Here is a 288,358-nt window from a genome sequence, read left to right on the forward strand (position 1 = left end):
GGATCTCCGTTTTATGATAACCAGTCAGCTGCAGTCTCAGCCTGCACTCGTCGCTCCTGGTAGCCAGCTGCATCTCCAGCCACAACCTTCACACTCCACTTGGAGTTTCTACAGCTCCACCCTCTATCTGCCACGGACACTCAAATGCAGCTCTGATGAGCTTTAATATTTTTTTAAAGGGCTCAGTAATTTAGTTTTAAACATAACTCAAACAGGAGTAGTGCATTTATAAAGTGCATTCATAAAATTGTTGTAACCCTTTAAACAAAAGGGGGAAGAGTTGGTGTGCTGCTTCACTGAATGAGCAGTGCCTGCATGCACATAGACCTCGCAGGGGCAGAACATCCCCATCAACATGTAGAATGGCAGTGTGTATAGATGAACCTCTAAATGGCAGTGCAGTTTAACCAAATCCACAGTTTTGATTTTGCTGCCACTGTATGCAACAAGGTTTGTGGATTTAATGCGTGCCCATTTTTAAATGATTGGTTTTTTTTGCAGGTATGGCAATGTTGACAAAAAGCTGGACTTGTATCTCTCTCAGCTGCATGACTACTTCCACAGTTGCTACAGTTGTGTTCCCATTTTTTCTGACTGACTTTTCATATTTGAATCATGCTTCTGTTTCCTGGTGAACTTGTGTTTTTCCACTTGTGTCTCCACGGGAACGCTCACTTCAATGGCCTCCGGTCCCGCTAGATTGAGGAGAATGCATGCTTGTGTGCAAACTGGCTTGTCAGTGTGTGTCGCCGTGATGAAAATGTCATATTCTTCTTCAAAGATTTCATTTTTTGCTGATGTTACCGTTGCAGACGAATGGGTTGGGCTTCAGGAATCCATCTGCCATGCTCACTGTTTAGCTGCATCATCTGGCAGACTTAATTGTCCTAAAAACACATCCTGGTTGAAAACGGTCCATCAGAACTCTGGAATAAAACTTCTGACACCATGTTTGATGCTTAACTTATTAAAGGTGCACTATGAAGTTTTTGGGAAGAAATTTTAATTAGAAGAAAAAATCTTCACTGCTGGATTTTCATACTTTCATACTTTTCATACTCCTTTCAAACTAAATAAACAAACTGTCTTCGTTTTCATGACTAAATGAACTTAATAATTGTGTGTCATTGAAGTATTTTTACATCAAGCTTCATTCCTAACTACCACCACCAGTGTCTAGGCTCTGCAGGGAAGTGTACCTCAAACTGGAAACACCTACTTACTAAGTACTGGTCAAAGTGCCAAAGTCTATTCTTTCTGTTCATAATAAAATGTGTCTTACTTCATATCCTCTCATTTGTTTCGTAACTATTAAAAATCTCTCCTGATTGAACTGCAGGTTGCATCTTAACTCTTCTCCACTTCAAGGTCACTCATTTTGGGTTGACCAAGTCCAGGTGATCAGGATCTTTATCAGGAAACATAACTTCCTTGCACCAATCTAACAGTGTTGACGTAAGGTATTTCCTAAACAGTGAAAGTCATGTCAAGGTCAAGTGTTAGATCGATCTAAAGCATCTAGACAGTCTAGATACCAGTCATGTGAATGCAGAGTAACGTGACCTTCACGCATGATCTGTTGTGTGACAAACAACCTGTTGATTATTCCAAACGGATGTTTTTTTCAGCATGCCACAACTCTCCCAGTCTGTTGTTAAGTGGTGATAGTGTCATGATTGGGTAATCACAGCACTGAGTCTGTGTGGATAGGTCTAGATAGGACACTGCAATTTTACTCCATTCTTCTTTGCTAAACTGCTCAAGCTCTGTCAGGTTACACAGTGGTCGGACGTGAACAACCCTTTTCAAGTCCTTCCACAAATTCTCAAACTGGTGAAAAACCTGGGCAAACATGTTTGTAAGGAGTTGCTTGGGGTGTTCTTTTGTCTTCATGTTGTAATTGTATCCAGGAACACTGACTAACCAGTGACTGGACCTTCAGATACAGGTGTCTTTGTCACTTGAGACACATTCACTGCACTCAGGTGATCTACATTCCACTAATTGTGAAACTACTAGCACCAATTGACTGGACCTCTGTTGAATAAGGTCAGTCACTTTAAAGGGGGGAATACTTATGCAGTCACTTATATTACATTGTATATTTTTAATTATTTCACATTACTTTGTAGAAATCTGTTTTCACGCTAACATTGAAGAGGGTTTTTTGTAAAAAAAAATTGATCTGAGGGGGTGAAAACTTTTTTACAGGCACTGTACTGTATATTCAATTGTTTTTACAATCATATGTAAACATGAGTGTATATACACAGAGGTTTGGTGACGGTTCAGTTTGAGTGTGAACATTTTTTTTTGAAAGATTTGGTCAGTTTCTGTCAGCATTTCTGATTCCTTCTGTGACATGGTGTCAATTTTACTCTGCAAAAATGCAAAAAATGTATTTTCCAAAATGTCAAATTATTTCTTTAACATCAGTTTAATTGTATGCACACATGGCAACATGTAAATAAAGCATGGCATGAAAACAGAAAGGCACAGTGGTACATTGATTACTCACAATTGACAACGGCAATAAAATAACACTGGGTAAAATGCAGGTATCAAAGAGCACTTCAAACTGATTTGATTTCATTGAGTTCAGTGTGGTGACATCCTTTGCTCCCTAAGATTTTAAACAGTGTGAATAAATAAACTGGCAAATCTAAAGGGCATTTACATGTGTGGCATATTAATATGTGTTCTCTTATAATTATTTACATTAAGTTTTCATTCATATGTTTGTTTAATAGAAATTCACACAGTGTTGTTATTATTATTAGCTGATTTTTTTGGAATGCTTTCAATAAGGACATCAACAAGAGAAGCTACTTTTTTCCAGTTAGCATTTTTATCCATAAGCATTTTGTCCTCGTTCTCATTTTTTTCCGCCTTCTCATCAGCATTGTCTGTGGTTTGAGTAGTGGACAGATTGGTCAGTGATCTTTTCACAGCATCTGTAGCAGTTCTCTCCATCTCCCTCCGCAAAATAACTTCTGTCTGGTCCAGTATGCTCTCTTCAAACACTGCCCTGAAGTGATTTCTCCCTGCGCACCACCTCTTCCATGGCAGGGCAAAAATGAATGTGCAGGATGCAGTCAGCAGGATGCAAATTAACCCCATAACCTGGCAAACATCAACAACAAGTTAAGTTAAGTTTTGTTAACTTTGTCCCCTAGAACAAGTGTTGTGTGGTAGAAGGGGCTTTACTCACCATTGACTGGTTTTTCATGAGAGCTTTTTTCGCGTGCTCAGCTAGACCGATCTTGCTCTCCTCCATACAGAATAAAGTCATCACCTCTTCAGAGTTTCCACAGCACAAATACCAGTCTCCATCGACAAGCACTGACGCACACCAAAGAAATCCAGACACTGTAGCCTGAAGAATGTATATGATGAACTCGCAGCAGAATTTCCCCTTGCAGCTGCACCTTTCCTTTGTGGCTGATGAGTGGTAGCAGAAGTATCTGAAGATTCTTCCAAGCCGCATGTCGTTCCACATTATTATGCTGGCTATGATGAGACATGGCAGCACCATGTAGCTGTAGCAGTGAAATATGTTCCTGCTCGAGTTGCATGGACATGCAAAGTCCATCTGAAACCAAAGGTGGTAAGATAAGAGCAACAGCACAAGTATAATCTGACGGCTCGCGTTCTGTCTGAGATATTCTCCATCAGGAATGAAAACCCTAGCATCGAAGGGGTCACTGGATGGCATGATGCTGTATTCACTCAAGGCATCTGATGCACTGGCCTGTCTGTGCAGCATTTATCTCTTCACTTCTTTGAGGGGAAATTCCTCCACTGTTTAAGTTCCTCCTACTGCCACAGTCACTCAGCACAGCATGCAGGCACACAAACAAATAGTTTGTTGTGTCGTCTAAGCGGTATCTACTCAACACATCTTCAAGGACGCTGTAGGGGCATTGTATTAGATAGCAGTGTGTTTTCTCTGCCAAACATGTAAATGAGCTCAACAAAACAACAAAGTTCCAACACAAATGTTAATATAATAAAACTAATTAGACAACATTGTGTTTTTTTAGTTATTATAGATTGAGTGACAAGTAACCCCTAACCCTTACTGCTGGGAGATAAATGTTGTTGTTCTTGACCTTGAGATGTGTATCAAGTCTTTTGCCTGCAAGTGGTGCTCGGCTGCACATCAACAAAGAGAACTGTTTGAAGAGTTCTGAAAAGGTGAACATGGTTAACAGAAATGTGTTATCTACTGTAAAGAAACAAGTATTAATATAACATTGATTGTTACGTCCTATATGTCAAAAAGTGTCTGAACTGAACAGACTGCCTTTTCCAAACTCCATTCCACTCAGTGACTGCATGATGCAGTTCAGTATCTGGCATAGACAAATAGAGAGTGCAGTGGATTTTTATTATTAGTATTTTTGTCATTTATTGTGTCGTGCACATCCAAGTGCGCAAACGCTGTTCTAAGAAGTAATTCATTCTCAGATATCATCTCACTGATCCAGGCATGTCTGCAGAATGTCCCAGTAAAAAATCTTTCAGGAATCACTGTCCAGACATGTTCAGAAGGCTGTCTCAAGGTCAAAACTTCTCACATTTGTGACTGACATCTTCCAGTTCCTCCCTATATCCCCATAATGGACCCATTATGGGCCCACTGGTTAAAAAAGGTAATTCAAAGTAGAAAATACACAGTAGAACATTACTTTTGCTGCTTTGGACATGGCCTTCCATGAAATGTGTATTGCAGTTTTTACATGCACAACTTGCTGGAACTGCCCAAATCATAAGGAAATGAAGAAATAAATAAATAGTTCAATAAATGAATTAATATGCCTTGAGTGCACCCAAAATAATATAGAAATAAATCAAATGCCATTAATTAATTTAGAAAATGTGACATAAATTGACATTTAAACTGCCTCAGTCTTTATTTACATTTGTAAATATTAAACTATTTATTTACTTTCTCATTAAATTTTTCATTTTATTTATTATTTTTTAAATGTAGTTGTTATAAACAAACTTTACATTACATTACATTTCTGTATGCATTTCTGCTTCATTGTGCAAACGAGGGGCCTGTCATTTACAGCCAATCACAGCACAGTAAGGCGAGACAAGGCAGAACAGGTGAAAAAAACATTGTTGCTAGAGGCTAATGGCTAACTGCTGCTGTACTGTAGAATCTTCTCCTCCCTGCTGTAGCTGTAGAGGTGAAGCTAAACACCAATACTCCTCTGGTTCTCCGAGTCTGAGCAGAGTCAACTGCTATGACCAAAAGACGCAAGGCTAACTAGTTAAGCAACAACTGTAGTTAAATCTCCAAAGTGTTTTCTCCATACAGTATGATCCAGTTTCAGTGAAATCGGTGAATAAGTTCTAAAGTTATATACTTTACAGTAATCAGTGAGGCCTAGCCCCCAGAAACACTCAGCCCTGTCGGTGTCTGTTGTTTTTACAGCCTAATCTGAGTATCATTTAAGGTCTGATGAACAGTAAATTCATCACATTCAGTGCCTCACATCTCTATTATCCAAGCTTTCTGTATTGCATTGTACTGTACTGTATTGTCGTACTTTACAGAACCAGAATGATTGCAGAGCAGGTCGGATGTCTAGAATAAAGTTGAAATATAATTTTGTGAAAATAGTCGAAATGTCGATAAAGTGTAATCTTTTTTTTTTAACTGACACTTGTAAAGTGTCAATTAAAATCATGTAGTTATATTTAAACATAAAGAAAGCAGTCTGACTGCAGAATTGTTGAAGGTTTATTGACTAACAGGGTGAACCACAGAACCACACACTTTTCTGTTGTGATAGCATAGGGAACTGTAGGCAAGCTTTGACTTGCACATGCTTGTCAAGACAGCATCAAACGATCAGGTCATACAATGTCTGTTGAAATAAATACTCACAACACAGGTCACTAAGGTCAACCTTCTTATTACTCTCTCTCCAGCAAAGGGTCAAAGTCAGCTATATGAGGGACGTTCTACCAGAAACATCATTTCCACTTGTCCACATTGAATCAGTCAGTGGTTATTTTAGACCATTTTTATGGCAGATTACTTACACAGAGGAGCTTCTGAAGTCTTCGGTCAGTTGAGGCCTAAATCGTAATTAGAGGACAGAAAACAGAGGTCTGCGTTACAAGCGGTTTTCCTACTACAGTCACTCAGGTTGCTGAAATGATCTCCAGCTGTTTCTTGCCTGCAAGTCATGTTTGTTGTCTTACTGGCGCTGCTGTTGGACACACCTTCAGAGTTATCAGAGAATCAGCCAGTGGAGTACAGAGATGATTATCACACACTGAACTGGTATTTGTGCAAAGGACCTCGAAGTCATTTTGAACAAAGGTTTGAACAAAGCTTGGCTACATTTGATCAGACAGACAGATGGAGTGCAGACAGACCTGTTCCTATGGGTTTTATTTTTCAAGTTCTAGTTGGAGGACAATTATATGTGTTAATGTCAGCCCACATGAGTGCTCACTTACAAAAATACAACAGAGCCGGCACAGCTCTGATATCACCACAAAAACAACAAGCTGACATGCTTGGAATGGTGTTCATGTCACTGTAAGCATCTAGCTTACATTCACAGGTGACAGGTGTGCTAAGAAGAGCAGCCAGATTAAACTTTTATTCTAATATTGTTTGTATGGGATCAAATGCAGCCAAGCTTTGTCCAAACCCACAGAACTTTATTTAACATTGTATTAATGATCCCAAGATTTCCAGATACCAAACACGTCAGGCTGAATTACATGGAGGTGTGTGGGCTACTGTATATTATTATGATCAACACATCTGGACATTTACTTTTGATGTAGCCTAATGCTTCTGTGCAGCCATAAAAAAGACCTCTTGGTTTGAATTTTCACTAAACATGAGTATGATATAGTGTCAATATAGTTTTGGAACAAGCAGATACAGAATATATCTGTAAAATTGTTTTTGCACTCCTACACACATAACTCTGATATTACTGCTCTCTAGAGATGACAAAATATTTAGAAATACCATCACTGGCTTCTATGCAGAGATCAGTGCTAAACAAATAATAATAAACAGAGCTCATCTGTCTTTATACTGCTTTTAGTTCAGACTGTGTATATACACCGATCAGGAATAACTTTATGACCACCTGCCTAATATTGTGAAGGTTCCCCTTGTGCAGCCAAAACAGCTTTGACCTGTCAAGAAATGGACCTAAGACCTCTGAGGGTGTCCTGTGGTGTCTGGCACCAGGGCGTTTTATAGTGGATCCTCTGGGTCCTGTATGTTGGGGGGTGGGGCCTCCATGGATCAGACCTGCTCCAGCACGTCTTACAGATGCTCGATCAGATTGGGATCTGCGGATATATGTGACAGTCACATCCGATGTCAGGAAAGACTAGTATATCACCATGTCTCATATTTCAACAGGATTAACTGGTCTTGTCTGTTAACTATAGAAAAAATACAATAGGAAATGAACAAAAATGACATAGAAAACCACTTGCATATAACTCACTTTTATTATAGTAAATAAAACAAAACAGAAAATGTGCCTTCCTGCTGTTTTTGTAAAGGGCCTTTTGGCAAGTGGTCTTTTGGCAACATGTTCCTAGTTAGCTGCGTTACGCTCCACTTTTGGATGCGAATTTGTACTACACAAACAGTACAATGTTTAGATGCTCGGTAGCTCTTTAATTTGACATGTCTATAATAATAATTTGACTTTTTATCTCATAATTTGACTTTTTATTTCATAATGTGACTTTTTATTTCATAATGTGACTTTTTATCTCATAATTAGGGCCCGAGCAGGGAACCTGCGAGGACCCTATTGTTTTTCGAATGATTATTATTATTATTATTTTTCGGCCAAAATGATCGCATTTTTCACTGCCTGAACATACCCCAAAAGTCACCAAACTTGGAATATAGATGAAACCTGGCGAAAAATTTTATAATCTGTTGTCGTTGTGGATTTTCACCGCTAGGTGGCGCTGTAATAAGGAAAGTGCGTTTTGGCTAATAACTCCCACATACTTTGTCGCACATTCAAAAACCTTGTATCCACGTGTTCAGTGAATTGTGCTGAATCTCCTGATATAGGCCACGCCCATTTCCGCCTACCGTTTTTATGCTAGCTCACGAAATGTCGAAAACCTACTTTTTCGAACTCCTCCCAGGCAATTTCACCAATTTGCACCAAACTTTGCACACAGCATCTGTGGACCCTCCTGACAAAAAGTTATTAAAAGAATTTTGATATTCCAAAAAATACTCAAGTTATTAAATAACAACTTCCTGCAGATTTCGTTCCAAACAGGAAGTGATGCATATCTCCACATTGGTTTGTCCAAATGACGTCAAACTCAGGATCCTACTTCCTCATGATGCTCTAAGGCTCTGTGCTAAATTTTGGCCGATGACCACTAGGTGGCGCTCTTTAAATTGAAGTATTTAATATCTCGACATCGGTTGGTCGGATTAACACAAAACTTGGTACACTCATTGCCAATGGCCTCCTGAGGACAGCTGACGAAGGTGTTACCGATCTGACACTAGGTGGCGCTCTGGTGGCAGTTTCATTTTATAATTGGCACTGTGCCCACACCATAACACTTATGGATATGAAATTCATAGGGGCGGTATAGACTGGCATCTGTAACTCACACACCAAAAATCACCAGCAGGTGGCGCTATTATCAACACAAACCGTTTTTGCCTAATAACTCCCACATACTTTGTCGCACATTCAAAAACCTTATATCCACGCGTTCAGTGAATCTTGCTGAATCTCCTGATATAGGCCACGCCCATTTGCGCCTAGCGTTTTTTTTCGCTAGCTCGCGAAATGTCGCAAACCTACTTTTTCGAACTCCTCCCAGGCAATTTCACCGATTTTCACCAAACTTTGCACACAGCATCAGTGGACCCTTCTGACAAAAAGTTATTAAAAGAATTTTGATACGCCAAAGAATACTCAACTTATTAAATAACAACTTCCTGTGGATTCGGGTCAAAACAGGAAGTGTTGCATATCTCCACATTGGTGTGTCCAAATGACATGAAACTGAGGACACTACTTCCCCATGAGCCCCTAAGGCTCTGTGCAAAATCTTGGCCCATGACCACTAGGTGGCGCTATTTAAATTGAAGTATTTTATATCTCGACGTCAGTTGGTCGGATTAACACGAAACTTGGTACACTGATTGCCAATGGCCTCCTGAGGACAGCTGACGAAGGTGTTACCGATCTGACACTAGGTGGCGCTCTGGTGGCAGTTTCATTTTATAATTGGCACTGTGCCCACACCATAACACTTATGGATATGAAACTGATTGGGCCGGTATAGACTGGCATCTGTAACTCACACACCAAAATTCACCAGCAGGTGGCGCTATTATCAACACAAAACCGCTTTTTGGCTATCAGTTAAGACATGCGCGCACAATAACGGGGCAATGGGTCCGGGTAAGGAGCACGCCCCGACAGCAGCACGGCCCGACCCGCGTGGCCTGCGAGGGCCCGTTCATCGCTGCTTGCAGCTTTAATTTTGACTTACAATTTAAGTATTTTTTCATCATTTTTAGTTTTCATCTTATTTTTCTGGTGGAAACGGGCTTCCATAGGATGTGGCAGGCAGAGGCTTCCAAAAGCCTCTCTCCCTCTTTCTCTCTCGTTCATTATGTATTTGTTGATCTCTGGCCCTAACGTTCATTATTTTAGACCCCCACAAAGTGAAGATTGTAAGTGGAGCTCTTGTACAAACACCTGCTGCACACACACAAATCCCACAGTTTACATCTGTCAATTCAAATAAACTTTATTGGCATGAATGAAGTTACATTATTGTAAATAAATCAATTTGCTGCACAGAATCTGTCACTCCATCGCGCACATGTACGTACGCACGCACGCGCGTCGCTGAAGGCCATGGAAACAGAACGTTGACCAAAGCTATAAAAGCTGCAGCCCCTCGTTCATTTCTCTGTTCGCACATTAAACTTTGACAAGTTGACCTACTGCGGATCTGCTGTTGGAAAGTTGAAATCTCGGAAACTTGATCAACTGGAAGACTTATCACAAACACACTTGTTGGATTAAACCTGACCACCTAGAAGATTATTCTCAACCAAACTTGTTGGATAAAACCTGACCACCTGGAAAACTTCTTCTTAAATAAAGCTTTGGATTAAACCTGACCACCTGAAGACTTTTTTTCTAAGAAACCTTGTGGATAACTTTGCTGGAGGACAACTAGCGCAGAGCGTGGACCACCTTTAACTGCTGGAGAAGTGGTTTCTGGTGGACCCCCTGTGGCGAAGAACCTGCTGTCAGGAGCCTCTGCAGGTAGGACATCTTTTATTATCACACCAAATGTATTTGTTCATCTTCTCAAAGGCCTAGAAATGGGGTTTCAGTTGACAATGTACTCATGGTAAATTGTTGAATTTACAGATAGGATAATGATAGCATTTTAGCTAGCCTTTCATGAAAAGTCAGTTTTGGGTGACACTTGATGTTTTCGCGGTGGAAAGTGATTTCAGATGATAACAATGTGCTGAAGGTCCCGCGACATGTGAGGAATGTGTTCACAGTTGTGTAATGATGTTTAAATACTGTTATTATTGTTGAGGGCATCCATTTTTACATAATTAATGTTGAAAATTTAGAGGAAAAGATGGCGACTGGGCCTTTTTTTGAAAAATGCCAAAATAAACAACGTTTTTGTCTCGTGCGCCGCCACGGAGACCTGGAACAACAAAAACAAACATTATTAAAAACAATTACATTCAAAAGCAGAGTAGCTGGAACGCATTTTTTTAAAATTGGTCCATGGAAACGATTGTGTTGAGTTTGAGTGTCTGTTGTAAAGTATTCCAGGACGATGCAGCAGAGTAACTGAAAGCATTTTTACCGAATTCAGTGTTAATCCGGGGAATGTTGAGCATAAAGTAATCACTTGAACGTGTTGGAAAGTTATTATGAGACCAATTTAATAAAGTGCTGATGTATGATGGCTGTTGCCTTTCAAGACTTTATAAATGAAAGTGAACCAGTGCATGTCTCGTCTCGTGGATAAAGGTGCCCATCCAATCTTTTAATATAAAGTGCAATGATGGGTGGAGAGTAGCTGTCACCAGTCATGAATCTTTTACTTTATTTTTACTAGCTGCTAGTAGTATTTGTAGTAAATATCCGGCTGTTTCTTTTTTTCAGCTCAGCTGGTACATTTCCCAAATAAATAACAGTGCCATTAAAATCAAGATCTGAGCTGCTTATAGATCTGATCTCTGTTACTACATCTGTCCAGTAGGCAGAGATATTAGGACACTTCCAAAAAATGTGATAGTGACCTGCAGACATGTTACCACACATTCTCCAGCAATGGCCATATTTGGATTTGTTACTACAGTTTTTTTTTTATTCTGGGAGTAATGAAAAACCTTAAGGTGTTTTTCCAGGTGAATTCCCTCCAGATACCTGAACTTGAGATGTTTGACTGTGTCTTACAGATATGTTTTCATTTTCAGTCATTTGTATGTCAGCTTCCATCTCCCATCTTGATTTAATATACATTGTGGAAAGGCCCCTTTCCAGTAGTAAAGATGAATAAATCCTGGAGATAAGTTCTCTGTTTATTTGACCTTTAAATGCATCGATGAATACCCTAATCAGACTCATCTCTGTCTCTCCAATACTTATTACTTATTATTGTTATATTATTGTCGAAGCCTCCTGTAATATTTCTGTGTCTAGTTCTTTTTCCCATTCGGCTTTAACATATACAGTATTGTTTCCTTTCTGCCTCTGAAGACCCTGGTGTAGTTTAGACATTGTTTTTTGTGTTTTGAATTGGGACATTTATCACTGCATTACCCTCCTCAGAGAATTCTGGTTTTATCTGTTTTTTATATAAATCTTTTACTTGTAGATACTTGTAGAAATCAGTAACATTTAGTGGAAATTCCCCTGATTTTGCTCAGACCTCAGATGATCAGATGATCACTGAAATGTGGAAGATGAAATAAATACATGGTTGTCTTTGTAAAGACCTGAAGTGGTGGTTTAACATTTTTGTGTCATCTAATCATTGACGGGGTAGAAACTGTTGGATGGTAGCAAAAATAAATATACTCAATAGCTGAAACATTGTCATGGTCCTTCAAAGGGAATGAAAGTAACCTCTCCTTTTTCTTATTTTCACCTGTTTTATTTCAGTATTCTGAGAGACAAAATGGGCTCCAATGTATCCAAGGAGTCCACCTCATCTTCCCAGATGAAACCCATCCAGCTCCCCAGCGGATATGAGGTCCTGGAAGTTCTGGGAGAGGGCTGCTTCGGAAAAGTTTTGAAATGTTGGAAAAAGGACATCAAGCAGACTGTGGCTGTGAAGATTCCTAAATTCTTCGACAAGGACACCATCAATGAGGTGGGAGGTGTTGATATTTATGTTCAATGTTGTAAAAGATATTGTATAGTCAGAGGTGCAGTAAGTGCCTCGTGCAAACAAGCAATTCCTTTTACATTAAGATACTTTAAGCTATCTACGAACGTCACTATGTAAATATATAGCTATTATCTGTACACTTTTAGTTTTAAGCACCACATTATGAAGACTTCACACGTTAACACATTAACTGACTGTAAAAAACAAATCATGTCAAATTTGCCGTATGTCTCTAGGTTTCCATGCTGAGACGGTTCAAGCGCCTCAAACTCGAACAACACAACATCGTCGAGTTCATCGATTGCCTACAAACCAAACATGGAAAGGCAATCGTATTTGAGGCGCTGGATATCAGCCTAGGCGACTACATGGAAAAGACAAGTTTTGCACCTATGCTTCTGAGTGACATCACAACCATCATCCAGCAGGTATGAACTCCATCAGCACCATCAGATGGAAAGCAAAGCACTGAGCACTCTGTCAGTTTTAGGCTTTGATACATTCTTACTGACCTTGTACTTTCAGATGGGGACAGCATTTGAGGCGCTGAAGAGGATCGGGGTGATCCACGGTGACGTGCACCTCCACAACATAATGTTGGAGAATCACCAAACACGACCCTTCAGAGTCAAGCTGATTGACTTTGGTGGTGCCATTTTCACATCAGAAGCCAGGCAGGGCGCGCTCCTGCAACCACTGTCTTTTAGGTAGGGTTCATTATTTTTATTATTACACTGGAGTGAGTTAGTAGTTTACCATTTATTGCTCACTTTCCAACATCTGACAGTGTAAACATCTTGTGTAATTGTGTTTCTCCTCCACATTCAGGTCTCCAGAAATCATGTTGGGCTGTCCATTTTCTGAGGCCATTGACATGTGGTCCCTGGGCTGTCTGATATTCCTAATGATCTGCGGCAAACTACCGTTCGATGAATGGACTGAGTATGAAATAGTAAGTCACCTACTATTCAGACAGTCTGTCAGTTACTCATACTTGTGTGTTTTCACTCGTGCTTGTGGTTTTGCTCTAATTAGTGCTCAGTGTACATCCCACATGTATGATGAGAAATCTAAAGCTGGAATTTAAAGGAAATGTAAAGAAAATAGGGAATGAGAAACCATCTTGGTGTTTTGTTCAAACAGATGAAAAGATGCTCTAAATTTACTTTGAGCATGACAGAAGGAAGTAATCTGATGTTTAGTGGTTCAAAGACCTTTGTATCTTAGCTACGATGGGAGGTGTTAGCATTAGCATGTTGTGAAAGGATGACCTGCCCTACTTTGCCTCTGATTGGCCAATCTCACTCCTTGTGCTTGAACCGAACCAACCGACGAGAACTGGCGAGGAGATATGGCGATTCATTACTTTGCCCTCCTGAGAACAATACTTTGCTTCCTCTTGCATATTTTGATGTAATGCTTTTTTTAATCTCCAGCTGCAGAGCATCATTGATCTCCTGGGTCAGCCAGAGGACCGTCTTCTCAGTGCTGGTCTAAGGACAAATAATTACTTTAACTGGACTGAGTCCAACAGCTGGGAGCTCAAGGTACCACAGTGAACCTTCTCTGACCTTTAATCTTTCATTCAGACTGATTTTGAGGAACATTGATACAAACACTTTGAACCTTCTTTCAGACATCTTTCGAGTATTTCAGAAGTCATCTCAGCTGTGCCAACAAGGACCACAAGCTCCAGTCTCTGGACGATCTCAAAGAAGTAAGTGTGAAGGAACTTTAATTGTCACTGTGATCGATTGTCTTTTCATGATGGTGGATTTGACCGTTGTTTCCTCGACTAGATGCGTCTCGAGAAAAATAATGTAGCTGAGGCCGCAGAGCGAGAGCAGTGCATCGAGCTCCTGAAGGCCATGCTGAAGGTGGATGCAGATGAGAGGATCACTCCCCGTGAAGTCCTCACTCATCCATTTATTACCAAAGACTACCCAAAGTAAGTGTGTGTGTGAGATGTGAGTCCTGTAGGTGGTGCTTTGTCAGTTAGTGATGATTTATCATTTGATCAGTGTCCTGTCGTGTTTTTGGAACATCAATGTAACAGTGAGTGTGTCTTTTTGTAGCAATGGGGCTTTGGCAGCAGCATCCCCTCCACGTAAGTCAGACAAAAAGAACAAAAAGATGATGAGACCAAAGACGGCAGTCAGGGGTAGAAGACGCGTCGCTCCCTCCACAACATCGCCACCGTCCACTCTTACTTTGGTTCGATGGAAGGCGATGGAAAATCTGAATAGTGCACTCGGTGAGCCACCTGCCCCTCCTCTGACGTATGATGACGTCATTAACGTCCGACCAGATGACTGCACTCCATCTCCCACTTTTCTACAATCAGGCGTGATCCTGGTTCGGCCTGCGACAGCCCAGCGCATGCTGCTGGAAGACCAGGAGAGTGCAGTCAGGTGAGATGATGAAAAATAGTATCAGAACCTGTTGCCTTTGTCTGTCACTCACTCACTTCCACATCAAATCCACACATAAGCTAGATCAAGATCTTTACTACAGGAGGTTTTGGTTCCTTGTTGCAGCTTTAAGATGTGATGACAATAACAGGAATAGCACTAACTAACTTTTTGTGGTGTTTTCAGTCTTCAGTCTGGCCTGAACGAGACGTCAGGGTCCTCAGTGACCAACACTGAAAGTAGCATGAAGTCCTCCATATGTGAGGACTCAGGCTCATATGGTAAGTAACAGTCACCTCCACTTGTGTCTGAACTGTTGTGAATTTTGGAGTACGGCTGAGGTCTTTAATGTCCTTTGACTTTCAGAAAACATGGGGTCAAAGAAGAAGCATCAGAAGAAGAAAAATCGCTTCAGACGCGTCTTCTCCTGGATGAGGAAGACCTTCTATTCATGTTGCCCCTGTGTTGAGGAGGATTAGGGATGTTGGAAGGCCATGCTGAAGATGGATGAGGATGAGAGGATCACTCCCCACGAAGTCCCCACTCATCCATTTATCACCAAAGGCTACCCAAAGTAAGTGTGTGTGTGAGATGTGAGTCCTGTAGGTGGTGCTTTGTTAGTGATGATTCATCATTTGATCAGTGTCCTGTCGTGTTTCTGGGTCTTTTTGAAGCAATGGGGCTTTGGCAGCAGCATCCCCTCCACGCAAGACAGAGAAGTCCCAGATGAACCTTAAGAAGATGATGAGACCAAAGACGGCAGTCCTGAGTAAAAGACGCCCCGCTCTTACTACGACAGCGCCACCGTCCACTCTTACTCACACATGACTGCACCCCAATCTACACCTCCAACTCCATCATGAAATTTGCTGACAACACAACTGTGGTGGGCCTGATTGCAGACAATAAGGAGACAGCATACAGGCTTGAGCTGAACCGTCTTGCGAGGTAGTGTGAGGACAGAGACCTGGTCCTTAACACCTCCAGGACAAAGGAGCTGATTATTGACTTCAGGAGAACCAAAGGAAGAGACCACCTCACCCTCCACATACGTGGTAATGAGGTGGAATGTGTCGACGACCTCAAGTTCCTTGGAGTCACGTGTCGAGGCAGCTGACATGGACCTCTAACACCTCACAGCTTGTCAAAAAGGCCCAATAGAGACTGTTTTTCCTCAGGAAGCTGAAACAGGCCCAGCTCCCCCAGAAACTGTTAGTCAACTTTTACAGGAGTACCATCAAGAGTGTCCTGACCAACTGCGCAACAGTGTGGTATGCTAGCTGCACGGCTGCCGAACGCAAAGACCTGCACCGTGTGGTTAAAGCAGCCCAGCACATCATTGGGACGGAGCTTCCTACACTGGACACTGTTTATGCTGCCAGGCTGAAGAAAAAAGCCAACAGCATCTGTAAGGACTGTACACACCCCGGACACTCCCTATTCGAACCGCTGCCTTCAGGCAGATGGTTCAGGACAATAAAATCCACCACCAACAGACTGAGAAACAGCTTCTACCCCAGAGCTGTGACCTCCATCCACCCCTAAAATGAAGAATCCCACCCACAGAAACTGCAGCAGCAGGTGACATACTTGCACTATCTTGCACAACCACTGTTTTGCACAATTCCACTGTCAAAGCTGCTACCTCTGTCTTTACTGTATACAGTATATATTTATATATTTTTATTCTGTTTTCATATTTTTATTATATATTTTATTTGGTATAGTTTACCTTTCTTACTTTGCACTATTTGTTTCTATTGACCTGAAGAGGAAGCCGAGCACAATTTCATTGTACATGTGTATAGTGACAATAAAGAATATTCTATTCTATTCTTCTATTCTACTTGGGTTCGTCCTGCAGCAGCTGAGGACACACAGCCGATGGAAGATCTGGAGAGTGCACTCGGTGAGCCTGCTTCCACTCCTCTGAAGGATGATGAAAGCATCGACATCCAACCAGACAACTGCACTCTATCTCCAGAAATTCCACCATCAGGTGTGATCCTGGTTCGGCCTGCGACACTTGAGAACACGCTGCTGTCGGAAGGTCAGGGGAACAAAGTCAGGTGAGATGTCTTCCTCTGGTCACGACACCCATATCTCACATGAGATGTCAGATTGCCAGAAATAATAGCAGAGACATGATTCTTAAAGATGTCATGACAATAACAAGATAATTCTGTGTGTGTGTTTTCATGTTCAGTGGCAGGACTTACATTGTCAAGATCTCAGGAAGTTCAGCCTTCACTTCCTCGAGTGAGGACTTTGACTGTGAGCCTGCTGCCCCTCCTCTGACGGATGATGATGTCATTAACGTCCGACCAGACGACTGCACTCCATCTCCCACTTTTCTACCATCAGGCATGATCCTGGTTCGGCCTGTGACAGCCCAGCGCATGCTGCTGGAAGACCAGGAGAGTGCAGTCAGGTGAGATGATGAAAAGTAGTATCAGAACCTGTTGCCTTTGTCTGTCACTCACTCACTTCCACATCAAATCCACACGATAGCTAGATCAAGATCTTTACTACAGGAGGTTTTGGTTCCTTGTTGCAGCTTTAAGATGTGATGACAATAACAGGAATAACACTAACTAACTTTTTGTGGTGTTTTCAGTCTTCAGTCTGGCCTGAACGAGACGTCAGGGTCCTCAGTGACCAACACTGACAGTAGCATGAAGTCCTCCATATGTGAGGACTCAGGCTCATATGGTAAGTAACAGTCACCTCCACTTGTGTCTGAACTGTTGTGCATTTTGGAGTACGGCTGAGGTCTTTAATGTCCTTTGACTTTCAGAAAACATGGGGGCAAAGAAGAAGCATCAGAAGAAGAAGAAGAATCGCTTCAGACGCGTCTTCTCCTGGATGAGGAAGACCTTCTGTTCATGTTGCCCCTGTGTTGAGGAGGATTAGGGATGTTTGAAGGCCATGCTGAAGATGGATGAGGATGAGAAAATTACTCCCCGTGAAGTCCCCACTCATCCATTTATCACCAAAGACTACCCAAAGTAAGTGTGTGTGTGTGGGATGTGAGTCCTGTTGGTGGTGCTTCGTTAGTTAGTGGTGATTCATCATTTGATCAGTGTCCTGTCACGTATGTTAAGTAGTTGAATCTGTAACAAATCGTCACTTTTTTCTTAACCAGTCATATATTTTGTCTATATCTGCTGTGTTATAAATGCAGTGAAGTACAATATATCCCTAAGTGAATATAATATATGTTATTCCTGGTACAAGTGTCTCAAAAGCAGCTTCTTTACAATGTGTGTGACCAGAAACTCCACTGACAATCATCCCTGCTGCCGAGATGGAGCAGATGACCCCAGATGCTGACCGTGTTCAGTCAGGGATCGGTTGGGAGGAGATGTCCTCCATTCTCCAGGATGCCATTATTGACTTACTGGACAACCAACCCATCCCTTCACCTCCTCCTCCCGACCCTGCTGTGCTGGAACTGAACACCCAGCCTGAGCCTGTGCCTGCACACAGTCCGATCTGAGGACGTGGTGGATGTCTGCAAGACGCTTACATCCAGGCACAGGTGAGATACTAAGTATATGTTAGGCAAAGATGTCATTAGAAGTAGGTCAGTGTCTGTATTAATACATTATTTGTCAATGGTCGGTGCTTTGTGGAAAAAGAAGGCAGGAAAAATGTTCATTTTATTGTGAGATGACTTTGTTTTCCTGAATGTAATGTCTGTATTCTTCTGTGTCTTCATATATGGAAGAAGGGTGTCATGGGTTTATTAAATGTCTCTCTCACTCTCTCTCACTCTCTCTCTCCCTCTCTCTCTCTCTCTCTCTCTCTCTCTCTCTCTCTCTCTCTCTCTGTCTGTCTCCACAGTTCCTGCCGTATCATTGGCCCGTGTACGGTGTCCTGATATCCGCAGCAGCAGCAGCCGTCAGTCACCCTGCTGCTCCTCCACACACAGTAAGACCCTTGTTCACCACACACACTCTGAACATCTCCACTGTTTGGTTGCAGCAGAGGTTTTGTGCTGTAGGAGAAGGATATCAGTGCAGGAACAGTTACAGCTTTACAGGACAAACATGAGTAAAATGTGACTTTGTCCTGCAGTTCCAGTTCAAAGGTCCCTTAGAAAAATGGCACATTTTAGAATTATTTCAAGGAAAGTGAAGCTGTGTGCTCTTGAAGCTCAGTTGTATATTTTGTGATGGTTTCTGGTGTCAGGCTGAGGCCAAGTACATCTTAACATTAAACAACTCCGCAGGTTAATTACATCAGTAAAACAGTAAAATTCCAACACATAATTTGTTACATGATAAATCTAAAACCTACAGTTCACAGGAGGATGTTATTTCCTTTTTTATAGCTAGTCAGAGGTGAAGCACAGTTTTAATCAAGTAAGAACTCATTCAATGCTGCATTATGGAGGACTGAAACCGCCAAATCAAAATATATTAAGAAATGAATGTGTTTCAATAAACAAAAACATAATATTAAAAATTGATGGAGGCATTAATCAATTAATAAAATAATTGGAAATGTAGAAGAAAATATACTAAATTAACTAAGTTAGTGGATTTAAATGGGGAGCAAACGCAAAGGAATACAGAAATAAATGCATTAAAAAATAATTACATTTTAAAATGAATAAACCTGAAAATTAAATGGGAAAGCAAATGAAAAAGACATTTTGGCACTTTCAGTCCTCCACAGTCCCTCAGCAGAAACATGCAGACATGTCATGGCTGAATGCTGTAGACTCTCCAGATGTGTTTTAACCCCACAGATGTGACAGCAGCTCATTGAAAGATTTATTATAATATATTGTGAGTGGAAATCCTGACACCTGGTGGACACATGGCACCATTGCAGCTCGTCTAAGCACCTGTTCTGTGTGTGTTTGTGTCTCCAGTATAACAACGTACCAGTGGTGAGGCTCCCTGGAGGCTTCGACCCCAACCTGCAGTGTGTTGGAATGATGTAAGTAACACACACATGAATGCAAACAAACACACCAGTGCACACAGCTATAGAGCTTCAGTTTTCATCATCACACACACACACTAACACTCTCTCTTTCTACTGTCTAATCATGTGTGCATCTGACTTGTTATCTGTGTAGGAATGTAGAGCTGTTGTTCGGTCTTCCAGCTGGAGTTTTCCCTCCTCCTGCTGTCCCTGCTGCTCCTCAGCCAAGCACCTCCAACTCAAACTAAGTTTGCTTTGGACACTTGATCAAAATGTATCAAATGTGCAGTGCAGCGCAGACAAGGTTACTTTTACGTGTGTGCTGATAAACTGTGTGTTGTCCGTCTGTCCACAGTGGAAGTCACTGTCAGTGGAGGAGCAGGCCATAGACTACCGACAGGCCGAAAGAGAAAGAGAGCTCCACGCCCAGACACCCCGGCTGGTCTGTCAGCCAAAACTATGTAAGTACACACTGCTCACACACAACTCGTACATGTTTACATCACCACATAAATCACTGGACAAGAGTCACTGAAAACAGTCTTTATTGGCTGATGTCAGAGGGAAAGTGTAGAGACCAGCTTGGTATTGTGTAGGGCAAAAAGAGGAAGAGGGACAGCAGAAAAGCTCCTAAAGGTGAGGACTGTCATGTGAAATGCGATGAAAACTAGAAGACGTTTGATTGTTAAACTACATTAATTTTTCAAACAAGGAAATGTATAACAAGGGATTTAGTTCAAGTAGTTCAACACTTTGGAGCGGCAATGAACATTTACATGAATACAAAGTTCAGGATCATTACAGATGACCAATTAAACATTTTATTAGATTTAATTTTAATGGCGCAAAACAACCTCCCCACTGTGAACAATAACACTGAGGTACAATGGTTCCTGGTACAGGATCTTTAAAGGGGTACTATTTTTAATCAGAAGAGAAAGATCTTCATTGACTGTTTTTTTATGCCTAAACAAATAAACAAACTCTCTTTGTTTTCATGACTGAATAAACAAAGTGACCTTAAAGGACAACATAGTCACAGTAAGAAGAGGTATCTTATTTTAAAGTGTTTTTAAAGTTTTAGAAGACTGATCTGTGTTTTTGTTTGTTGGTGTAGCAGCATCTAAGATGCTGTGTGTGTCACCAGTGGCATCCACCTCACGGACAGCTGTGATGGAGGCCTCGACCTCACAGAGAGCTGTGGAGGAGCCACGTCCCCCTCAGACAGTCCCGGTCCTGTCACAGCGCACATCAGTGGACAGCTGTGGTGCAGCCGCCACACACCAGGACTCCAGTGACCGTGCATGTGAGTGACATGTATGACCTGCCACAGGAGTACAATGTTAGCCCCACCTCCTGGTTGAATGTTCTAGAAACAGCAGTCACATCTCTGTCCTCTTCTGCAGGACTCACACAGAGTCCAGCCAATCAGAGGATGTGGAGCATCACCCGGTGGTGGAGCAGCTTGGTCCTCCACCAAGTCCATACAGGGTACAGCATCAGATGCCCTCCTCTCTTCCCTGTGGCCTTCTGGGATGTCATGCATTTTGGTCCATGGATGTATAGATAGATGTACAGATGGATGTTTAGATAAATGTATAGATTGATGTATTTATAGATGTATGTATCGATTTATGTATAGATTTATGTGTAGATTTATGTGTAGATAGATGTATAAATAGATGTATAGATAGATGTATGTAGAGATTGATGTATAGAAAGATGTATGTATAGATTGATGTATGACTAGATGTATGTATAGATAGATAAGATGTATGTATTGATAGATATATGTATAGATGTATGTATAGGTAGATGTATGTATAGATTGATGTATGAATAGATGTATGTATAGATTGATGTATGTATAGATGTATGTATAGATAGATAGATGTATAGATAGATGTATGTATAGATTGATGTATAGATAGATGTATGTATAGATTGATGTATGAATAGATGTATGTATAGATAGATAAGATGTATGTTTAGATGTGTATATATAGATGTATCTATAGATTGATGTATGAATAGATGTATGTATAGATAGATAAGATGTATGTATAGATAGATATATGTATAGATGTATGTATAGGTAGATGTATGTATAGATTGATGTATGAATAGATGTATGTATAGATAGATAAGATATATGTATAGATGTATGTATAGATAGATAAGATGTATGTATAGATGTATGTATAGATTGATGTATGAATAGATGTATGTATAGATAGATAAGATATATGTATAGATGTATGTATAGATAGATATATGTATAGATGTATGTATAGGTAGATGTATGTATAGATTGATGTATGTATAGGTGTATGTATAGGTAGATGTATGTATAGATGTATGTATAGATAGATAAGATGTATGTTTAGATGTATATATAGATGTATGTATAGATTGATGTATGAATAGATGTATGTATAGATGTATGTATAGATTGATGTATGTATAGATAGATAAGATGTATGTATTGATAGATATATGTATAGATGTATGTATAGGTAGATGTATGTATAGATTGATGTATGAATAGATGTATGTATAGATTGATGTATGTATAGATGTATGTATAGATAGATAGATGTATAGATAGATGTATGTATAGATTGATGTATAGATAGATGTATGTATAGATTGATGTATGAATAGATGTATGTATAGATAGATAAGATGTATGTTTAGATGTATATATAGATGTATCTATAGATTGATGTATGAATAGATGTATGTATAGATAGATAAGATGTATGTATAGATAGATATATGTATAGATGTATGTATAGGTAGATGTATGTATAGATTGATGTATGAATAGATGTATGTATAGATAGATAAGATATATGTATAGATGTATGTATAGATAGATAAGATGTATGTATAGATAGATATATGTATAGATGTATGTATAGGTAGATGTATGTATAGATTGATGTATGAATAGATGTATGTATAGATAGATAAGATATATGTATAGATGTATGTATAGATAGATATATGTATAGATGTATGTATAGGTAGATGTATGTATAGATTGATGTATGTATAGATGTATGTATAGGTAGATGTATGTATAGATTGATGTATGAATAGATGTATGTATAGATAGATAAGATGTATGTATAGATAGATATATGTATAGATGTATGTATAGGTAGATAAGATGTGTGTATAGATGTATGTATAGGTAGATGTATGTATAGATAGATATATGTATAGATGTATGTATAGGTAGATGTATGTATAGATTGATGTATGAATAGATGTATGTATAGATAGATAAGATATATGTATAGATGTATGTATAGATAGATATATGTATAGATGTATGTATAGGTAGATGTATGTATAGATTGATGTATGTATAGATGTATGTATAGGTAGATGTATGTATAGGTAGATATATGTATAGATTGATGTATGAATAGATGTATGTATAGATAGATAACATGTATGTATAGATAGATATATGTATAGATGTATGTATAGGTAGATAAGATGTGTGTATAGATAGATATATGTATAGATGTATGTATAGGTAGATGTATGTATAGATAGATGTATGTATAGATGTATGTATAGGTAGATGTATGTATAGATAGATGTTTGTATAGATAGATGTATGTATAGATATATGCATGTATAGATTGACGTATGTAATAGATAAGATGTATGTATAGATTGATAAGATTAATGCCATCATTTAAAGTAAATCATTTTAAACTATATTTAATCAGCTCAATACGATTCATTTTCTGCAATTACAAGGTAAATACACCAAAAACGTTTGTTGCATCACACTGGCTTATTTTTTTACAGTGGAATTTTATTAATTGGTAACTACAGAATACATAAAGCTGTGTTTAAAATAATTGCTGTAGTTAATAACTTGATACATGAGACAGAGACAAGAGCCAAAGCTCAGTACACATTAAGTATCAGAAACGACAGCAGGCGCTGAAGCCAATAACTGAAGAGGTTCATCAGTGGGAAACTGTTTCATATACAAGGTAAACAACAACACAAACAAATAATATGTCAGGGTGCTACTTCTAGCAAATATGAATAGGGCGTGGTAGCTACAACTCCACAAAAGCTGTTTTTGAGGTGTTACTGTTTCATCAACACTTGCTGTAGATCATGAATATGTAAAATAACAGATCAAAATGAACACTCTTCTGAAAGTTGAGTCAATGGGTCGATGTTAGTAGGGCATCCTTAAGAAACCAGCTTACTTTAGTGCAAAGCAAGCCCAGCCATACAGTACGTGGACAGACACTGTGATCTGTAAAACATTTACCAATGCTCAAATGCTTGAAATCTATCATCGTGGTCAAGTCATACAGAAATGTAATCAACACTCAATGATGGTGAATCTGATTATTTAGGTCTGTCTCAGGCTAAATACACAGTAGGACTGCTGGCAAAGAAACAAAATGGATAGACCAAGTTCTAAAGATTTCTGAGACAATGACCAAACTCAAGTACTTGTGACAAAACAGCTAAATGTTTCAAAATAAGACTTAAATATAGAAAAGAACCAGTGGTAACTGACAGCATTTTTAAGCCATGATAACCAATTAGTTCACTACCTTGTTATGATATATTTACACAGAGAAAAAAAAACGTTATAACAAACCTTTATCACCAAGGAAAACCTTAAAGCAAGCAGTAAATATACTGTTATTTATCATTATTTACAACACAATTGCTTCTCTAAACATGTGTAAGCAGTTAATGATGCATGTTGTTAGTTATTGGACCACACAGGGACTCTGTGTGGGTGATGATTTAAACATGCACTGTTTCACTGCTCCCTCTAAGCCTTAAGAGTGAAATGGGATCACAACACTCAGCAGATAGAAAGACAGACCAGCTCACTTCATTTCACATCAGTTTCCACATCAGGAATCTCAGATGTATCTGTTAGTTTTGGAGGATGTTTTTTCTCCTGAAATGAATCTTAAACTCTGAATTAGAACTTGCTTATCAATGCCATGTTTCAAGCTCAAGATCTCGTGTTGTTTTCCCCAAGTGCACTCATATTCACAGTGAATGTGCTTTCAAGTTAAAACAGATACTTAACACATAAACCACCTTCACCGAAGGCCTTTATGTATATGCCTGTAACTGTCTCAGAGACAGTTTCATTGATGTGTTTATTGTGTATGTTTCTGTCATAAGTGCATTATCATTTAAGTTCATAAAGTCATTAAAAGGTTTATAAGAAATGTGTCTAAAAGGTACTTAAACATGTTTGTTTAAAAATAAATTGCTCTTTATGTAAGGTCTTTACTGCAGAATGTAACGTGATTGCAGTTTAGTTGAGGGCATTGTGGGAAATGTAATGTCGTATGGTGAGGTCATGTCAGTAGCACTGTGGGTCAGAACAGCATGGCTGTGGATGAGGAACATGCGACTCCAGAGTAACGATATTATACATGTAGTCCAAGAGGCACACATGGTAATTTTCTTTATATGTTTAATGTTTATGTATAATGATGTTAATGTACCTTTGTATGGACATTAATGGTGCATTTTAAGTTATTTTATTTTACTTCAGCACATTTCGGTTATGCTAATGTGTTCCAGACTGTTTAATGGACACTGGCTTGAGAGTGTTACAACCTTGGCTCAGGGTTGTAACAAGATAGGAAGTCACACACACAAAAAGTTCCAAATCAAAAGGATTTATTTAACTTATATGATATGAATGCACTCAGTAGTGTAGGTGTGTGTAAGTGTAAGCCATGGTGATGAGTTAGAGGCTGCCCAGCAAGAGAGCACGCTCTGGGTGAGTTGCTCCTTTATAGGCTTGGCTCCTCCCTTCCTCAGGTGCAAGCCGTTTGTCCGACGACCCACCATGACTCCTACAGAGCAAAACAGAAATCAATGGAGGTGTGGGCCGTCACAAGAGACTTTGGTGGTGAGTGGTAGCTGTATGTGATTTGTGAAACTTTTATGTCTTTTATTTTTGTGTAGTTTTCACGGTGTCTGCTGAAACAGAGAGAGAGAGAGAGCAAATACATCTTCAAAAGAAATCTGTATGAATCATGGCCATTATTTAACTGGACCGGTGTAGCTACAGTTGGCCTTATTTGCAATGGTTCCTCAAAAGCATCACATGTCTTATAATTACACAAAATGTCCTTTCTCTCACAAGAATTTTTAGCATACATATAAGCATGGTGATATTTGAGAAGACATGAACAGATGAGTCCATATTATAACTACATTTAGCGCAGTATTAAACTTTGAGTTTAAGCAAACATTAAAAAGCTACAACCTTACAACCTTAGCTCTGCAAGCCTAAACTGCTGCGGCTTGTCATTACTGACTGTATTTGCTGTACAATTAACAATAACGTCAATGTTAGTGAGCGTTACTACTTAACCGCTGCCAACCTCAGCACATAGACGCCAGCTTAAATGAATGGCTAGCAAGCCTCATATCCTCTAGTGGCTGGTTAATGACTTGCATTAGGTTGGTAATAAGTTAACGATACTGATGTGATACACATATCAATTAAGTATGCCGTTGGGTCACTTCAAAAAACTCACCTTTAACGTTACACTGCAAGGATGTAGTAATGGCAGAGACCAGATGCTCGGGCAGCTCGTACAGTTGTCAGTCACTCCCAGGTCGCACCCCTAACTGGATTTGAGGGACCAAAGAGTTGACTTTATTCTCGACATTTCGACTTTATTCATGAAATTATATTTTGACTTTATCCTCGACATTTTGACTTTTTTCTTGAAGTGCATAATGAAAAAAAAAAACTTCCTCCTCTCATTTTTTTCCCCTCATCCCTGGCCCTAATACTCTTCCGTAGGAAGGCGAAGGGAGACGAACACAGAAATACTTTTTTAAGAAAAATCTAAAAATAAAAAAATGTATAATAGAATGTAAAGTTAAATGGGAAAGTAATGAATAGATGAATTGATAAAAAGGTAAATAAATGCAGAGACACATATATCAATTTATGTCACTTTTTATATTTAAATTAAAGGATATTATTTTTGATGCTTCTAATAGCATATTAATATATTTACTGAGCCATTTATTAATTTATTTCTGATTTTGGCAGTTTTAGTCCTCCATAGCAGATAAATGTCTAGAAGATGTAAATCAACACACTTTTGTGTGATAGTAACCAGTAATAAAAGTAGAATTTGATTGCCTTAACACATCAGTGTCACCATTTGTAAACGCTGTCTATTTGCACAAAGCAACTTCAGTCCACCAGCAAAATAGCACATCGTGTTATAATCACCACCACCTGACATGTTTGAACATGACGTCCATTTCGCAGGACTATTTTTCTGCAACCTACCTGAGTTTATTAACCCTTCTTACCTGTTTTGTCTTGTTCTGACCAGTCTGCCTGAATGCTCAGCCTGTCTGTAGATAGTGTACATTGTGATTCCATTGTGTTATGTAATAACGCTTGCAAAAGGTCAATTTTGCTGTTTACAGTCCAAATCTTCTTACCAAAAGCACAACTGCAGGTGGGTCACATAGATTTAAGCCAGCACTTGCCTGGGCTAAAGCCCCCCTGCTGACCATGCAGCCCTTCGGCCTCCCCACGACTCCTTGTCTCTGTGTTAACATTCCTCTACACTGCATTCTTGCCCCGTCTGTCTCTGTGTCCGCCCTTGGAACCAGGGTATGACTTTTGTGACATGCACTGAAATGCTTCCTTATGGGTTTGGTCATTGCAAAATAAATATAATAAGGCCATCTTATACTGATGTAAGCTTTAGTCACCAGACGCTCTTGTTTTGCACATTGTAGTATCAGTATGTTCTGCGACCTTGCACAATCCAGGTCAAACTTTTAGCACTACTGGACAAATCTGGATAGTCTACACCTACTTTAAAATCAGTCCCACTATATTTATATTTATATAAACATTTATATTCACACTCTCTTTATATTTTTATTATGTTTTCTAAGTCCTTCTAGTATTGTTTGTTGTTTTGCACCTACAGAACAGAGCAAATTTTTCGTATGTGTAAACTTACTTGACGACAAAAGCAATTCTGATTCTGATTCAGTTTGTCACAAGCGTTCAGAATCAAAATCACCAGATGATTTTCACTGGAGAGGAAGGTATGTATTACTATTATTATCATTATTATTATTATTATTATTATTATTATTATTATTATTATTATTGTTGTTGTTGTTACTATTATCTATTTACCATTCTTGTAGTGGAGTCTCAAAGCAAGAGATTGTCACACGAGTGTACTTGTACAACCGAGGTGACAATAAACGTCTTGAATCTATAAAAAATTGTTATCTGAAATGAAACTAGTAAAGCTGCCAAACCAATGCAGTCGAGTAAAGAGCACTATATCTGCCTCTGAGACGTGGAAGAGGTATAGTTTTGAATAAAATGGAGTAAGTAGCTAAATTTTGTACTTCTTCTGTTTCCTCCTTAATGCTTTACTATTTATAATATTTTACTATTAACATCAAGAGTGATGTCTAATTCACTGACCATGACACACACACACGTCTGTCTTTCTCCTGGATTTGCTGCCAAAGTGAAGGACACTGTGATGTTGATACACACACAAGTAAACTCAAAGAAGAAAAAATTCCACCCCCCTCGGCAGTGTTCAGTACCCCTGGGCTCTGCTTACCATGACTTTGCATTCCTTCCACTCTCAGACACAGCCATAAACACACAAATGAAGTCATACCCTGCCTTCTTTCCCTCACTTTAACCGATCACCTTTGCCTCTTCTTGACCTCCTCACCTTTGACTCACTGCCCTTTCTGCTTTATTATCACCAGAAACAAGAATCCCTGGGAAATGAAAGGGGTGAGGGGCAGACATGAACAATGCTCATTGTCATTATTACAAGTTTATTTGTTTTTTTATTTTAATTGTTTATGGTGAGGTTTCTTGACTTGTCTTAAAACCCTGGCGGCAGCAAAACACATCTCTTTTGCCTGAATGTGATCCCATTAAGACGCTGATAAAGACAGCATACAATTCAATCCATATCTTTTTGGCGCGCTCCCCTTTGAACTACTCTCTCTGATTACTGCAGCAACTTCAACCTTCACCACACATTTGACACTGTCAGCTTTTTCACTTTACAAACACTACAGCTGGAAACCATGCTGTGCTTTACACTGGAATGTGTGTTAGTAGAATGGAAATAGAGTAAAGCTGTATTCATCTATTTTCGGTCACTAGGGGGCACAAGAACCAACATCAGAAAGAGCTGACAGAAGGCCACCACCATACCAGTCTTACACAGTTGTGACTAACATATCAGCAGACAGCTGCTCACTGAAGCAGTGAGATGAGGTAGATGTGTCTGACTACACTACTTTGCCAGTAACTTTGTCTGTTGTTACCACCGCCCCCAGGACATTTAAAATAATGTGTTAAATAATCAGCTTTTGCGCTGCCTGGTGGTTCTCCCTGTTCTTAATGCTAAGCTGAGCTAACTGGCTGTAGGCTGTAGCTTGACAAACAAAAAAATGTTACACAACTCTAGAAGACACAGAGTGACACCAACATGCAGTTGGAGTCTTGTTTTTTTTTTTGCCACTTCTCCAATTTTTCATTCTCCTTTTATTTCTGTCTTTGTCTCCACCAACTCCAAAAATATCTCTGTCTTTAGCTTAAAAAGGGGCGGGTTTATACAAGAAGTGGTTTGTATGGTCCTTCCACATCTGAAATAAAGAGTTTTTATAGTTGTTCCAAAATAATACAAATATTATGATAAAGCTGCACATTTATTGTCTCTCCTGGAAGACATTCATAGTGTTGCACTTGCTTGTTAATATTAAATCTCACAGAAATAGCAGAGAGGAAACTTCAAACCTATTTTTCTTGCACTTTCCCATTTAGCCGTCCAAGTTACTTCCTCCACACATACACACACACACACACACACACACACACAAAATGCCCTCAACATCAATACAACACAGTGTATCCATTTGTTTTTACTTGTTTGTTTAACTATCTCGGTTTGTCTTGTCTTACTGTGTCCAACTTCACACTTTCTTTTTTTATGTTATGTTTTTTATGTCACACTTAGAGTGTTTCAGTGAGAGACAATGACCAATGAACTGAAAGCTTCAGAATAACAAATCGGATCTGATCTCACAGATGCTCCAATTTTTTCTTACAATCTATGAATTCTCTGACATGGCTGTACTTTGGAGCTAACAGACAGTTTTTATCTTAATTTTGAAGTGTTGTCAATCAACTGTGTGTCATGGGCTTCCTCACTGGGCAAAGTGCATCACTGATAAATGCTCCAAAGAGAGAGATATGGCTTGCATCAGTGAAAATGTTACACACCATTATGTAAACTTTTCTCCTAGTTTACTTTGTTGCACCCTGCAACCCTTTATCTGACAAACTGTTGGCACTACTGTAGAGCCATGACACAACAAAAAGTAAGGGGGGAGGATTCCCAACAGGATTGTGAGTGTGGATCACACAGATGATCTTAATTTGGTCTAAGCAGCAAACCTTTGCTTACAGAGTCATTCAACTTGATAAACTCTCGGTGCTGTAAAAGTGCAAATCTCCTGCAAAGTTTCAGACAGCGCAATGTCAAAGGATGTTGTGCTCGATGAGAGCTTGACATTGACTGAGGTGGCCTTGGCGATTGTGTGTGGGTTGTGCAGTTGGCTGCAGCTTCGCTCCACCAGGCCAAGTCTGACTCACTGCCGCATTCCACCATCTCCTTCTTCTCAGTGCCCATTAACTTAATCACCATTCCACATAAATCTGTATTGTCTGCCCTGCAGTTTACATCGCTGCTGTCCTTATCTCAACTCTCAGCTACATTTAAACAAGAAGAATATCCAAGTCCGGAGAGATCTTTAAGCTTCTTTGAACAAAAGAAGTGAAAGTTTCTTAGGGGTTAAAACAAGATCTAGCTCTAAAGCACCACAATGAGAAACTGTAGGCAGCAATCTTCATCACATCGCTCCTTCAAAGCATTGTTAAACTCAGAAAGAGATCCATAGTGTCTAGAGGATAATGGCTAATGATGAGACATTCATGTTCCCCACTGGATGAACTGCAACTTTTCCAATCAACAATTTTGCATCTCTGACCTTTTTTCTATCTGAAAGAACACAGTGTGTTTCCCATAATAATATAACATCAATATTTTGGGAAACGAACCAGCATGTACCTGTTTCCTCAGGTTGTCAATCCAAACCACACTGAAGTGACCGAGCCTGTAGTGATTGAATATGATTCTGATGGCCTTTAGGGGGCCTAGGAAGGCACGGTCAACTGCAGTCTGCTGAACAGGAGACTATAGTGCCGATGCTGTCTCAGCTGTCTCCTTAGAAAAGACTGCATTCCTACAGGCATTGTGGTCAGTGACTTGCAGATTGAGAAGAGAGTGCAGGGTCATGTGGAGCCTCAGGGGAGGGTGGGACGCCTGCCTGTGAAAGACAGTTGGCCATGACAGAAATTTCTGGTCTCGCAAGGGTACACAACTCATTTATGCTTTACTCATGGGCTACAATAGTTTAACATTTTTCAGTTAAAATGTCTTCATTTGGGAGCTTTTTCAAGCAAATATTTATTTACACGTTATATCACTATTTTCTCTTTTTTCATCTCCCTCTCTGTTTACCTAGTTTGCTTCTGCTTTACTCTCTTTTCACTCAGGCTTCTCTTTGCTGAACCATCAACCATCCCTGGCCATCATCTGTTGGACCCAACTAACTGAGCAACATTGGCATTCCTATAGACATGTTGCCAGTGTACAGCCCCAATTCCAAAAAGAGTTGGGACGCTGTGTTAAACATAATTAAAACTGAACATGATTATTTGCTAAATCTTTTTTTGACATATACTAAAATTGAAAACTGTACAAAGACAAAATATCTGCTTACTCAGAAGGCGGCAACACGTTTCAAACAAGTTGGGACAGAAGCGACAAAAGTATGTGGGATGCTCCAAAAACACCTGATCCGAACACTCTACAGGTGAACAGTTTAATTGCTAGGGTTAGGTGAGGCTCAACACATTCATGTATAAAGGATATTGCTACACCACTTCATAAAACTGTTGTTAGTAAACACGGTTCATTTGCAAATGATTGCATTCTGTTTTGAATAACATTATACAATGACCCAACTTTTTTAGAATTACATTTGACACTAAAATATCATATATGAACTGAACTGAACTGAACTGAACTAAAATATCAAATATTGAATTCAGACTGTTAGCTGCTACAACAAAAACGCAAAAGTGTCCAGTTTCACAAAGCAATTTAACTGTTATTGCTCTTGTAATAAAAGAAGATTTCTGGGACATTTCCACGTGAGATTATCATTGTCAAAGCAAATAAGCAGCCATTCCCTTAGTCACCACAGCTTGTTTGACCTTTTCTGTCAGGTGTCTATTTACCATGAAGACAAAAGAAACTACTCAACAGTCTCTTTAATTTTTATTTGTGCAAAGCAGAAAAGTACATTTACAACCAAGATCATTTCTATCCTGCGGCAGTTCACCCCAAACTTTCCAAATCACAAAGTATGTTTTTTTCTGATTACATATGCATTCAGTATAGCTGCATAGATAGCAAAGGTTATCACAGTGAGTCACATGATAGTGTTTCTGTGACTGCTATAAAGAACAGAATGTGTTCTTCAGTGAATTATATAAACACAATCTACATTCTCAGGTACGGTAAGATACAAGTTTGTCATTTTTTATATTGGAGAGAATGTTTAGCATGGCCCTCTATATTTTTGTTAGTGAATATTACATACATTTAATTACAAGTAGAAGCAGAAGTGGGCTGTTTGCTTTTTCTTTACAGGGATCCAATTACAGTTACCAATTAGATCAAAATAATTGTTTAGTGATGTTGGTTCGAAGTTTATGTGATACTGAAGGTGACGTAACAATGTAGTGTACTGGTTACAGATCACGGTGTCCATTTTTTCTATAACAAATATAAAAAAATCATGAAAAAGGACAAACAAAATACAGACAGAAATAGCATGTAGTGAAAGATCAGGGCAGATGATACAATTCAAAAGTGACAGACAAATTCTGGTTTGGTCAAAGAAAGAGCCACTGAACAGTACTAAAGCAAGGACCTTTGCCTCACAAGGGATGTACCAGTAACACTTTTTAAATTTGAATAGTCGTCCAGTATAATCCACATTCTGATGATGCGTCCCTAGTTCCACTGGATTTCAAAAAATAAATTTCAAACTATACATAAACCACATTCAATTCATGGTAATATGACAATGAAATATACAATACACTTATATGTAAAATAAAACCAACATATCAACAACTTAAAGAATCACAGTTCAACAACCCCCGAATGGTTAAACATGAAAATACTCAAGTACATATATTGTGGGTTATTTTTGTCTTGGTCCTCAGATCAAAAGTGCCACAGCAGACATTCAAACACTCCTGGATAGTTCCAGTATCAGGTGACTGGTACCCTCCCAGGAGTCACAGTATCATTTTGTTGGCTTCCATGCTAAATCACAGGGTCTTACAGTAAACATGGATGTAATAAACCTGCTACAATTTAACAGGAAGGTACATGGATATTACAGCAGCACAGTCACACTGGAGAGTTCAATGTGAGTGTGTCTTTATGCATATTTCCAAATCAGCTATGAATTATACATTTTGCTGCAAACGAGGATCAAATCCGAGCAGCATCGTGCGATACTACCTAGAACAGATACTCAGCTTTTGAATTGACTTCCGCTAAAGCCCTATCCCAAACAGTTATCGTCCAATCAAGACTTGGCAACTGTATCTTACATATTGATCATTGATTGGTGAGGATGCAGAATGTTTTGCCTGGGACACGTAGCTTTAGCTTCAGTCCTTTAGCATGTATATTGTATGTAGCCACTAAGTGCATATTTATTATATATTAACTGAGTTAACTGGAAACACTAAATCATTATTAATAAAGTCAGCCAGATATTTTTATGTTAGTTTCATTTGCTAGCTAGCCACTAGCTAATAAAATCTGCCAGTGTCAAACTCATGTACCATGGCGAGAAAAGACAAGCCTGCTTTATCTACTGCTGTCTGACATCAAGGGCCCACTTTTGAGCAGTAAATTGGCCCTATTTCCATTGTTAACTGCATATGTGTTGTGTGAGATGTGAAGGCTTGACAGGTGTAACAATATTAACTGAGAGGATAGGCTTAGCGAAAGGTCAATTTAAGTCTTTTATCCTTCTCAAAGTTAGCCTTTCAAATGAAGTCCAACAGGCACTGCTACTGTAATGGTGAACTGAGAGGTCAGCATGTGACCACTGGTACCAGTTAGAGTGGAAAGAGGAATGCTAATTATGGTAAGAGATTTTTCTGACCAAAAAACAGATAAAGTTAAAATAAACTAAAATTCAAGATATCAAAGTTTCTTTGAAAGGCTCTCAAAGCAGGAGATGATGCGTCTGTGTACAATAGCATAGAGTGTTTGGTGCACTTAACATTATTTGATGGGGTGAGGTAGAATTGAGCAGGTCTCAGGATGTTTGGGTGAGAGACAGCATGACAAATTCATGACGCCGTCACTCTGACCAGCTCTTGTTAGGGCTGCTCAAACTGCATATTCTTAGCCCCTTTACACACACACATTGTTAACCCAGGGTAACCTCAGCCCAGGGCTATACAATTCACACTGTACATTCTTGAATGTTGTATTATTACTCTGATTACCTTTGCCCTGTTTCACACTGGCACTTTTTTGCTCTATGTTTAGTTGATTTTCAGGGGCTATTCTTATCCCAGGGTTAACCTTGGCTGTACGATTCACACTGCACATCTACTAGCCCCAGGGGTAAATATCCATTCGAACATGCAGCTTACGAATGTTGTGTTACCACTCTGTTTACTTTGGCCTGGTTTTACACATTTTTGCACCTTTTAGCCATATGTTTAGTCAATTTTCAGGGGATAACACCAAAAAACTTAGGGCTAACCCTGCTCTGGAGCAGGGTCAGGAAGCACAAGGCCAAAGTCACAGTTAGCCCACTTTGGAATGTGCCAGGATTGTGCCAGTGTGAAAACTCTCTTGGACTAAGGATAGCAGTGTGAAAAGCCCAAGTGTAAACTTTCTTCTTGTGGAGCTAAGATGGTTCTACAAATGATTTCAGATCTGGGCTAAGTGCAGTCAAAAGTTCTCATATAAACAAATATCCCACTACATAGGAGCAAGCCTAAAAGGAGAATCTTTGAGGTCAGCCTGGCACACACAGGGCACAGTGCTTTACTGCTCCAGTGCTGAAATCCTTTGTTAAACGCAGTAGACTTCCACCATACTAGACCAGACGATGGCCATAACATGAGCAAATATATGTGTGAGGCGGACAAGGGGATTCACACTAATGACTCAGCTCTCAGTGGCAGAGTGGTCTGGTTCACTGATGGAAACAGTTAGAGACACATTTTACTAAATGTCCCTTTAACAGCTGTGTAGTATGATGTGACCACCTGTTATTATTCTGGATCATGGATACGATGATGAGGCAACTTAGCAGTAGGCACATGCACCAAAAACCCAGCGACATCACCAAAGAATCCATTACCACAATAAGAAACCATTTTCAGGTGCACTGTGTGATGTGTCCGTCAATGCAGTGATAATATAAAAAAGTAAAAAAGCAAAAATATGGTCAGTCAGCTCCCTTTTGTCTGAAAGCCCCAGGCTTGTAAAGCATGGCTGGAATGTGTTTTGGCTAAGTCAGACAATGAAAATGTTAATACCCAACATGTAAACTACACAAAGATGTGGATCTACTTGTTACAGTGATCCATAGTAATACCATAAACCCACCAAACGTCAAAATTCACAGCAGATCAGTGTTACCACATTTTTAGCTTGGAAGCCGAAAAGATCCAGACCTAATTAAAATGGTAAAACCTTATTTTTAATGTCTTTGATTTTGAGTTTAACCAGTCATCCAGAAAAAGGAACCTCAACTACTCACATACTTGACCCTGGCCTGAAGTAAATAACAATCATAACTACTTAAAAAAGCAGGTGTGTAATATCTAGAAGTGTAGACATCAATCCGACCTGTTGATCAAGTCATGATTCCACCAGCCAACAAGTAGGCCCATCAGTAACAGACATGGCCAGGTTACTGGCACATTGAGATCTATATATAATATACATAATTAGCGACTGCCTGCTTCTGTGAGCAGGAATCTGCCACCAGAAGTTCACATTTTTCCAACAGAGCATTTCCATAAGGGAATGATCAATACATAAACATTGATGCAATGTTAACTTTTCCAATCTAATGCTCAAAATCTCCTGCTCAAAGCGTAACCCTCGTGTGAGTGATATGGTTCGAATAAGGCAGAAGCAGAGAGCAGTGATGAAGGTTAGTACAAGTAAATGTTTTTTCTTTTTTTTTTGGCTCTTGGGGGGTTACGCAGAATAAACTTTGAGCTGTTATGGAGCACCTAGCCACGTGATCCAGTTTTGGCTTTGGTCAACACCTATAGTAGCCAGCAAATCCTCTCAAGGCAGGGTGTATAAGTAAAGCATGGATCGTGCGGTCTTTATCAGCCTGTATGTCCTCCTCCTGCTCGGGCTCAAAGTGTTGTCAATCCACCCAGTCATCGCTGCCTTAGACAGCCCACACTTTCTTCTGTCGGAAGTAGGCATCAAATCTGGCCTGGGCGTATTCCTACAACACAGTATAAAGTATACATAAATACATATATACAAATATAAATTATATTTATATTATATACTGTATATAAACCATGGCCACTGCCGGAGTTGAAGATGACAGAGAAGCAGAACTGGAACAGAGGGTCGGACAGAGGGATGGAGCCAGGAATTTTTTTCGTGCTTACTTTAACATTGCGAGATAGATAGACGTTTTTCAACATTTTCCATAATTACTGAGGGAATAACGCATTGATCTTGATGAAATCAGGCTTATTTAGGTGGCTGGTCTCTATGAGTGAGTACAAAAGGAGACAGTTGGGCCTTGGACGAGGTACTCGCTTTTCTGAGTGGAATTCTAGTTTTGGCCCTAGGGTATTGTTTTTTTGTCTTTCTTATTTTATCTATTGTATTTTTTTTCCTATTCTCTCCTTAACCTGTTTTTGTACTTGTACGTGGCTGTAATAACATTTTTATTTATGGTGTAGTTGTCCTAACTTTTGAATTGACAAAGTATGATATATTATTATAATTATAAATAATACCTAGATATTATTGTGTATATTATATAATTGTATTGAATATTAGATTGTTGATGTGAATGATAAATATTTTTAAGTAAATATTAAAGAGAAAGAAAGTTGAATTTTGAGTCTCAGTCCCAGGTTGTCAAATACTGACGCTCTGGGCTGGCAGGTTATGCTGGCCACTAACCCAGTATTTGACGACCTGGCATGGTGCTCAATAATCAACGCAACAATCTTACAAATTTCACCTTTAAAAGCTGCTCTGCAGTTACTTTCTGAGCATAGATTGTATAAGAATTCTGTAACTTATCCTGTTCAGTCATTATATCCACACTGGTAATGTTTATTTCTCAAGATTCTGTTTTGTGCAGCTGTCTTCTGCAAGAACAAATATCCCTGAAAATGTTGTGATTGTAAGGTATTTTGTCTAAAAAGTATTTTTCCAGTACTGCCTGACTAAAAAAGATACATTTGTGTCACAAAACAGCCTTCCTCTCTGTGACACCTCCTCCAACCTGTTCTTTACACAGTAAATATTGACAATACTGCTTATGTCTTACAAGCCTCCTTTATGTACATCAAATACATATTTGCTTTTCTGACTAAAACAAAGAAGTCATAAAATTGAAAAAGAAGCACTGAAGTAATAAAGCTTTTACTCACCAGGTATCCAAACTTGATGGTGGAGAGTCGGGCCTGGATGATTGACCACAAGCCCCAGAAGAAGTGGGATGCCAGAGAGAACCTACATTCAAAAACACATGGTGACTTTGATATGTATGCTTTCTAACCCTTCTACTCTATTCTATTGCACTTTTGTCTTTTAATGTGCCACGCTGTGTCCATTCACACCATGCTTTACATCTGAGCTCACCTGTTGACCTCTACGTAGAGCTCCTCCTTCATTTTCATTTGGTCCTCTTCACTCAGGTTGTCAAACCCTGGGTCAGACTCCCGCAAGTAGCTTTCGATGAAGAGGAGCTGCACAGAGTTGTGAAAAGTTCACACCGGTTAGCAGTCAACAAGTAAAATCTAATAAATAAGATGTGAGCGTCTTATACACACCTGCTGAGCCTTTGAAGGGTAGGCCTGAGGATTCACTTTGAAGAAAGGAAACTCGTCACAGTTGTAGTCATAAGTCCATTCACAGAAGTGGTTGCCAATATCAAATCCCCTGTAAGGTTAACAGATGGACAGATTAGAAATGACTGATGATGCCTTTACATGTAGATATACTTTCTGTTTGTCATGTTGTGCATTAGGGTTTATATTGTATTACTCGTTTTTCAGTTATACAATATGTATATTATTTATTGTGTTTTTGAAGAGTGGTAGACTACATAGAAGATTGAAGGTTTTCCAGTGGCAACGCAACGGATTACACTCTATTGCTATGACACAGTTGCTGTGACTCGACTGCACGTGGTTGAAATGCGCCAAACTACACAGGCTTCATAAGAGTTCCAGACTTTAGACAACCAAGCCGACACTGGACACCCACTGGACACAGGAAATTACAGCTTCCTAGCCTGTTGACAAGATCCACATCAAATTTGATCTCATTGGCCTTAAAACCTTGATAACGCTTTATGGTGAAGATCTTGAGTTGTCATTGGTGATTGTGGCCGTGGCAACAGGAAGTGACACTGAACTTCTTCAGGCAGTGTCCAAAACACATTAAAATGTAAAGCCAGGTCGACTGGTCAATATCTGGCAAACAGACGCGGAGTAGGGAGGGCCTGTTTAATGCTGCTTGCAGCTTTAATATTGTATCTCAATTATTTTTTAATTGTTTTACTGCCTCTGAGCGAGTAACGTTAACGTCACATGTTGAAGGCTGAGCAAAGACGAGGGCTATTGTGTCAAACCAGACCAAGACATACAAGGATGTGTGTGGCTTTCACACCTACTTAATTATGGTCGATTCTTTGAAACCCTGCATTGTCTCCACTTTTCTAGGTTCTGTTTGTTCAGGTGAACATGAGATCTTGTTTGTTGTTCCAAGGAGGTTTACTGACTACTTTTCCAAACCAGTCCTGAGGCCTTTTGTGCTTTGCAGCCAACTGCCCCAAAGCCCTGTGGTTTATGGGTTAAAGGTACATAAACACAGCTGATGCTGGTTCATTCCTTCCACCTTAGTGTCAAGCAAGTGGAAGAAATGACTGTTGTGATGTGACTTAAGTTGATTTTTTTTATAATTAATTAAACACATGAATGAAGTTATTCAGATATTGTTGATAATTACATAGAACCCCATAAGTTGTACACTCTAATAAGAAACTAGAAGACATACTCTGTTAATTAGAAGTGGGCATGTGTCAGTTATTGGAGCATTTATACACTAAAGATAATTCTGTCTGTGTGTGGGTGTGTGGGTGTGTGTTGTGTTTGGTGAGGGAGGGGGTTGAGATGAGTGTGTTATGAAAGTACATGTCTCCTGTCATGTGGTTTTTGTCTTGGATGTGCAAATGTATTAATGTTTCACGTTTCGCCATCTGTCTCTGAGGATAGAATAAACTATTTTATCCAAGACAACAGGCCCCATGGTGGAAAGCATGAAATTAAAAGAAGATGAGTCGAATTAATAAGTAATTAAAAACAGTATTCAAATAAGGGCTAGATGGTAGTAAACTGATGGGCATTTGTAGCAAAAGGTGTGAACAGCATTGGACTGGAAAATGCTATTTAACAACTAAATTGTTCTGTTCAGTTGTCTAAATGTTTTGGGAATTACTCTCTCTGTGATTTATACAAGAACAAATGGACACAGACCTCGTTGTACCAATGCCCTTAAGTAGCACTTGCATGTTAATTCCCACACTGTTATCAGCAGCTGGGAATTGCCCCCAACACAAAACCTCCCACTGCTCTGAGAGAGTCTGCAAACCAGACTCATCCCCCTCTGTTTCCATCTCTATCTGACGTCACTCAATGAGAAAAAAAATCCACAGTATATGGGTCTCTGTGCCGACTGGGGGGCGTGTCCTTCTTGTACATACATGATGGCACACGTGCTCACATGTTTGGCATGTGCGTGTGCAGTGGGTCTTTTGTGTGTGAACAGGGTCACGTGGTTGCTGAGGAACATATGAGGAGACTTAAAGGGGCCACGCTGAAGGGAGCTGCAGGGGGGCTGGGAGTGTTTCTGTTTGTGTGTGTGGGAAACAGAGAGAGACTGAGCCAAGCGCAGTGTGTTGAACACAGCTTCTCACAAATGAACTGGTCAGGGCACACACAAATGGGTTCAGACACCCAGACATTTTAACATATTTGAAGTCACTCAAAAGGTGCAGAAAATAACCATTCTATTGTTGTCTATTCTCAGTCGTGTTCACAACTGTAGAGGAAATCTACAGCAACATCATTTTCATTACCAACATTTACAGTCCTGCATAAGGTCTTTCCATTGCCTCCATCCTGTGTCCTCATTGGCGTGCTAAATTCTGGTTACATAACAGCTACAGTGAATTTTTTAACAGAGGGTTATGAGTTATGAATAATGACTGCTGGTAGGAAATATTGATGAAACACAGACACAAGCCAGGCTGCATTCCTTTTCCTCTCGTTTTCCCGCAGATTTTGCTTTCTTTTTGGATCCCTATCTGGGTTGGTCTCTTTTTGTCTCTCACGCTCTCTTTAACATTCTGCCTCACTATCAGCCTTACTCCCTCCCTCCCCACCCTCCCTACATCTCCTGCTACTGCAGTGCCAAGGTTAGTTGTGAGGCAAAGAACTGGCAAGAGGATGAGGGGCGGTGATGTTGTGGTTGCAGCTGAGGGAGATTCATAAGAAATGCCTTTCAGTCCGTAGAGTGTTTGGATCAGGCACTACTTGGTGGATTACTCACAGTATGGAGACCGAAATTGTTCAGTAATGAATACATAAATAACTCATTATGAAATACATAATCACATGAATAAATTCTGTAGTATATAGAAATGAAACAATAATCTGTGAAATGATGTAATGAAATGTTTGATGACATTTGTCCATGCCTCTTAAACTAGCAAACTCAAAACACTGCAACCGGATTTAGCCAGTTAGTTCCTTTCAGCTACAGCAACAGCAGATAAGAAGAAACTAACGTATCGTTTTTATATATTTCGCTTAGCAAGCCTGCACACGCTACCTTAGGAGCTGGCTAACAAGGTAGGTGAAGTTGTGACCTTTGTTCTGTTTTCTCAGCATCAATGTGAACAGCCAGTATTCACAATGTTTGCTAGTATCTATTGGTTAGAACAACCAGGAAGACTGTTTTTCTTTCTCAGAGGGTTGTATTTAGAATCACAATGCTAAACTAAATTAACCAGCTAGCTCATGTTGTGAAACTGAGTAATAATTCATGCTCACAACCCAAGCAAGTTAGCTGGCTGGGTAGGTAGCATACACAGCATTGTCAAGCTAAATAACCGGAGAGGAAAGTTGCTGGTTTGTTGATTCAAAAACTACAAGGGCCCAGGCTCGATTCCAGCTCTTTAAAAAAAGTATACAGTAGTTCCATTTAGTACCATTTAGTTTTGTGTAAAACTGCTCAGTGAACTACATCCTCTTGCACAATATGCATTATCAACAACAAGATGACTACCAGTATTTACAGGTGAACATATTTTTAATTGTTCATGGACAACAATGGAGTTCAGTGGCACAGAAAAGTGAGATGTATCAGGCTTTTGATACACACTCAATACAATCATTAAAATCAGTGTGTTGCAGTAATTGCTAACTTACCTGTAATTGTAGCTGCTGTACTCAAAGTCAATGAGCATCAGCTTCTGTTTGTCAGAGCTCTGGCGACCCTTCAGCAGCAGGATGTTTCCTGAAAGGAGCACATTCAAATGTTATTTTTAATTAAAGAGGAAAAAGCTCATTTACAGCACAAAGGGTCCACTGGCATCTACTGTATATGTTTTACCTTCTTGACAGTCGTTATGGCAGAACACTACAGGAGAGTGGGTGGACTCCAGCAGAGACCTGAACATATACAAGAAGGTTAGAGGTCAGAGGAAGATCAACCAGCAGGGTTTATACAGCTCCTTCTGGATATTTCATCTCTGAGTTTCACAACATTAACATTAATGTAACATTTAAATATTTATGAATAGCCTCTGGTGATCCCCAGTAGAAACTCGCTAAAACTAAAGGAATAGTTTAAACTAATTTTCATGAAATATGAGCAAAAGTTATTTTAGAGACAACAGATGGTGGTTCCTTTCCATAACATTCACAAAGTGTTAAGGACTTGAAGCCACTTACTACTGTATAATTATATTGACCTGACCATTACACGTACAATATAAGGTGTGTTAATGGGGTTGGTGCTTCATATTGTAAATACTTACTCTGCTAATCAAGATGCTTTTTTTTTGTTTTTCAAAATCTGCATTGTGTTCTGATCTTTACTATGAAACAAAAGCAAACAAATATTTTTCATTGACATGTCAGACTTTTAATTTTTTATTTACTGGCCTGCTCTTCTTTAGCTCCACATGTTTAAAACATGAATAGATCTGAACTTTGTGGTCTGTCGTGTCTCTGAAAACATTTCGCCTGCAAGTTAGTCTGTTTTTTCTGTGAGCTCTAAATACCACCGTAGGACCTACACACCTCTGTTCACTCTGTAATATAACACAGTGTTTGGAAACTTAACATGCATGAGTCATATGTAATGCACTCTAAACCGTGTGTGTGTGTGTGTGTGTGTGTGTGTGTGTGTGTGTGTGTGTGTGTGTGTTTGCAGAAACATACTTGAGAATTTCCATCTCCTGTGGCAAGTTGTAGCTGAGCAGGCGGTTGAAGCGACGCAGGTGGGACTCTCTGGTGAAGTTCAGCCTCATCACCTGGCTCAAGTACCTGTAGAGTGTTACACACACACACACGTAGTTAGTCCATTGTTTCCCAAAAGACATGTGTTTCTTATCTGAAAAAGTGACACGGTGAAGTGTGACTGTTCTCTAAATACATTTTAATGTCGACCTGACACAGTGATAAGCATGACAGACCACAGCTTGGCAGTCAGTAAATAAGAGTCAGAGGTTATGATGACCTCACTGGAACTAATGACTAAATACTTGTGTCTACAAATAGTCAATAATTTCAATACGGCGGTGTACTTAGTACTGATTGTAAAAATAAGAATGATAGTTTTACCAATATTAATTATTGGAGTGATAACAGCAATAATTGATAATAAATCATCATTAAATCACCATTATCACATCATAGCTAACACAAAGCTGTGACCATATGTCTAGAGGTTGGATTTGTATAAAAGCAGTCCCTGCCAACTCTATCATGATATCTGAGACATGATGAAGAGTAATTCAGTGAAGTCATCACGGGAACAACAGACAGCATTCAGTGACGGTATGAATCAGGCTCTGTGTGGATGCATCAGCACTCACAAGACTATGAAATGTGATTCCCAGATATCTCAGTGTACAAGCTGAGTGACAAATAGTGTGATGCATATCATTACCACATGGGCTAAACAAAAACGATTATCAGCAACACATAATAGTCAGGTTTCCATCCACGTGTAGCACAATTTTTACGTATATTTTTTAAAAATCTGAAAATATCCTTTATCCGCTTGCTAACTTTGTGACTAGTACTATACTAAAAGGTATACTTTGTAAAGTATGGCTAACATTTGAAGGTGGTTCCAAAAATATAGGAGGCAGTGTATCATTAGAGTAGCTGACAGCTGCTACTCTTTGCAAGCTTTCCTTGTTTATAGCTAGCTACCACTGGCTAATTAGCTCATGGCTCAGTTAGTTGTGGAGCCAGCAGGCCTGGTGTGATTTAAGTAGCATACAACAAGATGAACTAAGCTAACAAGCTCATAAAAGTGACATCTGCTTTTTGAAGCATTTTTTCTTTCTACAAGGCTGATCTATCTTCTTTCTTTCTTTCTTTCTTGACATAATGTAACTCTTTTCAAATATCACTCAGTCCTGATTACCAGCACTGATAAGTTTTATCAGGGGAACAGATATACCTGGAAAAAAATCTTTTCAGTCATAAAACTAAATATCATCCAACAGCCAGGGTCTGCGTGCTGTTGGCCTACTTTAATTACCAGGCCAAGTCCTCAGAGAGCGATAGAGCACTCTCTGCTGAGGAATTTAACACATCCACAACCCAAATGTGTGTCTGAGTTGGCTGTGGCTGCTAAGGCTTAGCTTCTGTTCAAATTCTCTGACATGTCTTTAAACAATTCAATGTTACCTCAATTTGATATTATATAGTCCAGATAATAGGGAATCCTGCTTCCATTAAATTATCTTTTGTCAAAAAAGTAAAGTCAAATCCTGATAAAGAATGATGATGATGATGATGATGTAATACTACATATTATGATTGTAATCTCTCTTTCTGACATGGAAATTTTACAGAAACAATCACATGGCAGGACAAACAAGTAATGTATTAAACACATAATTTTGGAAGCGATAAAGCATGACAGAAAATCACTGGAGCAGGACAATGGACTTTATCACCACAAGCTGACACACATTGTGCAACGTAAACAGCCAACAAATAAACTTCAAAAGGATCTCAAGCGGAAGAGCATAATGATAAGCCACCAGCCACTTCATCATGAAAAGATAAGTAATCAGTGCTGTCAGACTTGCTTTTGTAGGATTCAAAAACCTTGGTCAAATGGTAGTTTCAAGTCTGTTCAGTCTTTCATCCCCATCTCTCATTTCAAGAGAAGAATGAGCTTCAAATTATCCCTAATGATTAGAGAAGACACAAGCTGGGGCAGGATAGGACAGGGCAGGATGAGACAAGACTTGTGTAACTTACTTGTCCATCGTTCCAAACAGCCACTTGGGTTCTTTGTTGAAGGGCATCCTCATTCCATGAAACTTAGCCATCTTCTCTGCAACCTCGGCTGAAATGCTGGGGTCGCTCAACTCACAGGTGTCCAGTTTACGGCTCTGTCAACAGGGTATTATAAATGGTTATTAATACAGAAAAAACAAAGTATATATAGAGACACCAATACCAGATCCAGTTTAAAGAACCCCAGACCAGCCAGGCTGGCAAATATGAGCCAGCTATGTTTAGTTTACTGGTTATGAAATCTTATGTGATATCCCGGTATTCAAGTTTAACAATAACCCTTAATGACAAATAGTCCAGTGCAGTTTAGACATGTCTTGGTCATCATTGGGGACATAAGAACAAGGAGATGTTTTTCCTATATCTGGTTTTGGACGATAAGAATGGCTTTGACTTTCTTGCAGTACATCCATGTTCAAACAAGATGACATGAATCTGCCTGAATTACTGGTGGCTGGTCTTTTAAATTGTAATGGCAGCTACAAGAAGCCAACTGAGGTCAACTAGATTTTCCGATGATGTGTAAAATAAATTGCATAACAGTATTGTTTGGCTACAGAAGAGCAGATGTTTTATGGTTTATTAATTATCTCTGAACATTAATCCATGATGCATCATTGAGCAGTACACACACCAACACAGCGTTGCATCATTTATTCCCCAGCTGTCAGAGCTTTACTTTAACTCTTGGAGCTACATGCCTAATCCACTACCATCCTGCAAATGAACCCCCTTTATATACTGAAGATCGGTCTCTTGATTGAATTCAGATCATATATAACGGGACAAAATAACGAGGACAGGTTACTGTTATGGTTTTTAATACTAGCACCAAATGATACTTTTTGATATTTTTCAGTACTCTACTTTTGAAATGTATATAAAAAAAAGCCACTATTCTAAAACATTAAATACTAAACATAGGCAGCCATACAAAATGTACATTTGGAGATTCATTACCAAGCTCTTAAAAGTCCAAGAACAATGTACACAACAACATCGCAATATAAAAAACTTAAAAACTTACTCCATAGAATTAAACTGATACATCACTGTCTGACAACAAAATGTTTACATCAGACGTTTCACAATGATTCAATTTATCACGAAGAGCATAGCATGTTCCTATTATTTTGTCCAGCCCATATGCATATCAACAATAACATGGTGACTTACAGGGACGTACTGCTCCAGTCGGCCCTGAGGGAAAATACCATAGAGTTTAGGTCCAAGCTCCCTCTCCGCCAAGATGGCGAACATGACACTCTCCAACACCATGGCCTCCGCCCCCTGGAAACAAATAGAAAGAGACTTAACAGCTCCACCTTTCAAGTATGAGAGCAGTCCACACCACCACCAGTGCTGTAAACGCAGTAAGAACAGATTAAGACGTGAGACAAAGAGCTTTTGCTGGTCACAATGTTTGAAAACATGAAAGTTAGATAGAGCGAGGTAGAGTGAGTCATTGCCAGCTCATTTAGGAACCAAAAAATGGGTTTGATATGACTCATTCATGTTAACATCCTGAATGAAGTCCACCTGTTTAAAATGAAGAATCAGGGGGGTTTAGCTTGTAATTTCAGAAGTGAGATTCTCCAAGGGAGATTTTTGTCATTTGGTGCCCTAGAACACACAAAATAACTCAAATGTATCTTAAAAGTTAAGTTCAGAACATCCCATAATTCCAGTTTATTACAACTCTGATCTAAATTCATGGGGTTTAGCAATGTTGTTCGTAACATTTCAAAACTGAGGTTAGGGTTAGGGTTAGTTTTCTTTCTAGGCAGAATGCCTGATGTCTCACATGAAAATGTTCGAACATTAGTAGGCTGAGGTGCATGTCTGAAAGGGACTCAAGTGGAAATCAGGAGGTGGAGGGGAAGGATGGAAGAGTTTGAATGCTGTGGTCGGGGTTAGCTGAGTTTGCCTGTCAGAGTGGTGAGGAGAACACAAGAGGTAGATTAAAGCTTCTAGGGAGAGTTGGCCCACTCAGAGCACCAGTCACTGTTGAAGCTGCAAAAGCAGACAGGACAGCCTTGTCTTTCTCCTTTTATCTTAGAGACACAAAAAAACTCACACACCAACACACGTAGCCTGGAGCCCAGGAGGGGCTCAAGGTTAACAGGGAGACTTTCTCTCATACCAACACAAACAAGGGCCCCGGAGCTTGAAAGACTCAAGCTGTGTGCTGGCTCCTCACCCACTTGATTCTGCTCCAGTCTATTGTGTGGAGAAGACAGAAAACCAAGCTTCTCACCAAATAGGAAGGATGCCATTAACTAAGGAGAGAGATCTCAAACTAATTAGAACAAGACAAGTAAGTTAGTGAGCAGGTCGTTCTACAGGTGATTTGTTACATGGGAAACTGAAACTCCCATCAGGGAAGCTGTATTTCTACTAGCCTGTGTTTGAGGCAGAGTTGCAGTGAGACAAAAATAGGAATTTTGGCCTCAGTAACATTAAACCTAAGTAAATTTACACTTGTTAGTTAAAGTCAAACTATGAATACTACCATGTAGCTCATAAACTAGCAAGCCGCTAGCCAGCAAGAAAGGTATTTTATATTACTTTTCATGTTTTGACCCTCTATTTGCCAGTTGGAAAAAAAAGTTGAAAAAACTTTCTCCAGAAACTTTTTTGGGTTTAACTCAAACAATGAGAGCATACCTGTCAGCTCCGCCTACATGAAAGGTAACTAATCTGCAAACAGAAGAATGTAAATGTTTGATGTGGTAGTTGTGAACCTCAGTTAAAGGGCTCTAGTTAGAGGAAGAGCTTTGTCAAGTCTGGTTAGGGCACAGTGATGTCATCAGGATTATCTTTGAGGTTGTTCTCATTTAAAGTTACCATTTGTCCTCAGTGATATGATCACAAGTGGGTCACAAGTCAATTCACACCATTAACTTGCCTCTTGTGAAAAGATCTCACTTCTCTGCTCTATGTGCAAATATACACCAAATAGTTAAGAAAGTTTTGTACAGTTTTTTACAAGTTTTGTTTGGATACATGCCAAAGAATGTGCTTCAACCTGACCATCCAGCGGGAAGCCAGCTCAAAGGAAACAAAATTGCCTGCTTTGTGGCCTTGGAGATGTGACACTGAACTTGAACCATACAGAGAAGCTTAGTACTGAGCTCTTACTTCAGGAGACGCTGGTATCTCTTTTGATATCTCTTTTGGAAATTAGTTGGAAAAGCTGGAATAAAACGTATACAAATGGGAGTTGTGGGATTACCCAAGGTTTATTAACAAGAATCAAGGTCAGAAAGAATTTGGTGGTGATGTAAGTAAACCTGTATATCTTTGTAAGTCCTTTCCATTTTAGAGACTGCTGTCAACCAGCCGACATACAGCACAGCTGGCAGATACTGACAGGTTGTCTTTGAAATCATGATTGAAAAATGTCTTGTTCAGCCTATATCTCAAAGGAAATGATTAAGGAACAGGGCTAAAACTAACAACTGTTTTCATTATTGTTTCATCTGCTGTTTATATTTACCATTAATTGATTAATTTGATCTCTATAAAATATCATTTATCACATATCATTACCATCTAAAGCCCAAGGTAGCATCTTCAAATTGCTTGTTTTGCCTGACCAACAGTCAAAACCCAAAGATAATCACAGTCAATAAACTGGAACAAGCTATGTTTTTCCCTCTTGAAATGATTACACTTACTCAATTATCATAATAAGATCCTGTCTATCAAATAATCAGTGAATAGAGTTCTGTCATCTGCAAACAAACTTCCATATTTTAATATAGGGCAAATTCTGAGGATACTGCAGTGTAGATGCTGGACGCTCAAAAGCTGCACTCTTGACTTTAAAGACTATTTGAATTGAGTATCAAGCTTATAGTATGATACGAGTTGAAAATGCATGAAAAACTGTAAAAATGTATGAGAACATTCAATCCACTATTTTAAATGAGAACAGTTAATGTATGAAAGTTATCAAAAGTCTGAATGATAGCAATAATGTCCTAATTCGGCTAAATATTTACGTTTCCATGTTGAAAAATGTGGGCGGAGTCTAATGGTTCCAGCATGCACACCAATTACATGTATGTGAGCTTTATAAGAATAAAAAGTCCAGTCCAAGATTTTTGGAAATTATAGATAACTTATTCAGTACATATCAACTGGATCAAGCCACATTTGATCTTTACTTTTTGCATGAACAGTGTTCAAAGCAAATAACCACACTGCAAAAACATCTTCAACAAATAAAAACCAGCATGAACCGTGTGCAGCACATTCTGAATCTTTCCCAGGACATTTGTTCAGAGAATGCACACCGTCGTTATGTAATGCCTTATCTGCAGAATGCTGATCACATGCAGTTTCAAATCCCCAACGTGAATTATCCACATTACCATAATCATCTTGACACACATACTGCCAGACAACAAGCCAGCTGGCAGCCTACGCATAAAGTAGAGCAAAGACTTAAACTCTTATGGGGCCGGCTTATAGGACGCATAGTGACTCCTCTGACGATATTCTAGTGACTCAGCAAGTATATCATCTTGGTTACTGTAGAAGTACTAACCTAGATCTGCAGCAACCAGCACTCATACAGACTATTTTTATGTATAAGCAGAGTTTGGTCAGCTTGTTGTAACCTACATTTGCTACATGCCAAGTTGACAGAGTTCAGATCAAACTATCAAGTCAGGGATTCAGTTTGTGTGTAATCTAGGGATAACCTGTACCTTGTAGGGATAACCTCTACAAACCAGCTTCAGTCTGGGTATCTGAGGACAGGGCTGAACAGCAATACAGCAATAACAATGTTAACTATGCTCTTGTGCAGTACACCAATTTAAATTAAGCCTAAGCAATAAAGAGTGATGGAAAATGGTTGAAAATCATTAAAGGTTGGGTGTGGTTTGATCTGATTTTATTGAAAGTGATCAAACAACCCATCAACTGCCACAGGAGCAGTTTTTACGTTATACTGTAGTTATTTCAACCCAAACTATGATCTTTTCCTAAACCTAACCAAGTTGGTTTTGTGACTAAACCGAATCGAACTGCGGCAGCTTCACAATATTAATAACAGTCCATAAGTCATAATACATCATAATACGTTAACTGTTTGTAAGCAATCTGTATTGTTAACTTAACTTGCTCTTAACGTGCAAGACTGACTCTAAAGTGGTGGGTAAAGCATCACAGTTTGAAGCTTAAGGCCATTGACCAACCTGCAGTTTTTGATAAGATGGGAGCAGGGCTGGGTGATAAGACAATAAAGATAATCATGGCAAAATAACTTTTCCTCCATAGAAATATAAGACATGGTCGATCACATTGACAGAACTCATTCCATCCATGTTTTGACAGACAACACGAACAGCCAATGATAATGAGAATGGCCCCGTGCCGAACCAATCATGTGGCTGGAATAGAGTTATAGCCACGTCAAGTTAGATTGACGCACACAGCACAGAGCGCAGGAGAAGTAGCTGGCAGCCCCACACGTATTAATGTTTGGGCTACTGCAGTCGTGTACATCAGTACGGCAGGAGTGGGAGTGAGAGGAAAGAGAAAATTTCGACAGAAAATGGTAACTTGAGCGACAGCGTTACCAAAGAAGATGACCCAACGGCTCAAAAGATAAGGACACTGTTGAAGAGATGGGTCTGAGGAATTCAGTAGTGTGGAGTTATTCTGACTATTCAAAGTCCGACAAGAAGCAGAGTAGCGTGCACTGCCAATTGTGTCAAAAGCATGTTCCCACAGAGTCAGGTAATACCACTAATCTTTTTACCATTTGAAGCAGTGCCATCCTCTAGAGCACGCACAATGCAAGACTTTACAGTCCCTACCCAAACAAATGCTGGTGGTCCCCCTAAAACAACCAGTGTGACACCTGCGCAACAACAACAGACCATAGTATCCTCTTTCTCTAGCGCCATGCCACATGACAAAAAAATGAAAAGACACAGTGATATCACAAATGCAATAGCTTACTTTATTGCAAAATCAGAATAAAGATTTTAGTTTGTTATATATACCCATTTATTTATTTGAAATACAGTTGTTTAATGTGCTACAGTACATTTGTCATGTTCAACTTCTAACAGAAAATGAAAATTAACCTTATGATATCTCCACATCTCACTAAGGAGTAAAAAGGCGTAAGCTTAACAGAAATAGTGATTTGATATATATCAATATCGACTGATATGAAAAAAGTTATCATGATAAGATTTTTTGGGGGGCCAGCCATCCCTTTGTCTTGTGGTTTATAGGCTGTAACAGGGTTCCACGCAGTGGCCCGAGTGGCCCCTTATCGACTGTCTGACAGCCCTGCAGTCGTACATCAACCTCTGTTTAATTTCCTCTGACCTATTTTAAATGCCACTGCTTGTTTTAGCAATCTGTTTGATTTGGCTCACTCTCCCAGACCCATTCAAAAGTTAATTATCACCAAGTCAGAGATGTCAAGTCAGCTTACCATTCAGAAACAGAAGAATTTCAACATTCTTAGCAAGGACCTCCTGCCCTCTGTTTCCTGTTTTTGGACAGGAAACAGACACTTCCCATTGTAAATCTGAATATCCTTTTTGAATGAACTGGGGGTCTCACTGCTTAGTCATTTCAACCTCCATATTACATTCAGTCTGACAGCTGAAGTAGGAGTTGGGATCAGGTACTCTCTAGATATCTGATTAATTGAAATGGTTACATTGGTCCCATATCAGTGCTGATACTCAGCTCCCAGATATTAAGCGGCTGGCCTTTGAGTGATGCAGCAGGTGCACTGTGTACTGCTGACAGCTGCTGCTTTAACCTCAATACTTATCTGCTGTGTTATGTGTGTCAATAAACCAGTAAGGGGATAGATTATTTTGTAGACTGTTGAAATCCATCTGGACTGAACAGCACCACTGTCACACATGTGCTCCATTCATCTGTCTGCAGAGGCGAATTCATGCCAAACACTAGTGATAAAGGCTTGAATAAATACAGCATTACATAACATCCACTGGCGAACAGCATAGGCATACTATTAAATACATACTGTATATTCTATAAACCACATCAGTAGGCAGGGCTGTGCAATTTATCAAAATTATATCGTTATCATCATGTGAGACTATATATATAAATATGTCTTAGATTTTGGATATCTTTATATTGTGATATGGCATAAGTGTTGTCTTTTCCTGGTTTTAAAGACTGCTTAAGCTGATGTCATTTTCTGTACTTACCAGAACGGGTCAGGACTTCAGACTCACTTTTTAAAGTGGTTGCACTGGCGCTCCATCTTTCTTTCATTCAGGTGCACCAGCACATAATTTAGGTGCACTCAATAATACATTTTAACTTAACTGTTTATGTAGATCACGCACTTTTGGACTGGAGACAGGTGGAACAGCTACCTCCGTCAATGATGTGTGGTGAAATGTTTTGTGGACTACAAAACTTCACGTGACTTTCCAACAGTACTTACATCTGTATAGTTGTACATCTGTAGTTACAAATCTCTTGTAGTAAGTACATGTTGTAAGTACATGGTTACTGTCATTTTCGCGCTGTCCACTGTAGGTTCATTTACATCTACAGTCTATCAATATGTGTGCTGCTATGCAGTGGTGACACGTGAATTATTCTCACAGGGAATCATATGGTGTCATCCAATCTACTCCAAATAGGATTTGCCTTGACCAGACAGCATTGTTAGAGATGGTGGATTGAGGTGAGGTTATCCTGAGACACCGACACCAGGTCAATTCTTCATTAGCCTCACTGCTAACTGAAAGCAGCATTAGAGGGAAGAGAAGCTGTCGAGGACAAGCAACAACAGCTATCTTGCTTGATGACCTCACCCCAATCACATGACAGGGAGTTGTGATTCAGCCTGGTGATGTGAGGGGTCAGGGGTCGTGATCACATGACATGACGCAGGGTGAAGGAATTTCTAGGTCACTCTGTATGACGTCTGGCCGGGCTTCAGGCTGCCAGCAGTGACTCTCTGAACAGATTGTATAATGGTTTTACACAAACTTGTGGATCCTATTCCTGCTCCAATGCATGCTGGCATTAAAGCAAAAGGGGGACATACCAAATACTAAGATTTTTGAATTCACGGACATTTTTCAAAAATGTAAATTTTCACTCAAACTGTTAAGCTGATCACGTTCAAAACAAATGCAAAATAGAAGTACTGTGGCTAGTGGTCTCACACTTTTTGACCCAACAGTACACTAAATGAAATCAGTGACTGTAGCATTTCCCAACTCAGTCTTTACAGTCATGCTGTGCCAGGTATTAGTAAGGGGAGACAGGTGTTAAATCGATTCTGAACTTAAGTTCAAAAACCTATGGGGTTATAAAAGTTCAGCCTTCTCAATAATTTCCCGGGAACAACTGCTGCTTCACGAGAATAGAAGACTGAAGCAGATCAGAGTGAAACCCCTTACCGACAGGGAAGTAAGAAGAGAATTTACAGAAACAAAAGAACGTTTTGAGACATCCATGGACAGCAGGACGACTGTTTGTGACTGAATGGACACTGGGTGACATGCTGTATGGTGGCACCATCATCAGTTACTTACTTGGAAGTGATTTTCTTTGTTTGACTGTCTGGAATCCCCTTTATTACAGGACATCTATCAACAAAAGAAAAAGGAAAGAACTATCCATGAATACATGTGAAGCCTTCTAGCAGCGTCAACATCAAAACCTAGCCATGCCTGCAGTGCAGACAGTACAGTATAAGCTCAAACACACACAAGTCTTTTGGACAGGACAGTGCAGAGGATCGGTGAGAATAATCTCTGCGCTGCCAGCCAGAAAGAGAGCAGAGACAGCAGTGGTTATCTCTGAGGAGGAGGGATGACACTATGTTCTATCACCCATCTGTTCGTGGGTGTTGCATTTTACTGTTGATTACATATTAAAGCTTTGGCTAAAAATATACATATTTATTTAGTGAACCTACTCATTATCCAACATGCTATTCACATATTTTCCGTGCTGAGAAACGCTGTCTTCAGTGCAGTTAGGCTTTGTTTAATCATTAGTAGCTGTGCACTCTGACAATGACATCTGAGTTCCGTAATCATATTAGCTTTTTGATTAGACGTCACTAATGCCTGAGAGGCGGATCTGTCCTGACGGAGATGGCTGCAGTTACCTTGGTGAAGGACTCAGCGCTCCCAATCTCTCAGACACCCCTCGCAATAAAAGCTAACTGCTTATACAGCCATTAGCAATTATACAAACTTTGGTTAATACTTAATTCGGGTCTCATTGCACCTGTGGTTAATGGCACACATAGAAAATCATTACTTAATGGCTGTAAATGACAAGATTTAGGGCTGAGAGAGAAGCCCATACTGGCTGCATCTTTGTTTCGGTCTTCTATTTATCACAGCAGGCTGGCACAAACAGCATGTGCTACAAAAACTCAAAAGATACAAAGTCACGCACAAGATTAGAGTGTTGCTTCCAGAAATCTTGAGCAAATGTTTTTAAAGTCCTTGAACTCTTGTCACTCAATACTCAGGAGAAATCAATGTGCTGCTACTTGAGATGGTGACTAAGTGGTTATCTTTGGGGGAGCTCTGCTCCACATAGCAGTACTGCACAATGTGTCTGCCGTAGAGGCAACTTGAATTATGAACTCTGGACACACCAGCCACATCATGTAAGGAGATAAAAAGTCACTATCGCTCTGTGTTAGATTTAACCACTGTAGAGCTGCAACAAAACATACATTATCTATCTGACTTTGTGCTAACTGTGAAGCAACAACAAGCCAAACTGCATCCTGGTTAATGACTTTTCCTCTTGCGGTTTTGTTTTTTTCAGCTGAGTGAGCTGCAAAAGTGCAGATTCATCTTCAGGCTTCTTGGTTTGTCCACTAGTTGACTTCTTAATGATTAAGTTTCACAAGGCAGGGATTTAGAGAAGAAAAGAGACAGACAGGAGAGGTGTTTCAGCACTTTGTTTTCCCTCCACACTGTATCTTCCCAGCTTTGTGCTACATGAGTGTGTGTTACGTCTTTGTATTAGGCTGAGATTTCAGAGATCTCATACTGTACCGTGTTTTTTGGTGGGTTCACCTGGGAACAAGAGTGCCCAAGGCACGCTCCTTTGGGAAGCCTACGGCAAAGAACACATGCATGTACAGCCATGGGGGTACATCACCATGTACAACAATGGCTAAACACGCACACACACATACATACACACACATACACGCGTGAAGGCATAACGGCACATGCATGAATACACTTACATAAGCATACGACCTGCGGACGCACACACAGCAACTTCTGGTGGTGGTCCTGTCACATCACACGGTGTATGTATTATCATTTGTCCTCATTGACTGGTTTCTGTGATTATCGACTCAAGCTGCAAAGTGTCTGTGTAAGTGTAATTTTGACCCCAGTTACATGAGTCATGTCTGTGATAAAGGCGGACAAGTCAAACAATCAGTGTATGATTTGTACATTTCTGCTGTTAGCTGTGTGTGCTGTATAGCAGCACTTATCTTTGTTAAACGAAGAAGTTATTACAGACTAATAACTACACACAACTGAGGGGAACTAGTCTCTCATATACGACAACACATCCTTGTGGAGAGTTTGGCTTACTTGCATCTCTTTTGTTCCTACAGTAACACACCAGTGTTTAGCTGTTTGGTTAATAATATGTGATGAGTGATGTGTTTCCCACCTGCAGGATGGCCCCATAAAGGCGCAGCAGGATGCTCCTTGGCTCATCCCCAACAGTGTCCTGGCTGTCAGGGAGGCTGCACAGGAAGAGCTTGTTGCTCAGACCACCCCTGGAAGACAGACGGTCAGGCGGACAGTGAATAGAAATCCTTCTCTTACATGTAGAGACTTTGATTTTATCATTCTTATTAACAATGTTTCCGCTCCCTGTTTGTCTTTATTAGATATTGCTTCGGAAAGGTTTCTGTGAATCTTACTGTAACTCTTATATCTCTCTTTATCATACTAAGGGTAACATACTATACAATAGAGCTTACTTCAAATTGCCTGTAAACCCGTACATAAATTATTGTAGTGATTTGGTAGCCCTTTCAGTTACATGCTGTGCTGTTTAAACAGAGAATTTCAGAAGAATTAAAACACCAGGATTTTGAGAACATGAGCTGAATACCTTTTGGAAACAAATCTAATAAGAGACAAGTAAAATAGCTGCTAAAGTAAAGTAAAACACCATGACTGGACTCCAGCGTCCCAACACACCGGGGGAAAATCCATCTGAGAACAGAAACTTGGCACTCCATCAATGTTTTTAAAACGATAATTCAGTATCTACAACAGCAGTAAAATGTCTCCCTGAATTGGGAAACAATAATCAAGACTCTAACATATATTAAAAACCTGCCGTCTGGTTTTGGGTGTGTTTGGGCGTTGGCACATTGACAGTGAATTACAGTCTGACTCAAGGCTCTTAAATGACAATGACATGAAGAGGCTGAGCCTGAGCAGGCTATGTCTAATGATTACATAGTCTCGAGAAATAACCTATTGTTTTACCCTTTAACGCTCTACATCATGAGACTGGGCGGTATCGGAGCAGTCTTATCACTCTAGCTTCAACCTACGGGGCCTATTTCCATCGATCAAGCAAATGAACACGCTGTACCTTATGATGGTGATATGGAAATCGTCCTCAGACAGGCTTTTCCAGGCTCCATGGAGGAACTCTCTGCACCACAGATAAGCCTTGCGCCGGGTGTCCAGGTCGGGCTGGTCGGGGCAAACCAGCTCCTTGCTGTCTTCCACGGTGTCGGGCTGAACCTGCAGGGCGTTTTCGGTCACCAGCAGACCCAGTGACATGGAGGGGGAAGAAGAAACCCCGTTGATAAATTTGGTTTTCATTTTGGTTTTGAGAAAAAAAAAAAACCAAGAAGAAAAAAGCTACTGAGCTGAGCGGCCCCTGAGCGACTGGGCTGTGAGTACTCTGGTTTGTGACGCAGGAGGATTTATTTCGCTTATTCGGTGACAAATGTCTCTTCTGTCAGCAAATAAATGAAGGACAGAGTTGTAATTGTATCTGTTCTTTATTATTCGTTGGTAGAATACGAAATGTCGTTTCTTCTCTGAAGAGAGTTCAGAAAGCGGAGACGAGCAGCTAGTCTGGATTGAGACCGTCTGTTGGCGAGGAATGAATAAAGTATGAGCGACGCGCCGCTTTACAGGGAGGGCGGGGTCACATGACACGTCCGCGCCCCTTCTCTTCGCTCATTGGTTAACTCGGACACAACCCCTCAGGACCAAAACAAACCCGACGGTGCGTTCAGAGACTGTCGGACATATTGACGATTTACCAACACGCTAGTCATTGGGGATAAATGTGACATAGCATGACATACAGCTGTGCAATATTATAATATAATAATACAATATAAAACAGCACAATTCTTTTGAAATGGTAATAAGTGAGTAATATGCATTTCTTCCGCGTCAAAAGTACCACGTGTAGTCTCCACTGTAGCCTAAACAAACATGGTTTTGTTTACATACAACATTTTTCACATATAGTGTGAAACCTTGAGGTCTCTTCACTGCCTCAAAACATTCGCAAAACCTGTTCACTGTTTTGAAAAAAATGTCAAAGCTGGGCTGTCCAAGGAGTCAGAGAAAGCAACATGACGTGCAGCCAGAAAATCTGTTTTTGTTTTTGTTTCTATTCATTAGGCAACAGAACAGTGAGTGTACATAGTTTGGGGTATTACTTTAATAGTCCAGTGTGTTTTTAAACCCCCTGTCACAAAAAGGGCCCCTCGTACACTCAGCTTCCTTCTTTCTCTGACTGTAAAAAGAAAGGCAGAATGTGGAAAGCAAAATGCCTGACTGAGGTGTTATGTCATTGGTATGTAAAGAGGGTTATATTTTTTTACAATACACTTCACAATATCACAAAATCATTTAATCAAAGGGCAAAACCCCTCATATATCCTGCAAATACACTCTTCAAAATGCCACTTTAGCACCAACTATCACACACTTCATTCGTATTACCAGATTTTTGTCCAACCATGTAGAGAATTCTGCAGAGAGAGGTCTTTAAATTGGTCACAATAAGGCGCAGTTAATGTGTCTCAAAACCACTGATTCATTCACATTAGTACGTATCATACAAACCATTAATATTACATGTTGATGACATGACTGTCATATCAGAAGGTGGAGGGGATGGTGGTGAAATTACAACCGAGACGGTTGCCAAGTCAGTGACCACAGTTCAAGACCGTGTTTCAACATTTGTAAGTGATTTGATATTTTTACGGAGACCTCAGGACAATTTCCAGTTGTTTTTGTGCCTAAAGAGGTATTTCTAGCAACACATGATGTCTCCCCAACCCTCACCAAGTGATGTTTTTGTGCCTAAACCTAAGACCAGACCAAAGGCACAGTGTTAAACCTAAGGACATTTATTCTGGAGATCGTGTTGACTGCATTTCACTGCCTAGCTGGGTCTGACCACAGCACCTCATCTACATCACAGGCTTCCCTGGCTAGATATCGAGGGAAGAAGCACCTTGAATTTTATATCCAGCCTAGACAGCACCCACCTCAATATCATCACACGCCTCTTCCATAGCCTGCAGAGGCATGCACACAAAAGCAATGATGATCACACACCTTCCACAGCCATGAAAAGAACTCTTAAAGAAAGTATTTAACAGCAAATTGTGGATAGTCAACAAACCTGTTTACGAACAGGGCTCCATGGTGGCAGCTGACACTGTCCGACACTTCAACAAATCTGTGCTGTTCTGCATCATCCATATGGTCCACTGCTATCAGAATGTTGTGCACTCTGTCCAAACATGTGAGCGTCTGGGCTGCATTGTATGGACCAAAGGTGGCATGGCGGTGGAGGACACCATTATGTGTGATGGTGATTGTGATGTTGCCGCCACACTTTCCAGGACCATCTACACTACAAAACGACAAAAATATAAATACAACACTCACCCATTTTTCACAAGTTGAAATAAAAAAAAATGAAGATGCACAAATAGACACAAAATAATGATTTCTCTCAGATTCAAGCAAATTGTTTGACATTCTGTGTTAATGAGCACTTCTCCTTTGCTAAGATAATCCATCCACCTGACATGTGTGTCATATAAAGATGCTGATAAGAGGCCATGATTAGTGCACAGGTGTGCTCCGGACTGCCACCATTAAAGGCCAGTCAGTCTAAAATGTGCAGTTTTGGAGCACAACATGATGTCACACGTATCAAGTCTTGAAAGAGTTTGCAGTTGTCATGCTGACTGCAGGAATGTCCTCCAGAGCTGTTGCCCCCATACTGACTGTTCACTTCAACACCATAAATCATCTCCAGTAAATGTGTCAGTACATCCAACTGGCCTCACAACCACAGACCATGTGTAACCACGTCAGTCCAGGGCCTCCACACCCAGCTTGCAAGATCATCTGACATCACCCACCCTGACAGCTTATGCAACAGTTGTTTTTTTCCTTTAAAATTCACTGTGGAAAGAAAACCCCACTTTGAATTAGAATGTTCACCGAGCCACAGGAAGTCACATCATAACACGACAAAAAGTTCAACAACATCTGCCACATCGGCCAAAAACCAAGTTCACATGAAGCAGATTAACATGGGGCCTTTTAAGAGAAATTCTGAAAGAATCAGTGCTCTGAGACATAAACTGTGGATGTCTCAGGGAAGCTCATTGCCATACCATTCATCCTCACCATCACTTGACCTGACTTCAGTCCGCCATCATAATCAACTTAAGTGGGCAAATGCTCACTCTTGATAGCTCTGGCACATTGGAGAAGTGTTCCCATCATGGATGAATTCCAGTTTTCACCATACCAGGCTTGGTTTCTGGCCGATGTTGTTGAAGGTTTTGTCGTGTTATGATGTGACTTTTAATCTCTGAGTCTAATTTGCCTAAACCAAGTTGATTATCGCTGCTCCCTGTGCCTCAGTGAACATTCAAATTCAAAGTGTAGCCTTAAGGAGGTTTTCTTTCCACAGTGGATGTTAAATTGTTTTTGTAAAGTTATAGATGGCTGCCATTAATGAATATAACATGATATTTTTAATTGATTTTTTTTAATACAGGCAAAATGCACAAACACATGATTATATGATAACATTCAATATATCCTCACAAAAAGAGAAAGGGACTGATGGAAAAAGTAAAAGTTATAAATATATAAAATGTTGTCATAACCCCTTTAGTAATAGATATAAGTGATTAATACCAGTTCATTAGAAAAATCATATGACAGGTGTACAGATTATTTACATGTTTATAAAGTTCCACTATTCTCTAGAGTAATCTCATCATATAATGTGTTCTACTGTAATGGTTTGTAGAAATTATCATTTCCAAAAGAAATTGGCTTTGCAATATATTTTTTTTAAAGGTATTTAATATCTGGGGACAATTTTCATCCAGAATCCCAAACATAATGTTTAACATAATGTGTAATGTTAAGATCAATGTTGAGAGGCCTCAGCCAATGGTGGACAATATAAACAATGCAGTTGCTTTTCCTCTTCTGCATTACAAAATCTACTTATAGTACAGGTAAACTGCATATAGTATGATCTGTGAAGTGAATTATGTAGTGCAGGGCATGTAGAGAACTGTGTGCAGTGTGTTGCAAAAAGTGCCAAGTTGATTACAAACTGGGTGCAAACAAAAAGCAGAAAATGAGACTTGAGAGTGTGTCATTTTACTGTTAATGAAATGTAAACAGAGAGAAAATAATGTGCATCCATCAGTTAAGTTTATATTGTATTTTTTAAAGATGAAATTAAACATCACACCACCGTGCCTGAAGTAACCAGTGAAATGTCCTGTTCAAACATATCACATTTCCAGGAACAAGTCTTGTTCCTGAAAAATGTGGTATGTTTGAACAGGAACATTTAACTGGTTACCTTCAGCCAAACACACAGGCAGACCTGTGAAGGAAACTGTCTGTACCTGCAGTACAGAGGAGGCCAGAGGAGGATGCTGCTTCAGTAAACCTGCATCACCAAGCCCATGTTTTCAGTATATTCAGAGTGCCATCTACTGGTGACAAATAAATCTAAATCACAACAGGAATACAATAGCAATAAAACAGCACGGGGAGCAAATTCACTGTTCAAAAAACATAACAAGTGCATAGATATACTTTTAAATGGTGAAAAATATAGGGGACAAACAGGCAAAGGAAACATCTACACTCTCCTTACAACTATTTCCCTGTTCAACCCACAGAGGGCGCTTCAGAATCAGCTTTTTAGTCCAAGCATGTGTATAAGCATGTGCTCTCGCTGGTCTTACAACTAGACACACAGTTAAAGATAAGGACAGAGCTGAAAAGAGGTACTTTGCGCACATGGTGTCAGGGAATATGATAGTGTACATTTAATATAGGCTACAGTATATACAGCATGATTTATATCCCATTCTATCATTTTTCCAAATAAATGACTTTTTATTAGATATTAGTGATTACTGCTGCTGTCTATCTAAGATAAGTATTCATTGTCACTTGAGTAATTTTATCCTAGCTGTTTCTTATGAAAGGCCCACATATTTATTGTTTTTATCTCATGTATTTTAACCCAGAGAACTTCTTAACCATGTGCTTGTCTCTATTTGTCATGTATTTTTGTGTTATTTTATTCTTTTTATGATAGCGTGTGTTTTGCTTTAGTAGTCAAAAAGGAATTTTCATGAAAGTGTGCAATATACAGTTGGGTTAAAAAGTTGAGACCACAGTAAAAATACTTCCATGTTGCAATTGTTTTGAATGTTGTACTAATTTATTTTTTTTTATTCACAAATGATGATGTCAGCTTAACAGTTTGAGTGAAAAGCTGAATCTAGGGCTTGGCAATATACTGTATATGGTATATATTGTTATCCTGAAATGAGACTATATTGTTATGATGTCATTATATCCTGATAAGGCATAACTGTTGTCTTTTCCTGGTTTTAAAGGCTGCTATAAGGCAATGTGATGTCATTTTCTGAACTTACCAGACTGTTCTACTTGTTCTAATACTTACCCACTTACTCATTATTTCCACATTACTGATGATTATTCTTCTAAAATCCCATTGTGTTAGTATGTTGTGAAAGTACCAATAGTCATCCTTACAATATTGCTGCTCATGTTATCCCAGCATGATTTGACAATGTTCCACAAGCTTCTTGTGATGTCACAGAATGATTGGCTGTCTCAGTCTTCAAGCATCCCCATAAATGTTCAGGTCAGGTGACTGTGGAGGACTGAGAAGTCCATGGTCTTCTTTGGTCGATAAATTAGTTTGTGCAAAGCTTTGAGGTGTGTTAGGGCTCATTACCCTGCTGCAGTAAGAATCCTTCTCCACAAAGATGCAAACCAGAGGGTGTAGCACATCTCTGGAGAATGGAGGGGCACTTCTCCATGGTCAGGGTGGAGTTAATTCTGTGCAGGTGTCCACTCCAGAGGCAAAACTTCCTAATATTTCCCACCACCAAGAAATTATTATTATTATTATTAAGTATTATTAATATAATTATTATAATAATATAATTTAAAGAATAAAACCAATTGGTTATACAAAGACATTAAATAAACATCCACTAACAGCTTAACAGCCGTCCTATTAGTGTGTTTCTGATGCTATGTGACTGTTAACTGTTCATCAGAGTGATGGTTTTAGAAAGAGACTGTTCTCGTGTCCTTTCGTCCCAACACATCTAACAAATACTGTTTATGTCTTTGTCTATCTATCTGTCTGTCTTCTCTCAACCCTTTCTTCTTTTCTTTTTTTAACTCCGCCCGACGGTGCAATGCCGCGACACAAAACGTGCAACCCGGCGCATTTTGATGACGCCATCACCTGCGAGCCACAACAAAAACAACAACAGAGCTCAGCTGTTCGACAGTTAACTAGCCGGCCTAGTTACTCAATAAATACAGGGTTTTTTTTCATTGACGACTTGTATAAGTAGCTTTACAGTTACTGATACTCTCGGCAATAACGCTATTTCATTAAAATCCTCAACAACAGGCAGTTACTAAGTGTATTTTTAAACGCCTTTGTTTCCTCTATGCTAGCTACATGCAGGTTAGCTTTTTTTTTTTAAGTGAGGACCGGAGGGAGCTTGTTCGACTAAAAGGTAACGACACCTCTTTGGTCTCGATAATGGTGCAAAACAGTCACATAATCCTCACCCAAGCCTTTATGGGTAGAAGCTTAGAGACTTTGAATGCGCCTCTTTTATCCAGACAGAAGCTGGGAGGTAACTAACGGCGAAGAACACATAACGGAGCTGCTATAGGACCTACAGAAGTCATGTTACAAACCGACGTGTTACTGCGATAAAGGTGAGCGTGTGTGTAGGCGAGAGCATTACGTGTATTTTTTATTTATTTTACAGCCGAGGACATTGTCTCGTTGGTCAGCTTCCCTGTTAATGGACATCAACAAGAGAAAGATTACAGCTTTGCACAAGTCGCCTTCGTGTGCATGGCTTTAAAGGGAACATTCACCCAATTAAAGAATTCACATATGATATAATTCACATCTACAGCCCCAGATGTAAAAACCTTTAGGAGCCACATGACACCAGATTGAGTTAATACGTCCAAGTGAAGTTTAAGCTGAGCAGCAGCCCAATCCTCAGTATGGTGTAAGACTGAAGTATAGCCAAATAAGACAACATCTGCTTCAGTGGAGCATTACTGCATTTTACAAAGTGTACTTTTATGGTTTGTATCTTTAAAGTGAGATCTTTTCTTTTTCTATCTTTTGTGTCTTGTGGACCAAACATCATGTAAATTCTGATGATCTTCTCCTTTCAGTGCAGGTTATCAAAAAAAAAAAAAAAAAAGTTCACACAATCAATCTTAAAACAGGAAATGTCTGCACTGATGTTAGATGATATTGACAAATTAAATGTAATCATGTGTATTCAAAAATACCCACATAAAAACAAATGAAAGAACCCAGGCACAAGTCGATAGCTGCGTTTACATGGATCCTAATGTTCAACTTATAATCACGATAAAAGCCCACTCAGAATAAAAATGTCTCAAGTAACCACCTCATTTAGAAGAAACAGAGAGGCAACCCGGCTCGATCTCAATGATTTTCAGTGAGATCGAAAGCAGTCATTAGAACTTTGATAATCCGTTCAGTAGGAAAATCATAGTAACCATGTGAACACACAATCTGATCATTTCCCTCTGGTTGGATTAAATATATTCTTTCTGCGCATGTGTGTTTCACATGGGGCTAACATTAGGTGATGTTGCTTCCAAGAGGGACAGAAACATGGTGGTAGGAAAACAGCAGTGGTCTGTGGCGGATGCAGCTTTTCCTTAAAACCTAAAAAATATTTAAGGTCACTTTATTCAGCATCCATGTAAACAGTTAAAGGAAAATATCCCCCCCAAAAATGACAATTAAGTCATTATCTACCCATGTCAAAAGGCAGGTGAAGTTCTGTGGTCCACAAAACACCTTAGGCCACAAAATGGCACTTCAGCATTCTCCTAACCAACTGAAGCAGATGAGGATGTTTTAGGAAGTAAAAATCCACTGAAAAAAAGAGATACCAAAGTGATTTGACAAGACGTTTTTCATGCTGAAATCTTCACTGTAGCCTCTAGGCTAAAAGCATTGGTGCGCACCCTCTCTGAAGTGGGTGCTTAAGCTCGACTAAACGTTGAGGGTGTAAATAACATCCTTTCAAATCAATTTGGGTGCTTGATGCTTCCAGAGACTTGGATTATGCCAGAGCTGTATGTGTATATGTATATGTTTTTTACTAAGTCCCCATCTACTTCAGTTGTATAGGAGAATGCCGTTTTGTGGAGAAACTTCACCCGACTCTCCATCGACATAATGACTGAATTTTCATTTTTGGGTGAACTGTTGGAATCTCTAATCACATTGATTTCAATGAGATTAAAGACATAATGTCCATGTTAACACAGCTACTGATAAATATGGTTGGAAGTATTGGAAGCACCATTTCCTCTAGGATATATTTAGAAAAGTATCTAAATGGCTGTTTTACTTTACTTACTTAGCTTTACTTCCAGCCAGTTTGGACTGAATTAAAGCTGCCCATCATCATGATAGGAATACTAAACTTGAAATTGTTCACATGTTGTGCCAAATCTTTCACATCAAGTTTTTAAAATGCAGCAGGAACTGAAAAGACACTTGGACATAGAGTAGGTGTTATGTTTCTCTGCCTGTCACCCCGACCAGCTTAAAAAAAAAAACAAGCAAAAAGTCATCATCTTAAATTATTTCCTGTCTGTTTCCTTTCCCCGTCTTTTAGACTTTACCAGGCTGGAGACATTTATGGCAAAGCCAGACCACAAGACCACCCGGTGGAGATTCTGACCTCCACCAATGACCACCAAAATAATTTCCTCATCCGTCATCATGTCACCGCGAAAGAGACCCTTGGTCCCTGTAAGCAGCCGGCGGAAAACAGTTGATGACTACTTCCCTTTCAACTTCCTGCCGGTTGAGTGCCAGCTGCACGTCTTTTCCTTCCTCAACGAGGTGGATAAATGCAGCTGCGCTTTGGTGTGCCTGAGCTGGAGCTGCATCATCCGCTCCTGGAAGCTGTGGCGGGTGGCAGACTATTCCCGTCGCGGCGTCTTCCACTTGGGTCAGGAGGGGCTGCTCGTTTCCAACCGGGAGTTCGAGAGGTGGAAATCCTGGGTCCATCATTACACCCACCACCTCATCTCCCGCAGGGCCAGCCTGCTCACGCTGAAGGCCAGCTTTGACCTGGGGGATCGCTACAACAAGTGGAGCGAGCTGCTGAGTCACCTGCTGGATAATGTCCACTGTAGAGACCTCAGCCACCTGGACCTTAACTGGACTTTTACTCTACTTGAGCCACTGGACCTCAGGGTTCACTCCAGCTCCAGTTCACACCAGGACAGTATTACCAAGATGGACCAGGTAACGTGTTTTTACTGATTTGTATTTAAAATAAAAGCGGCGACAGGCCCATTCACATCTCCGGATTGCAACTGGTGGTAACCTCAGTAAACTACACACTCATGTCTTCCACCCTGGTACTACATACCAAACTGTGTTGTGATTTTCTTCTAAGAGGATTAGCTTAACACTTGAGTGGAATAAGTGTGAGATCTGATACCAAAACGGGCAAAGAATGAGAATCTGTGACTGAATGGATGGATTATATGGTAATTGTTTGTTGACCAGATCGCCCACCCCTACTGTTTATACTAATGGCAGTGCACGTAACCCTAAGATGCTCTACAGAAACTGGATCAGTTATATCAGCTTAGTTCCCTGGGTGATAGAGAAGCAGCCTCATCACAGATACAGAATAAATCCTAAATACAGAAGATATTCTGAAACTCATGTACATTTTGAAAGATTCAACTTTTCACTTTAACTGTTAGGCTGATATGATCATTTATAATGAGCAAAATATAGCATAATAAAGTATTTTAACTAGTTGTCTCAGACTTTGGGTCCCCACTGTATGTGTGTGAGTACACATGGATATACAAAGTCTTAAGTACACATATTTTCTTATATATCAGATAGGGGTCGACTGATATGGCTTTTTTCGGGGCCGATAACGATACCAGTTATTAAAAAATCAGTCATTTGCAGTAAAAATGAAACTCTTTGTGTCAAAATTTCAAACAACCAGTGATGAAATAAGTAAATTTGTACAGTACAAGTACAATTTACTCAAGTACTGTTCTTAAGTACAATTTTTAGGTACTTTATACTTCCACTCTACTACATTTATTTGATTCATTTAGTTACTAGTTACTTTGCAGATTCACATTATTCAGTGTTTATAGGCTATTAACTGTGACGGGTTACCAATCAGATAGTGTTGTGGGTGGGAGATTGTGTGAGAGGATGCTGCATCAGAGCCAAAGTAGCACATTTTTAAATTAGTTTATTTTATCAGCAAGCTGACAGAAAAATCACTGATGGCAATAATCGTAAAAATTATTAAATAAACAGCCTGATAATCCGCCAGCGCCAATAACCCCTAATATCAGATTTACGTATGCTGAGCCACTCGGAGGTTGCTTCTGGGCTGAATGCAGAGCTCAAAGCTGGCTGGCACTTCCACAAACCCCAATTCCAGAAGAGCCAGGGTGCTGTGTAAAACATATAAAACAAAATGTAATAACTTGCCTTTTTCACATATGCTCCATTGAAAACAGCACAAAGACAATATATTTAATGTAACGTCATCAGCTTCATTGATTTTTGTAAATATCCGCTTATTCTGAATTTGGTAGCAGCAACATGCTTCAAACGAGTCGGGACAGGAGCGACTAAAGTCTGTGAAAGTTGTGGAACGCTCCAGAAACACCTGTTTGGAACATTCCGCAGAGAAACAAGTCATTTGTAACAGGTGATAGTATCATGATTGGGTATGAAAGGAGTATCCTAAAAAGACTCAGTCGTTCACAATCGAGGGTGGGGCGAGGTTCAACACTTTGTGAAACACATGAGTCTATAAAGGAGATTACTACATGGGCTCAGGAACACAGCTTGCAAATGACTGGGTTCTGTTTTTATTTACATTTGACGTTTTTTCTGTCTTTTTGAATTGGGGTTGTACATTTTACTCTCGGTGTACTGTGGCTTTTTTAACCGACACACCAACACGACAGTTCTCACAAAGAGCCGTTACTTTCGTTTGCCCTCTTCATATCAGGTTCTCTGAGCGATTCATGATGGCTCTAAATAGCTCACCTCCCGTTTCCTCGTTTCTGTTTCGCCTGCCTCCTTTTACCTGTCGGTGACTGGTCTATAAGTAAACAGAGTCAGATGATGATGATGATGAGAATGATTTGCTGATAACACACCAGCATGTGAACAAGGGGAGAGCTGGAACTTATTTCTTTCCACTTTGAGCACTTGACAGATGTGGCCATGGACCACCAGCTGAACAGGCCTGTATTATACAATGAACAGGAAAGATCATTCATAAGTCAAATTCAAATAAACATAAGTTGCAGTCCTGATATTAATACAACCTTTGTTGGGCTTTTGATGTTTGGTTTTGGTTTGCACTGTATCAGATTAGTGTTGACAAAAGTCTCTCCCGACACATGCACCGCTCTAGTGCCTACATAGTCCCACCTCCTTCGGAAGTAAATTAATTTAGATGCAGGACTTTTCTGAAAGGTCCTATTTGTAAGAAAAGTTTTTGGGATCTAGACTCAAAAATCTACTTTTCTAACAAATAGGACCTTGAATACACAGTTAAAAAGCCTTGTTATATTTATCTTTTCATAAAAACGTGAAAATATAAGCCCTCAATGTATCGAACACTTTTCAAGGTATTGTTTCAAAGTCATAAATTCTTGTATCGTAACAACACAACAGCAGATAGATGAAGATTCACCAAATCAAGTGTGATACAACTTAATACCTTTTTCCCTTTGATTTAACAGCTGACCAGCTTCCAGGAGCTGCTGACCAAACTCACCCAGAGCTGCCCTCGCATCTCCAAGATGCGGTTACACTTCGACTGGTCGGATTCCTCCGTGTCGCTGCTCACCCAGTTCCAGCAGCTCAGAGTCCTCGAGCTCAAATATTTCTGGGTCTTTAAAGGAGTGACTCCCTCGACCCTGCAGACACTCACCAAATCCCTGCCTAACCTGAAGTCTCTGACTTTACACATCCTGGTGCCAATGAGGAGCCTGGGGATCTCGTACACTCTGGAGTCTCAATCACTGGAGTTCCTGGACGTGTCGCCCAGCCGAGGCTTGGTCTTCTCCTGTCTGAAACTTCCCGCCCTGCGCGAGCTTCAAGCCAAGAAGATCGTCCTCAGCATTACACTGGACCGGAGGACCAGGCTGAGGATCCAGAGTCGTTGGCCCTGCCTGTACCACGTCCTACGGGAGGGGACACCCAATCTGCAGGCTCTCAACAACGAGAGGCTACTCCCCACGTGGAGAGAAGAGAGCTACGGAGAGCTGTCTGCCATCCTGGAACAGTCCTGTTACTGTGTGCAGCATCTAGACAGCTGGCTGTGGTAGCCCACTGAGTGACAAAAGGAAGCAACATATTGCTTTTACACACACTGTTTAAATGAATGTACTCAGAGGGACACATTGTTGCACATATTTGCAGGTAAAAACTGAGACTTGAAGAACAATCAAAGGACTGCAAGTAGTTTCCAATTCTTCAACAGGAAGCTGCTGTTACACTTGGAAACACTCCCGAGACAATGATACACTGTTTTGTTATTAACCAACTATTACTGTCATTTGTTTTTTAAGTTTCTCCAAAAAAGCAAAGGTGCTTTATTGATTGCACTGTGTTATGCTGGCCCAGATTAATTTCTACCAGAGCTCTGTGATGGAAGAAATGAACATGATCTACAACTCTACCTGAGCCAAGGTTTCGTGACCCACGTATTGTCAAAAGAAGACTAGACGACAGAGGGAGTTGTGGAGAGTGCCTTTTATACTTCGCTCTTCGAAAGAGGAAACTATGACGAGCACAAGGGCCACCACTGAGGACAAAACACTGTGTTGTCAAGAAAAATATGTGAAGAATCAAGTCGTAAAAAGTAGAAATCCTTCAAGATAGAAGTTCTGATTTGTGATCAAGAAGAAGAATGAGAAGCTCGAGTACGTCAAGAATAAATTCCAAGATTTATTTAGAGAAAATGATTGCTATGTAATGCGAGGCAAGGCAAATTTTGGCATTTAAAAAAAAAAGTTGCAATAGTATGAGTCACACTGGTCGGAGTATTTTAAAATATTTTTAAATATTACAATGTAAGCTTGAAATATTTCGGTTTTATTCTCAAAATATTTAGTCTTCATTCTCATCATCGGATTGCCAAGAATAATGCTTTCTCAGCTGTGGCAAACTGACATGTACTGTAAATTTAAAGTGGAGACAGACGATACGTCGAAGCAAAAACGTGTCGATTGTCGGTTCAAGTATTGTTATTATTTTGGCCATTGATTAATTCAGTTTTATTTGTGTCATGAAACAGTCGTCTGCTGCTTCTGTGTGATGGTAATGACCGTAGAGAAATTAAGCCCTTTACTAGATAATTAGATGAATGTCAGATGAGACCAGTTGTGCATATGCAGTCAATATTTCAAATTGAATTTAAACTGATCATATACTCCAAAGAAAACATTAATTAATTGTATTCAAAACAACACAATCGAACGATGTAATGTTTTGATCTGAGCCAAGTAACGACAGTAGAGGGCCAGAAAGCTTCTCAAATTTGATGGGTACTGATCCTGGGTCAGTAGGACCAAGTCCTCTAGACAGTCTGATTTTAAATTAGCTGAAAACTCAAGCTGGTTCTGTGTAGCTGCTCTGGCTTGGCTGCTAAATACTTGGCACATTCAGACTTGCCAGTATTAAGCTGGTTGAATTTTAATCGCAGCCTGTCAGGAACGCGGCACAGCTAAAGGAGGGTTCATTCCAGTGCTGGACCACAATGCACCCAACCTTTTGTTTTTCTTGAGTACTCCTTTCATTTTATCGTTGATGTGTATGAATGATTTCATTGCGTGTGTGTCCACTAAAGGAAAGGGAGAGCTAATGTAACGATTTCAGTGAGGTTAATCTGGTTGAGGTTTAATCTGACTGTTTTAAAATGAAGGAATTCCTCATCAGGTGGTATTTGGTCACATTTGTCAGCGTGATCATGGAAAGTTATTGTTGCTCAAATCACTGCAGCAAGTCCAACCAACTTCCAGCTGTTTCACACCTGAAAATACGTGTCAGTTTGTGGTCACTGATTCCATATATGTGACATATATGTGAAGTTTTATTTTCATTCTTTTTGTACCCAGAGCCTCTGTTTGCTTCTGACAGCTGAAGAAATGGAATCAGTGCTTTTGCAGTTAATTTCCTGATCAGTAGAGGTCCCTATTCTCAAAGCTTTGGCCATGAAAGATATCTCTCCCAAAGGTCTTACTGCATTAAATTGGCGTTCACAAATGCACTAGTGTGACACCATTTCAGTCCAGTACTTGTGCTCCTGTGTAACAGATGTATGCTCTCCAGAATATATCAATGTATGTGTGACGTTTGGATGACATGACGAAATGTATGAATACAGAATATTTCAAGATTCTTCATAAAGAATTGTACCTAATCTCAACTGTCATTTGTAAGCTTGTATATTTGTGTGTGTCTCTGTGTGTGTCTGTGTGGGTGGGTGTGGGTTGGGCAATATATCAGTACAGACTATATATGGTCTTGTAAATTTAGATATCATTATACCCTCATATAGTATAACTGTAGTCTTTTCCTGGTTTTAAAGGCTGAATTACAGTAAAGTGAAGTCATTTTCTGAACTTACCCGACTGTTCTACTTGTACTAATACTTGCCTTTTTACCCCGATTAGTCTTTATATCCACATTACTGATGATTATTTATCAAAACTCTCATTGTGTTAATATTGTGTCACAGTACCAATAGTCATCCCCACAATACTGTTGAAACATTGATATTGAAGTATTGAGTGAAAAATATTGTCATATTTGATTTGATTTTTCTACACTCAGTCCGAGCATTTATGAAGTCCTTTTAAGGAGATGTCAAAATATTGAGATGTATATGGCATATCAGGATATAGCCCAAAAATATTGCGATACTAATTTAAATATTATTTAAATTAATTTAAAGGTCCCATGCACCTGTCGATCCACAGGTGTGCAATAGCTGTACTCCCAAACTGACGCTTTTTACACCCTCAACACGTGGTTGGGCTCGTGCACCCACTTCAGACGGGGTGCTCGCTTACGCTTTTAGCTTCACAGCTACAGTCAAGATTTTAGCTTTAAAAGGGTGTTTTAGAACAAGTCTCCAGCTACTTCAGTTGTTTAGGAGAATGCTGCAACACTGTTTTGCTGTGAAGCTCCAGAAATGTTTTGTGGACTACAAAAGCGTGTAGTGTGTGGTTGTGTGTGTAAATCAGATCCCAGAACTTACATCCTGCTTCCTAAGAAACAACTCCGTCCTGAAAGAAACACGTGTCCGGACACATGAGTCCGGACACTTAGACAGATGTAGTAACATCTGGTCTATTATTACCTTGTTCACATTATAACATTTTGTCCAATAGCACATTGTTTTAAGTTAGCACCAGGGAGTTGTTTCTGGGTTTTTATCTGCTTTGTTACACGTGTTAACTCTGTGACGAAACATGTGGAATTTACTATGACTTTTTTTTTCAAATGCAAGAAGCCAAAAAGTCAGTACGTCGCCAACAGCTCATTTATCAGAGATCAGGTCTGATGCAAAACAGGAATGTGGCCTGGCCTGACCTCCCCTCCACCTGGAGCTGGTCTCTCTGCGATGACGGTTGGCCTCCAGTCTTGTGCCATCACAGTGTTTCAATTTGGTCTGGTCGGTCCCTGACCGTGCTACAGTAACATCTGTTCTCAGTACAAATAACCGCTGCTGCACCATGCTCTACTCTGTTCTCATTTGTCTCCCTGTGTTTCCTCTCCTGGGGGAGATCAGTGATTTCCCAAATCACTCTGTTCTCATCTCCTGCTCCATCCCCCCGTCCTCTCTTATCCAGCCCATTCCGCACTCCTCCCTTCACATGCTTCTCATTTGTTGGGAGGTTTCCAGTCGCACAGGATCTGTGTTGACATGCAACATCTGACCCCCTTCGTTGAGGTTTCACCTGGCTGTGGACTACATTAGTTGGAGGAAATGTCACTCTGGACACCTTTGCGTATAATCAGAAGAGATGATGCTGCTAAAGGATTTTCTTCACCAGCTCTTACGTCACAGTTAGGCACGTGATGGTGATGGTTCGGGGAGTGTGTGCTATGCTATAAGTGTGTGTGTGTGTGTGTGTGTGTGTGTGTGTGTGTGTGTGTGTGTGTGTGTGTGTGTGTGTGTTTGGTGGGTTGGACAGTGCTGTGTGAGGATGAAGTGTTCCTTGAGGTTTACCTAACCCTGCATTAGTGGCAAGTCTGCAGTAATCACCTCCAGATGTTTGAGAGCACAATCTGATTATTTATACAAGGCCAATGAATATCACCCTCGTAACTTACTCTTTGCTCTTTCGACAATGCCCAAGTTAATGCTTAATCCAAGTACAGACCCTTAATTGCTAAGGCCAAGCCCTGTTTATGGGAGGGAGGTTACTTTCACGTGAACTGATCAGTCATTGCAGACCAGAGGCATACAAGCTCAAGGACTCATCAGACTCTATCAGTCTAGCAACGGGACCTTCAAAACTGACCATTGGAGGCAGCCACCATGCCCAAGGAGACCATCACATCCAAGGCTATTGCCATTACCTTTGTCGTCCTGACAATCTCTGCCATTGCAGGCATTGTCACCTTGACCATTCTGTTCAAAGAACAGACCAGAGGCCTCAACATGACGGCCCCTCCAACCTGGACGCCGACCACAGCAGGACCTCCACCTGTCATGCGGCTGCCGAAGAACCTCATTCCTGACAAATACGAGATCTCCATTCAGCCTTTCCTCCACATCCAAATCCCTGAGGGGATAAATGGCAGCATTAACAACCAAAGTTTGATCTTCACCGGACAGTCTACTGTTTACTTTCATTGTGTCCAGCCGACTACAACCGTCTACCTCCAGAGCAAGAACCTGGAGGTTTCTGGTGGATTGCTGATGAACACTAAAACCAGAGAGATGATTAAGGTTTTAAAGATTATACCCCACAATGACCAAAGTGACTTCCTTGAGATGCCCTTGGATAAATCACTGGAGGTTGAGGGAAACTACAGTCTGTCTCTGTCTTTCAGTGGAGAAATATCAGAAAATCTTGAAGCGCTGTTTGTAAGCACATATGTAGAAGGAAACCCAGCTGCTGGAGGTGATACAGAAAGACAGAGGTAAGGAAAAAATATTACAAGTTCAATCTTTCTGTGTTTGGAATTTGTGATTGTAGCATCTTTCAAAGTATTCTGGAGGCATTACATTCTGTGTGTACAACCCCGTATAGGAAGAAGCTGAGATGTTGTGTAAAACAAATGAAACAGAATGTGATAAACAAATTGATGACGGTACAAAGACAATATATTTCATATTTTACCTCATCAACTTCACTGATTTGTGTAAATATCCGCTATCCCAACACATCACAAGTTGGACAGAGACAACAAAAGTCTGTGAAAGTTGTGGAACGCTCCAAAAACATCTGTTTGAAACATTCCACAGGTGAACAAGTTCACTGGTAACAGGTGATAGTCTCATCATTGGGTATGAAAGGGCCATCCTCGAAAGACTTGCATTCCTGTCAGGATTTCCCCGGGGAAACTATCAGAATGCATAAGTAGAAGATTTTCAAATTTTACACTTGACTTTTACAAAATTTGATGAAAAGGCTCAAACTATTCTGTAGACTAATCCACTTTTAGCACTCTCCATCGCGGTCAAGTCAAGTTGAGATGGTTTCATGGAAACTGAAAGAACATATTGTGAATTCACTCATGTCAAAAAATAGCATTAAGTGTTTTTGTCTCATGCACAAACACTCTGTGCTGTAAATAATCCTCATTCAGCTTTAGTTTTCAGATTACATTTGGTAATTTTTCTTGATTTTTGCTTTGTTAGGAGAGTTACTTAGAAAATGATATCAGTCACTCATTACACAGTACATATTGACAAAGTAATTGTGTTTCTTTTTCTAATTACTCATCAGCAAAAGTAATAAGTTATATCGCTTGTTACATTAATTTTGTTCCAGTGCCTTTAAACAACTCCAAAGAAGAGTTGTTTGACACCCACAAGTCATGTATTCTGTATTCAACGCACGTAGAAATAGAAACATTGAGACATGGTGGTGTAACAGGCAGCTAGCTGATGTTGACAAAAGATAAAAATGCACTGTACTTCATATAAAAGCAGTCTATTCATTCACGCAAGGTCTGATATGGCAGTGTCGGTGCTGAACCTGGAACATCATTTCAACTGACCAATGACGTTTTTGTAATGTCATAGCTCTGTGGCTCGGGGAAAAACATGAGAAAAGAATGCCCATGGTAGAAATGATCCTTTCTCACACGTGGTTAATGCTGTGATAGGGTCTATTTGAACCCAAACCAAAAAAACTGAAAAAAGTTATCATAAAAAATAAAAGGTAGAGTGTAACAATATGTTTTAACTGGAGTGTCCTGAGAGAATAAAATGTACTGGGACAGTTCTGCCAAAACGTTAATTATGATGTTATAGTCATATCAGATAAAGTATTTCATTAACATAGAAATGACTCAGAGATGTAATCACTTATTGTTGAGCAATGAGTCCTGCCTTGAACTTTTGTCTTTTGAGAAATCAAACTTGGCCAAATCAAAAGGATTTTTGAAATGCTGAAACAGAAAATAAACTAGATGAGATCAAAACTGATCAACATACGTGCACATCTGGTGATTAGTGTCAGTACAATTTTAATAAAAAACAGTGTGGGCTGTTATGTAGGAGCTGGTTGTTCATTTTTCTGCTTATGGACTGTAGTATTCTGGACGAAAAAGTCCAATTTTATTCCGAGAAATGAGACATGTTCATGGTTTAGGCTCTTATCTTTACTGTAATTGATCAATTTATTATGAAAGGCCCGCGGGGTAAAATGAACTCAAACACAGTATAAAATCACTGATTGGAGACATATGCTGGCACACACACTGTGCTAATGGTTTTATCAGTGTAGTAATCCCCTGTTAAACCCTCAGGAAAAAAAATCTCTCACTCATGTCTTCTCCTTGCTGTATTCACGCATTGTTTAACATTTATTTAAATTCATGGGCCAAAGGTCACTAAGATGTTCCTCAGTGGTCCTCGATTAATTTTCATTTGTCTGTCCAAAACACGCAATCTTCCATCTGGCTGCCTGTTCATGACTTTGTAGACACAAAATGTCCACTGCTTTCTCCTGTATAATTCAAAAGACACAAAAGCACATTGGTCGTCCATTGAAGTCAATGCTTCTAAATGATCTCCATATTAATTCCTATTTCTTCTAGTGTTCCTTCAGTACAAGCCTGCCAATAAAAAGCTGACTGTCTTTATCTGGATTCATAGATTTCTTGCTGCCACCAATTTGGAACCAACAAGCGCCAGGAGAGTGTTTCCTTGTTTCGATGAACCAGACATGAAGGCTGTGTTTTATGTGACCATCGTCCACAGGAAAGGCGCGACAGTTCTGGGAAATGAAGCAAAGAAAAGTAAAAATAAATGAGTTATTATAGCTCCTGCCTCTTAAAAATGTACTCACATGCAACAGGTGTATGTGTTTATTGGGCTTCTGGCCACATGGCAATAAAAGATTACAAGTAATGACTGAATAAAACATTCCTTTCCTTATACTGGTCCGCTTTGTTTCCTCTCTCAGGTTCCGTAGATGTAGACGATGAATGGGAAATGACCGAGTTTTTTCCAACAAGGAAGATGTCGACATACTTGTTTGCCTTCACGGTTTCAGACTTCACATCAATCGACAGCAAATATAACAATGTGGAAATCAAAGTATGTGTTCTTCAGTAAATTCAAGATGAATGATGTGATTGTTTTCAGTAAGGTGTTGCCCTTGGCTGGTGTGACTATAATTTTAGCAATTTTATATAAAACGTTTCGACATCTGTTCTGGCATTTAACCTTCCATAATATGACTCTATTTTCTTATGAAGCTTGAGTTAAAGGAACAGCTCACCCAAAAATGAAAATTTTGCCAGTTCATGCTGAAGGAAAGACCCAAAATTGATTTTATAAGATGTTATTTACACTTGTTTTAAGATGAAATCTTCACTGTAGCTGCTAAGCTAAAAGCGTTAGCACGCACCCTGTTTGAAGTGGGAGCTTGAATGCAGAACAAGGGCATGTTTTGCTGTGAAGCTCAAGAAAAGTTATGTGGATGACAAAATTTTCTTCTGACTTTCCATCGGGTGATTAGATAATTACAGAATTTTCATTTTTGGCTGTTCCTTTGACAAAAATATGACACGATATCATATCTTCTTTGCTTCGTCTGATCTCTGTGTTTTGCTCACACAGACATATGCTCGTCCTGAGGCCACAGCAGCAGGTGATACTGTGTATGCAGCCAACGTCACTGCATCGATTCTTGGGTTCTATGACGAAACTTTTGGAATTGGTTACCAACAGAAAACGCTTGGTAAGACTTGATGTGTTGATAGATGGAGGTAAAAAAGTGACAATGGCGTAGATATATGAGTATAGCTAACATGCACTGTGTCCCACTTCTGTATCATTTGATATTAATATAATGTAAATGCTAAAATAACTTTGACAATGTACTAGTTTGTGATACAGGTTTCAACAATTCAGTCTCTCACAAACTAACAGTGTTTTTTCAATCGGTCTAGGGCAGTTTCAGATTAGTTCTACTTCCAGAGCAGCTCTGCCCTTCTGAGAAAAACCTACTGGATGCTCTCGGATAATATTACATAGTACTGGCTGAACAATTTTATGTAGATAATCTGATCATTGGTCATATCTTTGTGATTCCTCCAGATCAAATTGCATTGCCAGACTTAGAAGTATCAGCAATGGAAAACTGGGGACTGATCACGTACCAAGAGGGAAACCTGCTCTTTGAAAATGAAGTGTCCTCACTGCTGCACAAGGAACAAATCGTCACAATCATTGCACACGAACTGGCACACCAGGTGGGAGAAAAAAACCCTGGATAAAAAATGATATGAGATCTGAATTAAAGACGCTGTTGCCTCAACTATCCACATTTTCTCTTTTTGTCGACAGTGGTTCGGAAATCTGGTGACAATGAAATGGTGGAACGACGTTTGGCTGAATGAGGGCTTTGCCACCTACATGTCATTCTTGGCAGCAGACCGCGTTGAGCCTACTTTTAAAATTGTAAGTTCAGTTCAATCATTCACCACACACTGTCTAATGAGGATTCTGTTTTGAGTAGTTACAAATGCTCTTTAAGTTTTCTCTTTTCTGTTCCGAAGCAAAACTTTGGAAAGTACGCATGAAAAGAAAGCTTGGTGCAAATAGGAGAGGCTAAATCATCTTCATATCTACATATAGCCTGGGTCATGCAACATGTGGTCTTGTCTGTATTTGTTTTCCTCAGAAAGAACTATCAATCATATTCAACCTCCACGCAGCGTTTGAGCACGATTCTCTGGTCTCATCCCATCCTCTCAGTCCTCCGGCGGGAGATGTCACGACGACTCTTGAGATCATTCAGATGTTTGATACTATAACTTACTGTAAGGTAAGAGTCAAATCACGCCAGCTATGAATAATATTATACAACAATCCCCGTGACCACGACAAGGGTGTGTAAGATGGAAATTAACATACAAATTGGTGTTCACTCTGTAGGGGGCGGCGGTGCTGAGAATGCTGGCATACATGGTGGGAGAAACAACCTTCAACACAGGGATTAAAGTAAGCAAAAACTTTTAACCTCATTCAGATGGGCTGAAACTGTGCTTTAAACACCAGGAAAGAGAATACCAGTCATTTTGCTACTCACCCCCATGTCAACAGAAAGTGAAGTTTCGAAGCCCACAAGACATTTCTTCAGCTTCGCGGCAAAACAGAGATACAGCATTCTCCGACACAGCTGAAGTAGATGGGGACTAATGAGAAAGAAAATGGCTCTATACAGCTCGTCTTTGAAAGGACGTTATTTACACCCTCAATGCTTGGTTGAGCTTGTGCAACCGTTGCTGACAGGGTGCGTGCTGCTAATACAGTGAAGATTTTGGCTTTAAAAAGAGTGTAAGTAAAGTCTTTTCAAATTTATTTGGGATCTCAGGGAATCCCCAAACTTTGATGACACCAAACGAGGTATGGAGCCATTTAATTTTTTCATCTGTTACGTTACATCCCCATCTTCCTCAGTTGTTTAGCAGAATGCTGCAATGCTGTTTTACTATGAAACTTCACACAATCTTCCATCAATATGGAGCTGAAAATAACCACATTGTCGTTTTTTGCCAAACTGTTCCTTTAATTCTCACAAATGCGTCTGACTCATGAACAAAGGTGACTTCTGATACTCCATTTTAAACTCTCAACACTCAAGTTTATACTCAACAGTCTAAATTTGTTTTTCTAAGAAGATGATTCCTTTTTATAACTTTGTGCATCCTCATATGACTTACAACATGGGTGGGGAAGCAAACTAGCATGGCAAAGTTTTCCAATTTAATTCTTTAATTGAGGGTTTGAAAAATGAGAAACAAATGCCTGCTTCAAAATCACATAAATCTCTTTTAATACATATAGTATTCCTGTTTTACTTTCTTTTTTTTCTTTTTTTTACTTTCTTCAACCAAATGCAACCAAAAATAAAAGCAAACTACATTCAACCAACAAAGCGAAGAATTTTCCCCTTTGGAGACTTTGGATTACAAAACTGTAATTTTTTTTTTTCAGATGGATAAATAAGCGCTGTTGTTGTTGGCCATAAGTGGTGTTTGTTACTGACGCAAACTATCATGCAGCCACAGGTTCTGCAGAACATGTGGCTATTATGAGTCTTTGCTGAGCCAAAGAAACTCCATTGATTTGTTCTGAGAAAAGGGCTTTTAGGTTGTAGAAAGTCATCTTTGAAAACAGATGTTTTGTATGAAGGGTTTGCAAAAAATCTTGTTTTTCGTATATGGAGAACAAGACGCTGAAAAACTGAAAGGGCAGGATGAGACAAAGGTTCCTTTGAACGACAGATTAATAAAAAATAAAAGAAATCGTCATTCACTGGTAAAAGACAATGGAAGCCAAGCATCCAAATCTGCACAGGTTTAAACAGGAACTGGTTCCTATTTCATGTCAAGTGCACAATAATCCCTAGAAAAAGAGATGGAACTTTTGATCCTTTAGTTTTTGTGGCCAGAACTATTTTAGATGTGAATAATATATTTAGTGTCTGAATTATACTGTTTTTATCTATGTTGAAGTAGCCATTATTGAAGGAAAAAAGAAAAATGACAGGTGAATTTGAACAGTAGCAGATGAAGCAACAGTAATTTGGGTTTGTTTGTCACCCTGGCATGAACAAGTTTGACTTAGATTTGGTGCAGTAGTTGTATATTAGTCTAATACCACAGCTGTGTAATAACTCCTACCATGACCATGCTGGTCATAATGCTCAGTTTTTGTTGAAACTGCTGTCAGGTCCAGTAACACCTGTATTGAAATCAACAATTTTGGAACAAACTATGTGAGCTTAGTGCCGTAACTGACTGAGGAGAAAAGAAAGAGCTATTATTGTTGACTAGCACTAGCATGTTGTTCCCTTTCTAGCGTTTTTGCTGTTAGCCTGCTAGTTCACCAGTAGAGTAGTCCCTGCATCATAAAGACACTAGCACCGCCTATTTCGGTGTGTGTGGTTTTGGTTCAGACAGAACTCGCACTGTACTGGACTGCATTTTCGTTAATTCATTTCACTTGCATCTTTCCACTGACTTTGCAAAGTCAATGGAAATACGTTCCATCTGAATGCAGCCGTAGAGAGATGTGGATTCAACTTCGCAACCATGTTGTAGGCTGTAGTTTGAGAGGTGTCGCACACATTTTGTCCCCCTCAATATATCTATGAGGAAACACACTAAACTCTAAATTCAGTTAGTAATCCAACACAAACTACCTGAATTCGGAGCGGTCATGCTGTCACTATGTATGTTTATTTAAACGTCAATAAACACAGTTTCCATCATGTATACAGATCTAATTTGTTGACAATAACACCATCACCGCAGCTCTCGATTCTCACATTCCAACATCTGGTTTTGGTCTATTGTACGGGGGAAAAACAAATAGGTTCACAATCCAAAACTTATGGTCACTTGTAGTTTCCATTTCCTCAAGCAAAATCATTACAGGGTGTCATTTTCCCAGTAGGATGGAGCAGAGAGATTACTGAAAGATGATAATGTCGGGAATTCTAGAGGAGCATGCAGGACTGAAAAACACTGCTGCAGAATCACAGCACCTGGTCTATCAATGCCGATCAAGTGTGACTGGCCAAAGAAATTACAGAGAACCTGTTTTCAGCCAAACATTCATTTTAACATTACTGGCGCCAAAACTTGCAGCTGCGTTTGGATATTTTAATACAGCTGTCAGCATCTGTGCAAAATAATTTTGAACACAGGATGAAACTGTGACAGCTAAGCTCACTCTCTCTGTTTTCTGTGTTTCAGAGGTACCTGTCAGATTTCATGTTTCAAAACACTGAACCGAGCGACCTCTGGAGACACATTCAAAAGGTAAAGTCTAAGATTTTGTAACCAGTTTTAAGATAGTATCTTATTATGACTATTATGGTTGTTTGATTGTTTGAATAATCATTGATCAGATTATGGTTTTATTAATCATAAAACAATAACTGAATGTTTGCAGGCCGTAGACGACGATAATGGTCACACCAAGGTTGCTGAGGTGATGGACTCCTGGACAAAACAAATTGGCTATCCAGTTGTCACCATCAACACTAATGATGGACAAATCACCCAGAAGCACTTCCTGTTCAATGACTCCTCTGAATCCAAGTATGTGCTAAATGGACATTGCAGCGAATACGGTTTTCAGTTTGGTTAAAGGTCCCATACTGTGCTCGTTTTCAGGTTCACACTTTTATGTTGGTTGCCGACTAGAAAATGTTCACATGCTTCAATGTTCAGCAAATAGATTTACATCTTTAGTATTAATGTAAGCAATGGATTAATCACTCAAACAGAGGAAAGGAAAAAATGACATGGTTTGGCCATTTATTTATCTATTTTTTATAAAGGCATTTGTTACTGTACATCATGACATACTTCTCTCCAAACTACAGCCAAACTCATAATAGGTGTAGGTTTTTGGATAACAGACAACAATTTGTACAATTGATAATGTAGGAATGAAGGAAGGTCAAATGTTGAGTCCCACAAGGGTTAGTACTGGGTCCTTCACTTTTCCTTTTATATGCTAAAGCTGCACTAATCCATATTTTTAAATGAACAATGGATAAAATGGTGTAATGTGTAATGTGAAATGTGCTTTCATTTATGAACCCCTTCGAATTATCACCCAACTCTGCAGCTCCTCTTGGCTCTACAGAGCTTTCTAATGTCTTTCAGCTCATTGGTTTTGGTTCAGTCTCAACACTTTCATCAGCATTGCTTCTAGATGCAGCAGACAGCTGTTTGCTCTGATCAACGCGCTCTTTGTCCTAGCCCAGCACTACACAGCAGACAAAGCTAGCAACTAGCTTGTGAACATAGTGCAGAATTTAGTGACTAAAGATACATTAACAGGAGTTAGTGGACACCAAAGCACAGCAGGAGAAACAGTATTGGATTTGCCTTCACCAAAAAAATAACAACGCAGTCATAAAATAATGTAATGAGTTACAGTTGTTTCCCATCACTGATAACACAGATCAGTAATAGTTTGTCCAGATACAGTAAGTCACCAGCATGAAGGATTGTGTTGAAGTTCACCTTCCATTCCTTAACTGTTTAGATTACGCTGTGACTCATTGGCTTGTATACTTGAAGTTTGGACCGATGCAAACTGTAGATGAAAAATGTGAGCGAATGCAAAAATTGGTTCCAAATTGATGAATCGCTTCTTCAGTTTTCATTGGCATGTTGCCATGATCAGTATATACAGATATTATATCATTATCGTGACATGAGACTATAAATCACCTTAGATTTAGGAAATGGTTATATGTTGATATATCACAAGTGTTGTCTTTTCTTCGTTTTAAAGGCTACATTACAGCAACAAGGTGTCATTTCCTGAACTTGCCAGACTGGTCTACTTGTACAAAAATATCATTGTATTAATACTTTGTGAAAACACCAATAGTTCTCACTCCAATATTGTCGAAATATCGATATGGAGGTGCTTAGTCCATATCTCCCGGCTACAATAGCCTACTTTTAAACATAACACATACAGAGCACTTAATAATTCTTTCATATAAGTAAAAACTGTGTGAGTCTGTTTTGTATCTGTAGCTGTGAGCAGAATACAGTCAATGTTGAAGTATTAATCCCTCCGTGTTAAGCAATTCTTTGTCAGGCCAGCATGACATCACTGCAGCTGATTACAGTGGATTATACATCTGGCCATGTTGAGTGTTTCGAAACAATGTTTTGTAACTATGTGCTTCACTACACTGCCATGGTGAGTTGAGCAACAACTTAACCTGACATGGTTCGAAGTGACTTTGGCCGTATCCAGACCATAACAGCTCTGGACTCAGATAAGATTTCATGCTCTATGTACAGATCACTGTTATTTTGACTCTTTATTCCACATTTGTATAGAGGCTGATATATCATTTCCCAGATCATGAGCATTGTGGCTGTATCATAACCTGTACTTACACCTGCTTCTTTGTCTGTTTCTGTTTGTTTAGTCTTATGTGGCAGGTCCCAATCAGTTACATGACAAATATATCCAAACCTGCAAATTACCTTCTGGAAACAACCACAGGTAACACAATATACAACACAAACCCTTGGACTAAACAACTTGTTTCTCAGCTTTGCTTTCATATTGAACAAACAATCACCCAGTGTGCTTTATACCTGCCCTGTTTCATCAAGCTTACAAATGACTAGATAGAGAAACTCATGACCAAACTTGATTTTTGGACATCCTGAGGAAGCTATGTAATGGCTTTTGATTGAAGGCATTTGGAAGTTTGATGAGACAGAACATGATCAGATACACAGAATTAACCTTTCATCAAACTCTTTTTAATTTTTCTTTATAACTGTTCCAAACATTTGCAATTTTTAGCCAGTAAAGTAAAACTTATTTTTGACAATTTCTGTGCTTTAAAGTGCAGACAGACGACTTTGTTTCTAAGGATGGAGAGTGGTTCCTGGCAAACATCGACTGCACTGGATACTACAGGGTCAATTACAACCTGGAGAACTGGGCACGCCTCCTGACTCAGCTGGAGACAAACCGATCTGTGAGTACCGAGTCAAGTAATGAGTTGGCACATCACAGATCTGTGCAGAAACCAACCTCCATCTGTGCATCGTTTATTCAGCTGAATCAGGAAAGGCATTTCACAAGCTGCTTTTTTCTAGACAGTGAACTTTTATTGTGCATATAATGTTGATTAAGGAAATCAGATCGCTTAAAGGTGCAATATGTAAAAATATTGGTTGAAAACATTCAAGACTTAAAAAGTAAAATTAATTAAAATTAAAATTAGCAACAGAATGAGGAGGAATAACAGTATTGACATTATTATGTATGTGTATTGTGTTGCAATGTTTAGCATGTTAACCAGCTAGCCCTGGCCCATTAGGGTTCAAAGTTCCTGTGCTAGTGGTGTAAAAAACACCAACACTTCCCTGGTGCTCTGAGCTGCCAGCCCTGACCGCTAGTTGCACGGCTAACTAGCTAACAGCAGTTACAGTTGGCAGTAGTTAGTGGTTACACTGACAATATGCTGCCGTGTATTTTATGTGAATATAAATTCAACAAGTGGCCAAGAAACTCAACACAAGAAACGTATCAAATATTAATAATATTTATCAGATGAAATAAATAAACATTAAGAGCTCATCTCTCTTTGTTTATAGTAATAACCAACTTATTAAATTAATTTCTTAGCTAGATTAAAGGATTGACATTAGGGCTACATGACAAATGAGATGAATCAGATACTTCAATTAATTTAATAGCTGCATTTTACTTGTAAACGCTCTGGTTACATTTGACATAACTTGAACTTCTTCCATTATGCAATCACTCACATCCTGGAATGATTCATAAACATGAACAGCTCCCATGTCTTAGTAAACTGAAACATCTGTGAACTGTCCCTCATCTTCCTCTTGTTTTGCAGAGGATCCCCCTGATGAACAGAGGGCAGCTTATTGATGATGCATTTAACTTGGCAAGGTAATGACTCGGATTTGATCCAGACTTCAATTCTCTGTAGGTTAAATGTGTTGCGAGGCTGTAATCATAATGTGACACACATTCATTTTTTATTTTAAATGGCTGAAATAGGCCCATGCTTACCACCCTGATCTGACCAAATCCAATCTCTGTTGTCCTCAGAGCCAAACTCGTCGACGTGATTCTGGCTCTGAATTCAACTCGCTTCCTTCGGAATGAGACAGAGTACATTCCCTGGGAGTCAGCAGTCAGGAACCTTGAATACTTTGTCCTCATGTTTGACCGCTCCGAGGTGTATGGACCCATGCAGGCATGTGTCATTAAAACAGGTTTTTTTTAACTTGAAATGAAACATGTATCTTGCTTTTGTACATTACTCACTGAATTGACCTGTAGTGGGTGGAGAAGATGGATGTGCCTGCTGGTGTTAGTGTTCATCCCTCATCAGAACATAAACAGATGTGCTGTTAATATGTTATATTGCTGTGTGCTCTCCTGAAACTCTGCTGTAAAGCTTGTCTCTTCCTGCAGGTGTACCTCCAGAGACAGATTGAGAACCTGTACAACATCTACAGTTACAAGATGAACAATACAATCTATCCAGAAGTCCCAAAAGACCCCACATCACAGTAAGGAAAGCTCCATTTTACTGATCCCTCGGAGGTAATATCATCTTATTGTTAGGACAGAGTTTTTCCTCAGTTTATCCTCAAAAGATTTACACATGTTTACAGTTTTACAAACTCACAGCCCTGCCCAAGAGAGCCAATGCAGAACAGATGGGAGAATTTGCATTGTTGGCTTGGACACCATCAGTTATAGACAGATGTGTAGTGTGGACTGTCAGTATCGTGTGTCACTTATGGGTCATTTCATTACAACTCATTAGTTTATGTTTTTCTTTAAGAAAATCAAGTAAAAACTTGTATTAAATTTATAGGGTCTTGCAAAATCATATAGCTGTACTATAATTTGTGAGGTTTGGCCCACAGAGCTGAGTTTTCTTCATCTCTTTGGTTTTGTATGTGTACTGTAAGCCTCAAGAATCAATGGTCAATAGCTACTTTTCATACCTTTCACTGTCTGTAATATAACATTCAGTGGATTTTATTTCATAGATATTTGTACTTGTGATACCTGTTGAGCCTGTTTTTCATTGGGTCCAGGTAATTTGCAAGTTATGTCTTGTAACGATTTGGAAGATGTCATCTTCAAATATTAGTCTTAGTTTCTCAGCTCAATATACAAATTTTTTTTACAGTTTCAAACTTTTCACAACTAATTTCTGACTGGCTCTTTATGGTTATTACACCATGGCTAACAACACCCACAGCTATCCATTCTATATTCCAGTCTTAATCTTGGAAACAGTATTTTGACAGAATAATCTTAGCTCAAGGTGCACTTACTATCTTTCTTCAACAGCATCTCTTAAGTCTTTTAAAAATGCATTACATATCATTTAATGTCCTTTAGTTCAGTGCTTGTGATCTAAAATGACACTGTGATGCTTCATTCCAAGGCGCAACCAGGTCAACGCCATCTGGTACGCATGTTCCAATGGACTCCCAGATTGCGTAGCGATGGCTTCGAACATGTATGCTGCATGGATGGACGACAGAAACGACAAAAACGACAAAAACAGCACAAACAGCACAAACCCGTACGAACTGAATAAGTATATATTAATGAAATATATGAACTGTATTTATCATATATAATTTATATAATAGTATTTCTACTTCATACGTTCAGAAATTCTCCTTTACTTGCACATGATGGTTTCCAATAAGTCTTCTCACTGTATTAGCTTTCATTATATTCTGTAGCTTTACTCTCCAGCAATGATTTAGTAAAGGTCGGTGTCATTTAATCCCTTTTTGTGTTAATTGTTGGTGGCTGTTGTTACCACATGTTGGTTCTTATCTTTAAAGCTGCACTTGGCAGGATTTTTATATCAACATGACCTCTAATCCTAAATCCCCTCATGGGGCGTCAATTAGAATTAACATGATCCTGTTCAATTCTAACTGGCAAGGTATCTGGCAAAACCAAACTTCAGTGCCTTTACAGTTACTCTTTAACCTTTTGTAATCAGAAATGTGCAAAGTTACCTGGTGCAACTTTTAAGTAGAGCGACATTAACACCTCATTAAATGTGCATACTGTATCTGCTCAGTACTTCAACACACATGCATGTACATACATGCATGGAAGTGTCAGTGCATTTGCATTTACCCATATTTGTACATGGATGTGTATAATCCACTAACCGAGGAATCCTTATCTGAAATGAACAGGATAGAGGGTGTTGTGTGCTGCACAGACTCTAAAGCCCCTTCAGGCAAAGTTGTGATTGTGATATTGGGCTGTATATACATTATACATTGACTTGACAGTGTGTTTTGCATGTACATCAAGACTCAAAAAGATTTTGTCCAAAAATCCAAAAAGTCCAAAATCAGAACTAAACAGGATTGAGACTGAAGAAAGATTGACACCTGAAGACCATGACCATTTCATCAAAAATGTAATAATGTTGTGGATTGAGTTTTGTTTTAAAGGGATGATATGATATGTAAGATACGGCCAGAAGTTTAGTTTAACCATGAGAAAAAAAGAAAGAAAAAAAAGAACTAATATTTTCGACACAATGTGAAGATGTGAACAGTGTTGACGCTGTCAAAGATGTCTGTAGACCAGCTAGCCAACTAACAGCAGCTAGTCACCACAGCCAAAGTTAACTACAGCAAAGAGTATAAAGAGCAGCAGTAAGCAGTTATGCTGCCCCCTATAGTCGTGGAGCTACCTTCGAATTCTGGCCATTTTCTTTTTCCTTTATTGGAAAATTCTGTGCTAAAAGTGTCCATAACAATAAAAAGACCACATGTTAACATCCTGCAGGTGTAATCCCTTAGTTTGCAGTGGTGGGACAGTATAGACAAAAGTAGACCAGATGGAGAAGATTTGAAGGATGTCTGCAAATATGCTGATGGACAGGAAAATGTCAAGTCAAAAGCACAGAACAACCCAGAAAACTTGAAAATGAGACAGTCTTGTGTAGGAAAAATAACTGTCTGTGTGTGTGTGTGTGTGTGTGTGTGTGTGTGTGTGTGTGTGTGTAGATTTACCATCGACCCCAACCTGCGATCTGTGATTTATTGCCAAGCTGTGGCTGCTGGAGGGAAGGAAGAGTGGGAATTTGCCTGGGAAATTTATCAGACTACCAGTGACATCTCAGAGAAAGACCAGCTCCGTGAAGCTTTGTCTTGCACCAAGAAAATCTGGCTGCTCAACAGGTAAATCCAACAAACAGATCCAAGATGACACATCAAGTCCTGATGTGTCATCGCATTCAGCACTACATTAGTTTTATTTTCACTGTTTATGTGGTAACTGTTTTCATTACAGACACACCTGTGATAAGGTGAATTTATACTGAGGGAAGAGTTAGTCAGTGCTTTCCTTATCTTACAGATACCTGGAATACACTTTGGACCCTGAGAAGATACGTCTCATGGATGTTGCCTCCACTATTGCCCACATAGCGAGGAACGAAGCGGGGCAGGCGCTGGCGTGGAACTTTATCAGAGCACACTGGGACTACGTCAGTCAGGAGTAGGTTGCTATTTGGACTCCGTCTCCTGCATCTCGTATTGATTTTTATGGATGACTTCTCGTTTTCTGAGTGATTTGAGATTGTGTAGTCGGGTTTGACGACTATAAACTTGAAAAGTTTATATTAAGACATGATGCTAGTATTTTTGGTTTGAGGTTGATGACAGGCAGTATTTTGTGTCAGTGCTGAACATTTTTTTTATTTAGCCATTTTCCCAACAGATTTACAAGAAAATTACAAGTATTCATGGTTGACCCCAAAACATATGTTTGTCAGGGTGGAGAAGCCAACCCCAACACAGCAGCTAGATTGTGAGAACTCTGATGTAGAGCTCTTTAAAGCACTGTGAATCTGTTTTTTTGCCACTAAAGACAGAACTCCTCAACTAGCTTAAAGTCACACACATTTGTCATATTATGACTTTGTGAAGTTGGTTTGGCTAACATGTTTGCAACCTGTTTCCTATTTACACATCCATCAGACGCAGAGCAACAACTCCTGAAAAATATTTGGCTCTTCAGCTGCTAATGCTCTCATATGCTAGTCGCTAAATCCCAAATAATGAGCTTAAAAAGGCTAAAAGGCTCTGTAGAAATGAAAAAAAGTAAATATTTCTGATTATACTTTGTGGGTCACTTAGTTCATCCACACATTAAACAAGCAGTTTCACATCTTTGAAATATGCTTGTCTGGAAACCCTCTTAAAAACCCACTGTACCCTATTTGCCCGGCACCAAAGGACAACAGACAAAGCTAGAGACTAGCTGACAAACAAACATCATTATGGATCCCACTGGTTTTCCACCGAACCTGCCCTACCCCACCTTTGATTATTTGGCTTTGTTTGTGGCGTTCTCTACCTGTTAACTCATAAAGTAGCTCTGAGACTGTGTTTTATGGGCTGTAGTTTTCCCAGTAAACATACCTTCCCTCCTTCCTGGTCTTCTGCTGCTCCTCTCGGGGTCACTCATCCTCCGGAGCCGCTCTACGCTGCTAGCATTAACGACCGTGGTCCATTAATGAGCCCAGAAACACTGTAGCCATGACAGCCGAATAAGTTGCGGTGTTTGCTGGGGAAACTCACAATCTGCTGTAACTGCTGATTAAACAATAAATTCATCTTGGACCACTGACCTCCCTCCCTCCAGCGGACTACAAGGGCACCCAGAGGTGTGTGGATACAGGAGGACAGCCCAGAACAGGCACTCGGCCATGGGCACAGATCCCACCGATCCCCTTCCCTCTTGTTGCAGACTACCAGGGCCACGAAAATCTCATTTTTCTTTAATGTTTTTTCGGCGGGATGAAGGTGCCTATTATTTCACCTTCACCCGTGGCAGCTCAAAGCTCAGTCTTATGACCTGCGTTGAGGCCATGAGCTGCCAACTGAGAAGACAAGACTGTTGTTAGTGATCTCCTGTATGTAATGCCTCATCACAGACTTCTGAGAGGGCTCATCTTGCCTGGCGGCTGTTGTTTACAGAGGCCTCTTGTAATGAGCTGACCTACGGTCGAGTCACTTGAATAAACAGGCCATGCCATAAAAGAACAGGCTATAATAAACAGTGGCTTATAAAAGTGTTGCAGTGTCATCAAGTACAAAGGTCTTCTTATTTGATCAGAGCTTATCATTCACACTCCTTCATAAAGTCCCTACTGTTGGGCTGTTACCAGGAAGCTAAATCATCCGCTATCAGAGTTTAAATATACATAACAGACAGGAATTCATTTTATGAGCACACAGTGACACCCAAGATTGATCTAACTCAAGTAATCAGCAGGGATTTTCCAAATTCGTACTTGTTCAGGTCTACCTTTTGCGTAAATGAATGCAGTCTAACACAACCGCAATTAATTCTACCTTTACGAAGGTAAATGTTCAGCTTGTTTCAGAGAGGTTTTGATTAAACATTAGTCATTTTAGATGCTGTACTTCGTGTTGCTTTCAAACTGTTTCTAATATTTTGTCCACTCTACCCGCTTTTCTCTCCCGACAGTGGTGCATCGTTCCTGATCAACGCAGTGACCGAAAGGTTCTCCAGACAGTTTGAGCTAGAGGAGGTAATTTCTTGATGTTTTATCGGGTCAAAATGATAATAGCAGCAAGCACCGATGATAAATGAAAACTCTTGTCTTTCCAGTCACGTACCAGTAATTGATTAGATGAGTAACTGCATACACCCTGATATCTTATCAGAAGTCTCCCTGTCAGTGTGACATGTTAGTTTTTCTTTCACTAAGCCATTTCTTAGTTCAAAGGTCAAGGCTGGTTACATTTTCTATATGTTTCTTACTGTCAACAAATTCCCACGGAAAGATGAAAACTATCAACAAATGTCTCCTACTAACAAGTATCCAGAGCCTGATTGTTGTCCAAAACCTATAAAGGAAGCAAAAATGAGTCACATTGTTGCACTGGATGACATGTTCCTTCATCACCATGAACACACCCTGTTGTTTATTTTGAGTAAATGACTGAAATGTATTGATTGACTAACTCTAGCCCACGGGTTTTAGCAAACCAAAATCAAATATGAGGAAATAGTTTGTTTTCTCTGTGGATTAATAACATTGACTGCAAAAAGAATAGTAGGCGGAACCACCGTAGGGAGTCTGAAGGGCCAGGGTGAAGCTCAAATTGGGTGGCTCAGGATGTTGCCATCTTGTTAGTTCCTGACTCCACCTAACTCTGGAATCTACAAAGCTAGCTAAGGCTAAAAAGCTAGCTGTTCTCACAAAGAAACACAAGCGTTTTTTGCTGTGTTGTATGTGAGCTTGAGCATTGACCAACCAGCCAGCATACCTTACTGAGACTTTGCCATAAGCTAGTGAGCTACAGCAGGCACTGAGGGTGTGTGTATGTGTGTTCGTATTCAGTTGAATTAAGTCAGCACTCACAAGAGACTCTGAATCTTGTTTATCGTCGAGTGTCCTTTTCCTGTCCCAGATAGTAGAATGTACTTTGTACGCACAGCAAGCCATACAATCATGACAAACACGACTGAGAGGTCAGTATCTGTGAATCCAATAAGCTGAGGTAGCTTAGTAAACAGCTCGCAGTTAGCTGTCATAGAAAGCAACGATTCCCTTATTTATGCATGAATTAAAATATATATATTAAATTAATATATAACATATAGGTGAGTTATATAAAAATTCAGCCCCCTATAGTTGTCACAAATGGGGAATCAGCTATAAAGACCCGAACGCTTTCCATTTCCACATGGTAGGCTTCATACAGTGCGTAGTAACTGTAGCAGACTTACTCCTTAAAATAAGCAATACTCCTTGATGTTCGTAATTAGAGTTGCTAAGCTATAATTGGACAATTGCTGTTCAGGGGAGGAGTTTAGCCCACTAACTTAATATCGCAGTATTTCACAAACTAGCTTGTTTTGGTCTTTTCTTAGGATTTGTTGACAAGAAAAACATTAAGTAATGCCTAGTTTTCTACTTATTATACTAATACTAATGCACTACTGTTCCTGAACTGCAATGTATGGAAATATATTGTATTTATCCCACTTTGTGTGTGTGTGTGTGTGTGTGTGTGTGTACAGCTGGAACGTTTTAGGACAGCCTACGATGTGGGTCCTGCTGCCAGGGCGGTGGACCAGGCCATAGAGCAAACCCGAGTCAACATCGAGTGGGTCAGAGAGCACAAAGATATTGTACTGCAGTGGTTTGAACAAGAGATATCTTCGTAGAGTGGACAACGCCGTCCGTTATTCTTTTAGAGCCTCACAGATGTGTCACTGCGGTGCCTGTCTTTTTCAGTTCTGCAACTGAAACTTGCAAGGCTCTCCTACTCCTCCTACTAAATTCACTTCAACAACAAAAAAAAACCAATCCAGAGTGAATCACACTTTGCCCTGAAAATGGACCAGAGGAATAATCATGAAATGAGAGATTCACTGCCCACAAAATTAAATCATAAATGTGCCACGCACAAGACTGATTGAGTTCATGAGAGAAATGTGGCACCAAAGTGAGACACATAGTGTTTATGTCTATACTCATATCCTTTATTTATACAGTATATTCAATGCAGTCAAAAGTAACAAGATCTTGACTCCTGTTTGTGTCCTGTGTTTGTGATTTTTGCACATGATGCTGATACAGTATCAGTCAACCTAGATGTATGTTTGAAAATGTTTCATGTTAGAAAATCTTACACATTGACTTTTGAAATCACACTGTTGTTCTTGCTGCTGTTGCCAATGATCAAAACTACTTTATAATCAAAACTGTTAAATTCCACAGAGGAAAGTGGATTAAACCTCCACTGGTTAAAATCATTTTCTCGTAAATATGTATTATAAATATGTTTTTGGAGGGAAAAAAAAGAGTGCCTTAACACAAGTAAAATGCAACAGCTGATTTGACCAGTATTTTAATGCTGCCTGTTTCTAGACCAGCTTGTCAGCATTTGCACATGTCAGAGCCAAAGCACAGAAACAGAAACTCCTTTCTGTTTATTACAGGGAACATGTCTCTAAGTGTTTCATATATGTTGTAATCAAGGAACCAAATTATTCTTGAATGTTTATGAAATTGTTATTTTTAATAAAAAAAAAACATTGATATTGTGTTAAATGTGTTGAGTCCTTTAATCCAGTCATTTTTGCATGATCTATACTACCAAGATGGCAATAGTAATGATAATACAGTATGTATATATTGTATACCTGCGTCGACAGATCGGCCAAAACAATTAGCAGATCTGATATTCAGCACTTTTCTGAGATCAGAATCATTGTCTTTTTATCCAATTGCTGATCAAATGAATCATTTTAAAAATGTGCTACTTTCCCTCTGATGCAGCACGCAATCTTCAAAGTAACTAGCAACTTAGGTTATCAAATACATGTAGTGGAGTAAAAACTACAGTATTTGCCTCCAAAATGTAGTGGAATGGAAGTATATAGTTGCAGTACTTGAGTAAATGGCCTTGACTGACAAGATGAGGGGTATATGTGCATATACGTACCAAATTATCATCAGTATGGTTTGCCATCGTCACCATGTGCGAGTTAATGAAAGCAACTGATGTTCTCCGCTTAGCAGACATTCAAAGTGTGTCACTAACTAAAGAATAAAGGAATAAATGCCTCTGGTATGAGTACGCTTTATATAAAAAAGGCTCTTTCTGAGTGCCTTTACAGTACAAAAGGTGACTGATGGTCTGTTAGTTAATATGCATCTCCTACATCACATAAAATCAGTATGAGAATGGTTTACTAATCACATATAGACAACATAGCGTAACAACAGCCCCTTGGATGAACTTCCATGATCTTGTTCTGTAATGGCTTTTCTTTGTTCCTTGTGTCTGTGGGCTCCCTAACAAAACTGTATGTTAGTGTCAAGAAGCTGCTCGGGTGAGAAAAAGCATTTTGTAATAAGAATACCGGACACCAGTCTACTGATCTTCTGACACAGGAAACACAGCCCTTTGTGTTTAAATCTTGCGAGATATACTTTAAAGCACAATATGTCTCTCTAGAAATGATGTAAACTTCAGCGTGGGAGGACAAAAAACAATAGGGACATACAAATCATACATATGCACTTGGACACAAACAAGCAACAGTAGAAGAATAAACCAAGAGAGACTGAAAACGCAGAGCTCAAGTTCCAGTTGTAAAGCTAAGGATCTGTTCCAAAGTATACAAGAGAAGGGTGCAGCTTTAAAGATACAGTCTGCACCACAGCTAACAGACAGATACACTCTGTGGTGCTGGAAGAGTCTCATTCCATACTGTAGAAGTGACGCAGGGTTTCCAGCCCTTAGGCCCCATATGTTAGAGGTTCAGTCCCCCAGTGAAATCGCCGAGTCCATGCTGAAGACAAAGAGACAGGAATGGAGCCAAGTTGAAGCAGTTCGACCTGGAGACTGGAACAGAGCCAACACTTGAGGCTGATGGGAGCGATGGGTTTCCTCAGTCATCCTGGGAGAGAAACAATGTGGGAGAAGTGAGCCCTCTCTGGTTTCTGTTTGTTGAAGTCATCACCCGCTTTGTATATAGACTGAACACCAGATGCTGCCACACAGGGACCGAGCTGACCACTTCCCGTTATGTCATATCAGAGCTTCTAGCTTGTTTTCCATATTCATTCAAGTTTTGCATGTACAAACAGGATGGGTTTGCTTACTCCAGGCTTATATAAGTACCCTCTTGCCTAACTGATTTTTTGCATAAATGAAGCTAGGAGTGATGAGGGTAGATATTAATCATGAAAAATGCTATGGGAAATGTGAGCGGCATGGGCTGCCTGCCCTGCAGAGAGTTGCAGCTTGTCCCAGGGAAACTTGCCAGTTTCACACCCTAAAGAAATGTGTTAGCAGCCGATCACGCAGAGGTGCATCGCTTGAAATGCATCGCCAGCAAGACCATCATTTTCCTATGGTATGCTGCACCAGGCATGCACTGCTGTGCTACGTGTCAATTTTTATAGCAGTTTTTAAACATGCATAAAAGTTATGACTATACAAATATTTACAACTTCTCAGCAAAAGGCGTGGAGTCGCACTGCTTTGAGATGTCACACGTGATCCAGGCAACGTGCACATGTGAACCTGTTCCACGGGTGCACCACGCTGTGTTGACCGCCTGTAGCGACGAGTCTCGGTGTGATTGAGGCCAAAGACAGGAAGCTGTTTTTAGGGCTCTTGGAGCCATGACCGTCTGTCGGGGCATAGACATAACAGTGTACTTAAAGGGTAACTGCACCAATTTGACACACACATTAAAGTGTGTTTACAGATCTTGGTGAGTGCCACTGCATATGTGAAAAAAGCAGTATAAAGTCTTTTATGACTCCAGAGAAAGCTGGCTGTGATCTGATAAATTGCCTCCACTGATGTCACTCAGTGGATAGTTGCACTGTGGGTAATGTAGGCGATATCTTTAGTTCTACTGCCTCGGTTTTGATCACGTGTTTTTAAACTGTCTATAATGAGTCCAACAGTGTTATAGTAGTGCAATGCTAGACCAATGGACTGCTTTTCAAAACCTGGCACCTACATGACCTACAATGCAATTTAGCCACTGGAGTTACCCTTTAACTGCTGTATATGAGCTAGGGTTAGATTAGGTAGGTGACCTCACCCATTCATCCTCCTCTGCTCCCTCTCCATCTCCAGGCTTCTGAGTGCTGCCTGCGTCTGCTTTGTTGGCCATAATCTTGTCCGTCCACGATGCTCCGGCCTTCTCATCTCCAGCAAAGTTACACTTGGTTACCGTGCCACCGTCCACTTTGGCTAAGGAAACTGGAAGCACAAAGGTAGAGAAGAGAGTAAGTTTATTTATGTAGTGCCTTGAAGAAGTAGGCGGCATTCAGTGCTTAAGAAAAAAGCACCAGTCATAAAACAGACATGAACGGGTGGGCCTTGAGCTGCTTCTTAAAGTCTTCACAGATCTCGGAGCCCCACAGCACTTGACTTCATATCTTGAATGTTTCTCTTCACCAAAAAAGCAACAAAAAGTCCAGCTGTGGAAAGAAAACCTAGATATTATTTATGAAAAGTTCAACACTTTAACAAACTCATCTTGTCAGGACTGTGTGGGTGTGGTTTAATTTAATAATAATTTGATTTAATTTCAGATTTAATTGACAGTGGCCTGGAAAAATACTCCACAACTGTCATCAGAAACACAAAACACAGAATCTCTTTTCTGACGTGACCAAAATGGCTTCTTTTCCACCTTTGGCAGGACATGGTGTGTCCATGTCTAACCCTATACCTCACACTGATTAAGGAAGTAGGTTTTTGGGGTAATTTAAGCTCAAAGGGAGACAGCTTCCAAGTTTGGGAGCCACACAACGTCTGATGAAATCTCCTTTAGTTATGAGCCTGGAGCCATGAATGAGCAGCACGCCCTGACCAGACGACCTCAGAGACCTACTGGTGAGGTAGGACTGCAACAGATTATGGCAGGTGTCTTAGCCTGCAGAGATCTAGAAGCCATCATGTAAAGAAATCAAGAGTGGTGTCAAAGGCCCACTCAAAAACTAAAGCTACAGGGAGTTTACAGCCTCCCTTATTAACATATAGACACAGAAATACAGAACTAAATAAAGAAAGTAATGCAGAAATACATCAAATCAATACAAGAATACATGTAAAAATACAGAAATATATGTAATATACCCCCAAACATTTATTTATTCATTTAATTGTGTAATTGTGTATGGAAGCAGGGTCGTCTATGAGTGTTTGTGGAGCCTGTTTAAGACTCTCCTACAGGGTCCCAACAGGGCCGGCCTGAGGGGATATTCCCACAGTTCAAATCCACTATCACACTACAATTAATCATTTATGCATTTAATCATTAGAATTATTACTTATATTTATGTATATTTTTTTATTAAATGAAAAAAAAATGTATTGGCATTTATTACAAAAAAAGCCCAGTACATAAAAGCAAAAGTACCCCAAAATAGATTCTTATGTTGTTAGTGTAGTGTAGTATTGAGATGTCATACACAGTATATTATAAACTTCTGTACTGAGCTGACTTTGTCACTTCTACTTTTTGGCTTCTTTTTCTCAGCCCCCTCAGGAGCTTCAAAATGCCCATCACGTGATAATGAATGTTGGCTGAATGTGTAAAAGAAGAGGCTGTGAACACACCAAAGCACTCCACTCCACGCCGCTGAGAACTGACTATTGAATATCAAAGGGCTGGATGACTCTTCTGAATGTGAGAGAGGTCAGACTCTGTTCATTCCTCTGGAGGTTACTTATGAAACTCCGAAAGAGACCGGAAAAACTAAATTCAAGTTTAATTTCATTCACTCCCCACTGCCATGGGGTTCAGTGCCAGGACAAGCTTGATCAACATGAAAGCCAAAAGGACCCTCTGGCTTTGAAAAACAAACACATCTTATGTAGTCTGAAAATAAATTAAAGCGCTCTGATGGAATCTCGTACTGCATTTGTATCCCCTAACAAAGATCCACTTTAGACAGCCTGAAGCAGATGCATGGTTCAGACAATAGAATATTCTTTCCTTTCAGGATTCATCTCAAATAAAAACATATTTGATGCTTAATGTGCACTGTTTTCTGTTTTCAGTGGTGAATATGTGGAAGCAGCTAAGCAGTAATAACAGCATGGTGACGCAGACTCACATATGAAAGGACTGTTTCCTCTGGTCTTCAGCCGGACGTCCTGTCCTGTTTCCAGCTCTGTTTTGTCCATCTCAGACTCGGGGTACCAGAAGGCCCAGGTCCCGCCGGGTCGGTGCTCGTCAGTTATCTTCAGCAGCTCGGCTTTGTTCACTATCGCCGACAGCTGCTCCTCAGACAGACGGTCTGACTCCCCTTTAGCTTCAGTCTCTGTATGGGCAGAAAATACGCACCTCAGTTAATGAAGCTAGAAAGAATTTACAGTTACAGTGTCCCGAGGGTCAATGCACTGCAACTCACGAAAACACATGCAAACAGAAAAACACAAAGTAATGAGGAAAGACAATCTCCACCAGTTTGACGACACATGCACAGTGTTTCGAAAAATAATTCTGCAATGTGAGCGAAACATAAACAAACACAGGAACACACGACTACAACGAAAATACAAGAATGTTGCAAGTCACACAGAACTGACTGAACTGAGACATTCTGACACTGCATATTTGGCAGACGGATACAAACTGATTCTTAAACTACAACTACACGCAGTTCAAAACATGGCAAACAGAATCACCTTTTCCAAGGAAAGAAAAAACGCAAAGATTTACTCAAATGTTTGCTGTTGTCTACTCACTGTAGGAGGACATGAGGAAACCAGTGTTGACCTTTTTGGTGTCGCTGAAGTTTGGCTCAATCTCCTTCCCGCTGCTTTCAAACTTCCTCTGATGGATGCGACTGGGTTTGATGTACAGCACAAGGAAACGTGCCTGCCAATGAAACAACAAGAATGTGTAGTTTTGTGTATTGTCTGTCCGTTGTTAGCTTCATCTGTCCAAAATGCAGACACTGATAAGGATTTGGGCAATATTCTGAAGTTCTTCATATGTTTGGTGAAAGACATGTTTATATAGTTCAGTAAATGACAAACACAAAGACGACACAAGATTTGAGGAAATCCTCATTTTGAAAAAAAAAACCAAAAACCACTTAACCATAAGTCATTATTTACAGACGGAGCCAGCTTCCTCAAACCAAGTTTTATCAATGACATCATTAATGACTGAGCTATTATTTACATTGATAATATTGTGCTGGCCTGTAAAATTGAAACAATGAATGACTTCATTGTGTACAGCGAATCTCAACTACTTCTGCTTATCATCCTCAAAATCAAAGGGGTGGCATTGCAGACTCAATACTGACTCAGAGGATGGCAAACGTAAAGGTGCTATTTGTGAGAAAAGTTGATTTTTGACTCTAATTCCCATAATGACGCTCTGGGCTTCCCGACTGATGCTTTGGGATTGTAGGACGTGTCGCCACCATCCCAAAGCATCAGTTTTGGACGAGAGCATCATTATGGGAATGATAGTCGAAAATCTACCATTCAACCCTTTTACTGTATCAATATTATATTATTATCGTGATATGAGACGATTATTATCCTTCGATTTGGGATAGCATTATATCATGATATCACATAAGTGTTTTAAAGGCTGCATTACAGTAATGTCACCTTCTGACCGCTGACGTCAGTGATCGCATGTCTGGAAACATCCAGCAGCTTTCCCTCTAGAAGAACCCCGGGGCCACTGTGTGGAAGAGAACATGTCTCAATTATATAACCATTATGATCATTGTATTTCCATTTGGTTTCTCATAGGAGAGCAACATCTTCAAATCCCCCTCCTCCCCTGTAGAGACCTGTATATTCAGAATTGCAAACCAAACTCCATTCAACAAACAGATATGGTGAGTTTAACAACTGAAACATGGTGAACAGGAACTAGACACACAGTGGTTTTGTAGCCTACGTATGTTTTTATCATTCCCAGGTGCAGACTGGAGATTCATTTCAATGCCGAATATACGACCACTTATTATTTCTGACATGAAAATGTGTGTGAGCTGTGGAAATCACAGCTACATGCTCGAAATTTCGGGAAAACTAAACTGTCAGATTTATTCAGTGGGGTTTGGTACAGCGATAATACTGTAACTGTAACTGTCACTCATACTTGTACTCTCTTTAACTTCCAGTCAGGTGTGTAAGCCCCTACCTGTCATACGTAGAGGGGGACCACACGTGGTCAATCTTCTCATTGTGAACTGGTTTGTTCTGTAAAGACGTGTTGTGATAAATTCGGCTCATCTTTCATGAACTCGTTTGGAACTTTTTTCCCTTTTCCGAGATTTTCCGGTTTTGCTTACTTCCTCTTCCTACATGTAGCCGCCTGACGGAGGTGCGCTCGGTTTTTTAGACGGCACGCACCGGCGGGTGACAGCCGTGCAAGAGATGAGGAAAGTGTGTGGTGTACACACTGAGAAAGGAGGTGCCCAGCACCACATGTGGTTTCTATTACTGTGGCTGACCCCAGGATAACATATTGCAGAGCTATGCTTGTTGGACACTATGTCATCAAACTATATGACCAGTAAGATGGACAAATGGGTGATGTGCTCCGTCCCAGCAAGTGCAACAAAGCAGAGTATGAGGGAGATGTCCATCAAGCACACGCACTTAATCTCTTACTCTTAATTTAGTATCTCAAATATTTGATTTATCACGAGTGTTTTTTCATCAGGTTTTCTAACATTTTCATTATTTTTTGTTCACATTGTCATTGGCATCATTTTATATATAGTAGGATCAAGAAGTTAGACCACTCATCAAGATATTTCTATTTTTTCTTTACAAACGATAAAATCAGTTGAGCAGTTTGAGTGAAAAATTCATCTTTGAAAAAAAATGTCCATGAATTTTCACTTCACTTTCATCTTCAAAAAGTGTTCACAAGTTTGTGTATAACCTCATGATTCAGGTTATGTTACAAACTTGTGGAGTCCATGCTAGCTCAAACACATGCTTTCATTCAAACAAAAGGGGAACATACCAAATACTAAGATATTCTGAAATCAATTCATTACTAATTATTCATTGGTAATGAAAAAATAGTATTACATTCAAAACAAATGCAAAATGGAAGCATTTCAACCAGTGGTCTCAGACCTTTGGACCCTGCTGCAGGTGTCATGTCTCTATGGTGTGTACTGATTGCTTTTGACACCTCATGTTTTCCCATCTGTGTTTATACACTTGTGTATCGAGTAGTTTTGCGAAATATGCATATTCAGAGTTAGATAAGAAGATTGTGCTGGACTGTTTCTTGGCTAGGAGCGGAGAAGGACTTTGTTACAGAGCCATGCAAGCTGTTTGCCTTTATCTACCGTTTATGCTAAGCTAAGCTAACTGGCTGCAGGTTCATATTTACCTTACACATGAGAATGGTATCAACTGAAGGCAAACAGGAGTATTTTCCACAGCGTGGAACTATTATTTTAAGATCAGTGACATTGGAATCTATGAACCCAAGTGATTCAAGATACAAACCTTTACACCTCATATTACAAAGACATGCTGGGCTACTTTCCACAGTGTACATATAACTGATGAATGATATGATTGATAAGTGAGTCTAATTATGTTGTGATGTGCGGCTTTATCTGTATTTTCTCATTAGAACTCTGCTCAGGTTGAAGGTTGGTGGAGCCACGCTGGGAATTACGTGAGGCCACCAATTTCAAGAATGATAAAGGTGTAATTCGTCTCGCCCGAGATAACAGGAGCATGACGGAGATGTCAGAGATGGAGCATAGTTTGTGCTGCCAGTCAAAACACGTGAGTGCTGCATGGTGGCTGCCCACTGGGAAGGGAAGGGTTAAGTGCAGGTTTAACTACATTGTACTCAGTATGATTGTGTGTGACCAACAAAGAACCCTCTATGAAAAGAGGTTAGCCAGAATAATAAAAAAATATTTATTTTATTATTAGTTATTTCTTACATTTTACAATAGTATTCATTTATCAGTCTAAAAATGTCTGTAAACTTCATGACATAAATACAGTATGACTGTCACCTAAGTTTAGGTGGATGCAGCATCCACAACAGTTCCTTCTGATGGCTGGTGCTGCACACAATGCCTGTGTCTGTCCCTCTGATTCAACTCATGTCCTTCTGACTCGTTTGATTCTTCCTTGCGTGTCCTCTGAATCTGGCTTTTCTCCGCAAGTCTCTGTAGATAGAGAGGGCTGCGATATCAGAGCTTGTTTTGTGTTTAGTGACTTTGGTGGTCTGGTGGGAGGTCTGTGGTCCAGCTCATCGGCGTGGGCTGCAGGACTACATCCTGTTCCAGAGGTCTTGCTGCTTGGGGAGCTTCCTCCGTGGCTTGGATCACAAGGTTTAATTTGTTCTTCAGAAGAGCCTGTTGCCGGTGGAGTGTTGACGTTGCAGATGCTGAATGAGGTCGCTTCAGGTCTACAATTGTTAGACTGCGTCTTAAAAGAACAGAAGAGATTCTGAGATGTTTAGGCAACACAATGGCTGCTTAAACTCAAAGTTCTTCATGTTCTCCATAATCTTCATCAATCTACATTGCGATGTCTCTGTAACTTTCCTGACTTCACTTGCTAACCAAAGTGTGCTGTAGGTCTACAAGTGTTGAAATTTACATCAATGTCTCTTTTATAATGTGTTTCTTTTTGTATGATACATAAACATCAGTGCAAATATTAGATCTGGAAACAAACATAACATAAGCAGAGAAAAGCTGAGACTCTCACTTCATTCCTCTGTGTTTCTCCTGATGTTGGACTACTCTCCTCATTAATGCCTGGAAAGACAAGAGTCAAATGAGACCACATTAAAACTGAGGGGTACACTAAGTACACTTAAGTGAATAAGCTATAAAAAAAAAAAAAGATTATTACAGAGGGAGTAGCGGCCCAGCTTGATGTTGAGCCAGATGTTTCTTCTCTGAGACCAGCCCCCCGGAGCCTCCACCTCATACAGACGCTCCTGATAATCCTCATGCTGCTGCAGGAACTTCCTGCACACTGCACACACAGGAGACACAAACACACATGCATTAGAGTTAGCTCAATTAAAAAAAAGTTGTTCAACTATCATCTGAGCCGCTTCTTAAAAACCAAACACTGCACACCTCAGTGTTCAGGTTCTTTGTTCTACCTGGGATCTCTGTGGGGACTGTGGGAATTTTGGTAACCGAGATTAAAATGCAACAGCAGAATAAAACTACTTGATTTTTGTTGTGTCGTGACATTTAGGTGTTTGATCTTAATACATGAGTGCATGTGGGCATGAACATTTCCAACTTAGTTTGTTGCTCCCATGTGGCATGATTATGCAATACTGACTACCAATGAACCCATCAGAAATGTGCATTCTTCTGCCAAATATGGCAAATCATCTGACAAAATCATCCTCCAGATAAGAAAAAAGGAAAAAAAGGAAGGAAGAGAATGAATGTAAATAAACAAATAAATGGACTTTGTGGGGAGGATGAAGGAGAACCTCAGCTGACCTGCCACCATGCCGGGTGATAATGGAGAGCTGACTCCCATAAACTTCTCTGTGGAGAACGAGGAGCAGAAATCCTCCAGCATGTGAAGGCCACAGCCTCTCCTCCTCCAGCTCGCCCTCACCAGCACTGTGTCCAGAACAGGCAGCAGGTAGGCTTGACTGCTCCAGCCGTCACACAGGCTGCCTGAAATATGAGCAGGAGAACAGTGACTGTTTTAAAGAATGTAATCCATCACAGTAAGTAACTCGGTCCACTGTAGAATACAGCTCGATCCATACTGGAGTTTTGAGACCAAATATTTTTTTAGTAAACACTGCTGCTGTATACAGATGCAAATCATCTGGTCACATGTTTATGGTTATTGTTTTCACCTGTGGATGTGACGTCTTGTTGTTAGAAATGCTACAAATACCACTTCACCTTAAAGTAATGTAGAATCAACAGGTAATAAGCATATGGTAAATGAATAGTGAGCAGCAACTACCAATGTTAAAACTGCAGAACTCAAGATGTACAGTACATGTGAAAATACCTCCAGAGCAACAGATGCAGTCGAAGCACCCGGCCCCTTTCATTCTCATCTTCTTCCTCCATCCTACCTTTGTGTTTGACGGTGTAGAAGCCGACCACCTGGCTGTCTCTCCACAGCAGTTTACAGCTCTCTGTGCGGGGGTGCAGGGAGAACAACACCTCCTGCTCTGAGTGTCTGTCCACTACCTGACTGAGCAGGAACACAATCACTCTCTCCATGATCGACTGCACCTGGGGAAAACACGTGGACTTAGGGATCACACACACACGGCTGCAGTTCAAATAAAAGCAGATGAAAGATATAATTATCTTTTTTTTATATTGAGCTTTAACTGCGCTATTAATTTTTTTTCTGAAACCCATACTGACATTCAGAAACCTTTTTGTTTGCAAGTCACACCAAAAAAAAACTGTATATTATCATCTGGAGACCTTTGACACCTATAGACTAGGAGTATGGAAGCTAGCAGCTTTATGATTTATGGTTTTCATAATAAAATCACAAGATCTATGATTTTAATTACAATTTATATAATCAACAATGTCTTAGCATCCTGTAGCAAGGGAAAGTTTAAGCCACAACTGCTGATTTCATAGCCTATAATGGCAGCTGTTGCTAGAGAATTTACACACATGTAGCTAAAAATGGTAAATTCTGTCAATAGTCAATCTTGATTGTTGTCTGGGTACCAATCTCTCTCTATGAAATAAAAACATCATGTTTCAGAATCTACTTTAAGGTGACCTTTTAGAAAGAAGAGCACGTCTTCTGTCCCAACTCTAATGTTTTCTTACATCTTTACAGTATCTTTATCTCTGCCTTTGACTTCCAACTGATCCTATAGTCATGGAGGAATAAATGTGTGGGATGCGTTGCTAAATTGCTTAAGAAAATACATAATTTGGGAATGTGCAGTGATTCATATCAGACTAATATACCATATGAGTCCAATTCAAATGCTGGCACTGTCAAGCTTTTGTTCTTAAGGATCATCTGGGAGTTGAACCCAGGACCTCTTGCATAGGGAGGATCACGTGGGTTTTCTCAAGAACACTTGGGAAAACCTTCTCCCTTGAGGAACGCACAAACACAGTGTCTTATGGAGGGATGGACGTGTGCCTGAGGGAAATGTGCAGCCTGCAGCAAATCAAGAGTAGCAGGTTTAACTTGTATTTTTTTTTAAACATTGTGAAGAGGACAGAGCCTCAAATCCTATTTTGACTTTCAAGCAAATGTGCTGTGTGCTTCTCCTGGTCCCTATATCTAGACATTTTATAGACTAAATGATTAGTAGGAGCCCTGATCTATGTATCAATGTGTTGTAGGAAAGGAAAAAACAGTTACCAACATCAAACCACTTCTGGATGTGCTGGATGTTCGTAAGACGTCAGCCACACACCACCACTTCTCATGCAGGTATAAAGCCACCACTGGAAGGCCGAGCAGAAAGAGTTAGTCTGTGTCTCGTGTGTGTGTCTGATTAAGGCTTATAAAAGTGTGTTTGATTCCAAACCTTGCGTTGGATCATCTGGAGGGTGAAGCGCCAGAAGCGTACAGTCAGGCTGCTCAGCTTCAAACAGCTGCAACCGTCTTACATTGTTTGCTGTTATCGCTATCTGAGCAGACAGGAAGACAACTTCATGCACTTTATCAACATTCCTTTGTCAAATAACAGCAGTGTTGCAACAGATTTCAGGTCCCAAAAGACAAACCTCCAACAAAACCAGTGTTAAGAATTTCTGCTCATATTTACAAAATCGCCTCCAATTTGTTAACTGTAATTAGGAGGTAATTACGAGGTGAACATTGCGAATATTGTGCCTGCACTCTGACCATCAATATCATCAAGAAGGAAAAAAGCGGAGTCATTAGTGTTATGTTATATTAAGCTATGCTACCTCTGATGTCTGTGATGCTTGAAACACTTCATTTCCGCGTGCTCTCGACTCCAAAGATGAGAGGTATTGTTCAGATGCTGATGTCAGGTCGCTGTCATCCACAGCTGGAAGGTCTACAGGGTACATGGCCTGTCAAACACATCTGTTTAAGGGGATACTTACACATTTACAACAACAACAAGCAACAGATACATGTCACGCCTTTATGGTGTGATGACTTCAGTGGTGACTTAGGAGGAAAGATAGAAAACAGTCATCTCTATCTAAGTGTTGGCTGTCCAGTTCTCACGTACACCAGACTACGTTCAAAGTTCAGTTAGTTTAAAGCTGCCTTTCCTGTGCGATCACAGAATATCAAGTGATAGGTTGACTTCTGATCTTTGGCAAGCTGTTAGTTCCTTATGGTTACATCGGGACACCAGTTACCGTAATTAATGCAGATGAGTCAGTTTTTAGCTAAACATTAACTTGGATGTCACATGGTTCAGGCTCCGTCTGCAGATGATTGCGTGTGAACAGTGACGTCAGTACTCGCATTAAAAAGTCTAATTGTGTATTAACATACTTCTGTGTAAAGCTTTACTCTCGGGGATTAAGAAAACGTTTTTGTATCGAGTGAGTCTATAAATGACTTCACTTCAGCAAGGCAGCATTACACTGACAGCTCTGTTCATAATGACTAAACCGGGCTCTGTTACAGCTGCGTGCACTTTGAACTGCTAACTTAGCAATGCTAAGAAAAACAACATGTAGGTTCAGCAGAACATGCATAATGCTTCGCAGAACGACTTCACAACAAATACTTAAGGCTTCATTTCAAAGGTGTCTTAACTTACTTTACGACTTAAAGAGCCCTGGAACAGAGGAGAGACGCTCCGCTGCACCTGTAACTTCCGTAAACGTCACTTTGAAGTCACCTTGACGTCTTGTTTCGTGGACTTGCAGCGCCACCCTCTGATAAGAGAGAGGCATTACGTCACTCTGTCCCTCGAGCTCACCAGCATTCGCTAGGACATGACCGGAAACACAAGACGCAGACTTCAAAATAAAAGTAAAGGAAAATAGTAAACAGACCTTAGTGTTTGACAAAGTTAATGTCAAAATAGTTCCACAGAAACAACCCTTTTGAACGTGCATGTGACAATGCTATGTCATGGCAGGCATCCATAAATGCATATTTAGTTGAGGATCCTAAATGTCAGCTCAAGGGGCCTTGGTCCTACACAGTTCCTGATGTGAGTTGTTTCACAATAAAGCTTTGTTACTCTCTACATGTTTTACATCTTCTACGTGTACCCTGTATGATGTAGAATGAAAAGCCCAGAACCCACAACCAATGACTACTGAAATAATGTTCATTTTAAAAGATCGACTATTCACAATTTAGCGGGCAAAAAAGGCAATTCGCAGTGTATGTGCACCAGAGTCATGTTTGCCTATATATCTCAAACTCAGGTTTAAGGTTAGCAAAGTGCAACCCTTTGACAGCCAATCATTAAACAAGTAAAGGCTAAATGTTGAGCCAAAGCGATGATCTGAGAACTGTAATATTTCATATTTCATGTCATGACCTGGCCTACGTCTTTTTGACACAGTAATAGCAGTCATCTAACATGCCAGTAACAAACGCATGTGCCAGTCTTCACAACCTGTCCATGACAATCCAATGAAGACGTGAGCAGGAATTTGTGGCCCTTTGACCACCTGGTCCTGGGACCACAATCTGTGTCTTTGCCTAATTTTGTGGCTGCTTTTAGGTTTAGATTGTTAGCAGGTGATAACCTATAACTATGTATGAGTGACACGTTTATGGTGCTGGATGAAGGAAACAAATAAATAAGGACTAAATGAGGAAGCATGTTACAGCAAATGACATTATACTGGATATGGGTTTTATATTTGGAGTATGTAGGCTAGAACATTGCAACATCTCAGCAAATATGAAAAAAGGGCAACAAACCCTTTTGCCTGAACAAAAATAAAGAGGAAAAATTAGATAATTGTAAAAATTAATTGTAAATGTTGCAACAAAACATGTTTTGTACAAATGATTACACGAATTCTAACAATTGTATTTTATTGTGAAAAGAATGACCGGATGTCCCGTGTGTGTCTCGCTCTAAACTTTGGCCGGATCCTACCTGTCAGTGTCTTTACTGTGGTGCAATGTAAATAACGATGTTTGGACTGACACCGAGCCGACAGCTGCGGTCTCACTGGCGCTGCCTCCTGCAGTGTCGAAGCTTTAGAGCAGAAAACACCGCCAGAGTAAGTGCTTTTTAAAATGCTTACACGTTATCGTATCTTTGTAATGTTGCTTTACAAGAGGTCACGTGTAGAACAAACGCACAATCTAACTGCAGCAGCGACAGGTCGGAGGTTTGGTGTGTGTCTCTACATTTCGCTCCGTCGTTAATGAGGCTGTGCCATGTAAACACCCCATTAACTGCTAATAATGCATTAGCTAATAATGTCCGTATTAGCATTGCGGACATGAACTACCTATTAACCTAGCTGCTGTTGTAAATAACTTTTATTACATTGTAGACTTATCACCAGATTTTACATGATAAAACTGAACAGTAGGTGAAGTATAACCCAGCTAACGTCAGCTAACACAGTCAGTTTTATCTGCACTTGTTGAACGGTTACTGTTAGCCCGAGGCAACCTTGTTTGTATTTTTAGGCATGCTTTAATGTGTCAGTGTGTAGGGCCATGCACAGACATTTTGGGGGCCGTGGGCTCAAGCAAAAAGAGGGGAACCCACCCCACCCACAAATTCTCTATCCCATATCTCTATTCATAATGACAGAAAATCACAAGTGTTGAAGAAAACCTATACATTTCCGAGCTTGAATGGAAAAAATAAACCCGTTCTATGTGGATTATGCATTGCTTGTGCATCAGTGTTTGTGGTGCATTCCCAACTTTCTACTGGACAAGCTTTTCCTGTTTTGCAAGTTTTTCCAATTTTCTTTATTTATAGCTCAACATATATGCCAATAAAATCCCTCCCTTCCCTCTTGTGCCTTTACATTAACTAACTAACATTCTACAATCAGCAGATGTGCTAAATGAATAACTGACATGTGTATTATAAGGTCTATCAAATCTAAGTGAAAATCCTAAACGTGGACCAAAATACCAGATAGGTGATTACCAATATTATCCATCTGTAAAATATGTATGGCTGGTATGTTCCTTTCTCAGTTGAATTCACGTTTCTTGACAGGGTGACTGATCACCGTATTTTCTGTGCGTAATGATGCTGAAGTCATATTTTTGAGAACAATCATTCACACATTAACAGCAAAGCTGCAACAAAACTTGTGGCATAGTAAACCTTGTATCCATTGTTTTGTTGGTTGCTTGTAACTTAAACTGAAAAAAATTTCATTAATTCACTGTCAATAAGTGATTTTACTAAATAAATTATTTATTAATTTGCATTTAGCCAGTCAAATTTACACTTTAAAGCCTGCAATGAAGCAGAAATAAAAATTTATGTAAATCTGTTAAGATGTTAAGCTACATTGCGGTTTCAATTGAAAACTTTTCATAATTCTGACTTAAGTAGGCTAACTTGTTACTCAGGTAAATGTGGTTAATCGAGTTAAAAACAAAAAACAAAAAATGCACACTTGTTTCAGGTCCACTACAATCAGATTTAACTATAACAACAACAGCCATGTTTCTGCGCTATCACAATATATTTCTCACAGCCACTAGCTTTTTATTGTTGTAAATAAAAACATGGTGCTTCAGGAGCAACTTTTCAGAGACCTGATAGGATAGAGAGGACTCAGGCAGTCAGTGCAGATAGTGTTTGCTACTTTATAAACATCAAGTCATAGCCGACCAGCTTGGTGTGTACAAAACCAAAGAGGTCTGTGTGCAAGAGTCTGGTGCTGGTGGCATATGATTGTATTGTATGTGCGCCACTTCCTTAAACAGATGGTTGTACAATTGTATTTAACCATAAATGAAGGCTATCATATATCCTACAGGCAGCTGTAGCACTGCTCAAGGCTGAGGGCAAAAGGGAAGGGGCTCAAATCCCTTTAGGTTTTATTTGTGTATGTGTATGCTGTGTATGTGCATATGTGTGTGGTACAATCGCTGGATTTACACATCTTAGCTCCTATTCATGATAATGACTGCACTTTTAAGGGTAAAAGTTATTGGTGTGTATGTGTTTGATCCACATCTCCTTGTAGAACACAAACAGTTAAAGTGCTTTGATAGATCAACAATTTGGATCAACAGATAAAAGGAAGCCAAACTAGAACTAGTGTGTTTTTCTTAGTTGAACTTAGGGTACTGTCTATCTACTTAGGACACACAGTACGTGAAACTTCTGGGTCTGTTAAGATTTTGGAATGCAAGTCGGGTAAAAGAAAACATTGGCAGGGAATCACACCCTTGCCTCCCTCCTTCACGTGGCCTGTGAGAATTGTACCACTAACCACTAGTGCAGTAACTCTATGAACAAGGAGTGTTTGACCTCAAGTGAATCCGCAGAATATGTATGTGTCCATGGCCTGCAAATTTAATGGCTAACAGTGAGCAGTTTTCAAGCATTGGTGGTTCAGTGGTAGAATTCTCGCCTGCCACGCGGGAGGCCCGGGTTCGATTCCCGGCCAATGCATTCATCCTTTTGTAACAGAGCAAGTAACTTCATTTTCAGTGATGAGCATACTACATAATGGTCAGTGGTGGGCTTTTGAGGATGATGCCAATGTTAAGAATGAATTCCAATATCCCTAACCACCATATCTACACATATTTTTGCAATGATCCCTGATTAACAAACACTTGTGACAAACAAATGTCACAGAGATAGGCTGGTGAAATGGTAATGGAAGTTAAACTGTGTGACGGTACTTCAGTTACAGTATATAAAATGCTTACATCTGTTAAGCATTTGGTAGGCTTGTCTGGGGTTAAAAAAAAGCACACTGCATATGTTGAGAATAGTAATAATAATTGGTCTTCCCTCCCCACATGGCAAGGCAGAATTCCACTACTAACCACCAAGATTACTGTGGGAAAGATGACCCTGAGTGCTTGACTATATCCTACAGGCAGCTGTAGCACTGCTCAAGGCTGAGGGCAAAAGGGAAGGGGCTCAAATCCCTTTAGGTTTTATTTGTGTATGTGTATGCTGTGTATGTGCATATGTGTGTGGTACAATCGCTGGATTTACACATCTTAGCTCCTATTCATGATAATGACTGCACTTTTAAGGGTAAAAGTTATTGGTGTGTATGTGTTTGATCCACATCTCCTTGTAGAACACAAACAGTTAAAGTGCTTTGATAGATCAACAGTTTGGATCAACAGATAAAAGGAAGCCAAACTAGAACTAGTGTGTTTTTCTTAGTTGAACTTAGGGTACTGTCTATCTACTTAGGACACACAGTACGTGAAACTTCTGGGTCTGTTAAGATTTTGGAATGCAAGTCGGGTAAAAGAAAACATTGGCAGGGAATCACACCCTTGCCTCCCTCCTTCACGTGGCCTGTGAGAATTGTACCACTAACCACTAGTGCAGTAACTCTATGAACAAGGAGTGTTTGACCTCAAGTGAATCCTCAGAATATGTATGTGTCCATGGCCTGCAAATTTAATGGCTAACAGTGAGCAGTTTTCAAGCATTGGTGGTTCAGTGGTAGAATTCTCGCCTGCCACGCGGGAGGCCCGGGTTCGATTCCCGGCCAATGCATTCATCCTTTTGTAACAGAGCAAGTAACTTCGTTTTCAGTGATGAGCATACTACATAATGGTCAGTGGTGGGCTTTTGAGGATGATGCCAATGTTAAGAATGAATTCCAATATCCCTAACCACCATATCTACACATATTTTTGCAATGATCCCTGATTAACAAACACTTGTGACAAACAAATGTCACAGAGATAGGCTGGTGAAATGGTAATGGAAGTTAAACTGTGTGACGGTACTTCAGTTACAGTATATAAAATGCTTACATCTGTTAAGCATTTGGTAGGCTTGTCTGGGGTTAAAAAAAAGCACACTGCATATGTTGAGAATAGTAATAATAATTGGTCTTCCCTCCCCACATGGCAAGGCAGAATTCCACTACTAACCACCAAGATTACTGTGGGAAAGATGACCCTGAGTGCTTGACTTTTGGTCTACAGTTGTAATATGCCAATGTGTATGTGGTGTTCTTTCTCAAGCATTGGTGGTTCAGTGGTAGAATTCTCGCCTAGAGAACAAAATCGTCGGTCGGTTTCTTCTCGTCTTACTGCTCGTCTTCACTCACAGTCACTCAAAGAAAAGTTGGGAAGAAGACACGGAGTTGAAGTGGGAACAGCGCCAAAATGTTCAGTGGCCGGGAGGCGCATTACGTCCGTAGTGGTTTAGCACTACCATAGAGAATGAATGGGAAATGGTTTAGGGCGGTTTAGCTATACAATTCTCGGTGCCTGTGCGGGAGGCCCGGGTTCGATTCCCGGCCAATGCATCTACCCTTTTGTTACAGAGCAAACATTTTCACTCATGAACATACTGGCAGAATTTCACAGACTCTTGTATTGGGGAGACTAAAAAACACAAAACGATTCCTGTAGATTCTAGATACTTATTCCCTACAATTCATAGTCAATTTACAAATGTGACAAATGTCACAAACATTTCAGATAACTCAAAATTTCACAAAAAACAACATTTCAGAAAACACAACATTTCACAGCCTTTCACAAAATACAACCTTCCACATAAATACAACATTCCACAAAGCACATTTCCAAAAATACTACATTTCGCAAAACACAACATTTCACAAAACACACTGATATTACACAGAACCATTTCAGAGAACACAGCATTTCAGAAAACTCAACATTTCAGAAAACACCAACAAGAAAACCTCGGTCTTCCCTCCCCATGTGCCAAGGCAGATTTCTAGCACTAACCACCAATGCAAGGTTTCTGTTGGTAAGAAGACAATTAGTGGTTGAGCTCAAGTCTACCCTTGTAATACACAAATGTTTGTGTATGTAGCCTGCACATTCGGGTTTCATGGCTTCAAATGATGTACACTCAGCATTGGTGGTTCAGTGGTAGAATTCTCGCCTGCCACGCGGGAGGCCCGGGTTCGATTCCCGGCCAATGCATTCATCCTTTTGTTACAGAGCAAGTATTTTCACTCATGAACACAGTGGCAGAATTTCACAGACTTGTGTATTGGGGCGAGAAAAAAAACCACAAAAACGATTCATATAGAGTCTAGATACTTATTCCCTACAATTCAAAATCAATTTAAAAATGTGACCAGTGTCACAAACATTTCAGATAACTCAAAATTTCACAAAAAATGACATTTCAGAAAACACAACATTTCACAGCCTTCCACAAAATACAACCTTCCACAAAAATACAACATTCCACAAAGCACATTTCCGAAAATACTACATTTCGCAAAACACAACATTTCACAAAACACACTGATATTACACAGAACCATTTCAGAGAACACAGCATTTCAGAAAACTCAACATTTCAGAAAACACAACCAAGAAAACCTCGGTCTTCCTTCCCCATGTGCCAAGGCAGATTTCTAGCACTAACCACCAATGCAAGGTTTCTGTTGGTAAGAAGACAATTAGTGGTTGAGCTCAAGTCTACCCTTGTAATACACAAATTTGTGTGTATGTAGCCTGCACATTCGGGTTTCATGGCTTCAAATGTTGTACACTCAGCATTGGTGGTTCAGTGGTAGAATTCTCGCCTGCCACGCGGGAGGCCCGGGTTCGATTCCCGGCCAATGCATTCATCCTTTTGTTACAGAGCAAGTATTTTCACTCATGAACATACTGGCAGACTTTCACAGACTTTTATATTGGGGCGACAAAAAAAAAACACAAAACGATTCATATAGAGTCTAGATACTTATTCCCTACAATTCAAAATACATTTACAAATGTCACAAACATTTCAGATAACTCAACATTTCAGAAAAAATGACATTTCAGAAAAAAAAAGATATTTCACAAAAAACAATATTTCAGACAGAAAACACGTTTTATAAAACAAAACATTTCAGAAAATGACATTTGGGGAAACATTGTGGAAAACAACATTTCAGAAAACACAACATTTCAGAAAAACAACAATTCAGAAAACACCACCAACAAAACCTCGGTCTTCCCTCCCCATGTGCCAATGCAGATTTCTAGCACTAACCACCAATGCAAGGTTTCTGTTGGTAAAAAGACAATAAGTGGTTGAGCTCAAGTCTACCCTTGTAATACACAAATGTTTGTGTATGTAGCCTGCACATTCTGGATTCATGGCTTCAAAAGATGCACACTCAGCATTGGTGGTTCAGTGGTAGAATTCTCGCCTGCCACGCGGGGGCCAGCCGCGAATAGTTATAATTCACTGACAGCCAATGAAATTGCAGTATATTTTTGCCTGCTGTCCTTGGTGCTGAATTTTGCTTTCCCTGTCCAGAGGTGCTGAACTCCAGCATTAGTTATTCAAAATTTCACAAGAGAGAGGTTAAAAGCTACATGAGTTCAGTCTGAAATGTGTACATCATGGAGAACTGTATCAAGGAAGACTTGAAGTATGTTATGTAATGTCAGTATATAATTTTACACTGCAAAACCATGTTAGCATATGTGTGACATTCAATTGCACTAAAAAATTAATCAGACCATGAATTCGTTTGACCTGTTATTCATATTGAAAATAAGCGGACCAGTGTTAGGAGGAGGAAATTTAGTGAAACAAGTAATTTATTGAAATCAATCAATGAATCAATGTTCATTCTTCTTCAGCAGAACTTAGTGTGCTGAAGTAGGTACAAACAAATAGAAAAAGGAAGTATAACTAGGGAATATATAGCAAGTGATTAGAAATACTGTATATACAAGGACATAAAACAATCAGTTAGATTAATCAAAGCACAATTTACACAAAGGGAGGATTCTCAAACTTTACAGCACCTTACAGCTATGGCAAATTATATTATTCCTATATATACAGTATATACACACAACAATAAAGCAGATATTGTGCTATCAACAACCAAGAGATAGCATAGTCCAGAAGGGGGACTAAATTAAAAGAAAACACAGAATGTGTCACCTATCCGGAGTGTCTAGACTTTAGTCAGCAAACTGCTGCATGAACAAATGTAACAATAAACACTGTAACTACAGCGTCGTATGCCTGTGATGCTCCAAGTAGGCAGTGGTTGCACAGTGCACACCATTTAAAAAGGCTTTCAGCTGGTACATATGATTACAGAATCACACGTGAAGTCACAGGGTCGTGCAGTGATGTGGACATGTTTGTTTGTGCTCCTGTAACCTCTGCAAAACAGATCAGAAAGAGAAGTTTTATTTCTCTGATTCACTGTCTTGCTATCGTCTGTCACTCTCTGTTCACTCTCCATCACCACTGCTGCTCTCTCTCTCTCTCTCCCCCTCTCTCCCTCCCACTCTCTCTCTACTTCTTCCTCTCTGCTGCCCACCTCTCCTTTTCCATGGCATAAAAGGGTGAGGCTTGAAATTCCCCCCAAGTCATTTCTTTGGCCATGCCTTTGTTTTTGTATGTGTCCAGTATTCTCGCTGGACAGTAAATATATTTTCCAGCCACCCCTGGGAATCCTGTGTGAATGTGCACACTGTTTGGGCCTTGCTTAAGTTCTGTACGACAAAAGCGGCACATTCTTCCCTGAGGTGGAGGGTCCGGCAGCTTCCTCTTCCTCTCCGCTTTCTCCTCCACTCTCTGCTTCGTCAGCTCCAGTTCACGGGCGAAGAAATGCGTCTGTGCAAATTCTGCAAAAGGCATGGAAGGGTTTGTCAGGCCCTCTGCAGAATATGCTTTGAATACCTTCTTTGAACAGTAGTGATATCTCACAGGTCCTTGCTGGTAAAAGTGATGGACCGATGAGCCATCACTTAAAAACCGAGACTTCGGTTGACCACATGAGAGGCAAGTTTTTGTTTGCCTGGGTTTTTGCTGCTGCTGCTGCTGCTGCTGCTGCTGCTGCTGCTGCTGCTGCTGCTGCATTATGTCCTCTACTATTTGTTGCCTGAGTGCCTGCTGTGTCAGGGGAGAAGTGTCTGGTGGATTTACAATTGCATGTGGCAGTTGTAGAACCGGGACATGGAGAGTTTCACTCCCCTCGGTTAAACTTTGCCACAGCTTTTGTGTCTCCATCAATTTTTCCGGGCTTGTGTTTAGTGATGAACTGGTGTTCAGGTTTTTTGCCAGGTGTTTTATGTACTGGTTGATGTGGTGCTTGGTTGTGGGGTGGAGCAGACTGTTGGGATCTGTGGCAGACTGGTGGACCATGGCAGCATACTCCTTATCAACAGATTTCAGCATGTCCTTCTGTCCATGGAATTTGTCAAGGAGACCATCGATAGCTGCCTTCATAGGCTGTGTCCAGCGCTTGTGGTCCAGGACAAACACTCGTCCACCAGTCTTGATAGGTCCAGTGCGGACACTTCTCGGTGAAGACAGCAGTGGCAGCGGTGGGATATTTGAGGATTCTGGAACATAGAAAAGCAATTTCAAGTCAAATAAATTGAGTTCATTATTATTTTACTCACATGTATGACAATGATATTTAAAATGTTGGTCTAGAAATTGATATTAATTTACCCATTTCAGCTGGAGGTTCCATGCTTCCCTGGGACAGCATCTGTGTTTTCATAATTACAGCAGCAGGTTGAAGAGGTGGTGCCGGGGTTGTGGAGGAAGGAGGAGGAAGAGGAAGAAGAGGAAGAGGCACAGGAGCAGAATGATCATCCCTTTTCTGCGTCTTGTGTTTATTCCAGTCAAGTGTGACTGGGCGGCACTCTGGCTCACAGTACTGCAGGCCGAACCTCTCTCCTGTGTCCCTATCACAGAGGCGGAGTGCAGGGTACTTCTCCTTCCCTGTCACTCTCTTGGAGGCAGAGTTTAGCTCAGCAATCAGCAGTGGATCAAACACAGGTGGGAGAACCACATCTGGCTGCTTGAGGTCTAGCAGCCTTTGGTAGTTCCACCGAGCCACCCCTGTCATGCCCTGAGCCTGGAACAGTTCGCATGACACCTGCGTTCCAGTAATCCACTGTGACTGGTGGAAGTGGTAACCCTCCTGCTGTGAGGTCCCTCTGACTGGAATCCATATGGGGACTTTTGCACCTTCACCAGGGACATGGTTAAGCTGCAGAGTTCCCCCATACCTATACAGGATTCCCTCTGTGAGCTCGGGGTCACTGAGGCAGCCACGGAGAATGTGCACCCTCTGAATATGCCACGTCTTCAGCATGGATGGTTTGAAGAGCGGCATGTTGTTTGGGTCTGTGGTCAGGTGGAAATGCTGGAGGACTTTCTCCACTCTGTCGACCAGTTCTGTTGGCTGTGGAATTCTGGTTCTACAGTGCTCTCTGATGTGCTGTTTTGTTGGATTTGGTGGCTGAATTCCACAAAACTGATACACATCTTTGAGCTTCTGTAGATCCTCCTGATCCACAACAGAAAAGGCAGCGGAGAGGAGCTGACAGAAGGTGCTGAAGAGGGGATGATGCTCTGAAGTGCACTCGCGTGTGAAACGCCTCATGCAGTGAAACAAATCCAACTTCACCACAATGTTGGCATTGTACTGCGTGCGGGATGCACAGGTGTTCTCCAGAGTCCCTGCAGTAGCCTCAGTCATGATGGACTGTGTGGTCCTCCAGGCATCCCACCTGAGGTGCTCTCCGTGTTTAGGGTCCGGGATCTTGAACGGAGCGCAGCAATCTCTGAACACAGGGAGAAGCTGATTAGAATTTCAAAAAATATTTTTTGAGAGAGTTTTTTAATGTTATAAATATGAGAGTGACAGTAAATGCAGATATTTCTTACCTGTCCACCCAGTGGTAATTGGCCTTCTCCACCCTTGCTTCACTGTACCTCTTGGCTAAGCCCCGGTACATGGGTTCAAGGGACTTATCCGTCTCGGACTGCACCATCACCCAGGAGGCAATCATCCAGTTCTCATTCATGACTGCATAACTTGACATGGTGCCAGATGTCAAGGTCACTTTTCGGGCGACCTTCCTGGTGTGGTCAGATCGGAGGACCTGTCCAAAAGTGCCCTGCAGGAGTTGAGTGATGGCTGGCTCCTGGCGCCGATACTCATCAATGAGGCAGTCAGTCAGGTAGAAGGCAGAGACAGAGACCCCACACCATCCATCTGCGTCACCGTAGGCTCCAAAAGACTGCGGCGTGTCCTCCTTCCTCACAAGGTGACCGAGAGTCTTCTGCCCATAAACCCCAGCCTCAGCATCCCAGACATTCTGAATGCTGCAGAGGTATGCCAGATGAGCTCGTTCATACTTGAGGTGCATCAGCTCATTCACCTGCTTTGCCATGTCCGAGGGTGACTTGCCAGTGCGTCGCAGCTCATGAAGCACAGACTTGCAGATGGCCTTCTTGTAGGTCAGGAATGCTGGCACAATGTTTGTGAACCGCAATGGCAGTTTACTCAGCCACCGAGGACTGTCGGCAAACCAGACCCTCTTACACATCCTGCAGCTCAGGCGTGAAGCGAAGATGTAGTACTGTCCGCTGGTACCAACAATCACTCGAGGCCTGCCTACACCAGCCGAGACTACATCTGGCTTCGGACAACCATGAAGACATGGGAGAACGTAATTGTTTCTCAGTCTCACCATGATGTCACTCTCTGGTTTCCAAATGAAAAATGGATGGAGCTGAAAGAAATTGCGGGATGGGAGAGTTGATACAGTGTCAATGAGTTCTGGCTGTGGAGGGAGACGCCATAATGAAAGGGAATTTCCTGGCTTCATCATGTGGTGGGACCCAGGCCACAGTCCCAGAGACTGGAGCTCTGTCCTCATCCACACTTTCTGAGGATAAGAACAGGTCCAGCTCTTAATGTCCTGATCTGGTGTCTGTGCGGGTGGGGGAGAGAAGGCAGACGGCCCAGCTGTAGAAATAAGCATGAAAACAAAAACATAATTAGTGACATTTAGTCCTTTTAAGTCGTTTTATAATCATCACAGAATGTATAATAAATTAAATCATTTCGGGGGCAGCGTAACATCTTCATAGCAGTTATGAAAACATCTTACTGTGTGGCGGCTCAGGCGTGCGAGGGGCTGGTCTGAGTGTCGGTGGGGGGACACCAACCGGTGGTCCTGCTGAGGGAATTAAAAAAAACTGGTGAGATGTCATAAAATTCACACTTCTTATTTCTTATTATAGACTGTATAGCACAAAGAACACATTTTTCAAAAAACAGATTTTGTTATGCTTCGTCGAGTTCGCCGACTTCCTTCCTCACACTCTCGTGTGTCATATTTGGAAGTTCTCATGACAGACGACTGCCAGCCACCACATGTAATGCCTCGCTACTTGAATGAAATTACGGATTTCTCTGGGTTTGAACATCGTACGAAACACTTGAGATAATGCAAGTAAGTACACAATTGAACAAAATATAGGTAAGTTAGTTGTTTCTGGGCATTTTTATGTGGAAATGTTACAGATTATAAATAAAAGAGTTCTAAAAAGATCTTACTGTGCAGTGGTTCAGGTGTATGAGGGGCAGAGGGGGTCTCTGAAGATGGGAGGGTGCCTGAAAAGACAAATGTATGGTTCAAATAAAACTAATAAACTCTATGTAATTTATAGTGCAGCATGTGTTTGTTTTTACTGATTTGTTAAATTTGTTGCCACTGCTCTACAGCCTTGAAGGAATGTCTACAATGTCAGTGTAGACATTGTTTAAGAGAAAATAAAACTGAATACGTAAATCGGTCTGTAATTCTCACCTGGTGCAGAGACGGTGCTCTCTGTTGGCTGGGGACTAGTCAGATCTTTCACCAGAAATTGCAGCTGAGAGGGAAGGGGGACAGGTGTTCTCGCAGTACTGGTTTCAGGGGCTACAACGGACAGACAATCAGATGAGAAAAAGCATTCAGTAAATGTTGAAGTGTACCTGATGTTACCACAGTGCATAAGACAGTTAATGTATTAACGTATTGTATAATGTACTGAAGATGGAGAAACAAATTATGCTCTAATTACCATCTACTAGTGGCTTCTGCAGTTCACGTGGTGGTTTGGACAGGGAGGCAGATGGTACTGAAACAGACATTATGATGTCAGTTAGAAACATGAAGCAATTGGTCTGGCTCAAAGCACAAATTATAATTATTACAATTATAATATTACAATATTACTTCATCTGCTAAGTTTTAGAAAGTCAAACAGTACTGTTAAGATCCTGATTGATATAATAATTTGTATTTGAGTGTGATTGTGTGATTCTGATGAGCTGTTCTCCCTCCCTGCCTGCCTGAGAGTAACCCTGCCACCTTGTGTTCTGTTTTTCCATGATCTGTGAGTTACAGGTGGGGGCTGGCCACTGGGCTGGAGACTGACGACACCTTCTTTATAATGGCCCCTGCTGATGCCGGCTTTTTCTCCTCTTCTTCCTGACTCCCAACCAGACCGGGCTGTGCCGCTCGGTGATGGGTGACTACTTAGTGACCTCACAGTGATCTCTGTTGTACATATTGTAACTATCTCTTAGAGGGAGCAGTCTTGGTAGTTGTAGGGCTGAGAATCTATTGTGTTAATTCCCTTTTTTCTCCTCTGCATAGAGTAACTTCCTGTATGTTTTTTTCCCTCTTTGTTTGTATGTTTTTTCAGCGGAAGCTGATTTACAAGTATACAGATTGTTTTCTTTGTCTTGGCTCACCCTGATGCTTATTCTTGCCCTAGTTCATGAATAAATCAATTCTGTTTGGATTGCATCTGCTGTGGCAGTGGTCATCTTTGGGAGTGGGGAAAGTGGGGAGTCATTTTTATGTTGTGCTTTGGTTTCCCCCAGGCTGGTTCTAGCAGGTACTTTACTCTGATATAAAAATGTAATGGTAATATAATGGTAATACACTTTATTTGTACACACATTTGTGTATGGACTGATATCATAATCGTCAGTCTTTTTTAGTCAAAGCAGATGAAGCAATATGATTTTTCGTATTTTAAATAACCATGCATGAAGAAAAAAAAATGGGTACTTACCCTCAACGTTGAGGAGATCAATTCATGAACCCTATTGGTTAGTAGGAACACCAGCATGCAAACACAACATTAGTGGAACACGGCCAGAACATGGCGAGAACACAAACATAGCCAGAACGTGGCCAGAACGAAAACACACACAGAAGAAGAAGGGTTTAATTCATGGTTCCCTTTTGGAGAGCAATTCATGGTGGCTCAATCCAACATGTGTGAACTTTCACTAAACCTGTTTTCATTCCCGTGGCTCGTCCTGCTGGAGCAAATGATGACGATGGTGACGAAGCAGCAGCTGGCAGTAGACAAATAGATTTTCTTAGTATAGCAGACTCGCATTTTTAATGACAATTCTGAATGTTGAGTCAGTAGAAAATCAAATATTTACTTACAACACTCGACCAGTTCTTTGGTGGGTGATATGCTCAGCATCGCTCTCTCCAGCTCCTCATCATCATCCATCACTGTGCCACAGATAGAAAGAATTAGAGTGCTGTACATTATACTTTTATATTTTGTACTTAATCATTTTGAATAAAACAAGCATGTGTTCCACGACTGAGTTGTGTTTTGATGTAAATGAATGAATTTTAGTGCATACTGAAAAAAACCTACTCATGGCTCCACTCTGTGCACTTGGAGAGGGGACAGAGGACGACTCCTGCTTTCGCAAGTACTGCTGCAGTCTGCTCATCTTAGTCCCAGGAAGACACTTTGTCTTCAGGATGAAGGCTGCATAGCCGTCCGCCCTGCTGTCCCACACCTCTCGCCACGTGCTCTTGGCACGATAGCCAAAGCCAACCAGCTGGTCATCCTCTGAGGCTGCTGAAGCTGTAGGCTTGCCCGAGTCGAAGCAATGAAGAGACTGGATCTCCTCGAAGCTGCGGGCATAGCTCACAAAGGAAAGCAAGCTGTCCTTTTTGTTCCCCACAGTTGTTGCCACTCCTGCAGCCTCTTCCTTCTCCCTGTGACTGATGAGGTACATAACGTAGCCTACATCATTCTCTAAAAGCCACCGGAAAGACTTCCCCTTGTACTTCCCGAACTGGAGAATATACTCCCCCAGCACCTCTGTGGAGTCAGAGGCATCCCCTCCTCTCTGACGGACGACGGCCAGGGCATTCTGCCTGACTGTATCCTCCCTAAGAGATGCAGACTTGTCCTGCAGGGAGGGGTTGTCCTTGAGGAGCTTCGCTGCATCCGTCGGATCCTTAAGCAGGTAGCCTCGAGGTCCTTTGCGGAACACAACGCTGACGCTCCCAGGGAAAAAGCTGAATTTCTTCTGCATGCTGGCATTTAACATACATTAAGAGGAGAAGAAACAGTATTAGATGTATTAAACATTTACTTGTGTCATAAGATTTTGAGAACAGTAAAAACACCACAAATCATATTCTTTTAAGTGTGATTATCCTCCCTGAAGATACTTTAAGTATATATAATAAGGGAAGTTATCCTTTATTTGTCCCTCAAGGGGAAATTCAATGTTTACACTTTCTTCTATATTCACGTTTTTTTTATATTCAAACAGAGACCCAAAATACACACGCATGCACAAACAGGACCTATATACACATGCACTAATGTGTCAATAATAATATTGTCAACAATAGGTGTCATAGACGAATGCAAATTAATATATACACACAGAGAGAGAGACTACTTCATTAAATGCAAACTTGTGAATATTTTGAAAATCTTGTTTTTGTATCTGTATTTACATGATACATTGATTTACCCCCCTGCACCGTTTTTGCGTAATGTTACATGACGTGCCTGCATAACGTGTTAATGAGAATAAAAATCAATTGACCTGAACTCAGAAACAACCGTGTATAGCAATACATTTAGGATCGAAGTTAATACAACGTTCGTGTTGTGTGTAGGTTTTGGCCGTCGGCTGAATTTGAACAGAGAAAACGCATGACGTTGCCCACTGAAACGAAAATATACTAATGACAATATCTTAAGCATGTATTACATGTAACCAACGGCATACTGTATATGTATAACTTTAACATTACTGGCAAGTTTCCCAGCGTCACTGTTAGCTAACGTTACGTTAACATGAGTTACATATGCAGTCCCAAGCTAACTGTTAGCTGACGTTACGTTTACATTACGAGTTACATACAGCCTCAAAGAGCGATGTCATTCACCGTAGAAAACTACGAGACTCGCCGCGAAAACGTCACGTACATATCTGAGCATTATTGATCTGGTCATGAATGAAAAAGTATCTTACCTTTACTGAAGAAGTGAAATATTGAGAACAAAATCGTCGGTCGGTTTCTTGTCGTCTTACTGCTCGTCTTCACTCACAGTCACTCAAAGAAAAGTTGGGAAGAAGACGCGGAGTTGAAGCGGGAACAGCGCCAAAATGTTCAGTGGCCGGGAGGCGCATTACGTCCGTAGTGGTTTAGCACTACCATAGAGAATGAATGGGAAATGGTTTAGGGCGGTTTAGCTAAACAATTCTCGCTGCCCGCGCGGGAGGCCCGGGTTCGATTCCCGGCCAATGCATTCAACCTTTTGTTACAGAGCAAGTATTTTCACTCATGAACACACTGGCAGACTTTCACAGACTTTTGTATTGGGGCGAGAAAAAAACAAACAAACCGATTCATATAGACTAAAGATACTTATTCCCTACAATTCAAAATACATTTACAAATGTGACACACAAATGTCACAAACATTTCAGATAACTCAACATTTCAGAAAAAAATGACATTTCAGAAAAAATGATATTTCACAAAAAACAACATTTCAGACAGAAAACAAGTTTTACAAAACAAAACATTTCAGAAAATGACATTTGGGGAAACATTGTGGAAAACAACACTTCAGAAAACACAACATTTCAGAAAAACAACAATTCAGAAAACACCACCAACAAAACCTCGGTCTTCCCTCCCCATGTGCCAAGGCAGATTTCTAGCACTAACCACCAATGCAAGGTTTCTGTTGGTAAAAAGACAATAAGTGGTTGAGCTCAAGTCTACCCTTGTAATACACAAATTTGTGTGTATGTAGTCTGCACATTCGGGTTTCATGACTTCAGATCCTGCACACTCAGCATTGGTGGTTCAGTGGTAGAATTCTCGCCTGCCACGCGGGAGGCCCGGGTTCGATTCCCGGCCAATGCATTCACCCTTTTGTAACAGAGAAAACATTTTCACTCATGAACACACTGGCAGAATTTCACAGACTTTTGTATTGGGGAGAGTAAAAAAAAAAAAATTCATATAGACTCAAGATACTTATTCCCAACAATTCAAAATCAATTTACAAATGTGACACACAAATGTCTCAAACATTTCAGATAACTCATCATTTCAGAAAAATGACATTTCAGAAAACACAACCAGCGTTTCCCACACATTAATTTATTTGTGGCGATCCGCCACAATATCAACATTGGCCGCCACATATAGATTTTCTATTTTTGGAGCTGCGCATCCCGTTCTCACTCACTCAAGACAGTGCACCTGTCAGTGAATAGCATGATGTTTTATACTCCGATACAGTGGATGGCAGTGTGGTTTTTAGTCCGCTGGTAAAACCAACGAAGAAGAGGAGGAGGACTATTAAACGCAGTTTGCTTGACCGTAACTTCCTCTGCAAAGAAGATGGCTGGCCTCATCGTCGAGATCAAGCCCCCACAAAGAGCGCCAGGCCATGAAGCCTACATCGTCGTGTGATGCACTGGGGACTTTTTCCCATAAGCTAACATTGTGAGAGATGCGTCTGTAAAACGGTAATAAACGCCTCACAACCCCCGCGAAATGACTCGTTTTACCGTCAGAATTTGGGCAATTCAGTCCAATAAAATTTGGACAGTCTAGAATAGCCGCCCGATTACATTTTATCCCTATCAAGTTAGCTCAGCACTAAACTGGAAGTTAGCAGACTCGGTCAGCGGAAGTCTCGAGTCCCAGCTGGCATTTTAACGTCGAGTCACTGTTGAATCAACGTCAGGTGCCAGTGTTTGATAACCGTTGAATTTTGTTTAGATTTTGCAAATCTAATCAACGTTGAAATAGCAACGTCATTCCTACGTCACGTTTCTCAACATAGGTGAATTCGCCAACATTAAATCAGTGATTTTAGTTTAGCTTTTGCAAATCCAATCAACGTTGAAATTTCAACGTCACTATAAAGTCCTGCTTTTCAACATAGTTTGACACACTATATATTTTTGTTACACTGTTTTCACTAAAGTATTGATGTGTTCAACAGTAGCTCCAGTAACACCAAACACCTTGAAATGGATACATTAACACTAACTTTGCGAAACGCTGTATCTGTGATTGTCCTGAAACACGGTGCAAAAAACCCTAAACAAAGTGGTCATTTGTAAAATCTTGTATTTGACCCAAGATTACAATTTTATCAACTGATGTACTAAATCTCACGGTTTATAAGTGCATGGCTCTCTTATTGGACATAATTCTATCTTTACTAGACAAGTAAGACATAGCAATCATAAGAATCTTTTTGTGTGATTACTAATCATCTTGAAGAGATCTCATCTACATTACATGGAAAGCACCAAATACACTGTCATTCAAATGTTCACAACACGCACAGTCAGCTAGGAAGAAGCCAATTGGTCAAAGCAAGACCTGGAAGAAGATTAATAAAGACATTTCACTGACGCTTTATTATCTGACATGATCAAGTGTGCCAACATGTCACACACAAGCAGTCTTTTTTCGACATTAATTTTTATGAAAAACACATGTCGATGAAGTTTAACCTGGAGAAAAACGGCCCAAACATTGGGCAACATTGACCACCGCAGGGCTTTGGTTGTTGTATCAAATGAGCTGAAGACAGCGTCTGAATAGGGAAAAAAACAAACAAACAGATCAGTACTAGCAAACGCTAACCTCTCAAATTAAAATATTTTGCAAATATCAACTTTTGTGGCATTGCCAATGTTTCAAGTATATAAATGAGTATTTATCAGCGTGCAAGGTCATTGATTATCATGTGCTTGTGCGACCAACAAAAGGCAGTAGGTAGTACCAGTGCATGGAACATAATCACTATAAACTAATGCAAAAAGGAAAATAAAGTTACTTACGCAGCCATTGACTTCTTAACATGGTCTGCAGCATCAACGCCTCCCAACCTCTTCAGATGTTTACTCTGAAAAGGAGCAACTAGAAATTAAAAATATAACCAGAAAAAGTGGTCAGTAGAGTCCAGACCTCCACAAAGCAGGCACATGATGAGGACAAGGAGTTTGTAGTGGTCATCAAGGTGAACAAGCCAATTGTCATAATGAAACTTTGCCAGCACTTTACAAGATTAATTATTTAACCCTTTTGTTGTCTTCATTTTTTGTGATACATCTGGGAGTGAAAATAAAAACTAAATATTTTTAAGCCTAAATGTTTTATAAAGAAAATCATTCAATTTGAAAATAAGTCATAAAAACATTCAATCAAATGAGGTAGGCTGTGCTCGCATTTTTTTTATAATATCTTCCACATCAACCTGTATTTAAATTTTACAAAAATGTAAATGATTTTTTTAGTTTTAAGGGTTAAAGTAAGTTACTTTCAGATTCAAATAGATGGTTGGATTAGGTTTGGGGACAACTCACCGTTGAAGGAGACTTTCAGGTCGTGTTCTTCCAAATCTCTGGAAAAGAGAAGGCAGAAGAATGTGAAATCTCAACCTTATTTTTAAAGTTTGTGGATGGAAAGTGTGTCAATGTGCCACGTTCGACCAACAGAGACATCCCTAACAAAGCTTCCCGTTACGACACACACCTGTGAAGTGTGCTGGGCAAGCTTGGGGCCTCCACAGCCACATTCACCATTGGCAGGAGGTTACCCCTCTTGCCAGTGCCTCATTCATGTCAGCCAATGCTGCCAGATATAAGTGGCAGTAACGTTTTTATAATTAGAACTTCTCTAGGGGTCGACAGAAGTTACTTTAATGTTAGTAAGTTAACCTCTTCCTCCCTGTAGCTCAGGGTCCTGCTTGGAAATGACATATGTAGCGGGGTGCAGAATGATGACACACTGGCTCAGTCTGTTGCTACACATTTAATGTTGCTTTTCTGCAAAATGCAAGAATAGGACTTATATTGACAATTGCTACACAGCATTCTTCGATTGTGGTCTCGTACACAGGGATTCTTATTGTCTGACGTAATCAAAATTACGACCCAATACCAAAAATGCATACAAATAACATACTAGACCATTTTCTTAATAAACCGTAAACAACCATAAACAGTACACAGAATATTAATATGAGCAGCAAACGGCCATAAACAGTACACAGAATATTAATATGAGCAGCGGGCTCCCTCATGAGGGCTCATTGTCAAGGTATCTGCCCCGCGCTCGTACTACTACCCCAACATGGCGGCCGTAAACTCACATTAGCTGCTAACTGGCTAATCAACACGTCGATGCGGTGAAACGCTCATAAACACATGGGGCCTGGCACTGGGCCGTCTGCCTTCTCTCCCCCACCCGCACAGAGACCAGATCAGGACATTAACAGCTGGACCTGTTCTTATCCTCAGAAAATGTGGATGAGGACAGCGCTCCAGTCTCTGGGACTGTGGCCTGGGTCCCACCACATGATGAAGCCAGGAAACGCCCTTTCATTATGGTGTCTCCCTCCACAGCCAGAACTCATTGACACTGTGTCAACTCTCCCATCCCGCAATTTCTTTCAGCTCCATCCATTTTTCATTTGGAAACCGGAGAGTGACATCATGGTGAGACTGAGAAACAATTACGTGCTCCCGTGTCTTCATGGTTGTCCGAAGCAAAATGTAGTCTCGGCTGGTGTAGGCAGGCCTCGAGTGATTGTTGGTACCAGCGGACAGTACTACATCTTTGCTTCACGCCTGAGCTGCAGGATGTGTAAGAGGGTCTGGTTTGCTGACAGTCCTCGGTGGCTGAGTAAACTGCCATTGCGGGTTCACAAACATTGTGCCAGCATTCCTGACCTACAAGAAGGCCATCTGCAAGTCTGTGCTTCATGAGATGCGACGCACTGGCAAGTCACCCTCAGACATGGCAAAGCAGGTGAATGAGCTGATGCACCTCAAATATGAACGAGCTCATCTGGCATACCTCTGCAGCATTCAGAACGTCTGGGATGCTGAGGCTGGGGTTTATGGGCAGAAGACTCTCGGTCACCTTGTGAGGAAGGAGGACACGACGCAGTCTTTTGGAGCCTACGATGACGGAGATGGATGGTGTGGGGTCTCTGTCTCTGCCTTCTACCTGACTGACTGCCTCATTGATGAGTATCGGCGCCAGGAGCCAGCCATCACTCAACTCCTGCAGGGCACTTTTGGACAGGTCCTCCGATCTGACCACACCAGGAAGGTCGCACGAAAAGTGACCTTGACATCTGGCACCATGTCAAGTTATGCAGTCATGAACGAGAACTGGATGATTGCCTCCTGGGTGATGGTGCAGTCCGAGACGGATAAATCCCTTGAACCCATGTACCGGGGCTTAGCCAAGAGGTACAGTGAAGCAAGGGTGGAGAAGGCCAATTACCACTGGGTGGACAGGTAAGAAATATCTGCATTTGCTGTCACTCTCATATTTATAACATTAAAAAACTCTCAAAAAATATTTTTTGACCGTGTGTTCAGAGATTGCTGCGCTCCGTTCAAAATCCCGGACCCTAATCACAGAGAGCACCTCAGGTGGGATGCCTGGAGGACCACACAGTCCATCATTACTGAGGCTACTGCAGGGACTCTGGAGAACATCTGTGCATCCCGCATGCAGTACAACGCCAACATTGTGGTGAAGTTGGATTTGTTTCACTGCATGAGGCGTTTCACACGCGAGTGTACTTCAGAGCATCATCCCCTCTTCAGCACTTTCTGTCAGCTCCTCTCCGCTGCCTTTTCTGTTGTGGATCAGGAGGATCTACATAAGCTCAAAGATGCGTATCAGTTTTGTGGAATTCAGCCACCAAATCCAACAAAACAGCACATCAGAGAGCACTGTAGAACCAGAATTCCACAGCCAACAGAACTGGTCGACAGAGTGGAGAAAGTTCTCCAGCATTTCTACCTGACCACAGACCCAAACAACACGCCGCTCTTCAAACCATCCATGCTGAAGACGTGGCATATTCAGAGGGTGCACATTCTCCGTGGCTGCCTCAGTGACCCCGAGCTCACAGAGGGAATCCTGTATAGGTATGGGGGAGCTCTGCAGCTTAACCATGTCCCTGGTGAAGGTGCAAAAGTCCCCATATGGATTCCAGTCAGAGGGACCTCACAGCAGGAGGGTTACGACTTCCACCAGTCTCAGTGGATTACTGGAACGCAGGTGTCATGCGAACTGTTCCAGGCTCAGGGCATGACAGGGGTGGCTCGGTGGAACTACCAAAGGCTGCTAGACCTCAAGCAGCCAGATGTGGTTCTCCCACCTGTGTTTGATCCACTGCTGATTGCTGAGCTAAACTCTGCTTCCAAGAGAGTGACAGGGAAGGAGAAGTACCCTGGACTCCGCCTCTGTGATAGGGACACAGGAGAGAGGTTCGGCCTGCAGTACTGTGAGCCAGAGTGCCGCCCAGTCACACTTGACTGGAATAAACACAAGACGCAGAAAAGGGATGATTATTCTGCTCCTGTGCTTCTTCCTCTTCTTCCTCTTCCTCCTCCTTCCTCCACAAACCCGGCACCACCTCTTCAACCTGCTGCTGTAATTCTGAAAACACAGATGCTGTCCCAGGGAAGCATGGAACCTCCAGCTGAAATGGGTAAATTAATATCAATTTCTAGACCAACATTTTAAATGTCATTGTCATACATGTGAGTAAAATAATAATGAACTTAACTTAACTTACTTATTCCCTACAATTCAAAATACATTTACAAATGTGACACACAAATGTCACAAACATTTCAGATAACTCAACATTTCAGAAAAAAACGACATTTCAGAAAAAATGATATTTCTCAAAAAACAACATTTCAGACAGAAAACACGTTTTACAAAACAAAACATTTCAGAAAATGACATTTGGGGAAACATTGTGGAAAACAACATTTCAGAAAAACAACAATTCAGAAAACACCACCAACAAAACCTCGGTCTTCCCTCCCCATGTGCCAAGGCAGATTTCTAGCACTAACCACCAATGCAAGGTTTCTGTTGGTAAAAAGACAATTAGTGGTTGAGCTCAAGTCTACCCTTGTAATACACAAACGTGTGTGTATGTAGCCTGCACATTCGGGTTTCATTGCTTCAAAAGTTGCACACTCAGCATTGGTGGTTCAGTGGTAGAATTCTCGCCTGCCACGCGGGGGCCAGCCGCGAATAGTTATAATTCACTGACAGCCAATGAAATTGCAGTATATTTTTGCCTGCTGTCCTTGGTGCTGAATTCTGCTTTCCCTGTCCAGAGGTGCTGAACTCCAGCATTAGTTATTCAAAATTTCACAAGAGAGAGGTTAAAAGCTACATGAGTTCAGTCTGAAATGTGTACATCATGGAGAACTGTATCAAGGAAGACTTGAAGTATGTTATGTAATGTCAGTATATAATTTTACACTGCAAAACCATGTTAGCATATGTGTGACATTCAATTGCACTAAAAAATTAATCAGACCATGAATTCGTTTGACCTGTTATTCATATTGAAAATAAGCTGACCAGTGTTAGGAGGAGGAAATTTAGTGAAACAAGTAATTTATTGAAATCAATCAATGAATCAATGTTCATTCTTCTTCAGCAGAACTTAGTGTGCTGAAGTAGGTACAAACAAATAGAAAAAGGAAGTATAACTAGGGAATATATAGCAAGTGACTAGAAATACTGTATATACAAGGACATAAAACAATCAGTTAGATTAATCAATGCACAATTTACACAAAGGGAGGATTCTCAAACTTTACAGCACCTTACAGCTATGGCAAATTATATTATTCCTATATATACAGTATATACACACAACAATAAAGCAGATATTGTGCTATCAACAACCAAGAGATAGCATAGTCCAGAAGGGGGACTAAATTAAAAGAAAACACAGAATGTGTCACCTATCCGGAGTGTCTAGACTTTAGTCAGCAAACTGCTGCATGAACAAATGTAACAATAAACACTGTAACTACAGCGTCGTATGCCTGTGATGCTCCAAGTAGGCAGTGGTTGCACAGTGCACACCATTTAAAAAGGCTTTCAGCTGGTACATATGATTACAGAATCACACGTGAAGTCACAGGGTCGTGCAGTGATGTGGACATGTTTGTTTGTGCTCCTGTAACCTCTGCAAAACAGATCAGAAAGAGAAGTTTTATTTCTCTGATTCACTGTCTTGCTATCGTCTGTCACTCTCTGTTCACTCTCCATCACCACTGCTGCTCTCTCTCTCTCTCTCCCCCTCTCTCCCTCCCACTCTCTCTCTACTTCTTCCTCTCTGCTGCCCACCTCTCCTTTTCCATGGCATAAAAGGGTGAGGCTTGAAATTCCCCCCAAGTCATTTCTTTGGCCATGCCTTTGTTTTTGTATGTGTCCAGTATTCTCGCTGGACAGTAAATATATTTTCCAGCCACCCCTGGGAATCCTGTGTGAATGTGCACACTGTTTGGGCCTTGCTTAAGTTCTGTACGACAAAAGCGGCACATTCTTCCCTGAGGTGGAGGGTCCGGCAGCTTCCTCTTCCTCTCCGCTTTCTCCTCCACTCTCTGCTTCGTCAGCTCCAGTTCACGGGCGAAGAAATGCGTCTGTGCAAATTCTGCAAAAGGCATGGAAGGGTTTGTCAGGCCCTCTGCAGAATATGCTTTGAATACCTTCTTTGAACAGTAGTGATATCTCACAGGTCCTTGCTGGTAAAAGTGATGGACCGATGAGCCATCACTTAAAAACCGAGACTTCGGTTGACCACATGAGAGGCAAGTTTTTGTTTGCCTGGGTTTTTGCTGCTGCTGCTGCTGCTGCTGCTGCTGCTGCTGCTGCATTATGTCCTCTACTATTTGTTGCCTGAGTGCCTGCTGTGTCAGGGGAGAAGTGTCTGGTGGATTTACAATTGCATGTGGCAGTTGTAGAACCGGGACATGGAGAGTTTCACTCCCCTCGGTTAAACTTTGCCACAGCTTTTGTGTCTCCATCAATTTTTCCGGGCTTGTGTTTAGTGATGAACTGGTGTTCAGGTTTTTTGCCAGGTGTTTTATGTACTGGTTGATGTGGTGCTTGGTTGTGGGGTGGAGCAGACTGTTGGGATCTGTGGCAGACTGGTGGACCATGGCAGCATACTCCTTATCAACAGATTTCAGCATGTCCTTCTGTCCATGGAATTTGTCAAGGAGACCATCGATAGCTGCCTTCATAGGCTGTGTCCAGCGCTTGTGGTCCAGGACAAACACTCGTCCACCAGTCTTGATAGGTCCAGTGCGGACACTTCTCGGTGAAGACAGCAGTGGCAGCGGTGGGATATTTGAGGATTCTGGAACATAGAAAAGCAATTTCAAGTCAAATAAATTGAGTTCATTATTATTTTACTCACATGTATGACAATGATATTTAAAATGTTGGTCTAGAAATTGATATTAATTTACCCATTTCAGCTGGAGGTTCCATGCTTCCCTGGGACAGCATCTGTGTTTTCATAATTACAGCAGCAGGTTGAAGAGGTGGTGCCGGGGTTGTGGAGGAAGGAGGAGGAAGAGGAAGAAGAGGAAGAGGCACAGGAGCAGAATGATCATCCCTTTTCTGCGTCTTGTGTTTATTCCAGTCAAGTGTGACTGGGCGGCACTCTGGCTCACAGTACTGCAGGCCGAACCTCTCTCCTGTGTCCCTATCACAGAGGCGGAGTGCAGGGTACTTCTCCTTCCCTGTCACTCTCTTGGAGGCAGAGTTTAGCTCAGCAATCAGCAGTGGATCAAACACAGGTGGGAGAACCACATCTGGCTGCTTGAGGTCTAGCAGCCTTTGGTAGTTCCACCGAGCCACCCCTGTCATGCCCTGAGCCTGGAACAGTTCGCATGACACCTGCGTTCCAGTAATCCACTGTGACTGGTGGAAGTGGTAACCCTCCTGCTGTGAGGTCCCTCTGACTGGAATCCATATGGGGACTTTTGCACCTTCACCAGGGACATGGTTAAGCTGCAGAGTTCCCCCATACCTATACAGGATTCCCTCTGTGAGCTCGGGGTCACTGAGGCAGCCACGGAGAATGTGCACCCTCTGAATACGCCACGTCTTCAGCATGGATGGTTTGAAGAGCGGCATGTTGTTTGGGTCTGTGGTCAGGTGGAAATGCTGGAGGACTTTCTCCACTCTGTCGACCAGTTCTGTTGGCTGTGGAATTCTGGTTCTACAGTGCTCTCTGATGTGCTGTTTTGTTGGATTTGGTGGCTGAATTCCACAAAACTGATACACATCTTTGAGCTTCTGTAGATCCTCCTGATCCACAACAGAAAAGGCAGCGGAGAGGAGCTGACAGAAGGTGCTGAAGAGGGGATGATGCTCTGAAGTGCACTCGCGTGTGAAACGCCTCATGCAGTGAAACAAATCCAACTTCACCACAATGTTGGCATTGTACTGCGTGCGGGATGCACAGGTGTTCTCCAGAGTCCCTGCAGTAGCCTCAGTCATGATGGACTGTGTGGTCCTCCAGGCATCCCACCTGAGGTGCTCTCCGTGTTTAGGGTCCGGGATCTTGAACGGAGCGCAGCAATCTCTGAACACAGGGAGAAGCTGATTAGAATTTCAAAAAATATTTTTTGAGAGAGTTTTTTAATGTTATAAATATGAGAGTGACAGTAAATGCAGATATTTCTTACCTGTCCACCCAGTGGTAATTGGCCTTCTCCACCCTTGCTTCACTGTACCTCTTGGCTAAGCCCCGGTACATGGGTTCAAGGGACTTATCCGTCTCGGACTGCACCATCACCCAGGAGGCAATCATCCAGTTCTCATTCATGACTGCATAACTTGACATGGTGCCAGATGTCAAGGTCACTTTTCGGGCGACCTTCCTGGTGTGGTCAGATCGGAGGACCTGTCCAAAAGTGCCCTGCAGGAGTTGAGTGATGGCTGGCTCCTGGCGCCGATACTCATCAATGAGGCAGTCAGTCAGGTAGAAGGCAGAGACAGAGACCCCACACCATCCATCTGCGTCACCATAGGCTCCAAAAGACTGCGGCGTGTCCTCCTTCCTCACAAGGTGACCGAGAGTCTTCTGCCCATAAACCCCAGCCTCAGCATCCCAGACATTCTGAATGCTGCAGAGGTATGCCAGATGAGCTCGTTCATACTTGAGGTGCATCAGCTCATTCACCTGCTTTGCCATGTCCGAGGGTGACTTGCCAGTGCGTCGAAGCTCATGAAGCACAGACTTGCAGATGGCCTTCTTGTAGGTCAGGAATGCTGGCACAATGTTTGTGAACCGCAATGGCAGTTTACTCAGCCACCGAGGACTGTCGGCAAACCAGACCCTCTTACACATCCTGCAGCTCAGGCGTGAAGCGAAGATGTAGTACTGTCCGCTGGTACCAACAATCACTCGAGGCCTGCCTACACCAGCCGAGACTACATCTGGCTTCGGACAACCATGAAGACATGGGAGAACGTAATTGTTTCTCAGTCTCACCATGATGTCACTCTCTGGTTTCCAAATGAAAAATGGATGGAGCTGAAAGAAATTGCGGGATGGGAGAGTTGATACAGTGTCAATGAGTTCTGGCTGTGGAGGGAGACGCCATAATGAAAGGGAATTTCCTGGCTTCATCATGTGGTGGGACCCAGGCCACAGTCCCAGAGACTGGAGCTCTGTCCTCATCCACACTTTCTGAGGATAAGAACAGGTCCAGCTCTTAATGTCCTGATCTGGTGTCTGTGCGGGTGGGGGAGAGAAGGCAGACGGCCCAGCTGTAGAAATAAGCATGAAAACAAAAACATAATTAGTGACATTTAGTCCTTTTAAGTCGTTTTATAATCATCACAGAATGTATAATAAATTAAATCATTTCGGGGGCAGCGTAACATCTTCATAGCAGTTATGAAAACATCTTACTGTGTGGCGGCTCAGGCGTGCGAGGGGCTGGTCTGAGTGTCGGTGGGGGGACACCAACCGGTGGTCCTGCTGAGGGAATTAAAAAAAACTGGTGAGATGTCATAAAATTCACACTTCTTATTTCTTATTATAGACTGTATAGCACAAAGAACACATTTTTCAAAAAACAGATTTTTTTATGCTTCGTCGAGTTCGCCGACTTCCTTCCTCACACTCTCGTGTGTCATATTTGGAAGTTCTCATGACAGACGACTGCCAGCCACCACATGTAATGCCTCGCTACTTGAATGAAATTACGGATTTCTCTGGGTTTGAACATCGTACGAAACACTTGAGATAATGCAAGTAAGTATACAATTGAACAAAATATAGGTAAAGTAGTTGTTTCTGGGCATTTTTATGTGGAAATGTTACAGATTATAAATAAAAGAGTTCTAAAAAGATCTTACTGTGCAGTGGTTCAGGTGTATGAGGGGCAGAGGGGGTCTCTGAAGATGGGAGGGTGCCTGAAAAGACAAATGTATGGTTCAAATAAAACTAATAAACTCTATGTAATTTATAGTGCAGCATGTGTTTGTTTTTACTGATTTGTTAAATTTGTTGCCACTGCTCTACAGCCTTGAAGGAATGTCTACAATGTCAGTGTAGACATTGTTTAAGAGAAAATAAAACTGAATACGTAAATCGGTCTGTAATTCTCACCTGGTGCAGAGACGGTGCTCTCTGTTGGCTGGGGACTAGTCAGATCTTTCACCAGAAATTGCAGCTGAGAGGGAAGGGGGACAGGTGTTCTCGCAGTACTGGTTTCAGGGGCTACAACGGACAGACAATCAGATGAGAAAAAGCATTCAGTAAATGTTGAAGTGTACCTGATGTTACCACAGTGCATAAGACAGTTAATGTATTAACGTATTGTATAATGTACTGAAGATGGAGAAACAAATTATGCTCTAATTACCATCTACTAGTGGCTTCTGCAGTTCACGTGGTGGTTTGGACAGGGAGGCAGATGGTACTGAAACAGACATTATGATGTCACTTAGAAACATGAAGCAATTGGTCTGGCTCAAAGCACAAATTATAATTATTACAATTATAATATTACAATATTACTTCATCTGCTAAGTTTTAGAAAGTCAAACAGTACTGTTAAGATCCTGATTGATATAATAATTTGTATTTGAGTGTGATTGTGTGATTCTGATGAGCTGTTCTCCCTCCCTGCCTGCCTGAGAGTAACCCTGCCACCTTGTGTTCTGTTTTTCCATGATCTGTGAGTTACAGGTGGGGGCTGGCCACTGGGCTGGAGACTGACGACACCTTCTTTATAATGGCCCCTGCTGATGCCGGCTTTTTCTCCTCTTCTTCCTGACTCCCAACCAGACCGGGCTGTGCCGCTCGGTGATGGGTGACTACTTAGTGACCTCACAGTGATCTCTGTTGTACATATTGTAACTATCTCTTAGAGGGAGCAGTCTTGGTAGTTGTAGGGGTGAGAATCTATTGTGTTAATTCCCTTTTTTCTCCTCTGCATAGAGTAACTTCCTGTATGTTTTTTTCCCTCTTTGTTTGTATGTTTTTTCAGCGGAAGCTGATTTACAAGTATACAGATTGTTTTCTTTGTCTTGGCTCACCCTGATGCTTATTCTTGCCCTAGTTCATGAATAAATCAATTCTGTTTGGATTGCATCTGCTGTGGCAGTGGTCATCTTTGGGAGTGGGGAAAGTGGGGAGTCATGTTGTGCTTTGGTTTCCCCCAGGCTGGTTCTAGCAGGTACTTTACTCTGATATAAAAATGTAATGGTAATATAATGGTAATACACTTTATTTGTACACACATTTGTGTATGGACTGATATCATAATTGTCAGTCTTTTTTAGTCAAAGCAGATGAAGCAATATGATTTTTCGTATTTTAAATAACCATGCATGAAGAAAAAAAAATGGGTACTTACCCTCAACGTTGAGGAGATCAATTCATGAACCCTATTGGTTAGTAGGAACACCAGCATGCAAACACAACATTAGTGGAACACGGCCAGAACATGGCGAGAACACAAACATAGCCAGAACGTGGCCAGAACGAAAACACACACAGAAGAAGAAGGGTTTAATTCATGGTTCCCTTTTGGAGAGCAATTCATGGTGGCTCAATCCAACATGTGTGAACTTTCACTAAACCTGTTTTCATTCCCGTGGCTCGTCCTGCTGGAGCAAATGATGACGATGGTGACGAAGCAGCAGCTGGCAGTAGACAAATAGATTTTCTTAGTATAGCAGACTCGCATTTTTAATGACAATTCTGAATGTTGAGTCAGTAGAAAATCAAATATTTACTTACAACACTCGACCAGTTCTTTGGTGGGTGATATGCTCAGCATCGCTCTCTCCAGCTCCTCATCATCATCCATCACTGTGCCACAGATAGAAAGAATTAGAGTGCTGTACATTATACTTTTATATTTTGTACTTAATCATTTTGAATAAAACAAGCATGTGTTCCACGACTGAGTTGTGTTTTGATGTAAATGAATGAATTTTAGTGCATACTGAAAAAAACCTACTCATGGCTCCACTCTGTGCACTTGGAGAGGGGACAGAGGACGACTCCTGCTTTCGCAAGTACTGCTGCAGTCTGCTCATCTTAGTCCCAGGAAGACACTTTGTCTTCAGGATGAAGGCTGCATAGCCGTCCGCCCTGCTGTCCCACACCTCTCGCCACGTGCTCTTGGCACGATAGCCAAAGCCAACCAGCTGGTCATCCTCTGAGGCTGCTGAAGCTGTAGGCTTGCCCGAGTCGAAGCAATGAAGAGACTGGATCTCCTCGAAGCTGCGGGCATAGCTCACAAAGGAAAGCAAGCTGTCCTTTTTGTTCCCCACAGTTGTTGCCACTCCTGCAGCCTCTTCCTTCTCCCTGTGACTGATGAGGTACATAACGTAGCCTACATCATTCTCTAAAAGCCACCGGAAAGACTTCCCCTTGTACTTCCCGAACTGGAGAATATACTCCCCCAGCACCTCTGTGGAGTCAGAGGCATCCCCTCCTCTCTGACGGACGACGGCCAGGGCATTCTGCCTGACTGTATCCTCCCTAAGAGATGCAGACTTGTCCTGCAGGGAGGGGTTGTCCTTGAGGAGCTTCGCTGCATCCGTCGGATCCTTAAGCAGGTAGCCTCGAGGTCCTTTGCGGAACACAACGCTGACGCTCCCAGGGAAAAAGCTGAATTTCTTCTGCATGCTGGCATTTAACATACATTAAGAGGAGAAGAAACAGTATTAGATGTATTAAACATTTACTTGTGTCATAAGATTTTGAGAACAGTAAAAACACCACAAATCATATTCTTTTAAGTGTGATTATCCTCCCTGAAGATACTTTAAGTATATATAATAAGGGAAGTTATCCTTTATTTGTCCCTCAAGGGGAAATTCAATGTTTACACTTTCTTCTATATTCACGTTTTTTTTATATTCAAACAGAGACCCAAAATACACACGCATGCACAAACAGGACCTATATACACATGCACTAATGTGTCAATAATAATATTGTCAACAATAGGTGTCATAGACGAATGCAAATAAATATATACACACAGAGAGAGAGACTACTTCATTAAATGCAAACTTGTGAATATTTTGAAAATCTTGTTTTTGTATCTGTATTTACATGATACATTGATTTACCCCCCTGCACCGTTTTTGCGTAATGTTACATGACGTGCCTGCATAACGTGTTAATGAGAATAAAAATCAATTGACCTGAACTCAGAAACAACCGTGTATAGCAATACATTTGGGATCGAAGTTAATACAACGTTCGTGTTGTGTGTAGGTTTTGGCCGTCGGCTGAATTTGAACAGAGAAAACGCATGACGTTGCCCACTGAAACGAAAATATACTAATGACAATATCTTAAGCATGTATTACATGTAACCAACGGCATACTGTATATGTATAACTTTAACATTACTGGCAAGTTTCCCAGCGTCACTGTTAGCTAACGTTACGTTAACATGAGTTACATATGCAGTCCCAAGCTAACTGTTAGCTGACGTTACGTTTACATTACGAGTTACATACAGCCTCAAAGAGCGATGTCATTCACCGTAGAAAACTACGAGACTCGCCGCGAAAACGTCACGTACATATCTGAGCATTATTGATCTGGTCATGAATGAAAAAGTATCTTACCTTTACTGAAGAAGTGAAATATTGAGAACAAAATCGTCGGTCGGTTTCTTGTCGTCTTACTGCTCGTCTTCACTCACAGTCACTCAAAGAAAAGTTGGGAAGAAGACGCGGAGTTGAAGCGGGAACAGCGCCAAAATGTTCAGTGGCCGGGAGGCGCATTACGTCCGTAGTGGTTTAGCACTACCATAGAGAATGAATGGGAAATGGTTTAGGGCGGTTTAGCTAAACAATTCTCGCTGCCCGCGCGGGAGGCCCGGGTTCGATTCCCGGCCAATGCATTCACCCTTTTGTAACAGAGAAAACATTTTCACTCATGAACACACTGGCAGAATTTCACAGACTTTTGTATTGGGGAGAGTAAAAACAAAAAAAAATTCATATAGACCCGAGATACTTATTCCCAACAATTCAAAATCAATTTACAAATGTAACACACAAATGTCTCAAACATTTCAGATAACTCATCATTTCAGAAAAAATAACATTTCAGAAAACACAACCAGCATTTCTCACACATTAATTTATTTGTGGCGATCCGCCACAATATCAACATTGGCCGCCACATATAGATTTTCTATTTTTGGAGCCGCGCATCCCATTCTCACTCACTCAAGACAGTGCACCTGTCACCGAATAGCATGATGTTTTATACTCCGATACAGTGGATGGCGGTGTGGTTTTTAGTACGCTGGTAAAACCAACGAAGAAGAGGAGGACTATTAAACGCAGTTTGCTTGACCGTAACTTCCTCTGCAAAGAAGATGGCTGGCCTCATCGTCGAGATCAAGCCCCCACAAAGAGCGCCAGGCCATGAAGCCTACATCGTCGTGTGATGCACTGGGGACTTTTTCCCATAAGCTAACATTGTGAGAGATGCGTCTGTAAAACGGTAATAAACGCCTCACAACCCCCGCAAAATGACTCGTTTTACCGTCAGAATTTGGGCAATTCAGTCCAATAAAATTTGGACAGTCTAGAATAGCCGCCCGATTACATTTTATCCCTATCAAGTTAGCTCAGCATTAAACTGGAAGTTAGCTGACTCGGTCGGCGGAAGTCTCGAGTCCCAGCTGGCATTTTAACGTCGAGTCACTGTTGAATCAACGTCAGGTGCCAGTGTTTGATAACCGTTGAATTTTGTTTAGATTTTGCAAATCTAATCAATGTTGAAATAGCAACGTCATTCCTACGTCACGTTTCTCAACATAGGTGAATTCGCCAACATTGAATCAGTGATTTTAGTTTAGATTTTGCAATATGCCACACATCCCCAACATGAATATAGTATATCTCTGCAACTACAAGGTCTATATGAATAATATTGGTATCATAATAAAGGTAACACTTGTGAGATACCTGTAGAGGTGAAAGCATCAGCATATATGTGTTAGCACGTGCTAGCTTGAAAGCATGCACTCTTCTAGCTAACGTTAGTTAGCACTGCTAGTAAGCCCGTTGGTGAATGCTGCTGTTGGCTGCATGCCCAAAACTAACCAAAGCGTACACAACGTCACGGGTTTATTATAAAATGTGACTTCAAAAACTTTGCTTACCGTTTTAGAGTTGTAGCTGTTACCGCGAAATTCAACCAGTCCGAACCGGTCCAGGTCAAAATCTGCTTAGCCTGACGATGACAACACAGACCCACTTCGCGCATGCGCAAGCGGGTGTTGTCTGGAACCGTCAGAGCCAATAGAATCCAGTTCTAGTCACCGCCTTTGTGTGATGGACAACCGCCATCCTCCAATCAAACCCTTGTATTGAACGATGTTCCAAAATGATCAATCAGAGTGGAGTTGCTCTCAAAGTACGCCAGGAGATGTAGAAAGCGCTTTTATCACGACTCAACAAACGTTTAATTCAGAGTTGATCTTTCAACATTGTATCATTATTCATGTATCAACACTTTTTCAACAGTTAATTGATCAGCATTGTTTGGATGTTGGAACAACGTTATTTTTCTACTGATATATTTCAACAAAATGTTTAAAAGTCATGGTTGTAAAAATAATGTTGATTTGACATACAACTCAAAAATTGTTGATATTTCAATGTTGAATCCATAGTGAGCAAACAACACCACTTCAACTGTTTGGTGTTCAATGTTGTTTTGACATTGAATTAATGTTTTTTCATAAACTGACATTATTTCAACAACATTTAAACGTTTAATGTCAGTCGAATGCCAGCTGGGGTGCGCATGCTCTATGGCACCCCATCTAGACAGCCACCGCCACAATTAAAGTCTAATTCTGTGGGAAACACTGACAACAATTCAGAAAAAACTACATTTCTTAAAACACATTTCACAAAACAAGAACATTTCATAACATTCCACAAAATACAACATTTCCCTCTCCATGTGCCAAGGCAGATTTCTAGTACTAACCACCAGTGCAAGGTTTCTGTTGGTAAGAAGACAAATAGTGGTTGAGCTCATGTCTACCCTTGTAATACATAAATGTGTGTGTATGTGGCCTGCAGATTGGTGTTTCATGGCTTCAGAGTTTGCACAACAAGCATTGGTGGTTCAGTGGTAGAATTCTCGCCTGCAGAGCTGGGCCGTCTGCCTTCTCTCCCCCACCCGTGCAGAGACCAGATCAGGACATTAACAGCTGGACCTGTTCTTATCCTCAGAAAGTGTGGATGAGGACAGAGCTCCAGTCTCTGGGACTGTGGCCTGGGTCCCACCACATGATGAAGCCAGGAAACGCCCTTTCATTATGGTGTCTCCCTCCACAGCCAGAACTCATTGACACTGTGTCAACTCTCCCATCCCGCAATTTCTTTCAGCTCTATCCATTTTTCATTTGGAAACCAGAGAGTGACATCATGGTGAGACTGAGAAACAATTACGTGCTCCCGTGTCTTCATGGTTGTCCGAAGCCAGATGTAGTCTCGGCTGGTGTAGGCAGGCCTTGAGTGATTGTTGGTACCAGCGGACAGTACTACATCTTTGCTTCACACCTGAGCTGCAGGATGTGTAAGAGGGTCTGGTTTGCTGACAGTCCTCGGTGGCTGAGTAAACTGCCATTGCGGTTCGCAAACATTGTGCCAGCATTCCTGACCTACAAGAAGGCCATCTGCAAGTCTGTGCTTCATGAGCTGTGACGCACTGGCAAGTCACCCTCAGACATGGCAAAGCAGGTGAATGAGCTACTGCACCTCAAATATGAACGAGCTCATCTGGCATACCTCTGCAGCATTCAGAACGTCTGGGATGCTAAGGCTGGGGTTTATGGGCAGAAGACTCTTGGTCACCTTGTGAGGAAGGAGGACACGCCGCAGTCTTTTGGAGCCTACGATGACGCAGATGGATGGTGTGGGGTCTCTGTCTCTGCCTTCTACCTGACTGACTGCCTCATTGATGAGTATCGGCGCCAGGAGCCAGCCATCACTCAACTCCTGCAGGGCACTTTTGGACAGGTCTTCCGATCTGACCACACCAGGAAGGTCGCACGAAAAGTGACCTTGACATCTGGCACCATGTCAAGTTATGCAGTCATGAACGAGAACTGGATGATTGCCTCCTGGGTGATGGTGCAGTCCGAGACGGATAAGTCCCTTGAACCCATGTACCGGGGCTTAGCCAAGAGGTACAGTGAAGCAAGGGTGGAGAAGGCCAATTACCACTGGGTGGACAGGTAAGAAATATCTGCATTTACTGTCACTCTCATATTTATAACATTAAAAAATTCTCTAAAAAAATATTTTTTGAAATTCTAATCAGCTTCTCCGTGTTCAGAGATTGCTGCGCTCCGTTCAAAATCCCGGACCCTAATCACGGAGAGCACCTCAGGTGGGATGCCTGCAGGACCACACAGTCCATCATTACTGAGGCTACTGCAGGGACTCTGGAGAACACCTGTGCATCCCGCACGCAGTACAACGGCAACATTGTGGTGAAGTTGGATTTGTTTCACTGCATGAGGCGTTTCACACGCGAGTGCACTTCAGAGCATCATCCCCTCTTCAGCACTTTCTGTCAGCTCCTCTCCGCTGCCTTTTCTGTTGTGGATCAGGAGGATCTACAGAAGCTCAAAGATGCGTATCAGTTTTGTGGAATTCAGCCACCAAATCCAACAAAACAGCACATCAGAGAGCACTGTAGAACCAGAATTCCACAGCCAACAGAACTGGTCGACAGAGTGGAGAAAGTTCTCCAGCATTTCTACCTGACCACAGACCCAAACAACACGCCGCTCTTCAAACCATCCATGCTGAAGACGTGGCATATTCAGAGGGTGCACATTCTCCGTGGCTGCCTCAGTGACCCCGAGCTCACAGAGGGAATCCTGTATAGGTATGGGGGAACTCTGCAGCTTAACCATGTCCCTGGTGAAGGTGCAAAAGTCCCCATATGGATTCCAGTCAGAGGAACCTCACAGCAGAAGGGTTACCACTTCCACCAGTCTCAGTGGATTACTGGAACGCAGGTTTCATGCGAACTGTTCCAGGCTCAGGGCATGACAGGGGTGGCTCGGTGGAACTACCAAAGGCTGCTAGACCTCAAGCAGCCAGATGTGGTTCTCCCACCTGTGTTTGATCCACTGCTGATTGCTGAGCTAAACTCTGCTTCCAAGAGAGTGACAGGGAAGGAGAAGTACCCTGGACTCCGCCTCTGTGATAGGGACACAGGAGAGAGGTTCGGCCTGCAGTACTGTGAGCCAGAGTGCCGCCCAGTCACACTTGACTGGAATAAACACAAGACGCAGAAAAGGGATGATTATTCTGCTCCTGTGCCTCTTCCTCTTCTTCCTCTTCCTCCTCCTTCCTCCACAAACCCGGCACCACCTCTTCAACCTGCTGCTGTAATTCTGAAAACACAGATGCTAGCTGTGTCCAAATTCAGGGGCTGCATCCTTCGAAGGACCCAGCCTTTGTGGACTCCGAAGGCCGGGTCCTTCGGAGAGTCCTTCGACGGCCGCGTCAACTGTTGTTAAATTGGACGGTCTAGCCTTCGGAGTATTTCCTGGTTGCGTCACCAGATGTTCCCGCCCTTACCCTTACGTCACGATTTCTGCAGCCCAGGCCCGCGAAAGACAGATAATTTGACAGACAGAAGAGTTGGAGACGAAGATGTTGGCTTTAGATGTTTTAATCTTTTTAATCTTCCTCATGCTGGAGGAAGAGGTGATGCGGGTCCGTCGGCTCCGCCGGCGGCTGGTGTATCTCCGGCTGAGAGAGGAACGTGGAGAGGTAAACCTGTTATTTGAACCCATAGTAATGTTATTATTATCATTATTAGCTAGCTAACAGTTTGGGGTCATTAACATACCAATACATTACGTTAATGCTAGACATATAAACTGTGAAATACTTGACAATTGATTAATAGTTAAAGAACCCTGAGCTTAATTTAATATTAAATATTTTGTCATGAATCATCAAAACCAGATTGAGAAGATAGACTGATAAGTGGATTGATAAACAGATTTAGTATTATCTACCAAAGCTCTAAAATGAACTAGAATTATCTTATTAACTAAAATTATGTAGCTATTGTCTAATTAACCATTTTTCTTCTCCTGTTCTGCCTCTCCCTTCCCAATCCAGACCAGACCCCTGTACTGCAGGGTCAACCTGGCTGTTCCCGTCCTCGACAGGTTTTTCGAGGACGGGGACACCAGGCAGGATTTCCGGCTGAGCAGAGAGTCCCTGGCAGTGCTGCTGAACCTTCTCCAGCAGGATCGGAGACACGGATGGGGTGCCACAATAGAGACCTTGGTGTTCCTCTTCTGGCTGGCGAGTGGGGCGTCATACAGGGTGGTCTCAAGGGTGTTTGGGATGCCTCGCTCCACCGTCCACTGGATCGTCCACCGAGTTACTGGGGAGGTGGTGGCCATTCGCCACAAGGTCATCCACCTCCCAAAGACAGCTGAAGACCTGGCTGCAGTAACTCGGGGGTTTGCAGGGCTGGCAAGACATAGAGCTTTTTTAAAAGCTGCTGGAGCGATCGACGGCTGCCATGTGAGGATCAAGCCACCAAGCGGCCCTGATGGTCACTGCTACAAGAACAGAAAACTGTTCTCCTCCATCATCCTGCAGGCAGTATGTGACCATCAGGGCCGCTTCATGGACACGTACGTGGGCTGGCCGGGGTCGGTGCACGACTCCAGAGTACTCCGGCACAGCCCACTGTACAGGCAGGCTATCTACCCTCCTCCAGGGCACTTCATCCTCGCAGACGGCGGGTACCCGTGCCTCCAACATCCCCTCCCCCTCATCACTCCCTACAAGCGGCCTGTACAAGGTGTGGGACCCCAGCGCTTTAATGTCCATCATTCCAGGGCACGCTCTATCATTGAGCGTGCCTTTGGAATGATGAAGACCAGGTTCAGGTCCATCTTCCTGCAAGCGCTGGAGGTGCACCACACCTTTGTGCCTCAGGTACGTCATAACACAACAGGAGTCTTTTTTTGTTTCTTTGAGTACTGAAGCAGAGTAAATGAAAATTAATGAATATTTTTTTTCATTTCAGGTCATAACAGCTTGTGCGGTCCTGCACAACATCTGCCTGGGGGCAGGTGACATCATGCCCCCAGAGGATGAGCTGCAGGACGTCATGCCGGAGGATGAGGGGGAGGGGATGTTGGAGGCAGCCAGTGGTGCTCCATGGCGGGACCAGCTGTCTGCGGAGGTGTCTGCCCTGGAGGAGGTGATCCCTGACCACGACTATCTTTAGTTGGCAAGTAAAATAATCTTAAAGGCATATTCCAATTTAAAGTGTTTGGTTGATAGATTTGTTTGTTGTAAGTCTTTATTATTATTATGCTCACATTATGAAATCATAATTCTTTCCTCTTTCTTAAAAAATTCTTAGTGACATGGCAGCCGTCGATCGAGTCAGCCCTGCAAACCCTGTTGATGGATGATGCGGTGGACAGTGGAGACTACACCCCCCAAACACCCTGAATACCACCCCAGATGATGTCCCACTGACACCAGGGTCTTTATTGTGGCATCCCATCCAACCCAGCAGCACTGCCAGGGACTCCTGCTCAGTGAGGAGATTTTGTTGGAAGTGTGCCTGTGTGTGCCTGTGTGTGAGATATTTGTTGGCCAGTGCCGATTAATGTTTAATGTTTTTATGTTTGTTGCATTAAAGTCTGTTTTGTTTCGAATCTATCGTGTACATTCATTTCTGTATCAACATTACAAAATAAACATTAACCCATTGGCGAATAACAACTATATTTAGTATGCTGAAGGTGCAATATGGGACAGAAAGTGAAAGAAAGGTTTGATGTTTTAAAAACCTTGTGAATACTAAATGGAATAGACAACGTGTGAAAAATGACAATATTTAATTAATAAAATAAATAACAAACAATTAGAACATTGAACAATTAGAACAAATGAACAGAATAAAAAATCAAAGAAAAGAAAAAATCAGCGCTCAGCCAAGCGCTCAAGGAGCGAGAGCAACCGGTCCATCCTGGCACTACTCCTCTCTTCTGCCTCCCTCTGCAGCCTCATGTCCTCCCTTACTAGGGTTAGTAGGTCATCCTCCCTCCTCCTCTTTCTGCGTTGCCCAGGCTGACTCTCCTCCTCATCTTCATCCTCCTCCTGCTCAACCACTCCACTTGGCCCTGGTGTGTCCTCAGGCAACGAGGCAATCAGGACGGGGGGGGCAATGGACGGCCTCTGTCCCAACACTTCGTCCATGAGGACAAACCAGGGCCAAGTGGCAGCGGTTGGCTTCCCGCCGACCCCCTCTCCACTCGCTGGATATTTGCAATCCTAAGGCAGTGGAAATCAATCACGTCAGCAATTTTCAGCAAAGTATTTATTAAATTGTATGGTAAAACAAATAAAATGTAGTTTCCACATCATCATTCACACCTGCACCTACCTTATATTTTTTCTTTAAATTATCCCATTTCTTTTTTGCCTGCAGGGGCTCGACCTTCCCCTGCAGGCCCATTTTTTCTATAATTATTCTAAACACAGAGAGAAGCAAGAGAAAAGGTCAACACATGATCACATTAACACAGGGATGCAAAGATTTACAAAAAAGTGACATCAGGACACTGACAAATGGGCAATTTATTATTGCCTTACCTCCACCCAACAGCAGCGGAGTGCTTCGCCCCTGTAAAAAGGTGGTCGTTCTGACTTCTGACCCTAATGAACTCCTCTGTTTGCTCCTTGCTCCCTAAAACAAAATGACATGTAAAACACGTGTTGTGTTATGTCAACAGACAAAAGGGTTCTGATACAGCAAAAATATAATAATAATTATTATTATAATTGATGATGATGATGATCCTAAACTTAGCTCTTCATTCAATCCAAACGTTTAACTAGACTTTACAGTTTTACAGTTTGGAAATAAAGCAGGGATCACAGCCTAATCTAAATTTGTTCATCTTGGTCCATTTATGTACACGAAGTAAAAATAAAATCTCGTCACAATAAGATATTAATAATAAGTCAACCTGAACGTCTAACATTTTGAAAGTGAAGGCTTTTAAGGCCTTACTTCTGCCGTATGCTAATGCATTACCAGCGTCACGTATTTTAACTGAAAGTTAAAATTTGGAGGTTTTAAGTTACATCTGAAGTTTAACATATCTGGCGTTGGATGTTCAAATGAGTAAAAACCGAGTATAAACCCATTACTTACATTTATATATCATGTCCGTGCCACTTGATGTCGCCATTGTTCTCTTTTCCCGGGACTGAGCAGCGGCGCGCAAAGGATCTTGGGATATGGGAGGCCGCGAAGGATAGTAGCGGTGCGTCCTCCAGAAAGAGGGAAAAGAAGGCTGCATTTGTGGGCTGCATTTGGAGGAGCCTTCGAATTTGGACAGCCTTCGCGCAGCGTTGTGACGTAACTGGCCTTCGAATGCGCCCTTCGAAGGATGCAGCCCCTGAATTTGGACACAGCTGCTGTCCCAGGGAAGCATGGAACCTCCAGCTGAAATGGGTAAATTAATATCAATTTCTAGACCAACATTTTAAATATCATTGTCATACATGTGAGTAAAATAATAATGAACTCAATTTATTTGACTTGAAATTGCTTTTCTATGTTCCAGAACCCTCAAATATCCCGCTGCCACTGCTGTCTTCACCGAGAATTGCCCGCACTGGACCTATCAAGACTGGTGGACGAGTGTTTGTCCTGGACCACAAGCGCTGGACACAGCCTACGAAGGCAGCTATCGATGGTCTCCTCGACAAATTCCATGGACAGAAGGACATGTTGAAATCTGTCAATAAGGAGTATGCTGCCATGGTCCACCAGTCTGCCACAGATCCCAACAGTCTGCTCCACCCCACAACCAAGCACCACATCAACCAGTACATAAAGCACCTGGCAAAACACCTGAACACCAGTTCATCACTCAACACAAGCCCGGAAAAATTGATGGAGACACAAAAGCTGTGGCAAAGTTTAACCAAGGGGAGTGAAACTCTCCATGTCCCGGTTCTACAACTGCCACATGCAATTGTAAATCCACCAGACACTTCTCCCCTGACACAGCAGGCACTCCAAAAAATAGTAGAGGACATAATGGAGCAGCAGCAGCAGTGGCAGCAGCAGCAGCAGCAAAAACCCAGGCAAACAAAAACTTGCCTCTCATGTGGCCAACCGAAGTCTCGGTTTTTAAGTGATGGCTCATCGGTCCATCACTTTTACCAGCAAGGACCTGTGAGATACCACTACTGTTCCAAGAAGGTGTTCAAAGCATATTCTGCAGAGGGCCTGACAAACCCTTCCATGCCTTTTGCAGAATTTGCACAGACTCATTTCTTCCTCCGTGAACTGGAGCTGACAAAGCGGAGAGTGGAGGAGAAAGCGGAGAGGAAGAGGAAGCTGCCGGACCCTCCACCTCAGGGAAGAATGTGCCGCTTTTGTCGTGCAGAACTTAAACAAGGCCCAAACAGTGTCAACAATAGGTGTCATAGACGAATGCAAATAAATATATACACGCAGTTACATGACGTGCCTGCATAACGTGTTAATGAGAATAAAAATCAATTGACCTGAACTCAGAAACAACTGTGTATAGGAATACATTTAGGATCGAAGTTAATACAACGTTCGTGTTTACTCTACGATGTGTGTAGTTTTTGCCCGTCGGCTGAATTTGAATAGAGAAAACGCATGACGTTGCCGACTGAAACGATAATATATGAATGACAATATATTAAGCATGTATTACATGTAACCAACGGCATACTGTATAACCTTAACATTACTGGCAAGTTTCCCAGCGTCACTGTTAAGTAACGTTACGTTAACATGAGTTACGTATGCAGTCCCCAGCGTTACTGTTAGCTGACGTTACGTTTACATTACGAGTTACATACAGCCTCAAAGATCGATGTCATTCAATGTAGAAAACTACGAGACTCGCCGCGAAAACGTCACGTACATATCTGAGCATTATTGATCTGGTCATGAATGAAAAAGTATCTTACCTTTACTGAAGAAATGAAATATAGAGAACAAAATCGTCGGTCGGTTTCTTCTCGTCTTACTGCTCATCTTCACTCACAGTCACTCAAAGAAAAGTTGGTAGGAAGACATGGAGTTGAAGCGGAAACAGCGCCAAAATGTTCAGTGGCCGGGAGGCGCATTACGTCCGCAGTGGTTTAGCACTACCATAGAGAATGAATGGGAAACGGTTTAGCTAAACAATTCTCGGTGCCCGCGCGGGAGGCCCGAGTTCGATTCCCGGCCAATGCATTCATCCTTTTGTTACAGAGGAAGCATTTTCACTCAAGAACATATTGGAAGAATTTCATAGACTTTTGTATTGGACTGTTAGTTAAAAAAAACAAAAAACGCAACAATTCATATAGACTCCAGATATTTATTCTCTACCATTCAAAATCAATTCACAAACATGACATATAAATGTCACAAACATTTCAGATAACTCAACATTTCGGAAAAAATGACATCATTGTGTTGTGAAAATGTTGTTTTTTCTGAAGTATTTCACAAAAAACAACATTTCAGACGGAAAACACATTTTACAAAACAAAACTTTTCAGAAAATGACGTTTGGGGAAACATTGTGGAAAACAACATTTCCCTAAACACAGCATTTCAGAAAAACGACATTTCAGAAAACAGAACCAACAAAGCCTCGGTCTTCTTCCCCCATGCGGCAAGGCAGTTTTCTAGCACTAACCACCAGTGCAAGGTTTCTGGTGGTAGACAATTAGTGGTTGAGCTTGAGTCTAGCCTTGTAATACACAAATGTGTGTGTATGTGGCCTGCACATTTGTGTTTCATGGCTTCTACTACTGTGTAATTGGCATTGGTGGTTCAGTGGTAGAATTCTCACCTGCCACACGGGAGGCCCGGGTTTGATTTCCGGACATACTGGCAGAATTTCACAGACTTTTGTATTGGGGAGAGTAAAAAAACACAAAAAGATTCATATAGAGTCCAGATACTTATTCCCCACAATTCAATTCACAATTTGTCACAAATGGCACCTGGTGCATGACTGCCTGGACCCACTGCAGTTTGCGTACCAGACTGACATCAGCGTGGAGGATGCCATCATCAACCTGCTTCACAGAGCTTCCACGCACCTGGAGAGGCCACAAAGCACGGTGAGGATCACATTCTTTGACTTCTCTAGTGCTTTCGACATGGTCCAGCCAGTCCGGCTGGCTCAGAGGCTCTCAGGGATGCAGGTTGATCAGGACCTGGTGGCATGGATTACAGACTGCCTCACTGACAGGCCGCAACGTGTCAGGCTGCAACACTGCCTGTCAGATGTGGTGACAAGCAACACTGGCACACCCCAGGGAACTGTTCTTTCACCGTTTTTGTTCACCCTCTACACCTCTGACTTCTGCTACAACTCCCGGACATGCCACCTGCAGAAGTTCTCTGATGACTCCTCCATTGTTGGATGTATCACAGACAATGAGGAGGAGGAATACAGGGAACTAGTCGAGAACTTTCTGGGATGGTGTGGCAGGAATCACCTTCAGCTCAACATCGGGAAAACCAAGGAGCTGGTGGTGGACTTGTGGCGCAGGAAAAGCCCCCCAATACTGGTTTCAGTGAATGGGGAGGGGGTGGAGATGGTGAAAAACAATAAAGAACAATAAACTGGACTGGTCAGACAACACTGAGGCCCTCTACAGGAAGGGACAGAGCAGGCTGTTCTTTCTGAGGAGGCTCTGGTCTTTCGATGTGTGCATTAGGATGCTACAAATGTTCTACCAGTCTGTGGTAGCCAGTGTCATATTCTTTGCAGCAGTGTGCTGGGGAGGTGGCATCTGGAGCGGTGGTGCTATCAAGCTGAACAAACTGGTGAGGAAAGCCAGCTCTGTGGTGGGGATGAAACTGGACAGTGTGGAGGCGGTGACAGAGAGGACGATGAGAAGAAAGGTGCAAGCTATAAAAGACAATCCCTCGCAACTCAGGAGCACATTCAGTCACAGACTCATCCAACCACATGCCTCAAAGCGCTTGGGGGGCTCTTTCATACCATCAGCGATCAGACTACACAACACCACCACCACAGCTCCCAAGACCTCCTTTCTCCACTGATTAAGGACTCAACCGTACACTTCATGTCACAAAGACTGATTGTTTTTTTTTTGTTCTGTTTCAGTTATTATTTCAGGAACCCTGCACATTGCACATTTGCACAAGCACATTTCTTTATATATTGCACAAGTTATGTTGATACATTTAGGACAGTTATTGGATATAGTATGTTTATCTTTATTCTAATAGTTTTTATTATATTTTCTATTCAAATTGTTATTTTATTCTTCCAACATCTCTTTATTATTGTCTCTATTTTCTGAGACTTACTCTTGTGCTGCTACTTATTTCCCTCTGTACTGCTGTGTTACCTGCAAATTTCTCCCAAGGGGGATCAATAAAGGAATATCTTATCTTATTTGTGCAAGTGTTTTGCTTGCCCTACAATTGCCTGGTGCCTACAGGTATCTTTAGTTCTTTATCTGCACTGAACCCCTTTACACCCAGTCCCTTGATACACATTTTGTTTTTTTATTTCATCCGGGAAGCTCAAGAGGGAGGTAAATGGAAGCAATATATTTCAGTTTCATCATCATTTAAGAGGAATTATTTAATATTTAGTGAAGAGGCATCTTTTCATTATTGCTGAAGAAGCATTTGTAAAGTTAGGAATTCCCAATAAATATTTTCTTGATATTTTTATGTGGGTTGGAACTGGTTCCCAGGCTTCTTCCCACCAGTATGACTATAGCATCGGCAGGGAGTCAAACCCCTGCCTCCTGCCTGTATGTGGTGAATAAAAACTCTACCAGTAACCACCAATGCAAGTTTCTTGTGGGTTCTTGATCCTCTCTGAAGGCTACTTGTGTATCATGTCAGGCATCGGTGGCTCATAATCAATGTTTTATTATATTTATTCAAACATGTACCACCAGTGGAATTTGGAAATGGCTAAAACAAGTGTAAATATAAAAAAGCCTAACTGTGGAAATTGAAGCTGCTGCAAGGCAATAGGACCAGTCTGGGCATAAATTGTGTAAAAGTGGTGAAGCAAGAAGAAGGGCAGGAAAAGAGTGACTAAAACAAGCAAGTATGAAAAAAGTTGAATGCACAATCTAAATGTAACGTGTGACAACACAGCATTATAATGAAGTACTGTAGTGCTTCAGTGTTGCTCTTCAAATATAAGAAAACATGTTTGTTTGGATACTGACCCCAACATATGTCATATCATCGCAATTTTAATAGTTTTTTAAGTGAAAATGAAAAATATGATGCAAAAATGATAATTACCACTATTTTTTTTCTTATTGTGCAGCCATATAAAGAAGTTCATAATGTGTATTCATTTTTTTAACAGATCATTAAGAAAATCAATTAGATTAATTAATCTAATTAATCTAATAGCACGTTAATTAGTGCTAACGGAACTCGGCACAAGCGCCTCGTTCCTGACCGCATCACTGTCGTGACAATAATGACGGTAAAGCACACCCTCTTGTGTAATAATGCGATTATACAACAACCACCAATAAAAATAAAATATATTAGAAAAATGTATCCATAATGTGGAACAATACGCTCTCAAAGTATAAGTGTTTTGCTAGTGTTAGTCCCCGTTTCAATGGAAATACATGATGTCTGGCGTTAACTAGTCCCTGTCAGCTGCAGCCAATTTCAGCTTATGCTTTCAAGACATCGCAATTTCCCAAAACTGAATAAATACCACACATAGCAACACACAACTGCTTTGCTAGCTCAATCATGTTGTAACTAAGATATCTACTGGAAAAAATATTTTTTTCATGGACTGATATAGTTATTACGTCTGCCGACTTTACAGTCATTTTAAGCTAGTAATGTCACAGTAGCAGGTGCCGTGTCAACGACTCATGAGCACAGCGGATCTTTATCTACAATGATTAACAGTTATACTGCTTTCATTAATCAGCAATTTGATAGTTTATATGATCCATTTTTAGGCGACATTTACTACATCGTCTCTTACATCTAAATGTTTATTACTTCTGCTTATTCTGTATAGGCTACAATAGCTATATTAATCTTACTGTTCTTCTACTGTACTGTACGTAGTTTAAAATACAGGCGGAGTGATATTTTCAGTGATGAGGCATTTTTCATTTGAGCACGGCTAGCTGTGCTGTGATGCTCATTTGAGCACAGTCTATAATGTCTGATTGAACAGTCAGATTGCTCGGTCGGATCTACGTGTTGTATAATCAGTGTTAGAGATGGACAGATTGTAATTTATTTTTGTCTGATTTCCAATTTTTTTAAAAGTCTAAGCTGCCAAGATTTTTACTGATTCTGATTGTCTTTCCTTCTAAGGCCTAAAGTTACCCGGGAATTCCACTGGATGCATGCGCGTTGCGGAACGGCTCTGGTACGGTTTTGCTCCATGCTCCGTTGTCCGGCAGAAATAGAAGCCTTGCGTATCTGCTACGGAAGGGTCCAGACTGCCGGAGCCGCAACGGAGTAGATACGCAACGCAGCACATAGACACAAGTAAACACATAGAGTGAAACCTATTGGCTCCGCTGCCGTGGCGGAGCGGAGTTGGACCGAACACGGTTCTGGTGGAATTTAGGGGTTTGTCTGAGCATACTCATACGTTTTTGTAACCTTTTATAATGGAAAAATTCAACTGCATGCTCGTAATTAAACACTGGCTATGAAATAGCTGTGTTTTTTGTATAAAAAACACACAAGTAATTTCAATGGCCAGTCACTTCGTCAAAATCCTCTTTGTGGACGTAAGCTCTGCTTTTAACACCATTTAAAGGCATCTGATGATCTGGAAGTTATACCATCACCTGCAAGCTGTGCAGGCAGGCACAACCACATCGAGTGGACTTACAACTAACACCCGGCACCAGCCCACCGGCCATCACTATGTACCTCAGAACCTCAGACGACACAGCAATCCCTGCCCTGCTCTCAGACAGCCACTCTGTACTGGACTACCACAACACCGTTGCATACTTCACCCAGTGGTGTGAGGATAAACATCTTCAGCTCAATATCATCAGGATAGAAGAGAAAATAATTGGTCAGCCCTCACCTCAACATCCTTTTCTCATCAATAACTAAACAGTTGAAATGGTTGACAGTTTCAAATAGCTTGCGGTGACACTGGACAATAGACTCTGCTTCAACCAAAAATTCACAAATTGAGGGCATACAATTTCAGATTTTTATTAAAAGTAACTAAAGTATAAATATTGCAAGGCTTGTATATTGTCTGTTAAGCACAACAACATGTAAGTTAATTTACTTCTGGAGTAGATGCTGCTACACTGACACTACAGTGCTGTAGCAGTCCCATTGTTTAAGACTGGCTATCTTTCTTTGTTCTGGGCTGATTTTCAAAATCCCTCTGGACTAATTGCAGGGGATTCAGATCACCTGTGCGCAGGGTGGGGAGACTAACTCCTGATTGAGGAGTGGAAGCAGCTTGGGGCATTCCCCTCACAGCCAATCATGGTGTGACGTGGTTATTTCCCTGGGGCTTGTAGGAGCACATTTCAGTTTGATTATACCCTGAAGAGGCATTTGTTTATTGGTTTATTGTCCAAGTCCAGTAGCTGACATTGGGCATTCCCCCTAGATTTACATGTTTTTTGTTTATATTTTTATGTATGTTGGGCTGGCCTGTAAGCATTTTACTGCCAGTACTGCCACACTGTTTTTGAACACAGTGTTTTTTGTTGTATGTACTGTTCTTCTTCTGAAAGAAGTCTGTGCAAACTCTTCAAAGGTCATTCTTGGATTTGTCAGGCCCTTTGCAGAATAGGCTTTAAGAACTTTTTTGAGCAGAAATGGTATCGTACAGGTCCTTGTTGATAAAAATGATGAGTCAATGTTCCATCACTTTGGTAGTGGGATTGTGGCTGCCCACTGGAGACTAAGGGTGCTCTGATATCGGGCACCGATCGTTATCTGATATAAGCTGTAAAAAATTTGAATGGTGGTTTCTGTAGAATCCGATCAGAGGAGCCGATCAGATAAGCACAGGAAACAGTTTCTGTGCTGCTAAAATGTCCCAGCCACACACACCACAGGACTCTGCTGCTTACTGACTGCTAACAGCTAACCAACTTTCCTCCTGCCAATATCAATACAGATTTTCAGTGCCCTCTTGGTTTAACCGGCGCAACATATTAGTAAGGTCCTACCAGCAAGCCATTTGTGACTGAGGGGATAGATAGACCGGTACCACCGAACAATTTTCGTAACGTTAGGTCTTGCATTGAGTGGCCATCCAGTGATTATAACTAGCACTGACACAGTGCTGTGGAGAGCGATAACTACAGCAACAGCAGGAGAAGACACGCTCCATTGAAGTCAGAAGTTGTCTGTTCAATTTATCATTTGGGATTGTCTGTTTGTGATAAGTATATTTTCTGTCCCCCGCATGGGTGGAAGAAGTGAGGCTGTTTGTTTCGAGCCTTACAGCATGAGAGCTAGCAGCAACCAGAACCTACAGCTGACTGAGCCAACAGCTTACAGCTAACTGAGCTAACGGCTTACAGCGTAGGTACACAGCGGGACTGACACTTTCTATTCAGAGGAACATTAAGGGTTAAATAGTGAACTGCAGTTTAATGTCACAACACAACAGTTTTACACTAAGTAAATGTACTTTAGTAGACTACTTTTACATCAATGTACATTTAATCAATCTTCTGTCAGAGATGAATGTAACCAGATACAAATAGTGACCAGGTGGTGGAGTACTGGCTTCAGGGCACAAATACATCACTACAAAGTAGAGGTTGACTGAGTAAATTCTCTCGCGCGCGCAACATTTGCCAAGCATCCACAACCGAACATTCTGTTGCGCATTTCCGTAATGCATTAGAGGCTAGACGTTGCTCTCTTGATTCAGTAATCCCAGTTCTGTCCAAAGAGTGTATTAAAGTCACCCACTATTATAAGAGAAAATTCAGCTAGTTCGAGTAATGGTATGGGTTAAGTAGAATTCAGCATCAAAAACGTTTGGTCCATATACTGAGAGAAATGCTATTTTGGACCCATTAATTAATGTTTCTATATAAGCAACTCTCCCTTCTGTATCTTTCCCAGATCCGTATATTGAAAAGTGCGTTTGGTGAGGATTATTACACCTCTGTTCTTTTTTATGTTTGAAAAAGATGCAATTACATGGTAAAATCTATTCTGCAATCTAGCAGTATCTTTTTCCAATAAATGTGTTTCTTGCAAAAAAGCCACCTCTACTTTTTTCCTTCGTAGTAATTCCATAATGCTTATTCGTTTTTGAAGGATGTTTAGGCCTCACCCATTCCAAGATAGTAGTGAAATGCTAGTCATGGATATATAGAAGAAACAGCAGTGCTCACAAAGTTACAAAAATACAACTGTTTAAAGAAATGTCCATTAAAAGTTCCTTTGGGTTTTTGTGATTTATTTTCAAAAAAAGTCACAACAGTTGAGACAGTTGAGTCAGACTCATTTACATTTAGGGCATTTAGCAGACGCTGTTGTCCAAAGCAACTTACAAAAAGTACATTTGTCATTTGACATTGGTCGGGAGTTTGTTCCATCACTGAGGCGCAGAAGAACAGAGAAGAGTCGTGACTTTGCTGAGCGACTCTCAGTGATGGTGGTACCAGCCGGCCAGCTGATGTAGTGGAGCGAAGAGAGGGACAGTTGGGTGTCGTCTGCATAACAGTGGTAAGAGAACTTGGTGTCACTTGCAGGCAGGACACACAAACTCCTGCTGCAAGTTGGGTTTCCCCATACACACCCTGTGGAACCATAAGAGACGTGTCGCAGAAGAAGATATGTAAATGAGATTTTTGGAAAAATGACATCCACACTTTATGTATAGAACTGTAGCCTTCCTACCCAGTTATCCACAGATTCCTCTGAAGGGTCCCCGTCTCCGGTGTCCCTCCTCCCGCAGAAGCGACACAAATCTAGATATTTCAGACAGATTTCTACAGATTTTTCAATTTCACACTGATTGCAGTATATGCAGATTTCAGCTAGGTTGATAAATAGATTGAAGCTTACCAGATTGGTCTAATTGGTGTAAGGGCCATTTCTCTTCGAAAGTGGTCTATTCCCACCTCATCTACAGGAAAATTGATTTGTTGGTTTTTCAACAGTAGCTCTGCAATCTTAAAGCACAGGTTACTGTCAGTGCGACTCAGTTTGCACATTTAAAATGCTTCATAGGGTACATAAGCTTACTTTGCAGACAATCACTCCAAAGGATGTGGAATCTTGCTGGTGCGGATGCTGGACCGTCTTACATGTCCACATTGAAATATTAAAATTTTTCTTCCGCATGAAGGCTCTAAAGCAAAAAGGGAAGATAACTGTTACGTTTGTTACTTGCACATCAGAAACCATTTAACATAATTAAATGAAATACATAATAAATCCTGGATTTACTGACCTTGTTGAATCTCTGCACTGTTTTATTTGAGTGGGAGTGGCTCCAAAGGGGTCGACAAAGATGGACCTTCGCTCCTTTGGATACATGGCCTTTTACAGATAGGATACCTCAATGCACTAGAATTGACTTGTGTATATAGTTGCAAAAATAGCAGTCATCAAAATGCACTTATGACCAAAGTCACAGGACATTTTGATAAGAATCAAGGGGAAGTCACTTTTAGGATGTTGAATGGCGGGGCTGGTGGGGCTGGATGGTGGTTGTGTGGGGGGGGGGGGGCAAGCCAGAGGAGAGCCGCTACCTTTGAGGAGCTTAGCTGGTATTCTCTCCTCTGGCTCTATGTAGTGTGTTAGCTGGTCCAGGTTTTGCCATTAGTTTTTTGTTTTGGCCGGCCAGACTAACACTTTTGTCCCTAATTGCAGTGATTGTAAAGGGCCCCAGCATGTCCAAGGCCATTTTTTCCCCTTTTCGCTATTGGTCGCAGATATTTTGTTTAAGCACAACATCTCCAACCTGGAAATTGTGATTTTGTCCTTTTTGCCAGGTTTCGCTTGGAGATTTTTTGTTGGCTTTTTGTAATGTTTGCTCTGACATGTTTGTGCGTCTGGCTGGTTTCCAAGCCCCTGGAAAACTTCCTCACTCATCAATAGGCTCTCCACTTTATCCGTTGTCACCTAAAGTATAAAAATGCCAAGTGGTATTACATTCCAAGCCTTTTATCCAAGTTATTACCACAACCCCTTGTCTTCATAAATATAAAACAAAAAACTAATACACACTTACTTCATACTCCTGTGGTACCTCTGATGGATACCTGGCCTCCCTGCCAAACATTAAAAAGTATGGGCTGTACTTTGTTATAAGGTGTATTTTTGAGCGCAGGCCAAACATTGTGGCCTGCAGGTAATGGTCCCATGTTTTCGGGCCCTGGGCCAGCTTGTTGAGGGACCTTACCATTGTGCTTATTAGTCAACAAAACAGCAGCCATTTTATGTCACCAATTCAGTCTATACTATTCATGTCATAGGTGTATGATTACCTGCCAATATAACAATATGTGACTTACCTCTGCAGGGCTGCCAAGTTTCAGAAAATGACAAGAGTGAGACTTTAGTGTCATGATGTGTTCGACGTTAAAACAGGCCAAATCGACGTTAAAAAAGGCCAAAAAAAAATTTGGCCTTTTTTAACGTTCGATCGATTTTTTAAGTGCAATTCAGCTACTAGCAGTGTTCATAACAATGGTAGTAGCTGAATAGCATGTAGTACCTTGACTTCCTGAGCTGTCATGCCACCAACAGTGGCTGGGCCATAATATGGTGCAATGCTGGCTGTTGACTGTACTGCCTGTTCTTTGGTACGATGCGCTTTGCTTTTTATATGCCTTGTGACATCTGCCTTTCCTTGATGGGCACAGCTGTTCTCGTGTCTGCATATAGAGCACCAATAGTAGGAGGTGGTTGTGCCTACAGTGATGAAGGGTCATTCTGCTGTCCACTCCCTTTTAAAAGTGCACCTGTAGATGGCTGCTCCACTCTTGGCCTTCCACTTCTTCCCTGTGTCTACTCTCATCTCCACTCTTTTCTCTGCTGGCTCTTCTGTCTCATCCTCTGTCTCTGTGTTCTCAATTTGTATCTCTTCTACATCTTCGTCCTCACTGTCCTCAATCTCTGATCTCTCTTGATCTTCTGTCTCTTCTGTGCCCTCTGCACTCTCATTTTCAGGGGGTGCATAATGGGGGGCTGTCACTGGCACTGTCCAGAATGACAGCAGATCTCTCTGCTGTCTCTTCCTCTTACCTAGCATCTTTCAAAAGATAGCTACATGTTACTGTTTGATTGAATACTGTATTACAGTGGTACTCAAAGTGGATTCCAGGGACTTCTGTGGGTTCCTTTAGGGGGGTCTAATTTGACCCTTACAAGGTCTGTAACTCTGACAGTGTACAAATGGACCCCAATGGGTCCATTGGGTTCCATTTGTACACTGTCAGAAGTTGCGTTTCCATCCACCTTTTCTTATTCGCATTTTCAAAAATTGCGAATAAATACTTGGATGGAAACGCCAGAAATTCGAAAAAAGGCAGTAAATTCGCAAAAAAGTTTTTACGCTTGGAGGGGGTGGATTTGTCAGCGTATCGATAAAAGGAAAATGCGACTTTTTGTTATGGAAACAGGTTTTGCGAATAAATCATGACTAACCCGGATGTGACGTCCCAAAAGTCCTTCACCCAGCGACGTTCCTAAACAAATGGAGAACGACGCGGTCTCCCTCCAGCAAACTCAGACAGCACTCGTAACATTAAAAATCTTCTTTTCCTTCTCCTCTTCAGGAGGGTTTTATAGGCTGTGAACGCTGACAAAATTGTAGCTAATGTTCTCCCAAGAGCCGACAGGTTCACCAGTAAATTGTCCATGATGTTGAGTGTCAACTGTCAGCTGAGTGTCAACTGTTGTCATGGATACATTCACGCTCTCTTATGACGTAATCTCACGGCGCACTCCTCCTCTCCCAATAATCGCAAAACAATAACAAATGGAAATGGGCATAAATTCGCATTTGCTTTTTGCGCATTTTCACAAAATCCGCTCTTAAATTCGAAACATTTGGATGGAAACCCAGTTAGAGTTAAGGATAGACCTTGAAATTTAGAATTTGAGAAGCACTGCTTTCGGGGGGTCTAAATTGATCTTTACAAGTCTGTAACTCTGACACACACACACACACACACACACACACACACACACACATATATTGAGACTAGAGTCTCTTTTTCAAGTGTAAACTGGCCAAGAGAAGAGGCATTTAAATGTTACACAGCTCTGCAACAAATACAGGACAATGATAGACTTATAGCAGCCTTAAAACAGTACATATTAACTAGGAAACTCAAGGAGAAACAGCGAATCAACAGTGAACTAATACAGATAAAAACTAAGAGCAACATTTGTCCTACGTCGACATCAAACTAGTAAAAATATTTAAAAAGTGAACCCATTTTCAATAATTTTGTATGATCAAAATTGGGTAGTTACCTACCGTCCGTCTTTTAGCAAGCAGGAGAACGTCGAGTGGGTTTTAAATGTCGGCGCTGTTGTGTGTGAAAGATAGTTAGAGATGCCAAGACCCGCCTTACGTTGCTTCTGATTGGTTTATATTGCGTGGTGCCTTCCGTGGTTGGTTAGATTTAGGCACAAAGGACTGATGGATTGGTCTGGGATGGTTATTTCGGTCAGTCAATCAGAGTTACTCGAACTACGGCAAACCGCGAGGACCAAAGTTTATTATCATGAAAAAATAAATATAGAGTATTGAATGGGGAAATATAAGCGTGAGAAATGTCAAGTGTGGCGTGTGATGTGAGAATGGGTCAAATTACGTGACTGTCACACTCAAAGCGTGACGCTTGGCAGCTCTGCCTCTGAATGGTGCCATTGAGTTTCTCCACCAAGCCATTTGTCTGCAGGTGATAAGGTGCACAGAAGCTCTGCTGAATCCCCAGGAATTTACACTGTCTGAGATTCACTTTAAATTCAATTTTGAAAATAATTCAGCATTTTCTATATACCTGAGTGAGATATAAATGTTTCTCATATTTTTACCTGTTTTTTTTAACTCTGTACCCTGGTCTGTGCGCAGTCTCTGAGGTGCACCAAATTTGTATACAAATTTGTGAGAGTCAGTTGCACAAGTAACCTCACTTCTATTGGGTTGTACTGAATCTTTTTTTTCTTCAGACTTGCCCGCTCGACCTGGCAGTCTGGTAACTGGGCAACCTGAAGCCAACAAATATTCAAATAAATGTGGATCATAGGCCTTTGGTTTCAAAAAGAAACTGACTGTTTCATTCAATCCAATGTGTTATTGCTTCAATTTGAAATATTGTTTCGTTAAGTAGGCCTTAATGTAAAAAACTCAATGGCAAATTTGGGTGACCTGACTTACTTACCCACTTGCGAATGTCAGCCTCCATTCCAGGCCAGTAATACCGACTGATTACTGCATGGTGGGTTTTTTCAACTCCACAGTGGGAGCCTATCATATCAAGGCCATTTTTAAGTGTACTGTTCAATGAAAGTCTCCAATGTTATATATTACCTGTTCCACCCACTCTCTTGTGATGACTCACTCTCCTTCACTGTGTGTTATCATTTGTGTGTGTGTGCATAGAGTGCTGCTCTGGACAGTGTCCTCTCTGCGCTCAGGTCTATATGTGGTGAGGATGGCGTCTCATCGGGTGAAACTGTTAGAGAGCAACATGGCAAAGATGAGTCTGTACACAGGTCAGTCTCTCTCACTCTGTCACACACATCATAATACATTGTAATAGTGTTTTCAATACTATACAAAAGTAAAAAAATAATTATTGTTTTTCCTTGAATAATACAGTAACAGGTTGTGTACTCAAAATGAGTATACTGGGCTGTAAGTCCAATATTCACTATGTTCACCAGATATGCACTTCTAAAAGTCACCTGTTTAGTGCTGAACAAGTAGTGTCCATTGGATTTGAGTCTTTTTTCCTCATCTTCTCTCTTGGACCTGTACCAGTACCAGTAGTGTACTGTGTTGCCTGGAGGTTGGTAATTCCTCTGTAAATGCACATGATTATAAATAAGATGTTTTCCTACAGGGCTGCTCACATTTCCTTCGTCACCGTGTCATTACTTCAAATCCTTACTCCAACTATTAAAAAATGAACATAGAAACAAAACCAGAGGGATCACTGGCCTGGTTGCCAAAGGCCACAACCTCAGTATTTTCAACAGTGTGGACAGGGTGGAGTCAGTTAGTGTAAAATGAGAAAAAAAATTGTCATGCATATAGTCTAATTAGTATAATGATTTATTTTTATTCCATGTTTGATTGACAGAGTGAGAAATCAATGCGTAAGAGTTGCCAGCTCTGTTTTCCTATTCTGCAAATTCTACAAGGGGTGATAACAAAAGGTGTTGTTGAGTGGAGAACAGTGAGTGAGTGTTGCATTGTTGCTGTTCAGATGTTGTCCCCCAGATGTGGTGGTGTTTCCTCATTGTGTGGAGGAGGTCAGCGCCCTGGCTAAGGTCTGCCACAATCACGGCCTACCCATCATCCCCTTTGGCACTGGAACTGGTCTGGAGGGAGGAGTCGGTGCAGTGAAGGTGTGTGTAGGTGTGTGTGTGTCTTAGTAAGTATAAGTAAGTATGCATTGACACTTTGGAAATAGGAGCAGTAATAAAAGTAATAGATTGTAAAGTATTGTGTGTCAGAGGCTTGAGGTCACATCATTTAATGATGCTTTTGCTGAATCAAACAAAATTTGAAATGATTAGTTGTTTGGTCGACAAAATGTCAGAAAAAATGCTGAAAAATGTCAATCATTGTAATCCCAACCAGGATAACATCCTCATATGTCTTGTTTTGTCCACAACCCAAAGACATTCAGCTTACTATCAAGGAAGAGGAAAGAAACCAGAAAATATTCACAGTTAAGAAGCTGGATTCAGAGAATATTACTTGTTTTTTTCTTGAAAATTGAAAATTGAAAATTATTCAAAATGATTAACAAAGTAGTTGTCGATTAATTCAATCATTGGCAACTAATCAATAAATCATTGCAGCACTTTATTAAACAGATTAAAAAAGGATTTGAATTTAGTAGATGTTTAGTATTTTTTCTCAGCTGTTATTTTGGGACTAGTGATTTTCTGTTGCCGCTGGCTAAAACTTCTTTGAGGGTCCCATAAATGCCTCTATGCAGGAGAAACCCCGTCTACATGTTTCTTTCTCCTGCCCTTAGGGTGGTGTGTGCTTCAGCCTGAGGAACATGGACCAGGTTCTGGATCTCCACCAGGAGGACTTTGATGTGACGGTGGAGCCTGGTGTGACTCGGAAGGCTCTCAATGCCTACTTACGAGAGACCGGCCTATGGTTTCCTGTTGGTCAGTCACACTGTTGCTTAGTTTTCACTGTATTATCCGGTAGCTCAATGATCACAATGTCAGCCTGAAGGAATGAATGAAGTGAAAAGAAATAGTTTAATTATGTTTTGTGTGGGATATCATTTTCTTCACCCTTGTGTCCTGGGTGTGGTCCTCTGACTCTAGCTGTGTGTGTGTGTGTGTGTGTGTGTGTGTGTGTGTGTGCGTGTGTGTGTGTGTGTTGCTGCAGCATTTCAGCTGGCCTGGTCAGTCATGTATGCCAGAAGCATCAATCCAGCATGTGGAAATCTTTCACTTTTCTATTTCCCTGTTGGTCAGTCACATAAAAAGCCTTTTACAAGATAAATCTTTTCCATTCAGCCATCCACCAGGGATGTATGTGAAACAATCTAAATCACCTTCACCAAGAATATGTTTTCATCTTCTGTGGAAATAAGGACAGTAATGTTTTCCACTGCGTTGCCTGGCTGAGTATGGCATATATCAGTTAGGTGATACTGGGGCAAATAATTTTACTCACCGTTGTTCTGTTGTGGGTGACATGGACAAGTGTTTTTGAAGTTTTAACATTAAAGTTGTTCAAATTCATACATCCATCAGGTGATATTTCATAAGAAATCTTAACCTCCCCAAAGTGATTTTCAGCTAAAATGATTAGATTAAATGATTAAAAAATAGATAAATAACAACACAGGATGAATTACATTTTTTTAATCAGTTGTGAATTTTAGGTCAAGCACTGTCTCCAAGACTGGATTATAGTAGATTAACATTCTATTATTCTATTTCCCTTAAGAAAACACTAGTGATGTTCTTTAATCATCCCAGATCCTGGTGCTGATGCCTCTCTGTGTGGCATGGCTGCCACCAGTGCGTCTGGTACCAATGCAGTGCGTTATGGAACTATGAGGGAAAATGTTTTAAACCTGGAGGTGGTGTTGGCTGATGGGACCATCGTACATACGGCTGGGAAGGGCCGACGTCCCAGGTACACATTAGCTGTTCTCACCCACAAATATAGTGAAGCCTGAATGCTCTGACCTTTCTTCTCTGACTTTATCAATCTTTAGGAAGACATCAGCAGGCTACAACCTGACTAACCTGTTTGTGGGGTCAGAGGGCACGCTGGGGATCATCACCAAGACTACATTGCGCCTGTATGGCATCCCAGAGGCCATGGTGTCAGCTGTGTGCTCTTTCCCCTCGGTCCAGGCTGCGGTGGACAGCACAGTGCAGGTTCTACAAGCGGGAGTACCTATCGCTCGCATTGGTAAGGAGATTATACCTTATATCTATCCTGTAGATCACTGCACCGTTCCCATACAACAGTCAATATTTTTCATGTATTTTATGAACAAGGTGTCAGCTGTCAGGTTGCTAACAAATGACACTACACCATATGCAGAGGCATCAGGAAGTGGTTGATTAGCAGTAACAGTAACACAACAAAGACAGCTTCAATAGTGCAACAAAGGAGAGAGGATCAGAAAACACTGCATCTGTCCAGTATACTGCACTTGCAGTATTTGCAAGTAGTTGAGTGCCTTTACTGCAAGCTTGTGGACCTTTTCCAGAGCACACTGGATCACGCTTGGTCACACAAATACATAAAAAGTCAAAATATCACAAAAAGGTGACAAAATGAAATGGAAACTTACCTGGTGAATAAATCATGACATACGTGACAAATGGGATTTAATTCAGTCAATCTATTTTTATTTGTATAGTGCAATTCACAACAAGTCATCTCATGACACTTTCCAAATTGAGCAGGTCTAGCTCACACTCCTTGATTAATTTATTTACAGAGACCCAATATTTCCCGCATGAGCGAGCACTTGTGGCGAGAAAAAACTGCCTTTTAACATTTCACATGTTGAGTGATAACTATCTGTGGTGAGGTCCTTTTTATTTCTGTTGATTATTGTCAGCTGTAAAACTAGTTTATTAGCGGCAGTAGCTGGACTGGTGTTGGGCAGTAGACCACAGTGAATTGTTGGAGACACTTTTGGTTAACTGAACTGTGTGTCGGCATTTTGCAGAAATAAGAAATGTCTGGTATCTGATGTGTGTTTTCCTCCTGGGCCGAAGTTGTTTAACCCCTTGACTTTAACCAGCAGTAATTAGACAGCTCATGGGAGACTTGAGCTTGGTCTTGAGAGGCTGCAGCCTTTATTTATTGAACTGTGGCCTTTACTGTACATTTATGTTACTACTCAAATGCAAACTAACTGCCACTCTGCCGTACAATGTCACACACTCGTCGCCCGCTCACGCTCTACCACTCAGGATTTACGTGTTGCGTCGTGTTAAGTTACTGCTGGTGAAAACCCAACATGTCCTGATTTTGCTGCTTCATAATAAAAGCTTTTAAATAACTAAATAGAGGGCTTCTGTTGTGAAGAATTGATAGGAAATTAAACGTGTGACCTCCATTGTCAGGTGTTTATGTTCTGTAATGTTGAATGCCGACTGGAGCTGGAGGGGAAATGTACTTGATGAAAGTAATGGAGAGGGGAGAGGGGAAAAGAAGAGGGCGAACCTGAGTCTCTGGTGAGGGCTGAGTTTAGTGAGAGGTTGACCTAAATTGCCAATTAATTGTAATTAATTTACCTCTACTGACTTTTTCTGTCCTCTTTTTATTTTTTATCACACACTGAAAATAAGTGATTAATGAGGGACAAGATCAGATTTGATGTCTTTGTCCTCCAGCATATTTAGGTTGACACATATCAAAAATAACTGATGTTAGAATTTCCTTTGAGTTCAGACCCCCAGTCCACTACCTACGATTGTCCTCAGCATGTTCACAGAAGGTAGTATAGTGTAATAAAAGCTCTTATTGGGATGGTTGGATTTGATTGATCCATAAAGACAGTGCAGTACAAAGAGAATTTGAACAGTGATCTATCTTTTGAGCTAGAGTTGTATATGCTCAAAGAGGAAGATGTCCCTTTGATAATCCGCCTCTCTCCTCACAGTATGTGGCCACGACTGAAGATGGAATTAAATACAAATGAACTGAATCTCCAGGCTACTCAGACTAGTCTGGCCCACATATGAAGCACAACACTGGAGGGGATCTAAATGTGTGTGTGAAGTGTTAGCCGTGGTAATGTAATCCTGTAGCCAGAAGCTGACGTCATCAGGCTGAATGAAAGATAAAACAGCCTTAGAGAGAAGGAGGAAAGATCAGTGGGGTTTGTGGAGAACAGCCTTTTAAGACAAAACAAGGCAGAGATGAAACTTTATTGATCCCTGAGAGAAAATGGGTTCCTGCAGTGGGGGGATAATAGAAAACAGGAGGAAGGAATGTATCATAAAATTAGCTGTGAAAGTCGAATCGATATCACGTTTTGGCAGCTATTTATGTGACCACAAAGTAAAAGTCACAAGAATGACCTATTTATCTACCACTATCTGCATCACAGTGACATTTGTCTCTTTGTTCTGTGTGTGTGTTCTGACTGTGTGTGTTTGTGCGTCATCCAGAGTTTCTGGATGAAGTGATGATTGATGCGTGCAACAGGTTCAGCTCTCTGTCCTACCCTGTGACCCCGACCCTCTTCCTGGAGTTCCACGGCTCTGAGCGAAGCCTCGAGGAACAGGTCAACACAACAGGTGTACAAACATAACAGATTTCTAACAACTTAAGTCACATACTATTATTGTTGTTCGATAAAAACCTAAAATGTGTGTTTTGTCACAGAATTATTAAATATTCTAGGTGAAATCTTGCCGATTAAAAGGGCAAATGTCAGAATTTTGGTTCAAAACATTCAGAACTAACATTATCAGCAGTGTGAAGAAACAACAGTAGTGACGTTACGTCAAAGACATGTATGTACTGTGTTGCAGAGATGTCTAATGAAGTTAGCATGCTAAGCAGCTAGCCCCAGCCCGTCCTGTCTCATAATACCACTTTGTACCTCAGGAGGCGATAGTCTGATATACCTTGCAGTTTAAGCTGGGAGATGTATATGAGTGGCAAGTTTGCTACTTATTCTAATAAGTAAACAAAAGAAATTCACAAACTGTGAAGATAGAAAGCATCACTGTACACCTTCTGAAATCAAATTTCTTGCTTTTACCGAACTAAGAGGAGCTTAATTGCCTTGTTAACTCATCATAAAACACACTTCATTTAAACTCAACACAAACAAAATAAACCTCGCTAAAACAGTCTTGGTTTGTCTTTCCACAGTCATCTCTGGTTTGGTCGAAATAAATCCTCAATTGACAGAGTAAGATGTTAAAATATTTCATCCTACCTCATCAGACAACACCCAAAGGCCATTAAACTTGTTTTAAAAAGTCTTAATCAATAATATTCTGAATTGGATGCATAGTTTTTTTGGAGCTGATAACAGAAGTCACTAAAGAGTGAGATATCTCACGTCTTTCTGATCTCTGATGAGTTGCACATGACCAGTATCGATCAGGCAGCTCAGACCAAACGGAAGCCACAATCAGCTGCTCAAGCAGTGCTTGATCGAGATGGATGGAAAGCTATTAACAAGCCAGCAGCCTTAACTTCAACACACGTCATAGCACCTGATAAAGAGAGGAAATAAGCTCGAGCTCAGCCGGTGGTAATAAATACCCCTGACTACTGCAGCGTTAATTACCCTGGGACTAAATTCTAATAATTTATATTCACATTGCACACAAAAGCCAGACATTAGCGTGTGTACGTTGGTTTTTTGGCGAGTGTGAAAGGGGTATTAGTAACCAACTAACACCAACTAAACCAGACGCAGTGAAAGGTAGAATGAGCCCAAACATTCAGGCTGTCGCATAAAACAATGTTTTCCGGTGTGTGTTTCTACAGAGGACATCACTCAGAGTAACGGTGGGTCAGATTTTCAGTGGGCTCGAGATGCAGAAACACGCAACAGCTTGTGGAAAGCTCGTCATGATGCCTGGTATGCTGCTCTGGCTCTCAGGCCTGGCTGCAAGGTAAGCAAACTCATCTGTCACTTGACCTGTGCTGAAACAAACAAGCTACATTTAGCACGAAAAATACCCCATGATTACAAGACCAGGTCGCTGCTGACCCCCATAATATTAGCTGCTAGCTATATCGATGTGCTTTTCTGTTGCCCCTTGCTTGATGTGAGAAAACACTTACTACACTTTTTTATTGACCTGAACACCACAGATTGACGATGGTAACAGTTTAAGAGGATCCTTGGGTCATAGAGAAGTAATATTGTTCATTAGAACCATTCCACAGGGATAAAACAATGTTCAGCTGGCAGTATCATCTTGTTTTATCACTTACCACAGTATTACTCTGCTCTGTGACTGCTGTGTGGAAAACTCAATGCCATTAGAGCTCCAAGTGTAAGGTTACAGGATGCCCCTTAAATGTGTTGCCTCGTAATGGTGAACAACAGGCTAATTAATTACTCCTCCTACACTCACACCACCGTAACCATTATGAGGCTGTTTTATGTCTCACTTTATTAAAGTTTTAAATCCTAGTGATTACGAGAGACTACTTGATGTAATTCCAATGTTGTGACCTCTTCTTGTGTTTGTGTATTTGTCCCACAGGCCTACGCTACAGATGTGTGTGTCCCTCTGTCTCGACTGCCTCAAATCATAGTGGAGACAAAGGAGGACCTTATAGAGAACAGGCTCACAGGTGATACTGCAAGAATAATATGAAGCAGATCTGAGTATTACATTTTACACAAAATAAAAATTCAGTCATCATCTCCTCACCCTCATGACGATGGAAAGTCTGGTGAAGTTGCGTAGTCCACAAACATTTCTGCTTCACAGCAAAACAGTGTTGCAACATTCTCCCAAACAACTAGATAGAAACAGCTGGGGACTTGTTTTAAACAACAAACAACAAAAAAAACATAAAATGGCTCCATACAGCTCTCCTGGTGTCTCTGGAAGCACCGAGATCTCAAGTTCCTTGAAGAGAGATGTTATTTACATCCTCAACGTGCAGTCAAGCTCGTTCACCCACTTCAGACAGGGCACACGCTTACGCTTGTGATTAACGTCTTTTTAAATCTATTTGGGATCTCTGTGTTTCTTGTTTAACGTTGGATTGTGCAGCCATTTTATGTTTTTTAAGTCCCCAGGTACTTAAGTTGTTTAGAAAAATGTTAAGAAAAACAATGTTTTGCTGTGAAGCTCCAGAAATATTTAGTGGACTACAAAACTTGATCCGACGTTCCATCAGCATGAGGGTGATAACGACTCAGTTCTCATTTTGTGGGGAACTTTTCGTTTAATAATTTGAATAATGGTTGACATGAGAGTATAAAGCTTGGAGATGAATTATTGGTATCCCGTGATTGTATCATCATGTTTACAATCAGAGCATTCACACTAAGTGTAGAAAATGAGAACGACTGACAGGACGCCTCAGAGATACATTATAATCTTATGACTGTTTGTATTTAAAGATGCAATATCTAATCTTATTGACCGTTTCTGCATTCCATTAAATGTGGACATGACAAACTTCTGTTGGTATGGTCAGCATTTAAAAGTTTAGGCTAGAGGCCAAAACATCAACATCCACATTTTTTCCACCATAATTCATTCTTAACACTTACCCATTTTTAATTAGCACAATGGACAAGATGTAGAGGGTCTGATATGTTACAAATAATCATATTTTCCAAGCATAAATGTGATTAAGGAGAAAATACTGACTCACTGCGGAAAAAATTGCACCCTGATGCAAAAAATACTTCACGCTTACGTATGTGGCACGGGCAGAACAACACTGTATATGAAGCCAGCAGGTGAACTGGCAGCCTTATGACTACAGCAAAGTAAATGATATCTAGTCATTCCTCTATAGGGAAACAATTCTATCATATATCACATCTTGTAGAGAATTTGTACTTTGTTAGTAAGAACACTTAAATTAAATAAAAACATACTACTTTGTGTACATGTTGGATTGTGGCATGCAAGGTTTGTATTTGTATCTGTGAATAGATGCAAAATGAATTTATTTGGCACTTATCCAGTCCAGTCAGTATTAAAAGTATTGCTATTATTCATTCAGCAAGATTAGATAATTCAGTTTCCTGAGAAAGGAAATTTTTTTAATTTTTAAAGTCTTAAATATTTTCTTTTTCCTGCTGTAGACAGTGGTGTTAGTTATGAAATGTTTTTGTATCTGTGGCAGGCTGTCAGTAGACATTATTTATTAACTAAAAGTGTGAGTGTTGTGACAGTGTATTGTGCTGCAGGACGCAGTTGAACCCTTTTTTTGTGGGGTTTCAGTCAGCATCATCAGACCTGCAGCAAACACTGTCGCTCCCATCATACTTTCATACTTTGCCCTGTATGACCATGGTATTACATTGTGTTTAATGTGACAGTGACCTCTATCATTAAGGATTTCTGTATGTCTGACTTCAATTTTTAACATTTTACTAAGATTGAATTGTATTCAGTGTGAGATTAAAAATTCTTAAAGAAGTCTTGCATTTAACCCTGCAGAAACCCTGAAATAATGGTTGTAATAGATCTGAATAAACCAGCATTGTATTCAAAGAGTATTCAATTGAGCCCCTAAAATATGAATAGGCTCCACACCTTAAAAAATGCAGCATTTTAATTCAACTCTAAGTTTTAAGTTTGAAGGGAGCCCAATTATCATTAGTTGAACCACAGCAACTGTGAGACAGTAATGGGATAATAGTCTAAGGGCCTGCATACAGGAGCACGAGCAGAGAAGAGCTGTTAAGTCATTAGGCTGAGCAATAATATCCACCAAAACATTAGTCACTAGAATGCTTTGTTTCCACACAGCTCAGTGTGCGTATGGAAGTCAACCAACCAGATTTTGGGCCAATGTGCTGTGTGCCACAGGAAGTGAGCGTAAACAAATTAGGTAACTAATTGATGAATGTGATACAGCTCTGTTTCCACCTTTATTTGTTGTGAGTGATAATGTTTGCAAAATTAGCTTCTCTGATATTAGTGGGGGCATTTCTATCTCTCCGTAAAGACATGCATTTTCATGCATTAAACACTCGGGGGCGTACATCCTTCATTACAGACACAAAAACAAGACTGTGTGGGAATGAGGCGCAAGCTACTGATCACACCAAACCAAGTGAGGCAGCAAAACCCAGAAAATGTAATAGACGGTGTGTTTTATAGCTGGTAAAATCAACTTTTTAATCACCAAAGACAAATGTGTTGTTCTTCTTTTACAAGTAACATAGTGTCACTATAAAGTGGATCATAAGGAAATAAAAAAAAAAGGTAAAAAAGTAAAAAATTAATGGGTGTGAATGCCATCTGTTGCATTTTCAGGTCCCATAGCGGGTCATGTGGGTGATGGTAACTTCCACTGCCTGATGGTGGTGGACCCCAGTGACCCAGAGGAGCAGCACCGGGTCCACCTGTTCACTGAGAGACTGGCCAGGTAAAGAGTCTCTGAACCTCTGACACTCGTCACTTTGTCACAAATCCTCCAACAGACAGGACCTTTCTCCATTTACTGTGCAGTCGTAGTAGTTACCGCTGATATAGAATTAGACCTTGCAGGAAACATTTGGTGAGAGGTCCAGGTTTTCATCTACTGAATTAAATTTTTTATACCAGCATCAGTGTCTCTCAGAGTGTCTCTCTATCATTACAATGATATCTGTTTTTAAGGATTTTTGAAGGACATTTGTTTTGAGCTTCAGTGAACGTTCTGCCCTGAAGCCAGCCAGGCCTCACTGCTCCCTGTTAGAGAAGATACCAAAGAAAAGTTGCTGTCATTTACTCTTCAACTCCTTTCTCTTCTCCCTAATCCTCCCCACACTTTGCCTAATCCTTTTCACTCTGTTAGCCTACCTGCAGACTAATTCACCTCCCCTTTGGCATCACACTCTCACCCATCTCTCTCAGCTTATATCGATTTCAGAGGACTTATCTTTAAGTATTGGGTTCTGAAAAGGCTTTCAGATAGTGTGTTTTTCGTCTGTAAGTGGTGAATTTTGCTAAATGCCAACATGAGCTTCTCAAAATATGTTTTGAAAACCTGTAAAACCACTGGCTGCATCAGGGTCAGTTGTAGACCCCGATGTGTTTTGGCACAGAGGTTTACATGAAGAAAGCCATAGACACCGATAACAATAACAATGGTTAATAGATTTGAGTGCATCCTGTGGATGCTTGGTGTACCATTAGCGGAGGGTAAGCATTCCACATATTCTTGTTCCTTTTCAAAAACTGGTGCCTACATTACCCACCATGCAACTTAGAACCTGACTCACATCACTGAAGGTAATTTATCAGATCACCTGCAGCTTCTTCTGGTGCCACAAAAGGATTTACACACCTTTTTTTCCCCCCACAAATGCAGTTGTACTCAACAAAACCTTTAAACACACTTTAATGTGCGTTGGTGAAGTGACCCTTTGACTGAAATCTCCCTACACTGCATGATCTTTCATGTACATCATGTAGCACTGTGTTCACCTGCTACCTTAGCCGACCTTTAAAAGTAGAGTTTCTTCAAAAAAAGGACGAAGGCATTCTTTGACTGCAGTAGCTGTACCTTTTAGTTCAGGCTGAATTGGTACCAAAGTGTACCTGTCAGGAGCTACTGTATATTGCACTTTGCCATGCATCATAAGGTCCTTAAGAGGGACCATTATGGACCTTTTATGGTACCATTTGTGTATAAATGTATACTCAGCCTGTTCATCTGTTTTTGAGTGTGTGAGTGGAGTGTGTCATGTGTGCAGCAGCAGCAGCAGCACCTCAAATTGTCTGACTGAACAGGTCATAGACAAACGAAGATAGTTGTGTTAAACTATAATGTGAAATATTTACAATTAAATCAGCTTAAAATTGTTCAAATCAGGTCAAGTTACAGTTCATTGTACATGTTTTTAATATTAGTAGTTTCAGCCTTCGCTAAGTTTTATCAAAATGACATTAATAACCTCTTTGTGGCCTGTGTTCCCTCCAGGCGAGCCCTGGCCATGGACGGTACATGTACAGGGGAGCACGGAGTGGGCTTAGGGAAGAGAGCGCTGCTGTGTGAGGAGGTGGGACACACGGCTATCCACGTCATGCACGGTCTCAAGGACGCCCTCGACCCAAAGAACCTGATGAATCCTGGGAAAGTTCTGCAGCCTAGAGAACCATGAACAGTATTTCAGTCTGAATGACAGTTACTAAACACAGAGAATCTCATCGTCATGTTCATGGCTTTAGAGACTGGTGTCAGAATGAAATTATGTCTTTTAGAGCTTATTGCACATGGAGTGTTTGAGCTCTAGCTGGGGTCAGTCAGAAGTGAAAACTAAGAGGATATCAACAGGAAGAAAATCACAAATACTGTATTTTGAATGGATTGTAGAGACATTTCTGTCTGTCTTTGAATTTTTGATGCTAACATTGTATGTATGTACCTATAAAGGTTGCTTTGCCTGGTTGACCTGCTAACAAAATCCAAAGCCAACATGATAACTGAACAGTAACGAAATCCTTTGCCGTTACCAGTTTTTGCACATTTTAATGAAAAGTATTGTTTTGGAAACTGAATATTGTGTTGGATCTGAATCAGTTTTTTATCTCTTCACTTTATTTCTGCAATTTTTGATAATTGATTATTTGATATCAAGTAAGTGTAAATTTGTCCATCTTTTGCAACTTTACCCTCTTTTATATGATAGTGAAGGGGATGTTTGGGGGGGCTTGAAAAGATAAAGTTTTTTTTGTTTTTTTTTTACATGAAAACAATTTAAAGATTAATTAAAAATAAAAAATAATCACTAGCTGCTGCCTTGGTGTGTAAATGTTACATTGTGTGACACATTATATAGTATATAATGAGATGTAAAACTGCCTAATACCCCCATAAAATGGACAAGGCAACAGCAGTCATGACATACTGTTTGTTGATGTTCAAGATGTAGTTTGGTTGTAACTCAGGACTATAGCAGCTGACATCAGAGGAAAGCTGCACTACATGATGTGGAGATTGTGACTTCCCAGTTGGAAAAATAAAGGAAATTGCTGGATGGATGTGAGTCATCGTTCATTTTTCTTTTGCAAGAACAACCGAGTTTCAGAGTGATTGTTCTGTCCAGGTCCATGAGACCACGATGTGGCAGCTTATTAGACTGCACCAAAGACATTCCACTTGTCATTCAGGTTGTATCTTAATAACGACCTGACCCAGCCCTCCTGTTACACTGAAGAAGTAATACTCTGCTCCCCCACAGAGTGTCAGCAGAGCATCCCGTCAGCTCAGCGGACAGACTGTGGACAAATATCAGAGTCTTAATCAGGTGAAATAGGAAGATTTTTTGTGTCTGCTTCGTTAGACCTGTAAACGCTGTTGTCACAACTTTCAGTCATCCACCAAACTGATCCAGCACGTGTGTGTCAATTCAAAAAGGTTTTGAGTTAAATGCATACTATCTACAGTGATTGGATTGAGTAACATTACATTATAGGACAATGGTGTATGGGTTTCAGTGAAATCAGTGGATGATATGGTGTAGCTTATAAATCCTTTAAAAAAAAAAAATTAAATTGCTATTACATTGTAAAGTCTCCTGTGTTTTTTTGTTCCACTCTCTTATTTCTGCATTAATCGTTGTTTTGTATGGATGTCTTAAAGGTTGTGAAGACAGATTTACAAGTCTCAGTTTATGTCATCTGTCTGCATGTATGTTATGCATCTGCTACTGCTACAGAGGACACTGAGGTCATGTCCTGTGAGTATGGAGGGTTTGGCATGAAGTCCAGGTTAGATTTGACAGTTATACACAGATACCACTGATAGTTGTAGACTCACATTTAGACTAAAAATGTTTCCTGTTCTGCTTAAATTAAAAGTTATCTCCACCAGAATGACAAGAAGGCTCTGAAACAATATTAGACCACAATGTAGGGAGATTAAATTAACAGAATAATTACAGTTAAATAAATACATAAAATGTGAACGTTTGTGATTGTTCTTTTGAATACTCAGTCAATTATACAGAGTTTTATTGGTCACTAATCAAAATTTAAAAAAAGGGTTTATAAACTGCAACCAAGAAAACTTAAAACCTGGTTTAATGAATGTAAATGATCTATTAATGTGCTACAGGTCAGTTAGAAACAACAGCATCTTCCTGGTTTAACAGGTTGTGAAAATCTCTCTGGTGGTGTTATTCTTTCTGTTTGGTTATAATGCAGTTATAAATATTGTTAGCCATTAATCATCAAGCGTGGCTTCTTGCTCTCTTATAAGTGGACACATCAGCATTTATAAATGTTAATATTTTTTTAATTATTGAACTTTGTTCCTGATTCTCCACAGGTTTCTCTGGATGTGTCCTGATGTACGGTGAAGGAAGATGTATTAAACCTGGCCAGTTGTTCTGCTTATTAATGTCTTATAGTGGCTCCACAAAGCATTTGTAAGTACAATTATTTACCACCTATTAATATAGCCATTAAATAACTGATAATCTCCCGATAAAGGGTGACGTATTAGAAAGTGTTACCAAAATGTCTTCTGCTGGGCGAATACCACCTCATGACCTCAGCATTTAATTCATATTATTCAATATCTTTCATTTGAGATGCTCATATTTACGTGTCATGAAAGACAAAGTTTATCTTCCTTTACTTGCTACTAAAAAAAGACAACCCAGGAACGTTACAGCTGTACCCACGTTATTGATTCTAGGATTCTGTCTTTGTCATTGGATGATTTCAGAGTGTGTTGAGTCTTCAGAGCTCCTGTTCATCCTCTGATAGTGGCAGAAAGCACTCACATTAAACCACTAGATGACAGAGTTGCCTTACAGCCCTGTAGGCTGATATATTTTCTTCCTGTGGTCTTATATTTATATCAAAACCATTTAGATAGATTGTGTGTATGGTTTATGTTTGCAGCCCTGTGTGTGTGTGTGTGTTCGCATGCCTGAGGAGCAGAGAGGGGACCATTTATAGGCCTGCTGTCATTATAGCAGGATAAATTAACACCTATTGCAGTGCGTACTTCACCACAGCTTCCCTTATTGGGTAGCAGGGATAAGAAGACTGTAGTATTAGACTGACTGTGTGTTAGTGTGAAGAAACAAGGAGCCAGACAGAATAAAACCAGCCTAATCACACACACACACACACACACACACACACACACGCTGGATTAGACCAAATAATCCACATGTGAGCCAGTAAGCCCAATAATTTAGCATATGGTGGAAAAATCTGTGCATAACTTGACAACAATATGCTGGTTAAAGGCCCAATGTGTGTGTGGGTTGGGAGAAGAGCAGCATCATGGGTAATGGAATCGACAAGGTGGCTCTATTTCAACATAAAGAAACTCAAGAGAGGGGCCAAACCTTCAAATGTCCATTGTCCAAACTGTAGGTGCACTATGTGTATTTCTGTGTAATACTAAAGAATATTATGACGTGTGATTAAAGGGTAAGTTCGGTAAGTCAACTCAACCTAATGCCGACAAGTCCAGAAGTGTGTATATGACGTCTTTTCAAATCAGTTTGGGATCTCAGTGCTTTTGGAGACTTGGATTGCACTGGATGAGCAGTTTGGAGCCATTTGTGTTTTTTCTCTCTGCCATTTTTCTTTATTTATTTTTTTAATTTTACATAAAAAACAAACAAAACAAGTCCCCATCTATTTAAATTGTTTTAGAAGAATGCTTCAACACTGTTTTGCTGTGTAGCTCCAGAAATGTTTTGTGGACTAAGAAACTTGGTCCAAGTTTCCAATCGCATGAGGGTGAGTAGATCATGACTGAATTTTCATTTTTGGTTAAACTGTTCCTTTAATGGTTATAGCACAAAAGCATTTTAGGAAGAAAAGAAAATGACTGGAATTGTGAGTGTCACATTTGGCCATAATGCTCACTTCTGGTTTTAAGATAGGCTCTATAGTCCTGAGATTTCTGCATGTAGTCTTTGCTGTTAAAGGGGCATTATGTAGTTTGGGAGAAGAAATTCACACTCAGAATTAGATATTTACAATGTCACTGAGGTAATGATACAAACTCGGAAATATTTATTTTCCCATAAGTGAATAAACAAGCTGTTCTCAGAGGAAAATAAGGTCCCCAGAACACTGTCTGGAGCTAGAAAGGTGGCAGGGTCCGCCACATATAAACAAAGCAAAACAGTATGAAAGCGTGTTGTCCTTTCAGGTCAGTTTGTTTATTCAGTCATGAAAACAAAGAGAGTTTGTTTATTTGGTCTGTTTAGAAATCAATTACTTAAGATCTTTACCTTCTGAATAAAATTTCTTCCCCAGAACGTCAAAGTGCACCTTTAATCCCCAATTACGGTCAAAACTACAAAACCCAGTTTAGCTGTCTTAGTGGACTACCTGAGGTCAACAGCCACACATCTTAGTGTCCTATAAATGCTCCATGATCCACAATTTCCAACCCTTTTTCCTCTGATTAGGGATTAAAACAAAGTGTGCGTGTCTTCTCCAGCACTGTCTCCTGTCCTGTCTGTGTTTATGATCCGAGCTTGCGCACTGAGCGCCTCCATTGTCTGGCCAGCAGCAGCAGCAGCAGCAGCGGCGGCGGCGGCGGCAGCGGCGGAGCGGAGAGAAGCGGAGCGCCGATCGGAGCGCAGGGGAGCGGCTTCACTGTGACCCTCGTCTGCGGGACGACAGCGACAGCTGGCTGGAGAGCACCGGAGCGGACGGACGGACGAGCGCGGACGGCGACGTCATTTCTTTTGGTCAAAGACAGATCGTCGTTTTTTTTTTTTGGCGGTCAGACAGACAGCAACAGTTGTCACGATGTCTGAGATCAGATGAGGCGAGAGCAGCGGAGTGAATATTGCGGCGCTGCTGTGATCGGGGCCGGGCTGGATAAACGTGTTGCTGCCGCGTCCCGCCTGCAATGATCCAGCCGTGTTAATCACCTGGGACAGCGAGGGGAGCGTGCGGTGCATCTGTTTGTCACTCGGGGCTTTCGGCGTCATTCAGCTCGTCAGCCATCCCCACGGCTGTGTCGAGGTTTTGTCTGCGGGTGAGGTGAATCCAGACGTCAGGGCGGGCTCATGTTCCGCTCAGCAGGGAAACGGGCTGTTGCGTCTGCAGAGAGTCAGAGCTGACGAGCCTGCTGAGACACACGGACAGACAGGCAGGCAGGCAGGCCGAGAGACAGACAGGAGCGAGGGGAGGGGGGCGACAGCCTGTTTCGGCTCTCTCGACCCTCTGCGGATCGAGCCGAGCCCCCTCCTGTTTCCACCCAGAACCCCCACCCACCTGCCTCCCGCCTTTGGATGGGGGGAAAGCAGAGCACGGCGGGTCGGCCCCGAGGTGCTTTTCCCGGTGTCTCAACGGATGACAGCGCGGTGCCACCCTCGGCCCACTTCGGCCACTACCGGCCGAGCGGCACCATGGGCCTGCGGAGCCGCTCGGTGAGCTCCGTGGCCGGGATGGGCATCGAGCACAGTCCCGCCGTGCCCTTCGGCTTCTACACCCCAAGAGGGACGGACTCGGATCGAGCCGGAGGGGGGTCAGGGGGCACCACCGCCGCCCCCCACGGTACCGGCTACCAGGACACTGGGGGCGGAGGGCACCACACGGACGGGGTGCTCTATCTAGGGTCCCGGGGGTCGCTGGCTGACACCTTGCCCCTGCACATCGCACCCCGCTGGTTCAGCGCGCACAGCGGTAAGGGCGGTCTGCTCTGCACACACACACACACACACACACACACACACACACACACACACACACACACACACACACACACACACACACACACACATTAATCAGGCAAAATGTGGGTGATGCTGGAGGATTAATCATCAGAGAAAACCACCACACACATGCATTCCCCCAGACATCAGCTCCCACAGACTGACACCTACAAGCACGCACACCTTGTTTACCTGCAGGTAGGAATGACACCAATGCAGTGTCATTAAATTTCACTGGTATGAAGGGAAGTTCAGGCCTGCCCGAAGATGCTGTCAGTGAGAGAAACACATTCAAAGTACAGTAGACGGCAGATTAAGGTTTGAGAAATGAGATGGTGGCTGGTTCTCACCCGGTGTTGGCTGAGGTGGGGCAGGGGACAGACATCAGCTTTTTAACTCTGGACACTTGACAGGAAATTGTTTGAAACTGATGATATTAAATTCTCCAGCTTCAGTTTGAAAAAAATCTTAAAACGATCATCTTCAATTTGGTCAAACAGTCACATGAAAGTGCACTTAATAGGTCATTTGATCAATTGAGGAAAAAATGCTCCATCTATGTGTGTGTGTGTGTGTGTGTGTGTGTGTCTGTGTGTGTGCATGCTTGGGAAATTAGATTTGGTGAGCATAACATTGCAGGGTGTGCTCCGTCTTGACTGTCACCGCTGCACCGTCTGCATAGGTCATTCCTTGTTGTGTGAAATGACACTAATAAGCCTGTTGCCAAATCTGGCTGAGTCAATTAGCCCGGCGATTAGAGACGAGGAAGGGAGGGAGGAGAGACAGGGGAAGGAAGGAGGAAAAGAGGTGGAGGAAGGTGAGGCAGGGAAGGAAGTAGGGAAGGAAGGGGAAAAATTGGAAGGGAGGGAGGGGACGGAGAGAGGGGTTGAGGGGGTTTGGTCATGCTTATCATCGGCTTACCACCCGCTCCACAATATGTTTTGCTGTGTGACTGAACCTGTCAGGCCGTCAGCTACACGCACACGCCTCCACCTGTAGACACGCAAACACACATATGTGTAGGCAACACACAAACAAATCCTTAACCACATGGCCACAGCTGGTTCCCTTCCAACTGCACATACAGAAACACACAAACACTCAGTAATAGTCCTCGAGGAAGATTATACACACACTCCATATCTCTCGCACGCACATGCACACACACGCACACACACACACACACACACACACACACAGAGGCTCAGCCAGGTCCCTAGGCTCTCATTACCAAAGCCCTGACCGGCTCACAGCAGGAGAATAGCAAGTTCGACGTCAACATCTCAGCTGTTTTTCCCAGCCTACATTGCCTAGCCACGGTGATGTACTTTCATATCAGTGGGAGGAGATAACAGAGTTGAGGGCAGGGGCGGGGGAGCCAGAGGAGGAACGAGACAGAGGAAAGTGCACGTCTTCAGGTAATATTAAATATAAAGAACACGCAAGTACGTTCATGACCAAATCACCTTGTTGGACTCAAAGTAGCACTGGAGCAAAGTCAAGGACATTTTTGGGTGCACTACCACTGTGGGACTGTCAACTGGGTGTGGTCAGCAGCTAGCTTGTTGTGGCTCAGAAGGTGAGGCTAGCACCAGCCACAGTAATGGAAGTCATAGCAGCAACAATCAACAAAGCCATAAACTAGAATGGCCTCCTGTTGAGCGCATACCTCCACTAAGGCCAACTATCAAAGATTCATGCGTTATTCCCTGGGAAATTAATGAAAATGTCAAAAAATCTCACAATGTTAAAGATAGTGAGAAAAAATTCCTGGATCCGTCGCCTTTATCTGGATCCGCACCAGAAGTTAATGGGGTCTGCTCTGGGGGGAGACCCATCCTCCATGAAACTTTGATGGAGATCCGTTCGGTAGTTTTTGTGTTATCCTGCTGACAAACCAATCAACCAACAAATGAGGTAACGACACATTTTAACGTTCAAATACAGGGTGAATACCAGTGCTGGTGAGAGATCCTGCACACACCAGCCTCAGGCAAGATCGCATATAAAAGATAGACAGCCCATCAAGATGAGTGACAAGTGCTGGGGCGAGAACTGGACCTTCAAGGGCAGGACTGACAATACTCTTGTTGTCAGATGAGAGAAGTTGCAGCTTCAATCTGTTATTCTTTTACTCAGAGTTGGAATATGTGTGTAGTCAAGGGTGGTGGAGGCAGATAAGCTTACAATATACAGTGTTAAGTATCTGATGAAGGTCGCTCTGACCAAAATGTCACATCTTTTAATTCTATCATAAAAGATTGGTTGCTCTTATTGGGAGTTCTTGCCACTTTTCATCCATCTAGACTGTCCGACTGTTTCGCCTGACCTTTCATTCCCCTTCTAACTCCAGTAGAAATGTTCCTCCCACAGTGGTTCTCTGGTGGTGAATGAGATTTTTCTGGAAACTCTCGCTGCCTCAGGATCCTTACAGAACAACAATAGCACTATGTTAAAAAATCCAGGGTCCTCATTTATTTTAGTGAGACCACTGCGTTGGAACCGTGGGGTGCTGCTGCAAGTGGCTCTAGCAAGAAAGTACATTTAGTCTTTCAAAAAACAGTTCATCCTGCACAAAGCATTGTCATTGGGGAACGCATTGTGTTGGCCGATAAGTATTGTATACATATTAGGTAGAATAGCTAGTAGCAAATGGGACTGACCTGAAAGCTTTGGCTGTTCAGGCAAAGTCCACGTATCGATGTCCAAATCCATTTTTGTGTGAGCACCAATGTGATCCCGCGAGCACAACAGTTCAACATTCACTTCCTTGTGAAGTCGACTAGGAAGCAGGGATGGCATGATGTCTCTCCTCCTGTCTTGGCCATGGATTAGAGGAAAGTGAAGCCGATGAGAATGTGCCACAAACACAGGAAAGAAAAGGAAAATGAGTCCAGCTGTTCCGACTTTGCGAAAGTGTAATGTGAGTGTAATGGTACATGTTTGCATCCCAAACAGCTGGCTACGAGACAATCTGTTCAGTGCAAAGGTGCAATTTCCACCTGCAAAGCTTGGATAGTTGATCAGTTGTTGTCCGTTATCTAAACCATGCTTGTAACTTTAGCGATGTTAACCAACTTGTCTTGGTATGAAAAATGAAGAACCATAGCTGGAAGAGCCATCTGTGTCATTCCAATGTACCAGTACCAGTAAGATGCAGCAACACGAGACTAAGAGTGGTGGTTTGGACAAAAATCAAGTTTCAACATCTTTCTTTCTCTCAGCTCCATGTTGGTGTGTCAAAGCAAATAGACTTGCTCATGCTCATCAGGAGCAATACATCACTTCCCATCCAATATTACCATGTTCAGACATTCACACACACTCACACACTGATGGAACAGCCATCGGGAAGCACTTGGAGGTTCAGTATCCTGCCCAAGGATATTTCGACATGCAGCCAGGAGATCTGGGGGTTGAATGACCCACCGATTAGCTTACAGTTTATAGCACCTGGTATTCCCAGGCTGCATTCCATCCCAGTACTAACCAGGCCAGGCCCTGCTGAGCTTCTGAGATTAGGCATGTTCAGGGTGGTGTGGCCCATAAGCTAATAATCAAAAACAAACATATTTAATTATGATGACTGGTATAACATGTTGAGAGTACTCGATAAATCAGAAATGTTCAGCGCTGTAAGCTCCAATGCTAAAGTTTCTGTGTTTTTGGGAATTGAGTGGGGGTTAGAATAATGCCCCTGGAACTTAATTTAAACCCTTGGAACTGTAGTGGAAATGCAAAGTTCCTCCAAAGGTTTCTGAGAAAAGTTCCTGTGGTGAAAAGGCAGCTATTGTTCAACTGAAGCAGGGAATTTATCTGGGAACACATTCTGTAGAACAGTCGCTGACTGCTAGTACAATTAACAGTAACATGAATATACGCAATAACCTATATAAATGGATAGATTTGGCCCATCTTCAGTTATTGTGGTCATTTCAAAAAAACAAAAAAACTGTAACGGGGACCGTGACTTGTAGTTTTCCCAGTAAACACATCATCCTCTACCGCAGTCCCGTTCTGACTGGCCGGCTACTGCTCTTCTGGGGTTATACTTCTTCTCCGGAGCAACTTTCACTCCAGATTGTCTCTGGGCCAGAGAGCGCAGACAGGCAGGATGTCAGGCCACCCCTCACAAGCAGCCCAGAGGCGAGTGTCGCCTGATCAGACCGAGCTAGAAAGCTGTTCTAGCTTGATGCAAATGGAGGGGCAGCCCTCCCTGCAGACACTCTGCCTGCCCGTTCTATGCATACAGCTGGCCGTGCGCTCACCACCGCCAGCAACACAGACACATCAGTGCACATGTATAAATGCTCACTACGGTGTATGCCACTTGTGAATAGTGAACGCAAGTAAGTTGACCCTCCTCATAACTCAAGTTGTTCTTGTGCAACATAGGAAAATCCTGTTTTTATAAACTCAATGAAAATGCATTAATTATTTATTGAGTATCCCCCTCCACAAACGGTGGGATAATCTTTTATAAAGCATGAAATCGGAGGCAAGGCAAGATACTCAACAAAAGTAATGCTCCACATACCTGGTGCTTGATGCTACTAGAAGAAATTCCTTTTGTGAGCCATGAAAATGTTACTTTCCTTTTTGAAATGTGGGGTATTTAAAGTGTAACCTTACCCTACATCACATCCCTAAATCACTCTGAGGGCATGGTCACACATACACAGTCCAACCGGGTCAACCACACGTTTTTACTACTGGCTGTAGCTGTGACTTCACTGGTCAAAGTTCACCAATGATGAACTCCACGTGAAGATAATTTGATGATTTGCTTCGCCACCAGATGCAAATGTTTTCTCCTTTGCTCGCATAGAATGGAATCCAATGGGAGGCGATTATATGCCACTGTTAATTTTACATGTGTGACCTTGCCCTGACGGAGAAAGTTCTTAAATGACCGTACCACTAGTTGTGCATGGTTAAGGAATCACATTAATGTGAAGTGGTACACACCCATTGGGTCTGTAGATCATATAATGCATTTTCTGATCTTTCACACTGCCATTTCAAAGTGTTAAAGAAGTCTACCTGCACAGATTTGCCAGTTCCTTGAGATGGATCATTTATCACAGTCATCATGTTCAGTTTGATTTTTGCTACGTGGTAATAGCAGAACATACCTAACAACAGTCCCTCTTAAATTAGACGATTAAATAGGTTTTTTGTACTGTTGTTTTATATTTTTTCCTTTGGATCTGACTGGAATGCATCTGAAGAAGATACAAGATACAAACTACGGTTGTAGCCAAATGATCCAGGCAAAAAAACTGACCTGTTATCTAAAAGTACAAGTTGCTCCTCTTCTCTGAAGCATCTGTTGAGTCAGACTGTAATTACTGATCTAGATAGAGATTTTAACTGAAAATATAGTCCGGATAAATACATGTAATATGCTACTTATGAATGTGCCTGTACACATAAATTGACTCCACAAATAGAGTGATACATTTTTTTTGTCCTAATTGCTGCTGTATGTCATCCATCACCATTTACTGTCACTGTAGCCAGACATGAAGGAACGGAGGGATTTTTTCATGGTTCAGCCCCGGGTTTTTAAAAGTTACTCCCAAGCATGCAGGTGACAGAATAAAAGGTAAGAGTTCTGGTCATTAATTTGATGGCCTATTAAATAAATTGGTGTGAGGCTTCAGATGCATTAATAGTTTTTAATTGCTTTGTTCAATATTCCAGCCCCGGCTGTGCATAAAGCCATACAATGTCGCTAGCTAGAAGGCTACAAAACTCAAATGAAATCCAGTGGGTGTACTTAAAGGAATAGTTCACTCTAGAACGAAATTCAGTCATTATCGACTCACCCTCATGCTGATGAGAAATTTGGTGTAGTTTCTTATTCCTCAAAGTGCAGCTGGAGACCCGCGGGGGTACCCTCCTGCAGCAAAAATCCATATAACGGGCGTCAGTTGTGCCCGAGACGAACAGGTCCGTAAAACTACACAAAAACTTTGTAATATTCCCCCATACTGCTCGTCCGCTGCAATCCAAGTGTCCTGAAGTGGCGACATCCAGAGTTTACTCGAAACAACATCATTTAGTACATTTTTACAGCCTAAACAGTCACTATACTATATTTGCCTGGAGGCCTCTCCAGCTGCACTTTGAGGAATAAGAAACTACACCGGATTTCTCATCAGCATGAGGGTGAGTCGATAATGACTGAATTTCGTTCTAGAGTGAATATTCCTTTAATGTGGATTAGTGCTAAAGTGTAAATTGTAAGAAATGGCCAGAACTCTACTATACTAACTATACTCTTTGCTGTAGCTATCTTTGGCTTAGCTGGTGCTAGCAAGTAGCTCAGTTAGCCATGGAGATAAGTGGCACTATTAGCTGTTTATCTTGTTTATCTGTTTATCTTTAGTTTGAAGAGGCAATTAGCTCATTTTAGTTCAGTAAAAGAGACAAACTTGGATTCAGATTTGTGCCAGGAACACGGCCTCTGATTGATCAATAAGTCAGGTCAACACAAGGAATCATGGGATTGACAGTTGGCCAATGACTGTTTCCCACACGGAAAAATGGATAAATGTTGTAATTTCCTTGATTGACTTGTTTCTTTAACTACTGCACAGCACATCATGTAGTATTCAAGCACTCAGTGTTAGGAAGAGGAACGATGGTTATCAGGGCTAAGCAGGCCTTTTGTGCCCTGGTGTCCACTAATAGGTTAATGAAGCCATGTGTTGGACAATCAGTGTAAAGATGAACGTCAGAATATGTTGATAGATACAAAACACGTGTGCATAACTCTCTGACAAAGGAGGGTCTATCCAGCTGCAGCATTCTTTCTGCTGCCATGCACAGGGACTATAATTGATCATTATCTTATAAGCAGCGCTCAGACACTCAGTTTGTAGTTGGAGAAGAAATCTTAACTAGTTTACTTACAGTAACAGTGTGTTCTCATAGGGTTTGTGAGACAAAGACTTAAAGTCACATTCTGACCTCGACCTTTACATTCTCAAATGAATGGGGTTGCTGTTGATAAGGACAAACTGTTGTTGACATAGTTACCCACACACAAACACACACACTTGCGCACACACATGTCATTTTTAGATGGATTCTCAGAAGACACTCGTCGTTGCTGTACTGAAAACACTCCAGTCTGTCTGCTCCTCGGTAAAATGGCTGTTAATCAGGCAGGCCACAGGTGCCTCCCCCCCCAGTTTGCCCTTGGGAGGTTGGTGTGTGTGTGGTAGTGTGTGTGTGTGTGTGTGTGTGTGTGTGTGTGTGTGTGTGTGTGTGTGAACGAGAGACAATGCGGGGGGGCTGGAGGGGGGGACAAAGAAGAATCAAAATCATCGTCACAAGGGAGAACAGATTGTCTCTTTAAAATTCAAGACAAAGGCCAATGGTAATGCAGAAGAGAGGAAGAGAGCGAGTGTGTGTGTGTGTGTGTGTGTGTGTTTGTGTGTGTGTCGATGAACCCATTCAGATGTTAAGAGATGCGTTTACTAGGCTAATGTTAATCATGACACACACCAGTAGGAGCCTTGCAATTGCATTTGTAATGTAGCCTTATGCAGTCTCGCCTTGAGATTGTCTCCTCTCATGCACACATACTGTCCAGAAACACACACACACACACACACACACACACACACACACACACACACACACACACACACACACACACACACACACACACACACACTCACAGAGAGAGAGCATCAGCAGTCAAGTTGCTTCATCCTCCCATCCATCCTTGGTCTGATGCAGGTAGAGGTCAAAGATTTAACTGGCTGTTGTTTGATTCAGGAACATGAATGGGTTTGAGGGTTCAGCTTTCATTCATGTTTTTAGAACGGCTTTATTTTGGGACCCGTCTCCATCTCCGTCTCACTGTACCTCTGCTGACAGAACATATGGCTGCTTGCATCTGTGTGCATCAGACGTCTAATTCACTGTTACAGTATGTCTGTGATTCAGTTGTAAGCACTCAGCATTCAGGGTTGTTAATTGCATTTATTTTTGCCAATATGTAAAACTTGAATGTGGTCATTTATTTTACAATTGCTGAGAAGGTAATTGTTGGTGGATGGAATTTGATGCAGACAGTGGAGAAGTTTCCTAATAGAGCATTACTTACTGGCATATTTTGCTTATAAGCAGTATGCCACTCTTGTTTTATTGACAGATACTACCTCTCATTGACATATACCAATTCTTACTAACATATGCCCCTGTAGCTTGTGGTCAGTTGCCGCTATGTACCTAAGAGTGTTCTACTGACAGGTGCCGTCGACTGGCAGGAACTGTGTAACATTGGTAGTTTACACCATGATGGTACTCTGGAATTAAACAACAAGTACCTGTCACTAAAGAAAGACATTCTTATGAGTTAGCTTAGCAAGCAGGTCTAGGCATGGCTATATATTAGCCCTGAGGATGGATTGTATGTGCGTATGCTAGTGTAACAGCAGTGGCATTCTTACAGAAACACCACTGACTCCACTAAAACAAGAGTGGTAGACATTTTCAGTATTGGCTCCTGAACAAAAATGAAGCCGATATTGTAAAACATTCTTTTATGTCTTCTCATTGAAATAACATTTTTATGATCTACAGTACATAAGTATAATTATGTATTTAGATTGCGTCTTATACTTCCCTTGACAAAAAAAGTTGCAGTCATTTTAAGCTGGCAGACACTATGCGTTGTAATTGGCCTTCCTGCATGGCTACGACCTGTAGCTTCTATACTCACAGTCCACAGATCTGTTGACTGCCACGACATAGGTGCTCACTCATAAGCATGAAACCATTGTTTTATCATTTTTTATTTTACAAGATATCAGCGTCCTCAACAATGTTGAAAGAGAAAGGCAGCATCACTAAGCTCAAATTGGTAAGTAAAGAAGAAAAGACTAAAATGGAGCCACATATATCTGGAAGATGCAGAAAACATGTTCTGTCTTCTCTGTGAGGTTGAGTTTTATATCACAGTACAGTCTCAGTCATAATACTACTCGTCAAATACAAATATTCAAACATGCCCACTAAGGTCTAGACTGCATGTTAGTAAACCAGTGTTGAACTGCACAAACTGCAAAATTCCAATCAAAATTTCTGACATGCCAGAAATCCAACTGATCATCCGAGAACCAGATAGTGGATCATTCAAGTAACTGATCATCAGCATCAAGCTGCATGTGAAATGACCACTGATCTGACAGAAAATCTACCCAATTCTAGAGGAAGTCACATTTTAATGTAGGCTAAAAAGTTGCATAGAGCTGAGGGGAAGAGTCTGGTGATGACTATGTGGGTTCATCAGTACCAGCACCCATTTTACACAAATCATTTATGACATTAATACAGAAGTATGACCTAGTGGAGCTTTAAGTCCACATTTAGAAAAATGTTTCTGGCCTGAATCATGAATTTTCAACTACCTTGCCCATTTTGTCAGTTTTGCTCATAACCCTGTACTGGTGGTTAGTTTAGGAGTAACTGATGTTCCCAAACAGAGAAAACAGTGAGTGGTGCAAGTGAAAAGTGGCGAGGCTCAGTAGCAAAATGCCATCAAGCCTTGCCAGTATGAACAAAGCAACATATGTGTTGGCAACAGCTACTGTTTTCTAGAATCCCCTGCATGGATGGATTGTATTTGACAGACCAGAGCTTGGTTGAGACTACATTTGGTAAAGAATGTAAAACTTACACCTCGTACAAAAATTATACAATCATACAAAAGTGAGTTATGTAATAGAAATCAACTTTGTTTCATAACATCGACTTTTTTTTCTTGCTTTTCTTTAGTCTTAATTTTAATTGCTTTGATTAGTCCCAAGTGTTAAAAGGCTGGCCAGTCTGAAAAGGGTTTGAACCTGGAGACCTGCCACCAAAGGCTGGAGTCCCTATAATTAATGTGTCATAAAACAGACAGATGTGACAGAATGAATAGGCCGGAAGAGAGAGGGAGACAGGCGGAGTGCATGACACATTAAAGGAAACAGACAGGGAAGAATAATTCTGCTCATTGTGTTGGGTAAGTGAAGGAAGAGGCAGGGAGACAGACGGAGCCAAGATGTGGTGAAGCCAGCGAATCTCAAATCAGTTACCATTTACACTGATGCAGGGCTCTTTAACTTAAACCGAGTATAAACTGGTAATTCTCAACCAGGGGTACATGTTGAAATAGTTGGCTTACATTAATACCGTTAGCTAAAAGTAAGGGTTGAGTGGTTTAAATAGTTAGGTAAAACTAAAGGGTAATCGGTTGAGTCGACTTTAAATGATTGATGACAGGATTAAGTAGTTTAGTAGTAGTAGTAAAAAGTTCTGTCCTGAACTGATGCTTTGATTCATGACTCGTCTGTTAGCGTGATGCTAAAACTGAGGAGAGATTGTTTGGGGTATATGACTAATGATATACAGTCTCTAAAAGTGTATGATACAACTTTTTCCCATGGTCAAATGTTAAAAAAAAAAATCGCAATCAATTGTAGTATGGAGTTGCAATACTTGTAGATTTGCAATACACATCAAGTCGGGGGTATCGAACAAGTATCGAACAGGGTGATACACCATTGGTCCCAGCACAAGTAGTTAAAATTGATGAATGGTAATAACATCCATCCAAACCTGCTTACTTAAGCGTTGAAATGAATCCAATTTTATAAAAAGGGTATTGCAACGGATGCACTTTTACTAAATGAAATATGAACATCCAGTTTCAGCTTAATTGATATTTAAATGTTTGAAACATGGTTGTTGGTGTGATTAAAGGGTATTGGAGCTCATCTGAAGGGCTTGGAGGTACGTTGTTGTCAATCAGAGAGGGAGACCAGCTGAGAGACAGACAGACAGGCTGATAGGGACACAGACAGGTTAGAGGCAGCCCCAACCCAAACACAAGTAACCCACTTTAATGTGCAAACCAGAGCTTTAGCGAGCCTTTGTTCATTATATCCATCAGTCATCCCTCAGACCAACAGGCCTCCCCTCCGCCCTCCTGCCTCTTTATCGACACGTCCTGTCAATACAGCATCAGCGCTTAATCGATACAGCATTTGCACTCTTTTCTGACCAACAAGTTTAATCCCTGCACACCTTGGCCAATTCCCTAGTGGTACCTTGCAAATGGAAAAGCATTTTTAACGCTTAATTACGTTGCCTGTTTGAACAGAACAGAACTGGATGCAGTTCAATAGAGGCCTTTGTAGATGACTCACATTTCTCTCGCCACCCACAACTGGTGCCATCACCCGGGTCCATTTGTAACATGATTGAACCGTAGTGATGGGTCAGTTCACAAATCAATTGTTCATTTGAACAATACTTTTAAGCAAAGTTAAATCAGTTCACTGTTGGAAATGAATTAGATTCTCAGATTGGTTGAAACAGCTGTCTCTTCAATGCACCAGTCAACAACAGTTGCCAGCTATCTCTTTATTCTCTCTTGGTCGTTATCTGACAGTCAAACACAGTGCTACTGCACTTAATGGTGCGAGCACGATAGACCTATGATCTACTGTGTCGGCCCTTCAGGGTATGGATCAGTCATTCAATTGCATTCTTGTGGACTTTGCATTCACTTTGGGACAGTGGTCTGGAGCCCTGATTTGACCCATTGCTAATCTAAAATTACTGGTTAGTAAAAGTATTGCCTCTCTCTGCCTTGTTAGGTATGATGATGCTCCAAGTGTGTGTGTGGTTTGGCAACATTGCCTTTATGGAAACATCATATTGTATTTTGCATTGATCCTTCAGGTTGTTGTATAAATGTCTTGAGCTACAGTGTGTACTGAAACGACAGCAAAGTATTGCTTTTGACTATCGTTATCGTTCTTTCAATCTGAGTTCCCCAAAACATATTGTGACCCATTTTTTAAAGCAATATTCAGTCAGAACTGGCATCGAGTACAAAACAAATTTCCTCTTCCCCGCCATTACTGTTGGGATTCTGTTGATCGTGACTTGTTTTGTTCTCATTTTCTTTTACTGTGCGACTCCTCTGTGTGTCTCTCACACACAGATATTAGTTTGTTGTTCCTGCCAGTCTGAAACCCTTTTGGTTTTGCGGAAATTCAAAATGTTATTTTCAAGTCCAGTACACACCTCGGCTGGTGATCCTGTCATAGAAAGCTGTAAGGTAGCGATACAAATCCTGCATTTCACTAAAAATTCAATCACAATCTATTCTGACATGCACAGGTGTAATTAATAATACTAATCACAGCTGGTTTCCATTTAGGTGTCCTGGTGTCAGTGCCTCGGGATTGTTCATGCTGGAGTGGAGCCATCGTTAATGTTGTCAAAGACACCTGTGCTTTTCCTGCTGTAACAAGTCAGAATGTCTAATTATTAAATCACGTTTGAGACACTGAACAGGAATGTCCTCATTAGTCCCTCTCTGGTTGGGAACATGTGTTTTATATTTAAAAGTATTTAAAAATATTTCTAAAGAAACGCAGAGAGGCAAAAGTCCCCAAATCCATGCACACACACACACACACACACACATGCTCACCGTCGGCTTAAACCAGGTTGGAGGGTGAACCGATGACTCTACGCACAGCGCTGCATGTAATCTGCTGCCTGAGAGTTCACTCACCCATCTGAGGTGCAGAGCAATTACTCAGCAACCCCATTACTTCCTCCGTCCCCCTCTGTGTCTCACTGAGCCGATGTCTGCGTGCTATTGTTCTCAGATTACAGACACAGAGGCCAATCTTCCACTTCTATACACGAATGCTGTTTTAAAATGTTTTAATTTAAACAGTGATAAAAACAAATTGCGCAAATGGACACTCATTCACGTTCGTATTATGCTACAGCAGCTCCTCACTGATTATGTTAGTTCCGACACTAACTATAAACTTAAATTAATATAGCGGATATTGAGCGTTTGTCACATTTGTATGCATAGTAGTGCGCAAAAATGATCCTCTTGCTTTCTGTTACAGGTTTCTCAGTCGGAGCACCTCTGAGTAAACTGCTCTCTAGGAAATGATAACCGGTTAGGTCAAATTCAGTAAAAATATTTGATCAACAGCAGGCTATTCAGTTGAATCGTTTTATATTAAGCATTTACCGACAAACTGTACATGGGTACTTAGTTCTCCAGTTATGGTGATGAAGCTGTTTGAAAGTCATGTCTGATGATTAGAAGTTTAAAAGACAGAGCTCGGCCTGCAGCTCAGTCCTGAATCCTGGAGGTTCAAATTGCTAAAGTGCTCTTTTCTGCACATGGTACAAAACATGATATAACATACTTTTATACTTAACTGGAAGTTTGCTTCGACTGTTAAACATCCACCAAATGTCACTTAAACTCAACACCCTGCAGTTAGCAAGCTAGCTGCCAACTATCTGTCTGAAAATGACGTGAGGGGGCGAGTTTGTTCATGAAGAGAAAGCTTGAGTATTGTTAACACTGAGGTAATGTTTTTTATTTTCAAACATCCAAATGATACAGAGCTGTAGGGGTGGACAAAATAAAAGGAACAGCTGACAATATTAGTGAGAATAGGCTCCACAGCATCGTGTCCCAAAAAACAACATGTTAAAATAAGTTTTAGCCGTGAGAGTTAAAATGTATGAGTGCTGCTGCTGTAGTTGCCTATAGTTTAAAGGGTAATTACACCCAAATTACCATAAACATAATAATTATAGAAAGGTGAAGTCATTCACTTCTGGGCATTTGAACATATTTCAGAAAATCAATATGTATCGTGGAGAAAGTCACACTTTGTCCTCAAACTCATCAAGTATAAGACTGTAAAAGAGAGTAATAAGAGAGACCACACACAGCAATCATGTAAGTGATGTCTTGTTAAACACTTACATGCAAAAATAATGTGCAAAACCATAACTGAAACCTTGTAGAGCTTTTTTCATACTTAACCTGTGCCGAGTCGACGGCCATGTTTGTGTTGGTGACGTGTGTTGAGCGAAGTGATGTAGTCTGCTGAGCACACTGCAGTTTTCTTGGTTTGCCAAACTGCACACTGGACGGGGCAGGACTTCCTTTCTCTACAGTGGTTTGGAGCTGTACGTCTCTTAGATCTCTCCCTCCAGTGCAATAAGGGAAGGTGAATAGAATTTCCTTTTGGGTGGTGGTTTCAATCAATCCGTATGAAAAGTTTTAACTTGCCTGTTTGGTTGAAAGATGCAATATCTCAATACCTGGGAAAATGAAACCAGAAAAATAGGCTATGCAATTGTTAGATAACCCAAGAAGTAGGTGAGAGTAGTAGGTTTTTTAATTCTGATGAACTGACCCTTTAATAAATCTTGTGTTCTGAATTGGAGCACTGGCTGTTAACCTGACTTATATTGGAGTTATTGTGTTATACAGTTTTATCAGATAATCAGTATTTTCCTGCTTATTCTAAAATACTAACCAACAGCCTCAAATGTGACCACAGATCTAAATAAACACCACGCTGACACGGCCTGGAATAAAAACTTGATCGAAAAAATGCATTACTCATACTACTGCATTTTTTAAAGCTATATTCTCCTGCTGAAGATGTAGCCATGCTTGAGCAGGAGTAAAGAGAGGGAGTCCGGTCTGGTAGAGAGAATGATTAGAGGTCTGAGGCCTGAAATAAGTCTTCCTCTCTGCGGCTCGGCCTGTGCTTGCATCATCAGGTTTAGGATTTGGAGGGATGAAAAGAGCCTTCCTACCCAGATACAGATTATTGACAAGTGTACAGTAGCGTCCATAGGCGTCCTCTGACATCTACATGGAGAAATCAGTGGAGTGCTCCTTTAAGCCCAGAAATAAAAATCGGCACAGATCCTCCCACACATACTGCAACAGCACACACAAACAAATAAACACACCGCTGATGCATAACGTACGTGGGACACACAGGGACACAGACACAATTAGAGTGTCTCCCTTCCATACAGCCGGGTGTTGTGGCTGGATTTCACGGCCGAGGGTTTCAGGAACACGGGGATTGGGGGGAACATCTGTGCCGCTGAACTGGTTGCAGGATTCGAGAATATAGGTCAGCACTGCAATTTATTTCTGTTTCCTCCGCTTCTCTCTCACACACACACACACATATTCACACTCTCCCCATCTTTCCTCGTCTCCTTCCTCCCTGTTAACTCGGCGCAGTGCATTTAAGGATGAGGCGTATAAGGACGCACACATACATGCAAGGACGGACTGAGATGACGGGGAAGGAAGGAGAGACTGCGAGGCGAGGCTTGGAGACGGGTTTTTGTTGTTGCTGTGACAACCACATAGCTGTCTATCACTGCTGTTTTTCTCGACACGCGCACGAGCTCCGCACACAAACACAACGCACACAGACACGCACGCAGTCGCCTCACCTTTGCAAATGTCGCCTCGACCCCACTATTCCCTTCCTGGCTGACTTTCACCGCGTGCACACACACAAATGCTATTTACACACGCGTTTGCAGAAGGAAAAGCAGAGCATGAGGTCAGAAAAGAAAGAGACGGAGCGAGAAAAGGAGCAGAGATAAGACAGTCTGGAAGACATTGATAAGTTTCAGGAGCTTATTTAAATGTTCCCCACAAGCGTTCATGACAGCCATTTAAAAAGCTATCAAAGGTATCACAGGTTGCATCAGGCGTGCGGCTGCATGTCAACACCATATGTACCGTAATTGCAATGGGCTGACCAATTACGAGCATCGAGGGCCCCGACGGTCACCGTGACAGTTGGTGGTCAGGGCAACTGTTGCTATGGACAGCGCCTAAATGTCGTCACAGCAGAGCAAAGGCACTTTCTAAAGATAAACCTCTGACTTGGAAAGCAGCAGAGCAGAGATACGTCGCAGCATTTGAACAGGCCAGACTGCTGCTAAACCCTGACGGATCTGTGTGTGTGTTACAGTCACATCAACAGAAAAAGAGCTAAAATGAGTTAATCATTTGATTAGTTTATCGATGGGAAGACTTATAAACAACCATTTTGATAATATATTTATCATTTGAATCATTTCCTAAGAATAATTGTGGAAACAAACGCTGGTTCCAGCTTCTGTTCTTTGTCTTGATTGGTTGTAAATCGAATATCTTTAGGTTTGAAACTGTTGGCCGGACAAAACTTTGAAGACATCATCTCATCTAGTTGCTGTCTTCATTCATTTTAAAGACCAAACAAATCATTGAGAATATTATCAGCAGATTAATTGATGATAAAATAAAGAAAATGAAAACAAAACTCATCAGATATATGGCATTTGCTGTGTGAAATACTGCACCCTCTTAAAGGTTTATGTTTCAGCAATTAATCATCACGTTCTAAAACTGCTTAATTCCACAGGGTGTCACAATATCAGTCAGTCAGAAATCAAATCAGGTGGGTTTTATTTAAACAGCCCCAAATCACAATCGCAACGCCTCAGTGGGCTTTACAATCTGTACAGTGAACGACATCCTGTCCATCGATTCTGTGAGGAAAAACTTTCCATATTGAAAAAAATGAAAAAATTAAACAGGGGACCAAACAATGGAAGACCCACAGAAGAGGAGACGGACAGACATGCAATAGATGTTGCGTGTACAGAACAGAAGAACGTCGTCACAGTTCAATCAATCAATCGAAATGAGCCCTCTGTTTCATTCATCAAAATCAAAAAGCTGGATCCATTCTCATATTTCTCACATTCTGTCTTTTCTCGCCGTGTGCGTCCAACGCATGTCCAAAGAAAACAAAAAGAGGACTCGCAGCAGGTGTGTGGTGCTACACACAAACACACACGTTGCAAAAAGACACAAAAATATGGCAGCTACATCCCTCTGCCATCCAGGTCTGAAGGAAGAATCTGAAAATGTAAGACTGCTTACAAATCAAGGCTTGATAGTCTAACAATGGCGTAGCTGTCAGTGTTGACACTCTTCCCATATACTGTATAATGGACAGAGCAACAGCAGCCAGGGAACTGAGTAGTAGTAACTCACGACACGATACGATTAACGTTACGCTGCCCGAGACAATCATCCAATGATACATCAAGGAATCTGCTGAACTGAAGAAAACATCCACCCCTAAAAAGACAGCAGGAATGATGTGCTTCTTTCCTCCATCCTTCCAGTGTAAAACAGCCATAAACTTGCAAAAGTTTAAATGGCTCACTAAATTTCAGGAAGTAGTGACTGTGGTAAGTCAAACTGTCAGGGGCACCTGCACGTTTTCATAAAAACATGTGATATTTGGTGTGATATGGTTTGTCACTGTATCGATATTTTGTCCAATCCCTAATATCCCTTGTAACTAAACAGTCTACCATCAGCAACCTCTAAAACCCATTAGTTCAATAAATTATCTCAGTTTTTCTTAAGATTAAACAAACAAGATGTCATTTTCAGTCTTTAAGCTAAGCTAAGCTAACCGGCTGCTGCCTCCACCTAAATATTTAGCATCCAATCATCGCGCTGGTATCGATCTTCTCATCCATCTCTCAGTATGAAAGCAAACAAGCGTACTTAACAAAATGTTGCACAGTTCCTCCAGGTGCTTTTGTCCACAGCCCTGTTAACAACCCTGATATAGCTCAGAAGACATTTGTGTAATCTGAAGGGCGTTTTTATATTAAATCATTGATGAATTAGTTGCTAATAATAATAATCCACACATGAAGCGATACTAAAAATAAGAGTTAGCCGGAGCCCTGGTTGAAGTAGTGCTCACATAACGGCTCATCTTTCCCTGATGACTGTTGAGGGACTAAAATGAAGCCGCTGTGTGATTGTTGTTCAGACTGAGTTATATTCACTGTGTTGTTTACTGATCCCTCTGGAGAAAAGGGCTCTGAGGGCTTGATTGAGCATTCAGGGACTCTCTCGGAGCAAACAGCCTAATTTAACCCCCGGTGACGCTCGATCGCACAGACCCACGGCATAGGCCACGCTGTCTCCAAGCTGTGGTCCGGTCCTTTCTCAGTTTATTAGACATCGCCCTCTTCCACTTCACCTCTCTCCTCCCCCCTGCCTCACCTCCATCTAAGGTCACACTAAGACAAACAAAACAATAGACGTGTTTCGCAATGTTTCTGTTTCTCCAAGCTCTCTTCTCTCCACACCCCCGACATCCATCCTCCCCTCTGTCTCTCCATCTCCCTCTGTCTATTTTTCTCTTTCTCTTGTTCTTTCCTGTTCCCATGGAAACTGCTGGTCTTTCCGGTAAGGTAAGGAGAGGTCGTTGGAGAGAGTTGCGTTAGTTGTAAGTTGTGATGTAATCAAGCCAACAGTTTCCAGGGCTGCCGTTTATGGTCATGACAGTGGTAGGCTGCTGACGGTCAGGCGTCCTCCTGTCTGACTGTGGCACAGGGAGGCTGTGTGTGTGTGTGTGTGTGTGTGTGTGTGTGTGTGTGTGTGTGAGAGATAGAAAGGTATACTACAAATACTGCTGTCTCATCCAATTATTATCTTCAATGCCTCTCTATGCATTGCTTTATTTGTAGAGTTGTGAATGCAGCTCCTGCTGCTACATAATCACGCTGGCAAAAACAAAATGGAGGTGACAAAAGGAACCTGGTTACAGTAAAAGGTGGGGCAACAATGTCGTACATCTACTGCAAGAAAAACACAGACGCAACCACAGCTGTGTATAATACAGCCTCTATGCTCGACTCAAACTGTTAACTCATAGGCCTTAAGAATAAATGTTTCCCATTACTGTTGTAATTTATCTTGTTAATTATGCATCATGCTACACAAAATAGAATTTTCTAAGCTTTAGCCTGGGCTGCGAGCTGTATACTGAGTCTTGCACTCGGGGCGCTTTAGCATGAAACAGCAAGAGAAAGCCGTCTGGATTCACCGCCGCTAAAAACAACCACGGCTGACCAGTTTGATGAAGCCCTTGCTCCCATGTGTAAAAACTCAAGGTATAGAATATAATTTGTGCAATACAATTCTATGCTGTGTCACTGAAGTATCATGTCCATAAACTAGATGTCCCAGAATGCATCCTTAATTGGTTATTTGCACACTAAAGGTGCCTAAACGTGAGATGTCAGTACACGCTAAATAGCATCTCAACATCATCTACTGTAGCCATTTCCAGCCATGGCACTGCAGCCGAGTGGTTGTAGCTGCTGCTGTTTATAGTCGCCGCAAAGCAAATGTCAAAGACAGAAAAAGCTGAGGCAGAGGGAAGGCTATTTTCTGAGAGTTACATGTTTGTGCTTAATGGAGACAAGCCGGTATGTCGGATGTTGGTATGTGCAGTGGCGAAACCAAAGGAATACAGTTTGGCACGTTGACACCAAACACAGAGCTAAGTATGCTAACGTAAGCCACCAAGAAAAACAGCAAAAAGTCAGAGAATTAAAAGGCAGCCTGCGTTATCAACAGCATGTGTTGGCAGCAGTCACAGCAGAGAATGATGCAGCAGTGAAAGAAATCGCCCGACCTTCAAAATGTTCTTCAGTAGGTGTATGTTTGAAGCAGCGTGTGCTGAAGGGACGTGAAAAAGTGTAACAATGTCAGCTTGTCAAGGAGTTAATTACTGATGTAATCTGATTACAATAGGATACATTTATATAGTCTTACTTTTACAACGGGCCCTTTGAGGGCAACCATAATGCTGATGTGGCCCGTGACTTCCCTCCTCGAGCCGAACATGTCCGTATCATTAATGCAATAAGGAGAAATGAATGCGCAGGTATATTTATGAAACATCGTCACCTCTTCATTCAGATGGGAATGCAATCAAAAAAATGTATATACATCGATCACAGAAATGCTGTGATTGGTCTCATGAGACTGAGGTTTGTTACTTCTGCTGGTACGTGAGAGGGCGTATTTAGCAGGCTGTGTCAGCCAGGTCATGTGTTTGTGCTGGCTCAGCCGTTGTTATTTGCATTCACTGATAAACGATAATTACGTGCTTCTTGTGGTCAATACCGAGAGGATAACGGATAATTTCACATGTTGTATTTTAAAAAGAAGTTCATAGCCTGCAGTTTATACATACCTGCATACATTCTTCTTCTTCTTCTTCTTCTTCTTCTCATCTATTTCATTGGTTTGCTGCAAACCAACAGCTTCATACTGTAGCAGGGTTTGCTCACAATGGCAATGCAATTATGCTGATGTTAAACAATGACCACTGTCTTAGTTTAGTGTGTCAGCATGACAACATTATGCTTATTCGTGCTAAACACAAAAGGAGCAGCTGTGGCTGATGGAAATGTCATTTGTTTTCATGTCTTTGGTCATAAACCATTGTACTAGACAAAATGGAGTCATCCTAAGGGATGAATGTCTGTACCAACTTTCATGGCAATCCATCCAATAGTTGTCGAGATAGGTTGCTGAAAAACAAGATAGTCAATCTCATGGTGGTTTTCATCTTCTGGGAACCATAAATGTCTGTATAAAATGTCATAGTAATCCAATCTGTTAGGCTTAACAGGTTAAAAAGCAGAATAATAAAAACAACACACTAAAAACATAAAAAGAGACAGGAGTTATACATTAAAAGCAGTATAAAACGGTGAGTTTGGGTGAAGGTAGTGAGGTCTGTACAGTCTCTGATATATACCCCAGGTTCGGTGCTTGGTCCTGTGTGGTGGAGTGAGGAGGTTTGCATTGGAGGAGTGGAGGCTACGGGACGGGGTGTGGCGGTGGAGCAGGTCGGTGAGGTGGGGGGGGGGGCCTGGATGTGGAGGGCTTTGTGAGTGAGGAGGAGGATTTTGAATTGGATCTGTTGTGGGACAGGGAGCCAGTGGAGTTTTGCACATTTGCAATGTGCTCAGTTGAAGCGGTGGATTATGGACAGTCCTTGCTGAACTGTTGGCTTGTTTACAACCTGATGGTCTGACTGCTCATTTTTCTCCCCCCATTGGAAGTTACAGCGATGGGGTTTGATTGTACAATTATAGCTTGGACAACCTGGAATTGTCCTTTAACTCTTGATTTAGCAATGGTCATATCGGTCCTGGTCAGAGAACTACTGTTGCACTCACACTCAGAATAAGTTAAAAAGTCAAATACATAATACACTTGTACACTGTATTGGAAACCAACCGAAGTCAGGGCAGCAGCACACGTAATGATGGAGGAGTCTGAGTAAGAGGAAATAAAACGAGATGAGTTTCCTCCAGAATGATGAACGATGAGATCTGCTGTTGTTTTAGATGAGCTTTGTAACCGTACAGCACGAGACTACACATCTCTTCACCTGAGCGTCTGCTTTAAAGACGGCAGACTGCTTCACATCCAGCTGATAGATTGCCAAGTCTAGTTTTTAATCATATGTCTGGAACACGGGTGGCCGAATGATACTGCTGTCTGATTTCCCTTCGTTCAAATTTTGCAATATCCAACAAACACTTAATTTCCTTTAGAATATTTTGTATCTGAGGATAATCAAAAATGAATGGGACCTAAAATTAAACCTTGAGGAGGACAAACTCCTTAAAGAAACACACACACACACACACACACACAATAGAAAAATCAACTTACGCATGAATGGATGTGATCATTCAAGATGAGAAGAACTGAGAAGTTACTATCACCAAGAAAATAATAATAATACTTTTGGTATCTAAGGCAGACAGTATGTGTACGTCTCTGTCACCTTCATGTCTCGTCCTGGTTTCTCTCGTCCTGACTCACTGTTCCCTTTCGTGGAGTTTTCGTCATTTTTTATAAAATATGTGTCATTACTCATCATAAAGAGTCCGACTCCTGCTTCTCTCCCCTTCCATCCTTCCTTGTGCCTGGTTGTCTCTGCAGCGCGACAAGCAGTGTGACTAGAGTTGCTCTCAGACTTTCCATCTGTGGCATTAATGGTGTCTTCTCTCTCCCCCTCTCTGATCTGTCTGCCTGACACCGCCTGCCTGGAGTGCCTCTGTGTGTTAAATCTCCGCCTTCAGTCTGCCATGCCACAGAGCTAAACCCCCAGAGTGGCTTTGTTGTGCTTCTGCAGTAGAATCTCTGCCTTCAGCCTGTCTGACGGAGAGCTAAATCTCAGCATGGCTCTGTGTGTGTGTGTGTGTGTGTGTGTGCGCATCTGCAGCTGAATCAGTTTCCAACTTCCCTGCCATAGAGCTAAAAACCTCAAGTGTCCTCAGTTCTGGCTTTCCCTGAATTACAGCAGACATTCACAAAGGCTTGTGGAGCTCGCGGAGCTGATTGTGCCCTCAGCTTTACCTTGACTTGAGTGGCTTGGCACTACACATTTGCCTGTCTGAGATTTTGTCCTTGTTCTTGCACTTATAAAGTCTTTATGGAGAGGTGTTTAACCTTTAAGAATTGTATTTTCCTTCCGAGAAGTTCTAAATTGAAACAAGTGAACTATTTTTGATTTTTAGACCCTTGTGGTGAATTTGGAGGAAGGATGAGCTAAAAGTCCAGCAAGCTAGCATTAGCTCTGACAAGCGACTGCTGGACAGCTCTCACCTATGAAAGTTAACTTCCCAACTACCTACATTTACATTTAGCAGATGCTTTTGTCCAAAGCAACTTACAGGAATTCATACACTGATGGCGGTGGCTGCCATGCAAGGTGCCGACCAGCACACCAGGAGCAGTTTGGGGTTCAGTAGCTTACCCAAGGACACTTCAACATGCAGACCAGGGAAAACCAGTGACCTTCCGATAACAAGACGCTGGCTCTACCCCTGAGCCACAGGCGCCCAACTACCTGTATGTTCATCAGTGCTGACGGGGAATGACGTGTGGAAATAAGTTCTGTTATGTGGAACCAGTGTCCTCACTCAGAGCCTCTCCGTCTGGCACATGTCAGAAAACCTTGGCTAACCTAAGCTAACGTGATGCGCTGGAGCTAAGTGAGTTGATGGAGCGCCAGACTAAAACAAATGCACCTCTTGTATATCACACGATGTTGCTTTCTTTTATTTCATAATTATTAACTGGTTAGTCATCCCTGGTTACATGTTCATATTTCTGTAACATTTTTATAACACTAGCCGTGTCAATTACACACAGAGCTAGCATCCCGGCAAATTTAGATTTATTTTACAGGTCTTAATTTGTGTTCATAGAGAAAGTGAAGTGAATTTTTTTCTGTTGCACATTCTACTGTCGAACTGTTTGTGAAGTTTGTGTTTATGCGTCTCAAACTGCCACTGTAGGCTAGCAATGCTACAGATGTTAGCTGTAGCCTTGTTAGCAAGCTAGCAGTGTCCGCTCTGATGTTTTTCCCACTTGCCTGGTCGGTCAAGAAATCTTTCCACGCAACGCCAATTTTTACTTGCCCCTATAAAATAGTTTTAATTATAAGTGGTTATCAAATAACAATGATAAAAGTTAGTTGTCATGTTTAATCATGATTTAGATGGCCTACTCCTATACTTCCATTATCTGCTCCAGATAAAATGTGTTTTCTTTTCTTACTAATTTCCTGATCAGGCAAGTGAGGTGCTACATTTAGGCCTACTACCCCGACATGGCATTTTACTGTAGTTGGCCAGGGCCATCGGGCAGTCTGTGTAGTGTTCACCATTTTAATTGAGCATCAGCTGAGGCTGAGGGGAATGCCATTATTTGCCTGACGATTCCACCACATGAAAGTCAGGGTATGGTTTTAGTTTATTACAATTAATTTGAAATGTGATGGCAATCCAACAAAAAGTTGGCCAGACATTCAAACCCAACCAAAACCTTGTAACTTTTTTTACAATCTAGCACTACCAGCAGCCTGATCAAAAGCGAGCAGATCATCAAAGTAACTGGGATTCATTCTCTGGGGAACGTGACGCGTCTGTAATGATGATGATCTGAAAGTTAAACTGAAAGCTTGAATAGCTACAAAACCTCTGTCCTGATTTTTATAATCTGACTACCACTTCCTTTTAGTTTTGCGAGACATTTCTGCCCCATCATTAGCAATGGTAAAATTGGTCAAATGAATGTTAATAAGGCAGAAAAACATCAAACAGCTGTCATTTTACAATGTGTTCAAACACCATCTCTAAAACAGCAACTTTCCTTTGTACCAGCATCTCTCTTGCTCAACTTTCCCTCATCTGCCACCTTCTCCACTCAAGTCCACATTGATTATACCATTACCTGTAAGTTTTACTTGTTGAGGGTGACCTCTGCTGCTTTCTGTGTCGCCGATCTTGCTGTGTCACTGTGTTTTATTCTGCCACCTCACACCGAGGATCTCTTCCTATCATCTGTTTTATTATCTTAAAGTACCCATCTCTAACAGCGCTATAACATCTGCTACTGGAGTGAATCCGAAAGTGGTATCCAGGGACCTCTATGGGTCCTTGAGGCCCCTCAGGACGGACCTCTGCCAAATAAGGGATAGTTTAATTTGAATAATTAGATTTAGACATGCTACAGACCTAACCTGGCTGCTGTTTTTGCTTTTAATCTGTTCTGAATTTGAATAAGCAAAATGATTATTACTACAGTAAATAAGTCAGCTGATTAACAAACACATTACACAACATAAAAGATGAGTGACATGTGGAAAATGTACATATTTGTCTGGGTCGAGTGACGTACAAACTTAAGCACCCATCTGTTCTGGATGGATAGATTAGAATAATTATGGCCTACTGTGCCTAATGGGGCTGTCCTGAGAGCTAACTAACTCCCCTGACTCAGTAACCTGTTCCAATAACATCAAAACCAATCCCATGAAATTTGGGTGTAAATTTAGTTTATTCCTGGAAATGAAATTGAAGCTGGCATGTCATTATTTGTGAGTTTTGGGACATTTGTCCCACCTGAGCAGGTGTTTTCTGCAGCTGGACTGGCTACGGTCAACTCACCCTGATCATGTTGATAAGTTCTCTTTTTTTGTCATTTATGTCCTCCAGTGAAGTGTGACATTTGTGAAAAAGCTTTCAAGCTTGGATCAGGTGTTGGCAAAATGCGACCAGGTGCAATGGCAATAGACTGGTCAAATAAATCATGGTGCATGTTACTTCAGTGTTCAACGAAGAGATGAAAAATAGCAGCTAACAAAACATCTGATCTGTGTAGACTGGTAAGGAGACTGTAACACTCATCAAATGAATACATGAAACAAACAGATTATGTCACTGATTTGAGATTTGACTGTCAGCTGGAGAATAGGTGCTACTTACTGCTTACCGAGATGAACCAACCCCTAAACACTGTATAACCTTAGTGAATAGAAACTTTCAATACATTTGGATGCAAACCTTCCTATACTAGCGATCTTTTTTTTTTTATTATGATATAATACCTAATATACTCTACAATTATGAGCTGAACCAGTAGTTCAAACAGGCTGTTACTATTAAATTTAGTGTTTCATCATTTTGTTTAATGACTGATAAACTGATTGTTAACTCAATAATAGTTTAAAGGAATAGTTTGTGGTAATAGGCTGATTCACTTTTTATGTTAAGTGTGCAATGTTTATGAACTAAAAGGCTACAGCCAGCAGCTGGTTAGCTTAGCTTAGTCCATTTTTTTCCAACCAGCACGTCTGAAGCTCACAAACGAACAAATGATGTTTTCTTTGTTGAATCTGTTCAAAAACCAGGAGCAGTCGTGGTGTTCTGACAGTTTCCTGGCTCTGAGCAGGGACTCCCTAGACTCCTGTCACTTTGATGACCTTGAATGCTTTGAGCAGCACTGGATACAACGTGTAATGACGGCACTGCTTAATATCCTGTGAAAGATGGAAGTTGCTCACAGTAATGCACATGTGTACTCCAGGACACCGGGACATCACCATTAGGTGTGGGCAGTGGCTCAGGTTGAACGAGGCCACACTTGCTGTTGTTTTCTCTCTCTACATTTCATCTAACTTTCTTCTTCGCGTCTCTCATTTCGCTCCGCCCTTCTTCTGTCCTCCTGACTGCCCTCCTGTTCTCACCACACAGTGTCTCTCCATCTCTCACCGTCTCCTCCAACGCTCCCTCCGAGTTCAGTCCCATGATTCAGCCTCACTCCCTCATATTTAGTCTTGGTTTTGTTGCTTTCTCCTCTCTGTTGCTCCCTCACACACTCTCTTTTTCATCATTTCCCCCTTCAACTTTCTGTCTCGCCTTCCTCTTTTTCTGCTTTTTTACTGTCCCCTCTATTTCTCTCCCTCCGTCCTCTTCTCCTCCTCCTCACTTCTGCACCATAAAGTAGACGGCTGGATGATTCATCTCTCCCTCTGCCCCCGGACTGTTGTGATCCTTATTTTACTGCACAGTTAAAGCGGACTCCCCCCTTCCTCCTCCGACGTCTGTCTGTCCTCTGCAGCTATTGACACTTAACAACCAAAGCGTCTACTGTTAATACAGATAACAGCCTGGACTCGAAACAATAACTGAGCCTTCATCTGCTCAGTAATTATTGTTCTGCAGATATTTTATGTGAGGTTTGAATACAGGCAGGATTTTATTGTGCTATTGATTCCATGTGGGGGGGTTGTTTGTGCAGACATTACCTTCCCAGGCACTGGTTTGATTTAGACCGGCTCCTCTCGATGAATGTGGCTATCTAAGGTCCGGCCATCCTCATCTGGACATTATTCATCATTATGAGACAGGCTGATCCATGTTTTAATCATAGTCTTAGTCTGCTGCAGCATTGCGACATCTCACGGTGGTCCATCGCTTACGAGCGTCTTACTGAAGACCGGTTGAGGTGTTGTTCCATAAGACTGATTATATAGACTCAGTCAGTGAGAGACCTAATGAACGTGTCAGTGGTATCTTTTCACCTCATATGAAAATACCTCTGTGCCACAGCATGTTGATGAGTTCAGGCTACACTTGAACCACACCTGCTCTTCTTCTGTACGACCGGACTTGACATCTGAACATGTTCACACTTTGTTCTGTCCGGGTTTGGGTGAAGAAGTTTCGGGTACACAGTAAAAAAAATGTGACTGTTTTTCTTTACATATTTTTACTCACCTATCATATTATTAAATTGGTTAATGTGAAATGATGGCCTCACTTTGTATTATTAATTAGGGTAGTACAGTACACAGAAGTCATATTGGGATCTTGGTTTTGGGGTCACGGTTCGCTTCACAGTTCTGTACAACCGGAAGAAAGTAACAACAAATCCCAAATGTATGAGGCGAGGTTTCTTTTCATGTATCTCAACAGACAGTAGCGTAATTCAAGTTTGTTCCACCTAGAGTCCACTGAGATTGTTAATCCGAATCCAATCCACCACTCCCTGTCCAAAATGTTCCCACACAGCTGATTCGAATGAAGCGGGTGGGTCCTCTGCTCCTGCCGTTTCAATAGATGAAAGCATGTTATGCTGTTGTGTTCCAGGTTAAAAGTCATATAAATTTCACTGCTTCCTGATAGATCAGCAGCCGAAAAGAGAATGGCAAGTGACAAACATAGGGCCATATTTAAAGGTAAAACTGCACTTCGTAACCCATGAACTAACGTTTGCATCCGGACACTTCCTAGCTAACATAACTGTTTGATTTCATCCTGTGTGTTTCATTTCCAGGCTTAAATAAATTTCTCCAAGATGTGCGTTGACATTGGCTAATGTTAACTGTTGTGCAGCGGAAGCAAATGGGTTATTAAATATTTTCTTCACCTTGAAATGTGGCCTGATGCTCCCCTGAAGTTTCACAATCCATTGACTTTTCAGTTGCTGATCAATACAGAGGTGATGAAATGACAACAATTTGTCAGATTCCCTACAGTTACAGGCCACTGGGAACACCAGGCCACATGAATACAGTGTAGTGAACTGGCTATAGCGCATAGTTAGTCACAGAGTCTTCTTCATACTATACATATACTCTTGCACGTCGGCAGATGCTTTCACCACAGTGTGACTGATTCAGGCGTATTCTTAGTATGACTGCATGCACCAAGCTATCTGTACTGTGATGGCTGAGGATGAATATATGTACCCTATACGCCCCTATTATTCATTGATTCATTGATCAAGCTTTGTGAGTGTATCATCGTTTTCATCAACTCAGCGGTCCTGTTATTCGGATTGTGACAGTTGGTCGGCAAGAGGAACTTGTTAAGAGAGATTGTTGCACTCGACTGCCGCGAGTGTGAAACTGCAAAAGCAGGGTTTTGCAAAGTGAGGGGGACATGCCGGTCGCCAGTGGGGAACGAGCACTTGGCGCTACATGATCATCCACCACCCTGAACTCCACACCTTTACATTCTGCTTCACTACATACATGGGCACACTGCTTTCTGCTATATGGCAAACGATCAACACAAATTCTTTCAAGCAAGTTTTCTCAACCTACCTGTTAAATAATGAAAACACATTTTAAAAAAAATTGCTCTGCTCATCAGCAGATTATTGGCTCCAGCACTCTGTTCACTCTGCTCAGTGATAACAGCCACTAGCATTATCCAAAGAAAGAACATTTGACCTTTAGGTAATTAAAAGTTGTTAAGTAAGGCACGAGGTGCAATGAGCCAGCGATTATTGCAGCACAAGCCCTGTCAGGGTGATACAAGACCCCTGAAGTGACGCCATAGTAACTTATACGCTTTCACCAAAAAAAGCATCAAAGCTTAACGTAACTGAAGAGTAACCTCTTTCTTCTCAATGACTCAATTTAGCAGTATAAGTACTTAATAGTATTTTAACTAGGCTACATACAAATCCTTTTGAAACAGGGAAAGTGAAAATACCTACATATTATCTGTGAATGTTGTGAATTTCTTGCACAAATCCATCTTAAAGTCGTGTTTCCAAAACGTATTTTCATTGGCACATTGTGACAGTAGTCTAAGCTACTTTTTCTAATACATATCATGCACTCAGTTTAGTATAGAGCGTCACACTGGATTTACGAATGCACCCTTGCTGAATTAAAACAATCTGCTCACACTCCAACTTCTTAAATTACAGTTCAGTTTCATCATTGTAGTTTTTTCAAGTAATTCTAGCATACAGCCACATATAATAGCAAAACTCCACAGGACTAAGAGAGGTGTGTGTTTGCGTTGTCAGATAAGTGTAACAAGGAAGCTAGCACTTGGAGACAACAAAGGACAAGCTAACAGACGGCGCCTCACATTCTCAAAGTCAAACACTGTCAAACATTTCTTTCAGACAGCGGCACGGCATGTTTAATAGATGACAAAGTGAAATGCGAAAGCACATTTTAAAATGCAGCTTTCACAGCTTCTCAGCCTCCCTGAATGAAACGCCAACTTCGCCGTCTTCTTCCCCTAAAGCGCCTTCCATCGGCAGCGTTAGCATCAAGAGCTACGTGATTTCTCTTAAGGTCTGAAGTGGATCAACAGTAAAACGTTTACCAGTGTCTAACCCATTGAAGTTAATTCTACCACAGTGTTATTGTCTGTTAAGTGTGCATTAGCAGTTGAGTGACTTGTTATGTTCTCTACACGCTGACCTTATTACCCTCAGTGATAATAGTGGAGAAAGACACCATTAGCTGTGAGCGTAGCCGTGCTGCAGTGGGAAGATAAAGCCATATTCTGCTGAATTTAAACTACGAATAAGGTAAATGTGTGCTACGTCTTAGTACTCTTGTTGTTTTGTGTGTTCTGGCTCTCCCTCCTCATTACAGCACTGTTTGTTAGGCTATGATTTAGCCAGACTGACTGTTTATGCCAGTCTGAAAAATACCTTCTTTGTTTCTCTCTACAGTCAAATGACATTACTATTATAATTTCTATGTCCACGTGTCAGTGAAGGAATTGTTTGGGGATGTGTTTGGCCTAGCTCAACACAAACTGAAATTGGGCTACACTGCTAACTCGGCTACTACCAGTGATTCTGAAGTTAGCGTTGGAACTGCTTCTTGACCAAAAACAGCTCGGTGAGGTGACGTACGCTGCATCTCAAAAGTCTTCTCGTTATAAAGGGAGTGTAAGCTTTGAGGGCTGTTACTCTACTGTGAACAACAGCGATGTGAGACATTCAGTGACTAGCTTGTTCCTGTAGCCAGTGAAGATACAACGTGTAGGTTAAATTAGAGAATAAGTAGTTGGAAGGTGTACTTTCATTTTCTCTTGTCTTTGTTCTAAATGAACACGTCCCAGGCAAATGTTTTTTATCCTGGAGATTAAATTGATAGCAATCCTCTCATCTGACTTTGTGTTTGATAGCAGACACAAACTGTAAGACTGAACCTTTAAAAAGCAAATACAGTTGCTCATCCTGCTGCAGGAGCTACAGGCACAAAATGTACCAATCTGTGCAAACATTTCATACCCAGTGTAGCTGCACTGTTTATCTGTAGCTCCACTTCCTGCTGACAGACACTTCATTGGGCTTCCAAGGCACAAGTGTCTTTGTTAGTCCTGAGGTCTTCATCAGTGGACCAAGCTTATTTGGGATCTGCGTCAGGGTCTCAGGCTGGGCCGGGCTGCCAAGGGTTGATGAAATATGCATTGGCCAGAGATTGAGTTGAGTGACCTCGTCTGAGAAGTGTGTGTTTGTGGGCGCGTGTGTTGTCTGTGCAGGGGTTGACAAGAATAAGTCTCCATGGGACCATTTAATAGTGCTGCAGCTCAGAGTGTGTGACGGCTCTATCTATTCAGCCTCTCTCGCTGTTGTTATTGCATAGTCATGCAAGGTGTGCGTGGGTGTGCGCGCGTACATGCGCGCGTGTGAGTGTGTGCGTGTTGCCTGTGTGTTTCTCAGGGTTTTCCTGCCAGAGACAGGTAGATTGGAGGCCAGATTGCCTGTAAGTGTGACTGGGAGCTCCTGTGCAGTGTCTCCCTTCCGTCTCCCTACATGGGATTATATTTGTGCCTGTATGTGGGAAGGGACATTTTGAGCACATAAAAAGATTTGCAAGCACATTCATTGGATTTCAAAGAGAAACTGACACTCAAGGAATGATTTCATTTCATTTTCACAAACATTTCCTTCAAGAATGTACACCCATCAGCCACAACATTAAAACCACTGACAGGTGACGTCAATAACATTGATCATCTCATCACAATGCGATGTTCTGCTGGGAAACCTTGGGTGCTGGCATTCATGTGAATGCCACTTGACACACACCACCCATCCAAACACTGTTGTGGACCAAGTACACCCCCTCATCACAACAACACTACCCGATGGCAGTGGCCTCGCAGCAGGACAACGTGCCCTGACACACCGCAAACACTGCTCAGGAACAGCTCGAGGAACACAATAAAGGGCCCAAGGTGTTGACCGGGCCTCCAAATTCCCCAGATCCCAATCTGATCGAGCATCTGTAAGACGTGCTGGAGCAGGTCTGATCCATGGAGGCCCCACCCCCCAACATACAGGACCCAGAGGATCCACTATAAAACGCCCTGGTGCCAGACACCACAGGACACTCTCAGAGGCCTTAGGTCCATGTCTTGACAGGTCAGAGCTGTTTTAGCTGCACAAGGGGAACCTTCACAATATTAGGCAGGTGGTCATAATGTTATGCCTGATCAGTGTATATGCATGTGTTCTATAATCCACATAAACAAAGAATGATAACCTCACCAAGATATTGTGTTTTTGGTGGAATCATTTGACCAGGAGAGTTTAACACAGTAAAAGAATTGAGACATGCTGATACCACACTGCCGACTGTAGTCCAACATTCCTTTCAAAGACTACAAAGACGTCATATTTAATAAATAACCTTTTCTATAATACATGACAGTGTTGGAAACAATGACAAACTCAAAATGATTAATCTTACCTAACAACTAGGATACCCTGTTAGCAGTATTAGCATGCAGAGCTACTGTCAAGCAGCATGCTAAAGTCTGGCTGTGCACATTTAAGGGCCCTGACACACCACAACGGTCGGCCATCAGGCATGTCGGGCCGTCAGTGAGTGTCTGTGGCCCTGTTTCTTTCAGGTTTCTTGGCTCTAGTCAGCCCATGTGTGCAGCTCTTGCATCGGTGTTGAGAGAATACATTCTGATCGGCTGTTCAGTGAAGAAAATCGGTGCGTTTTCTCAATTAGACGTGGCTTTAGTAGCGAGAGTGGTGTGAAAATGATAACATCAGCAGTCCTGAGACTTCTAGTTTCCCTTTTTGAATGATTTACTTGATCCAGGTTTACTTGTTGCCCATTTAATATGTGCAGTGAATTTTCTCCCACTGGCCCTGCCCGTGAGTTCCCACTTGGCCCATGGACTTTACAGTGTGACGACATCACACATTTTTAAATCACTTTTATCGGCTGAAGGAGAGTTGTACATACTGTATATAAAACCTCCATGAAATCAAAAATGAACAATAGAAAGAGCCCTAATCGACGTTGTACATTCATGGTGCAGAATGTAGGAGCTGGTAGGCAGTCAGCTGTAGTCTTTGCGGTGTGTTCAAGTGCAGCTTTTTGCCAGAGACACAGGTGACGTGATCGATGCAACAGTCAGCCTCTGCTGCTGCTAGTTCTTTAAGGTGGGTTTGGTGTGTCTGGGCCCTAAGCTGATGCTACCACACTGTTACTGTCTATTAAAGACACAGTACGATAGAAATACAAGTTAGCTAGGTAGCTAACAAAGCGACATCTTAGTTGGAGGTGTGTTTTTCAGTTGACAAACACTACATTTACAAAGAATGGGGTTCAAGTACATGCAAGAAACCTCAACATGTGACAATGCACGGACACAAATATAATGTTGTAGACCTTGTGAATTCTGGGACCCTGAATCGGGCTAAGCATGAAAAAGATCAATACTTGGATTGATTAAATGAATGTAAGTACGATACATGCATACAGACATAGTCATTCCAAGCATTCTCCTCTATGGGCTTACATTACATTTTCTACTCATAGATATGTGTACTGAGCAGGTCTACCTGTGGCCAAACAATCCTCAGCACTTACAGTATGTGCATTCACTGTATAGTGCATTATATAATAATCATTTGCATTAGTTTATTATGAGAGCCTTGTGAGGCTGCTCTGTTCAGTGGAGAGCAAAATGCTTGTGTTGAAAACAGCTTCAATGCTTATTATTATTTTTCTCTCCATTTCAGTTAACGCTCTCTGCTGTGAAATGAATAGAAGTGTAGTTAAAGGTGCTGTAGGGGTGGATATTATGATTTTTATCAGTTAGCAGAACAGTATTTGGCCATTTTGCTTCAGAAACATGTAATCAGGATTGTGATCGGAATTATGATATGAGGATGAATCACTGTTAATTATAAGTGCATCAGTGTGGTCTTAATTACTTGAGCTGTAATTAGCTGTTTCTGTTATTCTAATTAGTAGCCAATTTTAAATAGATACGCCGTGGTTAATATCTAACTTTCAGAGTGTTTCTCCACTCTTTTGTAGTGATTGAAGAGAGCAGATTTCCCCCTTTTTGATATACAACAAAGCTTAGTTCCACTTGAGGCAAGAGTGTGACGGTCCCCATCTGACAGAGAAGTTTTCAAGCATCCATCTGCAATCGATTCAGTCCAAGAACAAAGATCTATGACAATGTTCTGCCAAAATAAATCTTACATTTTATCTTCTTCGAGTACTGTGATGTGTGCTCGTCTCCTCCATCGACTGTTAACTCTTGGAACCAGGGTTGTGTTAAATGAAGGCAGATACTAATGAAGCTGCAGGAAATATGTCTTCAAATTCAAATAGTCCAAAAACTAAAATATCGTGTGTTGGTAAAAGTTAATATCATGCATCTCCTGGGTGGTGTTCCAGTCCAGTTTACACACCTCATGCATATTACATTTGTTTTGCTGCAGTGAATAAAAAGTGATCTGTAGCTAACTGTGACCAATCAGGCGTGGCTGCTGATCATGAGATGATCTCCAGACAGAAACCATTATTTAGTAAGACGCTATCATCCCAGTGATGAGCCAGCTACAGGAAAATCAGAACTGAAAGCCTAACAACTGATTTTGCATTTGAGTCATTATCCAGCTTTGATCCCAACCGCTGGCTGAATGTTAATTATTGTATCACAGCATTGTGCTGCTTTTCTCTGCAACTTTGATTCACTGATGTTTTTCATCACTAAAACATCACAGAGGGCTGACCAAAACAAGATAACATAAAATTCAGTTTAGTTCTCGTGTGTGCTCACAATGCAGAGAGGGAAATATATGCAGCACCTGCAGCCGCGATAAAAGACACATGGAAATGAATGAGCAGGGGGGTTTAATTACTGCATTTTAAATTAGAGTTGTTACTATTTGTGAATTAATTCATCATCTAAATGCAGTACTAGTAATAATGGGGTGGCATTATTTCTGAATATCTGGAGTGGGCTGTATCAGCAAGCCTAATCATAAATCCATTACAGTTCTTGTGGTGATGGATTTATGAACGAGCTAAAAGGTTCTAAGTTCTTACTAACTATTACTAACTACTGATTACCTCCATCGAGAAGGTTACGTTTTTGGAGTCTATGGGTTGGTTGGCTGGTTGGTTGGTTGATTTGTCAGGAGGATTACGAAAAACAGATTTCCATGAAGCTCAGATGGAGGATGGGTCTCGGCCCAGAATGGACCTGTTTAACTTTTGGTGCTGATCCGGATAAAGCGACGTTTTTCTCGCTGTCTTTAACATTGCAAGATGGGGCATGTTTTAGATATTTTCATCACTTTCTCAGGGAATAAATACACATGAAAACGTGTATTTAGGTGGCTGGTATCTATGAGTGAGTACGACCTCATGTGGATCCACTGATGGGTTTAAATTGTGGTTCAGCAGTTCAGGGTGGTTGAAGATTTAGAGCGATACAGCCCTATCAAGTTTGATATTCTTATCCAGGCAGGAAGCTATGCTAGCATCACAACTGTAACATAAATGCCAACTGTAACTAGCTATTACTTTGTTTTATGTATGTTTTAATTACTCTAGATGTAATTAGGATGTTACTCACATAACCTCTTGTTATTTATGGAAAGTTGTGTTATTTTTACTAGCAGTAACGGCGGCTGGTATTGTTTTCACCTTGTGAGTCTGTGAGTCTGTGTAGCATGGAAAAATGTGTTCCTAGAGAGACACCTATTGAACAGAAGCCATTTTGAGTAATGTGCCAAGTGTTTATATGTCTGTCAACTGTGCAACAGTCTGTTTGTAAAATGTGATCTAAAATCTAAATCTCACCATTTCATAACTAAAAAACTGCATTTTATCAAGCGTCTGGTCGGATGTGTTGACCATACTCCATATTAGTGATTCGACTCTTCAACCTAAATGGCTCATATCAAGCTGACGTTAGTTTCGTCAGTTGGTTCAGTTAGCTATGTAATCTCTACACGAGAAATAGCTGATGTGGTGCAACCCGATGTGTAACCAACAGCTAACAATGTATTGTAATCAGTTCAGCTGTGTACACAGGCGGCGTAACGTGCTGTGGAAACTAATATCATTTCTTGTCTTGTGGAGATGCGAGTTGACAATGAAACAAAGATCAGACAAAACTGAATCCTCCATAGATCTTTCATTGCCTGCAGGCAAGAGCCGTCATCAGCATTACACAGATATGAAAGGCAGTCTTTCTTCTGCCTGCTTCTAGTGCTTTGAAATAATGCACACGTATTCATTGTAGCAGCAGAGGCACATGATTTCACTCAGAGCGTTTAACCTTTTAAAATATGGACATAACATCTTCTTGTCTCAGGACTCATTGTTCCTCTCCTATCTGACAGCTGTGCTTTGCCACATATCTAGTTGTTAGGTAAAGATACATTATTCATTTTCTGAGATTGTTCTTAGGGAGGGTCCCTCCTCTCCAGGATAAACTCCATTACAGTTATTATTAATTCGGCATAATAACGCTCACGTTGTAATATTATAACATTAGCAACACGTTCTCAATGCCGACTTGTTGAATAGAGCAGCCTGGTCAGTGGCCTTAAGCTTCAAGCTATGATGCTCTACTTACCCTTCTGGCATCAGTTTTTCAGTAATTGGATTTTCAGTTAAGCTAAATAACAAACTATTCACATATTATGACACATTTTGACTGTTGGACTGTTGTTGACATGGAACGGTGGCAGTTTGATTAGGTTTAGGCACCAAAATGACTTGGTTAGGTTTAGGGAAAGATCCTGCTTTCGGTTAAAATAACTAAGCTCAGTCACGTTATTTGAATTAATTATGTATCAAATCAATCTTGACACACACAGGACATGAACCCCGGTCTCTGGGGGTAATGCTCTGTGCATGACTCAGCACTGAAGCTGCTGCAGCTCTGCTAACATGCTGCACATGTTTCACCATGCGTGTTGTAAGTTTAAACTCCGACGGGAGTTTTGTAGAACACAAAAGTGGCACATTCACCGCGGTTGCTTTGAAGAAATGCTGATCAGCTCGAAAACAGAATCACAGGGGGGTAAAATCAGAGATGCAGGCTGTTTTTCTTTTGTTTTTTTTGTTCCTGCTGCTGCAGAAAATGTTGGCTTGGGTACTTTGTAGTTTGTTTTTCAGAGTTTTATGAAAAGTCTCTGCACATACAGGATATGTCAGGGCAGGCCATACACACAGAATAACATAATGATTATGGAGGCAAACTTCACACCTACAGGAAAGAGAATGGCAGTAACACAAAGAAGCTGCTGGAGATAATGAGAACGGAGAGGGAGAAAACGGTGGGAACATTAAAGGTCAGAGTAGAAATGAAAGGGAAAGGTAAACATCTAAAAAAGTGGCTGTGAAACAAAAAGCTACATTTTTGAACCCCTCACTGCTGGAGAGGCTGACGACATTCACAGCGTTACAGCCTTGAATAGCTGCTAACTCTGAATCCATCAGTCTTTCTAATGATGGTCTTTTTTTAGCTGCTTCTACAGATGCTTCTGGGGGAAATTACTCCTTCCATAACATGTTGTAAAACTGCTCAGGAACTAAAGCAACAGTTTTCAGCTCTGCTCCTCTGTGTTTTGGGCCTGAAGACAAACCTGCTGAATGTGTTTATATTGATTGTACTTTCTGGCTTTGTTGGCGGTTAGATGGACCCACATGTGCAGTTGTGACTGAATATTTGTTTGGGTACCTGAAGCAGTTATACAGGATGTTACTGCCCGACAACAGGCTCAAATTGCCCATTGAGTGTCTTGGACAAAATGCACATGGTACCACTGAAATAAATAATAGTTTAAAACATTGTGACATGGTGTATATAAGGTTTAGAAATTTTATAATTAAAATTTTTCCCCTGTCTCCAGCTGAATTCACTCCCTCTCATTAGGTGAACACATTCCTTACATTTGTCCTCGTCCCCTCCACGCTCTTTTCTACAATCCTGATGACAGTATGGATGTTGGCCAGCTTTGGCTGCTGTTTGTAAGTTGTACATAGTACTGCCTAGACTGATACAGTGCTATGAAGTCATGAATAAGCTAAAGTTAGCAAGCTTCAAGTGTTTAAAGCAATTTTTAAAATGTTAATATTGGATGCAGATATTAGGGATGTAAATCCCAAGTTTCATCACTATACGATATTATATACAACGATACGATATGTGCCGATATCATATGCCTATTTAACACAATCAGTTACATTTATATCAACTCACAAAAAGCAACTAAAATATGATTGGACAATTATTTTACTGAACTCTTAAGTGGAAATATTATTTTATCAGTGGTTCCAGACATTTAAATGGAAAACAATCTATTGTTTTTAATAAAAAGAAGAAAAAAATAGACCTTCTGCTCACTATCAAGTGCCACATTTCTTCAATGCAAAGTGATTGGTTGTTATGTATGCACATTCATTTTGTTTGACTGAAAGTTGCTGCTTTCCCCTACAAGGGGACTCTACAAGGGAGAAGAGTTAATGTGAAAAAGTCCTTAGATTCATCGGTGAGGGTAAGGAAAACATTGCAGTATGGGTTTAAATAATTATGCTTCGTATGTGACCTCAGCTACATTTTGTACGCGAAGCAACCTAACTACGTCAGTAGGCTAATTTAAAATAACTTGCAGTTGATTTCTGGTTTCACATGTCACACGAGCAGCGGCCTCCAGGGTGGAAGTCCTGTGCTCATTTAACCCAACCGTCCACCCCGACCTCATCCTGCAGCAGACTCTCTCCCTCTTTATACTGCTCCACCTGACTTCCTCTATTTTCTACCATGATAATTACTGCGGCCACTAAAGGTCTCCGCCTAACAAGAAGCACAAATATGGGTTGTAATAAGCTGCTTTCACACTTAACAGTTTTTCTGATGAGGGCATTTTGTTTATCGAAGGTATCCATGCTGTCCTTCAACGGTTCAAAATATTAAAACTACATGCAGAATTTTATTAGATATTTGCTTAAATGACAAAACACAGCGCCAATAAACATAAATCAAATCTTCCTTTTCTCCCCATATATCACGGTAGAGTTGCAACAACAGAATTCTGGATATTTCAGAAATGTACATTAAAATCTGTTTCCTCAGCAGCAGTCAGTATGAAAACGGTGGACCATTACTCTCTTCTGTGTTATTTTGTATAAAGCGTCCCGTGGCTGCTGATGATAAAAGTGCTGTGTGCAGTTTTCTGACATCACCTGCAGTCCACCGCCATGACAGTAGAGAGAAATATTAGAGAGAAATGTGCCAGTTTGACATAAAACGAATCCTGTTCAGTTCAGGGTTACCGGCACAAGTTGCTCATATACACACACACGCTTGTGCACACACATACACACTCCCACATAGGCACCACGATAATTAATTTATGATCCAGTCCTATGATTTATTTTTGTCCCTATCTGACCTTATGCGCTCCTTGAATATGAAAAGTCCTCCAGGATTTGTGGTGCTTGGCTGAGTCAAAGGCAAACACACACACACACACACACACACACGCACACACACACACACACACACACACCTCCTGGAGTCCTGCTGGACCATGTATCATAACCCTTCATTTCTCCTCAAATGCCTGCGCCTCTCACCTTCCTTCTGCACTTCTTCTTCACTCATTTCCTCCATCTCTCTCTCTCTGCTCGTCCCTATGGAGCATCTGAAAATAGCAGCCAAGGGAAAAGTGGGTCAGCTGCCATGAGGAGGGGGGGGGGGGGTCTGTGTATAGTGAATGTATCTGTGTGTAACCTAACAAACTGTCAAACTACTGTACCTCCATATCTTACATTTTGAGGCTTTTTATAAACTGATGTGCAACATTTCAAAGATAACCCGCTGATAGTGTTTGCTGAGTTCTTTAAGTACTGTAGGCACCACACACAGTATGTGACACACTGCAGGTTTGCAGCTTTTTCTAACGCATTTTTCCACTTTTCTTATGAAAATAGAAGTATTAGACACATAACCACCCATTAATATTTTAATCTGTTAGTGTACAAAATGGACATGAATGAAATTAGGGAGAAATGTCACAATATAATTTGTCTCAGATCCGGTCATATCCAGTTTGCATGATATTAAAGAGATTCGCCTTCTATCAGAGAAGCTGGAACCAGTTGATTGTTAAAAAAGCTCTATATTACTTTTCTGTCATTGACCAATTGGTTAACTGTCTATCATTAATTTGTTAACATAATCATTTCTGAACTAATATTTTGTCCATCTCATTAAAGACAAACATTTCTTTATAATAAGCTCTAAGTCCATGACCTCTGGTCAGACTCTACAAGGGTATCAGGCTGAATTAACCCTGATTTGCCCCTCCTGACAAGAGACAGAGGAGAAATCTGGTCTGGGAGAATGGTCGGTCCTGAAGGTTGCCCCGAAAAATAACAAAATGTGTTGGATATCTAGGATTCAAAATCTGGACGACCACGACTGTCATTAAGTCAGTACTTTCACAATCACCTCTCACCAATAAGAGAGATATCCTAGAGCAGCTGATGTTGTTGCCAAGCAATGGTAAACAACCCTAGCCCTTGAGGCTATCGTTAGCTAGCATACTACTGTTGACAGGTAATGAATACAAGTTAAAATTAGGGGTAAAACGATTATAGACCCTGGCTAATTATCAGTGCCAATATTCAACATTTGTTTACATTTGAGATCACGTGGCAGAACTGACATGAGGTGCTGCATCGCTAACCCCTAACCCCCTGTTTGTGTATGAGTAAGTTCTCTTTTTCAAACTGTTGAATGGATGGCATTTATAAAGCTTTTCTAGTCTACCGACGCTTCTCACATTCACTCATTCGCACACACATTCAAACACTAATGGCAGAGACTGCCGTGCGCAGTGGCGACCTGCTCATCAGGAGCAAAACAGCCTCACAATATTTCTACGCTCAGGCATTCACACACACACACACCAATGATACAGTCATCCTGAGCAATTTGGGGTTCAGTATGTTGCCCAAGGACGCTTTGACACGCAGCCGGAGCCGGGGATCAAACACACACAGACAAACGTGCATTATGGGAACTGTAGGATCCAGTTTAGCCCTCACTACAGACTAAAAGTCATGATATCCCTGCCTCTGCGGCACAGATTTGGAATACTCATTTCTAATTTGTGTCTTCCATGTTGGCCAACCATAGAATATTATCACTTTCGTACCCCTTTAAGTTCAAGCACATTTCTTTATACAACCCTTTACTGCAAACAGGTGTCAGAGACAAGACAAGGACAGGAAGTAAAAAAGAAAGGACAGAAAAACATCAGGACAAAACAAACTAATAGACCTGCAGTAGTGATACTGTCAGCGGCACCACCTACATGACAACTGCAAAGTGTGCAAATCCCCACAGAGATGCAGTCGAACCCTCAAAGGACAAAAGTGTTCTCATAAAAAATGGCAGTGCTGCTGGTTATATATTTGTCAATCCCATTATACCACCACATGATTGGGGAACACATAAGAACTGTCTGGTCACAGTAGATGCTGTAAACCCAACAAGACTGTGGCTTTAATTTTTAATATAATCAGTGAAAACCAAAAAAGAGACTTGTGTGTGTGAGGACGTCAGTGTACTGAGGCTTCAAAACAGAATTTGCACAATGAAGCTTGTACATTTTTAAGAGCTTGTTAATAACGTGATTTGCATAATGAGTACACAAGGAGTTTTAAGTAATCAGGGCACTAAAATACATCACAATCTGGACTTCTGTTTAGAGCCAAGGATTGCTGCCGTTTTGACTGGAAGTGTCCTTTATCGCAGAGCAGTCGTGTCTGTTTTCAGTTTGTGCAAACTCGTCTCATGTGGCCCAGTGGTTGATCTAATTATCTGTTATGTGTTAAACTAATACAGTTAGGCCTAATGGGTCCCATCTAAACAGCACAGGAGGGGGCTGCTGAGATGGCTCCCATGTTATAAAACATCCGAGAGAGGTAGTGTGTGAGAGGAAATGTGTGCCCTCCAGAACGACACACAGAGGAGTTTTCTGATCTGGTCGCCATCGACAGGACGACATCTTTTGTCTCAATTTCTTTATAACATGAAGAAGACTGTTGGTTAGGTTAGGGAAAGATCACTAGGGTTGTTGTGGTTGTTCCTTTTTTTAAGGTTGGGGACCTTCGTCATTGACTGTTGGTTGGAAAAACCTTTTGGGTGAATTTTAGTCTACCCATGTCCAATTTGCTTCTCTGTGTTGACATGCTTTTTCCAAAATTTACTGAACACACCTCTAAGTTCTACCCAAGCTAATATGAGGATTCACCAGTTAGCTAAGTGTGTATCTTCTACCTGGTAGTTGTGTGTATTCGGGGTTGACCGGTATGTTTTTTTCAGGGCCGATACCTACACTGATTACTCATAACCAAGGAGACATACAACTGATATATGAAACCGATATGCATTTGCACTGAAAATCTTAGCGTCAAAGTTGGGAATAACCAGTTAATGTAACAAACTTTACTCAGGTAATGTTCAAGTACAATTTTGAGTTTTTCCATTTTCTTCTACTTAATATTTCCACTCCACTAAATGTATTTGATAACTTTAGTCACTGGTTACTTTGCAGATTCAGATTATTCAGTGTTGATAGACTATCACGTCTGATGACTAATCAATCACATAGTGTTGTGGGCGGGAAATTGAGTGAGACCACAGAGTGGTGACTACAGACACAGAGGATGCTGCATCAGAGCCAAAGTATCGCAATTTCAAATTAATTTATTATATCAGCAGTCAAACACAAAAAACACAGATACTAATAATCAGAAAAAATGCTGAATATCGGCCCCCAATATTCGGTCAGGCCAATAATCAGTCTATCCCTAGCATGCAGGATTGAAGGTGTCGTGTCCTGGCAACAAACCCACATGTTGATCCTTTTGCTATGGCTCAGCAAGAAAACACAGAAGAGACAGACAGAATAATGGAAACATCTGAACCCATTATTTAAATATAGCATGTTCTAACAAATTACAGCTTTTCTGTTGGTCCTGTAGGATAGCTGACTTCAGTATATATAAGCATGTTGAATGCTCAGTACAACCTAATAAACTAGCTGTAAAATGCACACAGGTCTACAGACACAGACAACACATTAAAGAGCAATGATTGCCACTCAAAAGTAGCTGACCTGACTTTGTTGTATTGCCTGTATTTATTCTCAAATCACTGAGCTGACCTTTAGATCTTGCTTCACGTAAAGAAGCAGTTCAGCATTGCAGCATTCTCCTAAACAGCTGAAGTAAATGGGGACTTGTTTTAAAACGCTAAAAAAACCCAACTGAAAAGTAAATATCAAAAGGCTCCATGAAGCTCGTCCAGTGTAATCCAAGTCTGTGGAAGCACCAAGTTCCCAAATTGATTTGAAAAGACGTTATTTTCTGAAGCCAAAATCGTCACTGTAGCTAAAAGTGTTAAAGCTCACATCGTGATGCATGCACATTGAAATAGTTCCTATATGGCACTCCATCATGTTTTTACCATTGGAAGCCACCCTGGAGGACACTTTATCATCAGGACACCGTAGATGTTTTTTTGAACAACCCCCACCTCCTCCCCCAACTGCCGTCTAAATAGCTTTTTCAGAATAATTGAAAATGAGAAAAACAATTGAAGGCTTCACACCACATTTTAATATTTTTCTTCCGATTTTTGGGTTTTATCTGCCAAATAGTTTTGAATTTTAGCAATCAACGTGACTCTGTTTCCATCCAGGCTGCTCTGTGCTTTATATCACAGAATCCAACCCCCGTTTGTCAAAGGTTTGTCATTAGATGGGATCCAGGGACCCTGAAGAAAAACAGCAACACTTAAGTGGTCTGGTGATGGGTGATTTATCATCAGGGCTGCTAGACTTTAAATCATCACCTCAGAAGATGAATGGTTATCACTACTTAAATCTGAAACACATTTTTCATTTGTCTCTTATGTAAAGACATCTTTAAAAAAACAAAACAAACGACCTTCTTGGAATATGCTTTGTAATGATGCTAAAGGCTGTCAGCTGGGTCAAAGACGGTATACAAATACAGATCACGATGAAGATGATACTTGTTTATGTTAGAGGTATGGGTATACATTTGTATTTTCACTGATCTCTTCTCTGCTTTTCTTTCTAGGATTCAAGTGTCCTGTCTGCTCCAAGTCTGTGGCGTCCAATGAAATGGAAGTTCACTTCATCATGTGTCTCAGCAAGCCTCGCCTCTCCTACAATGGTATGGAAGGCTTTTTCTTTTCTCTAGCTACTTTTATGTTATATGTCAGGAGGCTACTGTAGATCTGAAAGGAAAAGCCAGGCTCGCTGCTGTGCTGGTAAAAAATAAACAGATTTTTGCCCTGTTTTTTTTTTTATATGTATTTTTCCATATTTATTGGTCTTCCCAATATTGTGCCAAGTCTCCAGTCACTGCTGCTGTGCTGATAAATATTCATCACAAGGTGGGTGGGTCTACAAGCTGACGCGTGTTGTTGAGCTGGTCCTTCCAAAGCGTGATAAATATGAATGAGGGAAATGAAGAAAATCATAAAAATTCTTAGAATGAGTTTACACAACCTGACATATTCAGTCATGCACTCTTGAAAATACAAACATAACTGAGCCTGCTAACATCCCTAATGGCAATCGACCCTTGTTGTAACATGTAACCTTTTAAGTTTCACAAGATGTTAGTGGTCCCATCTGGGGACATTATGTCTGTGTTTTGATTTAGCACCAACAGTGCAGTGTAAAGTGCAGGGACTCGTATAATATTACCCACAACCTGTTTGATTTGGTTCAAGTAAGCTAAAAATAAAAAAACGTAACCATTTGTTTCCAGCATTTAATAACTAGGCCTTCCATGAGCTAGGTAGCTAGTTGTTGAATGCTAACACAAAACTGCAATTACTTTATATTTATGGCTTAATCTAAGTCTAATCTCTGGAGGTTTTGAGGCAGAGGCCATTGGAAAGGAATCTAGCTTGATGCATTCTTCTTTTTAGTACAAGTGAAAGGAAGATCCTCTGGCAAACTACAGTCCATATTACTGATCTGCTGGGGGAAAAAATAAATAACTGGATTCACAGCATTAGTAGGCCCTAGTGGCAGACATTGTGGCTGAAGGCCATCTTAAGAAACTTAAACTGCTAGTTTAGCAGCGAGTTCTGTTCCAAAAATCCCAGCAATTAGTGCAAATTAGACAGTCAGCACGGCTGCTTTTCCGGCTGGGGTGTTGGGAGGGACAAACAGAATAATGATACAACAGCAGATTAGAATTTATGAATAGATCAAGGAGGGCATCCAGGTGTCTTCTTCACACTGCTGCACAGTTCATTTTACTAAACAACTTCCAGATAAGAATTTATGGCACCTGAGTTTCTCAAAACCTTTTACGTCTTATTTAATATAATTTTGCAAATGAATCAGAGTGGATGAGTGCCAAAGAGAGAGAAGAAACGATTCTATAATGCTGACCCTTCTGCTTTTAATACATATTGCCAAAAAGTTCAAACACTTGCAGTATAATTTTAGAACATATACTACCATATGTAACTTGCATTTAGTGTGTGGTCATACAGGTCCGCCATCACTAACCTCGACAATAAGTGCTTAGCATGGTTTCACTGGGTTTCCACGTGATATCAAAAAGCCATGCTGTGTCACAGTGATGGGGTGTGGGAGCCAGACATGTCAGGCTCTTTTATTTTGCTTTATTGATCGTCTGTGTAGTGCTGCTTTGTGTTCCTCTGTTAGCTCATCCCTCACTGTCTCTACATGCTGCCCCACTCTGTTATTCAACCACCAGTTGACTGATTCGATTTCATGACCGCTAATCTATTACTCCTCAGTGTTTCATGTTTTGGGGGAATGAAACCTGCTGTGAGCTGTAGCGAATACTGCAGGAATACAGCAAACTTTTGGGAATTTGTTTCAGTGGCTAGCCAGCCAATGAGTGATGAGATGCTGAAATCATTAAGATCATTAGAAAAATCACTGGATCCCTGGTTGTTGTAAACAAAATAATTGTACAAGAGTTTTTTATTATATAGCATATATATATATATATATGTATATATATATATATATATATATATATATATATATATATATATATATATATATACATATATATATAAGATGCTTGGGCTCTCTATCAAAACCAAACAATAAATGTTTGCAGAGTGTTGTACCAGGGGGATAGGCTGAGAATCAAGTGCAGAGCCAGACCTTCTGGAAGAATAAACACCTAGAGTCACATCAGATTCGGTTCTGATCCGGAGCCGTTAATTGATGGGAGGAGAGCTCTGAGAGGACTTTTCAAATTTTGGAATTAAAAAGTGGCTTTATCTTCACTCCTGTTTATCAACCTGACTGCAGCAGTGATCTGCAGAGGTGACCTCCATTGTCGGGTGTTTATGTCTTGTAATTTTCACTGCTGACTGGAGCTTGAGGGGGGATGTACTGTACTTTGTGAAGGTCATGTTACAGAGAGGAGAGGGTAAAACGAAGATAGAGAACCTCAGAGTCTCTGGTGAGTGCTGAGTTTAGTGAGAGGTTGACCTGAATTCAGACAGTTCATGTACAGTAAAATAATTTGGTTGTTTGATGATCTTTGCTGATGATGACAATCTATTTGACATGACTCAGATAAAAATGTTCACAAATGAGTTAACGTAACAAGACTGATTATTGTGTCCATGTTCTCATCACTTAGAGATACGTTGACAGAGGGGACCATGCATCGATGATGTATTCTATCAAGATTGATGCCTGAATCCATCTGGAGTCTAATTTATAAACCAGTATAAAGACAGGCTTTGAGGCTTGGATTTATCACTTGCCACCATCTTTCACTATCAGCCTGTTGCTAAAGCTACCTCACAGCTGACAGGGAGTTAAAATAACTGCTGAGACCATTGTCTAACATGTCTTCATATTGTAAGAGCCTCTAGCTGCCATTAGTGGTGTCATATCTTGCATTTTTGTAAGGAATTGCTTTCGGCCTTGTGGGACCTCCTATGACACATCAAACTAAGAGGTCTTTGAGTGAGATCATATCTCTGAGGGTTTGATTCAGGTACTTAACAGATTTTTTTTTCAAGTTTGTCTCAAAACGATATTCGATGTTAGTCGACTAATATCGAACTAATCGACTTATCAACCAATAATCAGTTTGGGCCACAAAAGCTATCACTAACATTCCTGATTAGACCATAGTCACACTTTTTCCTCTGGCATCACAGTCAGGGTGGGAAGCTCAAATGTTACACTGTGTTCCAGGTTGCAAGTCCAATAAACAAAGGGAATCAACCAATTGTTAACATTTCGCTGCTTTCTGATTGATCAGCAGTTGAAAAGACAACAGATAGTTCAAATGAAGAGGGACACTGGGCCATATATTTCAAGGTTTAACAACATATTTTAAAACCCTTTAGCTTCGGCTAGACAACAGCTAATATTAGCATTCAACCACTTCCTAGCTAACATTAGCCAACTGTTTGTTAGTGTTACTCGGTATGATATGAAAAGCGAAATGCAGTTCTAAAAGTGAAATGCACTGGAGGTCGTCAAACAGTGGCTAATGGGTATTAACATTTGTTGTTTTACCTTGAAATACGACCAAGGTCCCTGTGGAGTTTCACTCTCTGATGTCTTTTCAGTTGCTGATCACTCGGGGAATGATTTGTCAGCTGCCCTACGTTTATACAACTTGCAACCTGGAACACAGCAGCATAATTAAACCATAAATTGAGCTTCCCAACCTGAGCGTGACATCAGAGGAAAATGGCCGCCGTGTGAATCTGGTCTATTGGCACAAATGATCATCAGGGCACTGATACATTACTGACCGTGGGCTGAAGCATGCAAACATTCCCAAACTGCAGATGAGCTCTTTATCCTGATGATGGACACAAAATGTAGAAGAAATAGTCCTATTATTTATAATATCGAGGTATTTAAACGCTTCACCCTATTTGCTGCTGCTTTTAATGGTTCATTCTGTCAGTCCATTTCAGCTTTAATGCATGAAATAAAGACCTGAATTTCCGATTTTCAAAAGCTAAGTGCACCAGTAAGACTTAGAGGGAGATTTTGCTGACTTGCTTAAGAGGTTTCACCATCATTCATGTTTATTGTTACTCCGTGTCCATACTGATACTCAGGGCTATTTATGAATGAAATAAAACCGTACATAAAGAGACCAAAAAAAAAAAAGAGTCAGTGATACTGCTGCAGACACACTGTCTACATCCAGTCTACTGTTTATTTCCTCCAGCAGGCTGCTCTTTTAATTACGGCCTGACCTGCCACTCCTGGTTGCTCGGGGACACATGATTGACAGCAGCCATGTCGTCTCATTGCCTCCAGCAACATGATGATTGACAGTTACTTGTTTGAGTGGAGACTCTGCACATGTACGTCTGCTCTGGAGCCTGAAGGTCACCTTGTAGAGCTCTGTGTTTCTGTGTGTGTATACATGGCAAGAACAGTGTTGCTGTGTTTCTAATGATAAGGTGAGCACACAGGCTTAATCATGTGAAGTTGTTAGAGGGAGGGAGAAGGAGGGAAGTCATTTTCAACACAGCTCCACAAATAGCAGTCAACTAGGCCCCCAAGGCCAGTGCAGTAAAATATAATGTAAGGTTGAAGCCTGCAGCTGAATTCGGACAGTGAGAGGAGAGAAGATTGAGTGACAGAGACAGAGAGAGGAGAGTGAAACTGTCTTAAGGAAGATGAGATCCAGAGTGATGGAGTACCCTGATGGCTGATAACGGTCGAGAGGAGAGAGGGTAAAAGGAGAAAGACTCCCATAATTCCTCTCTTCTTTTTTTCTACAGCTCTGTCTGTCCTGTCACTCTTTATTTCCAGCAAATTACTCTCTCTCGTCCTGCCTCTGTCCCCCTCTCCTCCGTCAGTCTGTCTGTCTGTCCGGCTCTGTTCCCGCTGTGTAATCTCTCTGTAATTTCTCTCTGTCTTTTTTCCCTCCCTCTCCCTCTCTCTCTCTCTCTCTTTCTGTGTTCTCTTGGGTTTTTTGAGACCCACAAAACGGGCCGAGCTGCAGCTTATCTCGTTTCCCAGCATGCTCAGGGGTCTATTGTCAATCACCTGGGCCTACTAGCTGCCGCACATCAGCACATCTCTGAGCAAGGTCATTACACATGCACACATTTACTGTACAATAGATGCAGGAATATAATCGGACTCCTATTAAAGAACCACAATGACTTTGTCGGAGTTTAACCCAACAGCCACTTTTCTCAATATGTAAGTATTAGCACCAAGCATACCTGCACATGTTAATGCAGTATAATAAAGTGTATTAAAGAGCTATAGTGGTGGTTTTTGATGTTTTAACCCATTAGCTACACACTTAGTATAGATTGTGTTTATACAAAAAGTTTTCACGTGCTTTTTCTACCCTTCCCTCAGCCCTGCCTTTCCATTGATTTCACTATGGTATGAAAATAAAGTTGCTAAGACTACGAACTTGGCTGAGGTGGGTAATCCAAGAGTGAATAAGTAGTGCACACAGGGTTTTATTATTATCACATGCTTATGCAGCTGCTAGCAGTGATTACCAGTTCTTGTTGTTGTGTTCAAGTTATCCTGGGCAACCTTTCATATAAATTCGACTGATTCAAATTTTGGGTTTTGCACAATGTGTACAGCATCTACATCTCGAAAATCTGATTATTGCAACTCGCACAGAGAGGTCACTTTCAGTCAGTCGTCTTTTTTTTGCTTTTTGCAGGAATAAAGAAATTGATTGAAATTGTCCTCAATTAAAAATTGATCAGGGTACTCATTTTTTGGCTGTATTGGCTGGCCCGAGTTGAAGTGCTCATGGGACTCCGTCACGTCATCTATGAGTCAGTGATGAAAGGTACCGCTTTTACACGCTATGTTTGAAGACAAACAATAAGCAAAAACTGTGTAGAGGTCTTCACAGATCCATACATGTATTATAGATTTAGATACCATAGAAAAGATGGTGCCTATTTAGTCAAATAAGAATTGCTCGCCTGGTGCATACGCCAAGAAAAGTTTCTAGCTTCTGAGTTCACCTCCTGGTTATGTGGCCCACTGAATGAATAGTTGATTCATGGTCTATTCCTGCTGTCCGACAGTCAACCCAGGACCCACTCATTACATAAGTCTGGTATTCAGTCTCGTCTGGTCTTGGAGGGTCCAGTTATACCATTGTGGGTCTCTGGTCTGTCTATGATCTTTGGATGTAATGGTACACAGCAGTCAAAGTTTGATACGTATCTCAGTTTAGGGGTCACGATTGAGTACAAGTTTGGTACAATCGGAAAAAAGCTACAAAATCCTCAAATTCATTATTCTAGGTTACGTTATTTATTTTCAACCGACAGTAGTGTGCAGTAAGTTACAGTTTATTGTACTTAGTGTTTTTCATCTCCCCTGAGATAGTCAGAATAGTCGATTAGTTGGAATAGTAGACGCCAACGTGTTTCCACTCACATACAACAGTCAAACAGCACCGACACACCGTCCTCGTCCGACCCACACAGCTGATTAGAATGAAGAGGGCGGGTCGTCTAGCTCTGGTGTCTCTGCTGAACTCAACATAGGGTATCATTAATTCCTCTTTGTCATGTTTTATCATATCTTCTTCTTCTCCTGCTGCTGCTTTTTATGTTTAATGGCAGCTGGAAAACATCTTTTAGGTGCATTACTGCCACCTACTGGATAGGAGTGTGGATCAGGATGGTTATACTCTCGCCCACTGATGCATGCTTTTGCTACAGTCAGACGTATTCTTTGTCTGACTGCATAAACTGATCAGTTACGTCTGTACTGTACTCATGTACTGTTGCACCCCTTCTATGATCATGTGGTGCACTATAATCATAAAGCAGAAAAAAGACGTGTTGCTACTTTATTAGACAGTGGCTGTTCATTTACTGGTGGCACTGCTGCCAGTGATGGTGTTGTCTCTCTCTATTTGGGTCTGTTAAAGGATTTTACTGAGTATGCATAATGGGAATTGTAGGATACAGCACTTTTGGAAGCGACACTGCATCGATTTTGATGGTTGTTTTTAAAATCTGTCTTTCACAAGTCCTAAACTGTGTGGAAGTGCTACTAAATCACTGTGCTATGTGACTGTTATTGTCCTTTATATCTGTCCTTAAGGTGTGGTGTGGTTACGAACCGCTTATTTACTATAGTGGGAGACACTGAGAGACTCTCCTGAGATTCTCCTTGTATTCAAATAACAACTAGGTGAAATAACTTCACAAATGTGACATTAAATGCCCCATTTTTGCTTCTCTGAATGAGTACAAAGTCACACATTTCTTGTACAAATCTAAATCTAAATGCTTAGATTGAATGAAAGCACATAAACCAAATGTGTTATTTGTGTCTCTGTCCTTGCTTACTTGTCTGCACTGCGTGTGTTGGAGTCTGTGAAGCAGGTGAGGGTTATAGGTAGCACACTGAGTCCACGTGAGCTGACCACTAGATCTTTTCTGGGCTTCGACTCTGCATGATGATATTTTAATGCCTCTAACTAAATATAGCCCCTCGCACAGAGGGGGAGAGGGGGCCACATGCACACATAGAAGCCAGGAGGATGGTATGGAGACACAGAAAGCCAGAGAGTGTTTGTCACTGAGAGAGGAAGGTATAGAGAAAGGTGAGGGACATGGAGTTTGCCTCTTGCCACTGAGGTCAATGGAGGACACTGATAGAGACAAGAAAGAGGGAATTGAGGGCTGTGATTCAGAGAGGCAAAGAGCGACTCCTCTAACTCATAATTGATGTGAAGGTGTTGGATGCCAAACGTCTGTTGGCAAGTCAGCAAGCAAGGAGAGACAGCTGAAAGTCAAGAGGGAAACAGGCGGGAGAGGAGGGAGCTGATGATTAAGAGAGCCGGGAAAGTCTGTGTGACCTGAGAGCACACATGCAGAGTTTTACACGTACCTCTTCCCGTCGCTTCAGATTCTGGTCATATTCTCATTTGTTGCATACGCCTCCGGATGTGGATTCAGTCAGTCCATCCATCTGTTCATCTGCGTCCGCTCAGCTCTTCGGTCCAGAGAAGGATATCTTGGCAGCTACTGACAGTTTGCTATTACATTTAGGGTATATTCATGATACCCAGAGGATCAAACCTAATGACTCTGGTGACCCGCTGTCCTTTCCTCAAGTACATTTAGATGGCTAAATTCCCTACTTGTGCACAAGAACTGATAAAATATAACAGGAGGATTTCCATGAAACTTACTGAGCATGTTCCCCACAGAGCAAGCTGGAGCGTAGCATTTTTATGTTACACTCCATAAATGTTCCTCTACAGCCCTCCTTGGCAGACAATTACTACTTGAGCATGGGAGGATGAAACACAACTCTAAATTAATGTTACTGTATGTGCTGGATCTGTAACCAGGCAACTGTCTGCCAACACATTTCCCATAACAACTTCATAAGGTGATGATATGTCAATTTAGTGTTACTACACGTCTCATAATCATCACAGGATTTTGACTTAAATTTTCACTCTTTAACTACCATGAACTTTTCTCCAACGCAACCTTCAAGACAGACATTAGGAACAGACACAATCTGAGACTTTACTCCCAACAACAACAGTCATTTCACGACGTTGACGTTCAAGTGACAAGCAGAAGGAAGAAGTCGGGTAATGTTATCGAACAACAAAACATCAATCTCTATGATGCTCTATGAAACTGTTACAGAGCAACAACATGTCCCAGTCTATGGCATTATGAAGTTGTTATAAAGCAACAAAACATCAGACTATGTCGCTCTACAAAGTTGTTATAGAGCAACAAAATGTTGGACTCTATGATGCTCTATGAAGTTTTTCTAGAGCAACAAATTGTCAGACACTATGACTCCATGAACTTGTTATAGAGCAACAAAACGCTGGACTCTATGACACTATGAACGTGTTATAGAGCAACATATTGTCTATGATGCTCCATGAAGTTGTTTTAGAGCAACAAAACGTCAGACTCTGACACTGAAGTTGTTTTCGAGCAAGAAAACATCAGACTTCAACACAGGAGACATTCCTTTTCCATTCAACAGATCGGCTATATTGTTTTTTTAAAGCATGTCCATGATTGTTCCATAACAAAGGTCCCCTAACCTTAACATTGTAGTCATTTCAAACCAAATCTCAGTCTTTTGCTAAACCTAACCACGTTGTTTTAGTGCTTAAACCTAAACAAACCCTAACCATAGCGTTGTCACATAATAAAACTGTCCTTAAGAGATCTTTGACCAACAACGCTGTTTGTTTAGGATCAGAATTTTGTTTTGTTTTTTCAACAATTTCAGTTAAACATTGCAGCACCAGCAAGTATTGAAACCATTCATCTGATCTTTAGTGGAGTATAGCATGTTGTAATGCAATGACCTAATTTCAGCTCCAGGAAACTGGATATCAGGACACGTGCTGGTACATAAGGAGGTAAAAGCTCACTACCTTCAAGTACCTTCAAGATCACAAAAGTCTTTTTAGATGATCGATAAAATCTTAAAATCAGCTCTAAAGTTCACTGTACCTCTGCTAGAACAGTGTTGATACACTCTTATCTGATCCAGTTAAAAGCCTTGCAGCTGCAATTTATACTGCAATCGATGTAGAGAGTTTTTGGCTGAGGTAGGACTATGATGAGTTAGGACTCTAACTTTATCCAGATGACCTCATTTTTAAAGCATTTCACAGGTGAGGAAAACAAGATTGAACAACCCTCTTCACCTGATTATTAAAGCCGAGGTCAGATGTTGACTTTAGATTTAATACACTCTGCACCCGCCATCAAACGGGAACAATCGTGTCTCTTAAAGGACTCTGCAGACTTTTTGGAAGTTGATTAATCTCTGAGTGTTTCCGGGTTGGATTTGTATGCTAAGGATATTTGAGGAGAAGTAAGAGGAGGAGTAGAGCAGCTCTATTGTTATCAGTGTATGTAGATTCCTGAGATTTAATCCAGAGCACTTTGTCGGAGAGATGCTGGGTGACAGAGGGCGGCGGGATGGAGGGATGTGCTACAGAGAACAATGGAATAAAGGAGAGGGGTCAGAAGAGGAGAGAGATAGATAAAGGGAGGGAGGGAGGAGAGCGGGGTTATGGGAGTTTGTTGTGGAACTAAGCTGATTTGCAGTCAGAGCATATGTCTTCTGTCTCTCTTTCTGTCTCTACCCCCTCTCCTTATCTGTCCCACGTTCTATCTATCTATCTATCTATCTATCTATCTATCTATCTATCTATCTATCTATCTAGATTTCAGATTCTTATTCAGTCAGCATTTCTTTCTTTAGCTTGAATAATCTTCTTGGACAGCATTCATGTTTCATTTGACAGATAGGAAAGAATGTCTACTATCATTCTGGCACATCCTCAAAACTGGATTTTTTTTACTACCAGGGCAATAATGTGTGACATTTTCACATGAATTAATGTTAATGTTGGCTCCCTCTTTGGTAGTGCGACAGTAAATCCAGTTTATCCAGTTGAATGAGGTGCATGTATTTGAATGCTGTCACTTGACTTTTAATTATATTATTTAAAAAAAATCTTTCATCTATGTAGTCACTGAAAAAAGTAATTATGCATTGATGTGGACTTAATTACATGTAAATTCCCCATCTAATTCTATTACATACATACATATTACAATATAAATTGTCACATTTAATGCAAAGGTTTTTTTCTATCATGTTGAGCCAGTGTGAATAAATCTGATTAAGTTCAATTAATTCTAAAACTTTATGGGTTTATTCAATCATTACTCTGGAACTTCAACGTAAACATAATGTGTTTTTGAAGCGTTTATTTTTCAAGTATTCGCCATTAATGTAATGCATTTCAAATGTGTCTCCTGTGTTAATCACACATCCGGATATTTAATTTATTCACATTGACTCAACATGATTGAAACACTGTATTAAATGTGACCCTTTATATTGAACTCATGTAGTAAAATTAGATTGGAAATGTGGCCCAAAAAGGAAACATATGGTGACGTACTGCCAAGTCCCTTAGAATTGTACTTTAGAAGGTAGTTTGGTTTAATTCCAGAAGCCATAAGGCTCGTGAACAACCTCATGGTGCCTTTGTGGTCTGGGATACTGTTGGTAAGTAGTGTAGTGGCAAGCAGCCTCAACTTTAACCCACTCGCCAAAAAAATTGTTGGTATGGTTCTTCAAACCTCGGATAAGATTAAGATTTATTTATTTATTTATTCATGCTACTTTACGTTTCTTAAGGTTAACTTTTCAATTTTATGTTGTGACACTGTTTATGATCTGGTTAGGTTTAGGCACATGAAACACTTTGTTAGGTTTCTAAAAATATCCAGTGGTTTCACACAACACACAAATGTTGAACGCAGCCTTGAACTGCGGTCACTGGCTTGGTAGCCTCTACGCCTGTACCACCATCCCCTCCTGATATGAAAGTCAGTTAATAAACATGCAATGCGAATGTGAGATGATACATAATGTAGAAATGTCAGTATAGTACAGTACGTAGCTTATGACACGTACGTGAATGTATCAGTGGTTTGCAGGAATGTTAACTGCCACCATTTTATTCTGGCAAACCAGTTTGTTCAAACCAGCTTTCCTCAAATAACATCTTAAAAAGGGAATCAAATATTTTGAATTGGATTGCGTACCTACAGTGTGTGAACAAACAAAGGGAAGCAGCGACAGACAGCTAAAGGAGGACAATACGCCCAGTCACTTCAACAACAAAGATGACACGCAAAAAAAAAAAAGGCAGATAATTGGTGACAAGCTGCGACCAGCTTGCCTCTTAATTGACTCACTGTGGATTACAAGCTGGGGTTTCTGCTGCTGCTTTACCAGCCAGCCAATCTCAAAGTGGAGCAGCAGCCAGGCTGCAGAGTCTTTGTAGCCGTGCCCCACAGTGACAGATGTGAAATGAGGTGTTGTGAAATAACATGTCGTACTATATCATCTGCTACATTTCAGGTTCACAGTTCAAAGCTGTAATTGTTACATACAGTACATTTATGCTCAGTGTGTTAGACAACATACTGTGTACAAGTCCATGGTTTCCTGCAGCAATGCTTTCTGTATGGTTGTTTGCATATCATGCTGCAGAGGATACATGTGGCCTATTAAATGTGTGCACTTGGTATTCTCTTGACCATATGCGGATCAAAAAACCTTGTGGGCTAGTGCCAGACCAGCTCGGGAATTGACTTACTGTAGGAACAGATGAACATTTACGCTAACGTTAATCCTGAAATGTGTAAAATGTCATCCCAGCCCAGACACTCTAGGTCGTGTTCTTTGGTCATGCCAATCTTTGGAGGGATGTTTAAAGCGTCTTTCCCTCACATACAGTATGTGGGCATCAAACAAAGGTCAGTACCTATATTGCCTTGTTTGAGGTGCCTCTTTCAGGGAACAGATTCAAGAGTAACTGACATTATGACTCTGGTAGTAGGTTGGTGAGTGTGCAGGACAGAGACAGCTATGAATGTAACATGAATGTTTAGTTTGAGTTACAACTCGTCAGAATATAAATGCTACAGCTGAAGCTGAAGAAGCCCAGAAGCTAGCAACAACTTCTGCCCAAAGAAAGCTGGTTTGCTCAGTCTGTTACTGTCAGACATGTCATAAATAATGACTTCATTCGTTGTTTTTATGCCTCCACACTAGCAAAAGCTGTGGGGGGCATCATATTTTTGGATTATCTATACGTCCATACATCCCATTCTTGTAAACATGACAACTCAGAAACACCTTGAGGGAATTCCTTCATATTTGGCACAAACATCCTCTTGGACTTGGGCTAATGTCAAATGTCACAGTCACTGTGACCTCACAGAACATGTTTTTGGCCACAAATGTCTAGTATGATAAAATTATGACATTTTCTATCCAAAAGGTCAAAGGTCAACTTCGCTGCAACATCATGATGTTCTGTGAAACACTGTTCTGGCCATTATTCAACATCATAACTCAGGAACAGACGGGGAGATTGTGAACATATTTTCACATTTGGCCAGATACAGACTTGGCGACACCGATCTTGAAACTGTGCTGATTGTAAAGATCTTCTGTGCTGCTGCGTTGAACGTTTGTGTGAAGAATTTATAGCGTCTTAGTGTTCTTCTACTATTAGCTTTATTGACCAGAAATGTGAACACATCCAAGGAATTTGACAGTTTTTCAGTCTCAGTGAACTTACACTCATAGTCCCACAGCAGGAGTCCAACAGAAGCTCATTGGTTTAGCTGATGTTGAGCTTCAGGTGATGAAGCTCTCTATCAGATATGGATGTAAAGTGCAACTTGACTGCTCTGCAGCGTCACACAACCACAAGGTGGTAATCTAGTTTAACTTTGTTTGTTGCTTATGTAGTCATGAATATTTAATGTTATAGAGAAATGTGTAAGATTTAAAGCCAAGTGTTCAGGGGCTTTTAAACTTGCTGTGCAGTAGTGTATATTACCTTATTTAGTTTTTCTTTCTTCCCAGCTCAGCCTTGACGACTATTAACTGAATGGAGAATATCTATTATGAAAAAAGAAACTCTATAAACTAAATTTGAAGTATTGACTTCCCTTATATACAGAGCATTCAAGACTTTTTAAGAGCCTATATTCATTACATTAAGTAGACGGGTGGAAATAAAAGTATTCAGTGGTGAATTTCCATATGATGAACACTGTTATTTTCCGAAGGGGAAACAGAGTCGAGGCTCCTAATTCATCTCAAAACTCCTGCTGGTGCATTTTCATTGGTACAAGCAGAAACAACCACTATATCTACTCTGTGTAATGCACCAACCTGCTCTCCTAACTGCTGTCTGCTGTGTTTGATATGCTGCTCGAGTCTGAAATTGTTGCTGTCTTTGGTGCATACTGATATATGTTCTGCTCTCTCTGTGTGCGTGTGTGTATGTGTGTGTGTCTGTGTGTGTGCGCGTGTACCTGCCACTTCAGATGATGTGTTGGCGAGGGATGCCGGTGAGTGTGTGATCTGTCTAGAGGAACTGCAGCAAGGGGACACCATAGCCAGACTGCCGTGCCTCTGCATTTACCACAAAAGGTGACACGCACACACACACACACATGCACACAGATTTGAATCACTGCCCGTTATATAATTTTGCACTTCTTCTAATTAAATCCACTTACTGCACTCCAATAAAAACATTCCTTAAAGATGGACAGGACTCGTTGCCTTTGATTTAGAGGTTATTCATATAATAACACTGGACAATGAAGGTGCTGCGTGTAGCGTTTCTGAACGTCCATATATCTCTGTCAGATTAACTAACTGATAGCTGAGGATAATTACCGCAAACAAATGAGAGCAGGCTGCAGACAACTGACAGCTGCTAGTGTTTTTAGCAAGTCTTATAGCTGAGCGGGCATTACCCATCAACACCAGTGCTTCCTGTCACTTTAGATGATGTATAAAGATTAAAGGAGTAAAAACGAGCTCCCCTTGAGCAGCTTACAACCTTTATGCAAAATACATTTTTTAATTTGTTATATGTAGCGCTCTGATGGTGCTTTCTTGAGAAAATAAGTAAATTTTGCGATATTGAAGTACATTTTGTTGGTCAAATCTCTGTAGTGTAACTCAAGTAACATTGTAAATGCAAGGCTTGTACTTGTAATGTGATTTTTCTTAATTGTGGTATTAGTACTGTTATTTAAAGCATCTTATGTAGAAAATCGAATTTTGTGTGATTTGGCGGCCAACACGTGTTGTAAATACAAATCCACGGTTTTTGTAACCATTTGGTAAGGTTACGTGCAAACTACAAACAAAACTCAGCATGTCATAACAGTGTTGAAGTCAACACGCGTGCTCAAAGTTTGCACAAGGCTTGCACACGACTCAGAACAGTAACAGCATGTCGAGCTAATGTAACCTGAACCAGAGACAATAACACCTGATGGTAACATGCTATCAGCTAAACCTCTGTTGAAATAGGCTGACTTGGCTGGTAATCAAAAACGGAATAAAAAAGCAAAAAGCAGTCACAGTTTGTGACTTAGTCGGTGCTGAGTGCGATGTGCTGCCGTAAAGCGCTACTCACTTACAAACCTGCTCAACAAAGTGACATAGTGCAGAAGCAAGCAATAGGAGGGCGGACTGGCATAGACAGACACAGAGACACCATTCCTCGCTGTAACATTCAGATGATTTCAAGCTTTTATTTTGAGGTTAAAATAGTTACATAATGTTGCTTTGAGTGAAGGATCCTCTTCCTTCACACACAGATACTGACAGAGACGAGCGTTAAATGGTTCCATGGAAGTTAAATGCATATGTGAGTGAGCTGTAACGCTGCTGTTATGTTTCCCTCTGGGTCTCTTTTATGTATCCTATATTGTGTATGTACTGCTAATGTGGGAGTGCATGGAGGCCGTCCAGCATGCCTACGTGTTACTTTAGCAACAATCCTCTGTAGTACAGAATCCATTTAACACAACAGTACAGTTGAATTGATATCTTAGTTCTCTCTTGCTTCATTATAGTTCATGATTTATTCTTATTTCCTTTATTTATTGACTCATTTTTCTTCAGCCCTGATGACTGACCTGTGAATGTTTGACCTGCATACAGTTCAAGTATTGAGGCAAAGTGTCCTCTGTATTGTACACACAATAACTTACTGCCTGTGTGTCTGTGTGTATCTGTAGCTGTATAGACTCATGGTTTGAGATCAATCGGTCCTGCCCCGAACACCCCTCTGACTGACTGACCACCACGGCCACAATGAATACTGTTCAAGGTGAGACACACAGCACATACACACGGCTGTCTTCTGTATTAAAATTCAGATGAGGTCCAGTCACTGACTTCCTCCATTGACAAGATGGATTGGATGCATTTGAGTGGATAGAAATGTTAAATGAGAAGAAATGATCATTGCTGTGTTCGGGCAGACCTTAAACATAACCACATAGTTTTCAAATTTTGATGATGAAGATTTTAAATAATAGTAATAATATATTTATTTGTACAGAACCTCCATGTACTGTACCTTGAAATTAAAATATTAATACTGTAACACGACTTAGACTGTACAGCCATGCTAGCAGCTCTGTGGCTTAACTCAGACACAGGAATGTTTTGAGATAATTGCCAACGTTAGCAACATTTTCATATTGACAGTGCAAGCTGATGTTTAACAGGTTCCATGTTTGCATCGTTCATCATCTCAGAGGGCTTTTGTAAATAGCCAATGGCACAAACGGGACCGCTTGATACAGTTCAGTCCCTCAGAAAACCACACGCTCAGAGCAATCAGTGATTTATGGACACTTAAAATGGCAGTCCCAGCTAAATGTGGACTGAAGGGTTAAAAATAACTGAAATAATTCAACACATACGAGCAGAGAAGAGTGAGCTGTTTGTGTGTGTAATGTTACTTAACTGCTACCTAGTAGCCTACATTTCTGAAACCTTGTGGAGCTGCTCCTGTATATCAGCTCGCTCACAGAACTGACTAACTCCCCTTTGGAGTCTGGTCAGATTTATGTTGATGTTTACCTTTTTTTAATACTTGCTGTGTGCCACGGTGACGGCCATGTTGGTGTGGGTGATGTCTATTGAGTGAGAGGATATAGTTCACTGAGCGGATTTACACAAAACTAAATGGCATTTGACCATTTTTACGACAAACTTTCTTGACCTGCAAAATTATCTTTTAAATTGACAAACATCATAATGTAATTCGTGGCACAATTCAGATGGGATCAGAAATGTCTCTCACCACTGACTACAGTACAATTCTTTCTGAAATAAGGTCCCATGGGGCACACCGGGCGGGGAGGGACTTCCTCTCTATAGCCAAGTCCCCACAATCATCCTGAGGGGTTAAACAATGTGTCTTCCAAATGTCATTGCGATCCATAATCACTCAGGGTCATAGAAGTTAGGCATGTCTACAAATGTTGTAATTCAGCCAGTGAGATATTTCACACTGAGTATGAAAATTTGGACCTGGTTGTGGTGCCAAGAGAAAGGTCAGAGAATCACCAATCACTAGGCTTCATCCTCTGGGGACCATGAGTATCTGTGCAAAATGTCCTGGCAATCATGAGACAATGAGAGTCAAGCTGCTAGCATGGCTAAAGATTACATTCAGCCTCATTTGTGGTGTGATAATACTGTTAACGATATTCAACATGAGTAAGATTATTTAAATGCATGTTTTTCGATGGTAAATCCTCATACTCGTGGATAACTTTTGCTTCTATCTCTCTGTCTGTCTGTCTCCTCTCTGTCTCCAGGATGTCTCATTGTCCTGCCATGGATATCTGGACACAGACTCAACCAAATCTGATAAAACAATCAAAGCGATCAACACATACGTATCCTGAAAGAATCCATCATCCCAACCAAGATAATTATTCCTCGTGAACTGAACCAAAAAAAACGTGACCGTCAAACCATCGTACATTAAAGGGCCCCTCCCGAGCCCTCCATTTTACGTCTGCTGAAGAGACTGCTTACAACTCCCCTGCCCTCCCTCTCACTCCCCCAGGCAAACAGAGCCCCCTCAAAGGGCTTCATCGGCCTCCACTCCCTCTCCAGCTCAAGTGGCCATTTGCCTCCCTGACGCGCTCAGGTCCTCGCAGGCCTCCAGCAGCTGGCCTTCCATCTTGTATCTGGATCCAGGCCTGTCAGTCATTAGTGTCCAGCCCTCCCATGGCCTTAACTGGGGAGAGGAGAGAAAGCAGAGCAGAGTGGGGAGTGGGCACGAGGGAAGGAGACCACACGAGAAAGGAGGAAGGCGACGAGGATGAGGAGGAAACTGACGCATGGAGGATTGTTGAGTTGCAGAAGCTTGCTTTGAGAAACAGACTTGTACATTATTCGGTGGGCCTCTCATCTCACAACAGGACTCCAACTCGGTGACCTCTCATTAAAGACTGGGTCCCGATGTGCTTCTTTCTCATAGTTCCCGCCTCAGTTCTGCACCCCTCCTCGCCGATTTGACTCATAATAATCAAATCAAAAAGTCCCAAAAATGCTTCTTAGATCTGGTTTGTGCACACCTGGGCAGGCAGGGACGGATGGAGGGTTAAAAAAAAATTGTAATAAGAAAACTGGGATGTCAGCTTGTCTTGTTTGTACAGGATGGAGGGGGGGATCTAAAGATGGACTGGGGGTGGAGAGGAGTGGAGAGGAGCGGTCTGAGCGTGCTCTCTGATTGGGAGGGAGGAAGGGGCCAGCAATGTAGTTTACGCTCCTACTGTGTAACATGTGTGTTTGGGATGCTCCAGTGTCAGGCTTCACCCGGTTTGTGTATGTACTGTGTGTGTGTGTGTGTGTGTGTGTGCGTGTGTGTGTGTGTGTGAGCTTGGAACCGTGACAGGATAGCTTTTGCTGAAGCCAAGTGTGTGTGTGTGTGTGTGTGAGTGTGTGTGAGACAGCGTGAAAGGTCAGTGTAGAGGGCTGACTGGGACAGTGCTGTGCGTGTCTGTGTATTGAAATGTTTACAGTCTAGATGTCCATGTTCCCTGTGCGTGCGACTGGCAGTCGTCCCTTTACTTTGCTGATGTTTACAGCTACAGAGAAGCGACATGACATATTGTAAATGACACACGTAACCGCTCTTGGTTCTTTCTTTTTAGATCTGCCAGAGTTTTCATGTGACCATGATTAGTCATTTTCTCGTGAGAGCCTCGAGCGCGAGAGCGTGTGTGTCTCCGTGCATATGACTGTTCGTGCATGTGTGTTGGAGTGTGTGATTCAAGAGGCACCTCTTGGTCTATGCTACTGTCAGTTCCCCACGTTGTGTTTCTGCTAGAGTAGGTCTGGCTGACTGTGACTGGAGACGTGAGCCACTCAGACCCGAAAAAGGACTCTGTAGTCCCACTGTGGATCCACTGGACGGGGCTTATTTATTCATTTGTTCATATTTAACAATATTTGTTTAATATTTCAATCATGTGAGGTGTTACTCACTCTTCAGAATGCCAAGAGCTGATGTATGAAGACTACTACGAATCAACATACAAACAAACTGCATTTACAACGCTACTGTAAACAAATGGTGGAATAAATTGTGCTAGATGACAGACTCTATTTTCCGCTTTCATTCTTTGACCCAGAGACAACATATACATACTGAACCGCAGCTTCGCACATCTTAAAGCTGCTGTCATCCATTTAGCTAACTACCTCTCCGTTTCGCAGTTAGCAAGCCCCTCCCTCCTCTCTGTGCCATCACACTTGCACGACTCCATTGAGGCAGCTCTTTTTGCCTCCTTCTTTTCTTCAAGCCTTTTTCACCACTTGTTCTGTTTGGTAGTATAAGACGTTGCCAGGAGCGCTGGAATTTGTAGCTTTCCCTGTTCTGCCAATGCCGGTGTACGAACCCGAACAGCAGGATCCTGCTCCAGAGCAGTCAGGACCGCCTCTTTATGGAGTTCTCTGTCCTGATTGGATAAAGTGGGCAGGGATACTAGAAAATGTCTTTCCTCTTTTACTGCATGAGCAGGAGGAGGAGAGACGTGGGTTACTGACCAAACACTCTATAACAGTGATAACTATTTGAATATACGGCTATTTAACATAATTTAATACGAAAATAACGCTGGCAGCAGCTTTAAAGTGTTATTGTAGGCCTATAGACACACACCATGTACTGTTCCTTTATATTATTGGAACACGGTGTTGGGCCTCATTCAGGCAGAATCAGGTGTTGCAGCAATTCACTCTCAGGGTGTGGGAGCGTCATTCCTCGACCTGTTTGTGTGACGTAAGTTTGAAAACTTTAACGTGATCCAGGACGTGGCAGTAATGCACCTATAAGCAGTTTGTCAGTTGCCATTAAACAACGAAGGAGAGCTGCTATGTTGCCCTGCTACTGGCATGCAGGTCGTATGAGTGAAAGCACATTTACTTGCAATTATGATGCGAGGCCAATCATCACGGTGTGTTTTAAATTGGAGCACAGAACCAAGCTGAGTGACTACACATGAAACTACTACTCTGATAGTCTTATGGTCTGATTGGCCAGGTTGCGTTTCTCCAAAACTGATTCTTTTTCAACTTTTTTGTGTGCTCAAACACTTCTGTCACTCAAATGAATGGGAGAACTGGCGTTTTGGCCTCAGTGTCTGATTCTGTCTGAATGAAGCCTTACCTAAAAGACTAACCCACTGTGTATGATTTAGTGGCATCTAGTGGTGAGGTTGCAGATTGCAACTAACTGAACACCCCTTGTTTTCTACCTTTGCTATGGTGGCAGCTAAATATGCAGCAAAACACAAAAGGCCCTCTCTAGAGCCAGATTAAAGATGAAAAATAAACTTCATTGTCTGAAATAGCAAACATCACTGGGAATTTAATGATTATAAATCACCAGAAGCTTCTTTGTTTGCATCATAAATCTCTTTAAAAAAATATGTTTCCATGTTGGAGCACTGTAGGCCAATATCGGCAGATGATATCAGACATCCTATAAATCGGTCAGGCTTTATTTATACACTAATGAAAACATAATTTCCATTTCTGCAAATAGATCCCCCTAAATCCTACACACTGGACCTTTAAGTCCCAAGGAAAAAAATCCATCTTTGAATCATCTCCCACTGTTACATCAGTCAGAAACGCTGAACACACTTTAGGAGTTATTTTGGGATTGAATGTGATGTATCCACTTTCTGTGTAACCTTATATCATTTAGTCATTTTACTACATTTCCCAGGATGCCATTTGACAGTTAACAAAGAAGAGGCTGTAGAAGGGATGCGTGTACAGTACAGGTAATGGGTACAACTGTCTTCTGGTACAACAACTACATCCTGAACATGAGGGAATGCCATAAATTGTGATTTAAAAGATTATTTAACAACACTATCAGTTACCGCCATCAGTTTAATTATGTCAATTTTTTCTCTTAAAAATCATGTTTTCAGTTTTCAGACGCCTTTGAACACTCCAAAACCCCGAAGTCTTAGCTGTCAGTGCGATGGAGAATGAGCCAGGGAAGAGACACAAGTGCAAATCAGAGCTGCAGTGATTTCAGAGTGCTTCAACACAGACTCCACGGCTGCTGTTTCATCTAAAATTGACCCAGAATTTAAATATAATCTTTAACCCGCTGAATTTTTTTTTCAGGTTTCTACAAAGTGAAACAGAGTTTCTACGATAGGCGATGTTTAATGTCTCATACCAAAACACTTTGGAGTGGCAGTCGACGTTTCTCCTCATGTTTTCATGTACACAAGCTAACGAACCCTAAACCTTCATGTTTTTTAAAATTCAAAGGAACAGATTTTTCTGATGTCCAAAATAACACTTCCCCCGGTGTAACTCTCATTCAGAGCATGAAATGTTTCCTAGCTGCAGTGCATTCTGGTCTATTAAGGCTACTGAAGGTGGAAAAACAATTGCTACTACACCAAACACTAAAGTTGAGCCAGAAATGCACCACAAATACATGTCAAGCTGCTGTATGTGGTGTGTGGACACTGAACAATCACAATGAATCGACACGTTGGTCCTACCTCTTGCGCCTGTGACTACAGTTTTAAGCCGGTGTGTAACAGTTGGTTGCTTTTAGGGAAACCCAGCCTTCATGAGAATTTTCAGACAAAATCTTTAATAAATGCAGGAAATCACTGATCATAGCTGAGAGCTTCCGAAAAGCTTCAGAGCACTATGACTATCTTTCAATTTTACGAACAACAGATGCTATGAGATCTGTATTTAGGGCGGTTGTAACTTGAGAAATCCAGCAATACCCTTGGAAGGTAGCGCACGTAGGCCTATATGTGATAAAAGAGGTGTCTGGCAGCCATCTCAACTATATTTTTACCCTATTATTCCATCAGTCATCCTAATTCTTGAGGTATAACTTTGCGCTAAAGTGAATTGATGGGCCATGAAGTTGTCACCTATAGTCATATTTAAAGGCATAAATACCAAGAAGTACGAAAATTAACACAGTTGAATGCAGTCAGCTCCCAAAGGGGCCTGTGCAGAGCTCTGAAGCTGACAGAACAACTGCCTCAGATGTGATAAGATGGGGAGTTAACCATGTACACAACATAGGCTGCTCTGCCCGTGTACTGTGCTGGTTCTCTGTCCTTTAAACGATGAATGTTAAAGTCCATTTTGGGAACCTTTATCATCAAAGCCTTCACATAAAACTTTACATTATAAGGACTGGAAACTTTTGTATTTAGGCCTATACATCACTCTATGTTATCTTAAAGCTGCACTAGTCAGAACTATTTGATATAAACAATGGATTAAATGACTAATGTGGAAGGGATCGCTCCGTTGACAAATAAGATGGACGGTATGTCTCCACTTCCTCCCACTTTACAAAAAGGAAGCCAGAATATCCTGGAGACAAGCGCTGCCAACTTGCACTGCTGACGTCATTTGGAGTCAGAGTCGGTGCTGTGGTGTTGGGCAGTGGAGCCAAGGTATCTTGTTCCCACCCATACACCCACCTGACTCAATCTCGAGCAGGGCTCAGCTGTCAATCATCTACTTTTTCTAGCTTCCAATAACTAAATAAAACCAGACAGAAAAACAAACACTTGAATATACATCAGCCTGATTAGAGCAACCTATAATGTCAGAAACTATGTTTGGGAAAACTTTATTTGACATGTTTTTGGGGTTTGTCCCTTCTGCTAACATGGGGGTGTGGAATGAATGTCCTATACTGCAGCCAGCCACCAGGGGGCGATCGAGATGTTGTGGCTTCACTTTCGAGGAGCTGACGTGTTATTCATTCGTCAGAATTTACACATCTGGTTCCCTCGTCTCAAAGTCAATAGGTTTTTTGAATGGGTTTTGGGGTAATGCCTGAACTCAAGTGTGTGGTTACCACAAGCTTAAGATATTTACAAGTTTTGTTCTATGACATAAGGTTGTTGGGGACATTAAACATCATCACGCTTAACACAGAGACTCATCTACTCACCAGTCCGTCTTTACAGCTGGACTTTAGTTGCAAACTATTCTCACTTAAACTTTAACTTTAGATTTATCAGTTTACAGATGTTGTGTCATGTTCACGCTCAGACTGCTAAACCTGGTTTAGCTGAGCCCTGTTGCCTTGTTAACGGTAGCTAGCTATAGTCAAGGATAGCTAGCAAAGAGTGCAGTTGTCAATCTTGTGATATGCTGCCCCCTATGTTTTTGGAGCTAACTTCAAATTCTGGCCATATTTTAAATATTTCACCTTGGAGAAGGTAATAATACATCAAGGTTGTGGTTGTTTTGTTGCCCTCAAGTGGCCACAAAAATTGCTAAATGCAGCTTTAATAATTACATTTATAAACAATCAATATTAGAATTACATACTGTATATTAAAACTGCATTTGGCATGTAATATAAAAAAAAAAAAAAAAAAATAGACCTTTTTTTTCCAGAAAGAAAATAATGAATTAAAATGTCTCATCAACAGTAATTAAGATGATGTCATCAAATAAAGTGCTTGACTCTGGGCATGACCATGTCTCTCCCCAAAGAATGATGAATGGACTCTTAAGAATTAAGACTTTTACATTTTAAATCTCTTTCCTCTGTGTTGGTAAACATGAGCATGCTTTGTGACGTCACTTAAGAGAATTTGTAGTAATCCAATGTCATATTGTGTTTAACAGCTGCCTCTTGCTGACATTTGGAGGGCCATTGTGTGTTGATGTCTGATGCAGCTATATTGGAGTTTGAATGTGGTATGAAATTGTTTTTTTATCAGAAAGTATTTGATCACATCAGAGTTTTTTCTCTCATCCTGTGTTAGCGCTGATCATCCCTGCTCCCCCCTGCTGTGTCTTGGACAGAGGCGAGGGTTCATTTCAGCATGGATGGGGACCAACATCATGGTGCATGACAGTAATATAAGATGAACATCAGAAATTAAGAGCACAAAATGTAATGGTCACTGCTGACCTCGTGACCTATTAGTGTGACACACAATGTTCCCTGTGTATCATGTCACCCAGTTAGAGGAAGGGGGTGATCTCTTTGGAAAATGACCTGTTCTTTGGTCTGGGTTGCAGAGTGAAATTATTTAATGAGCCTCTCAGACTGCTGCTACAGTCTGTACTGTACTGCCTGCCCAATCAGCTCGGACACACAGCTTCAAGAAGAATACAGCACCTTCATTTATTATAGCTTTGTTTCATTTGACTCCTTTTAGTTCATGACTTGTTTTACTCTCTGAGGTTGTGAACGGCTGCCTGCTTTTTGGGCACGCCGACTAAAATGTCTTAGGGCTTCGATGTGCAGTCTGCGAGATGCGTAATAATAATGACATATATAATAATTTATAATATTAAAAATGGCAAAATACAAAAGATGACTGAAGTTCTTTCTGTAAAGTTCAAGTAAAGTGATGGGACCTTAACAGATTGGAATACACAAGATTACAATATGGACTAGCTGTCATTTTTCATTCAACAGGATGGAGAAAAAGGGAAGCATCTAGCAAATTAATTTGCTTTCCTTTCTTTTCCAATTTGATTATATGAAAATTCAGAGGTAACTTTTCAGTGAGTATTTGATTATTATTATTATTATTATTATTATTATTATTATTATTATTATTATTATTATTATTATTATTATTTCCAGGTTCATGACTGCCATATATTATCACATACGGACATGAAGGGATTTTTATTATGTGATGGTAATATCCTGACCTCTAATGGCTACCTCCGTAATTGCACCCGACTCTGTCAAAATAAAGGCGAATTACATTTTCTAATTCATTTGACTGTTGGAAACGATTAAACTACAGTGATTATAATGAACAATATTATCTTCACATTAAAAAAAAAACACTAAAATGAACCATATTAAAAGAAAAGAAACGGACAGCAGCTATTTTTGACTTGAATCGAATCGATTCGATTGCTCTTGTCTAGACGTCACAGCAGCGCTCTGATTGGTCAACGGGTCCTGGCGCCAAACAGCAAGGAGGAAGAGTTGTAAACATTAGCGTTACAGGAGGGATCTTTGCTCAACATTTCACTAAATATATCTGCTATAAATCTGCTTTTGCCTCATTCAAGACCAAAATGAATACACAGTCATATATGCCTGTTGAACCTGGAGTGGGGATGGAGGAGAATTTCCTTTCTCTGGACGATATTTTGCTCTCTCATGAGAGACTTCCCATCCGGATCGAGTGCGCTTTCCCCCGGCTGGGATTCCTGGATAAGTCGAGTGACACGCAGGACATACCGGAGGTTAGTAATGTCACCGACGGAAAATGTACAAACAGTGGAGATGATGAAATGTTGTTAATGTATGTCTTAAGCGGTGTCAGAAACGCACATAAAAGTAAGGCAGACATACCTCATGATTTTGTTGTGAGAAAAGTTACGCCAAACCTCATTTGATATTTTGCAGTTTATGAATAAAGTGCCGTATTGGCATTGCCCTATATGTGGTAGACAATTAAAAAAGACCGCTCAAAAATAAACAGGATCCATGTATCAATTCGGCATATTTATTATCTACCAAATGGCCAACTTTATTATTATATTTATTAGTACAATGGGTTTGCATACAAGCATTAGCACACAGGTCTCAGACCTATGTTGGTAAGAAGGATCAGTGACAGCCAATAGCCAAAATCAAGCACATACAAGAAGTCGAAAATAAACTATGTGACTAAATAAACAACATTCATTGTGGATACTACTAGTTACTCTGTAGCTGTAAATATTTGATCATAATGAAATGTTGTTTGGTCTTTTACCGGTAGGCCGAATTAAAGCTCATCACCTCATATTACAGAGAAGGTAGTGCTCACGTCTAATGGAAAAATGCTGTAGTTACATATTAATTCATGAGAGGTATTCTATGTAATTATCAGCAACAGTTATCCTGGAACCTAAAAGTTACAGTTTAAACAAATATAAGTGCTAAAGAAGACGGTCATGTCACAAACATATCACTAATTCTCCTCTGAAGGATCCTCAGAAGGATGAGTAGGCCCTTCTGTCTTCACAACTAGTTAGAGATAATATTCCTTTTTCACAGAGACATGTTGACATGGTGCAGATGGAACAGTGATAAAATGAGCGATGGGCAAATCCAACATGCTTGCTTCAGTTTCAGGGTATTGTGCATCCTGGCTCACTGCCACACTTATGGGCAAACTTGAATAGAACAGAGGCATTATTAATGTTATTAGTAACCTGTACATTTCCTACTATGACACGTTAAAATATCTGCTGTGAAAAAGGTTCAGTAAAGGAACTCAGTTTAGAAGTTCCCATAAAAGTGTTACAGTAAGACACACATGGAATTCAAACCTTTTCCCCAACACATATATGAGCAGTGTGGAGCCCAGAGAGCAGGGGTCTTGATGATAACTCCCACTCTGTTTCCTTTATCTCAGGGTACAAAGATGGAGCTTCCTCTTTGGCTGTCCAAAGGACTGTACGAGAGGAAGAGGAGAGTGTTGTCAGTCGAGCTTCCAAAGGTGTACAAAGAGGGCTGGAGGACTGTGTTCAACGCCGACCCCAACGTGGTAGACCTGCATAAGATGGGGCCCTACTACTACGGCCTGGGATCCCAAATGCTGCACTTTGACAGCCCAGAGAACCCAGAGATCGCACAGACACTGCTGCAGGTGAACAAAATGCACTTACAATAACACAAAGAGTTCATTTAACATGAGAAAGTACTGAAAAAGTGCTGGTATTTGGTCCATAGAATGTCAGAAACTGATGAAAAATGTTGCGTGTTTCCCAAAGCCCAAAATTACATCCTCAAATGTCTTGTGTTGTCCACAACCCAACAATATTCAGTTTACTGTCAGAGGGGAAGAGGGAAATAAGACAATATTCACATTTAGAAAGCTAAAATCAGAGAATTTTGACTTTTCTTTTTCTTACAAAGTGACTCAAACCGATTCAGTCGATTATCAAAACAGTTGGTATTCATTTGATAGTTTACAACTTATCGATTATGCGCTACAGCTCTGAATAGAACTCTAGTACAAAGAGTCATTTTAAATGTATCTTTTATTTTCAGAAAATATTTTTCATGTTTTCTACGCGTAAGTTAGACATGCATTAATGAACTGGCAGTGAAGACTGGTGAATTTCCCCATTTGTGAAGCACACAGTAGGATTTCCAGGCTATGTTAAAGTAATGTTAATATTGATTTCATGAGAGATAAAGATCTGTATAAGTTTCAATTCCCCAGGTTTCTTGGTTTCTTTAAATCCATTGTGGTAAAATGTAATCTAAATACACTTTGCTGTGTACAACAGCCCGGATGCTTTGCAATTAAATGTCACAGATCAGCAGACACAAATAAATGTAGCCTAGTGTTATTTAATACACTACAACCAGGGGGTGCAATCAGATCAGAAAACATGCTGGTTGTCTGCAGCTGTTACCGGGCAGATTGATTCTGATCTCATTGTCTGACAGACAAACACAAACAGAGCGTTGTTGCACACTATAAGACTTCTCCAAGGCGCTACTCACAACTAGGTTACACACTTTGAGAGGTGAGATTGTCATCCCGGTTGTTTTTAACCACATTAACTTGATAAGAAAATCTGTGATATTGGACCAAGAACCAAATGAGTGAAACTGAGCTTGTTATGAAGACTTGTTTACTGTGTGCAGCCTATGTTCAGATGGTGCTCCATTTATTTATATACAGGAAATGATGCATCATTTATATAGAGTCCTTATCCTCTGGGCCAGACACTGTGTTAAGACTAAAGAAACAAAAATATGAAGGTGGAGATGAAAATTTCCACCTGATTGCAGGTTTCTAGGCTGTACACCAGCTGTATATAATTGTTCCAACTCAGTGTAATGTAGCAGGGACCCGTTCACACACACTCTTTGAAGATGGTTTTGCCGAAAGGCAAGGAGCAAGTGAAATTATACATAACTGAGGTTTAACTTTAAATTTAATATCAAAGTCGACTGCTGGTTCATGAAGTGGGTCACTCTTCTTAAAAATGTTGCAAGTGTGACTTAATGTCGTACCTTAACTGCACTAATCCTCTGTGCTGTTTGTTTCTAATCATCTAATTGGTGGCTAACTGTTTATCCAGACGTTCATCGGGCGGTACAGACGGACCATGGACTCCTCTCAGAACGCCTACAACGAGGACACGTCTGCGCTGGTGGAGCGTCTGGACTGTCTGGAGAAGGCTCTGTTCAGGTCAGGGCAGAGCGGCCTCAACGGCTTCCAGGGCTGGGAGAAGGGCCAGGCCTCCCAACTCACCGCCTCCAGTCTGGTCCTCAACTATCGCAAGAGGAAGATGACTGATGTGCAGCACTGACCTCAGCCTGCAGTTAAAAGATACAGACTCTAGTCAGAACTTAGTCAAAACTTCAGAGCAGCAACAGACTCTGACTGACTGTCATTTCTCATTTTCACAGACACATCCAGCCTCTCCATGTGAGCCATGCTCTCTGTGGTGGGACCACCCTGTGTAGACTATAGATGTCTTTCCTATTTATTTTGTCACATTGTAGCCACTGATGGTGCAGAATTGGTATTGGTTAAGTTGATGGACATTCAGTGGATCTATGAATATGCAGATCTTGTAATTTTGAATTTTTGATTAATCGTTTTTGTCATATATCAAGTAAACATTCCTAAAATTTGTAGCTTTACAGATACAAACAGTTGCTTGTTTTACATCATTATATCATTATAGATTGTTTACCTTGAAAATGTTCAAAGAATCAGTTTCATAATGATGAATAGAAACCATCAACTTAATATTTGTCATGAAGACGATAAGTGCAGCCCCAGTATGCAGATTGAGGTCACCTCCAAATGCTGATGGGTTTGCACAGAGAAAAAAATCTGTGATTACTACCTGCCAGGAAACCAATTGCTAGTAAAATGTGTTTTTGGAAGAATTATAATGGAGTTTCACCACCACACTGACTGAGTTATGGAGCTGACAACATTTTAAGGGAATTTATTAACAGTCTCTCTGCTGGAGGCCAAACTCCTTGTTGTGATGAGCTGACTGTAGCTGACCAAGCAAAACAACGTGGCGCAGGCTGTTGATTAGCTGTCAAACAAAGTGGCAGAATCCAAACTTTTCCTTTCCTTTCTTTTCTGCCTCAAGTGTGAACTAAAATGAGATCAGATGGATTGTGAAATGTGGTATGAGGGCAGGCTGTGGGTGGGGGTCCAGCTGCAGACTTGACCTCCCTCCTGCAGACACTGTTCCTGGGAAACATTACTGACACCTGCTGGTGGGACACATCACTTGACCTGGCTCTGTGTGACATCATGTAAATATTGTGGACTGTATGTGTAAATGTGATTGTATATCCAGCCTGTAGTGCCATGCTATAAAATAGCAAATGCCAATAAATAGCTATTTTATTTGATGTAGGCCTTTTTCCCAGCAGACATTTTGACTTGTTATAGCAAAACCAGAGATGTGGACTGGAGTCATTATGACTTGGAGGAGAGGAGACTGGAATCACTATTTTGATGACTTGCAACTTGACAGAAAATAAATGACTTATTGTATAACTTGAGACATGATTACTCGAAATGGACAAACAGGCAGAATGTAACAAAGTTTAATGTCAGTATAAAAATAAAGAAACTTCTAAAAAAAAGTTTTTGTTTTATTAAATTTTTTCACTTAATATCAATATTTATATTACAAATTCAAGTGAACAGATTAGATAAATTGTCCAAAAATATTAGTGGACAGGTACTAATACCTCATCTTTCCTCTTTAGAAACACTGAAACCTGCAGACTGCAATATCTCTGGAGAAACAAAGTGACTTGACTTTCCCAAGACAAAATTACTTGGTACTTGCTTTAGACTTGGACCCAATTACTTGAGTCTCATGTCTGCTACTAACTGCTACTGTAAACAAAGCCTGGCATCCTTCACCCACTATATTATGACTGTTCAAGCAGAAAACCCACAAATATTCCTGCATTACAACTGTAATTTCCCATGCAGTGGATCAGAGAGGATGTTAAAATGATCTCTTGGATGGTAAATGGCAATAAATGTCACTGTGTGTGAAGAATGACTGCTGCTTGTTCAATTGATCTTTCTTACATCCACTTTAATAATGATGATGGTACTCCTTCTGAATTTGGATTACAGTCTGACTGTATGAACCCACTTCATAAATGTTAACACATGTCCAGTACAAACATTTGTTTGAGCCATTTTCATTCCTTAAATCCTTCATGCTAGTAAAAGACACATCTTCAGAATCAGGCTTATTTTACATATATTCAGTTTTTAAATGCAAAACAAAGCAGAGCTGCTGAAACAGTAAAATATGTCCTGCTTACTTCACATTATTTCTGACTTTGGCACCTCAGTTTAGGAATGAAAACAGACTTCCTGTGTTTTGTTTCCACTCATACTGTGTTTGTATTCTAAGTCTTGCTTTTTATTTCTATTGTGTAACAATTTGTGAAACCCACTCAACACTCTGACTATAATGTTGATATTGTTAATGTCAGTCCTCTGCTAAAGCTGACTCATACTTCTTATTGATATTCCACTTAGTGAGTCACGCATTGCTGCCGCTGTAGTTGTGATTTACAGTGATCACTCACTGAATGGCCTCTGCATCACAAACACTGACACGTTGTGTAATGTGAAAAATGTGGCGAAAACACTGTTTGGCATAAAGGTAAAGGAGAGTCGTCACACGGTAATTTAATCCTCAACAACAGTGACTGAAACACACTCAGCAGAACATCTGTTTTAACACTACAAACTCCATCTTGCTGATCTTCACCATGTGAGGATTTACTGTCTGTATTATTGTGAGGTGTTGCTGGTCAGTTATCCAAGCCCTCTCTGCGTAGGTGTGAGAGTGTTGGCCTTTAGCTGCTGATATCATTACTAGCATGCGATCCATCCATAACCCTGTGTGGGTTTGTTTTTTACCTAAATTCCACCAAATGGCTTTCCTGCATAATTGGTTTATTTCTGCTGCTAATTCAAATGTACTTTTGTAATTCGTAAAGTGGTGCCTTTTTACTTTGTGTTTTCCGACTGTTGCACTGCCAAACCATGTATCACATTGAATTGAAGTAATTGTATACCATTTTTTTGCTTTGGGGGGAAGAAAAGTAAATCTGACAAAAAAATCCCCATCCATGTACTTTAAATTCTACAGTCACTTTAAATTAAATGTTTTATTTTTTATTTTATTCGATAGGATTAGCAGGAGCATTTATTTCATAAAGCATGCATTTTTCAGCAAATAAGCCATTTTAGTTGTTTAGATTAAAATAAAATGCTGCACTGATTTGAACTGAAATGATTAAAGTAATCCTTTGAAGTCCCCTCCAAACAAAACTATGTCTCTCTTCTTGTTCCTCCAGTTGAATGTTTGAGCTTCACTGTGCAGAATGATGTAAAGTGAAGAGTTTGACACTAGAAGGCTGTTTTCACATTCATTCCTCAAAGTGTCAGTTTTCTCTGTGCTCAGTGAAAATGAGATTTTAAGAGGCCTACAAGCGTGATTTATGACATCACAAATTGTTTACAACACAGTACATTGACGCCCTGTTAATTTAAATGACACTATGGTTTAACGTCGACTACCACCTGCCACAACTTTAGTTAGTGAGTCCTTTTGATACTTGCAATGTTTACGTTTAATAACAGCGAGAGTGAGAGATTTTTCTAAATTGTATAAAAGTGCATGAAAACCACATGCAAGCTGTATATAACACCAAAAACCCAACTGAACACAAACTATAAATCATCTCCTGAAAGTTTCCTCCGACACCAGATCGAGAAATTAAAAAGAAGACATGAATGAAAACATGATTAAACTACATGATTTGCAAATAACAGGACGTGTCTTTACTTGACTCATCTGAGGCCATCTGCAGCATTATGCACAAGGACAAAACTTGTTCTTGTTTTGCCGACATCAGCACTTAACACGCTAGATGTGTTACACACCGGAGGCTGAAGGTCTACCAAAGTCACTTTGTTCTCTGCTAACTGTCAACAATCTCGCTGGCTCAAGTTGTCAAATAACAGGTGCTAAATTCAACCAAAACAAGCAACATCCCAGAAATACCCTCCTTGTTTATGGGGTTCATATTTACCATGAGAGTGTCGGACATATGTGGAAAAGGCATTAGTGTTTCAAAGCCTGTGAGAGCGGCCCAGTCCTAGCTGCTTACTGAAGCATTAAATGTGGGTCAGATGATGGACAGCGAGTTGGGACATACTGTAGGTCACTGATGATGACAGTATTGAAGTTGCCTCTGGGCTGTAACTATTGATCCTGATATGGGCCGGTCCTGACAGAGGGAGGCCTGAACCAAAGGACTTTACAACATTACTGCTCTACGTCTCTCCATGACCTTTCAGTTTTCAATATATTATATGAGGTCCCAATTTTCCAAATAAACATTTATCTTGTTGTCAGAATTAGTCAGTTTCTTCACCAGCAGCAAGAGGTTAAAGGTGCACTATGTAGTTTTGGGAAAGAAGGTTTAACAGAAGAGAAAGATCTTTATTAACTGATCTTTTATTCTGCCTGAACAAACTAAATAAACTAACTTTCTTCATTTTCATGTCTGAATTAACAGTCAAAACAAACTGAACTTAAAGGACAACACACGTTCATACTGTTTTACTTTGTTTATGTTGAACTAAATATGTCTGAGTTTGTATTATCACCTCATTAATATTGTAAATATTAAAATTCTGAGTTTGAATTTCTTCTCCAAAAACTACACAGTCACACTGCAGGCCATAAATTAATAAGCTACATGTTGTACTATTTTAATACTTACTCAGTACTTCATAAAGGCTTTATAAGTGTGTCATCAATGACTTTGTTAACTGTCAACAAATCATTTATTAATACTTTATGGGTCAGTAGTAAGCCAATTATTAAAAGACCCGGACCTGTGAAGAGCTCGTTAGCATGTTAGCGGTTAGCTACAGTACTTGACCACCTAGCCCTGCAAGTCATCTCTACTAGGGTTGAGCATGTACTGGACTGAAATGAGTACTGTATCTAGTAGTGATAATGAGTATGAGTATCATAAAGTAGTATAAAAATGTCAATATCCTTATTTGCAAATACTTTTGTGATCAAAAACCTTCGATTTTGGCTGTTCTGTAAATATTTTCCCAACTTATAAAGACGGCAACTTCTCATCAACCCAGGGCAGTTTCAGGCTTAAATGATCAACTTGTCAACTGCTATGAACCGGTAAAAAATCAATACTGAGAGGGAAACCAGGGGCACTCCAGAATCAAATGATCCATGTGATGATCTCCTCAGTCAATTTATCATTCCTGATCCTGATGTGCTTTTGCATAAAACTGATATTCCCTCTCTAAACCTTCAATAACACAGTTAGATGAGGCATCAATAAAACATATTTTTTATTCCTGCAAAATGCAACATGCAAATCACAGTTTGACAGTGAATAACTATACAAGTATACAGTCCAAATCAGAGCTCTAAAGCTGAAATCTTAACCAGGATCATCACAGCAACACTCCTCAGGATTAAATGAAAGTGACATCAGCCGTAAAAATGAAGGATTCATTCACATTGAGCGTCTATACTATGACCACTGAGGTACGATCAGTCTCACCCACACACTGTGAGAAACCTAAACAGAACGAATGCTGTGTGTAGGTGGATCTAAACATTGCTGTGTGATTACATGCCGTGCTGACACATCTATTACAGGCCTTTCATTACCTGTGTCTGAGGGTCCTGGTGGGCAGTCTCAGCCAAAGGTTTAGCTGAAGCAAAGGGCAGACTTAGGGCGAGTGTCCAGGAAGCTGACATACTAGACACTAATGCCGCCTCTGGCTTCTGTCTGCTTTAAGGGCCTGTGACATTTGGTATTTGTAGGGGAACCGTTTGTGTACATGACAAAATGCTGAGAGGAGCCCACGGCTTCCTCCTACTCCCTCTCTCACTCTCCTTGTCTCTCACGTTCCTGCCTGAGTTCTATTGACATGTCTCTCCGGTCTGTTTAATTGTATTCACATTTGAGCCAGGTATCTCTGAGTCAACCTTGCAAGTAATTTCATCACTTTCTCTCCCTGTGGCGACACTGTGCAGGCAGAGTTTCTATTTTGAGCAGAGCCAACGGTATACCATACTGTGCAATTAACATTTTATCATCTTCACTCAGCCACAGCCTACGCCAATACTCCCGTTCAAGAACACATGCGAGATTGAATTACAAGAGCAAGAAGTCATTTTCACATTTCCACGTGGCTGATAAATTCAAGTCTGGACTTTTATTGGCGTTACGATCCTCTGTAGCTCAAATGAATACAACGTCAAGCTGCTGATTCCCACTGGAGTCACCTGTTGATTCATGGTTCCCCACGTAAAGAGCCTCAATGGGCAACGACGGCCAAACTGTCAGGTCTGTGAGCTGTGTTTTCTTGCCTTGTTCAGAAGAAAAAGTAGCTTTGAGTGTGTCCAGTAGTCAGATGAGTTTTTGCCAAAGTGAAGTGACAGGGTGCTGTACTTACCATAAAAACATCAACCTAGTGAGAGTCCATGCCCAGAGGAGCAACAACGCATTACGCAGTCATTTTGCTATGAAGTTACAGTTGCAGGTCACATTACACTCTGAGATCTTTGCTGTGGAAGTTTCTTAAAAATGCAAAATTATTACTACAGAAAAAGTCATTTATTAAAGGAACAAAAATGAAAATTCTGTCAGTATCTACTCACCCCAATGCTGATGGAAAGTCAGGTGAAGCTCCAAACAGCAGCAATGGAAACATGATGTGCTATTTTTTGCCCCTATTTCAGTGCGTTGATATGACACGCATTGAATTTTCTTATGTTGGCGCACTGATAGTTTTCAATCTGTCTCCTTTCAAGCAGTCCCTCAGCTTCATTCAGTCTGTGGTGAGTTTGAAAGAGAGACTGAAGTAAAATATATGAAAAAGTAACCACTGTAACATGTTGCTTTCTAACTCCTCCCAGTTATCCTGTGTGTTCGTAACTTCGTATATGACTGTGGCCAACATTTTGCCATACACATCAATTTTGGAGGAGACAGCAAAAAAGAAAAAAAAAAAAACATAAGAAGAGACCTGGACACTAAGAAACAACAACTAATTTTCATACATTGATCAACTCGTCAACAATATTTATCCTTGTGGAGCTCTCTGAAACAAAAACATCCTGTACTTTAGCAGCTTTGTTTGTGTGATCTTGATTTTCATTAGCATAAAAAGTGATAGAATCAATTCAACTGTTGATTCATTTTTAATAATTTGTGCATTTTATTAAAAAAAGGTGAAACATTTCCACAAATCATCTTTTTTTGATCAGGACAACATGAAAAGGGTGCAACATCTTTCTCTTGTCTGCCACGCTGCATTCTCCTCTCCTCTTTTCAATCAACCTCCCTACTCTTATCTTTTTAATCCTATATTATCTTCTCCTCTCTAAAAAGTGCCCCGCCCTTTCACCCCTTGTGCTCGTGCCCCAGAAGAGAGGAGATAAGTGCAGGAGTGGAGGTAAAAGAGAAAACGAAGAGGGCTTAGAGATGAGAACAAAGACAGCAGGAGAGGGAGTGAATGTCAAGAAGGAGGAGAGAATAAGGAGAGGAGAGATGGAAAGGAGAGAGGGAGCAGTGGAGGCGAGCTCTGCAGCAGCCAGGCACATCTCGGCGATGAGGTGTGAGGATTAGCTGTATCTGAAGCAACGCCCCCGCTATGCTCTCCAAATGAGTATTATCTCCCCCTCAACCCCCCCTGTGTTGGCACAAGAGCTACAGCTCATACAATGCCATGTTGTCAGGGCCGGGAGGAGGAGGGAGACCAACGCGCTGTAGGCCTAGCTTCATTATCTGTAGCAGGTGGCAGGCAGCCGGGAGGAAAAAATAGGCAGCTATTTGGTGGCTGGTGATATACGTATGTGTCTGACCATGCAATAGCGATACATGTATTTAGTATTTGTATTTGAGTTTGGGAGTGAAATGACTGTCAGGGTGATATGAAGAATGAGCCATCCAATCCCCACAATAAAAGCTGGAAACGTCTGCAAACCACAGATATGTTGAAACTTAACATTGTTTTATGTTGCATCTTTGTTTCTGTATGTTTTCAATTTTATGTTGTGATGTCCATTTGTCATTTTGCACATTTTTGCAATTGTACCCATGTCTGTATGAGTGTATGTCGATGGTGGGTGCATGTATGTGCATTTATTTTTCTAGTATATCTTAAAGAGGTTAATCGACAGCATGAGGTTGAGACTCAGTGAACCAAAAATGTAATTTATTGGTGTTGAAAACTTTTTTATGCATATGACAACAAAACCTTTCAATCCTTGAAAATGCTGTGATTAAGGTCTGGTTAGGTTTAGGCACAGAAACTACTTGGTTAGTGTTCGGGAAAGATCTTGTTTTGGCTTACCTGGTTGTGTCGCTACAAACTGAGGTAGAAATTGGCTCGACATCTCGTAAAAATATCCAGTTTTGTTTCCCTCATCCTGCTGACATGTCAGTCAGCTCATACACATGTAATCTTTGCACATGCAAGGCTCCATGATCGAGCTACAGTCACAGTTTGGTTTGATTTAGGCCTGCAAACTACTTTAAGATTCAGGAAATGATCATGCTTTGGGTAAAAATAACTAAAAGAATAAAACTTTTTTTCTGATTGTCCATTAAACTAATTTTTACTATATTTGTTGTCCAATGCTACAATAATCTATATTTTTTCATTATTACACTTTTAGTGTCTTTAAACCCTTTATTTTGGTTTTAAAGCTCGCTGTTTTGTGTCATTACTCTCATTAGCAGGAGACGTTTACAACAAAAAGCTTTAAATAAACTCATCAGCTGATACAGACATGTAGTGCAGTTGAGAACTGCAGAAACAGCCATTAGGTAGACCTGGAATTGGGATTATTTGGTGTAAGTGCTGTATTAGAAACTGTCACTGCCTGGCAAGAATAAAATCCAGGACAACACTGAGTGAGTGTCTTGTGACATGATTATGTTCCCACGTTGCGTTGAATATCAAACATCACTGCAAAATTCTGCTCATCAGCCGTGTCCTGTTGTTAATCACCAGTATGTCTTTCATCTTTTAAAAAGCTCAACCATTCAAACCCTGTTCACCTGTATTCTTTTATTTTACATTTTTTTGAGAGGACATCATTCCTCTTTACTTCGATCCAAATCTCACCAAATGAAAAACTTTACTCATGCAGCTGAGAGGAAACACAACATTTCTAACCGGAGCCCTTTCAGGAACAGTTCATCCACTTTTCAACAGTTGTTGCCTGCAAGGGCACCCTTGGGTGCCTGCAGTGAGCTCAGGTGGCACACTGAGGTTTTACAAAAAGGTTAAGCAATTCAATATTATAAAGTAATGACATTCAGTTTGTTAGAATTCAATTCACTGAGGATGTTTCCCTGAATTACACAGTTTAGACCAGCTGACATTTTGGAGCAATCAATAGATCGACGTGGGCTGGAATTTTTAGAATACAAGTGACAATCAGACTAAGAAATCAGAAAATGTTCTCTTCACAATAAAAACCCATTATTTTGTCTTGGTGGTGACAGAGGGAAAGAAAGAGATTATGTAACAATATGAGGCAACAGGTTACATACTAAAACAGTGCAGGGATGGCTTTGTCCATACAGCACCAGGACTGAGCAACCGAAAATATCTGCAACTTGGGCAGAGAACAACTTCTGGAAGCTCCTTACACTCCAAGAAAACAAGATCAACTGCCACATAACAGGGGGGAAGATGGCTGTTGTTGCCATGTTACGCCACTGTTATTGGTCAGCACCACCGTGACGTCACCCATAGGTTTCTGAAGAGCCAGAATGAGGCTCAAAATGGGTGGTACCGACCGTCACCATCTTGGCAGTGCCTGACCATGCAAGCTAACACTCACAAACTAGTTGTTATCTGTGTTCACACATAAAGATCAGCAAATTTTGGCTCACGTTGCTCACATGAGTTTGGGCGCGGGTTTATTTGCCACAAACAGCCAGAATACCTTTTACATCAGCAGCAAGATAGCGAACAACAACTGGCACCGAGGGTGTGTTTGTGTTCGATCTGAGCAAAGTTACACTCACCAGATACTTGTTTCTTTCTGCTATCCTGCAGTGTCTTTTCTTCTCTCATCTCTTCTCTGTACGTTCACGTATTATTTGACTGCTGAATGGAGGAGAAATGTAATGTGAAGTTACATTTCTCCTCCATTCAGCAGTAAAATAATACCCGTCTTCCACTGGTCGAATATCCCACCCACTAAGATTGGGCTTTTGTGTGCAGTGGGAATGTCTAAACTCGGCATTTACACCCGGGTCAGTTGACTCTGCAGAAGACCTGGTGAACACGCTAAATTCCGCTGCGCAAAGTGATGATGCGTTATCAACATCTGGTGGTGGCACGTGGTGGTGTTTTAAAGCCAGGAAAGCTCGACTTCCTGGCTATGAAAATACCTGGATTGCCGACCGAGCCGGCTAACTTCCAGTTTAGCGCCCGGCTAACTTGAACGGGATAAAATTATTTAATCATGCGGCTATCTAGACTTTCCAAATGTTATTGGACTGAATGGCTCAAATTATGACAGTGAAACGAGTTATTTCACGGGGTCTGTGATGCTCAAAAGAATCTATCCACCATTTTACAGATGATTCTTTCACAACGGCTCTATTGTTGTTTTCCCTTCTGTTACAACTGTTTCCGGCTCATTCGTGCTGTGAAACGTGACATAACACTTCAGATAAAAATCACAGATGGGCTGTCTAGCCTGCCGGAGTGGGAATGGGGTCAATATGCGATTTTTAGCGGGTTGACCCATGTTTAAAAAACCTGTGTGCCTGCTTATTTTGGTGGAAAAGCGGTATAAGAGAGTAACAGTACATTACATAGGATTTTGGCACCTCCGTGGCTCTTGGCATGCTATCCAAAATCACACACTGGGCAGTATTATGTCAGCGCTGTTTTCTTCAGTGTAAATAGACAAAGGGGGCGTAAAAAAGGGCCTTTGATGTGGCAGTATTGTGCAATCTCTGTGTAAAAGGGCTCATGTAAAGAAACTTTAAACAAAAACGGACCACAATGGTCATCAGCTTCCAACTTGTTTATGATATGACTTTAACCAGCCACTGGGGCTTAATAATGAAAGTTACGTGTGGAAACGATTGGTGCAGGAAATGAACTACTTTGTTGTGTGCCAGTGGCAAAGCTATAAAATACCCCTCCACTGGAGCTGGAAGTCACATATTCAGCTCCCCTTTAGCCATTAAAACATTATCACACCTCAGGGAGCTGTAGTTTTTGAAGAAAATAATCGATTTATCTTCGTAAGATTATGTGCTCAAATATCACTGTGTAACCCAGGTCACATGTAGTTAAAAATAAAGCTAGAGTGGTTAATACTATGAGACTGGGCCTGGGCTCGTTGTAGGAAAATACAACTTTTTTTAATGTTACTTCTAGAATGTGTACCTTTAATAATGTTTTCTACTTTAATAATAATGACCACCACAACTGTACTTTAAATGCAAAAATATTCCTTTCACAGGTATTTATTGACAGGGATAGATAAAATAAAATTCAAATGTAGGCTATTATAAGAAAAATAAATAAAAGCACAATTCACAGTATGAATAAAGAGATTTTTTCAAATAAACTTCAGTTTCTTTCTTTTGGTTTCGCACTTTCCTTTAACTTAAAATAAACCCTTTTGTTAGATACCTTCAAAATAAAATACCTTAAGTACCTTTTTAAATACTTTTGTTACAAGCAAAACCCTTTACTTTTCAAAAGAAAACCTTTTGTTTTTATACTTGACAATAAATATTAGCCTAATCCCTTTTTCAGAATCTTTAAGTTACCTTCAAACAGTACTCTTTAATTCACGAAAACACAAAACTCAGACATGTACCTGTGGGCCCACACACATTCATATGAAACACTTAAATGAGATTTAACCCGTTGCAGGCCTGTTTATTGAAGCTTGTGTGCGGTGGGGCCTAAAAACTGTAATGGCCGCTTCACTCAAAGCTGAGCACAAAATAAAAAGCACGTGCATGTGTATGTTAGTACTCACGAATCCAGGGTTAGTTAGTAGGGGTAGAAGGGGAATGGGGGATGAAAGTCTCACGATGATAATGGCAATGGCGGTGGCAATGATGATCCAAACACACACTCGCGGGCAATGGCGTAGCGAAGGAAACACACAGCAGCAGGACTCGGCACGACACAGCCGAACGCAGAACAGGGCAGAAGAACACACACAGCAGGGCCATCGGCTGGAAAACCCGTCTCTCTCTCCAAACGTCCGTCTCCTCTTGCAGGTCACACAGAAGTTTATATCAGGACCACGAGTAGTCGACCTCCACGATAAAACTTAATGCTTCCCACACAACACGATGCCTCCTCTCTTTAGCTCTCTGGTCGATAGCTTCTGGTTCTTTCCTCATGCGTGCTCACTACTTCCCACACTAACCTGCGGCACTAGTCCCGCCCCTTACACGGTGACTTTACTCTGATTGGCTCGTGAGTTTTAACCACCAAAAGTAAAACAGGAATGAAATGATTGACAGGTGACAAATAACAGGTTAGGTTACACATATAAACACGGCTTCTTCCTCTCTCTTTTTATCTCGAACCACAGTTATTTTACAGATTTAATGAACTTAAAGACCGTTATATGAATTTATCTTTAAACTGTAAATAGTCTTATTTATTAAACTGTACATATTATATTTATGCTTTTAACCAGCACACATTTGAACAGTTTTTTTTTACTATTATGAACTCTATTTATTTATGAACTTTTTTAATAAAGCATATTATTATACTGTTAATTATTTTTTATGCTCTGTAACTTATATGATTTTTGTACAGGGCTACACCCTCCCTCTTCTGAATGTGTAGATGTCCTCATCACACCTTTTGTCTCTCTTCAACTTGGAAGGGTGATTCCTTTTCTCCTCCTCCATGTACCTTTTGGATGTTTTGGACTTTTTCCTTGGTTCTTTGTCTTTGTCTGGTGTGTTCAACTGGAGTTGGATGACCATGCCATGGTGCATGATGGTAACTGGTTCACAAGATGGATGACCAGGTTTCTCATAAGTGAATCTCATGGATGGCTTTGGTTTTCTCAGTGATTTCCAGACTGTAGAAGACCTTTCACTTTCACTTCTTGCGCTTTTAGCAGCTTTGTCATGTCTGGTTCTGTTTGACGGAGGTGAGCTTTCTCCCTCTTCTGAATCTTGCAAATCTTCTCCCGCAGATTCAGTATTTGTCTCTTGGACATCAGCATCTGACAGAGGAAGTGCAGCACCTTCAGGCGGTTCCTCATTCTCTGTAGCTTCACAGATTTCCTCTTCAGATTTTTCATCCTCTTCAGAGCTTTCACTTTCCTCCGAACTCTGACTCTCTTCATTCTCCACAGATCTTTGATTTACCATGTCCAATTGTCTCCTGACTTCATCCACATCAAAATCTGGAGGATTGTGGACAGTTTCAAACTCTGAGTCTGATGACTCCATGTCACTTTCTTCAGACTTGATTGGTTGACGTTTCCGGGTAAGTTGAGCTCGTGTTACAGGTCTCCGAACAGAGTTTGTGTCGTCTGATGGGTTTGACATCCTGACCATGTAACCGATGGGCAACAGGTGGTCTCGATGGAGAGTTTTCACAACACCTGTACCATGCTCTGGTTTGACCTTGTAAACTGGCAGATTAGGCAACTTTTCCACAACAACATATGGTGTCGATTTCCATCGATCTTGAAGCTTATGCTTGCCTTTGAGTCCCACATTTTGAATGAGAATTCTGTCTCCTTTCTCCAAAGGTAAGTCTCTCACACGGTGGTCATAACGTGCTTTGTTTTTCAGATGACTCTTTGTAGCAGCGTCAGATGCCAACTGGTAAGCTTTTTGCAACTCTTTCCTCATCCTGGTAACGTACTGTTGGTAGGAGGTTTCACTTTCACCATTTGGCGAGATTCCAAAACAGATGTCAATGGGTAACCTTGCGTCTCTTCCAAACATGAGTTGATACGGTGAGTATCCCGTGGAATCGTTTTTTGTGCAATTGTATGCATGTACCAGGTAGGTGAGATGTTGACTCCAAGATTGTTTCTTTACACTGTCCAGGGTACCAAGCATTGCTAAGAGTGTTCGATTGAACCTTTCTGGTTGTGCGTCCCCTTGAGGGTGGTAGGGGGATGTTCTTGACTTCCGGACCCCAAGCATGGACAAAAGTTCTTTGATCAGGCGACTTTCGAAATCTCGGCCTTGATCCGAGTGTATCCGTGCAGGTAGGCCGTAGTGCACAAAATACTTCTCCCACAACACTCTTGCAACGGTGATAGCCTTTTGATCTTTTGTAGCAAATGCTTGTGCATAACGTGTATAATGGTCTGTCACTACTAACACATTAGCGACACCTTTAGAGTCAGGCTCTATCTGCAAAAAGTCAATACACACTAAATCTAAAGGGCCATTACTTGTTATTTGGTTCAAGGGCGAGGCATGCTGAGGGAGTGTCTTCCTGGAGATACATCTACCACAGGTTCGAATGTACTGCTCGACCTCAGCTGTCATCCGCGGCCAATAAAATCTGTCTTTAATCAGTTCGGTGGTGCGTTCCATTCCCATGTGTCCGCACTCATCGTGTAGAGATCTCAGCACCATTGGGCGGTATCTTGCTGGTAAGACCAGTTGTTTGATCTGTTTTCCACACATTTTTTCTTTTACTCTGTAGAGTAATCCATCCTTTAACTCCAACTTGCGACTTTCACGTAGGAGCAACACAGTCTCAGGTGAGTCATTTTTTGAACGAGTCAGTCCTTTATTTTTCTCCAGTGCTTTCTTTAATGGTCCAATTGTTGGGTCCAGGTCTTGTGATGTCTGGATATCTTTTGGACTAAGCTGGTCCAGCACGTTCATGCTAAGGTTCACTGGAAACACGTAGGCTTCTGGTACAGCGGCAGCAGGAGCTCCCAACTGATCCACCAATCTGTCGGGCTCCTCAGCCTCGTCACTGATGCAGGCTCTTTTGCAGAGGGCTTTGATGCCAGCAGGTGGGACACTAGTCCACTCTTTAGCTTCCTCTGGAGTGTACTGTCGAGACAACAAGTCAGCATCGATGTTGTGCCTCCCAGGACGATATTGGATGGTGAAATCGTAGGTGGCAAGGGCGGCGAGCCAACGATGTCCGACTGCACTGAGTTTGGCAGAGGTCAACACATATGTTAATGGGTTGTTGTCAGTTCTTACAGTAAACTTAGCTCCATACAAGTAATCGTGAAACTTGTCCACGACAGCCCATTTTAATGCCAGAAATTCCAATTGATGGACTGGATAGTTGTGTTCTGAGTCTTTAAGCTTCCGACTGGCGAAGGCTACTGGTCTGAGGCCCTCAGGATATTCCTGGTTCAAGACAGCGCCTAGGCCGTTCATACTGGCGTCTACGTGTAAGATGTACGTCTTCGTGGGGTCAGCGAATGCTAACACTGGGGCATTGATCAAACAGTCACGGATACGCTCAAAAGCGTCCTGGCAGGCCTGAGTCCACCGTTCTCCGAAAGGCTCTGATGGCTTGAAATAGACTTTGCTTGGGTCGACACTTTTTTTGAACTTGGGGTCTTTCCAAGTGGGGGCGTAACCCTTGGTGAGCTCGGAGAGAGGACGGACAATGGCAGAGTAATTTGCAATAAATCTTCTATAATAACTGCAGAATCCGAGGAAGGACCTAAGCGGTTTCAGGTGAGTGGGCTCTTTCCAATGCTTGACTACTTCCACTTTGTCTGGATCAGTAGCTATTCCATTAGCGGAAACAATGTGACCCACATACTTAACCTCGGGCTGGCAGAATTGACATTTATCAATAGAAACCTTCAATCCGACCTCCTCCAGTCGATCCAGTACTTTGAAAAGGCGTTGCTCATGCTCTTCAAGTGTCTTGCCGAAAATGATGATATCATCCAAGTACACGAGAGCTTCCAGGAGATGCATATCGCCAACAGCTTTTTCCATTAAGCGCTGAAACGTTGCCGGCGCTCCTGTGATTCCTTGTGGCATGCGCTCAAATTGATAGAAACCGAGAGGGCAAATGAACGCCGTCTTCTCTTTGTCCTCCGGAGCCATCTCTATCTGGTAGTAGCCACTGCGCAAATCTAGGACTGAGAACCATTGGCTGCCTGATAGAGAATCCAAGGCGTCGTCGATGCGTGGCATTGTGTACTGGTCTGGTGTGGTGCGGGTGTTAAGAGTTCTGTAGTCGATACAGATTCTGATACTCCCGTTCTTTTTGCGGACTACGACGATCGGTGAGGCGTAGGGGCTACGGGACTCAGTGATAATGCCAGCGGCCAGTAGTTGTTGTATGTGCCGTCGCACATCGTCAATGTCTGCAGGGGCTAGTCTCCTTGACCTTTCCCTGAAGGGTCGGTTGTCATGCAGGCGTATGTGGTGTTCAACACCCTTGGCGCGACCAACATCCCACTCCTGAAGTGAGAAAACATTCCGCCTCTCAGCCAACTTCTGCTGAAGCCGACTCTTCCACTCTTCAGGGATGGGGGAGTCTCCGAAATTGAAGAGACTTGGGTCTATGGTTTCAGCTGTGAGGTCGGAAGGCTGGACTGGGGTAACTGTGTCCACAGCATACATCTCAGCAACAACGGTCCCAACTGGGATGGAGGTTGTCTTTTTGGACTCATTCTGAATGAGAACAGTAAAACTGTTGTTGTCTATGTCGGCGTCTGAGAGCACACCAGGCTGTACCAGCAGACTGGCGGGGAGTAACTGGGCAGTGGGTGCATCAATCAGTACAAGGTCTTTGGACGGGGCACTCTGTCTTTCCACTTTGCAAGTTGCATAGTACTTTGCACCTGGAGCAATGGAGAGTGAACCAGGTCCTTTCCACTTTATCTGTCCCAAAACTTCATTCTTTGTTAACTGCTCTTGTGCTTTAACAGGGGCGTAAACAGACTGAATTCTCATTGAGTGCACAGTGTTCTTGTCACTTTTTGTCTTCACCAGTTCCCATAGGCGGCGGAACAGAGATGTGTTGGTTCCAACCAGCACAGGGGTTTGTTGTTGGTTTCTTGGCTCAGGACAAATTAAGGCGAGCACTTCTACACGTCCTGACACACCAGTGATCTCCTCGGCAAACTCCATCTCAACCACAACGTATCCTTTGTAAGGATACTCGGCGTCAGCGAGGCCCCAGAGTCCAAGGCCAGAGAGGGGTTTTATCAGGACATCAGGTAAGTGTTTGTTGTACCAGCTTTCGAAGATGATAGTCACATTAGACCCACTGTCGATGAGAGCATCGCAGACCACATCATTAACTTTGATGGTGTGAATAAATGATGGACCTACAAGACCTTCAGGTAAGTCAGTGTTGTTCTCTGGGACTTCAACCTTATTGGTTCTAGCTACACACTGCTCTTCAGCTGTAGGTTTTGGGCTCTCTTTGCTGGGGGGAGGGGAAACTCGCACCAAGCATATGAGCTTTCTGATGACTTTTTGAAGATTCTCAGGGGCAGTACATCTGGGGGCTATGTGGCCATTTTCCCCACACCGATAACAGAAAAACTCACCATTGTCTTGTCGGGGAGAGAAGACTCTGGACTGAGCGGGCTTGTGACCTGGAGCTGCTTTGTATCGGTGGGGCTGGGGTGTGTGTTCTCGTGGGGGGTCTGGTATGTATTTTACTGTCATTACACTCATTTTACTTTCCAGGGCTTTCACTTGTTTTCTCAGTGATTGCAGTTCACTCTGTGACTCATTTTTCGGTTTTTGTTTCTCTTTAGGACCTTTAAAGGGCTCATCAGATGGTGACTGAGGTTGTAGGTTGCTTCTCTGCTCTAACTGCGCTCTCAATTCTTGAATCTGAGCTTGCAGTTCACTCCTAGAGACTGATTCAGGTTCTTTCTCTTTTTCAGCTTGGACGGTGCGTACACGCTGAGGACGCAGGTGTGACACTTGGCTTTGTCTAGCTGACTGGCGACCTTCCTCTTCCATTACTTCTCTTAACAGGTTCAAGAATGTAGGGGGATTACTACTTCGCTCCCTAATTTTCAACTGAAGCAACATGAGTTCAGAGGTGGACCCTCTAAGAAGCTGCTCTAAACGAGCGCTGTTGGCAGCGCTAACAGGTAAACCACCTCCCTGTACTACTTTGACAAGGGATCTCTCTACTCTTCGTAGGAACTCAGACAGACGCTCACCAGGCTGTTGGTGGAGGGCTCTAAACGACAGATATAGTTCTTCTGGGGACTCTACTGTACCAAAAATGCTCTCTATAGCCTGTACGTACTCACGTGGGCTAGCATCAGGTTGAGTCAGGCGGACAGCTTGAATGATTTCAAAGGCGGGCCCTTTGAGACTTTCCAGTATCCGACGTCGTTTCTCTTTGTCTGAACACTCACCTTCCTCCACTAAGAGTGTTGCTTGCTCCAACCAGTTGTCTAAGGTCTCTTCTCCAGCGGGGGTGGGACTGATCCCGGAGAATGTCCGCAGACGTCTGTATGGTTGACTGTCAGGTTGCTTGTTTGTTCTGCTCATAACATCACCGACTGCACGGATGATGTCTTCAGGGTTGCTGTTACTCTCTTTGGTCTCAGTAGGAGGGGGACATAGACCTTGGATGTCCTCTAAGGTTCTCCCTTCACTCTGCAAAAAGGTAAGCAACTTCTCTTCAAAGTTATCAGACTGAGGCTCTGTGTAGTAGACAGTTTTCCAACCACTTCCTTCACTTACAGGCATTATCTCAGGTGGGATTTTAGAGGGGTCGATCTCTTCACGACACTCACATAACACCATCAGCGATTGTTGTTGAGGGTGAAACATTTTGCCTCTAACTGTAACTTTTCCCAAGGCTTTGATGGTCTCTGCTGTGTCTTCAATGTCTCCTCTTGAAACACTTTCAGGCACTCCATATAACAGGAGGGCATGCTTTAAGTCTACTGATTCTCCTATGCACCAGTTAATTAGCTCACGTTGTGATGGACTGCTTGTTTGGACTGCCATTGTTGTACTTTACTTTAGTTACTGTTAGCACGTTACTTTTACACTAATGCTCTAAAGTTGTGGGGTCAAGTTACTTTTGCTTGTCTAATTTATTTTACTTTAATAAATCTCAGTTTATGTTAAATGATCCCAGCGGTGCCTCCATTTTATGTAACCCAGGTCCCATGTAGTTAAAAATAAAGCTAGAGTGGTTAATACTATGAGACTGGGCCTGGGCTCGTTGTAGGAAAATACAACTTTTTTTAATGTTACTTCTAGAATGTGTACCTTTAATAATGTTTTCTACTTTAATAATAATGACCACCACAACTGTACTTTAAATGCAAAAATATTCCTTTCACAGGTATTTATTGACAGGGATAGATAAAATAAAATTCAAATGTAGGCTATTATAAGAAAAATAAATAAAAGCACAATTCACAGTATGAATAAAGAGATTTTTTCAAATAAACTTCAGTTTCTTTCTTTTGGTTTCGCACTTTCCTTTAACTTAAAATAAACCCTTTTGTTAGATACCTTCAAAATAAAATACCTTAAGTACCTTTTTAAATACTTTTGTTACAAGCAAAACCCTTTACTTTTCAAAAGAAAACCTTTTGTTTTTATACTTGACAATAAATATTAGCCTAATCCCTTTTTCAGAATCTTTAAGTTACCTTCAAACAGTACTCTTTAATTCACGAAAACACAAAACTCAGACATGTACCTGTGGGCCCACACACATTCATATGAAACACTTAAATGAGATTTAACCCGTTGCAGGCCTGTTTATTGAAGCTTGTGTGCGGTGGGGCCTAAAAACTGTAATGGCCGCTTCACTCAAAGCTGAGCACAAAATAAAAAGCACGTGCATGTGTATGTTAGTACTCACGAATCCAGGGTTAGTTAGTAGGGGTAGAAGGGGAATGGGGGATGAAAGTCTCACGATGATAATGGCAATGGCGGTGGCAATGATGATCCAAACACACACTCGCGGGCAATGGCGTAGCGAAGGAAACACACAGCAGCAGGACTCGGCACGACACAGCCGAACGCAGAACAGGGCAGAAGAACACACACAGCAGGGCCATCGGCTGGAAAACCCGTCTCTCTCTCCAAACGTCCGTCTCCTCTTGCAGGTCACACAGAAGTTTATATCAGGACCACGAGTAGTCGACCTCCACGATAAAACTTAATGCTTCCCACACAACACGATGCCTCCTCTCTTTAGCTCTCTGGTCGATAGCTTCTGGTTCTTTCCTCATGCGTGCTCACTACTTCCCACACTAACCTGCGGCACTAGTCCCGCCCCTTACACGGTGACTTTACTCTGATTGGCTCGTGAGTTTTAACCACCAAAAGTAAAACAGGAATGAAATGATTGACAGGTGACAAATAACAGGTTAGGTTACACATATAAACACGGCTTCTTCCTCTCTCTTTTTTGTCACACCGCGGTGAGGGGTGTCTCGTCTGGGGATTTTTGTCTTGTGAATTTCATGTTTTATTTTGAAAAGTAACTCTCCTCTCGTTTCAGGTCACTTGCCCTTCCTCTTGTGTCACCGGTCTGACGTCTCCCCTGATCCCTGATTGTTTTCACCTGGTCCCCAATTACCCTCTTGTGCTTAAAGTCTGCGTCTGCATGTTGTCCTGTGCCAGAGTATCATGTTCGTTCGTGTGTCTCCAGCTCCCATGGTCCATGTCTACGTCAAGTGTTCTTCTACAGAGTCTAAGTTGGTATTCTTGTTTTTCTTTCCTCCTCTTAAGAAGAGTGATTTTGAGTTGTAGTTTTTTTTCTAAGCAGTATTAAGATAGCCTTGATTTATAGCCTTTTTCTTTTCCCTCTGTTGAGTGGTTTTTTGTTCATAGTATTTATTTTTTGTTTCCTAGATTTAGAGTAGAATAAAGTTTTGTAAATTCCTGAACCTCCCTTGTGTGGAGCGCTTTATGTTGTTTGAGATTTCATAGCTAAGAATCCTCGAAAGAGTAGATTAGTTTATTCAGGTTTTTGTTTCCTCTTCGGAGTGATTTTCTGTTATTTATTGTTTTGTTCTCCCTGTTAATTACCTAGAGAAGTTGAAGTTGATAGCCGGTTTTGTTTATCACTCGTTTCTTAAGAGCCGTGAAGCAATTCAAAGAAATAAAACCTGCTTGATCTGCATAACCCTCTGCATCTGAGTCCTTCTTTAAGTCCAGGCCTGACATTTTTATCTCGAACCACAGTTATTTTACAGATTTAATGAACTTAAAGACCGTTATATGAATTTATCTTTAAACTGTAAATAGTCTTATTTATTAAACTGTACATATTATATTTATGCTTTTAACCAGCACACATTTGAACAGTTTTTTTTTACTATTATGAACTCTATTTATTTATGAACTTTTTTAATAAAGCATATTATTATACTGTTAATTATTTTTTATGCTCTGTAACTTATATGATTTTTGTACAGGGCTACAACTGTATAATATCACGTCAGTTCATTTCACTGAAAGACCTATAAAGAAACTCCTCCACTCAGGTAACAGGAAATTGTGGCTTTGAGAGGAGCTCCAGGGAGCCTTGGACAATTCTTTTGGATCTTTTATGACACCAGTGGGGCTTTTTCATACATGTGCTTGACTAGGTTTGACTCAGCAGGGAGCTACATTTTCACTACAGCAGGGCTAACCACTTGAAGCTATGTCTTTAACTAAAAACATGCTTGTCTTGAGTAGTGGTCAAAGGAGTGGCTGTAAATACTCTCCCTCCCCACAGTACTATCGAAGAATAACCACTAACACAGCTCCACTAAGCCTGTTATAAACATGTTTCATTTCCTATAACTCCTTCAAAATAAAAGTCCCCTGTTATTTAGTTATTTAAAAGCTTTTGGTTTTGTTATTTCCATATAATTTCTTAGTAATCTTCAAGAGATAATATATAATTGGTACGATTAAAATTAATTCATTCTAATTAATCGTGTTACCAAGAGAGGAGCATTAAAATGCAAAAATATCATCAATCATCATCATCAGCATAAATAAATATTTACTTTGGTTTAAATTAAGCTTTCCTATCAGCAAAATGTTATCTGTGACCAGAACCAAATTACATAAAGTTACATAAAGTCTTCTCAGGACGCGTTTTGTTGGAATGTATTCTAAAAATTAGTCGGACTTTACAGGTCAGTAAAATAAAATGTTATTTTGACCGTAATCAGCTTCCAGTTGGTCACCAAATGTTCCGTCTGTGGCCATTTAATACCTACCACCTGCCTACTACAGGAAACTCATTCACATGCTGCCTCCCTCCTTACTCACACACTTTAATTAGCATGTACTGTATCTCTGTCTTACACACAAACAGACACTCACAGTTACAGAAATCTACAGAGGCCAATTTGCAGCATAACAGGCCAATGAGTCATTATTATAATAATAACAGCAGCTCAGTCCTCTCAGGGGTCAGCCTGACTGTTGGCAGTGAACACTCTGTGCTCCTGTGACATTACTGCACACAGTGAGTGCTTTTTAGACTGGATCAATGGGAATGGACATTGGGTACAGACATGCCAGGGGGCTTGCTTTGTGACTGGCACATGCTGTGTTTTAAATGATTGCGTCTCCTTTATATTGTGTTTCTCTGTGTGTACGGTTTACTTTTTTTAAAGAACAGATATAAAGGCATAATGTCGGTGGGAGGTCAGGAGGGATTTCAGTGATTTTGTTGGTGGGTGAGAGTTTGAGTCAATGGAGGGCTGGATAAGCCACGAGGTGGAAAACATTAAAGAGCACAAGCAGGAACACAGACGCACTATATACAAGGATCAACAGAAGATTATTAGTTGTAGGAGTGTACTCTATATAATGATAAGAGATGGAAGGTGTCTGTCGATGCAGAAGGAGAAAAGCAAAGACTGAAATGTATAAAAGGAAACAATTTGTGAGAAGAATAATAGTCTATAGCCATGCTAACATGCTAACTCCTTTGTGAGGCTGTATCATGCTTTGAGCTGAATGCTAATGTAGGGCTGGGCAATATTTACAATACGATACATGTCGTCTTAGATTTTGGATATCATTATATCGTGATATGGCCTCAGCGTTGTCTTTTCCTGATTTTATAGGCTGCATCACAGTAATAAAGTGACGACATTTTTTGAACTCACTCAACTTTTCTACTTGATCTAATACTAGCCTTTGCTCACTTAGTCATTATATCCCCATTACTGATTATTATTTATGCAAAATATCATTGCGTTGATATTTTGTGAAAGCACCAATAGTTATCCCTACAATATTGTCACAATATTAATATCGAGGTATTTGGTCAGAAATATGAAGATATTAATTTGTTATGGCCAGTCCTAGCACATCCCCACAATATTATTCTAATGCAATATTGCCAAGCCCTATGTTAATATCAGCATGCTAACATGCTCACATAGAAAAGCTAACACATTTAGCTGGTAAACTGTTTACCATGTCCACCATTTTGGTTTAGCATGTTAGCATTCTAATGTTCACTAATTTGCAGTAATCATGATGGAAATATTATTGTATAATGTTTCTGCTGTGCTTGTTTTATGTCGGCAACTGTGTTGCGCCTTTTATAAACTCAATTTACTGTGTGTGTGTGTGTGTGTGTGTGTGTGTGTGTGTGTGTGTGTGTGTGTGTAAGTTTACATATTTTATACCATAGAACACTATCATTAAATCTATCGACACAGTTGGCTACACGCGAACTTACCTCTCTGTAAATAATTATGGCTGGCCTTAATGAGTAATATCTCTTTCAGTTGATTGGACTGTGATATATTTAGTAGTGTGTTAATGATATTTTAATTCACGTTACAAAACTGTCACGTTCAATCACTGTGGATGACTGTGACTGCAGTGGACAAGCTAGTCTATTTAGTTGTGTAGTTGAAACAGCCTATGAGAGAGAAAAAGACCGTGTGTGACTTGCCAGGAAGTGAACGAGACAATTCGCAGAGTTTGATCTAAAAGCTTTTTGACATGTGTCAACAATTATCAAATAATTCCTCATGACACAGAGAAGTCAGAAACGGCTGCTGGCAGCTGTCACAGGGTTTATGATGGGATCTCTTCTCTCGTCCTTCAGACTTCCATTTTTCCCAGAGGAAAGTTGTTACTGTAACTTTGGACGTCACTATCAGTAGGCAGTCACTTTTTCTCTGAAGAAACTTTACTTTTTCATTGTATCTTGTAATGTATGCATTGAGCTAACAATGTAGTGAAGAGCAGGAAACTGGTGGTGACTCATTCTCTTGCTCCAGGACATTTTTGCAGGATTCATGACTGTTGATGGATACATGGGGAGATGGCAGAGATTGAGCCCCTGGCTGTCTAGTTACAGAACACTAACAGTCTCCAGCCTCACTGTAGGCTGAAGTTGTTGCCACAGTCTTACTGAGATAAGCCTGTTACTGTGTACGACTATAGCTTCATATGGAGAAAGAGGAGTCACTGGGCAAGCAGAGAAGTGCTATTATACATTGCTATTAATGTAAACACACAAATGGATGGAAAATGGATGAGGTGACATGAAAAGCAATGCCCGAATATTGTACAGTAAAACAATAATAGTATTCACACACAACAGCTACAGACCACACACTCCTCAACAGCATAAACAGTGCACTCAAAATGTTTAATTATTATAATTACAGATAAAAAAATCAGAACTGTGCTCAGTCCTAAAATCCATGTTTTTGTAATATGAGTGTGAGTTAATTAGAATTACAGATGGGTGACAAATTAAAGGAAAATCACAAACACATAATGAATGCAGATGCTTTCACACAGATGACCTGCATGGTACAAGTAAGCAATCAGCATCCCATCATGCTCTGCGGCATGCATAAAAATGCTGAGCTGGGCTGGTGATTTTTTATTTTGTATCGAGATAGTAAGAGGAAATGATTTAAGTGACTAAAAGTGGCTGGAATTTTTGTTTAAAATATTATTGAAATGAGCTAACATTATCAACAGAATGGGAAGATGCAACAGTGTTGACGTTATGTACTGTGTTACAGAGATATGCACTGAAGTAAGCATGCTAACCAGCTAGCCCCCGCCCATCTTGTCTCCTTAGTGATAGTCTGATAGGCCCCATTGTTATAGCATATATACCAGTTTTTATTGTAATAAATGAACAAAATAAACTCACAAAAATGTTAAAATACTCTTCTGTCTAGATCAGAAAAATATAACTGTACACCCTCTGTACTGTGTAGAAGCTCAGGTGGATATAGCAGCATTCATGATGGCTCTCTTCCACTCACATGTCCCCAGAAGCCCTGCTACTGAGGACCATACAAGGACGCTGGATCTATTATAATACTGTTATTTTTTAATGCATTTAATTAATCTGTGTAGTTCCTGTCATAGCAAATCAAAATGTCTCCTTTGAAAAATGTCTATTACTCTGCAATCATTATGTTCCTTGTGACCTATCAATTATCTACCTGACTCATTCTGCCTCCTTGATAGATGAGAGTCAGAGGAGAAGCTCAGTCCAAGACAATGACACACTGAAGTCAGTAAGCTGATGACAGTGTCAATTGATGCTTCAGAGCCACACAGGCATCCAGTGCTGATATCTGTTATATTATATTATACTCTCCTGAAAGTCTTTCATTCCCAGTAAACAGCAGTATCTCATTTCTCATTGCTCACAGGATTTTGTGTAAGTGAAACAGATTTTTTTGGGGGAAGAGATGATTCTCCTAGATAACTGACCTTACTTACTGTTACACTGTTCACCATTATCACCAAATGTATAGACCCTAGAATTCACTCAACATCATAGACTGATGATGCCTGACAGTGGAGGCAGAGCTCACAATTAAAGCAATCTATCAAACTGGCAGTGTTGCTAATTTCAAGAAAAAATGTGTCATTGCAGGCTGTGCAGGATGATGCCATGTGATTTTTTGTGCAAAATGCTCAAAGTGTGTATGAGACAACTAGGCTACATGTTATATAACGAGACATAGATGCCTTAAACACTTCCCTCTGAATCGTATTAGATGTTCCTTAATCATACGCTTATCTAATGAAGGGTTGAGTCATACATCTATTCCAATCGAATACATTCAAATTAGATTAGACTCTGGAGTGATTGTTTAATGCTGATCAGGACAAGTTAGATAGCAGAGAGTGTTTTGGCAAGCTCTCCATCAGTTTGAAGCGGCTGTCTCGTCAGGCAGACTGTGGTGCGCTAAGTAGGTCATACCATCCAAGAGAAAAAGAAATGTGTACAGGGCGAGAAAAGGGAAGGGTGGTGGGATGGATGGATAAACAGAGAGATGGATGGCTCCAGGGAAACAAATACAGTTGAGTGTGCCAATTCTGAATCATTTTGAAAACTTTTTAGGCTACACACAAAAGTTTCAAGACGATTTGGTTGTTGAAAGACTTAAAAATGAAGCATCTGTCACAGCTCATACACGTGTGAAGCACTTTCATTTCATGTTTTCATTCAATTAAAGGATGCACTTAATCCAATTATTAGCTACCGTCCATAGGGAGCAAATACTCTACTTTGTCGCCTACATCATGATTCACTGCTTGGCTCTTTTTATTTGCAATATGGAATACAACAACATGACTGAAATTTGTGAAATGAAAACACAAACACGATGAGATAGACTGTTTAAAAAAGAGAACTCATGTCAATAACAAAAAGAGAAAAAGCGGAACGAAATTACCAAACAAATGAGTGAGTAGCTACTTCAGGAATGAGAAAGAAGAAACATGGGACAAGTGTGTGGGAACAGTTACATAAATAGATTCTAGCCACTCATTTTCAGTTACCCTCTGCAAGGTTACCTTTACCAAGTTTACAGAGAATAGTACTATATTAATGGAGATAAATACATGACTGTTTAACTCAGGAAGGTCCATCGAAAACTGACTGAAGACTGTCTCTTTAAGGTGGCCAGTGTGTCAGGCTAACATAAAATAAGCTTGATGGCTAAGCTACGGAAGTTAGCATAGAACCATCAAGTCTTTTGGACATATTGTCTTTTCCCGGACATTTCAGATTTTATTGGACCTATGGATTAAATTCTGATGATACAATGAGTCATTTGGGAGTGGGTGTGAAGTTGAGAAAAGTTAGTTTATTGTTTTACAGCTGCTTCTTTTGTCATGATTCTGTATGTTTCCCAGGGGCTTGGTAAAAACTGATTTTGCTCACCAAAAAGAATGAACTTATATGGATTTTCTATTTTATTTGAATGCCTCCACCATAGTACCAATGCACCTGAACTGTCTCCCATAATTTACATGACTTTGTGCAAAATAGGACTTCATTTTTGTCTGGATCCATAATCACTGAGACAAAGGTCATACAAAAGTGGAATCCCCGAGACTACTGTAATTTCCTCTGCAGATATTTAACCAACTGATTAAACCTCCCGGGCAACCAACACATCGCTTTTCTTTGTTGGTTTTTCCAAAATCACTGTGGATTCAGTTTAGTTTAGCTCTCATTTGCATAAAGTTGAAATCTTTCAGCTTTTTATGCCTCCCTTTTCTTATGTTGCCGGTCAGTCCTGCATTTCTTGTGTAACTTTTTTGAGTCTCATTCTCAACTTATCAAATAATGACGCTCTGGGTTTCTCAGCTCGTCCAAAACCAGCGCTTTTGAATTGTGGCCGACCCGTCCTGCAATCCCAAAGTGTCATTTTTTTGACAAGTTGGGAATGAGACTCAAACTTTACTTTAATGCTTTGGACAACAGCAATGTCTAGTTGTTATGGATCCCACTGGTTTTCTTGCCCACATCCACCTCTGCTTGACTTGCATCTATCGTTTTCTGGTGACAAAAGCCTCTGCAATTTTTTCAGCGGGAGACGGCAAGAAAAGGGATGGAGTTCAACTGATAGGCGTCTTTTTCCCATCAAACAAAATAAATCTGACAGATCTTCGTGGCCCTGCTAGTCCACTGGCCAACAAGCGCGAGGGAGGTCAGCAGGCCATGATGAATTTACTGTTTAATCACACCACAAATCAGACAAGAATTAGTTAGCTAGTGTGCTATTTCCTAACTGTATGTTTGGTGGTTGTCTGGTGTTAAAGGGTAGTGTGTGTTATTCTTGCGATTGGTTTGTAAAACAAATAGCCAGCGGCGGGGCTGATACAGCAGATTGTGAGCTGTAGTTTCCCCAGTAAACACACTGACCTCTTTGGCTGTTGCAGTTGCAGCTCGTTAGCGAACCAATGACAGTGCAGCCCGGTTGTAGTCAACCAATCAGTGCCAGAATAGGGCGGGTCTTGAAAGAAAAAGTCCATAACAACACAGCAATATAAGGTGCGAAGAAGGGGCGGATATGGCCATCCTCACACATCAGTCTAAACCCTTCTCTCCTAAATTATCTGAAAAGGAAGGTGGAAACGTCTGTAGTCTTGTACAATCAGTTTTTTTGGTCTGAGTTTTACACGGCCGAAATATCCCTTATGACATATTATATTCAGTGTAGTGTATACTAAAGTTTTAGCATGGACTTCTAAAGTCAGAGCCACATGGATGATGTAGCTATCACTGTTCACATCACTTCATGCCCCAGTTGCCCAAACATGGTCAGCCCCTTTGACGGTAGCTTTAACCAGACAACAAAGCTCTTCTGGTAGCCTGCAGGCAGTTATGTTTGTCTGCCTGTGTGTGTGTATGTGTGTGTGTGTATGTGTGTGTTTGTGTGTGTGTGTGTGTGTGTGTGAGGATGTCTGCGAGCTGATATGGAGTCCCTGGGTGTCAGAATTGGATGACGGTATTTTATTTTGGATTGAAAGTGCATTTATTCCCATTTTGTCAGCGTGTTCTAAAAAGCATGAGTAATTTCAAAGCTCATGTCGGCCAACTGCAGTGTCCTGCTTTCAACAACAAGATGAACACACTCACACTCACACACACACACTCACACACACACACACACACACACACATACACAGGACAGATTTCTAAGCTCATATACACACATCTCATTTACAGCCAAACTCAACGTTCCCTTTTTTCTTTTACGTCTCCTCTCCTCCTCTTCTTGCCTCCATGTCTTCTTCTTCTTCGGGTCTTTCCCTCCCTTCTTCTCCTCCCTTGACACTCCCCTCCTCACTTTTCAATGTTTTGATCTTCAGTGTGCTGCATCACTGGTGAAGCCACGTGCTCACTGTTTATTATCAGGAAGGGGAGGGAGATGGAGAAAGAGACATAGAGAGAGGTGGACTCTGCATCTCTCTTTCTCTCTCTCTCTCATTTTGTCTAGTGCACCCACAGACACAAACACTCGCCGACGTACTCTCCTCCAGTCCTTAGTAGCCTGAGGAACGCACACGCGGGCACAGAAACCAAAAAACAGCTAAACCAGACTGTACCCACCGGAGACGCTCTGAACTACACCACAGGTACAGTAAAGCTTTTTCTATCTGGAGCATGATTTTTTAACAGTTTCTATTGGAAAATGTGTGTGGAGCAGTTGGAGTGTTTTTGTACTAAGATTAAGGCTAAAACTGTTCGTGAAGCTGACATTAGCATAATATTTTCACTTTGTCCTTAATCTGTCCAGGAAAGTAAGACGTAAAGTCCCATATGCTGTGGCTGTATTCTGAGAGACAATGACAGACGGAGGAGGATATTAAAAATGAGGACAGGATTTTTGGCACAATGTGTGTGAATACTGCTGCTGAGGCTTTGTACCCTATACTTTACGCCCCCCTACTGCACACACACGCACACACACACACACACACACACAAACACACACACACACACACACACACACACACACCTCCCATCGCAAGCTTCTGCAGTGGCGTGAATAGCATGTAAACAGGTTAAATTTATTGACTCTGCATGTAAGAAAGTGCGCCATTTACAGTACAGCAGAGCCTCTCACCAAAACTAAAAACATCAGTATGTGCTTGTGTCTTTTACAATGTATTATATTTGTATTTACAGTGAAATAATCAAGGTCGGTTGATATGTTGAAGTTTGCTGCTTCTAGAAAAAGTCCACTTTCAAACAACCACAGATTAAAGTTTTAAGTGGCATATAACTGCAGAGACGAGGCAGCAGTGTGTGTTTAAAACATAATGCTTGGTTTGCAGCAGACAAGGTGAGTGAATGATGAGGTGAAAGTCATAAAAGTTGATTGAATTTGGTGCAGGCTTTAGTGGTGCCCCGAATCTCCCTGCATTTACTGAATGCTGCTGGCAACCACTGAAAGACTGAGGCTGGCACTTAGATGTTTTAAATGCCTGTACTCTATAAGGTTGTAACTAATGATCTTAAACTCACATTTTCCTCTCTTAGCAGAAGGATGAACTGAATTGTTGTATCCCACCCGAAACCTTTGTAAATGCAACAATGTCAATGCCCCATTTTCATGTAGTCTTATATAATTTCTCAGTAGGATCCAGAACTCTGCTGCCCTTATAGTTTCCTTGCAAGGAGTGGTTTATTTACACCCTTTTTTAAAGCTATAAAACTTATTGTCATTTTTTCACTTCTGCGCTGCTCCTTCAGCACATGAAACAGCCACTGAAGCTGAGCTTGCCTTCTGGGAGCAGGTCTGTTTCTCAGCTCTGGGTTTATAAATAGAATTACAAAGAGCAATAGACTCCTGCTGTTGTTCCTACATGAGCGACACGGAGCCACGCAGCAATGTTAGCCTCATCATTGCTTCTGTGAGACCATATTTGAAGAAAGAATATTTGGGGGTTTTAAGATCGCTAATTTTTTTACCAGATCCTTCCACAAATATGAGCGAGCAAGAAACTACAGTAGAATTTAAGTCAAACAGGAATTAAATTAGTTTATTTCTTAAAAAGTCGTTCTTAAAGACTCTTTTGACATGTAAACATACTTGGTCAAGATATACATTTGGAAGTTTAACATTTTTGAACCTCCAGTTCCCTCGTCTCAAAGTCAATGGTTTTTTTTGAATGGGTTTTCTGTTAGATGACTGATATAAGATCTGTGGTTAACACTTGATTCAGGGGTTTTCATGTTTATTCTACGACATAAAACACGTAAGCCACTTAAAACTCTCACTTTACAACTTGTAGAGTGGTCAGTAGTAAAGTGTGTATAGTGTAGCGTAGTAGGACATACGACCATGATGTAGCTAGTTCGCTTATAGCCTAACGTTAGCTTTTTAGTTCTCGCGATTGCATTTACGCTTCAAAAATCATTAAAGGTGGTGTCCATTTGTGAAGATCATCTTACTGAACAGAATGTGTGAGTATCATAAACTTGCCACAGATCTTATTTTCTACAATAATCCAAAGTCCAATTGAAAAATCCCATTGACTTTTTTGTTGAGGGAACCAGGGCAATGCTAACTTCTGGGTTACCCTACAAAAATACATAATCCCTACCATTGTTAGAAAACATTGTTAGCTGTTACACATCCTAAGTTACTATGCAACTTCCTGTGTTAATTACTTCTGTCTTGATTTTTTTTTATCTCCGGGTCACAATTATGACAGTCTTGCCATAACTCGACCCATAAAGGAGAGACAGCTAAAGTTAGCTGGACCTGTGCTGCAGGATGAACATCCCAAGTCATGCGATAAGTACTAAAATAGCATGAACAAAAAGTAACCTTTAGTAGGACTCAAGACTAACTTTAGCAAGGTAGGCTGTCTAACAAGTTAGCACGCTGTCTCTTTTCGAGTGAAATACAAGCTTAACTGCATGACTGGTTTTCCAAAGTGTTGGGAGTTGATAAGGGAAGGACAGTCTAAAAGTTTCAACTGGTTATGAAACAGTTTAATTTGATACTGAGACCATCAGTGAGGACACAAGCCTGTTACCTGGTCTGATTCTCTGCAAAATCTTTAGTCTGAAATAAAACCAGTTTATTATGACTGAACGCTAGAAATTATGTGAGCTGTCTCAGCCCCAGGAAAGAAGCTGCTCAACCAAATCTGCTAGCTGTAGGCTACATATAACAAGGTGTATGAATGGCACTAAAACAAAGTTTACTTGTTTCGGCATCGTCATATTACAAGTATTAGTGATCCATAGCTACAAATAGATAGATTACCTCATCACTATGCATCCTGCTAACAGCTGTGTTTTAAAAAGAAAATTAGCATTGTTAGCCGAATCAAGATCTTTTTGCTCATACCACTTTTGTCCACAGGCTCCGCCAGAATCAACAACAAAATGAAAGTTCCTTGTAGCTGCTTTAAGTTAACGGTTGATAGAGAACACTATCTGGAACACTATCTGGATTGGTTCATTAAAAAGCAGGGAAAATGTTATCGATGTTTTTAGGATATGTGATTGTGATGTGTTCCAGTCAGTAATGGCACCACCTGACAGCAACAGCTCTGAGGATATTAGTCAGTTTCCGATCAATAGCCATGAGTCATTGATTTTTGTTCCAGTTCTTTCTGTTTTGGAGCAACTCTTCTTGCTCCTTGAAGCCCCAAAAACTCCACTCTCAACCCCTCAACCTCCGGCCCCCCTCCCACCCACTGGCATTTTGAACAGCTAAACAATGGAGGCTGGCACTACAAGTGGGACACTGGCAAACACTGTGTTGTTTTTACCGTGTGTTGCATGCTGATATATTTGCTCTTTGCTAGATGTTTTTCTTGGATCTCTGCTCTAATTAGCTAGCGTCCATTAGGAAATGATTGAACAACAGTATTATTAATGTAAATTACAGTCTGTGTTGTTCTGACCACTATTAGAGGCTGATTAGTAGCTAGCTGTAGTTAATGCAGCTTTAAGGTCCTCACAGTGGATTTCTAAGGACTGTGCAAGCTACTTTTCTTTTCATTAATTATCTCATAACTAGAATAACATCATCACTTCACACAGAACAGTCTTTTTCTATAAATTGTAAAATAAATTGTTAACCTTCACATTTTTCTTCCCTGTCTTTTATGGCCATTTCCCCAGGATCCTATTAATACTTCCTATCTGCTCTGTGTAGTTTTATTGCATGAAGTCTCCTCTTATATTTCTGTGAATCTTTTTACTGCCTTTGCACCTGCAATGCAGCAACACCAGTACAGTAGATCTTGTCTCTTGTATTTTTATACCCGCTGCTAGATGGGGCCTGGATTGTTTTGGAACTTCCCTCCCAAGGCTGGCTGCACGGTTCCACAGAGCCTCCTGCAGACCATGTACGTAGGATCGTGAAGCCACTGTACCTCCCTACATAACGTACCATACCGTGCCACACAGGTCTCTCCTTTATTCAGCCTGTGTGGATTTATCTATGGCATCTCCGTCCATCCGTTCCATTCTGTCAATCAGTCAGTCCAGTGTTTTCACATATTCATTTCGCAGTGACAAGCAAAATTCATCATTTACCTAAACGTGCAATTAATCAAAAACATGAATAGCACAGCAACAGGGTGATTTGTCCATCTGACAAATATCTATTTAGAAATAATTTTTAAATCACAACAGATACTGGGAATTAGGCTGGGAGCAAAGCCAGACCCTGAAAATGACAATCCCCTCAACAGCAGTTGGTGGCAACCTATTCCAGGAGACACACTGTGTTGGTGAGACAACTCCAGCATGACACGTTTCCTCATTCTTTTAATGTTTTTCCATGCATCACAACCCAACACAACAAACAATATGAGCTTTGCCAAACCTCTCAAGCTCATTCACTTGTGTTTAACTCAGAGTAGAGGAAGGACTTCTGTTTGGTGCTGCATCACAATGTTAATACAGCTATTTCAAATTAAAGGATAAGTTCACCCAAAAAGGAAAATTCAGTCATTATCTACTCACCCTCATGCCAATGGAAACCGGGTGAAGTTATGCAGTCCATGAAACATCTGTGGAGCTTCACAGCAAAATAGATTTGCAGCATTCTCCTAAACAACTGAAGTAGATGGGGGAAAAAAACAACAGAAGAAGAACATGAAATGGCTCCATACAGCTCTGCCAAGGTAATGTAAGCCTTCTGAAGACCTGAGATGTCAGATAAATTTCAAAAGACGTTTTTGACACCCTTTTTAATCTTCACTGTAGTCTCTAAGCTAAAAAGCTTGCGCACCATGTCTGAAGTGGGTGCTTCGACCACTCAACAAGGGTGTAAATTGTGTCTTTTCAAATGAATTTGGGATCTAGGGGCTTCTGGAGACATACACGCCAGATGACCTGTATAGAGCTATTTTGGGGGTTTTTTTCGTTGTTTTTTCCATTTGAAAACAGGTCCCCATCGTCTTCAGTTGTTCAGGAGAATGCTGCAAAACTGTTTTGCTGTGAAGCTCCAGAAATGTTTTGCGGACTGAGGAACTTCACCCGACTTTCCATCAGCATGGGGGTGAGTAGATAATGACTGAATTTTCATTTTTGGGTGAACTTTTCCTTTAAGAGCATGTAAAAACAAAAACAAAACCAAAACAAAATAGCCATGATCACATTACAGCATTTTAAATTTTGCATTTTTCTCTCAAAAGTAATACTTTCAAGCAGTAGCTAATGCTCTTTGTGGTAACATTAAGGTCTACTATGTGTTAATCACAACCTTTTAACACAATAACACAATATATATATATATATATATATATATATATATATATATATATATATATATATATACATATGTATATATATATATATATATATATATATATATATATATATATATATATATATACATATATGTATATATATATATATATATATATATATATATATATATATATATATATATATATATGTATATGTATACGTATTATACAACTTATTTCAGCGTGAGACCTGAACCTTGAAAGAAGGTCTACTAACTAGCTTTTCCTGGAGCTTTTATATACGATCACCTGTTGTCACATGACCGAAATCCCATACATGATGTCAAGACAACTAAGCCATCTCCATGACAACAGAGCAAACTTCATCCACAGATGAAAACATGCTCTGAAAAAAGCTAGAAAGTGGACCTCGATGTTCTTTTTTCATTTACAAAACGGCGATTCGTTATTTTTCCCGATAATTCATCAAGTGAATGATAAAAGTCAAGAACAGGATTACCGACAATCATGTTGATCTCATATTGGTCTGGATTGGGTGATTTCAGGTACATCTCACCCTCATTGGTTGATATTACTATACCCATGAGGAAATGGAGCATCAAAGCATGTTCTACCATCCCACACACACACACACACACACACACACACACACACACACACACACACACACACTTTTTTTCCCTCAGTGTGTGAATTACCTATTACTGTTGCCGAGCCACTTTGAAATAGCAGCCTGGCATCCTTTGTGATCGTCTGAGTCAGTCTGGTGGGAACTGCATGTTCCACACATCTTTGCATGCTTATTAGTACACATCAGTGTGTACGCACTGTAGTACATCCTCAGCTTAGCAACTGCAATAGAGACTGTTATCTGTGGTCACAATGATCATCTTGGTAAATGTTCCTGATTAAGAAATAGTGGCACATTCATCATGTCAGAAAAGACAGATGTACTTTTTGTGTTATGTGATCACAGCAGAAAAACCTTCATGGTCACAATGTGTTCAGAGTAGATGTCATGGTGTGTTAGAGTCAACGGGTCCGTTCATTATGTGAATGCTGCTGCTGACATATTGGTTATTGGATGTCTGCGCTGTTACACTTTGTGGTCACTAATGGAGGATGGCTATTAAAATGGAGGATGGCAGACCAGGAGCAACAGCTTCATGTAATGTGTGGAAACATGATTTTGCCCTCAAGATGAGTTGTTCTTCATTATAAAACTAAATATACCTCACTCCCAAAAAAAAGAAAAAAAGAGAGATTTTAAATCATGGTGGATAGAGATTGGAACTGATATATGAATGAGATATTATTTGTATCAGTCATTTGTGCAGAACAAAACTAGGCCTGCCATGTCAGGATCATAATCCATGAAGCTAAAAATAACACGTGCTGTGTTTACCTTCTCAAATTCCCCTCAGCTCAATCTGTGTATGAGGTTGCAACAATCAGAGTTAAACTCAGTCAGATGTTGGTTATAGCTTCTGTATCCACCTCATAACATGTAAGTGCTAAAATGATCATTTTTAGGAATAAAAGTGCAATGAATGGAAATATCGGGTAGAAGATCAGTTGTCTACCAGTTCAATATAAGTAGAGTTGAGCAGTGGCAGTAGTATCGGGCCATTTGAGGACATTTAAAAGCTAATTAAAGCCTCCAACAGCATGTGCCTTCCAGAAAAAGTGTCCCCATTAGTTTGGATAATCCACAGATTATTATTGTTAGCAGTTCCAGTCACAGTGACACTCTTTTAAATGTGATTCCTCCACTGTAAAGGATAGGAGACAGACATCTCGCAGCGACATCTTAAAGGTCCTATTGACAAGGAAAGTTGATTTTTGAGTCTCATTCCCAACTCGTCAAATACTGATGCATTCGGATTGTAGAACGGGTTGGCCACCGTTCTACCATTTACATCTTATCATGTTGCTAAAGAAGCTATTACTAACATCAGTGAGGCACAAGACATGAACTGTTGAGTTCATACACTGTGAAGCTACAATTCAAACAGAACATTACAGATTGAATATTACATTTTCCCCCCATATTAAACAGTACTTTAATTTATGCCTTAATAATGGTCAAGTTGCATAATAAGAAACAGCCAGTGGTGGTAGAAAACTGAAAATCTATACTAAAGTAAAAGTAAAAAAGTGCTGGGTTAATAAAAAGCTTAAAGTAGAAGTTACTTTCCATTTTAATATATATATATATATATATATATATATATATATATATATATATATATATATATATATATAATATATATATATATGAATTGCAATTATGAAAGTAATGCAATTACCAGCAATTTCCAGTAATTGCAATTATGAAAGTAATGTTAACTGCTTTAAAAAGTCCATGGGACCACTAGCTACAAGATGTCCTCATTGTCCTCATACATGAAACATGTAGTTAGTTAACGTTAGCTAGCTAACTACATTTTAACCTTCTGTATGTGCAAGTTCAATTTCCTTTAAGAGGTTAGAAGATGAGTTTTTTTAAAAACAGATTTGTGTGTTTTTCTGGAGGTACAGCAAGCACTTGTTAATCTGCAGGAGAGCTGCTCATAGTTAATAGTTGTAACGAAGGCAGAAATGGCAAATAAAGTAACAATTAGATTACGGGCTCAAAAATACACTCGAGTAAAGTACAGTTTTTTTGTTTGTTTTTCTCATTACAGCCTACATGTAACACGTTACTACACACGCCTGATAACCACCATAGCAACAAGTCAAGTCACATCCGTTGGACTGTCACGGAAAATCCAAGTCCTTCACTAAGCAATCCACAGTTCGCAACCTTAAACAACTTCAGCAAATCGTCCACAGGCTTGTAGGCAACTGAGAGAGACAAGGAGGTCTCATTCTCCATGTCATGTTCCAGTCTGCTCACATATGGCCAATAAAAAAGGAATGAATACATGTAAATTACTACAAATTGCTACATAGAGCCCCTTTAAGATCTATTCTAAAATTCTCCTGCAGAATGATAACCTCTTATCTCACTACATGATTTGGCTTTACATCTTCATACCCACTCAGACAGGGTAATCACTGCTGTTGAGGCTCTGGGTTATGGCCTGTATTCAGTGGGCACTGTAATAAAACCATGTGTCTCTGACGGAAGTGATTGTGGTTTGATCAGGAAACCATTCATTCCCTCAGCACGCTCCACTGAGCTTTGCTCCTCGACATCTGGTTCTCCGTTTGGTTCAGGAAGGAGTCCGGCAAACACTCCCCTCCTCTCTCAGTGTACTGCTGGTGGCCACACACTGTCTGCCCGTCTGCCCTGCTGGCAGCCACCCTGCAGGCCTCTGAGCGGACCATAGAAACAAAACCACAAGAATAGACATTTGGTTATATTTTTCTGTGTGATTGCCCGGACCATCCAACTGTGCCATTCAGCTTGAGCCAAAAAAATAAAAGTCATGGTGTGTGAATGTTGGTGAAGGTTGTAGTGAGCTATGATTGTAGTGACACCAGTAGGTCACAAGTGATCAGACACAGAA

The 288,358-nt window shown here is 41.0% G+C and overlaps 15 protein-coding genes and 6 non-coding genes across 26 annotated transcripts in view; 14 read left to right on the forward strand and 7 right to left on the reverse strand.

Annotated features, from left to right (window-relative positions):
• Positions 1-32,244: 32,244 nt before the first annotated feature.
• On the reverse strand, positions 32,245-56,974 carry chka (choline kinase alpha). Of its 2 annotated transcripts, XM_073472113.1 has the most exons (12): positions 56,503-56,974; positions 55,561-55,669; positions 53,430-53,483; positions 46,036-46,149; positions 44,821-44,954; positions 42,757-42,861; positions 41,924-41,982; positions 41,740-41,827; positions 38,077-38,185; positions 37,886-37,992; positions 37,675-37,756; positions 32,245-36,500 (listed from the first exon to the last, which is right to left on the reverse strand). In XM_073472113.1, exons 1-12 carry the CDS (start codon positions 56,736-56,738, stop codon positions 36,441-36,443), a joined length of 1,257 nt encoding a protein of 418 aa, XP_073328214.1. In that variant the 5' UTR covers positions 56,739-56,974; the 3' UTR covers positions 32,245-36,440. The 2 variants fall into 2 exon arrangements, with proteins under 2 accessions (XP_073328214.1, XP_073328215.1); XM_073472114.1 differs by lacking the exon at positions 53,430-53,483.
• A 5,774-nt stretch (positions 56,975-62,748) lies between these two features.
• LOC141000564 (uncharacterized) lies at positions 62,749-71,023 on the forward strand. Of its 3 annotated transcripts, XM_073471296.1 has the most exons (4): positions 62,791-63,019; positions 63,129-63,227; positions 65,195-65,832; positions 68,334-71,023. In XM_073471296.1, the coding sequence occupies exons 3-4, from the start codon at positions 65,269-65,271 to the stop codon at positions 68,919-68,921; spliced, it is 1,152 nt and encodes a 383-aa protein (XP_073327397.1). In that variant the 5' UTR covers positions 62,791-63,019; positions 63,129-63,227; positions 65,195-65,268; the 3' UTR covers positions 68,922-71,023. The 3 variants fall into 3 exon arrangements, with proteins under 3 accessions (XP_073327399.1, XP_073327397.1, XP_073327398.1); XM_073471298.1 differs by lacking the exon at positions 63,129-63,227 and having other exon boundaries at positions 62,749-63,019; XM_073471297.1 differs by lacking the exon at positions 62,791-63,019 and having other exon boundaries at positions 63,038-63,227.
• A 2,121-nt stretch (positions 71,024-73,144) lies between these two features.
• Positions 73,145-92,419, forward strand: anpeplb (alanyl (membrane) aminopeptidase-like b). The gene is made up of 20 exons (XM_073472512.1): positions 73,145-73,752; positions 75,938-76,080; positions 76,248-76,381; positions 76,907-77,027; positions 77,387-77,541; positions 77,636-77,749; positions 77,973-78,116; positions 78,227-78,292; positions 81,055-81,120; positions 81,254-81,402; positions 83,268-83,344; positions 83,698-83,831; positions 84,720-84,775; positions 84,938-85,085; positions 85,307-85,404; positions 86,298-86,438; positions 87,901-88,074; positions 88,253-88,393; positions 90,392-90,455; positions 91,955-92,419. The coding sequence occupies exons 1-20, from the start codon at positions 73,145-73,147 to the stop codon at positions 92,099-92,101; spliced, it is 2,880 nt and encodes a 959-aa protein (XP_073328613.1). The 3' UTR covers positions 92,102-92,419.
• On the reverse strand, positions 92,398-99,723 carry arpin (actin related protein 2/3 complex inhibitor). Its single transcript, XM_073472513.1, has 6 exons — positions 99,593-99,723; positions 99,049-99,124; positions 98,167-98,299; positions 97,533-97,739; positions 95,507-95,667; positions 92,398-94,345 (listed from the first exon to the last, which is right to left on the reverse strand). Exons 1-6 carry the CDS (start codon positions 99,682-99,684, stop codon positions 94,337-94,339), a joined length of 678 nt encoding a protein of 225 aa, XP_073328614.1. The 5' UTR covers positions 99,685-99,723; the 3' UTR covers positions 92,398-94,336.
• A 1,612-nt stretch (positions 99,724-101,335) lies between these two features.
• On the reverse strand, positions 101,336-106,240 carry fam169b (family with sequence similarity 169 member B). The gene is made up of 9 exons (XM_073471240.1): positions 106,181-106,240; positions 105,345-105,473; positions 104,960-105,062; positions 104,791-104,876; positions 103,514-103,676; positions 102,915-103,097; positions 102,301-102,426; positions 102,154-102,203; positions 101,336-101,868 (listed from the first exon to the last, which is right to left on the reverse strand). The coding sequence occupies exons 2-9, from the start codon at positions 105,468-105,470 to the stop codon at positions 101,539-101,541; spliced, it is 1,167 nt and encodes a 388-aa protein (XP_073327341.1). The 5' UTR covers positions 105,471-105,473; positions 106,181-106,240; the 3' UTR covers positions 101,336-101,538.
• A 1,282-nt stretch (positions 106,241-107,522) lies between these two features.
• ldhd (lactate dehydrogenase D) lies at positions 107,523-174,484 on the forward strand. The gene is made up of 11 exons (XM_073472803.1): positions 107,523-107,612; positions 161,715-161,827; positions 162,544-162,685; positions 163,324-163,465; positions 164,294-164,453; positions 164,536-164,735; positions 166,958-167,086; positions 168,297-168,424; positions 169,025-169,115; positions 171,773-171,884; positions 173,424-174,484. The coding sequence occupies exons 1-11, from the start codon at positions 107,523-107,525 to the stop codon at positions 173,602-173,604; spliced, it is 1,488 nt and encodes a 495-aa protein (XP_073328904.1). The 3' UTR covers positions 173,605-174,484.
• On the forward strand, positions 109,923-109,993 carry trnag-gcc (transfer RNA glycine (anticodon GCC)). Its single transcript has one exon. It is a non-coding gene; the product is annotated as a tRNA-Gly (tRNA).
• Positions 111,000-111,070, forward strand: trnag-gcc (transfer RNA glycine (anticodon GCC)). The gene has a single exon. It is a non-coding gene; the product is annotated as a tRNA-Gly (tRNA).
• Positions 111,546-111,833, forward strand: trnas-aga (transfer RNA serine (anticodon AGA)). The gene is made up of 2 exons: positions 111,546-111,581; positions 111,799-111,833. It is a non-coding gene; the product is annotated as a tRNA-Ser (tRNA).
• Positions 112,415-112,485, forward strand: trnag-gcc (transfer RNA glycine (anticodon GCC)). The gene has a single exon. It is a non-coding gene; the product is annotated as a tRNA-Gly (tRNA).
• trnag-gcc (transfer RNA glycine (anticodon GCC)) lies at positions 113,070-113,140 on the forward strand. Its single transcript has one exon. It is a non-coding gene; the product is annotated as a tRNA-Gly (tRNA).
• LOC141000635 (uncharacterized) lies at positions 114,286-119,753 on the reverse strand. Its single transcript, XM_073471404.1, has 7 exons — positions 119,408-119,753; positions 119,152-119,262; positions 118,899-118,955; positions 118,450-118,518; positions 117,218-118,304; positions 115,991-117,114; positions 114,286-115,878 (listed from the first exon to the last, which is right to left on the reverse strand). Exons 1-7 carry the CDS (start codon positions 119,496-119,498, stop codon positions 114,827-114,829), a joined length of 3,591 nt encoding a protein of 1,196 aa, XP_073327505.1. The 5' UTR covers positions 119,499-119,753; the 3' UTR covers positions 114,286-114,826.
• Positions 119,408-121,691, reverse strand: LOC141000825 (uncharacterized). Its single transcript, XM_073471701.1, has 5 exons — positions 121,019-121,691; positions 120,796-120,867; positions 120,636-120,698; positions 120,410-120,440; positions 119,408-119,464 (listed from the first exon to the last, which is right to left on the reverse strand). Exons 1-4 carry the CDS (start codon positions 121,689-121,691, stop codon positions 120,427-120,429), a joined length of 822 nt encoding a protein of 273 aa, XP_073327802.1. The 3' UTR covers positions 119,408-119,464; positions 120,410-120,426.
• trnag-gcc (transfer RNA glycine (anticodon GCC)) lies at positions 123,482-123,552 on the forward strand. Its single transcript has one exon. It is a non-coding gene; the product is annotated as a tRNA-Gly (tRNA).
• LOC141000548 (uncharacterized) lies at positions 130,177-135,497 on the reverse strand. Its single transcript, XM_073471276.1, has 7 exons — positions 135,390-135,497; positions 135,134-135,244; positions 134,881-134,937; positions 134,432-134,500; positions 133,200-134,286; positions 131,973-133,096; positions 130,177-131,860 (listed from the first exon to the last, which is right to left on the reverse strand). Exons 1-7 carry the CDS (start codon positions 135,478-135,480, stop codon positions 130,821-130,823), a joined length of 3,579 nt encoding a protein of 1,192 aa, XP_073327377.1. The 5' UTR covers positions 135,481-135,497; the 3' UTR covers positions 130,177-130,820.
• Positions 135,390-137,667, reverse strand: LOC141000826 (uncharacterized). Its single transcript, XM_073471702.1, has 5 exons — positions 136,995-137,667; positions 136,772-136,843; positions 136,612-136,674; positions 136,386-136,416; positions 135,390-135,446 (listed from the first exon to the last, which is right to left on the reverse strand). The coding sequence occupies exons 1-4, from the start codon at positions 137,665-137,667 to the stop codon at positions 136,403-136,405; spliced, it is 822 nt and encodes a 273-aa protein (XP_073327803.1). The 3' UTR covers positions 135,390-135,446; positions 136,386-136,402.
• Positions 141,648-143,571, forward strand: LOC141001356 (uncharacterized). Of its 2 annotated transcripts, none has more exons than XM_073472408.1 (2): positions 141,648-142,268; positions 142,355-143,571. In XM_073472408.1, exons 1-2 carry the CDS (start codon positions 141,760-141,762, stop codon positions 143,565-143,567), a joined length of 1,722 nt encoding a protein of 573 aa, XP_073328509.1. In that variant the 5' UTR covers positions 141,648-141,759; the 3' UTR covers positions 143,568-143,571. The 2 variants fall into 2 exon arrangements, with proteins under 2 accessions (XP_073328509.1, XP_073328510.1); XM_073472409.1 differs by having other exon boundaries at positions 142,370-143,571.
• On the forward strand, positions 147,528-149,536 carry LOC141000549 (uncharacterized). Its single transcript, XM_073471277.1, has 2 exons — positions 147,528-147,556; positions 147,669-149,536. Exons 1-2 carry the CDS (start codon positions 147,535-147,537, stop codon positions 148,589-148,591), a joined length of 945 nt encoding a protein of 314 aa, XP_073327378.1. The 5' UTR covers positions 147,528-147,534; the 3' UTR covers positions 148,592-149,536.
• A 3,385-nt stretch (positions 174,485-177,869) lies between the features above and the next one.
• On the forward strand, positions 177,870-241,390 carry znrf1 (zinc and ring finger 1). The gene is made up of 5 exons (XM_073472690.1): positions 177,870-179,116; positions 222,441-222,536; positions 236,287-236,392; positions 238,003-238,094; positions 239,599-241,390. Exons 1-4 carry the CDS (start codon positions 178,723-178,725, stop codon positions 238,058-238,060), a joined length of 654 nt encoding a protein of 217 aa, XP_073328791.1. The 5' UTR covers positions 177,870-178,722; the 3' UTR covers positions 238,061-238,094; positions 239,599-241,390.
• Positions 241,391-247,311: 5,921 nt separating this feature from the next.
• On the forward strand, positions 247,312-251,883 carry gins3 (GINS complex subunit 3). The gene is made up of 3 exons (XM_073472414.1): positions 247,312-247,540; positions 248,701-248,934; positions 250,385-251,883. Exons 1-3 carry the CDS (start codon positions 247,370-247,372, stop codon positions 250,613-250,615), a joined length of 636 nt encoding a protein of 211 aa, XP_073328515.1. The 5' UTR covers positions 247,312-247,369; the 3' UTR covers positions 250,616-251,883.
• A 31,515-nt stretch (positions 251,884-283,398) lies between these two features.
• ndrg4 (NDRG family member 4) overlaps positions 283,399-288,358 on the forward strand; it is a 60,530-nt gene continuing 55,570 nt past the window's right edge. For both annotated transcript variants that reach the window (XM_073471970.1, XM_073471971.1), the window contains exon 1: positions 283,399-283,472. In XM_073471970.1, coding sequence (XP_073328071.1) covers positions 283,399-283,472 — 74 coding nt within the window. The remainder of the gene's footprint in view (positions 283,473-288,358) is intronic.

Source organism: Pagrus major, chromosome 8 (genome assembly GCF_040436345.1).
Source record: "Pagrus major chromosome 8, Pma_NU_1.0".
Classification (NCBI taxonomy): Eukaryota; Metazoa; Chordata; class Actinopteri; order Spariformes; family Sparidae; genus Pagrus; species Pagrus major.

Excerpts from the sequence above, each read along its gene's own strand:
- chka (XM_073472113.1), bottom strand. The coding sequence starts at position 56,738 with ATGAAAACCAAATTTATCAACGGGGTTTCTTCTTCCCCCTCCATGTCA. Across the intron at positions 38,186-41,739 it reads TACAGCAGCTACAATTACAG|GGGATTTGATATTGGCAACC; the intron begins GTAAGTTAGCAA and ends TTAACCTTACAG. Across the intron at positions 36,501-37,674 it reads CCATCAAGTTTGGATACCTG|GAATACGCCCAGGCCAGATT; the intron begins GTGAGTAAAAGC and ends ACTGTGTTGTAG.
- LOC141000564 (XM_073471298.1), top strand. The coding sequence starts at position 65,269 with ATGACCACCAAAATAATTTCCTCATCCGTCATCATGTCACCGCGAAAG. Across the intron at positions 65,833-68,333 it reads GTATTACCAAGATGGACCAG|CTGACCAGCTTCCAGGAGCT; the intron begins GTAACGTGTTTT and ends TTGATTTAACAG.
- anpeplb (XM_073472512.1), top strand. The coding sequence starts at position 73,145 with ATGCCCAAGGAGACCATCACATCCAAGGCTATTGCCATTACCTTTGTC. Across the intron at positions 83,345-83,697 it reads CCTTCTGGAAACAACCACAG|TGCAGACAGACGACTTTGTT; the intron begins GTAACACAATAT and ends TGTGCTTTAAAG. Across the intron at positions 85,086-85,306 it reads AGGTGTATGGACCCATGCAG|GTGTACCTCCAGAGACAGAT; the intron begins GCATGTGTCATT and ends CTCTTCCTGCAG.
- arpin (XM_073472513.1), bottom strand. The coding sequence starts at position 99,684 with ATGAGCCGAATTTATCACAACACGTCTTTACAGAACAAACCAGTTCAC. Across the intron at positions 99,125-99,592 it reads TCCCCCTCTACGTATGACAG|TGGCCCCGGGGTTCTTCTAG; the intron begins GTAGGGGCTTAC and ends TCTTCCACACAG. Across the intron at positions 98,300-99,048 it reads CTGACGTCAGCGGTCAGAAG|GCACGTTTCCTTGTGCTGTA; the intron begins GTGACATTACTG and ends TTTCATTGGCAG.
- fam169b (XM_073471240.1), bottom strand. The coding sequence starts at position 105,470 with ATGTACCCTGTAGACCTTCCAGCTGTGGATGACAGCGACCTGACATCA. Across the intron at positions 105,063-105,344 it reads AAGCATCACAGACATCAGAG|ATAGCGATAACAGCAAACAA; the intron begins GTAGCATAGCTT and ends CTGTCTGCTCAG. Across the intron at positions 104,877-104,959 it reads TCCAGATGATCCAACGCAAG|TGGTGGCTTTATACCTGCAT; the intron begins GTTTGGAATCAA and ends TCGGCCTTCCAG.
- ldhd (XM_073472803.1), top strand. The coding sequence starts at position 107,523 with ATGTTTGGACTGACACCGAGCCGACAGCTGCGGTCTCACTGGCGCTGC. Across the intron at positions 164,736-166,957 it reads AGTACCTATCGCTCGCATTG|AGTTTCTGGATGAAGTGATG; the intron begins GTAAGGAGATTA and ends TGCGTCATCCAG. Across the intron at positions 171,885-173,423 it reads TTCACTGAGAGACTGGCCAG|GCGAGCCCTGGCCATGGACG; the intron begins GTAAAGAGTCTC and ends TGTTCCCTCCAG.
- LOC141000635 (XM_073471404.1), bottom strand. The coding sequence starts at position 119,498 with ATGTTTCTAACTGACATCATAATGTCTGTTTCAGTACCATCTGCCTCC. Across the intron at positions 119,263-119,407 it reads GCAGAAGCCACTAGTAGATG|CCCCTGAAACCAGTACTGCG; the intron begins GTAATTAGAGCA and ends TGTCCGTTGTAG. Across the intron at positions 115,879-115,990 it reads GGAACCTCCAGCTGAAATGG|AATCCTCAAATATCCCACCG; the intron begins GTAAATTAATAT and ends TCTATGTTCCAG.
- LOC141000825 (XM_073471701.1), bottom strand. The coding sequence starts at position 121,691 with ATGCAGAAGAAATTCAGCTTTTTCCCTGGGAGCGTCAGCGTTGTGTTC. Across the intron at positions 120,868-121,018 it reads TGCACAGAGTGGAGCCATGA|TGATGGATGATGATGAGGAG; the intron begins GTAGGTTTTTTT and ends TCTGTGGCACAG. Across the intron at positions 120,699-120,795 it reads CAAAGAACTGGTCGAGTGTT|CTGCTGCTTCGTCACCATCG; the intron begins GTAAGTAAATAT and ends GTCTACTGCCAG.
- LOC141000548 (XM_073471276.1), bottom strand. The coding sequence starts at position 135,480 with ATGTTTCTAAGTGACATCATAATGTCTGTTTCAGTACCATCTGCCTCC. Across the intron at positions 133,097-133,199 it reads AATTACCACTGGGTGGACAG|AGATTGCTGCGCTCCGTTCA; the intron begins GTAAGAAATATC and ends CCCTGTGTTCAG. Across the intron at positions 131,861-131,972 it reads GGAACCTCCAGCTGAAATGG|AATCCTCAAATATCCCACCG; the intron begins GTAAATTAATAT and ends TCTATGTTCCAG.
- LOC141000826 (XM_073471702.1), bottom strand. The coding sequence starts at position 137,667 with ATGCAGAAGAAATTCAGCTTTTTCCCTGGGAGCGTCAGCGTTGTGTTC. Across the intron at positions 136,844-136,994 it reads TGCACAGAGTGGAGCCATGA|TGATGGATGATGATGAGGAG; the intron begins GTAGGTTTTTTT and ends TCTGTGGCACAG. Across the intron at positions 136,675-136,771 it reads CAAAGAACTGGTCGAGTGTT|CTGCTGCTTCGTCACCATCG; the intron begins GTAAGTAAATAT and ends GTCTACTGCCAG.
- LOC141001356 (XM_073472408.1), top strand. The coding sequence starts at position 141,760 with ATGGCAAAGCAGGTGAATGAGCTACTGCACCTCAAATATGAACGAGCT. Across the intron at positions 142,269-142,354 it reads AATTACCACTGGGTGGACAG|CTTCTCCGTGTTCAGAGATT; the intron begins GTAAGAAATATC and ends AATTCTAATCAG.
- LOC141000549 (XM_073471277.1), top strand. The coding sequence starts at position 147,535 with ATGGAACCTCCAGCTGAAATGG. Across the intron at positions 147,557-147,668 it reads GGAACCTCCAGCTGAAATGG|AACCCTCAAATATCCCGCTG; the intron begins GTAAATTAATAT and ends TCTATGTTCCAG.
- znrf1 (XM_073472690.1), top strand. The coding sequence starts at position 178,723 with ATGGGGGGAAAGCAGAGCACGGCGGGTCGGCCCCGAGGTGCTTTTCCC. Across the intron at positions 179,117-222,440 it reads CTGGTTCAGCGCGCACAGCG|GATTCAAGTGTCCTGTCTGC; the intron begins GTAAGGGCGGTC and ends TTTTCTTTCTAG. Across the intron at positions 222,537-236,286 it reads GCCTCGCCTCTCCTACAATG|ATGATGTGTTGGCGAGGGAT; the intron begins GTATGGAAGGCT and ends CTGCCACTTCAG.
- gins3 (XM_073472414.1), top strand. The coding sequence starts at position 247,370 with ATGAATACACAGTCATATATGCCTGTTGAACCTGGAGTGGGGATGGAG. Across the intron at positions 247,541-248,700 it reads ACACGCAGGACATACCGGAG|GGTACAAAGATGGAGCTTCC; the intron begins GTTAGTAATGTC and ends CCTTTATCTCAG. Across the intron at positions 248,935-250,384 it reads TCGCACAGACACTGCTGCAG|ACGTTCATCGGGCGGTACAG; the intron begins GTGAACAAAATG and ends CTGTTTATCCAG.